General features: G+C 41.4%; 8 protein-coding genes and 1 long non-coding RNA gene across 26 annotated transcripts; 4 read left to right on the forward strand and 5 right to left on the reverse strand.

Annotated features, from left to right (window-relative positions):
• Positions 1–35575: 35575 nt before the first annotated feature.
• Spink2 (serine peptidase inhibitor Kazal type 2) lies at positions 35576–41831 on the reverse strand. 2 transcript variants are annotated; one of them, XM_090343533.1, is made up of 4 exons: positions 41679–41831; positions 39374–39423; positions 38229–38338; positions 35576–35804 (listed from the first exon to the last, which is right to left on the reverse strand). In XM_090343533.1, the coding sequence occupies exons 1-4, from the start codon at positions 41731–41733 to the stop codon at positions 35759–35761; spliced, it is 261 nt and encodes an 86-aa protein (XP_090199659.1). In that variant the 5' UTR covers positions 41734–41831; the 3' UTR covers positions 35576–35758. The 2 variants fall into 2 exon arrangements, with proteins under 2 accessions (XP_090199659.1, XP_090199660.1); XM_090343534.1 differs by lacking the exon at positions 41679–41831 and adding an exon at positions 41378–41597.
• Positions 41832–44629: 2798 nt separating this feature from the next.
• On the forward strand, positions 44630–99919 carry LOC150055730 (RE1-silencing transcription factor-like). Of its 4 annotated transcripts, XM_090343553.1 has the most exons (6): positions 44630–44889; positions 46325–47410; positions 74396–74519; positions 77375–77528; positions 90147–90295; positions 90351–91101. In XM_090343553.1, the coding sequence occupies exons 2-3, from the start codon at positions 46825–46827 to the stop codon at positions 74419–74421; spliced, it is 612 nt and encodes a 203-aa protein (XP_090199679.1). In that variant the 5' UTR covers positions 44630–44889; positions 46325–46824; the 3' UTR covers positions 74422–74519; positions 77375–77528; positions 90147–90295; positions 90351–91101. The 4 variants fall into 4 exon arrangements, 3 of the variants coding, with proteins under 3 accessions (XP_090199679.1, XP_090199680.1, XP_090199678.1); XM_090343554.1 differs by lacking the exons at positions 90147–90295; positions 90351–91101 and adding an exon at positions 99887–99919; XM_090343552.1 differs by lacking the exons at positions 90147–90295; positions 90351–91101 and adding an exon at positions 78728–79299.
• Spmap2l (sperm microtubule associated protein 2 like) lies at positions 91788–126307 on the reverse strand. Of its 4 annotated transcripts, XM_090343544.1 has the most exons (10): positions 126167–126307; positions 125450–126046; positions 117279–117312; positions 110698–110763; positions 105274–105402; positions 102125–102262; positions 98812–98926; positions 95780–95911; positions 93221–93396; positions 91788–92115 (listed from the first exon to the last, which is right to left on the reverse strand). In XM_090343544.1, the coding sequence occupies exons 1-10, from the start codon at positions 126255–126257 to the stop codon at positions 92001–92003; spliced, it is 1593 nt and encodes a 530-aa protein (XP_090199670.1). In that variant the 5' UTR covers positions 126258–126307; the 3' UTR covers positions 91788–92000. The 4 variants fall into 4 exon arrangements, with proteins under 4 accessions (XP_090199670.1, XP_090199669.1, XP_090199672.1 ...); XM_090343543.1 differs by having other exon boundaries at positions 125450–126306; XM_090343546.1 differs by having other exon boundaries at positions 125786–126303.
• LOC150055732 (uncharacterized) lies at positions 111932–130937 on the forward strand. The gene is made up of 3 exons (XR_016537390.1): positions 111932–112093; positions 119383–119493; positions 130502–130937. It is a non-coding gene; the product is annotated as an uncharacterized LOC150055732 (long non-coding RNA).
• Positions 130938–132970: 2033 nt separating this feature from the next.
• Positions 132971–139575, reverse strand: Arl9 (ARF like GTPase 9). 2 transcript variants are annotated; one of them, XM_090343550.1, is made up of 4 exons: positions 138884–139575; positions 135495–135654; positions 134053–134228; positions 132971–133263 (listed from the first exon to the last, which is right to left on the reverse strand). In XM_090343550.1, exons 1-4 carry the CDS (start codon positions 139286–139288, stop codon positions 133084–133086), a joined length of 921 nt encoding a protein of 306 aa, XP_090199676.1. In that variant the 5' UTR covers positions 139289–139575; the 3' UTR covers positions 132971–133083. The 2 variants fall into 2 exon arrangements, with proteins under 2 accessions (XP_090199676.1, XP_090199677.1); XM_090343551.1 differs by lacking the exon at positions 138884–139575 and adding an exon at positions 138564–138790.
• A 2901-nt stretch (positions 139576–142476) lies between these two features.
• Srp72 (signal recognition particle 72) lies at positions 142477–172675 on the reverse strand. Of its 2 annotated transcripts, XM_090343540.1 has the most exons (19): positions 172543–172675; positions 169636–169756; positions 168137–168260; positions 166114–166257; positions 165923–166034; positions 163152–163183; positions 160968–161092; positions 160823–160880; positions 158085–158216; positions 157019–157147; positions 156069–156141; positions 153739–153803; positions 151758–151853; positions 150345–150448; positions 150169–150246; positions 148682–148819; positions 146499–146536; positions 145119–145278; positions 142477–143632 (listed from the first exon to the last, which is right to left on the reverse strand). In XM_090343540.1, the coding sequence occupies exons 1-19, from the start codon at positions 172652–172654 to the stop codon at positions 143455–143457; spliced, it is 2019 nt and encodes a 672-aa protein (XP_090199666.1). In that variant the 5' UTR covers positions 172655–172675; the 3' UTR covers positions 142477–143454. The 2 variants fall into 2 exon arrangements, with proteins under 2 accessions (XP_090199666.1, XP_090199667.1); XM_090343541.1 differs by lacking the exons at positions 168137–168260; positions 169636–169756; positions 172543–172675 and adding an exon at positions 168003–168077.
• Positions 172676–172793: 118 nt separating this feature from the next.
• Ppat (phosphoribosyl pyrophosphate amidotransferase) lies at positions 172794–231675 on the forward strand. Of its 3 annotated transcripts, none has more exons than XM_090343548.1 (11): positions 172794–172950; positions 215315–215381; positions 217105–217311; positions 219974–220086; positions 220173–220318; positions 221410–221482; positions 225063–225214; positions 225607–225734; positions 226386–226607; positions 229641–229761; positions 231383–231675. In XM_090343548.1, exons 3-11 carry the CDS (start codon positions 217108–217110, stop codon positions 231577–231579), a joined length of 1356 nt encoding a protein of 451 aa, XP_090199674.1. In that variant the 5' UTR covers positions 172794–172950; positions 215315–215381; positions 217105–217107; the 3' UTR covers positions 231580–231675. The 3 variants fall into 3 exon arrangements, with proteins under 3 accessions (XP_090199674.1, XP_090199675.1, XP_090199673.1); XM_090343549.1 differs by lacking the exon at positions 172794–172950 and adding an exon at positions 190773–190858; XM_090343547.1 differs by lacking the exon at positions 172794–172950 and adding an exon at positions 191027–191292.
• Paics (phosphoribosylaminoimidazole carboxylase and phosphoribosylaminoimidazolesuccinocarboxamide synthase) lies at positions 177606–214578 on the reverse strand. Of its 5 annotated transcripts, XM_090343535.1 has the most exons (16): positions 214191–214578; positions 211350–211439; positions 210630–211070; positions 209333–209422; positions 207362–207442; positions 203879–203941; positions 197810–197937; positions 190352–190409; positions 186986–187183; positions 184369–184547; positions 182719–182898; positions 182518–182631; positions 181921–182004; positions 180159–180339; positions 178583–178741; positions 177606–177945 (listed from the first exon to the last, which is right to left on the reverse strand). In XM_090343535.1, the coding sequence occupies exons 1-16, from the start codon at positions 214576–214578 to the stop codon at positions 177779–177781; spliced, it is 2601 nt and encodes an 866-aa protein (XP_090199661.1). In that variant the 3' UTR covers positions 177606–177778. The 5 variants fall into 5 exon arrangements, with proteins under 5 accessions (XP_090199661.1, XP_090199663.1, XP_090199662.1 ...); XM_090343537.1 differs by lacking the exon at positions 207362–207442; XM_090343536.1 differs by lacking the exon at positions 203879–203941.
• Positions 231676–246733: 15058 nt separating the features above from the next.
• On the forward strand, positions 246734–284702 carry Aasdh (aminoadipate-semialdehyde dehydrogenase). Of its 3 annotated transcripts, XM_090343558.1 has the most exons (16): positions 246758–247097; positions 249553–249816; positions 252648–252768; positions 255802–256115; positions 259195–259387; positions 263667–263908; positions 264429–264535; positions 264926–265098; positions 265368–265560; positions 268207–268322; positions 270205–270791; positions 270888–270997; positions 276686–276849; positions 277392–277514; positions 279767–279898; positions 284293–284702. In XM_090343558.1, the coding sequence occupies exons 2-16, from the start codon at positions 249587–249589 to the stop codon at positions 284680–284682; spliced, it is 3195 nt and encodes a 1064-aa protein (XP_090199684.1). In that variant the 5' UTR covers positions 246758–247097; positions 249553–249586; the 3' UTR covers positions 284683–284702. The 3 variants fall into 3 exon arrangements, with proteins under 3 accessions (XP_090199683.1, XP_090199684.1, XP_090199682.1); XM_090343557.1 differs by having other exon boundaries at positions 246734–246805; positions 270205–270997; XM_090343556.1 differs by having other exon boundaries at positions 270205–270997.
• The last annotated feature ends 1548 nt before the right edge of the window (positions 284703–286250 follow it).

The raw sequence follows: 286250 nt of genomic DNA on the forward strand, positions 1-286250 counted from the left end.
AGATGATGAAGGTTCTGGAAAGCTGGGGATGGAGATCAGATATCAGAGGTAGAAGCACCTGCATAGCATGGCACAGGCCTTGGGCTGAATACCAATGTTAGAAGAGAAGGAGGAAGAGGGGGAGCGGGAGGAAGAGGAGGAGGAAGTTTCATAGATTGTGGTGATGGTTGTGACTGTGCTTAATGCCACTGAACTGTACACTTAAATGACTAAAATGGTAAATTTTATGATGTAAGTATTTACCACATTAAGATATCTTTAATTTTCCCATTCTATGACAGAACCATGGTAAATGGCTTGCCCAAGGTCACTCAGAAAAGAAAGTAATACAGTTAGAATAAGAGTTGATGGCACTTGGCCCTCTGACTGTGACTGTCCCTCTGGGACAGGGGTCCAGAAGAAATCCAGAGGCACCACCAGATGGCCACCCTCCAGAGTCAGGGGGCATCTATGGAAGCCTTTGCTCCTTCTCTGAGGCTTTTCTGTCTTCACTCTACTTTTCTTCCTTTTACCTCCCTAGCCTAATATTCTTTTACTTCATTTTGTTTTATTTCACATTGGGTTTTATGATGTAGCCCAAGCTAGCCCTGGAGCTCAAAGATTCTCCAGCCTCAGCCTCCCTATTGCTGGGATTGCAGGTGGTTTATCACCACTCCACCTCTGGCTACCAGAATGTTCTTGATGGGAAGAGGCCCTGGGGAAGCAAACATAGGTGGAAGGAATGCCAGGGGAAAATGCATTTCAACCCATGTGGTTGAGTAGCCTTCCATTTGTTCCAGCTGAAAAACTGTTGTTATTAAGAGCTAATAGTTCCGGCTCTTAATGACGAATGGGATTTCATTCAAAGTGGTATTTCCATCACTACCTAAGCTCCTATTCCACCTGCATCTCTCTGACCTGGCTAGTTTTCTCCAGCCAGCCTGAACAGAACCTCCATTATGGGAGAGCATGCCCTGGCAAGCCGAGGGCAGGCACACCCTTGAGAAACAAGTTATTTCACCAGCTGCAGAAACATCTGCTCCCTTCTCATGCTTCAGTGTTCTAGAGGAGTGGCCTCAAAGAGACCCAGGCTCTGCCATGCTTCCTGTGGTCTTCCCTGCCTGATGGACAGAGGGCTGATGCGAAGACAGGAGTCTGAAGACCATGCTGACAGCTGAGATGAAGCTTCCATCGCTCCATCAGACAGTGCCTTGCAGGAAACGATTTTGTTTTGCAATAGTTATTGAACACCTGCCCCAGGGAAGACACGACTAGGAGCTGGGAATATACTAGTGTACTGAGGTCCAGAGATTGGTGGGTCATGGGACCACTCAGGACATGATTGAGGTGTTAACGTTTTATTGAGCAAGGGAAGGACTGCTGTGCCAGGACTACACCCCAAGGTCAGGATCTCAGAGTGCAGTCTTGAGTAACCACAAGCAGGGGTTTTTTTACCCCCCAAATCAGGGAGGGGGTGTCATGCATTAAATAGAATCTTTGCAGCTCTCTTACATTACGTAAGCTAAACAAGATACAGAAGCAGAATACACAAGCAGAATATCTGGTTGTTAGCAAGAATTAGGTGCCAAGCTCACTTCTCAAAATTGGCTGCGCACAAAGCTGGGTGCAGTGGCTGACGCCTATAATCCTAGCTACCTTAGAGGCTGAGATCTGAGGATCAAGGTTCAAAGCCAGTCCGGGCACTAAAGTCCATGAGACTCTTATCTCCAATTAACCACCAGAAAACTGGAAGTGGCGCATAGGCTCCAGGGGTAGGGTAGTAGCCTGAGCTGAAGAGCTCAGGGACAGAATTCAAGCCCCATCATGACTCTTGCCATGCTCTCCAGTGTTATCCTGGCTCTTCTCATGCTGAGTGCCTCATTTTACTAGGGGATGAGAAACAAGTTTTTGGCCTTCACATAGCTTACAATCTAATCAATTAGAAAGCAGGTAATAAGCCTGGTGCTGGTGGCATATGCCTGTAATCTTAGCTACTCAGGGAGCTGAGATCTGAGGATCTTGATTTAAAGTCTGCCCAAGCATGAAAGTCCCTGAGACTCTTGTCTCCAATTAACCACTAGAAAACCAGAAGTGGTGCTGTGGTTCAAAGAGGTAGGGCACTAGCCTTGAGCTAAAGAGCTCAGGGACAATACCCAGGCCCTGAGTTCAAGCCCCACAATCAACAACAGAAAGAGAGAGGGGGGAAGGAGGGAGGAAGGTGATAAGTAAGGCCACAACTTACTAGACAAGCATATTCCAGGCCCAGGTACTGAGGAAGAAACTGAGGTGACAGGTAAGGAAGGCTAGGAGAGGGGTTGGGGGGAGGGGAGAGACAGATAGAAAGAGAGAGAGAGAGAGAGAGAGAGAGAGAGAGAGAGAGAGAGAGAGAGAGAACATATAGGACCTAAAGGGCCTCAACACAGGGTCAGTTTTTATTCTAACGGTAGCCAGAAAGGATGAGCAGAAATGGAAATGATTCTGATCAGACTTCACCTCCTTAACTGAGCCTCTTTTTGTCTTCTTTTGTTTTTTTGCCAGTCCTGGGCTTGAGCTCAGGGCCTGAGCACTGTCCTTGGACTTTTTCAAGGCTAGAGCTCTACCACTTGAGCCTCAGCTTTTTCTATATATGTGGTACCGAAGAATCGAACCTGGGTCTTCATGCATGCTAGGCAAGCACTCTACCACTAGGCCAAACTCCCGGCCCAACTGAGCCTCTTTTTACAATCAGTCAATAATCTCTGCTACTGGGCCTTGTTTCCTTCCTTCTTTCCTTCCTTCTTTCCTTCCTTCCTTCCTTCCTTCCTTCCTTCCTTCCTTCCTTCCTTCCTTCCTTCCTTTTCCTTATATCTTTGTGTCTTTCTTCCTTTGTGTCTTTCTGTTTCACTTTTTCTCTTTTCTTCTCTCTTTCTTTTTCTCTCTTTCTCTCCTTTCTTTCTCTCCCCTCCCTTTCACCCCTCCCCCTCTTTCCCTCTCTCTCCTTCCTTCCTTCCTTCCTTCTTCCCCCCCTTCTCTGAACCCAGGACTTGAACTCAGTACCTACTGCTTTGGCTCATTGGCAAGTACTCTACCAACCCCAAGGGACTTGTTTTAAATAATCTCCTTTCCGTCCCCACCTCCCCCCTCCCCGCAACAGGGTAGACATTGGGCTGTCATAGACCTCTGATTTCATGTATTTCCAGGCCCTCATCTGCACTCAAAGGTTGGAGAACAGCATGAGAAGCCCCCATCTGAGGCCTGACAAGGCAGAAGAGATCGCTGATTATACTGCATCTGCAATATGCATCAGGCTAGGGAGCCTTTAAAGTCATAATCCAGACTTCCTGCCCCTCCTCCAGCCCCAAGCTAAGCAATGGCCATTGCAATGGTGAACAGCACATTTATCAGAAATCTACCTAGCTTCATCTTCTTAATTGTACCAAAGCCACAATTAGCCACTATTAAGGTCCAACTGTTCACCCGTGGATAGAACCCCAACTTACTCACAGATAGTAACCTAGAAAAATAGAAATTGTCTCTTCAGAGCACCAAGATCCAGAGCTCTTTGCTGGATGGGTGTTAGTTTTTCCTTTCCACTGGATTAGGCTCCTGAGCAAGAAAAACAGGTTGCCATCTGGAAGAGATGAGGGGACAATGTGTGCCTCAGCAGGAAGAGCAGGATTCTGGCCCCTTTTCCTTCTCTGGGTGGTATTATCTTCCTTGGTCACTTAAAGGTTTTCTGGCTCCTGTTCCATGTCTTTGCTTTCATTCATTCTCTGAATATTAATTAAATACTTTATACATGTGATGCAAAAATTTCTCTTTTGACTCTTCTGGAATGCGAGAGTAGAGACAGAATGAATTGTCAAGTCAGAAAGCCTCTGTTTTAAGTCCAAAAATTCTCACTTGCCTGGAACAAATTATTTTACTTGCCCAAACTTTGGTATCTGCTTTGACAACCTACTGGTTGCTCTGAGGATCAAATATGATCATAAGTATAACATTCCTGAGAGCTTTAACGTGCTACAGAATGGTGGCTTGTTTGAAAGGATGTTGCATCTGTTTTTAGAAAGATCTGCATGGATCAATCACAAGTTATGAGAGAGGATGCTAATGGATGTCCTAGCTATCTTCACGCAGTGATCCTAGACAAAAAGGAGTGTTGACTGTATGTTTAGTGCATGGTTTTGTCCAAACAAAAAAACAATTTAAGTCTTAACTACTTAGTGTTGAGTACCACAAAGAGTCTGGGAATTCAGCCTATTTGTAAGCTGACAAGTTAGCCTGTCTCAGATTTATAGATGCTAACAGAAAACACAAGACTCTTAGGTCAGAGATGAAGGAATTTATTACTCATGGTAGAAGCATGAACCTATTCTGTGAGCCCTAGTTCCTATAGGACTATGGGAAAGGGGCTACGTAATTGCTGTTCATGCAATGGGTTGTACGAATAGAGTAGTGATTTGTGTGGTGCCTTGAATTATACTGGACAGGGAACTGATTGCTCTTCACTCCACCGAGAGTCACCATCTCTGCCTGCCGAGCAGCTGTGTAAGCATCCTGGAAAGATGATCAGGACTGTATGCTCTCAGGACCTTTGCTTGTGATGTGTACAAAATCATGCGAGATCCTCAGAGAATTACTTCCTAACACCAGCCATTGTCTTTGCAAAGATAATTAAAAGAAACTATTTTGGGGCACTATCCCTGAGCCTTTGCTCGAGGCTAGTGAGTGCTCTACTATTTAGCACTCTAGCCACAATGCCATTTTTGTTATTTTAGTAGTTTATTGGAGATAAGAGTCTCACGGACTTGCCTGCCCTGGCTGGCTTCTACCCTCGATCCTAAGATCTCAGCCTCCCGAATCGCTAGGATTACAGGCGTGGGCCACTGACATCTGGCGCTGGGATATATTTTTAACTGTTGGGTATTGTTCAATCAGACTAGAAACTGCTCCCTCCTACCTTCCCCTCATTCCCTCTTCTACATTTTTGTTCTAATAATATTTGCTTTGGTTGGGGGGTTATAGGGACTTGAACTCTGGGCTTGGGCATTGTCCCTGAGCTCTTCAGCTCGAGGCTACTGCCCTACTCCTGGAGCCACAGCCCCACTTCCTGTTTTATAATGATTAATTGGAGATAAGGGTCTCACATTGTTTAGTGCCCACCCAGCATGCTTCCCCCCCCCCCACTTCAGTACTAAGAACCTAAATTCACAGAGATTGATATCATCAAGAAAGTAGTACAGGAGGAAACTGGGGGGAAAAAAAAAGAAATGTACTCATTACCTAACTTAAAAATAGTAATCCCTCTGCACAACACCTTAATACAAATAGTGTAATCTGACATTGAAACTGTGAACTTCCTCAAGCTAAGATTCACATGGCATCAGATAATAAGAATATAACTACGTGTTTTTCAAAAAAAAATCTGAAAGGACCCGTGTTCTCTGAGTTCCTGGAGACTTTATGGAACAACTTGGTGCACTGTTTGGGAACCTTCGCCTTCAGTAGTGACGCAAGAAGCACTTGATCCTGAATGATTTGTTGGGATAGAGCTGTCTGTATAATCTCTATTTGCTTGGATTTGGGGTATCAGAGAGAAATGAAATGCGTCTTAGTTTGTGAGTCCCTTTGTTGCACTGAGACAGCTTTCATTCCAGTTGGTCCACTCTCCAGTATCATCTGGCTGTGCCTCACAGAGTAGGATTTGCTGATAGGTGTTCTTTCATTGGAAGGGGGTCTTTTGTCTGTATGTCTTTTGTCTCTTCAACCCCAGTCATCAATTCATCATGAATTATGACCCTACTATCCTCTAGCACTGGGCCAAACAGCCTTTCAAGATCTAATCCTTCTAAGCAGGCTCTGGATCCTTCAATGGATCCTAAGAGAGATCTTTCCTGGTGTAGTGGGAAGAGTCTATTGTAGAATGCCTTCAACAATAGCTGTGGTGCCTAGGGGAGAGTTTCTGAGTGTGCAAGTAATCGGAAAGCTCTCCCTCTGCCAGTACACCTTCCTGTCCACATTGGTAGTTCTCCACCTGCCCAGACATAGATCCTTAGGGACTGGCACCCACACATGGGACCACACACCCTAAATCATTGCAGTGTCCAGGATGTCAAGGTAATATGTGTTTTTGTTAAACTATTCAAAGATAGTCAGAGCATCTTTTTTTTTTTTTTTTTTTTTTTTTTTTTTTTTTTTTTGGTTGTGGAACTTGAACTCTGGGCCTGACACTGTCCTTGAGCTCTTCCGAGAAAGGCTACCACTCTACCCCTTGAGCCACAGCACCACTTCCAATTTTCTAGTGGTTAATTGGAGATAAGAGTCTCATGAAGTTTAGTGCCAGGGCTGGCTTTGAACCACTATCCTCAGATCTCAGCCTCCTGATTAGCTAGGATTATAGGCATGAGCCACTGTGCCTGGCTAGTCAGAGCATCTTAGAGTACCAAAATTCTACATTAAACTTCCCTGTACTTAATAGTTTGATTTCATTTTCTCAGAAGTATTTATGAACAAATCCTTGTTTTCTTCTGATTTGAAATGTCATCTTTATCACATTCTAAACCTGATTTATGGAATTGAAATCTCTTTGTACAACTACTTTGTAATAGCAATAATAATAATAATAATAGTAAATCACAGAGTAGATCAAGAGATCAAGAACACTTTCTTCAATTATGGAGTTTAAACATAATCTCAAGAAAATTTGTGTGTATGTGTATGTAAGAGAGAGAGAGGAAAGAGAAAGAGAGAGGGAAAGAGAGAGAGAGAGAGAGAGAGACAGAGAGAGAGACAGAGAAAGAGACAGAGAGAGAGAGACAGAGAGAGAGAGAGAGAGAGAACTGAAGCTTAATCTCAGCGATGTAGGACCTGGGTACTGTCCCTTAGCTTTTGTGTGCAAGGCAGGCACTCTACTACTTGAGCCATACCTTTAGTTCTGGCATTTTGGTGGTTAATTGGAGATAATAGTCTCACTGAATTTTCCTGCCCGAACTGGCTTTGAACCTCTATCTTCAGACCTTAGCCTACTGAATAGATAGATTAAAGTTGTGAGACGGCAGTGTCCCTGCTTTCAAGAAAAAAAATTGAAGCATAATTGTGGATGAATTTGAAGAGGAGGTACTATATTAGTTGAGAGTAGGGATGAGAGAGGAGAATGGAAGAGAACAGAAGGAAGGGGTAACACTGACCAAGAAGTCCTGTACTCAGCGTTACTTATGGAATTGCAACCTTTTTGTACAGCTACATAATAATAATAATGCATGAAGTCAACTGGCAACAAACTTCAGAAGTGACCATTTTTATTCCACACTAATTCTTTGTGTTTGTAGCATAAGCTTGCTATTAATTACTGATTCTCACACTGATAACAAAAAATTAGAACATTCTGTTAGTGTTATGTGACACCATTAAACCTGTTCTTGTTGAAATGTTTACAAACCAACTACCGAAGAAGAATATCAGCTTTTCCTCATTAGCTTCATAACTCACTTGAATAAGTTTCTTTATCTTAGGTGGTCAGGGACAGGAAGTTGAAAGCCATTAGGCTTCACAGGCCACCGAACTGGTCCAAGATAATCGTTCAGTGGTGGAACCAGAAAAACAAACCTGTTGTTCCATCTCACCCCTCTCTCCTCCTCCCCCAGGTCATGTGGGTGATTCACTGGCTTTGAAGACCTCCTGCCTGACCCCAGGGCAACTGGAAGCTTAGTAAGGTTGATGTCCCCCAAAATTAAAGACATTTATTACAAGTAAACACATCTTTCTTTTGAGGTAAAATATTGAAGCTATTTTGTGTGTGTGTGTGTGTGTCAGTCATGGGGCTTGAACTCTGGGCCTGGGCGCTATCCCTGAGCCCTTCAGCTCAAGGCTATCACCCTACACCTGGAGCCATATCCTCACTTCCCATTTTTCTAGTGAGTAACTGGAGGTAAGAGTCTCAGGGTCTTTAGTGCCCAGCGTGCTCTGATCTTTATGAATGTTACATTTCAACTATTGTGTGTGTACACGCGCGCGCGCACACACACACACACACACATACACGTATGCTCTTGAACTTAGGGCCTAGGCTTTGTCCCTAAGCCTCTTTGTGCTCAAGGTTAGTTCTCTACCACTGAGCCAGAGAGCCACTTCCAGAGTAGTTTGTTGGAGATGAGGGTCTCACAGACTTACCTGCCTGGGCAGACTTTGAACCATGAACCTCAGATCCTGAGTAGCTAGGATTATAAGCGTGAGCCACTGGCACCTGGCTTGAACCTCACACTCTTGCTTACTCTTGCTTGGCTTTTCCAAGCAAGAGTAAGCTCTTCTGATTCCACCACACCTCTGCTTCTGATTTTTGCTAGTTAATTGGAGAAGAGTCCTAGATTTTTTCCTGTATGAGCTGCTTTTGAACTGTGATCCTCAGACCTCAGCCTCCTGAGTAGCTAAAATTACAGGTGACCACAGAATCCTAGCTAAAACTAAGTTTTGAATGTGCATGGTATGCTACCATTTGGGTAGACTATGTTTCTCAAACTCTCTTGAGAAGCAAAGAGTGTATTTCCTGTGGACAATGAAACTATGTAAGAGGAAATGTGGGTCTAGACAACAGAAATGGGAAAAGAATTTTTGCCCTTACATACTTTTTAAAATGTATTTAAAGCCAGCCTGGGCAAAAAAGACTCTTGTGTTGTTGGGTTTTTTGTTGTTGTTGTTGTTTTGCCAGTTCTGAGCTTAGATGCAGGGCCTGAGTACTGTCCTTGGGTTTTTCTCAAGCTAGAGCTCTACCACTTGAGCACCACTTCTGGCTTTTTTCTACATATGTGGTACCGAGGAATCAAACCTGGGTCTTCATGAATGCTAGGCAAGCACTGTACCACTAGGCCAAACTCCCGGCCCCTGTGAGACTCATTTATTTCCAATTAACCACCGAAAATCCAGAGGTGGAGTTGTAGCACAAGTGGTAGATGCCAAGCTTGAGCACAAAAGCTCAGGAGCAATGCCCAGGACCTGAGTTCAAGCCCAAGGATGAGCAAAAACAAAGATAAACCTTGTGTGTGTGTGTGTGTGTGTGTGTGTGTGTGTGTGTGTAAGACTAAGTTTATATTGGGCTTGAGGCCCAGTACAATCACGTTGTTATAAGCATAATCTTTTGTCTAGGAATTTTCTACAACATCCAAACTGTTGTTTGAGATATCTTAATTTAGAATTTCTGGGCTATGAGATAACTGACTCCCCAGGTGAAGAATATGCTGTAGTTCAAGTTGGCATCATTTAAAAATATATACCTATTTCCAGGGCTGCGTGTGTGGCTGATGGTAAAGCACTTGTCTACCATGAGTGTGGCCTGACTTCCATCTCCAGCACAAGGAAAAAGAAAGAACAATTTTCCACAGCACAACTTCAGTACTTTGTTAAAGTTAAGAAAGAGACTTTTATAGCCATGAAGACTTTGTCACTGGAATGTAGTTTGTGGAAGTGTTTCATTTTATGCCCTCTGAAAAGAAATCTTGTCCTGCCTTCTACGTGCTCACACATATTAAGATGTCTGGACCAACATGCACCTGGGCATGAGAGTCCACATTCCCTGCATCAGCCTGATCGCCAAGCTGAGCCGGGACAGCTGCTCCATCTCAACTCTGCTCCAGGAATTACAGCCGGACAGGACAATGTCTTTTTTTTTTTTTTCTTCAAAGTGGAGATGTGAACTCAAGGAGAGTTTGGTGGCTGCCACTTACCTTGAGGAGATCGTTAATGCTTTTGTGTGAGTCCTGATGGGGCCATAGCCTAATGAGCCATTTTGATTCAAGAGCTGTCTTTATCCCTTTTTTTTTTCCAGTCCTGGGGCTTGAACTCAGGGCCTGGGCACTGTCCTTGGGCTTTCTCAAGGCAAGAGCTCTACCATTTAAGCCACTGCACCACTTCCAGGTTTTCTATGTATGTGGTACCAAGGAATCGAACTGGGTCTTCAAGCATGCTAGGCAAGCATTCTACCACTAAGCCAAACTCCCAGCCCCAACTTTATCCATTTTTAATTGCTATAACAGACTACTCGAAGCTGGGTGATTTATAAAGAACAGGGGTTTATGGAAACTAGTGAAATCCAAGGTTGTGCAGCTGCATGTTATGGATTTGCATTGCCTCCACTCACATTGGAAAGTGGTTAAAGGGAGTCAGACCTTAGGGATGATCTCATTTTATAACAACCAGTGCTTCACATGACTCCGGCTCTGGTAGCTACAAGATAGAAGTGACCCAAATGCTAAGGCTAACTACAGGCCAGAGGTGGAACACTTGCCACTCAGGGGACACAAGCAGCAAACTTTCTGTTCCAAGGACTGGCCTGCAGGACAGATGTGGGCTAGTGAGAGAAGCAGATAGGGCTGGATTGGGGCCTACACTAGTGGAAGAGTTAAGTAGCCTTGTGCAAATGTGAGGGTCTCTAAGCAGGGTCTAAGATTTAATTTTTGTTCTTGTCTTTGTTTTTAAGGTAAAAAGAAAGCATAAGTACAAAGCAGGCACTGGAAGTTTGCATCTCTAATCCTAGCTACTCAGGAGGCTACTCAGATCTTAATCTGAGAAGCAGTTGAAGCCAGCCCAAACAGGAAAATTCATGAAACGCATCTCCAATTAGCCAGCAAATACCAAGAAATGGTGCTGTGGCTCAAGTGGCAGAGCACTAGCCTTGAGCAAAAAAGGCAAATGAGAACATGAGGCAGAGATTTCAAGCTCTAGTGCTGGCTTGTACACACACACACACACACACACACACACAGAGTACAAATTACTTTATTGCCTTTTTTTTTTGTCAGTCATGGGGCTAAAACTCTGGCCCTGGGTGTTGTCCCTGAGCTCTTCAGCTCAAGGCTACCACCCTACCTCTTGAGCCACAGCACCAATTCTAGTTTTCTAGTGGTTAATTGGAGATAAGAGTCTCCTGGACTTTAGTGCCGGGGCTGGCTTTGAACTGAAATCCTAAGATCTCAGCCTGACTAGCTAGGATTATAGGCATGAACCACCTCGCCCAGCTCTTTATTGCCTTTTTCTTTCCCAATTGGCTTTACTAATCTACTGCTTACTTAAAAATTCATCTTTATCTTCCCCTACCCTCACCCAGTAGCAGAACCTCCTGCCCACCCAAATACTCTGTTAAAGCTGATCTTTTCCCCTGCCATGTGACCTGTGGTGTCACCAGATAAAGAATATATAACCCCAGGAGTTTGGCCTTGAAGGAGAAAAACTCCGGTGAGAACCAGGGGAGCAGGTAGTTTCCTACAGAGGCCTGACTTTGGGGCTGTTTATTCTTTAAGGGCTGCACCTAAGTGCTTATTCTTTTCTTTCTTCTTTTAAAAACTTGATTGTTTGTCTTGAGCCCTAGCTTTCTGCAGTTTCTGTCAGACCAGTTTATTAAAAAAAAAAAAAAAAAAAGCACAACAACTCTGAATAAATACCAGGGGATATGCAGAAAGTCAATTGTGATACTTCAAAATAGTGCTTTTACATAACTTAAATTTTAGTTTCTACTCAGAGTTAAAGTGCTCTTCAAAAAAAAATGTTGGTTTCTAAAAAGAAGTTTTGAGTCCTTGAGTTAGAGTCATCCCTGGGACATTTGCATGCATTTGGTCACATGCAGGGTTTTAAAATACCAAGGGAATGAGGACATGGCTATTGTGACATCCGTTATATACCAGCCATGTTCTTGAAAAGTTACATGAAAAAATGCTTGCCTTTGGGAAAGATGAGAGAGAATGAGGAAAAGGATGACATTGATCAAGATGCATCGTAGTAGCCGGCCCCAGGAGATCTGAGAATTCAGATTGGAAGCCAGCCTGGGCAGGAAAGTCTGTGAAATTCTAATAAACTACCCCCTCAAACCAGAAGTTGTACTGTGGTTCAAGTGGTAGAGTGCTAACCTTGAGTAAAAGAAGCTCAAGGATGGCACCCAGGCCCCAGGTTCAAATCCCACAACTGGCACAAGACAAACAAAAAACAATGATGTACTGTATTTGTAACCTGACCCATGAAATTGAAGCCTCTTTGTACAACTACTTAATAATAATAATAATAATAATATCTACTGTACTCATAAACTGGTACGTTGAATTCAAGTACCTTTGTACAGCTACTTAATAAAAGAAAAAAGAAGAAAAGGAAGAAAGGGAGGGAAGGAGGGAGAGAGGGAGGGAGGAAGCAAAAGAGGGAAAGAGGGAAGGAGAGAGGGAGGATACAGGTCAGATCATCCAGAAAGTCACCATCCGCCTCAGCCAACTCAGTGCATAGTTACAAATGTATGCTATCTCGCCCCGCTATCCAGCTATAAATACCCTTTGGTTAAACCCTTCCCCATTGCTCTCAGTACTTGTGGCCTCTATTTGATATGATTTATAAGTTACTACCCAGCAAAGGTAGGCACAGTCCAGGCCAGCAACCGCTGGCTTTCCACTCATGGAATAAAACATCTGGACCTAGCTGTGATGCGGTGTAGGGAAATGCATCTGTGAATGTGCTGCCAGAAGTTTAAATAGATAATGCCCATCTCTGCCTCTCTGGAGTTCAAATATTTATTCCAGAATGATTAGTTTGATTTCATTGCAGACAATATCCAATCACCTGCTTCCGAGAGGAGAGGACTCATTTATGTCAGCATAAGTAGAGGCAGCCTGAGAAACCTTTGCCCTATTCTAAGACACTGGAAAGAACATGTAGCTCCAGAACTCTGGGCTGGAGGCTGTGCACATCTGCAGCTGAGGGCACCAGGTGAAGATGCAAGTCCAGCGTAGCCTCTGCCAGGCACACAGGGCACCATTGCATCCTGCCACACCATGCCCAGGTTCTTTCTAACCAAACGTTTGCCAAAGCTGCAATATGAATGGACTTGTTTCCTTGTTCTCTTCCAGGCTAGCAGTGATGAGGCTAAAAGAATGAAAGTGGTATGGGGGAGGAGGTTGCATGTGCTCAGATTCACCAAGCTCTACATTTGACTTATTTTCTTTCTCTCTCCCTCTCTCTCTCTCTCTCTCTCTCTCTCTCTCACTCTCTCTCACTCTCTCTCGCTCTCTCGCTCTCTCGCTCTCTCGCTCTCTTGCTCTCGCTCTCTCTCTCTTTCTCTCTCTCTCTTTCTTTCAATCAGTCACATGAATTGAGCTACCTGTTAATGATACTGTGGCCAAAGAAGTCTTTCCTTCTGCCTCCAGTTCCACCCTGGCTCTCCCATCTGCATTGCTCATCAATGCCTGACACCTCAATTTGTGATAACATAATAATAACAACAATATGAGGCGTGGTACTGGGGTTTGAATTCAAAGCCCAGAGATTGCCAGACTGGCTCTCTATCCTATAAGCCAGACCTCCAGCCCTACTTTCTGCTTATTATTTGGAAAATGGAGTCTAGCAAACTTTTGCCCAAGCTGGCCTCAAGCAGGAATTCTCCAGATTTTAACTCCTGAGTAGCTAGATTACAAGCATGAGCCCAGCTAACTTCCTTACAACAATTGTGGAGTCAGAGGAAGTTCTAGACAACATTCAGGGAAGCCTTATGCACCGTTCCTCTCCCTCAGTGTTAGCATCTCTCATAATTGTAGTACAATACCAAAGCCATGTCACTGTCATTGGTGTATGTCAGAGACTTTATTAACCTCGTGTTTGTCCATCTTTCAGATAGTGATCACCGTAATGGATTCATTTGATTGCATACATTACTGTTTTCGGTTGTGGGATTTGAACTCAGAGCCTGGTGCTGTAAGCTCAGGGCCTAAGCTCTTTTTGCTCAAGACTAGCAATCTATCACTTTGCGTCAGAGCTCCACTTCCAGTTTTCTAGTGGTTACAAGATTCTCACAGTCTTCCCTGCCCAGGCTAGCTTTGAACTGCAGTCCTCAGGTGACAACCTTCTGAGTAGCTAGGATGACAAGCATGAACCATCAGCACCCAGCTTGACTGTTGTACTTGACTACACTTGCCTGCTTTCATATACTTATTGGCCATAGTGTATTATTTTTTGAGATATATCTATTCAAATTGTTGTGTTGTTAGCTCTTCCTTTCTTTTTCCAGTACTGACCAAGACACACAATTCCACTTTTCTTTGCTCCTCTCTTGCAGGAAATCTGGGATAACTTCATAACTCACTATCTAATAGACGATGGCCTAAAAGACACTGGAGTAGCTCTAGACCTAGCCTAAAGAAGGCTTCTACTTTGTAACTTTAGGAATAGCTGTCATGCTGGGGTGAGCATGTGGCTCCATGGTGGAGTGCTGGGTTTGATTCCTTGGTACCACATACATAGAAAAACCCAGAAGTGGTGCTGTGACTCAAATGGTAGAGCACTTAGCCTTGAGAAAGCTCATGGACAATGCCCAGGCCCTGAATTCAAGCCCCAAGACTAGCAAAAAAAAATTAGCTGATATGCAAGAAAGAAGGCAGATTCTTCTTCTAAAGAGAGAAACTACACCAAAGGACAGATTCATAGAGAGAGAGCTCTAGCTCTCTAGTGGTCCCTTCCAGGGCTCCAGACATGTGATGATGCCATCTTGAAGCTTCCTACCAGGACGCCATCTGACCACAGGCTCCAGAGAGGCTCTAGCATACTGTTTGGAGTATGTTGTTATATAACTATGGCGATTAATCAGAGTAACCTTATATGAAATTCACAGAGAAAAAGGACAGTGTGGCTCTAAAGGTGAACTTTCTACCTTGCATCTCTTATCTGCTTATGATTGTAAAATTATATTTGCTTACTTTTTGATATTTCATGGACATGAAGACCAGTTTGTGATTAAAGTTCAGATCAAATTACCACAACGAATCCCCTTGGAATCGGTGAGTTCAAAGCCTTTACATGAGAGCTGAGCCCTGAAATTAGGGCAATAAGAGTTCTCTTTTTTCCTTCCGTTACTAACTTCAAGGATCTTGCTCTTCCTCTATTACAGGAAACAAGTTAGAAAAATTCAATTAGGGGGCAGGAATTTGGCCTCATGGTGGAGTGCTTGCCTAGCATGCATGAAGACCCGGGTTCCATTCCTTGGTACCACATACAAAGAAAAAAGCTGGAAGTGGTGCTGAGACCTCTAGCCTTGAGAAAGTCCAAGGTCAGTTCTCAGGCCCTGAGCTCAAGCCCAGGACTGGCAAAAAAAAATTCAATTAACCTTGTTGAAACCTATTATATTGTACTGAGGTTCTGCAAGTAGAGAGGAAAAGAAAGAAAAGGAAAGACATAAACATAAAACTTGAAAATATTAAGCTAAAATATGGATATGGAATAAAATACAAATGTGATATAATGGTATATATCCTACAGCTAGGTTTCCTACCCTGACTGTATATCTGGGCATTTGGAACAAGGAGACTCCATCTTGACCATTGCCTAAGGGAAACGATTTCTGGGACAAGGGTAACTTTGTGAAGTTGTGCTATCTAAAATATGTTCTTGTAATAAGCAAAAGTGTAGTATTTTGTCTCCATTCACTGACCCAGAAACTCATATACATGGCTCCAGTGGTAGAATGCCTACCTAGCAAACTCAAGGCCCTGAGTGCTGGCTAAAACAAAACAAACAAAGCAATTGACTTTAAATATATAAACACTAATGTAGCTAATTCCCAATTACTCAATAGCAGTAACAAAGGTATATCAACCACTTAGCTCATTCTCATTTTCAATTCCATTGTCTTGGTCTTCACAATAACTTTCTACTTCTGATCCTCCAGTTAAGGTCTATAGAAAGAGTGTTTGTGTCTATTCACATCATCCACCATCCATTAATTCAACAAAAGCTCAACCAGTGCCTATTACAGGAGAGAGACTCTTTAAAGCACTAGAAACAGGGTGAGAACTTAGTTCTTGTGTGTGTGTGTGTGTGTGTGTGTGTGTGTGTGTGTGTGTGTGTGTGTGTATGTTGATACTGGGGTTTGAACTCAGGACCCAAGTACTGTCCCTTAGCTTTTTCACTCAAGGCTAGCACTGTACTTGAGTCACAGCTCAGTCACTGTGCTTGAGTTGCAGACTTTTTGGTGGTTACTTTCAGATAAGAGTCTCACAAACTTTCCAGTCCAGGCAGGCTTCAATATGGAATCCTCAGATCTCAGCCTCTAAGTAGCTAGGTTTACAAACATGAACCATCAGTAAAAATGGAAAACTCCATTTTTACTGCCCAATCACGGCTGCAAAGACAATGGACCATTTTGTAGGCTACAAAGTATATTCATATACATTCCATCTGTTGATGCATTAAATTGTTCACTAAATGCTTAATGCAACCAAAGAAGATAAAGCTAATTTACCCACCCTATTGGTTTCATCTGAATATCAGTAGGATTTGTTTTTCACAACATCAGTAGTATATTTTGGCTTTATTTTTTGTTAGCATGCATTAATTATATAGCGGGGTTTTATTGTGACATTTCTATACACACATATAATACACTTTGATTATATTTACCCCATCTGAAACATCAACATCACTTAATGATGTCGGTTGTCATCACCATGCATGGATTACTCCAAACATATTAAAGCATGGTACAACCTCTGTACAAGAAGTTCCTTATTGATGCATGGTTAGAAATAGTGATGCCATTGTCAGATACGAGTTATTAATAATTTAGGGCACTTAGAAAGGAAGTGCACCTCTCAGGGAGAGAGGATACACATCGACATAAACAAATAACCAGTGTGCCATAATAACTGACACTTTATAAATACCTGTGGACATAATATTCAACTTGGGTGGGATGGGGAGAGGGAGCTGTGCTCATACAATCTCTCTCTCTTTTTCTGACAACTTCTCAGAACGTTCCTCACAACTTGGCCCGACACTTGGAAGTTCAATGCCTTTGGAAAATGTGCTAAATTTCCTTAGATTAGCCTGCTAAATTATTGAATAGATCCAGGCAAATAATAACGCTAAATATTTTAGTACCAAGGAAAGCATTGCGAATACATGGTAATATTTTCCAAAAATAGATGACTTCTAGAAGTTGTAGAACTGAAAGAGGAAAAAAAAAAGAATTCAAAGGGTAGTGTTAAATTTCTACGTTTAAAATAGGAGCATTAGGGGCCGGGAGTTTGGCCTAGTGGTTGAGTGCTTGCCTAGTATGCACGAAGACCCAGGATCGATTCCTCAGTACCACATACATAGAAAAAAGCCAGAAGTGGTGCTGAGGCTCAAGTGGTAGAGCTCTAGCCTTGAGAAAGTCCAAGGACAGTGCTCAGGCCCTGAGCTCAAGCCCAGGACTGGCAAAAAAAAAAAAAAAAAGAAAGAAAGAAATAGGAGCGTTAGCATTGGATTTGCTAAAATGTGGTCATCTGTTTTCCAGTGTATAAAGTAATGTGAATGCATTTGATAGGGGTGACTGTATCAGAGTGGTCATTTGAAACTTGTTCCACAAAGGCTATGTCTGGAGGTCAAGAAATTTAAGATCTGGCTTTGTTCTTCAGTCCAAAGTGGTAGTAACAAATGTTGAAATCTATTAATTGTAGAGATGAGGGGAAGATGTTGAGAAAGAAAATGAAAATGTTATTTCTATGACTTCAAAGACTCCTACTGATATTACTTCATTCATCTATGAAAGTAACCCTGGTAATTATATCCAACAGATTATATATAATTACATTATTATATATAATAAACAAATTTCTTAGTTGTTTATTTTATGGAAAGGAAATTCAGGCCTTGGGAGAATTGTGCAAATTCCTCAGCACCACATACATAGAAAAAGCCAGAAGTGGTGCTGTGGCTCAAGTGGTAGAGCTCTAGCCTTAAGAAAGCCTAACAACAGTGCTCTGGCCCTGAGTTCAAGCCCTAGGACTGGTGCAAAACCAACAATCAAAAACAGGAAGCCAGGTGCCAGTGGCTCACATCTGTAATCCTAACTACTCAGGAGGCTGAAATCCGAGGATCACAGTTCAAAGCCAGCCCAAGCACAAAAAGTCTGTGAGACTCTTATCTCCAACTAACCACCAGATAACTGGAAGTGGTGCTGTAGCTCAAATTGTAGAGCATTAGCCTTCAGGGACAATGCCCTGGCCTCTGCAACATCACAACTGACAGAGAAAACAAAAACAAAAACAAAAACCAGGAAGAAATCATTAGATTTTCTAACTCTGACTCAGATTAGACCTTCCTTGAAACCTGAGATACATTTCCTCCTGGTCTGTTTGGTTTGGTGAATTGTGAATGTATCTTTTTTTCTTTTTTTGGTGGTCCTGGTATTTGAACTAAGGACCTGGGTACTGTGCTTGAGCTTTCTCAAGGCTAGCACTCTACCACTTGAGCCATATAGCACCACTTCCAACTTTTTCTGTATATGTGGTACTAAGGAGTAGAACCCAGGACTTCATGCACACTAGGCAAACACTCCACCACTAGGCCACATTCCTGGCCCTATCTTTTTTTTTTTATTGATTCTACAATTTTTATTGTTATTGTTGTTGTCATGTAGACAGGGTCTCACTATGTGGCTCAGGCTGGCCTTGAACTCACAATCCTCCTGCCTCCAGCTCCCAAGTGCTAAGATTATAGTGTGGATCATCACATCCAGACTGTTTATTCTTCTTGCAAGCTTTCCTTCTACTAGATACCTCCTAAGTTCAGCAACTAGGAATTCTTCCTTAAGCTCTTTGTTATTGGTGTGTGTGTGTGTGTGTGTGTGTGTGTGTGTGTGTGCGCGCGCACGCGCACAGATACTGGCCCCAGTCCTTAAACTCAAGGGCTAGGTACTGTCCTTCACTGTTTTTTGCTCAAGACTGGCGTTCTGGCCGGGAGTTTGGCCTAGTGGTTAAAGTGCTTGCCTAGCATGCATGAAGACCCGGGTTCGATTCCTCGGTACCACATACATAGAAAAAAGCCAGAAGTGGTGCTGAGGCTCAAGTGGTAGAGCTCTAGCCTTGAGAAAGTCCAAGGACAGTGCTCAGGCCCTGAGCTCAAGCCCAGGACTGGCAAAAAAAAAAAAAAGACTGGCATTCTATCACTCAAGCCACAGCTCCACTTCTGTTTTGGTTTGTTTGTTGGTTGGCTCGTGATTAACTGGAGATAGGAGTCTCATGGACTTTTCCTTGGAACCTTGATCCTCAGATCTCAGCCTTCTAATTAGGTTGAATTACAGGTATGTACCATAGGCACAATTTCTACTGTCTTTTTTTTTTTTTTTACTTAGTTCTCTAATGGACACAATTTGGCCTCTTCTGCTCCTGATCTTTCTAATTGTAGACACAGCCAAGTATTACCAGAGTAGATTTGCCTGCTTTGTAACTTCATCTAAATGGAAACTTACAAAAATCATTTTTTTTAATAATCCTGATTCCTTTGGGTCAACATTATGTCTGTAAATTTCTTCTATGTTCTTGGGTGTCAAAATGCTTTTGTAAGTTGCTAAATAGTATTCTACTGTGTGATTACATCAAATTTATCAATCCTACTGCTAATGGGAATTAAGATTGATCATGGTTACCGAGTCATGCTACGGTTTGTGTCTGGAATGAACCCTAAAAGCCCACAAGTTAAAGGCTGAATTCCCATCTTGGTAATACTGGGCAGTGGTAGAAACTTTAAGAAACAAGGGCTGTGGGAAGTCTGCAGGTCATGGAAGGTAGACCCTCAAAGGCACAATAGGATACCAGCTGTTCAGCCTTTCTTTCTCTCTCTGTCTCTGTCTCTATCTCTGTCTCTGTCTCTGTCTCTCTCTCTCTCTCTCTCTCTCTCTCTCTCTCTCTCTCTCTCTCTCTCTCACACACACACACACTCACACACACACACGCATACACATACCTGGCCTGTGAGATGATGAGTAGTTTTGAGCCTCACCTGCTATGATGATGCATGACGTTTTGCGTCATTACTGGCCCTAAAGCAACAGAGCCAATAGATGACGAACTGAAACCAGCAAACAGTGTGAGCCAAAGTAAACCTTCCCTCTTTATAAAGTGACCATCTGTTTGTATGTTTTACCATCACGAATAAAACTTCTATGCACACTTTTGCACCTGGCTTTCACTGACTGTAGGGATTTAGTTGATATTGACCTGGGAGAGGAACATATGGGTGCCGAGGTTTAGTAGATGCTAACAAGAGTTTTCCAGTGCAGATTCCTGAAAGACATGAAGGCACAGATACCCAGCCCTCTACCACAGACACCTATGAGGGCTGTGATTGGCTCCCATCTCTGCCACTCATCTCTGTCAGTCTCATCAATTTTAGCTCTTAGAAAGTGTTTGTGGATCTCTGTTTCTTCCTTAGTCAGCTCTTGGGAGAAGGTTCTGTATCTCTTGCCGGTGTAGCACTGGTGGGCAGAAATAAAGACAAGAAGGGGCCGGGAGTTTGGCCTAGTGGTAGAGTGCTTGCCTAACATGCATGAAGACTCAGGTTTGATTCTTGGTACCACATACATAGAAAAAGCCCAGAAGTGGTGCTGTGGCTCAAGTAGTAGAGCTCTAGCCTTGAGAAAACCCAAGGACAGTGCTCAGGCCCTGAGCCCAAGCCCAAGATTGATGAGAGAGAGAGAAAGAAGAGAGAGAGAGAGAGAGAGAGAGAGAGAGAGAGACAGAGACAGAGAGACAGAGACAGAGAGACAGAGACAGACACAGAGAGACAGAGACAGAGAGAGACAGAGAGACAGAGAGACAGAGAGACAGAGAGACAGAGACAGAAAGATAGAGACAGAGAGAAAGATAAGAAGACACAGAGCCAGTTCTCATTTTTCCCATCTAAAAGTAGAATGTGTGTGTGGGGGGGGGAAGAAGACCATGAAACTCATCCCAGAGGTGCTGGCTTAAAGAAAAACTATTCTTTTTAGGAAAACTATTTTGATTTTTCAAAAGTCTTTCTTTTGAGCATCAAAATCAGGCCATTTTTTTTTTTTGCCAGTCCTAGGCTTGAGCTCAGGGCCCGAGCACTGTCCTTGGACTTTCTCAAGGCTAGAGCTCTGCTACTTGAGCCTCAGCTTTTTTCTATGTATGTGCTACCATAATCGAACCCAGGTCTTCATGCATGCTAGGCAAGCACTCTACCACTAGGCCAAACTCCCTGCCCCAAAATCAGGCCTTTGAATATCAGAAGCTAAAAAGAAAATCACAGAGAAGTAAGGATACTTACTATCATTTGTAAATTTGGAAGAACTTGTGTTCACAAAAAGATGGATTTTTCCTTACTCTATAGTTAGTAAAGATCTCCCAAGGGCCTGGGAGTTTGGCCTAGTGGTAAAGTGCTTGCCTAGCATGCATGAAGACCCGGGTTCGATTCCTCGGTAGCACATAGATAGAAAAAAGCCGGAAGTGGTGCTGAGGCTCAAGTGGTAGAGCTCTCACCTTGAGAAAATTCACGAACAGTGCTCAGGCCCTGAAGTTCAGCCTGGGACTGGCAAAAAAAAAAATCACCCAAACAGGGGTGAGAAACAAGAATAGTCCTGGCAAACAGTGCTCAGGCTCTTAGTTCAAGCCCCAGGACTGGCAAAATAAATTAATAAACAAACAAACAGAAAAAAAAAAGAATAATCCCGACAAGTACCTTGCTCTAGACCAAGTCTGAAGGTAGAGTGGAGGAAAATAACAAACTCCAACCCAGGCATGGTGCCACATTCCTGTAATCCCAGCACTCAGGAGGATCTTGAGTTCAAGTTGGTCTGGATTACATAATGAGTTAAAACTTGTCTGTCTAGCCTTAGCAAGCCTTAATTTGAGTTAAGGAAAACAAATAAACAAAACAAGAGTGTGGGGATGTAGCTCAGTGGTTTAAGTTCTTGTCCACCATATTCAAGGGCCTGAGTTACAGCCTTAGCACTTCAAAAAGAGAAGAGAGGGGGAAGGGAGTAAAAAGGGGGGAGGGAAAGGGGAACAGGAAAGGAAGAAAGAAGAAAGGGGAGGGATTGAGAGAAGAGAGGAAAGGAGAAAAGAAGAGGAAAGAGGAGATTTAAGGGTCAATTTCTAAATATCAATCCCAGGCCAGGTGCTGGTAGCTCACACCTACAATCCTAGCTACTGAGGGGGCTGAGATCCGAGGATGGTGTTTCAAGGCCAGCCTGAGCAGAAAAGTCTATGAGACTCTTGTTTCCAATTGATATCAGAAAAACAAAATTGGCTCAAAGAGCCACTAGCCACTATGTAGAGTGTTGGATTTGAGTGAAAATGCTCAGGAACAGTGCCCAAGCCCTGAGTTCAAGCCCCATACTTATGGCAACAAAAAACAATTCATGTCCCTACGTCCAGCATGGAGTGAACAGCATATATAACTGGTTGGAGGTGCATTGAAGCCAAGAACACTGGAGACATCCCTATGGCCTTATCTATAGCTTCAGGGTCCGGTGAACAAGCAGCTAAATATTTCCTGTGCCCTAGGAAAAAGAATGAAGGCAACTGTGAGAAGAGGAGCCTAAGGATGACAGAATTAGCAAGACAAATTATGTTGCCCAGGTAATCAATCCCCTGGAGATTCTAGTAGCAAGATGAAGCACTACCAAGGACCAGACAGAATCTAGCCATCCAGCCCTTGTGCCAGCTAGTCTTCTTCTCCTCCCTAGCACACAGCACCACCAGCCCTCAGAATAGAGATATAAAACTAGAGTGAAGAGGAGACAAACGAGAGTTTGATTGGCTGAGAAAACCCTATTGGCTAAGACTACTTTCCTACCATTATGTAGAACAGTGTGTGTGTGTGTGTGTGTGTGTGTGTGTGTGTGTGTGTGTGTGTGTGTGTGTGTGTGATTCTTAGGTTAAAAATCAAGTGTACTGAGTCCAGGGAGGTAACTCAGTGATACTATGTATGTCTAGTATGTAATGATTTCCAGTGGACCTCTTTCAAAAAAAATTGAATTTACTCACAACAAAATTAGGAAAGTACTATTTCCTGAACATCACGAATGTGTCTTACATTGTCCCAAAAGAAATGTACCCATCACCTGACTCATGAAACTATAACCCCTCTGTATATCACCTTTATAATAATAACTTTTTTAAAGAATGTATTTTATTTTTATTTATTTATTTATTTTTTTGCCAGTCCTGGGCTTGAGCTCAGGGCCTGAGCACTGTCCTTGGACTTTCTCAAGGCTAGAGCTCTACCACTTGGGTCTCAGCACCACTTCCGGCTTTTTTTTGTGTATGTGGTACTGAGGAATCGAACCCGGGTCTTCGTGCATGCTAGGCAAGCACTCAACCACTAGGCCAAACTCCCGGCCCCTAAAGAATGTATTTTAAAATTTACTCAGGGTACAATAATTGTTCGTTCCCATGGCAGCCTTGTCATTGGACCGTCAACTCCTCATGGGAGCCACCAGATCTTTTCATGCCTGACTCCTTGGCACTAACAATAAGCTCTGAATTACAGAGACCCATGCCAGATGTTGACTGGATGCAGCCCCTGACGTGTCTCTAGGCAGGACACGCACTCCAGTTGCATCGAGCACCTCAGGTACAGGGTGACCATATATGGTCACAGTCCATCTACCAGATTGTCCTAATTGTTTTGGACAGAGGAAAAGATAGTGGGAGCAGTGGGAGGGAAGTCTGTGGAAAATTCTAGGTTACAAGATTATATGATCACAGAAAACTCCACTGAGGACTGAGCAATCAGTACAGGAATGAACCCAAAAGAAATCAGGTTATTTTTCCCCCATGAAGCCTGCAGACAATCCTAGTCTTAGTGAAGGCAGATAATACCTTTGCCTCTATGGGATGACCTAAGACCCAACTACAATCTGTCCATCTGCCCCACATGCTACTAGGGTCATATCTGATAGTCTGAAGTCCATCCAGGCTCTCACCTCTTCATCTGAGCTTTGTCATCCATGCTCTCATCTCTACTCTTAATTCCTCACTAAATGGAAATAAATTTGGAGAAAGAAATACTTGGAGTTGCTATTAGACTTTTATCATCCCTTTGAATGAAAAAAAAGCAAAAATAACATTAGTTTTGTTTTTGTTTTTGTATTTTTTTCCTAGTCCTGGAGCTTGAACCCAGGGCCTGGACACTGTCCTTAAGCTTTCTCAAGGCTATAACTCTACCACCTGAGCCTCAGCACCACTTCTAGTTTTTTCTATGCATGTGGTACTGAGGAATCAAACCCAAGTCTTCATGCATGCTAGGCAAACACTCTACCACTAGGCAAAACTCCAGGCCCCTGTTTGTAATCATAGTCACTGAGAAGGCTGAGATCTGAGGATAATATTTCAAAGCCAGCCCAGAGAAAAAAATGTATAAAACTCTAATCTATAATTAAGCACCAAAAAGCCAGAAGTAAAGTTATGGCTCAGTAGTAGAATGCTAGCCTTGAGCAAATAGCTCAGGGACAGCACCCACGTCCTGAGTTCTGGCCTACTGGAACTCATGAAAAAAGAAGTAGATGGTACAGGGAGGGGGGCAGATACATGGGCGCTGGCAAGGGGACTCCTTGAGTGAAGTAATAGAGTGAAGAGCCGGGGTGCAGGCTCACAGACTTCACTGTTCTCTCAGGGCATCCTGTGTCTGTACAGGACAGGATGTGAATCTGGATGTGGGAGGAATTTGAGAAAGATCAGAGGTGCTCCCCCACCCCACCCCGCCCCCATGCCTCCATCACATTAGTCACTGGTGCTGTGGGAATTGTCCTGGCTTGCTTGCCAGCAGCTTTCTGTCTCCAAGGAAGGAAGAAGAAAGCTGGGATGGACTGCAGCCGAAGCAAACCCTGGGGCGTGCATCAACTCACCAAATTGTTTCCTGCTCTTGTGATATAGAGAAACTGTAATTAGGAGACCGTAATGTATATAAGTTGGCTTGAAGAAATTAGATGCAAACACTCAATTGCCAGGAGCAATGAGATAAGACAGATTTACTGGAGCCAACTAGATTGTGTGAAAGCAAGTAACTTGGAGGCTTGAGTTTTCCTATGAGAAGACACTGCTGAACTGTTAATTACTGTGCAGGAATCTCCCTCCCCTCCCCTCCCCTCACTCCTCCCAATGGGCTCTACAAAACTGTCACAGGTAGGATCCAAAAGGGTGTGCTGAAATTTCTGTTGTCATTTAATGTCTTCTCAAGCAAGGTGAAGAGTATCTGTTTCTCTTGGCTGTGCTTCGAAGTCATTGGAAATTCTTCACATTTGTAGTGAAGCAAAATCCCCAGTAATTGTTTTAGTTTCTGCTCTTTACGAAGTGTATGTTGGAGGATGGAGCCAGGCAAGCCTCCTTTCTCCAGTCTTCTTGTTTTTCTTGCTTCTACCCTTGGAGAGGGACCCCAAGACATCTCCACCCATCCCTTCCTTATTCCTTGAGATGACAGAGATAATTTGATGTTCACCTAGGGTTATTTCCTCTTGGACTTGATTAAGCTGAAGGTCCACCCTCCCAATTCAAATATAGAAATTGTGTGTGTGAGTGTGTGTGTGTGTGTGTGTGTGTGTGTGTGTGAGTGTGTGTGTACCCGTACCAGGGCTTGAACTCAGAGCCCAAGCAATGTCTCTTAGTTTTTTCACTCAAGGCTGGCTGGCACTCTACTATTTGAGCCACAGATCCACTTCTAGCTTTGGTAATAAGAGTCTCAAGGACTTTCCTGACTGAGCTGACTTCAAACTTTGATCCTCAGATCTCAGCCACTGAGTAGCTAGGATTATAGGCATGAGCCACTAGCACCTGACTTCAAAATACTGAAATCCTAATTCCTATCTTGGTGCTATTAGGAGATGGAGGGTTTGGGAAGCAGTGGAGTTAGATGTGCACTGGAGGCTGGGGACTTCACAATGAGAATTGTCCTCTCTGCTTGGAATCACAGACGAGAACTACAAGAAGAGGGCCATCTGTAAACCACAAGTGGGCCTTTACCAGCCACCTTATCTGCAATGGCCTTGATCCCGGACTTCCAAGCCTCCATACAAGTTCATCTCCTCTGGTCTATGGTAATGTGGCATAGCAATCCAAATTAACTTCATGTTCTTCCTTCCTCCTGACTAATATTTATTTTAGTGCAAATGTCAGCATACTCGGTTAAAAACAACAACAAGTCCTTTTCTCAGGTGGCTAGACATTTAGGCTGACAAGATAGAAAGGGAAGTTGCTGAGCAGGACATCCCTAGAGCTTCTTCCTAGAGGGAACCAGCCTGGGCGTGTTGAGTATACCTGTGCCCTCACCATGTGGGAAGCTGAGGCATTTGAGTCCATCCTGGGCACTATTGCAAGCTCATGTCTTTAAGCAGGGGAAAAAAAAACCCACCTTAATATTCTCTCCTTCCCCTTCTTATGTATTAGGAAAGTCTACAAGTTTCTTACATAGCACTCCATGTGTCCTAAGAATACAGGCACAGTTAACCTTTACTTGATGGGGATTTGCTCTGAGCAATGCATTGTTGTTCAAGTATCATAGGGTGTGCTTATGTCAACCAAGATGGCCATATCCAACACACAAAGGGCCCTGCCCAGGTCTCAAATGGCAGGACAGTTGCTCAACCTCATTCTCCCATAAATGATTACTTGTGCCTCATAAAGTTCAAACAGGTGGTCCCTGAACAACTTTCACTATCACTTAAAAGGAGAGAAAGGTGTAGAAAGGCATTTGTGGTAATTATATGTTATCATCATGATGCTTGTTTGCTCAGCAGAAGGAGGGTAGAAACTGCTAGATTTCCCCCCACGCAGTCCTGAAGGGCAACTAGATGATGGTGAACCATTAAGCCCTTCCTGCAGCCTTAGCCAGCTCCTTTCTCAGGCTTTCCTCAGAGCACTTCTTGCTGGGTGCAAAATACATAAAACACATTTGTGCATGGTGTGTTTGTAAGAAAATATTTATTTATTTATATTTCGATAGTGAGACTTGAACTCTGGGTCTGGGCGCTGTCCCTGAGCTCTTCAGCTCAAGGCTAGTACTCTACACTTGAGCCACAGCACCACTTCCAGCTTTTTCTGTATATGTGGTACCAAGGAATCACACCCAGCGCTTTGTGCATGCTAGACAAGCACTCTACCACTAAGCTAAACTCCCAGCCAAGAAAATCACACACAATGTACCTGGTAGCTTCTCTGATTCTTCATTTCTCCTGGGGGCTTTAACAGCTAGTAGCAATTAGTCACCTTTACAGATGAGTAAACTGAGGCCCCAAGTGGCTTAGCAACTTTCCAAGCTAATAAGATGTGTGCTGGAATTTGAAACTGAACTCCCTGTCCCCAGAATGGGTTTTAATCAGTGTTAGGAAAATGGGGGAGACTAGAAAATGAATAAGCTGGACTGGATCATCAACAACTGAGGACTGTTCACTGAGAAACACTGAGGAAGGGCCGGGAGTGCTAGTGGTGGCGTGCTTGCCTAGTATGCACGAAGACTCAGGTTCGATTCCTCGGTACCTCATACATAGGAGGAAAAAAAAGCCAGAAGTGGTAATGTGGTTCAAGTGGTAGAGCCCTAGCCTTCAGGGAAAAGCCCAAGGACAGTTCAAGCCCCAGGACTGGCAAAAAAAAAAATGAGAAAGAAACAGTGAGGAGCACAAACCTTACAGCGGGACTGGAGGCTGTGCATCTGAGCTGGAATAGGAGTTATTTTATGAGGTCTAAACAAGAGGTCAGAAGTTAATGCAAAAGTCATTGGGTCAAGGGAGGTAAGGGCTTTTCTGTTGGGCCCACTATGAAATGTTTACAGCCAGGCTTAGCTAGATGCCCCTGCTGCAGACAGGCAGCCTGCATTTATCTTTGGTGGCTTGCCGGGTATCCATATGCACCTGGTATCCATATGCACCTGGGAAAACAGGGTGGGAATCAGTCCTTCATATTCCATGGCTGGATACATAGCAAGAATGGGCCTGGAGGGGAGAGGCCATTTCTTTCGTATAGGATCTTTGGATACATAAAAAGAATGGGCTGAGAGGGGAGCTACAGGAGTTATGAGAACAAAGAAGATTCTGGTCAATCATTTGCCTAGTTTTTCTGTTCCTTTGCTTTTTGTAAGCCTCAGTCCTGAGGGCGTAGGCACTCTCTCTGAGCTTCCGTTGCTCAAGGCTAGCACTCTACCAGTTGAACCATACATCCATTTCTGGGGTTTTTGGTTGTTAATGGAAGATAAAAATCTCAAAAAGTCCATGAGATTCACCTCCAATTAACCACCAGAAAACTGGAAGTGGTGCTGTGGCTCAAAGTGATAGAGCATCAGCCTTGAGCTGACGAGCTCAGGGACAGCACCAGACCCAGAGTTCAGGTCCCACAACCGAGAGGAAAAAAAACACAACTCACACTTTCCTGACCAGGCTAGCTTTGAACCTCAATACTTCAGATCTCTCTCCTGACTGAGTAGCTAGGATTACAGGTCTGAGCCTCCAGAGTCCAGCCTGCCTGGTTTATACGATATCCATAATACCTCTCTGAAATAGAGATAGATGCTCAATCAATAAATTAGTCTATTTGCACAAGATTCGGATTCCAGGACATCCATGGCAAGTTCTGATTCAAAACGTTATGTTAAGTCAGGCACCAGTGGCTTATGTCGATAGTCTTAGATACCAAAGAAGCTGAGATCCCAGGATTGTAGTACCAAGACCAAAGAAGCTGATATCCCAAGATTGTAGTACAAAGCCAGCTCGGGCAGGAAAGTTCCAATTAACCACCAAAATATCAGAAATAGAGCTGTGGCTCTAGTGATAGAGCTCAAGTCTTGAGTGAAAACGCTAAAGAATTGTTTCTATACCCTGAGTTTAGGCCTCAGAAAAAGAAAAAAAATTAATTAAAATGAAATAAGAATCACATTATAGGCTGGGAGTTTGGCCTAGTGGTAGAGTGCTTGCCTAGCATCCACAAAGACCTTGGTACCACATACATAGAAAAAAGCTGGAAGTGGTGCTGAGGCTCAAGTGGTAGAGCTCTACCCTTGAGAAAGTCCAAGGACAGTGCTCAGGCCCTGAGTTCAAGCCAGGACTGGTTAAAAAAAAAAAAAAAAAGAATCACATTATAGCCAGACTTGGTGGCTCATGCCTGCAATCCTAGCTACTCAAGAGGCTGGGATCTGAGAATCCCGGTTCAAAGCCAGCCAGGGCACTAAAGACCTTGAGACTCTTATCTCCAGCTAAACACTAGAAAACTGGAAGTGGCGTTGTGGCTCAAGGATAGAGCGGTATCCTTGAGCTGAAGAGCTCAGGGACAATGCCCAGGCCCTGGGGTAGGGTGGTAGCCTTGAGCTGAAGAGCTCAGGGAAAACACCCAAGCCCAGAGTTCAAGCCCCATGACCGACAGAAAAAAAAAAAAAAGAAAAAAGAAAAAAAATCACATTATCAGGCTGTGAGTGTCACCTAGTGCTAGAGTGCTTGCCTAAATGCACAAAGCCCTAGGTTCAATTCCTTGGTACCACAAACAAAGAAAAAACTGGAAGTGGTGCTGTGGCTCAAGTGGTAGAGTGCTAGCCTTGAGAAAGCTCAAGGACAGTACCCAGGCCCTGAGTTCAAGCAGCAGGACTGGCAAAAAAAAGTTGTATTATCAAGCCCACTTGAAATCTACTGAATCAGAAACTGGAGATGAGGCACAGCGTCTGCCTTTAGAGTGTGTGTGTGTGTGTGTGTGTGTGTGTGTGTGTGTGTGTGTGTGTGTGTGTGTTAGTATGTGGGTTTGAACTTGGAGTTTTAAGTTCTTGTTCTGGTTTTTTTTTGTGTGAAACACTCCCACTGGAGCTATAGCCCTATTTCACAAAAGTAATATGGGCCAACTTGTAGGGAGGAAACAAATTCTAGGTAATTCTACAATTTTTTTGGGTGCTACTGGGATTTAAACTCAGGTCCTCACACTTTCTTGGTGTTGTTACACAATGTCTAAAGCAATGCATGGAACATTGTATTTCAGGACTAAAGACTGAGGGAAAGGTGGAGGCAAAAGAGTGAGAAGCAAAGCTGGAGGCCTCAAAACCCTTATGATTTTTCCTCTGTTGTTGCTGTGTCTGACTTTGGTACCTGGTATATTGTTTATATATGTATTTGTTTATTTGAATCAGGGAAGGGAAGGGTAAAAACAAGATGAGGAAACAAGGACAATATGTTGAAAATGAACTTTACAACTTGGGAGGGGATAAACGGAGGGAAAGTGGGAGAAAAACATGGGAAGGGGTAACAATGTTCAAGAAGTAATGTACTCACTACCTTATCAATATAACTGTAATCCCTCTATACATTACCCTAATAATAAAATAAAAAATTAAGAAAAACAACAACAAAAAACCCTTCCCCTCCATGTATAGCTCTCAGGCCTAAGGGTCAGCTCTGGGGCTGGGATTGAGCCTTCCACCTCATGGCTTATTAGTTCCCTGCTTTCCCAACTGCAGTCTAAGAGCCTTTGCCTGTCCCATTACCCATCTTTCACCCTGATCCCTGGCCTAGGTTTTATTTACCAAATCCAAAACATAGGGCTTTTGAAGCAGTTATAAGTGATTTTGTTGTTGGTGGTGGTGGTTCTGGAGCTTGAACTCTGGATCTGAGTGCTGTCCCAGAGCTCTTTTGCTCAAGGCTAGAGCTCTGTCACTTGAGCCACAGCTCCACTTCCGCAAAGACTTTATTTTTAATTTAATTTTATTGTCAGTCAAGTACAGAGGGGTTACAGTTACAGTTACATACATAAGGTAGTAAGCACATTTCTTGTCAAACATTGTAACTCTCCCTGGTTTTTCTCCCACTTTCTCTCTCTCCCAGTACCTCTCGCAAGTGAAATTTGATTCTAGCTTAGGAATGGCTCAGGCGAGCAGAACCTGGTTACTGGGGAGCCACTGCCCCCTGGTGTCTGCACTGCCAATTATTCCATGAGGGGACATGCATTGGGTCACCAAGGGTACACAATGTTATTACTGGCTCTTGAATTGTTAGACTAATAAAATTTCCCTTATCTCATGAAGTTTTCAATTACAATCTTTCTTTTTATCTCAGTTCTTAGAAAGGCATTGTTTATGTTAATTGACAATACATTATCCTGGGAAAATTTGGAGCAGTTATTGAATCTCATTGTTATATTTTTACCCCAAACCTATTTTTACTTTTAAATGGAAAAATGTCACAAGATCCATGTAATCTAATTTTATCATATAATACAAGCATGCTTTTCTTTCTTTTCTTTTCTTTTATCATTTGTGGGTCTTGAACTCTAGGCCTGGGCACTGTCCCTGAGCTCTTCAGTTTAAGGCTACCGCCCTACTTCTGGAGCCATAGTGCCACTTCCAGTTTTCCAATAAACTGGAGATAAGAGTCTTACGGACTTTAGTGCCTGGGCTGGCTTTGAACCTCAGTCCTCAGATCTCATCATCCTGAGTAGTTAGGATTACAAGCATGAGCCATCATGCCCAGCAAGCATGCTTTTCTTTACAATAAGAAAATCAACTGCTAACATATATGCAACTTTTGCCTTTTTCTCTTTTTTTTTTTTTTTTTGCCAGTCCTGTGGCTTGAGCTCAGGGCCTGAGCGTTGCCCTTGGGCTTTCTCAAGGCTAGCACTCTACCACTTGAGCCACAGCACCACTTCTGGCTTTTTCTATGTATGTGGAGTGCTGAGGAATCAAACCCTGGTCTTTGTGCATGCTAGGCAAGCACTCTTACCACTAGGCCAAACTCCCAGCCCCTACCTTTTTCTCTTAAAAAGAACAGAAAGCATGGCCAGGCAAGGGTGGTTCATGACTGTAATCCTAGCTACTCAAGAGGCTGATAATTCAGGATAACTGCTAGCCCAAGCAGAAAAGGTGGAGACACTCTTACTTCCACGTGTGTGTGTGTGTGTGTGTGTGGTGTGTGGTAGGTATATGTACCCAAGCAGAACTTCCAGGACTTTCCTTTGTATTCTCTGAAGAGACCTGTGTGTATGTGTTTGTTTCATGAAGGATAATACTTTATGGGTGGTGGTACATGCTTGTAATCTGTTTTTAGGACGCTGAGGCAGGAGGATCATGAGTTTGAGGGCAGCTGACAGTATACAGTGAGACCTTATTTTTTTTTAAAGAATGCTCCCATATAGCAAAGTGTGGGCCCTTTCCTTTGAGGCTTCTGACCTAGGAGACCTCCCATGAAGCACCTGCGGGGCGTGTATACCTGAGGACTGCAGATTTGAATCTAACTATGCTGTCTGTGTTGTTGCCTGAAGTTCAGTCTCCTGTGAAAATGTCCTTGCTTTCCTAAATGTCCTTGCTGGCCACAGAGTACAGAAGCCATCAGAACAGAACTGGCCTCAGCTCAGTCCTCCACAGATACTGAGACCTTATCTCAGAGAAACAACAAAAAGTGCCTCCTCCAGCAAAGATGTAAACAACAACAAAGAGATAGAAATCAGTTCTTGTTGTCCAAAGGGGTTTCAATTTCATGCCAGATTATGAGCATTTTGCATCTTTACATCTTGATCAGTGTGACCTCTTCCGTCGGTTTCTCTATCCTTCTCCAAATTAGTTTTTTTTTTTCCATGACTCGGACTGGAACACACTGACACTTGTGTTTGTTCATTGGTTGGTGCTCTACTACCTGAACCAAGTCTCCAATCCCCAAAATTGATTTTTAAGTTTGCCCTCAGTACTGTCCAAAATCATTCAGGCATTTGTTGTTGGTTTCCTTCAGTGCAACAAAGAGAGAAAATGAGATGCAATGGCAGACAAGAGCCAAAGCCTTTTTTTCCTTGGTGGTAGGTAGTATCTTGTGATATGTTGAGGCATCCTGCATGTTCTCAGAGAAGGAAGGCCTTTCATAGGGCTAGTGGTTTTCTTGTCATTATTTTATGAGCCTCCTGGGCTACTTTTTCATGTGACGAATGTGTGCTGTGCTAGACCCTGTCCAAGGCCCTAAAGATACCATGATAGAACCTCTGTGCAGAACTCCCCATGGACTGCTGGATACAGACTTCACCATGTACTTCAGGTAAATCACTTCATGGTTCTTTAATAATGAAAATACTTCCAAAAGGAAAGAGGCTAGCTATAAGCCAGGCAGGTGTGGATTCTGTCTGTAATCCTAGCTATTCAGGAGGCTATGATCTGAGAATCCAGGTTCAAAGACAAGACTGGGCAGGAAAGTCTGTGAGATTCGTATCTCCATTTAACCACCAAGAGCCAGAAGCAGTTGTGGCTAAAATGGTAGAGTGCTTGCGTTGAGTGATTAGCTAGAGGACATTGCCCTGAGTAATTGCACCAAAAATTTTAAAAGGATGAGTACAAATCTGAGTTGCAGTATGTCTGACTGAGCAGATGGAATGCTGCTGCTCCTATCACCCAGTGGGGGAGCAGAAAAGAGCTGAGGTTTGTTTACTGGAGAGCATGTGATTGCATACATTACTGTTATGAAGAAAGCTGGCACTATTCCAGCTGTGTGATAAACTTCTATGGAATGTTCATACAAATAAAAAGGATGGGTGTGCAGAGAAGGCATCCAACATTATTTAGTGAGGGAAAAATGATCCGTGTTAGCATAGGATGCTATGCTATTCTTTAAAAAAAAAAAAAATTGAAGTCCAGTGTGGTGGCTCACGCCTGTAATCCTAGCTACTCAGGAGGCTGAGATCTGAGGATCGCAGTTCAAAGCCAGCCAGGCACTAAAATGTCTGTGAGACTCTTATCTCCAATCAATCACCAGAAAACCCGAAGTGGCAACGCCCAGGCCCAGGAGTAGGGGGGTAGCCTTGAGCTGAAGAGCTTGGGGACAGTACCCAGGCCCAGAGTTTAAGTCCCATGACTGACCAAAAAAAAAATGAATAGAAGATTGGGGTAAAGATCAATAGCAGAATTTGGGTTAAGTATGTTCAAGGCCTTGGATTCAATTATTACCATAAAACAAAAACAAAAACAAAATTCTGAAAAAAAACAGCGCCACCTCAAAATATTTTGACATGAAAAATAAATCCAAAAGATGGAGAAGAATGGAAGGGGTGACACTGACCAAGATGCACTGCATTCATATTCTGACTTGAGGGATTAAAAACCCCGTTTACAACTACTTAAAATATAAATTATAAAGCAATGAAATCCAATATTTAAGAATAAAAGAAATTTTACAGGATAGGTTGTATGTTTGCAAGTGTCCATACGTGTGTGTGTATGTGTGTGTGTGTGTTTGTGTGAGAAAGAGAGAGAGAGAGAGAGAGAGAGAGAGAGAGAGAGAGAGAGAGAGAGAGAGAGAGAGAGAAAATAGAAACAAAGTGAGTCAGAGATACAGAAAGTCTTACACAGGGAGTGATGGCCAAGACTTTTAATTTGATATGCTTCTATAGAGAAATAGATTTTTTAATTTCCACAAATCATAGACTAGATTTTATTTTTTAAACTTTTAAGGCAAAAATTATTACAGGACAAGTGTTGAGGCATATTTATGTGATTTAACTTCCTACTTCAGTTGGGTGTGGTAGTACATGCCTTTAATCTCAGCACTTGGGAAGTTGAGAGGGAAGGATTGCAAGTTTGAGACCATCTTGGACTATGTAATAAGACAATGAATAGTAATTTCCCATTTCATTGCCTCTGAGGACTGGAAATTTGGAGACAAAGACTTCAGATTTGGGGATCTGTTTTATTTGTACAGATACTAGGGCTTGATCTCAGTAACTTGCACTCTTAGCATTTTTACCCAAGGATGATGCTGAATGGCTTGAGCCACATCTCCACCTCTTGTTGGTTAATTAGAAATAGGAGTCTCCGGGACTTTTCTGCCCCAGCTAGCTTTGACCCATAATACTCAGATTCCATGAGTAGCTAGGATTACAGGCATGAGCAACCAGTTTTAGAAGTATTCTATAATCTTAGACAAATCTGTTTTTGCCTTTGTGAGTCTATACTCTTTTCAAAGAGGAGTTCTTAGAGAATGCCTGGAGCCTTATATAATTATAATCCTTCTGCGTATTACCTTTATACATACATTTTCAAAAGGAAAAACTTTTTTTAAAAAAGCAGCTGCTACATGTCTGTAATCCTTGCAGCAGGAGGCTAAGATCCGAGAATCATAGTTAGAAGCCAGCCCTGGTTGGAAAGTCTATGAGAGTCTTATCTCCAATAAACTATCAAAAAAAATGGAAGTAGAACTGTGGTAGAAAACAAACCTTGGGCAAAAAGGCTAAGGAACTGTTCCAGTCCCTGAGATCAAGCCCCAGTAATGGAGAAAAAGCAAGCGGAACTAGTGCTGGAATTGTGGTTCCATGTAAAACACGTATCCCAGCACTACTCTAGTTCCTTTATCTACTAGCTTATCATCAGTTCTCTGTATAGTTCAGTTCTTCAGTTTTCCACTCTAAACTCATCTTTGGGTCACTTCCTTATTGAAGGCACCTACGTCACATAAAATTTGCATTACATGAATTTATTTTCTTTCTTCCTGTTGACCAGTACAATGATCATTTAATTTTCAGGCCCTGTGGAAAATGGCATGGAGGTCAAGTCTGCTCCCCTATATGGGAATAGCATTTTCAACAGAAAACAACTATAACTGGATTTAATTTTGATTTGTGTGCGTCAGTACTGGGGGCTTAAACTCAATGCCTGGGTGTTGTCTCTTAGCTTTTTGGCTCAAAGATGGTATGCTACCACTTGAGCCTCAGCTCCACTTCTGGCTTTTTGGTAGTTAACTGGAGATAGCAGTCTCACGGACTTTCAGTCCTAGGCTGGTTTCTACCTTCAATCTGCAGATTTTAGCTTCCTAAATAGCTGTATTACAGGCAGTGCCTGGCTTAATTTTGATTTTACTCCAATTAAATAAAGCAATGAGCTAAAGGGAAGAAGCTAAAAAAAAGGATTTGTTTTTAATTATCCATCACTACACCTGTCTGTCTTTCACACCTCCTTCTAGAAGAGGTGGGTTAACAATCTTATACAAAGACATATAGGAAAAGATTAATTCAGGGAATAGATTTGTGGGTTGTGGGAGAAGATGGTCTCTCCACCCTGTCTTCTGAAACTGCCTCCTTCAGCACGGTTCATTGCGGATGATTTTAATATCATGACCATCCTCCCTACAAACAGAACAAGCAGAAAAATGATATCACCTACCAGACAGATACCATCTTGTTATCTGTATCAGGTTACTTCTAGGCTATAATTACTTATTTTAAAAAAAATTTTGTTTGCTGGTCCTGGGGCTTGAACTCAGGGCCTGGGTGTTGTCCTTGGGCTTTTTCAAGGCTGAAGCTCTACCACTTGAACTATAGCACTATTTCTGGCCTTTCGTCTACATATGTGGTACTGAGGAATTGAACCTGGGCCTTCATGCATGCTAGGCAAGCATCTACCACTAGACCACTCTCCCCACCCCACTTAATCCTGTTTTTAAGAAATATCTAGCCAGGTACCAGTGGTTCACGTCTGTAATCCTAGTTACTCAGGAGGCTGAGGACTGCGGTTTCAAAGCCAACCCAGGGAAGAAAGTCAATGAAGACTCTTTTCTCTAATATTCAGAAAATGCAAAACATGGTGCTGTGGCTAAAATGGTAGAGCACTAGCCCTAAGTACAAAGAAGCTCAGGGACAGTGCACAGGCCCTGAGTTCAAGCCCCGGGATTGGCAAAAAAAAAAAAAAAAAAAGTGGGGGGGGGAGGAGAAGAGAAATATCTAAGAATATCACCAATATCTAGAATATCTAAATATCTAAGAATATCACTGCCCCAATATATCATGTTTTTCCAAGCCCTAAAGCACAGGACCTGGTCTCCTAAGTGTGTTGAGATTTCGGTCAGGGCTGGGAATGTGGCTTAGCGGTAGAGTGCTTGCTTAGCATTCATGAAGTCCTGGGTTTCTCAGAACCACATGAACAGAAAAAGCCAGAAGTGGTGTTGTAGCTTCAGTGGTAGAGTGCTAGCCAGCCTTGAGTAAAAGAAGCACTGGAAGAATGCCTAGGCCCTGAGATGGGCAAGAAAAAAACAAATGATTTGGATCAGAGAATGGACCATGCAGTGGCAAGCAGCTAGATGAGGAACACCAGTAGCACATGCTCAGTGCTGAGCACCCCACTATGTGCGCCTTAGTAAGTCTAGGTTCTTCACTGCTGTTATTGTAGAGGCTATGTAGGTCTGCCCACATCCCTTCTAACTTGGGTTCTTTATTTATTGTCAGTGCCGAGGCTTAAACTCTGGGTCTGGGAACTGTTTAGCTTGTTTTCCACTTGAGGCTGGAGGTCTATCACTTGAGCCACAACTCCACTTGTGGTTTTTGGTTGGTTAATCAGAGAAAAGAATCTCATGAGTTTTTCTGCCTAGATGGCTTTGAACCAAGACCTCTGACCTGAGCCTCCTGAGTACCTAGGATTATAGATGTAGGCCACCGGTACCCAGTTTCCATCCTCTAAATTTAAAAGAAAATGTAATCTTCCATAGAATTTAACTCTCCAATGTTGTTTTAATTTGTGTGAGTGTAGATATCTAGTGCTATAGATTGAACCCAGGGCCTAAAACATGCAAGACAAATGCTCTACCACTGAGATACATTCCCCAGCCTTTCTTCTCTCTTCTCCCTCCCTTCCCCTTCCTCTTCTTTTCTTTCCTCCCTAGCACACACACTTACTGCCTCTCATTTTCCATTGATAATAGTATCTCATTATGTTACCTATGTTAGTTCAGACTGGATTCAAACTCAAGAACCTCCTTCCTTAGCCATCTTCCTCAGAAGATGAGATTCCATCTTCTGGATGGAATTCATTGGGATTCCAAGCATGTGCCACCAGATGCTTTTACCTAGGGCTTTTGGCAGTCCTAGGGTTTGAACTCAACTCCTTCTGCTTACTAAGAAGTTGCTCTACCACTTGAGCCATTCCTCAACCTTAAATATACTCTCAATCGAAGAAAACTGTGCTTTCATAGATAGCAAATTGTCTAAATTACCTGGTCCTGGTTGGTGAATCACACATTTCACTGTCTTAGACTTGGAAACACATCTTCTTAAATGCACTCTGAAGACTGAGAAGAACTACTTGTGTTACATGAGATTCTGATATATGAGAAGAATCCTTTTTATGGAAAGTGATCTTTCCAAGAAAGAAATGAAGAAAACCTGTGGCTCAAGTGAAAGAACACTTGGCTAGTGAGCAAGAAGGCATGTGTCTAAATTTCAGGCCACCAAAAATACAAAAAAGAGCAAAGAAAACTTACCTAGTCTTCAGCTTTAAAATGTTACCAAACTGGGTGCTGGTGCCTCATACCTGTAATCCAGGTGGCTAACATCTGAAGATCTCAGTTCAAAGTCAGCTCAGGCAGACAAACCTAAAAGACTCTATCTCCTATTATCTAGCAAAAAGCCTTAAGCAGAGGTGTGACTCCAGTGCTAGAGCACCAGCTTTGAACAACAACAACAACAAAAGCACCAAATGAAAGCACGAAATCCTGAGTTCAAGCCCTATTACTGACACAGAAATATATTGAGATAGATTTAGAGATAAAATCATGTTACCAGATTTTCAAGCACAGTGTACATTCATTGGCATAAGTGGCCATGTCACTTCCACAGACGGGGTTAAGGTCCCTGGGACATCCTGGCAGCCTATACTGAGCACAATTTGGCTAGAAAAGAGAAAAGGATAGCATGATTAAAGAGTGACCTGAAGATGTATACCAGTGGCTCATGTTACAACCCTAGCTAACATAGGAGGCTGAGAACTGAGGATTATGGTTCAAAGCCAGCCTGAGCAAGAAAGTCTATCAGACTCATCTCTAATTAACCACCAACACGCCAGATGTGGAGCTGTGGCTCAAATGGTAGAGCACTAGCCTTGAGTGAAAAAGCTCAAGGACAGCATTCAGGCCCAAGTTCAAACCATTATTAACAAATACATACACATACACACAAAAAGTAAAAAAGAGAACATCTCTTCCTGTCTCTAGTTTGAGTTGTAATTTCTGAAGGGTACAATATGCAATAAGTGCTCAGTGATTACTGGTGGATTTCAAAGAAAATCAACATTATAAAAAAAATTCTTCTGGTAGTGGAGGCATGAGGTGTGGCTCAAATGTTAAGACTGTAGGATCTGACTTCAAGACCCCATATACCCTCATTCTCTCTCTAGTGACAAGTCACTAGAACAATATAAGTTCTTTCTTTCTTTCTTTCTTTCTTTTTTCTTTCTTTCGCCAGTCCTGGGATGAGCTCAGGACCTGAGCACTCCTTGGACTTTCTCAAGGCTAGAACTCTACCACGTGAGCCTCACCACCACTTATGGCTTTTTTCTATGTATGTGGTACCAAGGAATCGAACCCTGGTCTTTGTACATGCTAGGCAAGAACTGTATCACTAGGCCAAACTCCCAGCCCAGTTTCTTTCTTTCTTTTTTTCTTTTCTTTTCTTCTTTTGTCAGTCATGGTGCTTGAACTCTGGGCCTAGACATTGTTCCTGAGCTCTTCAACTCAAGGCTACTGCCTTATCTCTTGAGCCACAGCACCATTTCTGGTTTTCTGGTGGTAAACTGGAGATAAGAGGCTCACAGATTTTTTTAGGGCCTGGGCTGGCTTTGAACCACAATCTTCAGATCTCAGTTTCCTGAGTAGCTAGGATTACAGGTGTGAGCCACGGCACCCGGCTACCAGTGGTTTCTGACTTACCGTTCTATATTCTATAGGTGGGTTAGGACGAAATACAGGCTGCATAAAGGCTGCAAGGTAAAAAAAAAAATGTACCTCATGAATTGTTCTGATAAACGTTTTCAGAAAATGAGATTCCTAGCTTATCTGTATATTCTTTTCCTAAAAAATACACATAACAGGAACAGGTATGTAAATATGCTCCCAACTGTAGTATCAGCCCCAGAATGAGTTCACTTTATCCACCAGAATACTCTCATTTATGCATGTGTTCTTTTCCTTTTAATTGTACTGTTTTTCCCAGCCCACTTCCCTTGGGAGGGAACCCAAGAACATCTTTAGAGCGCCAGGCAAGGTTTCCACGCTCCTCTGCTTATCTTTCCATGAGAGTGGACGAACATTCGGAACAGCAAGAAATTCAACCACACAAACTAATGTCAGCACCATCTAGATTATACCAAAGGCCACCATCCAGCCCCACGTCACACCTCAGCATGTACACCCTGAAGCTCAGGCTGCTGGGTTGGGCTTTGGTGTGCGTGTGTGCATGTGTGTGTGTGTGTGTGTGTGTGTGTGTGTGTGCCAGTCCTGGAGCTTGAACTATTTTTTAAACTATTTTTTTTGTGTTTGTGCTGGTTCTGGGTGCTGACCCTGAAGTTTGTTTTGCTCAAGGCTAACACTCACTTTACCACTTGAACCATAGCTTCACTTCTTGCCTTTTTGGTAGTTTTTGTTTTTTTGTTTTTTTGTTTTTTAGAGATAAAAGAGTCCCATGGACTTTCCTTCTGCTGGCTATCTTTGAACCTCGATCCTCAGATCTCAGCCTCCTGAGTAGCTAGAATTACAGATGTGAGCCCAGCTATGGGCTTTCTTTTTGTGTGTGTTTTGGTACTGTGCACAAAACTTTGATTTTCCAGGTCTCAGCCTCCTAAGTAAATACAATTACACGTGTAAGCCAACAGTATTTGGCTGGGCTTTCCTTTAATAGCCTGTTCTCACTAGGCACTGTTCTCACTGCCAATAATCCTAGTTGCCCGGAAGGCTGAGACCTTGAAGGATCACAATTCAAAGACAGCCTGAGCAGAAAACTTTTGAGACTGTCTCCAATTAACCAGAAAAATGCTGGACCAGAACTGTGTCATAAATGGTAGCAGCCATCCGTAAGCAAGGAAGGTAAGCAAGAGCATGAGACTGTGACTGCAAGCCCCAAAACACACCTTCCCCTTGGCTGTAAGACTATTTCCTGAAGCAACTGCATAACACCCTCATTTTGTCAGGCAAAACCAGTAAACCTGGGGGTCAGGAGTTTGGCCTAGTGGTAGAGTGCTTGCTTAGCATGCACGAAGACCTGGGTTTGATTCCTTGGTACCACATACATAGAATACAAACCAGAAGTGGTGCTGTGGCTCATGTAATAGATGTGCTTACCTTGAGGAAAGCCCAACAGTGCTCAAGCCCAGAGTTCAAGCCCCAGGACTGGCAAAACAAAAACAAAAAACTAGTAAACTTTAATTTAGCTTTCATTATTTGTGGATTGGCACTGAAATCAGGTTACCAAACTTTCATAAAGACACCCCATTTCTTTTCCCCTGAGCTTCAAGGCTAGCACTCTACGACTGGAGCCACAGCACCACTTCCAGCCTTTTCTGTTTATGTGGTACTGAGGAATCAAACCCAAGGCATCATGTAGGCTAGGTGAGCACTCTACCACTAAGCCATATTCCCAGGCACTGGGACTTCTTAACAGGCACATGAGAAGAACATTCGGTTTACTCTTACTTTGAAGGACTCAGAAGCCAAGTTACAAAAATAGAGTAAATTCTTATGGGTTTCCAGTAAGTCTTTTCCTCTGCAGATAAAAAATAAACACAAAGCTTAACAGCAGGGCTTATAAATGTGGCTCCAATGGTAGATGCCAGGATGCCAGCTATGCGGGGACAGATGAGCCAAGTGAGAGTGCAGGTGTCAGTGTCACCGGTGTGAAGTCCTTTCTCACAAGATTCCCAGCTCCTAATGCCAGCTGACCTCTTAGACAGCGTCCAGCCCAGCACCGGATCACTTGCATTAAGGCAACCAGAGCAGACAGCGAATGCCACCCAAAAGGAACTGGCAGCGAACTCCAAGCAAGATGCCTAGCTTCTCTGCCCCGGCTCCCCACTTCGCGTTGCCGACCCTATAGGGCCAGGGGGAACCGCCAGTAACGGGCGTTCTGTACAGTCGCCAGGGCTGTCCAGAGCTCGGCTGTGCCACGCAACCGAGGTCTGGTGAGCCCCTTAGGGGGCTCCTTGGTGGAGTTCCCGTCTCCAGGCCTCGTAATGCGCATTACCGGTCAATTCCCCCGTCAGCAGCAACAGCATCAGGCGCAGCACCGGCCTCGCCATCCCGGCTGCCCGGCCGCCCCTCAGGACCGCTTCTGCGCGCGAGGGGACGCGGCAGCACCGCGCCCGGGCGCGCGGGGTCGGGACGGCACCGAGTCCAGGGGACGGGGAAGACGCGCGGGGTCGGGACGGCACCGAGCCTGGGGGACAGGACGGGCGCGCGGGGAAGCGACCGCACCGTGCCCAGGGGACGGGGAGGACGCGCGGGGTCGGGACGGCGTGCGAGGAACGGGACGGTACCACGCCGAGGGGAGGACGCGCGTCGTGGGTGGTGGGCTGGGGGTGGGGGAGGAACGGCGGAGGAGCAAGTAGGGGGAGAGGGAGTGGACCGAAGGGCAGGAGGGTGGGTGGGGCTCTGAAGAGAAAAAGGGAGCGGGAGCCGAGGGGGCGGGGCACCCCCGCTCCACAATTCCACCTCCCTGCTCCCCGGCTGCAGGACGGCGGACAGCAAGGCAGAGGCGCCTCTCCCCGGCAAACGAAGACGGCGAAGATCAGTTTCTAGATTCAAGGAAAAGCAGGCGGCGGGTGGGAGCCGGAAACAACTTCTGCCATTAGGCCCCACCGGACGAGGGATCGTCGTCGCGAGGCCTAAGTTTCAGTCCCTCCCCCGTAACTGACTTCCAGACGAGCCAATCAGCGGGGCCCCGGAGCCGGGCCCCGCCCCTTGCTCCTCCCCAAAGCCTCTAGGGTCTTCTCCCTCTCTCGACCTTGGTCTGGACAGTCAGAGGCTTCTTCTCTAAACTTGCTGGTCCTAAAAATCGCTTCTAGATCGTCTCCACTCGAATTCTGAACACTTCTTTTTTTTTAACAGTACCGGAAGTGGAGGCGTGGCTCAATTGGAAGACACATCCCCCCGCCCCCTCCACCTCCAAGCTTAAACAGAAAATGCTATTGACTACAATTCTGAGATGGAAAAGGACTCAGTTTGGGGAAAAAACTGGTAGCTGGAGACTCCAGCCTCCCAGGCCAATGACTTTTCATAATTTCTATGGAAAATCTTTCCTTCCTTCCCCCCAGCAGTACTGAGGTTTGAACTGAAATCTTCAAGCTTCCTAGGGAGACACTCTACCACTTCATCTCACATAGATGTATCTGATCATTTGGCACAGGATCTTGCTTGTAGCCTACCTTGGCCTCCAATTCGAGATCCATGCACCATCATGTCAGACTATACACACACACACATTCGGTCATGAGGCTTGAACTGTGGAAACAATATTGTAAATTAACTTTTTAATGGATTTCTCTTTTGTCTTTTTTGGTACTGGGGATTGAACCCAGGACCTTGTGCTGTGAGGCAAGCGCTTTGTCTCTGAGCTACATCCAGCCCTTAAGTTAACTTTTAACTAAGTAATGGAAATTTTTGTGGCTAGGAAAGCTTTCAGAGACCTGGGTCTTCTCTGGCATATGAAGTGACTTGGAGAGGGGACTAGAACTACTTCCTGGAAATATGGACATCGGAAAAAGGCCCCAAGTTTTAAAGGCAAGCAATCTTTCACCACCAGGATGGACATGTTGTACCTCAACTTTTAAATAACATAAACCTTGAAGTCACACCAACGTTTAAAACAACATTAACGTGTAGCATTAACGTGGTTTAAATAAAATTAAACTCTTTTCTAAGCAACCAAGAAGGGGGGAAGGGGTTAGTCTGGTGCCCACAGCTCAAGCTTGTGATCCTAGCCTTTCAGGAGGCTAAGATCTGAGGATCCGCGGTTCCAAGGAAAGTTCTTGAGACTGTAATCTCCAATTAAACACCTAAAGCCCAAAGTGGGGCTGTGGCTCATGTAGTAAAGTGATAGTCTTGAGTTTAAAACAAAAACAAAAAAAGCTCAGGGACAGCATCCTAGTTCTGAGTTCAAGCCTCTGGACCAGAATAATTTATATGTATATATATATATACATATATATATATATATATTCTCTTCTTTTTTTTTTTTTGCTGGTCTGGAGGCTTGAATTCAGGGATTGGTTGTTGTCCCTGAGATTCTTCGTGCTCAAGGCTAGCACTCCACCACTTGAGCCACAGCTCCACGTCAGACTTTTTTAGTGGTTAATTGGAGATAAAGTTTCATAGACATTGCTTCCCTGGCCTGGCTTGGAACCACAATCCTCAGATCTCAGCCCTCTCAGTAGCTAAAATAACAGGTAATGAGTCACTGGCGCCAGTTTTTCTTTTTTTTTGTTCCAGTCATAACACTTGAACTCAGAGCTTGGGTGTTGTCTGAGATTTTTATTTCCCCTTAAATCTAGCTGGCACTCTACTACTTCAACCATAGCTCCACTTAAAGCTCTTCGGCTTTTTGGAGATAAAGGTTTACAGGACTTTTCAGCTGGGTCTAGCCTTAAAAAGCACGATTCTAGATCTCAATCTCCTCAGTAGCTACAATTACAGGCGTGACCCACCAGCACCGGTTCTTTTTACTTTCATTTATTTTAATGCCTACTGAGGCTTGCATCTAGGGCCTGAGTGTTGTTCCTTAGGTTTTCACCCAAGGCTGAACCGAGATCCTTGGCTCTTGGCCTCGGAGCAGCTAGGATGGCAGGCTTGAGCCAGCGGCGCCCCGCGCTGCAGTTAGTAACAACTCTATTCTACACTCAGCCAGGTCTAAAGGCAGTATTTTTTGTCGGTTTATAAAAGAAATTGAGGAAGTGTGTGCTCCGCCCCTTTAATGACCTCGGGGCAGGAGGATTAGGCGGGTCTCCCGTGTTCTCGCTCTGGAGGGCTTCGCAAAGGGAGCGCCTAACGGACATGCGCAGGCGCGGGCGGCAGAGGGGGCGTGGCCTGGGGCGCGCGCGGGCGGCAAAAGGGGCGTGGCCTGGGGCGCGCGCGGACGGCAGAGGGAGCGTGTCCGACAGGTGGCCGCTCCGACGCCGGCCGGTGGCGGGGGCGCAACGTCCTGTGGTAAAAAGCGCGGCTACTTCAAATTCGCGGCGCAACAGCAGACGGAGCGCCGCCAAGGCCCCGGGCACAAGACCCGGTTGGCGGCGGCGGCTGGGACGGCAGATCGAGGGCCGGAGGCTTGAGCAGGCTGTGTCTTCTCAGTCCCGGACGCCTGACTTTTCTCCTCTCTCCCGAAACTCCAGCGACAGAGAAAAGTAGTCGGAGCGGGAGCGGCGGCGCAGGCCCCGCGCGCCCCAGGGAGCCGAGGAAGGCCGGTGAGGCGCGCGCGAGGCCGGGGGCCGCCGGGGTGGGGGAGGGCGCAGAGGACGCGGCGCGAGGCGCTGTCCAGGGCTGATCTGCCGATACAGCGGCGGCGACGGGAGCTGGGCCGCTCGCGACTCGGATCGCGACCTCGGACGCCGAGAGCGGAGCTGCTCGAGGCCCCAGTCCTGATATTTGCCCGTGGATCCGGGGCTCCTGGTCGGCCCGGCGCGTGGAGTCCGCTCCGAGGCGCGGGCGGAGCCCCCCGCGGGGTGGACAGTGACTGGGGAGCCGCGGCCGGTCGGCGGGCGCGCGGAGGTGTCGCCGCCGGCTCTGTGCGGGCTGGCGGTGTTGGGGGGCCGGGGAGGAGCGACGGGACGGCGTGGGGCGGCTCCTCGAGTTGTGGGTGACTGCGTGCCGGGCGCGGGCCGAGCGGAGAGGAAGCGGGAGCGCCCGAGCTCCAAAGAGCTGCTTTGTGCTGGGTATTTGGAGAAAATGGCCGGATGCCGAGGCCGCGCGGGCGGCGGGGCACGGAGGAATTTGGTGCCGCACGTTGCCCCCTCACATCCTTGAAAAATGTTTTGAAAACTAGCAAGACAATGGTGGACCTACTTGATGATTGAGTTATTTCAAACAGTTGATAATTTTTTTTTTTGTAGATGAGGATTTGGGAGTGATTTAAGTAAAGAAAATTTAGAATTAAGGTTGGTACTTTTTTTTTTTTTAAACCAGTCCTGGGGCTTGAACCTGGGCATTGTTCCTGAGCTTCTTTTGCTCAAAGCTAGCGCTCTACTACTTGAGATACAGCTCGACCTCCTCATTTTTTGGTAGTTTGATGGAGATGAGAGTCTCACAACTCCTTACTGCTCAAAATGGCTTTGAACTGCGATCTTCAGGTCTTAGCCTTCTGAGTAGCTAGGATTTCATGTGTGAGCCACCAGCACCCAGATTATATATTGCTTTTTGAAACATAGTCATGCTCCTGCATTATTATTTTTATTGCCCGTCCTGGGCCTGAACTGCAGTCTTGGACTCTGTCCTGGGCTCCTTTTGCCCAAGGCTAGCAGTTTACCATTTGAAACAGATTCACATCCACAGCCTTATAGCTTTTTCTGTGATTAATTCGAGATAAGAGTCTTAGAGACTTTCCTGCCTAGGCTAACTTTGAACCGGGATCGTCGGATCTCAACTTCTTGAGTAGCTAGGATTACAGATATGAGGCATCAGTGCCCAGCCTATCCTGGATCTTGATCATCCTAAGTCTTGAGTAGCACATACTCCACAGGAATGTTTCCAAAGTTTGTTGTTAGTATTTAATGCATGACATTGCATTTTAGAGAGTGTGTTAAAAAAATCAGTTGTTTTAGTCACAAGGAGTGTGAATGGTGTTCTGGTTTTCCTCTTAGAGTTGGTTTTTAACAGGTGCTCTTTTGTTTGTTCTTTATTCAGAAGGCAATTTTGGCTACCCAAGTGATGGGCCAGTCTTCTGGAGGAGGAAGTCTGTTCAGCGGCAGTGACAACATGGGCATGGCCTTAACTAACCACAGGTATGACTTGCATGACCTCTCCAAAGCTGAGCCGCCCCTCAGCTTATCATGTTAGCAAACGTCGCCCTTAACAGGGGAAGTAAATGGCAGCTGCTGTGATTATCTGGTTGGGGAAGAGAGACAGATGGCAGAGTTGATGCCTGTTGGGGATAACAGCTTTTCAGTAACTGGGAAGGACTTGAGGAATTGGCTGAAAGGATGGGGATGGAAGCATGGCCTAGTGGTAGAGTGCTTGCCTAGCATGCACGGAGACCCAGGTTGAATTCCTTGGTACCACATACATAGAAAAGGCCTGAAGTGATGCTATGGCTCAAGTGGTAGAGCTCTAGCCTTGAAGAAAGCCTAAGGACAGTGTTCAGGCTCTGATTTCAAGCCCCAGGACAGACAAAATAGAAAAGAAAAATGAAAGGGGGCTCTGATGGGCTAGGAAGCATGGAACTGAAAAGTGTGGAGCTCGGTAGTGCAGAGCCACAGCCTGGTTTTGAGGCCTCATCAGCTGCCCCCGAAGTCTACAGCTCCACTAAAGAGCTTCCTCCTGAAACACCTGGAGCAGAGGACAAATGCAAGAACTCAAAGAGCAAACCCTTCCGCTGTAAGCCATGCCAGTATGAAGCAGAATCCGAGGAGCAGTTTGTGTACCACATCAGAGTTCACAGTGCCAAGAAGTTTTTTGTGGAAGAAAGTGCCGAGAAGCAAGCCAAAGCCAGGGAATCTGGCTCTTCCACTCCGGAAGAGGGCGATTTCTCCAAGGGCCCCATTCGTTGTGACCGCTGTGGTCACTATACTGCACACTTGAAACACCACACCCGGGCTGGGGATAATGAGCGAGTCTACAAGTGCATCATTTGTACTTACACGACAGTAAGCGAGTATCACTGGAGGAAACACTTAAGAAACCATTTCCCAAGGAAAGTGTACACATGTGGCAAGTGCAACTACTTTTCCGACAGAAAAAACAATTATGTCCAACATGTTCGGACTCACACAGGTAAGGGAAGTTCTTAGTCCATTAAGTTGTACACTCCTGATTACTAGCCAGCGTTACTGAAGTAGTGCTTGGAAGAGTCTGGGTTCCCTTACTTGCTATCGTGGTGAAGTTGCACCCCTTTGTGCTTCATTTGTTTCACAGAGTAGAACATACCATATAGTTGGGCATGCAGTGAAGAAATGAACCATGGAGTGCACTGACTTTATTTCAAAGAACAGCGTCAAGAGGCCTGGCCTTGGTGGCTCATGCCGGTGATCCTAGCCACTTAGGAGGCTGAGAATTGAGATTTGAAGGCAGGGTTGGCAGACAAATCTGAAGAGACTCTGATTTACAGTTACCCAACTAAAGGCTGAAACTTGAGGTGTGACTCAAGGGGTAGAGCACCATCCTTAAACAGAAAAGCTAAGTGAAAATCCAAATACTAACTTAGAAATAAGAACAGACAAAGAAAATCTTCCTTTTCACACCTGGGTCTTGAGCTCAGCACCTGGGAGCTGTCCCTGATTTTTTTTTTTTTTTTGGCTGAGTGCTGTCACTCTACCACTTGAGCCACAGCTCTTTGGTAGTAAATTAGAGATTCATCTCACTGCCCTTTCATGCCATTTTTGCCAGTTCTTAGGTCTTTAAGTAGCCTAGATTACATTCACAATCTACTGGGTGCCTAGCTAGTCCACAGGACATCTTACTAGTGTACTTCCTCAAGTATGTATTGTAACATCTTGCACGTCCCTACCTTTGACTACTTTTAAGTTTGTGGATCTATGTGACAATGACCACAGGTAACATGTGCTGTAGTTTCTTGATAGAATCGAGAGCTTAGACAGAAAGGAAAACCCAATGATGAACCTTACATAGTTATTTCTTTTTGTTTAATTAATTTACTTTGATATATTTTTTTAATTGACACCAATTATTTGTACAAGGGGAGTTCATTTTAGCAAGTTAGTATATATATATATATATATATATATATATATATATATATATATATATATACCACATCTCTTTTGTTGCTCAAGGCTAATGCTTGGCCACAGTTCCACTTCCAGATTTTTTGGTGGTTAATTGTAGATTCTCATGGATTTTCTCACCTGGGTTGGCTTCAGACCTTGCTCCTCATAGGTACTCAGCCTTCTGAGTGGTTGGGATTACGGGTGTGAGCCACTGGGCATTGGCTAGTAAGTGTTGATTATAATTAATACCCAGTTATTCTCCTTTGGAGTATAAGGAATAACATTTCAAGTTTAGCACTTAGCACTTTGAACCACAGCTCTACTTCTGGTTTTTTGGTGGTTTATTGGAGCTAAGCATCTCAGGGACTTCTTTGCCCAGGCTGGCTTCTAACTTCTATCCTCAGCCTCTGGAGTAGCTAGGTTTGTGTGACCAGTGCTAGGCCTTACAGGTAACAGTTTAAAGATAACTTTGTCTAGCAAGAGCAACTAAAAAAAACAATTCTAGCTTTTTAATTATAGCTTTCAATGAACTTTATTGAGAATCTAGTCCTTACCCACAACAAGAATCCATAGAATTCCTTTTTCTACTCTGCAGTTCTCTCACCAACTCAAGGTGACTTGGGCCTCGCACTTGGTAATAAATCTCAGCTCTTTCCCTGGAACACACCAAGATAGGTGCCTGTGTGTATAATTTTGCCTTTCTTCTTCCTGAGGATGTTGCTAGAGCTATACTTCAGAGAGTGCCGATTAAACCTTTTTAGCCATACTCACTGCACCAAGTAGTTTTCTGAGGGCTTCCTATGCTTTAGTCTCCCTCAGTCTACAACAGTTTCCATTCACACATTGCCTTAGGAATCATGGTTCTTTTTACCCTTAGCTGTGTTTGGGAAATTCTGATAGAGCCCTCAGTCGATTTCTAAGAATTTTAATCCAAAACAGAATTTGTCTTCTAAATCCATTTTTGTCATGCACTGCAACCTTTCTAACATTTAGAAAAAGTAAATGTAAGTTAGGATTCTTTTGTCTTCTATGTACACTGTGTACACAAGAAAGTAGAACAAAATGGGACAGTGTTACTCTTCACTGTAAGCACTGATGTGACCCTCTTTGCATTTCTTAGTCCTGGGAACCAGGGCACAAGCACCATACCTACAACTCGAGGGGTGCACCATTCCTCCTCCCAAAATACCTTTCATAAGCATTTTAACAAAAGGCCCTCTAGAAAATGTGCTGTTTTTCTACTCCTACCTTAAAAATGCATCAGGCACTTCAAAACATCAAAAGTACTTTGTGCAGTCAACACTATATACAGCAAGGGGCTGAGATACCACATGTCAAATCAGTGTCAGTCATTGAAAAACGTCTTTGCCAGTCCCCTCTTCTTCTCTAGGGTCCTCTGTTCCATATCCTCCAGTCCATGGAAAAACCTGATAGATGTCACTCCAGCTGTGTCACCTAAAGGTGGTCTTAACAACACCATTCAAAATCACTTCCAGAAGAAACGCCTATAGTTTTTAAAAACAGATGGGCAAGTGTGATTTTCTTCCTCTACTATCTCATATGTGGGCAATCTCTTCACATCTGGAATGTCTGGATGGACCAAGAGTCGTCTTTTAAAAGGTTCTGGGAAGTTGAGAGCAGGTCTTTCCTATTATATACACAGGTCTACAAGTGGCAAGTCAGTCATAAGGGGCGTCTGGTGGGCATGTGTGGTTGTCACTTTAGTGCTTTCCTGGGGATGCCAGCCATTGTCCCCATTGTTATCTGGGCCTCTGCTAATCTCCTAGGACCATTAGGGCCTTCATCTGTCCTTGTTGCTGATGAGGTCTCCCCCTCTGGGGTGGGCTTCCTATATACTGGCAAGCTTCCAAAGCCACCACCTTCTCCATCCTTTATCCCTTATCCTCTGAAGGCCTAGGCTATTCTCACCTTGCTGCACCATGCTTAGAGTCACCCAAGGACAACATACCCTTAGCAGCTTGGCAAGCAAGGCCCCGTAAGGTGGAGTCTGGGCTTGAGAGTCCACTGCCACCACCAAGTCATCCCAGTGGGATTCAGGGATGCAGAAAGGTGGTGTTACCCAAGTGCCTCCGAGTCTGCTGGACAAAGGCTGTGGGCTGGCCATCAGGACCCATGCATGACTAACACTTGCAGAGGGCACCCCAGGGTGTGAAGAGAGCAGCAGGGCAGGATGGGGGCGGGGAGAAGAAGTAGGCCATGTTCTGTTCCTCACTGCACCCTGTATATTAGAAGTATATAACTTGGCTTTTTGTTGTTGTTGGTGGTGGTGGTGGTCCTGGGGCTTGAACTCCGGGCCTGGTCGCTGTCCCCAAGCTCTTCAGCTCAAGGCTACCACCCTACCCCTTGAGCCTCAGCTCTACTTCCCATTTTCTAGTCTTAATTGGAGATAAGAGTCTCACAGTCTTTTGTGCCCAGGCTGGATTTGAACTTTGATCCTCAGATCTCAGCCTCCTGAGTAGCTAGGATTACAGGTGTGAGCTATGTGCCCTGGCTTGACTTTTTGATTCTGCAGGGCCTCGCAATTAGGAGTTTGCCCCCCAGGCCAGGCGTAGTAGCTTACATCTATAATTCTAGGAGGCTGAGGAGGGGTAGGTGGGTAGCCTTGAGCTAAAGAGCTCAGGGACAGTGCCCAGGGTCCAGTTCAAACCCCATGGCCCACAAAGAAAAAAAAAGAATTTGACCCCCAATCTCAAGAAAGTTTGGGCTTGAACTTTTGAACAATACTAGAACTATGAAAGTGTCTTGGTTAAGAACTGAAAACATTCCGCACTGATATTAACATTAGAGTGTGGGTGTAAGTGTCAGATGTCTCCTCAGGTTAGATGAGACACATTTTGGTGCAAATGAAATCAAAGTGGGAAAATCTACTGTGTTTTCCTCCATCCCTCCCTCTCTTCACTTTCTCTTTCTCTCTTCCCTCCTCTTTCCCTTTTCCTTTCTCCTGCTATTCCCTGCATGCCATAATTGTCTGAACTGGTAAGCCAGATCAAACCTAACACCCCTTCAGCTGTTTTCATACCAATGAAAAACTCATTAGCAGTTTCATTCCTTTATCCTATCACATAAACTCTGGAAATTTCTTCTGTGACTGTCTTCCTTGTTACAGTCCTCCCCTACATCAAATTCGCTGTGAGGTCTAATGCTTTGATACTACTAGTGTTCCTTGGTTTGTTACAGTTGCCCACTCCCTCTAGAGCATCAAATGTGGTTTCCCCTAGGCCATCCGCCCCATCTCTCCTACCCTGTTCTCTCATGTCGGACTTTAACTCTCACTCTCAGGCAACTTTTTTCTAAAAGAATTACAATCACAAGAGTAATTTTAATAATAAAATTTTCAACAACAGCACATACTACAGGAAAAGGTAAAGGCTAGTAATCAAAATTGCCTTGAAGAAAAGAATTCTGTGTTAGTCCCATTTTTTCTGAAGTCTTCAGCAAAAATAAAGTTGGAAATTTTGCAGTTCTTACAAGTTCTTAACAGCAGCCCAAAATACATGTAGAAAATGCTAATGCCAAAAGTTAAGCACATTGAAGGACAATGATATCTTGTATCCACTTTGATATAAACTTATTTCACATACAAATGAAGATTTCTAAAAAAATAATTTTGAAGTCGTTTGCAATTTTAAAAAATTGTAAAAAATTTTTTCACTAGCCTATTTTTTAGCCTACTTTAGAGAAAAGTTAAAGATAAGTAATTTTAAATATAAAATAAAGTAAAAAGTACAAATAAAAAATATAAACATTTTAGCCGGGAGTTTGGCCTAGTGGTAGAGTGCTTGCCTAGCATGCACGAAGACCCGGATTCGATTCCTTGGTACCACATACATAGAAAAAAAGCTGGAAGTGGTGCTGAGGCTCAAGTGGTAGAGTGCTAAGCCTTGAGAAAGTCCAAGGACAGTGCTCAGGCCCTGAGCCCAAGCCCAGGACTGGCAAAAAAATAAAAATAAAAAAAATATATAAACATTTTAAATATAAATAATTTTAGCAAAAAAAATGTTATTTTAGGTACTCAGGACTGGCTTTGATCAGATTTCAAAGCCAGTCAAGACAGAAAATTGCTCAGAAAAAGCCAGAAATGGAGCCATGGCTCAGATCATAGAGTGCTATCCTGAACAAAAGGAGCTCAGGAAAAGCATCCAGGCCCAGAGTTCAAGCCCTATGACCAGCAAAAAATTAAAATTTAACTTTAAAATAAAAGTGCATATAAATAATTTTAAAATAAGTAATTTTACTAATGAAATAAAAATAATTCTAAGTATAAATTAAAATAATTTTAGATAAATGTAAAATTGAAATTTATATTTGAAGATATCCATCACCATGATTTCTGAATCACAAAAAACCGACTAATACTTTTCTATGCAGGAGCATTGCTGAAGAATTGGCTCATATTCCCAGACTAGGGTTCACAGCCCTACAAACAACTGGTTCTCAATCCTCAGTGTGTCAGAAACAACAGAGAAAGGTTTGGTTAGTCACCAGTAGGTCTGGCAGTACGAATTGATGTTTCTCTAATTTTCCTGCTATTGGTCAAATAGTGAGGAAAATTTTCAAATAAAATGTCGAAGAATTTCCATTTTTTGATCAGAGTCTAATAAGATTCTAGACACTTCAATAGTGTTCTTGTCTGTGAAAACAGAATCAATGTTATATAGCTAAATTATTGTTTTGAAAAACTTAAAAAGGAAGGTTCTTGGTAGTAATTCTCCATTATCTTCTATAGGACTTTATACATGTCTCTTCCAGTTCTTGGTTTATGCATAGTCATTGGAAACACGTTGATGATTTACTCTTGATGTCTTCCTGGTGGTTCTTTGTGCTTCAAGCATCTGCTGTTGCTTATTGATGATGCTCATATGAGATTTTCAGTATCTTTTCTCTCTTGTTAACATCCATTTCCCTATTTGTTTTTTCTCCATTTTCTAACCTGGGTCTGTCTGTCCATCTTCTGGTTTATGTGTCTCCTGCTGTTTTCCCTTGTCTGTGTTGACAGGAAAACCTTTATAAGATTTCTTTTGACAGTGTGGCTTGGATAGTGTCTAGTTCATTCACTTTATTTTGTAAAAATAAAGTTTCTCTGTTGATGTTATTGTTGAGGTACATTCCATTCTTTAGCAGGTAAATCCATCTCAGTTTTTTCATGCATTGACTCCTGTATATTGGTATTGAGTACTTTTATTAGCTGAAAAGTGTAAGAGAGTTTGGTTTGTTCTTCAGGTGTAAGATAGTATAAATCTTGTAACCTGATCTTTCAAGTCTTTATTGTCTCTATATACTTACATGGAGACAAATATAATAGTTGTGTCCTTTTGTGTTTTGGGTGGCAGGTCAGATTTTTTTTCTGTATGGCTCATTACTTGTGACTGAATATTCTAGAAAGGATATGTTATAGCTCTTAACAGAGCTTCTTTGTAGCTGGTATAGTGGTTCTTTGGTTGCAGTCAAATTCCTTTTCCTAGGTCACAGATCTTTCTTAGTGCTACTTTCAGATTTGGTGATGCTGCTTGACTTCCTGGGCATTCAGAATGTATGTCCTTAGACTACACACATTGGTGGTGTGGATTCTGAGGCAGCTTTGGGCATAAACTCTGTGACTGGGTTTACTTAGTTCTTTTTTTTTAATAGGTTTACTTATTTCTTTGGCTTATTCACCTGGCTATGAAGGTAATTAATAGCGAAGCCTGAAATTTGAAGATCACACTTTGTATTCTTCCGCTGTTTAGCTTCTTCTGGATTGTACATAAGAGGCAGGAGTTTAATTCGGCCAACATGCAAGTTTTGATATACATATTTTCTTTTTGAGTCATTCTTGAGTGCTGTAGGCTCAGTGGTTTCCAGATTATTCCTGGCAGCTGAAAGTGTCTTGGCTTTGGAACTATATTTATTTTCACTGATGACAGTGGTTGGGGCCAATTTCTTAGGCTTAGCAGAAAGGAAGTGAGTGGATTTACGCACTACTTTTATGGGACTAGTAGTTTGACCTGTAATCTTGGTTCCCCCAGTGGCCTTGTCCACAGTTGAATGAATTCCAGCATCCTGGGTTTCCATAGCTGTGGCTGCAGCTGGTTGGGGGCTCTCACTTTCTTGCATACTCTTTCTGAGCAAGGTTTTCCTGTCTTGCTTTAAAACTGTTACTCCCCAAGTAGCTTGGGTGGCCTGAGTTCTAGAGGTTCCTCCCTTTGCTGTTTGGAGGTTTGAGGTTTTGGGTCCAAGCTTGATTGGGGAAGAAGCCTTGCCCCATTTCAGCTCCGTGGCTGCATCCCTGTCAGACAGGTGTTCAGGGGCTTGATCCTCAGCTTTGTTGGCGATCAGTTCAGAGGTTATCTTCTTACTGACCTTTGAAGAGGACCTATCTAATTTAACAACACCCGCTGATGAACTAGTTTTAGTGGTAGTGCTTCTGACAACTTTGCCCTCAACTCTTAGAGAGGTCGTGGATGTTGCCGTCCATACAGTAGTTAATGGTATAAAACCTTTTCCCTTCTGTGTTTGTGTGGTGGCAGTGATAGGGTGTGGAGACGTCTTGAGTTGTTTATCCTGGTGCCCTTTCTTGGTGTGTGAGTGAGCCCGGAGATGTGGATTTTCTTCTGCTGTGGCCTTATGTCTGGTGGCTGGAGGTCTCTGGTCTCTGGGGTGGCTCAGATCGAATTGCATTGACTTGGTGACCTCTGAGGACACCTGGCCCTTTCTTGCTTTAGTCTCTCTGGCTGCTGAATATTTCCTGGAAGCCAGGTTACCAGTGTCTCTGCCTTCAATTAAAGGTCTAGGGGATGCAGGCCTGGGTAATTCGCCTGCCTTTTGGGGGGCTATATTCTCAAATGTCTGTGGGGGCATGGTGACTGTCTGCAGCCTGTGAGCCCCAGGTGATCGACGGAGGTCCCCCATGGTTTCCAGGTGGTAACAGCTGGGAACTGAGGTGTCGGTGTGCAGCTGATGTAATTCCTCAAAAGAAGGATGTGTATGGGGTGTAACCATCTCCCAGGAGGAGTAGACCAAGTTCTTCAAGGGGAGTTTTGGTGGGTGATCATCCTCCTGGGCAGGCGAAATAAGAACCCCAGTAGATTTTTTACCTGGTCTGCCATAGTCTTTCTGGGGCCTCGGGTGGGTAGTATGTTTCTGCGACACCTGAGAGGGTCTGTGCAGATGTTCCTCTTGGGCACCTGAAACAGGAGCCCTAACAGATGATCTCCTTGGGGCTCCACCCCCTGGCCTTTGGGGCCCTGTGATGGCCCTGTACTTTTCCGTGTTGTCAAGCCAGGAGGGTGAGTGAAGGTGGCCATCTTCAGTAGCAAAAGCCAGGAATGACTTTCTACGGCCTCTGCCCTCTGCTGTGGAGACACTGGGCACGAATGAGAATTTCCCAGAGTCACTAAACTCTGAGGGTCTGTGCCCAGCCTGATCTGCAGTGACAAAGTAGGGAGCCCCGGTGGAAGATCTTCTTCGAGTGCCGTAATGTACAATGTGGGCATGTTGGCTGGTGTCGATAAGCCACGAGAGTTTGCGCACATGGCGCTCCTCCGTGGCATAAATAGGAGTCCCCGAGGGTGTTTTCTGGGGGACTCCATCACTCCCTATGTGAGGACACAAGGTGACCGGATATCGACCAATGTCAAACAGCCAGGAGGGTCTGCTCAGGTAGTCCTCGTTCCTGAAGGCCACGGGATCCCCTGGGATGTTTTCTTCCTGGGGGTCCACGGTACTGGAGTGCCTGCGATAGGTGGCAAAAGACACTCTGCGTGGAACCTCCTTCTGGATGTCCATCGGAGCTGTCCCTGCTGGTCCTGATGACTGGCTGGTGGGGACTTGGTCTTCTGCTCCTTGCCCATTGTGCTCCATTGCCAAAGGCAGTGCTCTCTGTTCCCCCTTTCAGGTCCTAGACCTGCCTTGTTGGTTTTAAGCTTAACTCTTGGGCCAAAAGCAATCCAAAGTTTTCAACCATATATCCAAGTAATAAGCTTGTGCCTTGGCTCTCACTCTTGGATCTGAGGCAATTGAGTTTTGCACACAGTTTGACCATCAGTGTGCATTGTGACTCTAGCTCTGCATGCAGCACCTCTGTGCTGCTGTGGGTGGGGCTGGGGAAAGATGTGTGACAGGTGACTGGGGCTGAGCCATGTGCTGGCTGGTGGTTTCCAGTGGGTGTCCTGTGTATCAGTGAGAATAGCTACATCTGAGGAAATGATTGGTTTATGAGGCTATGGGTAATGAGGTTGTCTGTGGCTGTCAGATTCAGGGTCCAGATTAACTGAAGGGTGGTCTGTTTATGGGCAGCTGGCAGGTCCAGACTCCGGAAGTGTTGTCCTCAACTCCATTTCCATCCTCAAAACGCTTTAGGTCCTGTCCTTGGTGGGTTAGGGCTGTCTTCTACATACAGTGCTGTAAGGGTCAACTCAGCACCTTGGACTGAAAGAATGAGGCAAAGGAGCAGCTATAGAGGAGATGGCAGTGCAAGCACATGGATTTTTCAGGAAGAATTGCTGAGGAAATCTTTCCCACATGTTCATCCTTCTAAGTACTGTTTTCTATGTTCTAGTACATTTGTCTCCAAAATATGGAAAGTGGAGCAGGAGATAATATTTAGAGGTATGTTTGTGTTGGCTCTGTCACGGCTCTGCCAAGCTGACAGAAGGGAAGGAAAGGGTTACTTAGGGTCACAGGTTCTGGTGTTTGTGTCCAAGATCACATAGAGTATGTGACAGGAGAGCATGGCAGCCAGGAAACAAAGAGCTAGCCTGTGCTTATGGTAAAGATTTCTTAGTCTTAGCTCTTAAATATTTGTTGGTGTTTTATATTTATTTTGCAGTCTTCATCCTCTTTTTTTTTTTTTTTTTTTTTTGCCAGTCCTGGGCTTGAACTCAGGGCCTGAGCACTGTCCTTGGACTTCTCAAGGCTAGAGCTCTACCACTTGAGCCTCAGCACCACTTCCGGCTTTTTTCTATGTATGTGGTACTGAGGAATCGAACCCCAGTCTTCGTGCATGCTAGACAAGCACTCTACCACTGGGCCAGACTCCCAGCCCCCTTCACCCTCTTTTGCTTTAATTTTTTTTCTCTTTGAAATAGAGATAGTGTAAGCATTAATAAATTGTGAATAATAATGAGTCTTGTCCCTTTCAGCCCAAGAAATGATCCCCAGGTGCTAGGAGTGTGCTTAGTGGTAGAGTGCGTGAAGCCCTGGCTTTGATTCCTCAATACCATGTAGACAGAAAAAGCTGAAAGTGGCGCTGTGGCTCAAGTGGTAGAGCATTAGCCTTGAGCAAAAGAAGCTCAGGCCCTGAATTCAAGCCCTAGAAGTGGCACAAAAAAAAAAAAAATCCCCAATGGCATCAACTGGAGGTTCATGGAGAGACTCAAAATGGTAAATATATTTTGATCTTCATTGCTTTAGTATATATACTACTTGATCTATTCATCTTTGTTTGAAGGTTATAATAATAAAGTAATATGAAGCATTTAAGTTTCCTGAATGTTTCTTGATTTAGTCTGCTACACTTTAGAATCATGTGTTCAGCAGCAGTAGATAGCCAAAACACTCCATGGAGCCAAGGAGGCAATATGTGCCACTTTAGGGGCCTGATGTGGATGAAACCTCTAAAAGGAGTAAGGGCCTGGACCCTGAGCTAGATAGAATACAACCATCTAAGATCACATGAATGGCAGCAATGCCTTGGGTCAGAGGATAACCACATAGAAAGTGCCTAGATTCTATATAGTTAATTCGCTGAACTAACAAACATCCTTCATTCCCCGTAGATTAAAAACAATGGTAGCTAAGTGTGACAGCTCTTGGAAGGCTGAGGACGGAGGACTGCAAGTTGGAGGCCAGTCTGGGATACATAGCAAGATCTTGCTTAGAAAATTAAGAAAAGGTGGCCAGAAATTTGGCCTGGTGGTAAAGAGCTTGCCTAGCATGCATGAAGCCCTGAGTTAAATTCCTAGGTACCACATACATAGAAAAAGCCAGAAATGGTGCTATGGCTCAAATGGTAGAGCTCTAGCCTTGAGGAAAAGCCCAGGGACAGCACTCAGGCCCTGGGTTCAAAGCCATAGGACTGACAATCAATCAATCAATCAATAAATAAGGTAAAACTACTGTAGCATTGGTCAAATTTTAGCACATGATTTATGCAAATTTCTGTGGAAGGGGGCAGAGGAGGACAATTCTTATTTCCAAAAGAGGAGAATTGAAAATACTATTATCTATGAAGTTAACACAGCAGACTTTGAGTCTTGTGCAGAAAGGGGTCTGGATCGAAATAGTCGTGTACATAGGTTAAGTTGCAGTATTTAGGAATCTCATATCCTATCCCAGACCCTAGCCCATCCTACCAGAAAGGGGAATAGCTGGGCTGGGTGTTTGGCCTAGTGGTAGAGTGTTTGCCTAGCATGTACAAAGACCTCGGTTCAATTCCTTGGTACCACATACATAGAAAAAGCTGGCTAAATATGTATATATATATGTATATGTATATGTATATTATTATGATTAGGACACTTGCTTGGGTACTGGGGCTTGAGCATAGGGCCTCATACTTTTTTGCTCATGGATGGCACTCTACCACTTAAGCCACAGTTCAGCTAGTCCAGCACTTTGCTTGTTGATTATAGAATCTCATAGACTTTTCTTCCCTGGCTGGCTCTGAACTGAAGTACTCAGATCTCAGCCTGACAAAGAACTCTGTTTTTAGTCATGATCTACTGCCAAAAAACTTGAAAATTTTTTAACCATTCTCAAAGTGGTGCCTCTTAATTGCTCATTTATGTTATCTATAGCATTTTATTACATCTAACTTTTAGGACTCTTGATTTACAGCTGAAGTACTTAAATGATATTTTGCTTGGATTTATAAGATCTCTGAAATTGAGTTGGAGTCAGTGTTAGGATAATACTTCTTGCTTTCACCTTTTTCCATCCCTGGCCTGATACTTGCCCTGTCCTCTAATCCTGCCCAGGATGCCCAGCTTTCTGGAACATCTAGTAGGCCCCACCTTCACAACAGGGGCCAGGCCAGCACAGGCACGTGCTGCTGGTGGGTGGGGATGTCCTCTCACCTGGGAACACCTTCCAGATGGAAAAGGAAAATCAGCCGGGTGTGGTGGCTCTTGCCTATAATCCTAGCTACTCAGGAGGCTGAGATCTCAGGATCAAGGTTCAGAGCCAGCCCAGGCACAAAAGGACCTGCAATTAACCTGTAGAAAATGGGAAGTGGGGCTTGGCTCAAAGGTAGGGTGGTAGCCTTGAGCTGAGTAGCCCAGGTACAACACCCAGGCCCCAGGGGTGGGGAGTAGCCTTGAGCCGAAGAGTTCAGTGACATAGCCCAAGATGAGTTCAAGCCCTGTAACCCCTCCACCCCCAAAAAGGAAAATCACCCCACACAGTGAAGGAATGTGTGTCATCAGGCTTCCTTTCCTCGCCTGTGGAATATTTCTGGTCTCAGGTGTCCACAGGCCACCTCCTGGGTCAGACCCTTAGGACACAAAGCCCTGTGGAAGGAAGAGACCATGAGGGAGGATGGGTCCTGTGGTGCCCAAATCACACCTCCACCTCCATTCACACAGGTTCTTGGTGGCCAACCTACTGGGCATGTCAGTGCAGATCTTCTCTATGTTGATTCACACAAGTTGATGGGAGGCTTGCACCAGCCAAAGAAGTGTCCACTTCACAATTTATCAGACCAAAGTTAAAAGCATGCTCAGGAGTGAATGGTCTCATCCAGCTGCTCACAGAGTCATTTGACTTCCCCCTCCAGTCCAGAGCTAATGGTGTAGGACTTGAGTTCATATTCTCAATCATCCTCCAAGAATTGAAAGCTTGGAAGGTTGAGTAGCAAGGAGAGATGCACACAGAGAAGGACAGAGATAGAAAGGAGAGAGGGAGGACTGGAAGTGTAGCCTAATGGTAGTGGTAGAGTGCTCGCCTAACATGCATGAAGCCCCTTCTCCATATCACATACACAGAAAAAGCTAGAAGTGGTGTGTCTCAAGTGGCAGAGCACTGGCCTTGAGCAAAAAGTATCCAAGGACAGTACTCAGTCCCTGAGTTCAAGCCCCTAGGACTGGCAAAAAAAAAGAAGGAGAGAGGGAAGTGAGAGGAATAGAGATGAAGGAACAGACGGAGAGGGAGGGAGAAACAGGAGAGAGAGGGGACAGAGACAGTATAATCCCCTGACCAGAGCCACATTGGGCCGCCTTGTGCCTTAGGAGATTTGACCAGATGAAAAAGTTCAGGAGCCCAAAGGGAAAAGGGCACAACCCCAAAGCTTATACTAGAAGCTATGAGAGCAAAGCTTCTCTGAGAAGAAGAGGCTCCAGGGCCTGGTGACCATTGGTGTGGAGACACTGGTCCCCTTCCTCCCTGTGCCCCCCCCCCCACATTCGCTGTCTAGAACCCTGCCTCCTCTGGGCAGTTGACAGTTACTGGATGGACCCCACCTCCATCTTTCCCAAAGCTACTCAAGCACTTGTAAATCTCCCCCAGTGGGGAGGAGAGAATAGAACACCTTCCTCTAGAGGCATTTGTATAACAGCAGGGCACTAGGTTAGACTCTGAGAACCAGTCAACAGTGAAGGAGAGTATGTCCATGTGCTGGCTCTAGGCATACAGAAATTGGTCATTTGATGGACACTGGTGTCTCACACTTGTAATCCTAGATGGCTGAGAGCTGAGGATCTTGGTTTACAGTCATTCCAGGAAGAAAACTGAGTTTCTTACCTCACTTGACGAGCAGAAAGCTGTAAGTGGAATTGTGGCTCAAGTAGTAGAGTTGGCCATGAGTGGAATAACTAAAGGACATTGCCCAAGCACCTGGGAATTTGAGAGAGAAATGTTAATTTAGTCTAAACTTACTTTTACTTAATACAAGTACAGGACAGTTTCCTTCTCATTGTGGGATGGATTATGGAACAATGAATGGACCATGAAATGGATTCATTGAGCTCCTAAGAGAGCCAAAATCCTGGACTGTGAGCAGTGAACGCAGAAGAAATGAGAATGTTCCCTGCCCCCTCTCTACCCCCGGTGTCCCCACTAAAATGCCTAAATAACTCCTGGATTTTCTGAGGTAATCTTTTTTTAAAAAAAATGTTAAAAGAATTATATACATCACACAAAAATTATTGTTTTAAAGGTGATATACAGAGGGGTTACAGTTACATGTCAGTTAATGAGTACATTTCTTTCTCTTTTTTTGGATAATGTCAGCCTTCCCTTGCTTTCTCCCAGTTTTCCCTCCTATCCCCACTCTCAAATTGTGTATAGTTCATTTTCTATGTGGTGTGTTTGGACGAGAAGCTGTGGAAAGTCATTCATCTTACAGTTGGATCACAGTAAGCCTGGATGGGGTCTGAGTGGCCAAATCATGGATGTCCTTTAAAGGTCTGGTTTGTAGTTGTAGCAAACATTTTAGACCATGATAGATGTAGGGAGCCAGGGTTCCAGCTCATTCCTAAGAGAAACCCTGTGTATTAGTTAGACTGAAGTAGGGAAACAGAATTAGGGAAATTGGATAAAAGATTGGGGCCAGGCTAGGAGTTGGCTTAGTGGTAGAGTTCTTGCTTAGCATGTATGAAGACCTGGGTTGAATTCCTCAGTACCATATACATAGAAAAAAGCTGAAACTGGTACTGTGGCTCAAGTGGTAGAGGTCTAGCGTTGAGAAAGTCCAAGGACAATGCTTACACTCTGAGTTCAAGGCCTACGACTGGCCCAAAAAAAAAAAAAAGTGACTTTTGCTGGGTGTGGTGGCTCATGCCTGTGATCCTAGCTACTCAGGAGGCTGAGATCAGAGGATTGTGGTTCAAAGCCAGCCCGGGCACTAAAGCCTATGAGACTCTTATTTCTAGTTAACCACCAGAAAACAGGAAGTAGCGCTGTGACTCAAGTGACAGAGCCCTACCCCTCAAGCTGAAGAGCTCAGGGAGAGTGTCCTGGCCCAGAGTTCAAACCCCATAACTGACCCCCCAAAAAAGATTGGGGCCTAATGCTTATGGAACCCCAGTGTTCAAAGCAGACAAAGGTCATTGATGATATTTCAATCACAATACTTTTTAGTTGATAAAATTCAGACCATGAGATGATGGACAGCAGTAGTAAACAAACAGGCAGCTGTTGCATTATGTACAGAGTTTGAAGGGCTCTCAGAGACACAAGCTTGCCGCAGAAGGGCACTGTCCAGACTCCAAGGACTGGTGTAAGAGCAGAGACAACACATTTTTGAACAGACTTGGTATTTGGACATTTGTTTTATGCGAAGCATGGGTTTTCTGAACATTAAAGTATTTACACTTTTTGATTTGGGTAGTATTACATGATTTTTCACAGCATAACAGTTACACATGTACCTGTGTAAAATCCATTAATTTGCACACTTAAAATCTATGGTCAATTTTTTTGTGTGTACCAGTCATATGGTTTGGACTCCAGATTTAGATGCTATCCATAAGTTTGTCTGCTCAATGCTAGTACTCTACTCCTTGAGCCACAGCTCATTCCAACCTATTTCATGGATAACTGTAGATAAGTGTCTCAAGGACTTAACTGCAAGGGCTGGCTTTGGGCCATGATCTTCAGATCTTGACCTTCTAGATAAGATTGCTAATACTGTCTCAAGATCAAAATTCAAAATACCCCTTTCCACTTAACTCATATGATGGTGAAGTCTAAAAAGTGAACAATTGTAAGTCAGACTATCATCACTCAAGAGACCTTTGTAAGTCAGAGACTATCTGTACATGCTTTTAATATCAAATCAGTACAATGGAGGTTCAAACATATGTATCAAGGGGAAAATATCTACGGAATTCTGATAAGTAGCTGAAAATCTCCTGTATAATCTCTCTTCTTATCTCTTTTTATCTCTGCCTTTCTATTTATTCTCTCTCTGCCTTTCTATGTATTCTCTCTTACCTCTCTCCCTTTTGTCCACTCTATCCATACATTAAAATAAAAATAAAAAAAAAAACAAAAAAAGTAGCTGAGTGTTAGTGATTCATGCCTATAATTCTAGCTACTTAGGGGTCTGAGATCTGAGGAATCACTTTGAAGCATGCTGGGCCAGGAAAGTCCCTAAGACTCTTATCTTCATTTAAGCTGGATATTCATGTGCAAAATGTCAGGAATAAAAAAGGAAAATGACAGTCCCCAGGCTTGTGAGTTCAAGTCCCAGTACGATTATGTACATAGAATTAGCAACATATGGTTGTAAAGTGATAAATTTAAAAAGCATAACTTCATAATTCCTATTATATTCAAAATGAACAAAAGCAGATGTTTCTCTCCAGGTAACTTAAGCAGATCAGTTAAAAACAACTGAGAAAGTCTAGCCAGTCCGTATACATATACATATACATATACAAGCGTTTATCTAATAGTTTATACATTAGAGACTGATATATTTGGTGACAGAAGTGATAAGGGTGGGGAACAATTACATGAAAATATTTGAGTGCACAAACTTGTGACAGTACCCTGAGGGAGGCTTGGTATAAAATCTGGCCCATCTAGTATTTAAGACTTGATTTGAAGTTAGTTGGGCTTCCTGCTGACATGACCTTCACTGATGGATGTTGCTTTTGCTTTCCCACCCATATCAAAATGAAAGGCGAAACTATTTTTAAAATATAGTAGAATGTGCCTGATAAGCAGACTTTACCACATAGAAAGGATTTGTTTTTAGGAACTGAAACAAGGAAAGTATCCTACAATGACTGACTTTAATAGAAAGGACACAAACAAACACCTGGGCATTTTGTGGGAATCATTGCAGAAACATTTTCCCTTCATTAGTCTTTGTGTGTTTGAGTCCTTTGGTGAGTGAATTTCTAGTTGTAGCTATTTTTTGTGATTAAACCTAACTATAATATGCCAGTCAGTTCCAGGAACCCTGTCAACTTGCCAAACTATTGAGAACTGGATCAACTTAATAATCACATCTAAGACATCCAAATGGCTTTGGAACCAGCCTCCTGTCTTATTCATAGGTGCTGCATTGGAAGCCTGTAGGTTTAAAGCATAGTAAGTACATACTGCAGTTCAGCAGCTTTGGAGCACATCACCATTTTCATTTAAGAAGAGAGTTTGAGCTAGGGAGGTAGCTCAGAGGTTCCAGCAGCAACAAAAGAACAGAGAAAGGAAAAGATGGAAGTATAAAAAAAAGGATAGGAAGGAGGAGGAATAGGAAGAAGAGGTGGAAGAATAGAAGGTGAGAAGGAAAAGGAGTAGAAGGTAGTATAGAGGAAGAGGAAGAGATAAAGGTGGAGGATAAAGAATAGAAGAAAAGAAAGGAGAGAGAGGAAGAAAAGATGGAGCCCAAATAAATAAACATGACCAGGAGAGCATGTCTGCACAAAGGTTTTAAATATCTATGATAATTCAAATAATAGTTAATTGACTTTTAATGGATTGATAGTTATTCAGAATTTAGGTTTGTTACTTTCAAAATCAATTAGCCCCACAATGTATTAATAGAGTCATTTTTAGATAGGTTAAAATGTATTTTGTGCATGTACCCAGTACATCTTTACAGAAATATAATCAACTGTTCTGAATGATCATAGTTTAAAAATAGACCCATGATAATGCTTCCAGCAGATCTTAACTTTCCTTTAAGTGCTTTGCTATATTACTGGCAATCCTCTAACAAGTGCTTCACACATTTCGTGAGTCCCCACTGTCAAAGTCAGCCACCAATGGGGCACCATGTATATCAGCATCCTGTATCCTGACTACCACTGGTATTTTTGTGAGGACCTTAGCAGGAGATGTAAATTGGTGGGGATACTGGTAGTATCCCAGAGGAAGAGCCAGTATCTGAGCTACTGTTCCCACTGCTCCCAGAATTCCAGGATGGCACAGGGAAGCTTGGCTGGCAACCTGTTCTTCTCTGGGGCATACACTGGTATCTTAAGCCCAGAAGCAGTGTGGTTACTTATGCTTGGAGTATTCCAAACTCCTTTATGAAAATAATTCAAACAACTCATTATCTTCAAACCACTGATGCCAGGAGCTGTAGCCTAGCGTCAACAATGAGTAAAGACATCTCTGGCCCTCTCTTTTGAACCTATCAACTCTTCTTTACCTAATGCCACTCCACCTGGTCAAATTCATTACTATCATTATTATTATTATTATTATTATTATTATTATTATTAATAGATCTGGAGTTTACACTTGGCTTTGCATTTGCTAGGAAGGTGTTGTCCTGCTTAAGGAGAGTCTCAAGCTCTCCTTTGCTCTGATTTTGTTGGTGGTGGTGGTGGTCGTGGGACTTGAACTCTGGGCCTGGGTGCTGTCCCTGAGCTCTTCAACTCAAGGCTACCGCCCTACCTCTTGAGTCACAGCCCCACTTCTGGTTTTCTGGTGATTAATTGGAGATAAGAGTCTCACGGACTTTTTAGTGCCTAGGCTGGCTTTGAACTGTGATCCTAGGATCTCAGCCTCCTGAGTAGCTAGGATTACAAGTATGAACCACCAGGCCTGGCTTGCTCTGATTATTTTTGACATAGGGCTTTGATTTTGGCAAGCCTGGTCTATCATCTGTTTATGCTTCCTGCTATAGATAGGATTACAGAAATATACTAAAATATCCAGCTCTCTCTGTGGAGATGATAATGGTGTCTTGTGAACTTTTTTCCTGAGATGACCTCGAACTTCGATCCTGCTGATTTCCACCTCTTTCATAGCGAACATTATAGGACTGAGCATCCCATTCATTTCACTTTTATACATCTATATTTTAATCTTTGAAAATTAAATGACAGTTATAGACAAAAGGTAATTTGTGTTGGTATTCATATATTAAAATTAGAGGCTGGGAGTTTGGCCTAGTGGTTAAAGTGCTTGCCTAGCATGCACGAAGACCCGGGTTTGAGTCCTTGGTACCACATACATAGAAAAATGCCGGAAGTGGTGCTGAGGCTCAAGTGGTAGAGCTCTAGCCTTGAGAAAGTCCAAGGACAGGGCTCAGGCCCTGAGCTCAAGCCCAGGACTGGCAAAAAAAAAAAAAAGTAGAACAATTGAAAGAATGTAACAATGTATATCACTTATATTAGGAAAGAACATATTAGCAACCCTTTTAGGCCTGTTATTTCAGAGATAACTATTTCAATTTCATTTTCATTATTCTCATGCTTTGTCCAAAAGTATACTAACTGGGAGCCGGGAGTTTGGCCTAGTGGTAGAGTGTTTGCCTAGCATGCACGAAGACCCAGGTTCGATTCCTCAGTACCACATACATAGCAAAAAACCGGAAGTGGTGCTGAGGCTCAAGTGGTAGAGTGCTAGCCTTGAGAAAGTCCAAGGACAGTGCTCAAGCCCTGAGCCCAAGCCCAGGACTGCCCCCCCCCAAAAAAAAGAGATTTGTCTAAAAAAACAAAAAAAAGTATACTAACGGGTTCGGATATTTCAAATTATATTTTCAAAAAGTCTTAAACAATTCTTTTGTGACTTCCTTTTTTTTTTTTTTCTTTGCCAGTCCTGGGCTTGTGCTCAGCACCTGAGCACTGTCCTTGGACTTTCTCAAGGCTAGAGCTCTACCAGTTGAAGCTCAGCACCACTTTCAGCTTTTCCTGTGTATGTGGTACTGAGGAATTGAACCCTGGTCTTTGTGCATGCTAGGCAAGCACGCTACCACTAGGCCAAACTCCCGGCCCTATATTCTTTATTCTTGTTTTTATTATTATTGTCTGTCGTGGGACTTATACTCTGGCCAGGGCATTGTCCCTGAGCTCTTCAGCTGAAGGCCACCTCTTGAGCCACAGCACCACATCCGAGTTCTGGTGATTAATTGGAGATAAGAGTCTCATGGACTTTTAGGGCCTGGGCTGGCTTTGAATAGAGATCCTTAGATCTCAGCCTCCTGAGTTGCTAATATTACAGGCATGAGCCAGTGCGCCTAGCTTAAATATCTATATTCTTAATGGACTTTAATTTTAGATTTTGTCCCTTGTATAGTCTTTGTTTTGGGATTATTCACTGCCATGTGCCCTCTTTTGTACTTCAAATAACAGTATAACAGTTTGCGTATGTTTTTGAGGTTGTAGGGTTTTTCTTGGTACCAATACAGGGGCTTCAACTCAGTTCCTCATGCTCTCACTTGGCTTTTTTTTTTTTTTTGGCCTGTCCTGGGGTTTGAACTTAGGGCCTGGACATTGTCTTTGGACACTTTTTCCTCAAATCTAGCACTGTACCACTTGAGCCACAGCACCACTTCCGACTTTTCTGTTTGTAGTACTAAGAAATCGAACCCAGGTCTTCATGCATGCTAGGCAAGCACTCTCCCACTAGGCCAAACTCCCGGACCCTCCCTTCCCTTCATTTTTAAGAGCAGTTTTAGGTTCCCAGAAACATTAAGCAGAAAGTACAAGATGTTCCATGTTCCTATCCACTGGCCCAACCATCCCCATCAGTGATATCTCTCACAATGGTATGTGGTGATCATTGATTAATTTTCACTGAAATATCCTCATCACCGCAAGTCTATTGTTTAAATTCTATGAGATCATAACATGCATGCAACATGATGGTAACATACACAGTAGTTTCAGGGTCCTTGAAATGTGCCCAGTCCAGTATCTTTCCCTCCCCTCAATCTATGAACCATAAATACTCTTCCTGACTCCACTGTTTTGTCTTTTCCAGAATGTTGTATAATTGAAATTATACAACACATTCGGTGCAGATTGCTTTTCACTTTGTATTATGCTTATGGTATGCTTATTATGCTAGTATGTTATAATGATCTAATAGTTTACATGTTTTTAGCAATAAATTGTCTAAATGTGCTGTATTGTATTTAGCCAATTAACCTATTTAATGCAATCTTTATCGTTTCTAAGTTTGAGCAATTACAATTAAAACTGCTGTAAACATCCATGTGTAGATTTGTGTAAGGATATAACTTTGTAATTCCTTAAAGCAAATACAAGTGTCACAGTGGGTGGATTGATGGGGAGAGAATATTTTTAGTTATGTAAGAAACTGTCCAAACTCTTCCAAAGTGCCTGCAAAGAATTCCTAGTCTTCCACACGCTTGTCAGTATTTGGTGTTGTCATTGTTCTGGATTTGAGCATACTTGTTGGTGTTAGTGCAGTTCCTTCTACACTTCATCGTTGAGATTCCTTCTCCATGCCTTCGTAGACAATAAGTGTGAACAGAATGCCCATTTGAAAAAGGCCGCTCACAGATTTTGGAAAGATTCAGTTCTTGTAAAGAGTGGTATTACCTTACTAGTAATGTTTCAGCTTCAGCCCAGTCATCCAAATTCCGTTGCTCCCACCGCCCCATGCTTGTAAGTTCTTATCCTTAGAAACTGCAGAGCAGCAACTAGGATGTGGCCTACCGGTAGAGTGATTGCCTAGCATGTACAAAGTCCTCGATTTGATTCCTTGGTACCACATATACAGAAGAAGCCAGAAATGGTGCTATGGCTCGAGTGGTAGAGCTGCTAGCCTTGAGAAAGTTCAAGGACAGTGCCCAGGTCATGAGTTCAAGCCCCAGTACTGGCAAAAGAAAAAAAAAACCGGGGGAACTGCAGAGGGGGTTAGTAAGATGATGACTGCCTGGGCACCAATGGCTCATGCCTGTAATCCTAAACTGCTCAGGAGGCTGCCATCTGAGGATCACGGTTCAAAGCCAGCCCAGACTTGAAAGTCCTTGAGGCTCAAATCTCCAGTTAACAACCAGAAAACTGGAAGTGGCATTGTGGCTCAACTGGTAGAGTGCTAGCTTTGAGCTGAAGAGCTCAGAGACAGAACCCAGGCCCAGAATTCAAACCCCAGGACCCCCCCAAAAAAGATGATGGCTGACTGGTGTTTTAGTGGAGGGCCATGAAAGTAGAAAGCACTGAAGAAATGTTGAATGGTGATTATAGTGATGATGACATCACTGGATAAAATCTTGATGTAAAGTTCAGCCAATGGTGTAAATGCATATGTGTCTATGTGTGGAGATGATTCACCTTTGTTTCTATGGGAAGGTATATGGAAAAAACACAAGGAGAAATAGCAGTATCATATTACTCAAGAATTTTCAGATCCAAAGGTGTAATAAAATAATTCTAAGGGCACTTTTTTTCCCCTTTTTTAACAGTTTGGGGCCACAATACTACTTCCTGGCTTTTCCTGTGTATGTGGTACTGAACACTCTTCCACTAGATCAAAGTCCCAGCCCCTACTTTAAGTGTTATTTATAACCTACTTTGCTGCAAAAATACGTGTTATTTAGGAAGTGTGTCATTTTCCCCTTAACCTATAATACAAAGCCTTGCTAGTTCATTTTGAACTAGAAGGCCAAATCAAAAAGGGAAAAAAATATGCTTTTTTTTCTTTTTTAAAATTTTAATCTATGTTTATTTTTTCCTTTCTGTTACTGTATTTTATTGTTGGGGTAACCTATAGAGAGGTTACAGTTACATTCATCAGGTAATAGGTACATTACTTTTTGAACATTGATACCTCTTCTCATGCCTTTCTCTCCCTCCACCCCTCCCAAATTATGCTTTTTACAACAGATTTTATACCTGAGGCCAAGAACTCCTCGGTTTTGTAGGTTAAGACCCCCTAGGTTTTGTAGGTTATTTGCTCTAAAATATCAAATAAAAGATGAAAGTAACCAGATGCCAGTGTCTTATGCCTATAATCTTAGTTATTCAGGAGGCTGACATACAAAGGATAATGATTTATAATTTTTGTTGAGGTGTTTCTCCATCCTGGGGCTTGAACTCAGGGGCTTGAGCACTGTCCTTAGGCTTTCTCAAGGCTAGCACACTACCTTTTGAGCCATATCACCACTTCGACTTTTTTCTGTGTATGTGGTACCAAGGAATTGAACCTGGGGCTTTGTGCATGCTAGGCAAGTACTCTACTACTAGGTCATGCTCCTGGCCCCAGTGATTTATAATTTCAAAGCCAACTTTTGCAGAAGAGTCTAAAAGACCCATCTTTAAAATAATCCACAGAAAGCTGGCCTGGAATCATGGCTCAAGTAGAGAAACCAGCAAAGCGACCTCAAGTCTATGAGTTTAAGTCTTAGTACTCCCAAAGAGGGGATGGGAGGGAGGGAGGGAGGGAGGGGGAGAGAATGAAGGGGATAGGGGAGGGAGGGAAGTATGGAGAGAAGAAGAAATGGAGCCCAGAATGAGAGATGTATGTATGTATGTATGTATCTATCTATCTGTCTGTCTTATCTATCATCTGTCTGTCTGTTGTCAAGTAGTAGCAGCCACACAGCCGCAAGTGTTCCATATTCATGGGGAAAGACAGCAGGCGTAGGTGAACTCTTGTCTCAGGATTGGTGAGCTGTGGCTCCTGGCAGGATCTCTGATCCCGGCTTCCAAGATGGCTGTAGAATGACTCAGAGCAAAAACAAAACAAAACAGACAACAGATACAAAATGGAAGCTTTTATCTTGTTTTTTGTTCATTTGTGAGCACATAGAAGAAACTAGTGTTCCTCAGCAAAAGCACCATTTTAAATATCTGTTTACAAGTTGTTATACAAGAACATTTGTTGCTGGTTACTTTTTTGACAGTTATGGGGCTTGAACTCAGGGCCTGGGTACTGTCCCTGAGCTGCTTCTGCTCCTCTATATTAGTGCACTACCACTTGAGCCACAGTGCCATTTTGAGCCTTTTCTGAGTATTTTATTAGACATGAGAGGTCTACTTCCATTTTTTTGGTGGCTAACCGAAGATAAACATCTCATAGACTTTCCTGCCTAGACTGGCTTCAAACTGTGATCCTCAGATCTCAACCTCCTGAGTAGCTAGTATTCCAGGCATGAGCCCCTACAAGCTCTTTGCTGTAAAGGTGAAGCTTGTCCATGTTTATAGTCTTACAACGTATGCTTGTGGCTGGACACCGTGGCTCATGCCTGGAATCCTAGCTATTCAGGAGGCTGAGATCTGAGGGTCAAGGTTCAAAGCCAGCCCAGGCACAAAAGGACCTGAGACTTTTTATCTCCAGTGGGGGTTAGCCCAAGGATAGCCTTGAACTGAAATACTCAGGGACAAGGCCAGGCCAAGTTCAAGCCCCATGACCCACAAAAAAAAAAAAAAAAGCAAAAACAAAAGTGGTCTTGTAGCATCCCTAACTTTAGTGTTAGAGTGACTGCCATAAAAAAAAGTTCGGTCTCATTAAGCTATCATAAGAGATTCTTATTTGTTTTAAGGAAACAACCCCCTTGGATGATGCACTATACACATAGGACTTGCTCATCAAAACTGAATTCTGTAGCCAGGCATGGTGGCTCACACCTGTAATCCCAGCTACTCAGGAGGCTGCAATTTGAGGATCAAGGTTCAAAACCAGCCCATCAAGGTTCAAAACCAGCCCGGGCACAAAAGGACCTGAGACTCTTATCTCCAATTAACATCTAGAAAAGAGAAGTGGGACTTGACTCAAGATTAGGGTGGTAGCCTTAAGCTGAAGAGCTCAGGGACTGAGCCCAGGCTGAGTTCAAGCCCCATGACCCATCTCAAAAAAAAAAAAAAAAAAAAACCAGAAAGGGCTGGGAGTTTGGCCTAGTGGTAGAGTGCTTACCTAGCATGCACAAAGCCCCAGGTTCGATTCCTTGGTACCACATACATAGAAAAAAGCTGGAAGTGGTGCTGAGGCTCAAGTGGTAGAGTGCTAAGCCTTGAGAAAGTCCAAGGACAGTGCTCAGGCCCTGAACCCAAGCCCAGGACTGGCAAAAAAAAAAAAAACACAGAAAAAGAATACTGAATGTGGACAGAAACATGAGAAGGGGTATCAGTGTGTGAGAAGTAATGTATCTATATGACCATATGAAATGATGAAAATGGGAAATGGAGCTTGGCTCAAGGGTCACAAAAGACAGTGAGACTCTTATCTCTAATTAATCTGCTAGAAAAGCAGAAGTGGGGTTGTGGCTCCTGGGGTAGGGTGGTGGTAGCCTTGAGCTGAGGAGTTCAGGGACAATGCCCAGGCCCAGGGGTAGGGTGGTAGCCTTGAGCTGAAGAGCTCAGGGACAGTACCTAGGTCCAGAGTTCAAACCCCATGATCCACAAAAAACAAAGACAAAAGAAAAACAATTTTGGCTTTGTTTTGTTCATATACCACACAAAAGACATATTACTAGTAATGATCAAATCGAATCGTAAGAAGTTTGTTATAAAAAGACTGCATACCAACAAGATTTCTCTCCAGCTGACAGTTTCATATATATGTATATATATACATATATATATACACACACATATATATACACACATATGTATGTATGTATATATATATATATATAATTTGAAAACTATCAATTTAAATAACTTCTAAGATTTTGACAATGATTCCAAATTACAGTGCTCTTCTAAAGGACTTGAATGTGCTTCAGAATTCATCCCAGGTGCAGAGCATGCCAGCATTCCTTGAAGAAGCTTATGAGAAGCTAAATCCCTCTTAAAGGGTGGTTTTATGTTTGTTTGTGTCATGGTCACTTGAATTTATAAAATTATAACCTTTGATATTCCAAGCCTGTTGCTTTTGCAGGAGTTATTAACCTGTAATATGTACTTTAAAATTAGCCTTGGTAGGTCTTATTAGCATCTAAAGGTCTTTGAAACTGTTTATTGAAATTGCAAAATCTTGCAGTTATTTGACCAAAACTTTGAAGTAAGAATAGCCATGATTTTATAATTTAAAATGACTGTTAAGTTCATTAAATAGTTATCCTAGAAAAAAAATCACAACTTCTACATAGTACTGTAGCAGAAGCACCTCATTTGAATCGTTTTGTTTTCCTTCATAGAGAAGAATATTTTAAGAGAAGAGAACACAAACCTGCTGTTTCCCTGCTTCTAGCAGCTTACCAACTCTTCCATCAAAAGTTATCACAGGCCCAGAGTGTGGATGAGTGATAGAGTGCTTGCCTAGTATATACAAAGCCCTGGATTTGATTCCTTGATACCACATACACAGAAAAGGCTGGAAGTTGTGTTGTGGCTCAAGGGTAGAGCACTAGCCTTGAGAAAGCCCAAGGACAGTGCCCAGGCCCTGAGTTCAAGCTACAGGACTTGCCAGGAAAAAAAAAAAAGATCACAGACTGTAGACACCATGAGATAGTAGTTTTATTGTGGTTTTTATAGACCTATAAAACTGTAGGCAGCAGAGGTAAGATCTGGAGAATACAGGAGTCATTCCAGACTCTACGGGAGAGGACCAAAAGAAAGCTATTTCCTGAAAATACACAAGAACACATTTGTTGCTATTGTCTTTTTATTTGAAAAGTCCCTTTCCTGAGTGCACTTACTAGTGCATGGGAGGATTTAGCCAGCCCAGTGGTGAGGCTTTTACCATGAACCCTTTGTATTTATCAGCCAGTTGGCAAACATGCTCATTATTGCCAAATATAGTATATATAAACTTTCCAGGAAGATACTGTGTTGTGAAGGATCTCTAACAAAGAGATAGATATGTAAACCATGAAAGTAAATATTCTCCATACACTTTTCAAAATGTTTTTTATTTCCTCACACAGTAAATTAGCTCAGTTTCATAGTAAATACTTTTCAGTATGTTTGTAAAATCCCTGATTCATACTTCAAACGATTTTTAGTGTATTCAGAAAGTATCTCTGGGGTGTTAGTTCATTGATTTGCTGTGAGAACTGTAATGCAAGTTTAAGTAAGGAATTTAGGCAGATATGTGTACATGGTTTAGTAGATCTTCCTTTTGGGGGAGGGGGGAAACAAGATGATTGGGAGGGGGTGGGGGGAGGGAAATGAGACAAAAACACGAGAAGTGGTGTCAATGTGCAAGAAGTAATGCACCCACTACCTGACGAATGTAACTGTAACCCTTCTATACATTACCCCAACAATAAAAGAAAATAATAGATCTCCTATTCCTCCTCTTCATAAATTTGTTACCCTGCTTCATGACTTACTTAGAGATCTGCCTACACATTTGTCCCAGTAAACTGACACAGCCTTAGTTAGGGATGCTGTAATGAATATACCATACTCTGTGAACTCTAAACAACAAATGTTTCTCTTAGTTTGGATATTGGCCAATTCAAGATGAAGATGCCAGTCAAATCTTGTGACTGGTAAAGGACCATTTCTTCCTTTGCACGTGGCTGTCTTCGCCTTGAATCCTCACAGAAAGAGACCAGAGAAACAGTAAGTTCTCTTTATCTGTCTTGCTTATAGGCACCAGTCTTACTCCTGAGAGTCCCACCACAGAAACTTATAGTTCACTTCCCAGGAGTAACCCATTTAGTGATTAGGCTCCAACAGTCAGTCCCAAACATATATTATCCTCGTTATAATCTTTCTACTATTTTTTATTTTATTATTATTTATTTTTTTATTATTTAGAGAATACTTTATTAGTTTCTGTAATCAAACCCACGTAGATAAGACCTTACATATTTAATACAGTGTGTTTACCCCTGTACAAATGAAAAAAATTAAGTTTAATGTTTCTAGACCAATATGGCTATTAATTTTATTTAATTTTTATTGTAATGTATATTCGCCAGATAGAAATTGCATTATTTCTCGCATTTTGATACCCCTCCCCCTCCCAATCATCTTGTTTTCCCCCCTTCCCTTTCCTATTTCAAATAAACATATATACAATATACCAAGTAATAAGGTCAGATACTGTAGCAATATGAGATTAACTCTACTATTACTGTAATAAATAAATGAATTAATAAGTTGTTTATAACTAAGCTTCCAGACATTCCATTTTTCCACTTCCCAGTGCTGGTGAGTACTAGGTAGAGATGAAGTTCCTATGACCTGCCGTCCTTTCCACATCCCCACATCTGTAACCTGCATCCAAGTTATATTTCACCATTACCCATTTTCTAGTGCCTTACTAGTCCCACTCCATATGATTGTATGATAAGTACTATTTAGTAAAATATTTAACTTTTATAGATGAGGAAAATTGAACACAAGTACTTCATATAATTTACTTGAAGATTCAGCAGATGCAGATATGGATATGTCCAAATTAAAAACTTTGAACAGGTAGTTGATGTTAATTAAGATGTGGTAAAAATACCAGTGGACTGAATCTAAGCTCAATATTGGCCCCTGGTAGTGCAGCTTGAAAGCTCATGCTTATTGCTATGCTCTTCTGAATCCAATTTGTCAGCACAGTTTGCTAATAACATAACTTATAGTGTCTATTTGATTTAATCAATTTTTTGAATTCCTTTTGTTCAGTCCATGATTTATGTTGATTTCATTCACCATAAATAACTTCATAATGCACTGAGCATTTAAAACTGTGTTCAATTGTATTACAGTATGTAGTGGTAAGTTCTGCTTTTGAAGAATTACATGGAATTTGAACAATATGCAAGTTTTTGTTTTTGCTTCTTCTGATCTGTCTACTGAAGACATTTCCCACAAGTACTGCAACTTTTTCACTTGAAATTTGCTAACACCAAATGCATATTGGTGTCATTCTTATGGCAGTTTCAAAGATTTAATAAAAGTGAACAGATTGTTTTTTCTTTTGTCTTTGTTTTTTGTCGATCCTGGGGCTTGAACTCTGGCCCTCGGCATTGTCCCTGACCTCTTCAGCCCAAGGTTTCTACTCTACCACTTGAGCCACAGCGCCACTTCTGTTTTTCTGATGGGTTTAAAGATAAGAGTCTCAAGGACTTTAATGTTGGGCTGGCTTTGAGCCACAATTCTCAGATCTCAGCCTTCTGAGTAACTAGGATTACAGACGTGAGCCACAGGGGCCTGGCTAATGCTAAACGCTTAAGATGAATAATTACTGTGAGAGCAAATACCTTCTTGAAAATTGTTGGCCATGTGGGTGATAAAGGATGTGGCTGGTGAGGGGAGGGAAGTGATCAGAAGGAAGGAGTAGAGAGAGAATTATTCCAGACAGAATGTGTACCACAAGCAGCAGTAGTGAGATAAGAGGTATTTATGGAGTGTCTGCTATATGCTGGGCCTTATATTAGGTGCAGGGTAATTTGCTATGAGATCAAAGCAAAGTTCTTGCTTCCACAGAACATATGAGCCTTCAGGAAGTGCTAATAGCAGATAAACACATATGCCATAGGACAAAAGAAGTTTGACATGTTAAAGTTAGAAAAATGTTATAATAAAATGAATTGGGTTAAAAAAAAGAATAATAATGAAAGAAAGAGTGATGAATTATAAGAAAGTAAGGAAGGTAATCCTGAGAAGATATTCTTTGAACCAAAACTAGAAGGCAGAGAAGGCTATGTAGAGTCCAGGAGTAAGCGCTGCAGGGAAAGGGAGGGCAACTGGGCAGACCTTGAAATACAGGCTCACAACAAAGTAGGGACTGAACCCACTGGAAGATGGGAAGACTCCATCTGACAACAGAGTAGTAGATAGTGATGCCAGAGGCCTCTGCTGCTGAGATGTTCTGACTCCTTATGGGCCCAGAACAAAGAGCTCTGTATTGAACAAAAATAAAAAGTTCTTCTGGTTTTTTTAAAGAATTTATTAACATTGATTTTTACATCATATTTCAAATGACGTGTTTAACAAACAAGTATTCAAGAAGGGAATCTCTATTTACAATCACAGGCACTTAGTTTTTAGAACATAATCAAAATTAGGCTAAGGGTTTGTATATCATATATACGTATTAATCAATGTAATAAAACATTATGTCTGTAGTTATAAGTTTTTGTTTTTTTTTAACCAGTCCTGGGCTTAAGCTCAGGGCCAGAGGACTGTCGTTGGATTTTTCTCAAGGCTAGAGCTCTAGCACTTGAGCCTCAGCACCACTTCTGGCTTTTCCTAAGTATATGGTACCAAGGAATCGAATCCAGGTCTTCGTGCATGCTAGGCAAGCACTCTACCAACTAGGCCAAACTCCCAGCCCATGAGTCATAAGTTTTTATGTCTATGTAGTTGTGTTTATATTTCCCATACCATGTCCATATCATTGGGTATGCAAATATTGAGTCCTCGCTCTTGCACTATTTGGCCTTCTGTTTTTTTTTTTTTCCTTGTATTTGTTACAGCGACAGAAAAAGTTATCAACATACCACATTGGTTCTGAGAGTGGACATTTTGCTGTTACTATTCCCGATAATGTGATTCAGAAGTCTCTGCAGATATGTGGTGGGAGGAATTTGGAGATGTTCTGGACGCTGTCTAAAACAGCCTTGAAATGCTGTAAGTACACCTTAACGGACAATTCTGTTGGACACCTGGACCACAGTGCTGCTGGGGCATGCAGGCAGTAAAGAGTTCAAATAAGGTCTGAGGATGAGGCCTCTATTGGGAATTGCATTAGAGGCCAGATGTGTCAGACCAGAAAAGAGCTTGCTGCTATTTTGTCCACGTCCTGAAATTCGGTGTGAGGGTAAATATAGAGTTGATATGACAGGAAATTTCAAGACAAATCAGCATGTGGACCATGGTGTGACTCTTGTGAAGAGCCTTAGCCATATTTATAGTGAGCATTATAAGAACCCCCCCCCCAAAAAAAGAGGCACATGTAAAAAACTGGGACCAATGAATATTGACTGTTTAAAGATTAATGTAATTAAAAAGAAACCACATGGCCCGGAGTTTGGCCTTATGGTGGAGTACTTGCCTAGCATGCACAGACCTGGGTTTGATTCCTTGGTACCACATACATAGAAAAGCTGGAAATGGTGGTGTGGCTCAAGTGGTAGAGCTCAAGACTTGAGAAAGCCCAAGGACAGTGCTCAGGCCCTGAGTTCAAGCCTCAGGACTGGCAAAAAAAAAAAAAAAGTAAGGGAATGTTATGAATGTGTACAATGCACCCATAGGCAAGCTCAAGCCTGAAATGGTTGAATTCATTGAGAAGAGCATGGTTGAGAGAGAAGGAAATGCTCAGGGATGCCTTGTTCCAGAAGGCTGCTTAGGAAAGTATTTTCCTTGGTTGGTTATCCAGGTACTCAAGGACAGCTAAAGCCAGGATCTTTTAGGGCCCAACTACTGCTTGAACTGCATCCGATCTTGGCATTCATGCCACATTGCTAGCTCTGCAGTCATTTGCAATGGAAGAGTTAGGAGGATACAAAGATGTCAAAGGAAGAAGTGAGATTGAAGCTGAAGCTGCTATAGAGAATCCAGGAGAGCCATAGACAATGAGTGGTGTGAGCTGAAGGACCACACAGGCTGCAGCTGGCAAGGTCTTGGGACCAGAGCTGCTCCAAACCTTTGGGATTTAACTGATGCTACCACAGGCTCTGGATGATGGTTACATAGCTATTGTATTTAATGATTGCTCTGCCCTGTTTTCAGTCTTACTTTGGTTCCATTCTTCCTATATCACAACTCACCACTTTGTGGGTGGTGCATTTGTATATTGGAAATGTATAACTTACTTTTTGATTTTTCAGGGCCTCACAACTAAGACTTTGCCCCTGAATCTCAGAAGAAATTTTGGACTTGAACTTTTGAATAATACCAAAACTGTGAAACTGTATGGACTCTTGGTTAGGAACTGAACACATTGTGCTAAACATGAGCTTTTGGGGGTCAAATGTAGATGTGTCATCCAGTTATAGATGAGATGTGTTTAGGTGCACAGTTGACATGGGGTGGCTGATATTTAATCAGGCTGGCTAGATTCGATTGAGAAGGGGATAGGAGGTTAGAAAAGCTTATCTCTGGGTATGTCTATGAGATCATTTCCAATGAGGAGTAATGAAGTGGAGAAAAACCTGTCCCAGGTGAGGGTAGCCCATATGAAATCAAAGGGGGAAGAGAAGAGTATTCCCTTTTCCTCTTTCCTTCCCTCCCTCTTTTTTCCTCCCTCCCTCAGCCTTTTCCATTCCCTCTCTTCCTTCTCTTCTTTTTTTGGATTCACTCATCTATTGTGGGGCATCTGAGATGTTTCCATATCTTGGCTATTGTGACTAGTGCAGTACTGAATGTGGATGTGAAGATACCTTTATCATATCCTGGCTTATGATGTCCCTGCCAATGTTTGTTTTTTGAATAATGTTGGCTAATCTAACTTAGCTGAGATGGAATTTCATAGCTGCTTTTTTTGCATATCTTTTATGGCCAAGGATGATGAGCATTTTCTCATATGTTTCTTTGCTGTTCTCACCTTTTTCTTGTCGTTAGCTCCTTTGCCCATGTAATGATTGGTTTATTGACTGTTGGCTATTTTTATAGTTTGGTAACTATATGTGCTTTGCTGTGCAGAAACTTTTTACTTTGATGTAGTTCCACTTGTCAAGTCTGTCCTGTCTAGTGTTGCCCTGAGTCTTAAGAAGTTTCTGCCTATGCCTGAGTTCTAGTGTTTCTCCCATTCCCTCTTACAATAATTTCAGTTTTGAGTCTGACATTGAGATCTTTGATCCACTTTGAGTTGATATTAGTACATTGTGATAAACTGAGGTCCACTTTTAGTTTCCTGCATATGGATGCCCAGATTTCCCAAAACAAATTATTGAAGGGTCTGTGTTTTTTCCACTGTGAATCTTTGGCTCCAATATCAGATTTCAAAGAACAATAAGTACATGGCTTGATTTCTGGGCTTAGTTCATTAGGAGGTGACAGGCGGGTAATTTGCTTGGAGGGTACATCAAAGGTGTGAGGAGATGTGGTTGTAAATTTCATATGAGCCCCAGGTGATGACTGGAGGTTCTCAGTGGCTACACAGTGATAACACTGCTCACTTAGGAGGGTGAGCAGCTGATGCTACTCCTCAGGAGGAGAAAGTGTGCAGGGTCTGGCTGCCACCTCTTCTGTTTCTGGTCAGCAGTCCAGTAGAAGCTTTGTAGATACTCATTTTTGGCCAAAATAGGAGCTCCGGTTTGCAGAGTGCTCTGTCCATTAGATGGCGACTTGGGACAGTGGGGTGTTTCTGAGAATGCCCATATGGGCTTTTGCAGATAATCCTCCTGGGTGGCCAAAACAGGAGCCCAAGTAGATAGATGGTCTTCTGGGGGCTCTGGCCCATGTTTGGGAAAACAGGGTGGTTGTATATTTGTCAGTTTGTTGTCAAGGCAGGAGCATGTGTGAGGGACTCAGAGTTGGGGTGGGGCACATTTATCAATAAGCCAGGAGACTGCACAGATGATCATCCTTTGAGGCTGAATGAAACAGGAACACCAGTAGGTGTTTTGGGAGGTGCTCCATCTACTATAGGGCCTCAGGACAGTTGGATATTGATCAGTAATCCTAGAGGGTGGGTACAGATGATCATCCTGGGCAACTGAAACAGGAACCCCAAGAGATGCTTTGTGAGATGCTTCATCCATTATATGGGGACCTCTGAGGGTTGAATATTAATCAGGAATCCTGGAGAGCCTGTGCAGGCAATTATTCTGTGTGGCAAAGACAGGAGCCCCAATAGATTTTTTGGAGAGGGCCTGCGCAGATGATCATCCTGTTTAGCTGAAACAGGAGCCCCAATTGATATTTTGCAAGGTTCTCCATTCATCATGTGGAGACACAGGGGCCGGGGTTGGCTATCTATCAGAAAGTTCAGAGCGTCTGTGCAGGTGATCCTCCTGTGCAGCTGAAACAGGATCCTCAATAGATGGTTTGTGGGCTGCTTCATCCACTCTATGAAGAACCATGGGGGTTGGATATTTATCAGAAAGCCCAAAGCATCTGTACAGATGATCCTCCTGTGTGGCCAAAACAGGAGCCCCAATAGACGGTCTCCTGAGGGCTCCACTCTCTAGTGTTTGGGAACATAGGGTGGCTGTGTATTTGACAGTTTTGTCAAATCGGGAGGGGTGTGTGAAGGTAGCCATCTTCCTCAGCAAAAACAAGAGATTTTGTACGACCTCTGTCCCCAATGTAGAGACACTTGACATGATTGGAAATTTGCCAGTCTTGCTGAGCTTGCACATAGCCTGATCCAGTGTGACAGATGTGGTTGGTGGAAGATCTTCTTTCTCCATAATGTACTTCTGTGTGGGCACATTGGCTGGTGTTGATAAGCCATGAGGGTCTCTGCACATTGCGCTCCTTGCTAGCATAAATAGGAGCCCCTATTTGAGACTCCTTCATCCCTTTCATGGGCACAGAGGGTGACTGGATATCTGCCAATGTCAAACTGCCAGAAGGGTCTGCTCAGATAGTCCTCCTTCTTGAAAGCCACAGGGTCCCCATGCAATGTTTCCTTCTTCCTGGGGACCACAATACTTGAATACTTGTGATACTCTATGCCGGGTAGCTTCAGGGATGTCAGTCAGAATCACCCCTATGTATGGCTGGCTAGTGGTGGCTTAGCCTTCTGCTCCTTGCCCAGTGAGCTTCATTGCCAAAGTCAATGCGCTCTTTGCCCTTTGGACTCCCTTTCAGGTCCCAGGACCACCTTGTTGGTCTTAGACTTAGCTGTGTCTACCATAAATAGTCTAAAATTGGCAGCAAATATCCAAAGAATGAGCTATAACTTGTATCTTGCTTTCACTCATGGATAGGCAATTGAATTTTACAGTCAGACTACCAGTCTACATTGTGAATTTCTAGCTATGAAGCAACTCTATGATGCTGTGAGTGGGGCTGGGGAAAGATGGTGTCACAAGTGACTGGGCTGAGCCATGTGCTCCTTGGTAGTTTTTTGTTGGTGCTCTGCGTGTTAGTGAGAATAGGGACATCCGAAGAAATTAGGAAGATAATTGGTTATTATAAGGGTTGCTTAAAGGAGACCCCCCACTTTGTTCAGGCAGAAGAAAGTTTATTAAGAGAAACTAATCCACTGACCCGCATGAGATGAAGGCATGCAAAGAGAAGACAGGGAGAGAGATTGTGTAGAAGTTGAGGAGGAGGTGGGACTATAATAGATTGGTGACCTTAGAGCCTGAGGTGGGGGGGAGGGCTGTCCTGCTGCCCACAGGTGTGACAGTTGCCTAGGCTACAGAATCTAGGCTGACAGTCATGCATAGTGAGAGAGCAAAGGGAAGGACCATCCCCCCAACTCATTGGGCAGACCTAACATTCTAGCCTTTTGATAGTTATAAAGGGGTGCCAACTCTCCCTGGACACTTCCCTCTGACAAGGGGCATTGGTATTTGGGGTAGAAGGCCAAGATGTTGTCATGTCCAGGAGAAAGCAGCAGTAACAGTTCTGTGATGGTGAACAGAAGTATGTGTCTTTGGACGGAATCTGAAAGAAGTCTTATGAGACAGAGACTGAACAATAAGAAAAGGAACAAAAACCTACTAGAGCACACACAAGTGGCAGAAAGAAGGGCAGCCATCCATTCAGGGTGGAAAAGAAAAAAAAAAAGATAACTTGGCTAGTTCTCATCTCCTGCATTCCAGGCAGTTCTGAACTTGGTGGATCATGTCTCTGACCATTTCTGACTGATGAACATCTGATGACTTGGTAGGGGAGAGCATGAAAGACTAGTTAAGACTAACTGTCAGAAGCTGGGGCTGGATTGGAGTGATTAAAGGCCTGGTGGGAAGTCCTGTAACTGGACTGTAGATGTCTGGATTATGGATCTCTGGACTATAGAGTATGGATAGGATTCACTATAAATAGAAAAGCAGGTAATAGATACAAGTTCCTGTCCAGTTAGAAGGAAGACAGGTGTGAACATTAGATAGGCATGCTTATTAACTATTTTCTTTAGACCTCCTGGCCCTGGTTAATTTTGAAAGAACAAGCACAGTATGACTCTAGTTTGGATCTGATACCATCCCCTTATCTGCACAGTTCTTTACAGTTACCTCTGGGTGATCCCCCATTGCTAGGATGAGCTTTGTCCTGGAAATATCTGCTCCTTACTGGGATCTTGTCCCATTTACTTATTGGTGGCATGGCATGTCTCATGTTGTGGGGAGGGGGAGGGAAGAGCTGTGGTTGACAGATCAAGTGAGAATTGATGCCAAGAGCCCCTTTTTGTTTGCAATTGAAGCAACAAGGAGATCAAGAGACAGTTTTTTAAGCAGGACTTGAATTTATTAAGAATAAAAGTTAAGGTGCCGGGAGTTTGGCCTAGTGGTAGAGTGCTTGCCTAGCGTGCACTTGACCTGAGGCTCAAGTGGTAGATCTCTAGTCTTAAGAAAGTCCAAGAACAATGATCAGGACCCTGAGCTCAAGCCCAGGACTGGCAAAAGAAAAAAAAATAAAAGTTAAATCCGACACACTGCTAAGAATCATCTCTCCCTCTGTGATTGTAAATGATGCAGAGGACCAAATTAAACTCAAAATAGTGGTCATAATGAGAATTTTAAGACAACAGTTGATTAAACAATCTTCATTTTTAACTGACTATAACTAGTGCTTCAGGATGCTAATTAAGATTGCAACCATTGTCACATCTGTACCAAGACAGCTTACCTTCTCTGGAAATAGACATTACACAGTGAAAAATAGCATTCAAGTTAAAAGGTGTTCATTTGAAGGACACTATCACACTTAAGTGAACTTTGTTTTAGTTATGTAAAAAACGACAAGTTTAATATTACAAAAGCAATTGACGTAAGGTAATAATCCTTACACACATTTTTTTTTTTTTGCCAATTCTGGGGATTAAAATCAGGACCTGGGCACTGTCCTTGGGCTTACTCAAGACTAGTGCTCTACCACTTGAGCCACAGCACCACCTCTGGCTTTTTCTGAGTAAGTGGTATCAGGGAATCAAACCCACGGCTTGCAAGGCAAGCACTCTACCACTAGACCATGCTCTAGGCCCCCATGATGACACTTCTTATGCACTAAAATGAGGTTGTTTTGAACATGCTCACACATACTTATGCACAAAAGTTTACTGCACACTTAGGTTTTTAAAATGAATACAAGCCATGGTGGCTCACACCTATAATCCTAGCTACTCAGGAGACTTATATCTGAGGATCAAGGTTCAAAGCCAGCCCAGGCACAAAAGGACCTGAGATTCTTATCTCCAATTAACCCTTAGAAAATGGGAAGTGGGGCTTGGCTGAAGGGTACAGCGGTAGCCTTGAGCTGAAGAGCTCAGGGACAATGTCCAGACTGAGTTCAAGCCCTATGATCCACACACACACACACACAAATATATATATATATATAAGCCATGTGTTTTCTGGAATTAATAGTGGCAAAAGATAATTTTGCCTATAGCACTATAGAACCAGGTGAACCAGATGGTCAATGCTAGAAAAATAAGCAACACTAAACAAAACTGAAAATAAAACTTTTAGCTGGGCACCAGTGGGTCACACTTGTAATCCTAACTATTTAGGAGGCTGAGATCTGAGGATCACGGTTCAAAGCCAGCCTGGGCACAAAAGTCCCTGAGACTCTTTATCTCCAATTAACCACCAGAAACTGGAAGTGGTGCTGTGGCTCAAGTGGTAGGGTGCTAATGTTGATCAGGTACAGAACCCAGGCCCAGAGTTCAAACCCTACGACCAACAGAAAACAAAAATGTTCGCCAACAGACAATCTCTTACACATAACCAAGACTTGGAGAAGACAAAAAGGATGAGGTGGAGAAGAGCAGTCAGCTTAGTGTTCCTTCTTCAGGAATGGAAGACAGCTTTACATTGGTAGGTCCAAGAGAAGAGCAAGTCTGCCTTGGAGTCAGTGTTGTAAAGTTGGATGAGAAGGACAAGTATAGAGAGCAAGAAAGCCTGAACATATAGAACTTCTCATCATTTAGTATTCCATGGGCAGAAATTGTTCAAATTTCTGAGAGTAGTATAATCAAAAGTCCCATTTTGGGGCCATTGAGACTAATCATCTACCCTATACTGTGTCCAGACTCGATTGTAATAGAAAGCAAGGTGTTTGGGCTTTATGGAGTCCTTGAGTAAAAGAATGTGTAGAGAACGTAAAAGACATCCCAAGGGGGTATCCCAGCTGGGGAAAAACTGACCCCACTGGAATACTAAACACGAGGGGATCTGGAGAGGACTTGGACAGTGAGGAATCCATGAAGACATGAAGGTTGGGGTCTGCGAGGATGTAGTGGGGAGGGGTCTGTAAGGACGTAAAGCCAAATTCTCAATTCAGGTGTTAACGAAATGATGTAGGGGATCCCCCTGTCAAAAAAGAACAGAGGATCCACAGACAGAAGTCACTCACCAGAATTAGAAAGGAGATGGTGTGGCAGGTGTGTAGCCAGCAGTGGGAGAGGTGAGAGGTAAAGAAGTTGGGTTCTTTCAGTTTTGGGAAGTTTGAATTTGAGGAAGGGAGACCATGAAGTATATTGACTCTTGGAAAGAGAAGCAGAGGGAATGCTGTGACACTATCCCCTCCCGGGTTTTGGTACCAGATGTGTTGCCAAAAGGAGATCCCCTTTTGGGGGTGGGGGCAGGATAGGAAACTTGTGTCTCCACTAAATTCAGGATCCAAATACTTCAGAAAGTCTTTTTCTCTTATGATTTGGCTTTGCTGGTTTTTTGAATCAGATTGCTTGATTGTGAAAACGAAACTGAAAGAGACACTGGCAGCTTTGTTTACCCTGCCTGTGGCCCGGCACAGGGGCCGGACTTCAGGAGCACTGGGGCCGGATTTCCCGCTAAGGAATCTCTGGGAAATCCTTTGCCCTTTAGAATGATGGCGCTGCCAGCACCACCTCTCAGGTTTCAATTGCATTGGCCCAGTCTTTGCCAGCAGTCAAGATGGCGCTGCTCTCAGCTGGTGGGGGAGGGGATTCCTTCCCAATGCCATTCCTCGAACGGAAGTGGAAACTTCTCCTCGGAGGAACAAATTGCTGGATTCTCCAGTTACTTGAAGCTGGCAGGTCCGCGCACAGCCGGGTGACAGCTCTGGGCTCTCCCAGGCTCTGTCTGGCTCTGTCTGGAGCTGGCATGTCTGCGCCTTGGAGAAGCGCTGTCTAGTCAGATTCAGAAGAGAAGCTTGTCTCCATTGCCACTTTGCGGCTGGCGCCGTTCCACGCTGTCTTCTTGCACCGGTTTTCTGACTGAGATCTCTGAAGCGCTAAAGCTTACTTAGGATCGATTTGTGGTTAAGAACTGTTCCCTACGGCTGCCAGAACTGGAATCTTGGCAGAAGCTCAGAAAGACACTGAACCGCCGTCATCTTCCGCCAATCTCCTCACTTCCAGATTTTCTATATCAATACGTGGGTTCTTAAAAACCTCATCTTTACCTCCCTGTAACTGTTCACAGCAAATATGAAAAACCTTATTCACATTATTCATTGTCAAGTACTTATTTGTTCTATTCCAAAACAAACTTATAGTCATTTAAAATCATTAACACATGTCCCCTTAGGAAACCAATTTACAGTATAGTGCATGAATACATTTTATTTTACTTTTAATTTTATATTTCCTATATTGACTTTTATAACTAATGACTATATGATATACAATTTGTGTACCGTAAAATTCATCCCTTGAAAATTTACAAATCAAAGGCTTTTGATATATTAACCCAATAGCAAATATCACAACCTTCAGATTACTGAATATTTTACTAAGAAATGAAATAAAATGAAATAAAAAAGTCAACACCAAAAAAAAAAAAAAAGGAGATCCTCATGTGGCTCAAGAGAGTTTATTAGGAGAAACCAAACCGCCAGCCTGCACAAGACAGAGGTGTGCAGAGAGAATTTATGGTATGTCAGGGAGAGAGATTTTATAGGGGACTGAGAGGAGGAGGTGTGGCTGCGGCAGATGTGGAGCTCACCCTCAGAGGATTGGGGGGGAGACAAAGCTGTGGGGGAACTCCCATTGCCCGGAGGTGTGCCAGTTGCTTGGGTAACAGATGCTGGGCAGAAATTTCTAGGGAAGAGACCATTTCTCCCATGCAGACCTACAAGGTTACAAGGTTGTCTATGACTGTCAAAAGAGTCCAGATTAACTGCAGATGTTCCATCTGGATGGCCAAAACAGGAGCTCCAAGTGATCTTGCGGGACAATCTGTCCCCTCCGCAGGGATTCTGGATTGCTCTTTATCGGAAACCACGGAGGATCTGTGCAGATGTTCCTGAAACAGGAACCCAGGAGAGTGGGCGTTTGGGACCTCAGGATGGCTGTGTGCTTTTCGGTGTTGTCAAGCCAGGAGGGTGAGTGAAGGTGGCCATCTTCAGTAGCAAAGGCCAGGGATGACTTTCTACAGCCTCTGCCCTCTGCTGTGGAGACGCTGGGCACGAATGAGAATTTCCCAGAGTACTAAACTCTGAGAGTATGTGCCCAGCCTGATCTGCAGTGACAAGGTAGGGAGCCCCGGTGGAAGATCTTCTTCGAGTGCTGCAATGTACGATGCGAGCATGTTGGCTGGTAAGCCAACAAGGGTCTGCGCACATGGCGCTCCTCCGTGGCATAAATAGGAGTCCCCAAGGGTGTTTTCTGGGGGACTCCATCACTCCCTATGTGAGGACACAAGGTGACCGGATATCGACCAATGTCAAACAGCCAGGAGGGTCTGCTCAGGTAGTCCTCGTTCCTGAAGGCCACGGGATCCCCTGGGATGTTTTCTTCCTGGGGGTCCACGGTACTGGAGTGCCTGCGATAGGTGGCAAAAGACACTGTGCGTGGAACCTCCTTCTGGATGTCCATCGGGGCTGTCCCTGCTGGTCCTGATGACTGGCTGGTGGGGACTTGGTCTTCTGCTCCTTGCCCATTGTGCTCCATTGCCAAAGGCAGTGCTCTCTGTTCCCCCTTTCAGGTCCTAGACCTGCCTTGTTGGTTTTAGCCTTAACTCTTGGGCCAAAAGCAATCCAAAGTTTTCAACCATATATCCAAGTAATAAGCTTGTGCCTTGGCTCTCACTCTTGGATCTGAGGCAATTGAGTTTTGCACAGTTTGACCATCAGTGTGCATTGTGACTCTAGCTCTGCATGCAGCACCTCTGTGCTGCTGTGGGTGGGGCTGGGGAAAGATGTGTGACAGGTGACTGGGGCTGAGTCATGTGCTGGCTGGTGGTTTCCAGTGGGTGTCCTGTGTATCAGTGAGAATAGCTACATCTGAGGAAATGATTGGTTTATGAGGCTATGGGTAATGAGGTTGTCTGTGGCTGTCAGATTCAGGGTCCAGATTAACTGAAGGGTGGTCTGTTTATGGGCAGCTGGCAGGTCCAGACTCCGGAAGTGTTGTCCTCAACTCCATTTCCATCCTCAAAACGCTTTAGGTCCTGTCCTTGGTGGGTTAGGGCTGTCTTCTACATACAGTGCTGTAAGGATCAACTCAGCACCTTGGACTGAAAGAATGAGGCAAAGGAGCAGCTATAGAGGAGATGGCAGTGCAAGCACATGGATTTTTCAGGAAGAATTGCTGAGGAAATCTTTCCTACATGTTCATCCTTTTAAGTACTGGAAATTGAAATGTTCCTATTTTCTATGTTCTAGTACATTTGTCTCCAAAATATGGAAAGTGGAGCAGGAGATATTTAGAAGTGTGTTTGTGTTGGCTATGTCATAGCTATGCAACTTAAGGGAAGGAAAGTGTCATTTAGGCTTACAGGTTCTGGCTGTTTCTTTCCAAGGCCACAGAGAGTATGGGACAGAAGTGTTTACAGCATGGCAGCCAGGAAGCATAGAGCTTTAGCCTGTGCTCAAGGCAAATATTTCTTAATCTTATACTAGCCAAGTTTAAGGCTCGGAGATCAAATCCTATCACTGTCAAAAAATGCATATACATAACTGCATACCCAAAGCTATGGACATGGTAATGGAAATATAAACATAACTATATAGACATAAAAACCTATGACTCTATAGACATAATGTTTTATTTCATAAATTATTGTTTCTATGACATACAAACCCTTAGCCTAATTGTGATTAAGTTGTAAATACTAAGTCCCATTGATTGTAAATAGAGAATCCCTCCTTGAACACTTGTATGTTAAACTTGTCATTTAAAATATGATGTAAAAATCAATGTTAATAAATTCTTTAAAAAAACGAAACAAAAAATACATATACTATATATATTATCTACTGTATTATTATATATGTATTTACCTCATAGAATACACCACCTATACTATGTTATACATATATTCATTTTAGTGTGTTTCCTTGGAATTTCCATTGTGTGGTCAGTAGAGAGCACTGACTTTAGTGCTTAACTTTTCTCTCTGATTCTTAACTTTGAGACTTTTTCCTTCATTCACTTTTTGGAGTTTAGTTGAAGTATGAAAAATTAATACAATGTTATGTTTATAATTGGATGAGCTTTGAGCCTTGAATAAGTCTATTATAAAACTGTCACCACAATCAAGGTAACGCCCATTTCCATCACCTCTCCAAGTTTCTCTCTGCCCTTTTGCCCCAGGTGAGCTAGCTTTTTCTTACTCTCCATTTTGTATCTTATTTCACTTCCTTCCTGGGAGGCCTGGTTTTCTCCCTTCACCTGCTAGTGGGTTTCCAAGGCAAGGCTCTCAAGGGAATTGGCACCTCAAGAGCTCGCACACCCCAGCATATCCACAGCTCCTCTCATCTCCCTTCTCCTCTTTCCCTACTACCCCTTTTCTTCCCCTTCACGTCCCCTCCATCCTCCCTTCTCCATAACCATTTCCTCCTATCCCTTCTTCCTATTCCTCCCAGATTATTACCTGTTTTCAGTTAACAGCAGTAGCACCCTCTGCATATCTGTGGTTTCATCTATCAAAGTTTGTTACTTGAACTCTACTATGACACGAAACTATCCTTTGGACAGGTGTAGAGATAAATACGGTTCTGATCTTTCACAGTGTATGCTATTCCAAGGAGCACTGGGAAAGCTAAGTAACCACTTCTTACCAAGGTGATGTCACTGCTCCAGTATCCAAGTGTTCATATGTGTGTAAGTAACAATTCACTTGATAATGACCCCAAAGTACAAAAGTAGGTATTACAAGACAGAAAGTGCTTCCACTGGAGTCACACTCTCAGCAATTTTTGTTTTAGTTATTTTTCAGGTGGAGATCTCAAGTTTTTGCATGGAGCCAGCTTCAGACTGAGATTCCCACTCTGCCTCCTGGGTAAATGGGATTATAGGGGTGACCATTGAGTTCAGACTCAACAATTTCTAAATTCAGATTCATGCTTTATTAGAGGTATTTTTCATTTAGACTCAACAATTTCTAAATTCAGATTCATGCTTTATTAGAGGTATTTTTCATTTAGTCTTTACAATAATATAAGAATACACTTTATGCATAGACACTGAGGCACAGCTAAGATTATGTATCTATGAAATGAGCCCTGGGAAATACAAACTAAACTTTATTTGATTCTAAAAGTCCAGTTCAAAAATACTATTTGCGGGGCCGGGAGTTTGGCCTAGTGGTTAAAGTGCTTGCCTAGCATGCACGAAGACCCGGGTTCGATTCCTCGGTACCACATACATAGAAAAAAGCCAGAAGTGGTGCTGAGGCTCAAGTGGTAGAGCTCTAACCTTGAGAAAGTCCAAGGGCAGTGCTCAGGCCCTGAGCTGAAGCCCAGGACTGGCAAAAAAAAAAATACTATTTGCCTATCTATAAAACTATATAGCCTTCAAGATAGAACTCATTCATCTGCAAGATAAGCTTTCCAACAAGTTCATTTCATGCAAATCTAAACATACTCTGTAAAGTTAATTTAATTGACAAAATACTGGCACATGGAGAATAGAATAAGTAAAATTAAAACCAGGGCACATATAGTTGGATAGAATTTATGTTTACCATTAAAAGCATTGTCTGTGGGGACAGGAGGGAAAAACTGAGAGGGAGGGTAGGGGTGACATTGTCCAAAAACAAATGTACTCTACCTGACTGATGTAACTGTTACCCTCTGTACATCATCTTTATATTAATAAAAGCAAAATTTTTGAAAAGGAATATCTTTGGTTTCTTTTTTAACTTTTTTTTTTTTGTCAGTAATGGGGCTTGAACTCTGGGCCTGGGTATTGTCCCTGAGCTCTTCAGTTCAAGGCTACCACTCTACCAATTGAGCCACAGCGCCACTTCTGGTTTTCTGGTGGTTAATTGGAGATAAGCGTCCCATGGACTTTTTGTGCCCAGGCTGGCTCTGAACTGCAGTCTCAGCCTCCTGAGTAACTTAAGATTACAAGTGTGAGCCACTGGTGCCCAGCCTACATTTCTTTTTTGAGATGGGCTATTACTGTTGCCATGACTAACTTTGGACATTTAAACTCAGCTAATCGTCCCTCCCCATCCTTCTCTAAAAGCTGGGTCTACAGGTGTGCACCACCTCGCTGGGCAAGGTGGCTTTTCTTGTCATTCCTGTCATTGAAGCTGAGGCTGAGGAAAGGAAGCAGGATTGGGGGAAATGTCCTCTTTTTGTGGTCACCTGCTCCCTAAATGCCAGCTGAATATGAAAAGCATTCCAGCTTCTCCAGAAAGCCCTGGCCCTGCTCACTGTAGTTGCAGGTCAGTGCTGGGGGAGAGTTGGGAAGCAACACACACTGTAACCAGGGCTGCTAGAGAAGGAAGAGCTGGAGGCAGGCACAGGGCCTGGGAACCAGGACCCAGCAGAAAAGACCCGGGAATGCAGAAGAGCTGCAGCCACGGGCAGCCAGAGGCCTAGAGGGAAAAGGCTACAGAGGAAGCTCTGCTTCTCTTTATTGCATGCTGGGTCCTAAACCTGCTAAACCACACTTCCAGGCGGCGGCAGCAATGGCTCCTTGGTGTCCATGGTGATCTTCTCTGGAGCATCACATTTGGGGATCAGGGGTGACAAACCCAAGGCAGGAAACTGGCATCTAATACTTGTTCCGGATGTGTGTGGCTGGTGGGTGGTGGAAATGCTGGTCTGTACTTAGTGTACAACAGGTTCTGCCAACTTCCGGACTCGCGCAGAACACTGTGCTGTCAGAGCAGCCGGCTTGACTTTAAAGGCATTGGGGTCGTAATATACCAAGTTCACAGGAGCCCTGAAATAGGAGAAGAAATCCACCTGAAGTGGCATGGATTCCAGAGACAACCGGTGCCCTCCCCAAGACTCCCCACGTGGTAAGCACTGGGACATTAGCCACTCGACTGCCATGGCTTTCATGAAGGCTCACAGCAGTTTGAAAGAGTGAGCTGAGGCTGAGTGCCACAGTGCATGCATGGAATTTAGCCCTTGGAAGGCTGTGGTAGGAGGATTCCGAGTTCAAGACCAGCCTGAACTACGTTACTGAGCAAAAGCCTTTCAAAAGCAAAGGCTGGAGATCAAGCACAAGTCCCATAACTTCTCAGCAAACACCCTCCCCACCTCAAAAAAAAAAAAAATCTATGGCCAAATCCACATGTGTCTGTCAGATTGCAAAGCCTCTGCTTTTTTTCAATACTGAGATTGCAAGTCAGAGCCTCAGACTTGCTGGATAGGTGCTCTACCACGTGAGCCATAGCCCTGGCCCATGTTGCTTTGCTCATTTTTCAGATTGGGTCTTTTTTTTTGCTCCAGGCTATCCTGAAGGTGTGCACCTTCGTACCCAGCTTTTTTTTGTTTTTGGTGGTGGTGGTGTCTTTGTTTTGTTTTGGCTAGTCCTGGGGCTTGAAGTCAGGGCCTGAGCACTGTCTCTGAGCTTGTTTTCCTCCAGGCAAGCATTCTACCACTTGAGGCACAGCACCACTTCCGGCTTTTTCTGTGTACATGGTACTGAGGAATCAAACCTAAGGCTTCATGAATACTAGGCAAGCACTCTACCACTAAGCCACATTCCAGGCCTTACACCCAGCTTTTAATTGGCTTTTGCAAAAACTTATTCTCAGAGCTAGCATCAAACACTGATTCTCCATAGATGTCTTCCGAGTAGTTGGGATTACAGGCATGAGCCACTGCATCTGACTCCACCATTTCACTTAGATAAGCAATGTCATATTCATACTTAGGGAACTATCATAGTAGATGTAACCAGTGAAAACAATATTGCTTTTGCTGTTGCTGCTAATTGCATTTGTTTTTCTTTCTGCATCTCTTCCCTGGCCTGACGAGATTAACCTTCTCACTCGTCACAAACCTTCCTGGCCCACACTGGCCTTAAACCAACATACCTTGAATTTGGATTGGCAAGCTCCTGAATTCTGGGAGATATTTTTGAGTGGGTAGCAGCATGAGACACTGGCCATCTGGCATCCCGGGCAGGTAGATAATCTGGATGAAGAGGCTTCGACTTGGCTAGGTCTCTTGTTCGACGGCTAGGTACGGCTAACATGGCAGCAGAAGTTATCTGCAGCAGAAACAAGGAGATACCGACTCACACCACAAATCACCATGAGCCTCACCTAGGCCTCTCCACCCCTGCAGCCTCTGTCATTTCTCTCCTGCATGGCTGCAGTTCCTCCTAAAGCTCTCCCTGCTTCCTCCCGTTCCTTCAATACATACAGTCCACCTCCCTGCGTCCATTAGGAGAGAAGGAGCAGTGAGTGAGGGTGTCCATGAGGCAGACCACATCTTACGAGATCCACGTGTCACCCACTTCACCATCCGAATACCTCTGTGACCTAAAGCCCACGCCAGCATGGGACTCAACCTGGCTTTAAACCTTTCTCCTGGCTCTGTTGTTCTCATGGCTAACACACAGGCAGGCTCTTCCTCCTTGTGTCCACAAGGCCTGTGGTCTTGGCTGCTATTGTGCTTTTCATCTTCTTCCCATCACAAGGCCCATCTGGTCCAGTTCCATCTACCTCACGACATTTGCACTTTCTAGTTCTGCTGAAAATACTGTCTTGGCTTGGCTGCCTCTTCCTGTTTCACATCCTCAAAGTCAACATGAAGTTCTCAAAGAGATTTTTGTGACCAGTTAAAATAGATCAGGCTTTCTGATGAGGCTTTACAACAGTACTGGCTTTTTGTTTTTGTTTGTGTGTGGGGGGGGAATTTTGTTGTTTGTTTTGTTTGTTTCTCATTTTCTTTTTCTTTCCTTCCTTCCTTTTTCTCCTTTCTCTTTCCCTCCACCCCCTTCTCTTTCCATGGGGCTTTAACTCTGGGCTTAGGCACTGTCCCTGACCCTCTTTGTGCTCAAGGCTAGCATTTTACCAGTTGAGCTACAGTGTCACTTCTGGCTTTTTCTCATTAATTTATTGGACATGAGTGTCTCATGGACTTTCCTGCTTGGGCTGGTTTTGAACTGTATTCCTCAGATCTTGGCCTTCTGAGTAGCTAGGATTACAGGTATGAGCCAGCAGCACCAGTGTGTCTTTTTTTTTTTTTTTTTTACTGTGTACCCAGGTGGCCTTAACTCATGAGCCCCTGGGCCTCCTAAGTGCTGAGATGATAGACATACACCATGCTAAGTCTTTTAACTCTTGTTAATAGCAGTTGTCTGCACCTGAGTCGGCTGCCTGATGTCTTTGTTTATGTCTCTTCTCCCCATGAGCATATTAGCTGATCAGAGGGAGGTACTGGGTTCCCAATAGCTAGTGCACACCCTGCAACATGTAATTGTGTGTTGACCCACTGTTCCTTTGCGGGCTAAATCTGCCATATTGCCTTTCTACCATTTATAAGATACTCCCTGATGAGACCTTACTGGATGTACAGTTGATACTGCTCAGCAGCCCCAAATTGCTTTGTATTGAGCTACGAATGTTGTTCTGGGAACTGAGTATGATTTTCAGAGCAGGAAAAAAAAAAGAACCTAATTCCAGCAGTAAAAGGTGTCTATAATCCCCGCAATATATACGAAAACCTGAGAACAAAGTCATTTTCCTGCCAACTCAATCACAATCTCTCCATGAGGTTTTTTCCTAGAATAATCTTTTTACTAAAGGATGCCACAGCTAACCCTTGGGTTCCTAGAGAGCAGAAACTGGTCTCATCTCCTTTGGCAATGCAATCAAGATGTTTACTGAAAGCCCAGCTGGGACAGGGCACAAGGCTGGCACCAGATCTAATGGAAGGGATGTCAGGAGAAGGGAAAGGGAGGGAAGCCACTGACCATGTCAGGCTCTGTGAGAGGAGCCATGTCACCTCACCTCACAACAGAGATACCATGTCCTCCTTACCTCACACTTCCTCTTGTGTCTCCACCATCCCTTTACTCCGTGCTCCCTCCAGCTCACTTATCCAGTGCTGTTCCCTTTACTGGAATATTCTCCAGCCCTTCCCTTACGGACTCCCTGTCCTCCACATTGGGTCAGTCCCTTTCTCAGTGAGGTACTCACCTACTGCACATAGCCTGTCCCCACCAAGTCCCTCATTTCCCATTTTATCTGTTCAGGCCATGGATTTTTAGCTGGCATAATCATTTGTGCCTCTACTGCGCTGTGTGGAGCTTCGCTCGGTTCCCTAGGCTCACGGGCTAGCTCACAGATGTGTACTCACACATCCATTCTGGGACCTTAGTCACTTAGTCCCTCAGCAAGGCTCTCAATGTGGGGCTAGCAAGAGTAAGGTAGGGACTTGAACCCAGCTCCTACTGGTTCCCAAATCCATGCTCTTTGCCAGCCACTCTTCCACCACTCCCCATATCACATAGCAGTCTTCCTCCCTGCTGCAGACCCCTTTTGAAATTTCCTTCCCAGTGATTTTGGGCTGTGCTTGCAGAGGTAAAATTGTACCACAGGGGCAGGGAGAAAAGAAGTGAGAGACAGCGAGGTGGCTATGCTTACAGGGCGGATGGGCTTTTCACTTTTCTCTCTCTCGTAGCAGAGCCCTTCTAACTTGATCCTTGGGTGGGCAAGGTCTATAATCCTTGGAGTTGCTATTGCATTCAAGGCAGAAGCTGAAACTCTGTTTTCAGTCTAGGGTAGAAAGAGAAAAAGATATCCTTAACAATCAATAAACATTACTGGAAGTAGTACTGTAACTCAGTATTAGCGGTAGAGTGCTAGCCTTGAGCAAAAGGGCATTCAGGCCCTGAATTCAGGCCCCATGACTGAAAAGGAAGGAAGGAAGGAAGGGAGGGAGGGAAAATTGGGAAGGAGGACGGGCAGGAAGGAAGGATATAATTAGAAATAATTCAGGCACCAGTGGCTCACACATCTAAACATAGCTACTCTAAGAGGCTGAGATATGAGAATTGGGGTTCAAAGTCAGCCGGCATAGGGAAGTCCATGAGCCATAAGATTCTTTTTTTTTTTTTTGCCAGTCCTGGGGCTTGAACTCAGGGCCTGGGCACTGTACTTGAGCTTTCTCAAGGCTAGTGCTCTACCACTAGCACTGCCACAGCACCATTTCTAGCTTTTTGTATGGTGTATGTGGTACCGAGGAATCAAACCCAAGGCTTCATGCATGCTAGGCAAGCACTCTACCACTAAGCCATGTTCCTGGTCCCCATAAGACTATATCCCATTAACCACCAGAAAAGTGATGCTGTGGCCCAGGGTGATAGAGCACAGGCCTTAAGCAAAAAAGTACAGGGATAGCACCCAAGCTGGAGTTCAAGCCCTATGAATGGCAATAAATAAATAAATAAATAAGTAAGTAAGTAAATAAGCAAGCACTATTAATTTTGAATTACAGCCTTATCTCTGGACTACACATCTCACAATGTAGTAGGAAGGAGGAGAAACTGGCAGAACCCTGACCCTACTGGTAGAATTGATTTTCATCTTTGTCACATAGCAAAACCTGAGCAAAGCCAGATTTTCAGGTTTAACTGCTAAAGTACAGATGTGGAAGAATGGCAAATAGTGTTATGTATTGAGTTGAGAAATAAATGGCAATATGGGTTTGTAAATTGATAAACTCATTCAAGAAGGCAGAAATAAAACTTACAACTCCTATCTAAAATGTGTGTTTGGAGAATCAATTTTGAAGTATGACATTAAACTGAAATCTTGAGTTGGTGTTTATTCTTGGAACACTAAAAAATTTCAAGTATACTATATAAGTTTAATGTGTTAAATTTTTAGGCAATGATTTAATATTTCAGAAAGTTTTGCTTACTGTAGATGATTGAAATAAAATCCAATGAGCCAGGTATGTTGGTTGTTCATGCCTCTAATCCTAGCTACGCAGAAGGCTGAGTTCTGGGTATCATGGTTCGAAACCCAGCCTGGGCAAGAAAATCCATGAGACTCATCTCCATTTGATCACAACAAAGCCAGAATTGGAGCTGTCCCTCAAGTGGTAGAATGCTAGCCTTAAGGGAAAAGCCTAAGAGGCAGCAACCAGGCCTGAATTCATACCCTAGCCAATACTAGCACAAGAAACAAAGTAAAATAAATTATCTGAGTGCAGGTGGATCAGACCATGAGGATCATGGTTCAAAACCAACTTGGACAGAAAAGTTTCTATGATCCTATCTCCACATAACCAGCCAAACACCAAATTGGAAGAATGACTCAAGTGATAAGAGGTTCCAACATAGCAAACAAGGACAAGACCCTGAGTTCAAGTCATAGTATCAGCACACACTAAAAAAATAAAAATTCACAGAGCTGGCAGTGTGGCGTAGTGGTAGAGTGATTGCCTAGCATGCATAAAGCCCTAGGTTCAATGACTTGGTACCACATACATAGAAAAAGCTGGAAGTGGTGCTGTGGCTCAAGTGATAGAGCATTAGCCTTGAAGAAAGCCCAAGGACAGTGCTCAGCCCTGAGTTCCAGCCCCAAAACTGGGGGTGAGGAGTGGGAAATTCTGAGTTGATTCCATTTATAGGCCTTAATGAGTTTACTTTTAGTGGTTTAGAAACAAGTCAACCGACAAACCATTGGCAGTCTGTGGCACATGGTAGTAATGCAGAAAGCAAGGCGCTGAGTGATGAGCCATCTCAGTGTAAGGTGTATGGCACACCTGTGGTCCCAGGTATGCTGGAGGGGAGAGGGGGAGGTTGGATGGTCACAGGTAACCAAATTAGCTACAGAGCCTATCTGAAAAAAATCTAACTAAAAAAGCAAACAGCCTGGCTCAAGTGGTAGAGTGTTGGTTTAGCAAGCACAAGGCCCAGTTTAATCCCTGGGGCATGGTGGGGGGGGCAGGGAGGTATTGTAACATTGGCATTGGCTGAATGCTTCTAAGTACACTACAGAGCTTGAGAAAAAAAAAAATATCAGTGCATGCCTTTGAATTGCCTTGTTAAGGTCCAGATAAGGGACTGGGAAACTCCGGTGATTTTCCTAAAAGAAACTGTTATCTTCTATTTGCAGTAGGCTTCAAATTCTGGTAGGTAAACCAAATTCTATGAGTGGGTGAATTACAATGAAAATTGAATTCTCAAACTTGTACCAACCTTTATGTTACTACTGAGGCAATGTCTGGGAAGGAAGGGGATCTTGGAAACTGAAATGCGGATGTATGAGCAGACCTTAGTAAAGAGGAAGCCTTTAAACCCTTAAATAAAGCTTAATGTTCCTTACCTTTGAATCAGTACTTTCTCCCTTTCTAGGAGGTTAGCCTTTCTGCCCTCAAATTCCTGCTGGAAACTGCTGCCTTATCCCTGATTCCTCTCCTCTCACTGTGTCTAGATCCATAATCAGATCCCCCATCTGTCATAATAGCCTACCAGGGCTTTGCCCCACTTGCCCCACCATTGGTCCTCTTATCAGTCCCAGTTTAGCTTCTCCTGCTTCCTGGACAGGCCATGAAGCATGAAAGAGACAAGTTCCTTGGGTGACAGAGAAAAGCACGCACCTAAAAAAATCTGCCAGTGTCCTGTGATAAATGAACCAGACACTGAATCTCTCATGAGCCCACTTACAATATTTGGAGGAATGAAGTTTGGGTCTGCAGCTTTTGCTATGGAGAGTCGCAGAATCCGAGGAGAAGGATCAGAGAAGCGAGGATACTCTCTTGGGAAATAATCATTGTAGGGCCTATATGCAGATGAAAATATGAAATAGTATAATTCTGATCAATTATCTGTACTTTGTCCATCTTTGGGACAAATGATTGTTCCTATAGGTCTCTTTGGAACAAATTAGTATTTGTCAAATTTTATTTACATTTTTAAAAAGCCCATTTCGCCAGGCGCTCATATGCTTGTAATCCTAGCTACTCAGGAGGCTGAGATCTGAGGATGGCAGTTCAAGGCCAGCCCGGGCACTAAAGTCCGCGAGACTCTAATTTTCAATTAACCCCTAGAAAACCGGAAATGGTCCTGTGGCTCCAGGGGTAGGGTGGTAGCCTTAAGCTGAAGAGCTCAGGGACAGCTCCCAGGCCCAGAGTTTAAGCCCCATAACCAACAACAACCACAAAAAAAGCCCATTTTGTTTGGTCACACCATATATGTAAATTGTCATGAAATAATGCTTATCCTATGCCGTATACTCTCTTTAAAGTTTTAAAAAGTGTTACTACAAAGGTGATGTACAGAGGGGTTACAGTTACATGGTTTGGGTAAAGAATACATTTTTTGGCCAGGAGCGTAGCCTGATGGTAAGAGTGCGTGCCTAGCATGCAGGAAGACCAGGACAATGTCATCCCTGCCCTCACTCCCAGGTTTTTTGTTTTGTTTTGTTTTGCCAGTCCTGGGCTTGAGCTCAGGGCCTGAGCACTGTCCTTGGACTTTCTCAAGGCTACAGCTCTACCACTTGAGCCTCAGCACCACTTGAGGCTTTTTTCTATGTATGTGGTACCCAGGAATAGAACCCAGGTCTACGTGCACTCTAGGCAAGCACTCTACCACTAGGCCAAACTCCCGGCCCACTCCCAGTTTTTCCTTCCCTTCCCCACCTCCAAGTTGTATCATTTATTTTCAGCATGTCTAGTGAATACTGCTGCCTCATTTGCTCACCCTTTGTCCTATCATCTGTGCCCCCCTTATCCTCCTGAAGACAGGTAAATGAACCAACAAGACACAGAAAGAAAGAAAGAAAGAAAGAAAGAAAGAAAGAAAGAAAGAAAGAAAGAAAGAAAGAAAGAAAGAAAGAAAGAAAGAAAGAAGGAAGGAAGGAAGGAAGGAAGGAAGGAAGGAAGGAAGAAAGAAAGAAGGAAGGAAGGAAAGAAAGAAAGAAAGGAAGGAAAAGAAAGAAAGAAAGAAAAGAAAAGAAAGAAAAAGAGCCTCTTGTTTCCATTTCCCAGAGTTCATTTTGGTAAGTATTTTACATGGTCAGAAGCACATAGGCGTTGTGCTGTTGTGTTCTTCTCCCAAGAGAAGCCAGTCCTGGGCTTGAGCTCAGGGCCTGAGCACTGTCCTTGGACTTTCTCAAGGCTAGAGCTCTACCACTTGAGCCTCAGCACCACTTCTGGCTTTTTTTCTATGTATGTGGTACCGAGGAATTGAACCCGGGTCTTCATGCATGCTAGGCAAGCACTTTAACCACTAGGCCAAACTCCCGGTCCGAGAAGAACATATTTTTAATGCCAATACTGAGCTTAAACTAAATGCTTCTTCCCTCTCACTTAACTTCTTCTGCTAAAGCCTAAAATTCAACCACTTTGAGCCATACCTCTACTTCCAGCTTGTTGGTGATTACTTAGAAAATAACTTGTCTATTGGATTTATCTGTCTAGGTTGGCTTCTGAGTTCCTCAGATCTCAGCTTCCTGAGTAGCTAGGAATAGAGAGATGAGCCACCAGTTCCCAGCTCTATGCCAAGTTCAGATTTAACCCTGACTCAACTAAAAAAAGAACTGGAATTGATTTCATGATCTATCATGCATGAGCTAGAACCTTCTGTTTGAAAGCATATCACTTCCTACCAAAATCACTGATTAATAACAGAGATTAAAAAAATCCCATTCCTCATTGAGGACCTTCCTTAATGGCCATTCTCTCTCCCTTGCCACACAATTTCAGGTGTGGCCCCTGCCACTGGGGCCAGCTGTCACAGGCTGTACGCCATATCTTTTTTTCCTTGACTAAAAACTCGCCCATTAATCAAGAAATCTGAAAATCTAATAGGAAAAAAAGGTTTTCTCAAATATATAAATACCCTGAGAGAGGCAGGCTATAATATAGTATTATGACCACTATTGAGATATAATTAACATGTATGGTATACTAAACTATTAGCATAATATGCTCGATTATACTATTGAGATATAATCAATAAGCATACTACATAACATACTATAATTTATATATAACTAAATATTTTCTAGAATATTTGCAAATGTGTACAACTATCACCATGAATTTAAGAATGTCCTAATCAACATGAAGTGAAAGGCCACAAGTCTTCATGGTCACTTTTGGGGGGGTCAGTTATGGGGCTGTTATGGGGCTTGACCTCCAGGCCTGGGTGCTGTCCCTTAGCTCTTCAGCTCAAGGCTAGCACTCTACCATTTTGAGCCACAGTGCCATATCCACAAAAAGCTCTGGGATAGTGTTCAGGCCCTGAGTTCAAACTCTACAACTGACCCTTCCCCCCCCCCCAAAAAAAAAGAAAACCAGGTGCCAGTGGCTTACGCCTGTAATCCTTGCTACTCAGGAGGCTGAGGTCTGAAGATCATGGTTCGGAGTCGGCCCAGGCAGTGAAGTCCATGAGACTTTTATTTCCATCTAATCACAACAAAATTCAGAAATGGTGCTGTGGCTCAAGTGGTAGTGTGCCAGCCTTGAGCAAAAGGAGCTTAGAGACACTGCCCAGATCCATAGTTAAAGTCTCAGGACTGCCCCCCCTCTAAAAAAAGTGAAATCCAGCATTCAAATCACAAGGAAAAAAGCACTTGCAAAGTCATACGAGCACATCAGGTTTACAGATTGCAAAAACCTATGGTGTTATCTGCACATCCTTTTTGTTTCAATGGTGCTGGGGAATTAAACTCATGGCCTTATGAATGCTTGGTAAGTGCTGCACCAGAGGAAGATTTCCTTGTAGTTGGGCTAACAGTGACATGTGAACTTGTCATGTGACGTTTACCTTCAGCACAATTTGAATCCAAATGTGGTAACCGATGATCTCCTGGGCCCCTACAATGGTTGGAAACATTTGACCTTTTCAGCTGATTTTTTGGGGACATGAGTAGACTTTCAGCTTATGAATTTGCACATACTGCTGAAATAAGAACAACTTTGTGACACTTAACAAAACTAGATTAATATCTGTGGAGAATCTCCAGATAGCATACCTGTATATTGGACACTGTCTTTTGAATTTATTGGGCTGTGCCAGCTTCTGGATCCTTTTGGAGGGTCGGGTAATCAATGCAGCCCGGGGAACTTTCCAAATTGCTGACTCTCTCCCACAACTAAAGCAATACTGAGCCCTGCAATTGTAGAAAAGAAGTGAGTGAAAAAAATATTCATTCGAATAATTAGTACTATTACTGTTCTTGCTTTGTAGTGCTAGGGATTGAACCTAGGACCTTGTGTATATTCCAAAAGCTCTCTACTACTCAGTTACAACCCCAAGCCCTTGGCTTTCTGAGATAGGGTCTTTCTATGTAGCTCAGGCAGGCACTGTGTTTATTATTTATTTATTTATTTGCCAGTCCTAGGCTTGAGCTCAGGGCTCAGGGAGCACTGTCCTTGGATTTTCTCAAGGCTAGAGCTCTACCACTTGAGCCTCAGTACCCCTTCTGGCTTTTTTCTATGTACTTGGTACTGAGGAATCGAACCCGGGTCTTCATGCATGCTAGGCAAGCACTCTACCACTGGGCAAACTCCTGGCCCAGGCACTGTGTTTATGATCTTCCTGCTTCAGTCTCCCAAATTCCGGAATTATGTGTGTGTGACACCACACTCAGCTACACAGAGGTTTCTGGTAGCATTATTCACTACCAGGTATAGAAACAATTCAGTGGCCAGTGATGAGTGGATTAAAGAATGTTGCAAAGCCATACAATATATACTGACCAGTAAAAAGGAATGAAATACTGATACATGCTTCAATACAGAAAAAAGCCTGCACAAGTAAAAGAAGACGGTCATAAAGCATAACATATTATATAGTTCTATCTCTATGAAATGTCCATGATGGGTAAATTCAGACATAGAAGTACATTAGTGATTGCTTAGGTACTGGAAAAGGAGTCTAAGGAGAACATGAACTAGCTGCTAATAGGTTCACTGTTTCTTCAAGCGGAGACAAAATGATTTAAAATTAGATTTTGATAATGCTGGTTCAACTCTGTGAATGTATTACAAAATAAAGTCTACGTTTTAAATGAGTGAATTGTACCAACAAAGAATCTCAACAAGTCTGCTTTTTTGTTTTTTGTTTTAAGAGGAAAGCAAGATGGGTGCCGGTGGCTCATGCCTATAATCCTAGCTAATAAGGAAACAGATATGAAAATCGAGGTTCAAAGCCAGCATGGGAAAGGAAGTCTTTGAGACTCCTATCTCCACTGAAATACTCTTATCTCTTATCTCCACTGAAATACTCAAAACACTGGAAGTGAATCTGTGGCTAAAGTGGTATTCTGCTAGCCTTGAGCACAAACGCTTAGGGACAGTACTCAGGCCTAGAGTTCAAGTCCCAGGACCACCACAAAAAGTAAATAAATAAACAAAACAGAAAAGGAAGGCACACTTTGAAAGATGTAGTTATGTCCCAGAACAAATAAAAAATAGGAATATAAAACCTCCAGGAACCAGTTATGTAAATTTCACAGTGTTTAGTATTCAATTAAAAGTTACCAGTTGGAAGCAGAGTTGTAGCTCAAGTGGTAGAATGCTAGCTTTGAGCAGAAAGGCCCAGGACCAACCAAAAAAGGGAAAAAAACCCACAGGTATGTAAAAATATTAGCAAATTTTGATCCATCAGAAGGATCAATCAGAAACATATCTAGAACTGATATAAAATTATAGATTAAACAGGGTGAAGAGAGCAATCATGCTGGGCTATTGTAGTTCAAATCTACAATCCTAACTACTCAGGAAGCCGACTGAGCTCTGAGGATTTAGGTTCAAAGCCAGGTAGAAAAGTTCATGAGACTCTTATCTCTAAGTAATCACGAAAAAGCCAGAGTGGAGCAATGGCACAAGTGGTAGAACTTTAAAAATGCTAAGGGGGCCGGGAGTTTGACCTAGTGGTAGAATGCTTGCCTAGCATGCATGAAGACCCGGGTTCGATTCCTCAGTACCACATACATAGAAAAAAGACAGAAGTGGTGCTGAGGCTCAAGTGATAGAGTGCTAGCCTTGAGAAAGTCCAAGGACAGTGCTCAGGCCCTGAGCCCAGCCCAGGACTGGCAAAAAAAAAAATGCTAAGGGATAGAACCCAGGTCCTGAGTTCAAGCTCTACTCCCAGTACAAAACAAAAAAACAGCAATCACAATTGTAATCCACATGTTCAGGAAGAAAGAGGAAATATTAAGACTGTTAAGTAGAAATAAGCTTTTTAAGCATCTTTATTGAGCTGGGCATCAATGGCTCCTAGCTACTCAGGAAGCTGAGATCTGAGGATCACAATTTGAAGCCAGCCCAAGTAGAAGAAAAGTCCATGAGAGGAAGTGGGACTGTGGCTCAAGAGGTCCAGAGTTCAAGCCACACAACCAACAAGAAAGAAAGAAAGAAAGAAAGAAAGAAAGAAAGAAAGAAAGAAAGAAAGAAAGAAAGTCCACGAGAATCTTATCCCCAATAAACAACTGAGGAAAATCTGGAAGTAGAGCTGTCTCAAGTGGTAGAGTGTTAGCCTTGAGCAAAAGAAGCTCAGGGGCAGTGCCCAGGCCTGGAATCAATCCCCAGGACTGGCACAAGCACACACACAAATATCCCAATTGGGATAATTGGGATATGGGGGAGTGACTTGAACTCAAGATCTTTACACTCACTGCTTGGTACTCTACCACTTGAGCCATGCCTTCATTCAATCGATTGAATTCCTAGAGAAATTCAAAAGTAGAATGTATGAGATGAAAAAATTACTTGGATGAGATGAGTGTTATTTCAGGGGACAGAGGGTTTTGTCTGGTGTGCAAGAAGACCTGAGTTTAATCTCCAACACTAGAAAAACAAATGCTGAGATAAATAAGTATATGATATATTGCAGAAGAAGAGAGAGAAACAAAATAGAATGGAAGGGAAAAAAACCCTCAAGATCTCTTTACATCTTTATTATTATTACTTAATCCTCATAGGAAAAAGCCTAAGAAATACAGTCCTGGAAGGTTAAATTTTAGATATTGCTCTGGATAAAATTGGAAATAGATTTAAATCTTCTCATCCTCAATACATTGTGTACAGATTGAAGGATCTGTGGTTCTCAGATGAAAGGCCTACGTTCTGTGTTCATTTTCCCTAAGGCATCTTGGTGAGGTGACAGGTAGGCACTAACCTGTTGGGTATATAACTGAGGGAAGCCTTCTTGGGCTCAGCAAGATTCTCAAGTCTCTCGGTTAGCTGAGCCTTCAAAGCATGCTCAGAAATAGGACGGATTGGATCTTGATTTCCCCAAATCACACATCTTTTAAAAGACATAAAAATAAAATAGTAAAAAAAAAATCCACTGCGAATGATTATCTTAGAAATGGTTCTTGACAAAAACTGTCTCTGGAAGAATTTTATAATTTCCAGGCATCAGAAAGAGATAAACTCAAATCAAAATAGAGTAAGACTTCTATCTACTATCTTGAAAAATGGGGACCATGGAGGCATGGTGGCTCATGCCCATACTTACAGAGGCAAGATCAGGAGGATTACAGTTTAAGGCCAGTCCAGGCAAAAAGTTTGAGAGACCCCTCCCACCATCTTAACCCATAGCTGGGCATGATAGTACACATTGCCACCCATAAGTAGAAGAATGACAGGACAGACTAGATTGGTCATAAATGCAAGATCCTCTTTGAAAAAATAAAGCAAAAAGGACTAAGGGCATGATTCAAGTGGTAAACATTTCCTGAGCAAGCACAAAACCTTGAGTTCAAAACAATACTAGGGAAAAGAAAAGAAGTTAAGAGATTAGAATCTCATGATCTTCCTGCTCTGATGGTGTTGAACCCTGATTCTTGGCTCTCAGCCTCCAGAGTAGCTTACCAGTGCCAACAAAAAGTAATAATTGAACCTTGTTAACAGTTACCACTGTGGAAGATTTTCAGCTAAAAGTATTATAGGTAGTAGCCGATTTATTCACAAGCTCTGGGAAATAGGTGTGATTGCTGGGCATGGGGGAAGAAAAAGGACAGGGTTATCCTGCATGGTCTTCATGGAAAAAAAAGCAAAAGGTTCAGGCCAGAGGAATGAAGCCCAGGCCATATAAGGCCATGATAGGAAATGGAACATTCAACTTGAGCTGGCACATGTGGAGGGACATGAAAGGAATGCTAGGAAGTGACCCTGCTAGAATGGGCAAGGAAGGTCCAGAAGGACCAAGAAGAAGCCTCAGTCGGCTGACCTGGCACATGGCCGAACTGGCCAGCTCAATGACGTTACCCTTTTAAAAAAAGAAACTCAGCTATTTTTATTTGTGTTCCAACTTTATCTCAATTTTTGGATGTAACCTTTCTCTGCTTTTGTTTATAAACATTAGCCAGAGTCATTATTAGAAATATTAATGTCACCACTTACACAAAACACTGGTAGCTCATGTCTATAATCCTAGCTACTCAGGAGGCTGAGATCTGAAGGATGATAAATCTGAGTGTCTTATCTATAACTAATCCACAAAAACCTGAGAGTCAGAGAGACAGTAGAAATAAATAGGCTTGAGCCAAGAGTGTGGCCTACTGGTAGAGTGCTTGCCTAGCATGCATGAAGCCCTGGGTTCAATCCCTCAGTACCATATACACAGAAAAAGCCAGAAATGGTGCTGTGGCTCAAATGGTAGAGTGCTAATCTTGAGGGAAAAAAAAAAGCTCGAGGACAGTGCCCAGCCCAGAGTTCAACCAAATAAAGAAAAAGAAATAGGCTTTGTGGGTAATGGGTACAGTCACAAATCCTATTTTTATACCTACAAGCTGGTCAACTTGAGTAAACTGTTATATCTTCTAAATTAATTCATTCCTTCAATATTTCTATTGTTTTTTTTAATGTTTTTATTTTTATTTTTTTTTTGCCAGTCCTGGGCTTGAGCACTGTCTTTGGACAGGCTAGAGGTCTACCACTTGAGCCTCAGCACCACTTCCAGCTTTTTTTCTCTGTATGTGGTACCAAGGAATTGAACCCGGGTCTTCGTGCATGCTAGGCAAGCACTTTAACCACTAGGCCAAACTCCCAGCCCTCTATTGGTTTTAAATAGGGAAAAGGAAAGATTGTTCCAAGGTTTTTATAGCTACAGTGATATCATTATATGTCTGCCAATGTAGTCCTCTCATCACTGTATATGTGTAGTTCTAGTCTATGATGGAAAAAAGAATTCAGTATGCATCATATTTTTATTCATTTATTTATTTTGCCAGTCCTGGGCTTGAGCTCAGGGCCTGAGCCCTGTCCTTGGAATTTCTCAGTGCTAGAACTCTACCACTTGAGCCTCAGCACCACTTCCAGCTTTTTTCTATGCATGTGGTACCTAGGAATTGAACCCAGCCTATTTTTAATGTATGAAAGCAGTCTTTGGTTAGGGACATAAATTCAAAGGTAAATGTCATCTTTTAATCTTTCAACACAAATACAAACAGCAGCCTCTTAAAAACCCAGTTTTTAGATCAAACTAACATTGCAGGTAACAGCATTAATTTTTAAAGGTTCATTGGATTTTTACATAATAACAACAAGCCACTGAAATTGATGAAATATGTATAAGATGTCCATGAAACATCAAATCCCTGCCGAAAGGGATCAAAGAAATGCTAAAAAAAAAAAAAAAGTGCAGAGAACTGGAAAATACAAAACTATAAGACACATAGGAATCTTTTTTTTTAGATCTGTAAGGATTTTTATTGGTTCTATAATTTCACTCACTGTAAATATAATACTAATACCCTTAAAAATGTGTTTCTTGAAGTGGTAGAGAGCAAGCCAACACAGCAAGCAGAGTGAGTTTTATGTCCTGAGTTCAACATTGGTACTGATAAAAAATTACTTAACTCTTCAATATTATTTAAAACTAGTGATTACATTAGATGTAAACACATACGAATCTTATAGAAGAAAATGATTTTAAAAATCCAAGTGACCTGTATTTGACAACTAGTGTATAGATCAATACCAAAAGTATAGTCTATACAAAGAAAAACTATCCATTGGTTTAATAAAAGGTAAAACACAGCAAAGAGAATTAAAAGACAAGTCTCAAACTCAGAATAATATATCCTATTGGCGCCGGGAGTTTGGCCTAGTGGTAGAGTGCTTGCCTTGCATGCATGAAGACCCGGGTTCGATTCCTCGGTACCACATACATAGAAAAAAAGCCAGAAGTGGTGCTGAGGCTCAAGTGGTAGAGCTCTAGCCTTGAGAAAGTCCAAGGACAGTGCTTAGGCCCTGAGCTGAAGCCCAGGACTGGCAAAAAAAAAAAAAAAGAACAATATATCCTATTAAAAATAAAGAACTTGTATCCAGCCAGGCATCAGCTAACTCACACCTGTAATCCTTGTTACACAGGTAGCTGAGATCAGAGGAATGCGATTTGAAGGGAGTCTGAGCAGGAAGAGCCCAGAGACTCTTATCTCCAATTAACCACTAAAAACCTGACAGTGGAGCTGTGGCTCAAATGGTAGAGATCTAGCCTTGAGAAAAAGCTCAAAGGCAGTGCCTATGTCCTGAATTTAAGCCCCAGAACTAGTGCACACGCACACATGCATGCTCATGCGTGTATGCACACACACACATCACAGTATCCAAACTATACAAAGAACACTCAACTTTTAATAATAACAAATCAAATCATTCCATTAAAAATGGACAAAAGATCTGGACAGCTTTCCAAAGAAAACAGAAAATAAGGATAAAATATCCCCATGAGGCTATTGTAGATTAAAACAATGAGATGTCACCATACATCTACAAGAATGGCTAACACCCACTGACAACACCAAATGCTAGCAAGGACATGGAGCAACTGGAACTCCCAGTCATTGTCAGTAAGAATGCAGAATGACACAAGAACCTTGGAGGATAATTCAACACTTTCTTAGACTAATATGCTCTTAACATATGGTCCAGCAATTGTACTCATATCCTAGATATTTATTCCAATGAAGTCGAAAACATATCTACACAAATGTGCATCAATGTTTATAACAACTTTATTTACAATTGCCAAGTGTTGGGAACAACCAAGCTACCCTTCTACAGGTGAATGGATAAACTGGTCCATGCATATGGTGGATCAATGGGAATATACTCAAAAGCAAAAGGCAAGAGCTGGGCGCAGTGGCACATGCCTGTAATCCTAGCTACTCAGGAGGCTTAGATCTGAGGATATTGGTTCAAAGCCAGCCTGGGCACTAAAGACCATGCGACTCTTATTTCCAATTAACCACCAGAAAACCAGAAGTGGTGCTGTGGCTCAAAGGGTAGGGTGGTATCCTTGAGCTGAAGAACTCTGGGACAATGCCCAGGCCCAGAGTTCAAGTCCCACAACCAACACAATAAAAAAAAAAGGAAAAGACAGTTGTTCCATAAAGAGATGGAGAAAACTTAAATGCCCTGTACAAGTCATTCTGAAACCATACTCTATGGTTTAGACTATATGACATCCTGGAAAAGGCAGAACTGTAGAGACTGCAAATAGGTCAGTGGGTGCCAAGGCAGGAGGAAAGAAAGACAATAATTAGATGATACCATGGGAGTTTTAGGGCAGGGCAGATACTCTGTATAATATTGTAGGAATGAACCCAGGAAGCAAGGTGCTAGTGGCTCATGCCTGTAATCTAGCTATTCACAAGGCTGAGATATGAGGATAATGATTCAAAGCCAGCCCAGGCAGGAAAGTCCATAAGGCCAACAAAAGACAGAAGTGGAGCTGTGGCTGAAGTGGTAAAACACCGGCCTTAGGCAAAAAGGAAAAGGAACAGCACCCAGACCTTGAGTTCAAGCCTCAAGCCCCAGTATGGTGCCCTCTCTCTCTCCCCATCTCCTCTCCCTCTCCCTCCCCCCCTCTCTCTCTCACTCTCTCTCTCTCTCTCTGAATCCATTATATCAGTACTTGTCAAAACCCAGAGAACTATACAACATAAAAAGTGAACCTTAATACCAACTAAGGGCTTTTGTTAACTTCAATATAGGCTACTCAACTGCAACCACTGAACCACACTAACGCAATGGATTTAAAACCAGGGAAAGAGTGGTAGCCACAGGGATTACATTCTCTGCTCTAAAATATTCAGGATTTCCTCAGGTAAGAATAAGGTGTGTCCTAGGGACAGGCATGGAAGGGTAAAGGATGCAGTCTGCCGGAGCCCCAGAGAACAGGTAAACTGTAGGCGAAGCCTGGATTGGCAGAGAGCAGGTGTTACAGGATCTGTAACAAGTATGGAATCATACTGGGGTAGTGTTCTGAACTTTTCTGTTAATTAGAAGCATTTGGAAGTCTTAGACACCTCCAAAGCTGTACCCAGACCAGTTAAATCCATGTTCCTGGGGATAGGATCCAGGCATCATTGGTGAGCATCGCTCTCCATGTGTTGCTAATTCTGCTGAATGAGGACAGCCTGCCATGTGCTGAGCCAGCCAATGTGGCAATATTGACCCAGTAGATCCACGCTTGTAGAGCTGGATTGATACACTTAGGATTCAAGGCTAATAGGCAGGTAGAAACAATACGTATTTACTCGATGTAACAAATAGCACTCATAACAAACAAGACCATATAAAATCATCTTACCGATCTGGAGTTCCCCACTGTTTTTTAGGCCTTGAAAGATCTTGGATTCTTCTTCTAGATAAAGAACTAAAAAGAAATCCAGCTGGTTAATTTAAAAGATTAAGAAACATGATTACATTAGATGACTCTTATTCAAAGTATACTACAAGAAGGGGACAGTACAGCCAGGAGTGTGGCTTAGCAATAGAGTGCTTGCCTAGCATGCACAAAGCCCTTGGGTTTGATTCCTTGGTGTCACATACACAGAAAAAGTCCCAAGTGGCGCTATGGCTCAAGTGGTAGACCACTATCCTTGAGAAAGCTCAAGGACAAACCCCAGGACTGGCAAAAATAAAAAGGGGGGGCAACAGTAGCGTACCTGAGGTGCTCTACAGAGGGCCAGGCTAGGGGCGGGGCTTAATTGGTAGAGCACCTGCCTAGCAAGTGTGAGGTCCTGAGTTCCCATTCTGATACTGCAAAAGTACTATTAATTAATTCATTAGAGTGCTGAAAGGTTCAAAGTGCCCCAAAATACTGTACACCAAAGAGTTTGGGTTCTAGAATTGATATAATACATGATAAAAGAAACACTAATAAATACACTATAGAGCATATAGCCTAATGTTTGGGTTGGAAAGTTTTTTTCTTTGTCTTTTCCTTTTTTCACAGGCTTCCAACACTTCATAGAAATAGCCTTGACCTTGTTACAGCTCGTGCAGCCCCATGTGTGAAGAGGTGCTCTCCTCATGAAGGGACAGAGGCACCAGGGAGCGCCTCTCAGAAAACGGGAAGAGGCTGAGAGCATAGCCTAGTGGTAGAGTGCTTGCCTAGCATTCTTGAAGCCCTGGGTTCAATTCCTCGGTACCTCATACTCAGAAAAAGCCAGAAGTGGTGCTGTGGCTCAAGTGGCAGAGTGCTAGCCTTGAGCAAAAAGTATCAAGGACAGTGCTCAGGCCCTGGGTTCCAGCCCCAGGACTCGCAAAAAAAAAAAAGAAAAAAGAAAAAGAAAGTAGGAGGAGCCAGAAGGATCTTAATAGACAGCAACTCCCAGGGGTTCACAAAATGGAAGCATTTTCTCAGAAGAGCAAGCTAAAAATCCCTTCATCAGAATACATGTCTAGTGGTGTTGGATTAACGGTGTCACTCCTCGGCCTTCAGTACTGATTTCAGAGTACTGCCTGGTCTTAGGCTGTACCACGGCAGTTGAACCAAAAGAAGCCCAGGCCAATAGCAACAACAACAACAACAAAAAAAAAAAACCCAACCACACCACCAGTTGTCGCCCCGTTTACCTAGGACCTCAAGACTGAGATGTGGCAGGTATTCTGGGTGACACCTGATCATCTGGTGTGAACCTCATCGAAGAAAACTGCCACAGCACAGGACTTCCGTTTCTATCCCTGGATTCCAGCTCAAGGTCCGTTTCTCCTACCTGTGACATACAACCTACTTCCAACAGGCCCTCAAAACACCTACCTGCCAGCTGAGAGGCATCTCAGCTGTTTGGGAGGCAGAGGTGGGTGGCCAACTTGGGCAAAGTTAGTGGTCCTTTATTTAAAACTCACACTAAAGGGCTAGGGCTGTGACTCAGCGGTAAAGCACTGGAAAGGCCAAGTACTGATCGGGAGAAAAAGAGCTACCTACCATTCTACTTGCATTTGACAACTCAGTGCTAATAGTTCTGTGCTTCTATCTATAAAGGTCCTTAGCTGCTCCTTTACTTGTGTCTGTAGCAATTCTCTCTGCCTGTGCCTCAAGTTTAGCTCTTTAAATCCGGTATCCTCTGTATCACATATTATTTAACGTATAATATAGTGTGAGTATAACTTAATGCAAGTATGATAGTCATCTGATAAAAGCCACAGAAGATGCCATAAATAATTCTTTTTTTATTAAATATACTTTTATTGTAATTAATAGAAGGGTTACCTTATATTCACCAGATAGAAGGTGCATTACTTCACACACATTGCTATCCCTTCTCATGCTTCTGTCTCCATTTCCCTCATCTTGTTTTCCCCCATTTCCTATCCTATTTCAAATAAATATATGTACAATACATCAGATAGCAAGGTAAGATACTGTAAAGATATGAGATAACCAAGGGACAACAAAGGAGATGAGAGATAACAATACATTAAGAACAACAATTTTACATTACATGGCTCTTGTTTCTATATCCATCCGGAGGTCCTTTCATTTAGTCTCATCCTATATGGCCTTATGTATCTAGGTTTTGCTCTATTGTAAACCTCTGCTAGGTGAGTCCAAGGTTTATACTAATTATGACAAATGAGGGAAACCATTGAGCCTATCTTCCTTTGAGTCTGGCTTACTTCACTTAATATGATTTTTTCTAAGTCTTTCCATTCCCTTACAAATGGGGCAATGTCATTCTTTCTGATGGCAGCGTAGAATTCCATTGTGTAGAATTCAAATCATCATCTGAGGGGCAAGAAGATGCCATAAATAATTCTTTAAACATTTTTTTGCCAGTCCCGGGGCTTGAACTCAGGGCCTGGGCACTGTCCTTGGACACTTCTTGTTCAAGGTAAAGCTCTGCCACTTGAGCCACAGTGCTACTTGTGGCTTTTTCTTAGTATGTGGTACCTAGGAATTGAACCCAGGGCTTTGTGCATGCTAGCCAAGCACTCTACCAGTAGGCTACTCTCCCAGCCTGACTTAAAACATTTTAAAGCAAACTTTGTGTATGAGATATTATTTTAGAAATCTCAAACCATAAAGTATGTAACAAAAATAGACTAGATGACAGTCTGAAAAACTATCTAGAGTTGGCAGCTGTGTAAAAAATCAAAACAGATCATTGTGTGTTGTCCTTAGAAGTTAAGTTTTAAAAAAGTAATTTCTAATTCCAGAAAGACAACTATGTTTGACTCTGGCTATGTTAGACACAGGCCTTGTGCATGGGGCAGGCCGAGGTGGGGGAAAGGGGAAGGGAAGGAGGGGGAGAAATTTTGTGAAATGAAATGTGTAATCTGAGAGTGAATTAGTAATCAACCCCAGAGGTGAAGAACCAGTGATTGCCAAGGGCCACAAATGCTAACAGAAACCAGAAGTCTTTGATGAATTAAAGCCAATCAAATTGACATAGCTTATCAGTGTATTGTTATACAAGAGATCCTGACATTTCAGAAAGACACAAACACCTGTGTTTATAGCATAGCTTACTCACAACTTAACCAAGAGAGTCTTTGGCTGTGAAAAGCTTGGCATCGGCTTTGTAATTGGTATTGGGCAACAGTGGAGCCACACTTAGTCAACATCTGCACACAGTGAGGACAGAACACTTCCACCCTTATCCTTCTTCCCCACAAGAGCAGCCTTGCTGTGTGGGTAACTCCTGTTACCAGCCTGTTCCTCTCTCCAGGGAGGTGATTCAAAGAGGGAGCTAGCTATGTTTGCAGACAAAACATTGTGCTATGTGTTAATCCCTTAGGATAAGCTAGCTTTAGAGTGTGCCAAGATTCCCCTTACTACTGTCGGTTCACCAGAAAGATAATGAGGTTTCCTAAATGAGGCATGTTATGCAAACCTACCCACTGTGTAGTTATTACTATGGTAGCTATGTAAACTGACTGTAATTTCAATTGGAAGGAATTTCCCTTCTATTTGCTAATTTTTGAGGATCTAATACCTCACATTTCCAACTTACATATCTTAATTCATTTCTTTTCTTTTTTGGTAGTACTTGGGTTTGAACTCAGGGCCTTGTGCCTATAAGGTGCTCTATTAAGCCATGCCCCCAGCCTTTTTTCTCTCTTTCTCTCTCTCTCTTTACAAATCCTGGCTTCAACTTAGGGCCTGAGCACTGTCCTTGGGCTTTCTCAAGGCTAAAGCTCTACCACTTGAGCCACAGTACCACTTCTAGCTTTTTCTGTGTATGTGGTACCAAGCAATAGAACCCAAGTCTGTGCATACTAGGCAAGCACTCTACCACTAGGCCACACTCCAGGACCTTCTCTTAATCCGAATATGGGTTTTCTTTTTGTTTCAGGAATCGTGTTACCTAGCCATGTCTTGTCATATTCCTGTGCAGAACCAAAAGAATGTAAAAGGTCTTAATTCTTTTTTTTTTTTTTTTGGTGGTGGCACTTGAACTCTAGGCCTAGGCACTGCCCTGAAGCTCTTCAGCTCAAGGCTAGTATTCTACCACTTTGAACCACAGCGCCACTTCCTGTTTTCTGGTGGTCAATTGGAGATAGGAGTCTTTTGAACTTTCGTGCCTGGGCTAGCTTTGAACTGTGATCCTCAGATTTCAGCCTCCTGAGTAGCTAGGATTATAGGCATGAGTCACTGATGCCCAACTAGTATTTTAATTCTTTTTTTTTATCTTTTTTATTGTAATTAGTAAAAGGGTTACATGATATTTGCCAGATAGAAGGTGCATTAATTCACATACACTGATACCCTTTCACATGTCTTGGTACCCGTTTCCCTCCCCCCCCCCACACCCCCCACCCGTCTTGGTTTCCCCCCCTTCCCTATCAAATTTCAAATATCCAAATACAAATAAGTTCAATATATCAGATAACAAAGTGAGATACTATACCAATATGAGATAACCAAGGGACAGCAAAGGAGATGAGAGACAACATAGTACATTAAGGACAACAATCATTCATTATATGGCTTTTGTTTCACTATCCTGGAGGTCCTTTCAATTAGCTTCACATTATATGTCCTTATGTATCAAGATTTTGCTCTATTGCAAATCTCTGCTAGTAGAGCCCAAGGTTTCTACTGATTATGACGAATGAGGGAAACCATTGAGCCTAAGTTCCTTTGAGTCTGGCTTACTTCACTTAATATGATTTTTTCTAAGTCTTTCCATTTCCTAACAAATGGGGCGATGTCATTCTTTCTGACAGCAGCATAGAATTCCATTGTGTACAAATACCACAAGTATTTTAATTCTTGAAGAGAGGATTGCATTTAATTCTTGTAAAGAGGATTGCATTGTGATATCCTTTCTTCATTGTTAATTAGTCTCTTAGCCAGTAGCTAAGAGACTCTTTAAAATTCATAATTTGGATGCAGAACAATCAATATGTTTGTAGAGCAATGTTTATGGAAATGATATCTAGTTTTTACAGAAGGGCCATGCACCAAGTCTCTACAACCTGGCTTCTATTCAGAAAATATTTCTGTTCAAAACAAATCAAACACAGCACATTTATATAAGAAAGAATTATCGAGGGAGGGGACCAAAAGTTTTGCCTAGTGGAAGAGTGCTTGCCTAGCTTGCATGAAGACCTGGGTTTGATTCCTATCTACCACATGCATAGAAAAAGTCGGAAGTGGTGCTGTGGCTTAAGTGGTAGAGCTCTAGCATTGAGAAAGCTCAAAGACAGTTCTCAGACCCTGAGTTCAAGCCCTAGAACTGGCAAAAAAAAAAATTGTCTAGGGAGTATAGAGGCAGATGATGAAGTTAGCACAAATCCCTCACAATCAAGCATTAAAAAAAAATGAAAACATTTGTAATCATTCTCATTACAGTGATTTCTTAAGTGAAAAACCCTAGTATGCGAAGCGCCAGTGGCTCACAACTGAAATCCTAACTACTCAGGAGCCTGAGAACTTAGGATCATGGTTCAAAGCAAGCCAGGCAGGAAAGTCCATAAGACTCTTATCACCAATTAACCACCAGAAAGCTGGAAGTGACACTGTGCCTTAAGGAGTAGGGTGGTAGCTTTGAGCTGAAGAGCTCAGGGACAACGCCCAGGCCCAGAGTTCAAGTCCCACAACTGACAAAAAAAAAAAGTGGAGTGTGTATGTGTGTGTGTATCACTGATAAGAAAACATAGGAAATGGAAAATACAAAATACATGAGAACAATATAACTGACAGTGGGTTAAACTAATAAAAATACAGTGATTTCAAACCACTTCTTTAAAAAGTAGATTCTTTTTCCTCTTCCTTTCTTTCTTCTTTCCTTCTTCTTGCCTTCTTTCTTTTTCTTCCCTTGTTTCCTTCATCTTCTTTTCATTTTTTGCCAATTCTAGCTGTTGAACTTCATGTTTGTTTTTTCCTGCTCATAGCTGGAACTTTAGCACTTGAACTACTTGTGCCTTTTTTCTTGTTAACTGAGGACATAAAACATTTGGAGCTTTCTGCCCTGGTTGGCTTCTAACCTTGATCCTCAGATCTCAGCCTCCTGAGTAGCTAAAATGACAGGTGTGACCCACCAGTGCTCAGCTTAGATTGAACTCTTTTGATTTAATTGGCTTAAACTAGAGACAAGGAGAGGAGCTACTAACCTAGGGGCACCCAAAAGCTATGACATGAGAGATTGTCCTAAGTCCTTGGAAGGCTCATCTTCTATTAAACAAATACACTGCAGTATCTAGCAAGCCAGTGAAAAACAGTGGCTGAAGAGCTGTCTTTCACCTCAGAGAAGTCCTTACTTCATGATCTCATAGGAATTGTGATTCAAAAAGAGCCTATGGCAAAGGAAAGCAGAGGAATCTCCACTGCAGAGATACTCCAGCATAGATCTCCCTCCTGCCCCCAGGATTCTGCTCCAACCAGTTTGGCTGGCCACTAAATTCCATATGTAAAAACAGTACTAGAGCTAGTCTTACCATTTCTTTACAAATTCAGTTGAAGCAGTTCGTGCTGAAAGAAAATGAAAGCTACAATTAGATTCCGCAGGAACAAAATAACATAAAAAATCAGAGCGTGGGAAGCCGGGTGAAGTGGCTCATGCCCATAATCTTAGCTACTCCAGAGGCTGAGATCTGAGGATGGGGGTTCAAAGCCAGCCCGGGCACTAAAGAACTTGAGACTCTTATCTCCAATTAACCACTAGAAAACATGAAGTGATGCTGTGGCTCCAGGGGTAGGGTGGTAGCCTTAAAGCTGAAGAGCTCAGGGACAGTGCCCAGACCAAGTTCAAGTCCCACAACCAACCAAAAAAAAAAAAAATCAAAGGGTGAGAAAAATAACTTCAAGGAAATGAAACAAAAAAGCCAAGTGAGAGAACAAGGTCCTGAATTTCAAGCCCCAGTACACATATACCACACACACACACACACACACACACACACACACACACACACACACACACACACACACAGGGGCACACAGAGGCACAGAGGTATTGTTGAAGCAACAAACGTTTTGTGTGCCACTCTTGGGGCTTCACCTCAGAGCTTGAATGCTGTCCCTGAGCTTCTTTTACTCAAGGTTATCAACTCAACTATTTCAGCCACAGCCTCACCTCCAGCTTTTTTGGTATTTTCTAGTTTAGGTAAGATTCTCACAGACTTTCCTGCCCAGCCTGCCCAGGCTGGCTTCAAACCACAATCTCAGATCTCAGCCTCCGGAGTAGCTAAGATTATGGGCATGAGCCACTTCCTCCTCCTCCTCCTCCTCCTCCTCCTCCTCCTCCTCCTCCTCCTCCTCCTCCTCCTCCTCCTCCTCCTCCTTCCTCTGTCCTGGGGCTTGAACTCAGAGCCTCAGTACTTTGTGCTAAAAACTAGTGCTCTAACACTTGAGCCACAATGCCACTTCCAGCTTTTTCTGAGTGGTTTACTGGCGATAAGAGCCTCATGGACTTCTGTGCCTTAGTTGACTTCAAACTTTGATCCTCTATCTCAGCCTCCTGCGTAGCTAGGATTATAGGCGTGAACTTCTAGCACCTTACTCTAAGAGGCATTTCTAAGAGTTCCAAGTAAGACAATAGATATTAAAGAAGCATAAGCAAAATTGTGAACATATAGCCATGTGGTATAATGGTTTGTGTTTATACATTTAATTTGATCTTGCTTCTATAAACCTACACCAAGGGTGAAAGTGGGCCAGGAGGGAAAAATCTGGGAGAAAATGAGATAGGGACTAGAAATGTGGCTTAGTGGTAGAGTGCTTGCCTAGTATGCATGAAGCCTTGGGTTTAATTCTTCAATACTATGTAAACAGATAAGCCTAGAAGTGGTGCTGTGGCTCAGGTGGTAGAGTGTTAGCCTTGAGCACAGAGAGGCTCAGGGACAGAGCTCAGGCCTTGAGTTCAAACGCCAGGACTCGCAAAAAAAAAATTGTACTCCATACCTGACTTACGTAATGCCTCTGTACATCACCTGTACAATAATTTTTTTAAAAAAAACATACTATAATAGGGTAGATCCTATTTCAAGATGAAGAATGCAAGTCGGATGGTAGAAATAAAATACAGAAGGATGAAAAGAAAGGAAAACAAGATGAAACAAAGTGAGCATTAAACATCCACAGCAAAGAGCAGGAGTCCTCACCGCCCAACCTGCTTTCAGTATCTGGGGTTTCCAGTCCACTGAATCCTGAAAGTGTTACATGCACCATTCAAGAAGTGAATAATTTATAAGCTTTAAATATTTTTGTTTGTGTGCTGGTCCTGGAGCTTGAACTCTGGTCCAGGGCACTGTCCCTGAGCTCCTTTTTGCTCACGGTTAGTGCGCTGCCACTTGAGCCATAGTGCTACTTCTCATTTTTTCTGAGTGATTCATTGGAGGTAAGAGTCTCATGGACTTTCCTGAGTAGCTAAGGTAGCAGGCGTGAGCCACCAGTACCCAGCTTAAATAACTTTTATTATAGTACATTGTTATAATCATTTGGTATAATAGCTAAGACAGACCTCTGTTATGGTTGCTACTGTTTCTCTCGATATACTATATTGTGCCTAATTTATTAATGAAGCTTTGTATGTTATCCTAGGGAAAGTACAATGGACACAGCGTGATGCTGGATTCCAGTGTCTGGGAAGGTCTTGGAATCTACTCTGTGGACAAGAGGGGCTACTTACTGAAATGGGGATGCTTCTGGAGGGTAAGGGTCTCATCACCCTTTATTTCTTGGGTGCAAACATATGCAGTACTAATTTGCCATCTGTTCCCTGCCAGTGTCTCTCAGTAGTGGCAAGGGACACAGGAGATGGCTTGTACCAGCCCCAGCAGGTGCAGCTGGGCTGAGAGGCAGAGGGCCTTTTCTGATCAAAACGGGTGCTCTACCACTTGAGCTACACCTCCACTTATGGCTTTTTAGTCATGAATGAGAGATAAGAATCTCATGGACTTTCCTGCCTGGGCTGCCTTTGAACCTCACTCCTCAGATCTTAGCCTCCTAAGTACCTAGGATTGTAGGTATGAGTCATCTGTGCTTGCATGTGAAATAGATCTTATGTCCCTGCCTGTAATAGGAATGCTGGTTACTGCTACCAACTCTGTGTAGTACTTCTGAGCACTTACAATGAACAAATACCATGCCTAGCTCTTTCTATTTTTTTCCCTCTGCCCTGGCACTAAGAACAGAATTCCCTCATACAAGATCACAGGAAGCTTGCTTTTCTTTCTTTTCTTTCTTTCTTTCTTTCTTTCTTTCTTTCTTTCTTTCTTTCCTTCCTTCCTTCCTTCCTTCCTTCCTTCCTTCCTTCCTTCCTTCCTTCCTTCTTTCTTTTTTGCCAGTCCTGGGGCTTAAACTCAGGGCCTGGGCACTATTCTTGGGTTTTCTCAAGGCTAGAGCTCTACCACTTGAGCCTCAGCACCACTTCTGGCTTTTTTCTATGTATGTGATACCAAGGAATTGAACCCTGGTCTTTATGCATGCTAGGCAAACACTTTACCACTAGGCCAAACTCCCAACAACTTAATCTTAAAAAAAGAAAAAAAATTAAAAAGAGATATAGGTCAGGCGCCATTGGCTCACACCTGTAATCCCAGCTACTCAGGAGGCTGAGATGGGAGGATCAAGGTTCAAACCCATCCTGGGTGTGAAAGTCCATGAGACTCTTATCTCTAATTAACCACCTGAAAATTGGAAGTGGCACTGTGGCTCAAATGATAGAGTGCTAGCCTTGAGCTGAAGAGCTCAGGGACAGCACCCTGGCCCAGAGTTCAATCTCCATGACCGACCAAAAAGATATGTTAAAAATTGGCTGGGGGCCAGGAGTTTGGCCTAGTGGTTACAGTGCTTGCCTAGCATGCATGAAGACCCGGGTTCGATTCCTCGGTACCACATACATGGAAAAAAGCCGGAAGTGGTGCTGAGGCTCAAGTGGTAGAGCTCTAGCCTTGAGAAAGTCCAAGGACAGTGCTCAGGCCCTGAGCTCAAGCCCAGGACTGGCAAAAAAATAAATAAAAAATAAAAAAAAATAAAAATTGGCTGGGCATTTACACCCAAACTGACTAAAGGTGGTTAAACTTAGGGCAGAAATCCAAAGGCACAACTCTTCTGAACAAATACAGTACGGTTTATCAAAATGAAAACCAGGAAATTAAAGTATGTTTTATGGGATAGGCAAAGAGTGGTCTAGCATGGGAATGGTGAAAGGTAAGCAAAATGCAGTTATTGTAGTCAATGCACAGTCTGTGAAAAAATGATCTATGTAATGAGAGTAGAGACGGGAAAGGGAAATGAGGGAGCATGAAGGGTGCCATTGACCTAGAAGCATGGCACTCATGTCCTGATTTCTGCACTTGTGACATCTCTGTACAATCACTTAATTTCTTTTTTTTTTTCCAGTACTGGGGCTTGAACTCAGGCCCTGGGCACTGCTGCTGAGCTTTCTCAAAGCTAGTACTCTACCACTTGAGCCACAGCACCACTTCCAGCTTCTTCCTGTTTGTGTGGTACTGAGGAATCAAACCCAGAGCTTCATGTATTCCAGGCAAGCACTCTAAGCACTCTAGGCCATATTCCCTGCCCCAATTAATAGTAATTTAAAGGTTTGGATTTGCTAACGGCATGGAGGCAGATTGAAAAAAAGTTTCAAGGTTTTTGTCACTTTATCTTATGTGCCTAGTAGACGTTCAAGCAGGGAGGCTAAAGAGAGAAATTGCTTAGAAAATGAGAGTTGGGCCGAAGTGGAAACTAAAGTTAGCTGGGTATGTGACTAGCATTAAGGCCAATAGAATGGATGATCCTACCTAGTAAATGAGGGAAGTTCTAGAAGAATCTGACAAGACTGAGCAATCAGTCACTTCAACCAAAGCTCTCAGAAGAGTGGGATCTATCAAAGGAAATGGAATCAGGAACAGTCCAGGGGTATGATGTGGAGGTAGTGGTATTCCAGAAAATAAATGATGAAAAATTTCTAAGATAAATTTGAACCATGAGGATGGATTTGCCTTTGAATTTGTCTAGGTAGGAGTCATTATGACCTCAATAAAAGCTACTTCAACTAAGCGGAGACATGTCAGCTTAATTTAAATGGTTCTTGAGACCAGTGAAAAAGAGAACATGGAGATATTACAACTGTTTTGAGGGTTTTTTCTTTAAACAAACAAACAAACCAGCAGAGAAATAGAGTGAAACATGGATGGATTCATAGAGTTAAGAGAAAGCTGGTGTTTGAGTGGTTGGTTGTTTTTAGACAGGAGTTATTGTACCCGTTTGTATGCCAATGTGAATGACCCAGTAAAAAGAATCTGATGAGGGGCCAATTTAGGAGCAAAGAACTTAAGAGAAGTTAGATGACTCAGGGAACATGTTGCCTTTAACAAGTGAGAACAGTTCATCCACTAATAACAGGAGAAAAAGTAGATTCAAGCTGAAAAGATAGGAAATAGATTGTCATTTCTTTTATTCTTTTGGTGGTACTTTTGGGGGGGGGCGTTGTTTTGATGATACTGAGGATTCGATGGTCATCGGAACTCAGGGCCTTCAGCTTGCTAGATAGGGCTCTAGCACTTGAACCATGCTTGCAGCCCTATTCTCAGCTAAGAAAAAAATGCTAAAGGAAGGAGGAAGGAGTCAGGAGTGATACTGGAGACTTCAGGGAAGTGAACACTTGACTATTTCTGACACATCTGAAAACAATTGCTGTAACTGCCAAGCAGCATGGAGTACCCACTTGAAGTTCAGAGCCATGGGTTTACAGTTGCTTACCCTTCTCTTGTCCTTATCTGTTTTTAAAATGTTAGCAAGAATTATCCAGACATGATGGTATATACCTTTAACCCCAGCACTCAGGAGACTGAGGCAGGAAGATAGAAGTTTGAGAAGATAAGGTAAGGACAAAGTCCTAAGGCAATCTGTATAATGAGAGTTTAGCAGAATTGAGGGTTAGCACGTTTTATGGGGAGGAGGGCAGGGAGGTCTTGGGGCTTGAACTCAGGGCCTGGGCACTGTCCCAAAGCTTTTGTGTTCAAGGCTGGCACTCTACTACTTGAGCTATGACTCCACTTGTGGATTGTTTGGTAGTTAATTGTTGATAATCTCATGGCACTGGCTGGCTTTAAATTACAATCCTCAGATTTCTGTCTCTTCAGTAGTTAGGATTTTGGGCATGAGCCACCAGCACCAGGTTCCTTGGAAAGTAAAATTTTGTTAAAAAAAAAAAAAGATACATACAGCTCATAGGTGGGGACAGGAGAGACAAATTGGAAGAGATTGAGAGAAGGGGTGACATAGTCCAAAAAAAGGTACTGATTACCTGACATAACTGTACACTTTCTGTACATCAACTTTTTTTTTTTTGTCAGTCATGGGGCCTGGACTCTGGGCCTAGACACTGTCCCTGAGCTCTTCAGCTCAAGGCTACCAGCCCTATCCCAGGGCCTGGGCATTGACCCTGGGCTCTTCAGCTCAAGGCTACTGCCCTACCCTTAAGCCTCAGTGTCACTTCTGGTTTCCTAGTGGTTAACTGGAGATAAGAATCTCACAAACTTTAGTGCCCACGCTGCCTTTGAACTGCGATCCTCAGATTTCAGCCTCCTGAGTAGCTAGAATTACAGGCATGATCCACCCCGCCTGGCTGTACATTTATAATGTACATTTTTGTAATTACATTTTTTAATTTAATAAAACAACAACAAACAAAAAATATAGAATAATGAGTTGAAAAACTAGATCGGGGTTAAAAACACTTGAGACAGAACTTGGAAATGATATAGCATTTCCAAGAAGCATAACAGGAACAAGTTTGGTGGGTGCCTTAAATAGGAATGAAAAACAAGGTCATTCCTAGTGGACTGGGAATGTGGTCTAGTGGTGGAGTGCTTGCCTAGCAGGCATGAAGCTCTTGGTTCTGTTCCTCAGTACCACATACACAGAAAATGCCAGAAGTAGCACTGGGACTGGCAAAAAAAAAATGCTAAGTGAAGATATTAGAGAACTGAAAAGATACTTGGATGATTCATAGGGATCCTGAAGCCTCCATGCACAAAGGGTGGGAGTGAACCAGGGTAGCTTCAGGAAATAGAGACCACGAGTATAGACAGCTCATCGGACAAGTTCTATAGTAAGGAACAGAAAAATGGTGATGGTAGGGATGAGAAGGGGTCTGAAAAAAGCATGGGGTCTAGGGTCACTTCAAGATGATAGAGTCTAGGAAATGTGTGTATGCCAAGGAACTAATCCACTTGAAAGGAAGAACAAACGAACGATGTCAAAGAGAGTGAATGGCTGTAGGACAAAGCTCTTCAAGGAGATAAGTAGAATCTAAAGCACAAATGGAGGTTCTCATAAAGAAGCACAATTCTCGCCTGAAATGGGAAGGGGAAGGGGGCTGGGGGCCAGAATCCAGCCAGGCACTGGTGGCTCATGCCTCTAATCCTAGCAACCAGGAGGCTGAGATATGAGGATCGTGGTTCAAAGCCAGCCTGGGCAGGAAAATCAAGAGACTCTTATCTCCAATTAACAGAAAACTGAGAGCACTGCTGTGGCTCAAAGCAGAAGAGCACTAGCCTTGAGCAAAGTAACTCAAAGATAGTACCCATTCTCTGAGTTCAAGCCCTGCAACCGACAAGAAAAAAAGAATTGATGGGTACACATGAGAGTAAGACAAATAAATCTGTGATAAGAAAGTCAGTGCATTCATGACTGATTGCTTCTACTTTTTTGATAAAGTATGAGGCCAGATCTTCAGGGAGGTGGGGTGCAGACATGTGAAGGTTATTGACTAGGTAAATTGAGTGAGTTTGCTAGGAAGAACCAAATGACCAAATAAGAATTGTAGTAATGAACTTGAGAAAAAAAACCAACATCAATATGGTTGTGTAATTTTGTATAGCAAGAGTCAACCGCTTAGGTTTAGCAAGAGGGTAGATGGATTGCTGGGTTTAAGCACAGTTGGAGTTTTCTTAGAAGTATGGTTGATAGTTATGACTGTACTAATAAATCACAGAACTGAGTCTAGGTCAGGAGGAGTCTGTGAAAGCATGAAATAAAGATTGGTCAGGCCCAATATGGACAAAAAAAGGTCACTAGGGAGAAGTCGTAAGTAAGCTGATGTAGTCAGATGGAGAGTAATTATACCTAACTCCCAGTCAGTCCTACTTATCTTTTGACCTAGATGAGGACTAAGATAGCGAGGACTTGGTTGCCCTTTTTGACCAGGACTGTTCCATGACTGTTTCCCTCTCTGGGACCATGTTCTAAAACAGCAACAAAAATATTCTCTCTCCAAGTGTCTGTTTTCAGTTGAGAAGGAAGAGAGGTGACATAATATCAAACACTCCAGTGCCATAACAGGGACTGATTAGCGTGTGACCCACATGCAGTGGCCTGCTGTAGAGGGACAATGGGAAGGCCTTCAAAAGGAGGAAACAGGTCATCAAGGACTGCCAGGGGGTTGTTAGGGGTCCCTGGAGGAAGGGGAAGATGGGTTCTGCCACAATTAGGATGTTCATTTCCCAGGAGTCCTGGGAAGTCCAAAAACAGGTGGCTGCAAAGCAGCAGGCACTTAGTACCAGAATTAAGGAATTCCAAACAGGCAAACCTCACGGAGGACTCCCAAGTTCTAGGCGGGTGAAGTTTCTGGGGAGGAGGCGGGGACATCACCTACCGCTTTGAGAAGGCAGATAAAGCCGTGGAGGGCATCTGGTGATGAGGGATGGGGACAGTATCACTGCAGTTGTAGGAAGCAGATCCAGTCTATCGGCCTTGCGGAGCTTGAGGGGCTCCAGGGACATGATAGGCTCCTGAGGCTTGCGGGCCGTGTGGGGCACACGTGCGCCCTGGGGTTTGTGGGGCAAACCAGGCTCTTGGGTCTTCGGGAGTGAGGAGGTTCTGCGTGCCTCAAAGTGTAAGGAGTGTTTGTAGGCCTCGAAGTGTGCGGATGGTTTGTAGGCCTCGAAGTGTGCAGAGGGTTTCCGGGCCTCAAGGTGAGTGGAGGGCTTACCGGAGGGTTCCAAGGATTGGTGCGGCTTGAACGGCGCGTCGAACTTCTTAGCGCTCTTGTCTCCCAAGTCTTGCTTGCTGGCCTTCCTGGTCTCCTCAATCTTCTTGGCCTTCTTGGTCTCCCTGGACTCCTCGGACTCCTCGCATTCCTCATCCTCCTCTGTTTCCTCGTCTTCCTCCGCCTCGTCGTCTTCCTCGTCCCCGTCAGTCTCCTCTGAGTGTGTGTTCAGGAGCCTGAGCACGAGGGGCTTCCGACAGATGTCTGAGCAAAAAGAATGATCTATTGTTTCCTGCCCTTCTGTTATCTCTGACTCTGCGTAAGAACCCGAGAAATCCTGGTCCTCCATCAGTCTGTGAAATTCCGGACACGTGCAGCTCTCACCTTTGCTGCGCTCTGCACAGGCGCAGATCTCTCTCTGAGTGGTAGCCCCAGAAGGGGCGGCCAGCGCCCTTCGGTGCCACGCCCTGTCCATCCCTATTAGCCCCGCCCCATCACCGCCGCGCCCCGCCCAGCGGGAGTAGCCCGCCCTCTTAACACCAGCCACCCAGTAAGATTAGCCCCGCCCCATCACTGCCCTGACCCTGCCCTGCACAAGCAGCCCCACCCTAAGTTTCCCCTTCCTTTCTGGTTGCCACGGGGACATATAGTTTTCCTCAGAGGGGCGGAGCCAAAGCTGGTTGACTGTGCTGTGTGACTCAGTTTCCGGTCAAGGGAGAAGAGTTTCACATCCTGTAGGTCCCTTGGGTCTTGATGCAGAACATGTCAGCTTCCAGCGTAGCTATCGCGACACTCAAAAGAGCCAGATCTTCTTTAGGTCTCAGAGGTTCCCAGGCACAGGCTCAAAACAAAGGCTGGGAGCAGATGCAGACTGTTTGAAACTCACCCTCCCTTACTAAAGCACAGTGGGGTTAGAAGGGCAGGCTGACACGGGTATGACATTTGGTACAAGTTTAAGATTCAAGAAGAGTACTGGCGTCTGGCAAAGGTGGTCCACACCTGTAATCCTAGCTACTCAGGAGGCTGAGATCTGAGAATTGAAGTTCAAAATCAGCCAGCATAGGAAAAGTCTCAAAATTCTTTCCCCAGTTAAGAAATAAAAAAAAATAAATAAATAAAAAAGCCAGGCTGGAAATATGATGTTGCTCAAGTGTGCCAGCTTTGGTAGAAAGATGGAGCAAAACCAGGTACTGAGCTGGGAGTGTGGCCTAGTAGTAAAGTGCTTGCCTAGCATGCATAAAGCTCTAGGTTTGATTCCCCAGTACCACATACACAGAAAAAGCCAGAAGTGGTGCTGTGGCTCATGTGGTAGAGTGCTAGCCTTGAGAAAGCCCAAGGACGGTGCCTAAGTTCTAAGTTCAAGCCAAAAACACACAACAAAACAGGCACTGATGGCTTCCCTCCTGGAATCCTAACTACTCGAGCGTTTGAGATCTCAGGACTGTGAGTCAAAGCCAGCACAGGAATTAAGTCCATAAGACAGTATTTTTTTGTTGTTGTTGTTCTTTTGGGCATAGGCACTGACCCTTAGCTCCTTTTAGCACAAGGCTAGCTACAATGCCACTTCCAGCTTTTCCTGTGAATTACTGGAGATGAGCCTCACAGGCTTTCTTGTCTGTGGAGCTGTGGCTCAAGTTGTAGGGGACTAGCCTTGAACAAAACAAAACTCTGGGTCAATGCCTAGACCCCTGTACCCCCTTTAATTTATTACATAGATAAATATGTATCTATGACATACAAACTCTCAGCCTACTTTTAATTATATTCTAAAATCTAAGTGTCAGTGATTGTATATAGAGATTCCCTTCTTGAATACTTGTTTGTTAAAATACATCATTTTAAATATGATGTGAAAATCAGTGTTAATGAATGCTTTAAACTAAAAAAAGGGGGGGAGAGAACATGCAACCTTGAGTTCAAACCCCCGTACTGGCCAAAAACAGTATGGGGAGCATCTTTTCTTGGGGGTGTGGGGAGCATCTTTTCTTGGGGGTGGGGAGAAGGCAGATAAAACATCCTCTAACTCTATATGCAATCAGCAGAGTTATGTGACTTTTAAAGAGGGGCCTCTAAAGCAGTAAAACTAGCCAATTACTAAATAAAAATGTTTTTTGAATATTCAAAGAACCTATCAGAAAGGGACTTTCTCCTAACAATGGATTTACAAGAGGAAAGTCATAGAGGCTGTGCCATCAAAAACTGCCGGGACGGGACTTGGTGCAGGTATACAGTGTGGCGATAGATGAGAAAGATCTTGGAGTCAGTTTTCCAGTATCACCTCGCTTACCTCCATCAATAACCCAGGGAGGAGATCATCTAAGGTAACTCACGGAAACTGTTATACTCTGGTCTTCAGATCCTCTTGGTATCAAAGTGTGGCCTATATCCATCATTTCAACATAAGCCAGCCTCCCAGGGAGTCTTTTCATATGGAGAGATTAATAATGGTCATCCAGAATGGTTGGTCCACACCACAGCTATCTATTGGCACCAGTGTATGGCTATAGATTGACTTAATTTTGATTCTCCTCTTCTGTCACCCTCTCTCACATCCCACAAAACCAGTAACTCCAGTTAATTCTCCAAATAAACAGGGAAGAACAGAAATATCCATTCTTCATCCTGAAAGCTTTTCCTATCACGTTTGAAAATCATCTCCAGAAACTTGCACATATTTGACTCCCTTAGAAAATACAGGGAAGGACAGTGCTGGCGGCCCATAGCTATTCAGGAAGCTGAGCTATGAGGATCACAGTTCAAAGCCAGCCAGGGTAGGAAAGCCAGGAGACTCATCTCCGATTTAGTATTAAAAAAAAAAAAAGCAGGCCGGGAGTTTGGCCTAGTGGTTAAAGTGCTTGACTAGCATGCACGAAGACCCGGGTTCGATTCCTTGGTACCACATACATACAAAAAAGCCGGAAGTGGTGCTGAGGCTCGAGTGGTAGAGCTCTAGCCTTGAGAAAGTCCAAGGACAGTGCTCAGGCCGTGAGCTCAAGCCCAGGACTGGCAAAAAAAAAAAAAAAAAGCAGAAAGTGGAGCTGTGGCTCAAGTGGTAGAGCACTAACCTTGAGCAAAAAAACCTTCATCCTACTGGGAGCATATAGCCTAGTGGTACAGTGCTCGCTTAGCATGCATGAAGCCCTAGGTTCGATTTCCTGGTTCCATATACTCAGAAAAAGCCAGAAATGGTGATGTAGCTCAAAGGGCAGAGCACTAGCCTTGAGCAGAAGTGTTCAAGTCCTGAGTTCAAGCCCCAGGACTGGCAAAAAACAAAACAAAACAAAAACTTAAGGGACAGCACCTAACCCCTAGCTCAAGTACAAGGAATGACACCAAAAACAAAACCAGGGGCCGGGAGTTTGGCCTAGTGGTAGGGTGCTTGCCTAGCATGCACGAAGACCCGGGTTCAATTCCTTGGTACCCCACATACATAGCAAAAAGCCGGAAGTGGTGCTGAGGCTCAAGTGGTAGAGTGCTAGCCTTGAGAAAGTCCAAGGACAGTGCTCAAGCCCTGAGCCCAAGCCCAGGACTGGCAAAAAAACAACAACAACAAAAACATTAGGGTTAGAAGCAATCTGCTGTGGATTTGATTCTTCTGTAGGGAGAAGACTAAAGATGATGATTAAGAATGTGTCCAGGGGTCCCACCATGAAAAACTTGAAGGCAGAAGCTAAAAATCCAATGTTTCTGACAATCTAGAATTGATGTGACCAACTTTCATAGACTACAGGAGATTTGACAGACATCTGAGTGGATACTGTCATATGATCCACTAAAAAGAATGCTACAGCACGTTGAGGAAGGTAGCAATTTAAAGGCAGCCACTCCTATCTCGCCTCTCCAAAGGCACACACATACCCTAGGTGGATTATGTCCATTGTGATTTAGAACTTCATGCTAACATTGAGTCAGGTTCTTATCCTCACATTTGGGTCATCATTTCTGTCAGATTCCAAAATATGAAAGGCAAGATTTGCTGAACAAATCCTCTTTCCCATTTTTTTAAAACATAAGACAAAGCACTGCAGGTAAAAACTGAATTTATATTGTTTTGGGGTAAATATACTTACGGTTCTTACAAAATGTTTATCGTGAAATGCTTGCTTAGATATAAAAGCAAAATGCCGAGAAATGTTAAAAACAAGACATCATCCATGGGTCATGCCTATAGTCAAAGCTGGAGCCCAGAGGACTGGGATTTCAGTCCATCCTTCAGCAGAAAAGTCTGTGAAACTCCATTCCCAAAATAATTGTCCAGGACTGGAGGTGTGGCTCATTGGTGTTATGTAAGTGTAAGGTCCTGAGGTCAAACCTCAATACTGCTGGAAAGGGAGGAGGAAGATTACTACAAAATACCAGCAAAAAGCTGGGCTGTAGGCGTACATCAGGCATTCATGGCAATAGCTATGTGTAAGCATGTTGACTACTTAAAGTCCTGAGTAAAAGGGGCCAGGAGTTTGGCCTATGGTAGAGTGCTTGCCTAGCATGCACGAAGACCCAGGTTCGATTCCTTAGTCCCACATACACAGAAAAAAGCCAGAAGTGGTGCTGTGGCTCAAGTGGTAGAGCTCTGGCCTTAAGAAAGCCTAAGGACAGTGCTCAAGCCCTGAGCTGAAGCCCAAGACTGGCAAAAAAAAAAATTAAAGTCCTGAGTAAAAACTTTGGTCTGCCAAAAGAAAAACAAAACAAAAAAACTGATAAGCTCTGGAAATTTTACAGGGTGAGATCTTTGTGGAAAGATGAAGTCACTGAGGGGATCCGTTGCTTGCTCTCTGTGCCTTCTGGCCACCTCAAGGTAAGTGGCTTCTGTCACAGGCATTGGCAGTCATAAAGCCTGGACTGCTCTGCCCTCCCCCATCCATCTTGACAGACAGACTTCTGAAAGCTTGGGCTTAATAAAGCCTTCCTCTCGGGAAAAGGAACAGTGACAGAGGGCATGAGGTTGATTGGAATATATTGTAAATGTGTGGAAATTTAACGATGAGATCCCCCTCTGGAATGACTAAACTAGTGAAATAAGTTTTAAAAAATCAATCCTTTCTCTTTCATTAAGTTATTTTGGCCAGATATTTTGTCACATCAACAGAAATTGGCATCAGAGAAGTCAAGTCATGGCTGTGACTGAACCTGACCAGATGGTTTTCAAGCTTTTGGAAGTGGGTTTACAGGAGGAGTTTAGAAGAGTCTGGAGATCCATACTTTCCCTTAAGAGACAGCACTATAGCGCTGCCTTAACCCAGAGGGATCCTGAGGAACCGTTCCCTGTGTCCAGTCATATAGTCCAAGGGAATCTGGCGCTGCTCACACTGGCAGGGGACCCTGGCGTCATCCATGTCTTGTTAGTTTTTACCATAATGCGGCATGCAAGAGTTCTGGGGACTTTGATCCAGATTTCAAAGGAAATCTGGGAGGCCAGGAAGTGTGTAGCAGGGTTGGAGTGTCTATAGACAGCACGATAGAGTGAGGCTTAAAGTTGGGAGAATGATGCTGGAGATGCACTGGAGATCCCAAGGTGTTAGAATTCCACATTCTTAAGATGTAGAATGAGTGCCAGGAGAAGCCATGAGCCGCAGCAGCTCAAGGGTAAAAAGCCATGCTCCCAAGCCCCTTGGGACTTATCTCGTGATACCATGTGCCCTGATGCTGAGCATGGAACTCTGGAGGTTAATATTTGCCCTGTTGGATATCTGTGTTGCTTGTCCCATCCTTCCACTCTAAAGTCCCATTCCTCCTTTTGGGATGTAACGTTTACTCTATGTTATTGTATGCTAAGAGTGTGTAACCTAACATACATATATAATTAATATATATTATATAATAAATAATATATATTATATATCAACTCTTAGCCACTGTTATAATATATATAATATATACATATAATGTATTATATATGTATATAATATTATATATTATAACAGTGGCTAAGAGTTGACCTTGACCCTCAAACCCTCAAGAAACTTTGAACTTAGCAATTTTAAACAGTGTTGGAACTGTTGCTACTATGGGAATTCCTGGAGATGGAATAAATGATAAGAACCTCTTAGTGGCCCTGGGGTAGAATGTTATGGTTTGGATAAGGCTTCTTCCCCTAAAAGTTCTTATACCAAAGGCTTGGTCCCAAGCAGGTGGCAGAAAATTATCTGCAACATGTTCCAACTGGCATATTCTGTGCAAGCATATGAGAGAAACCAAGCAACTACAGACTGAAGCCTGTGAAACCAGAAGCAAGGAAGCCTTGCCAATACTTGCTTTTTGTGTGTGTCTATACTAGTCTTGAACTTGAGTCCTGGGCCCTGTCTCTGAGCTGCTTTTGCTCAAAGCTAGCACTCTACCACTTGAGTCACAGCTCCTCATGCAGCTTTTTGGTAGTTTATTGGAGGTAACAGTCTCATAAAATTTCCTGCCCAGGCTGGCTTTGAACTGCAATCCTCACATGTCAGCCTCCTGAGTAGTTAGGATTACCAGGCATGAATCACTGGCATCCAGCTGATGTTTGGCTTTTGATTAAATGTTCTAATTCCAGGGGCCAGGAGTTTGACCTAGTGGTGGAGTGCTTGCCTAGCATTCACAAAGACCTGGGTTTGATTCCTCCGTACCACGTACATAGAAAAAAGCCAGAAGTGGTGCTGAGGCTCAAGTGGTAGAGCTTTAGCCTTGAGAAAGTCCAAGGACAGTGCTCAGGCCCTGAGCTCAAGCCCAGGACTGGCAAAAAAAAAAAAGTTCTAATTTCAACCAAACTGGGTTCTAGTAGCTCCCACCTGTAATGCTAGCTACTTCAAAGGCTGAGGCTTGAACTGTAGTTTCACGATAACTCAACTCAGAAAGACTCTATATGTGTGACTCTATCTCCAAGAAAACCAGCAAAAAGCCAGGCAGGAGGCATGGCATAAAGTGATAAGACTACCAGCCAAGCAAACAAATGGACTGCTCAAAGCCCAGAGTTCAAAACCTGGTAGGAGGGGAAAAAAAATCCAAATCCCACAGCTGGAGGTAGAAGTACAGTGGGTAGTCCATGTGCTTAGCATGTACAAGGTGATGGGTTTATCCCTGACACCAAAAATAAGTCCCAATTCCTTTTCCACAAATACACTGTTGTACAAATACTTTTAAAGTTCAAAACCTAAGCAAGGAAATCATTTTAATGAATTCGCATTATCTTTCTACGTATGTCATGCATTGAGAAAATAGGAAATGGCTTATTTTTTATTTGAGAGTGGAAACCTTTGGCATCAGGACTAGCATACAACATTCTGTGATGATGAGCTAGATGGTGAGCTGCGCAGTGGCCCTGGTCCTGCTCACTGAGAACTTGCAGCCAGATGTGCAATCAGATCCTTCGCATCTTGCAAAGTGGACGGAATGTCTGAGCCACACTCAGTTACTTGAGTTCCAAACAAGAACAGTTTCCTGTCATTTCCTACCTGAGATAATTCCAAAGCATCATGGATATCTGTGATGTGATAGGCTGCTTCAAGGTCCTTCGTCCAGAAGAGAAAGAGAAAAAAAGATGGTTATTTTGTAATGCTTTCAGATATAATTCCTTTCTGCTCTTACTTATTGCTGTCAATGACTCTCCCATTTTAATACAGAGGACACTGTGTCCACATTATCATGACTTTAGTGGCTGTGTGACTGTAAATATTCTCACCGGGATAATTCCAGTGTTTGGGTTATTCACAACATTATTTTCTGGGATGAAGCTAAGTCAATATAATACATTAATTTTCTAATCAGTTTCTAATATTTTTTCATTGTCTTAAATTTCAAGATTGTTTTCTAGAGGATCAATGATGACATTTATATTTATGAACAGAAGCTTGATTTATTCCAACATATAGTGCTGAATTCCCCCCATGCATGAAGCATGAAACAAAGCATTTTTAAGGCACAGAAATATGAATAATCATCTCCATACTTAAATATTTTTATCTAGTGATTAAAAGTATACTTATTTATTTTGTCAGTCATGGGGCTTGAACTCAGGGCCTGGGCACTGTCCCTGAGCTCTTCAGCTCAAGACTACCACCCTACCACTTTGAGCCACAGCATCACTTCTGGTTTTCTGGTGGTTAATTGGAGATAAGAGTCTCATGGACTTTTGTGCCTGGGCTGACCTTGTACCTCGATCCTCAGATCTTAGCCTCTTGAGTAGCTAGGATTACAGGTATGAGCCACTGCTGCCTGGCTAAAAGAACACTTTTTTTTTTGTATACACACTTAAGATATTCAGTACAACTCCTGTCTACACAGATTGATTTTTACTTTACCTGCTTGTGTGCAAACACCACTAGAGGTAGAGCTGGGTTTGCTTTGACTAGTTCATGAAGGTATTTCTTAGCTTCACCTAATCGGTTGTGATCTGCTGAATCTACCACAAAGATGAGCAGCAATCCTTTGGACAGGTGTGTTTCCCACTGGGAACGGTAAGGTTCACTGCCACCAACTGCAGAGAACAGGATAGGAAGAAGACATCAAAACATCACAGAGTTATTGCTGTGCAAGAATGAAGACAATTCGGAGTTACTGGGAAACATTTGGTGATTACCCTTCATTCTGGAATCACAAGAGATGGGTGTGTAGACACCAACCACTACAATGCTATCTTCTGACCCATTACACCACAGCAGACCCAGCAGCTGGGTAAAGGGAGCAGGTAATTAGATCATTAAAGGAGACAGGTTAGAACACATTTACTCGAAAATCATTTTTTTTTTTTTTTGTCAGTCATGGAGCTTGGAGTCTGGGCCTGGGCGGGGTCTCTGGGCTCTTCATCCTCAGATCTCAGCCTCCTGAGTAGCTAGGATTACAATCATGAGCCACCACGCCCGGCTTAATTTCTCCTTTTAATTCAGGTGTTTTCCTTGGGAGGAAACCACTTTTAGATTACAGAATTTCATTCCGATGACTCTTCTCAGGAAACTTTTTAGATAATGATAGTATATGTATAATGGGTTTAAGTTTTTTTCCTTCTTTTTTTATTGTAATTAACAAAAGGGTTACATGATATTTGCCAGATAGAAGGTGCATTAATTCACATACATTGATACCCTTTCACATGTCTTGGTAAGTTTTTTTCCTTCTACAAGGAAGTGTTGATGAACTATAATTCATAGCTATTCTGTGTGTGATCACCTATTTCTGTACTTTCCACAAGCTAAAGAACGGCTTTTATACTGAGCATATATGTGTGTGTGCGCGCGCATGCGCGAGTGTATGCCTGCTTTAGGGCTTCAACTCAAGGCTTGGGCTCTGTCCCTGAGGTATTTTGTTCAAGGCAAGCACTCAAACACTTGAACCACAGCTCCACTTCCAGATCCTTTGGTGTTTAATTGGAGATGAGAGTCTCATGGACTTATCTGCCCCAGCAGGCTTTGAACTCTTACTTGCTCACAAGATCTCAGCTTCTTGAGTATCTAGGGTTACAGGCATGAGCTACCAGAACCCAGCTTTTACCACTGGCCTTTTTCCCCCCATTTTGGATTGGAGGTGGGGGTGGGGAAGAATAATAGGTTAGGTATGAAGGCTCATGTCAGTAATCTCAGAAAGTGCTCCCCTCTCCAGGCACCTTGATATTAAACTACATTTGTATCCTAAAAGTCTAGGAAAATCTGATTAGTAATACTTTTCTCATGGTCCCAATGTTGAGCATGCCATGTCTGGCTGAAGTTGAAAAATGGCTATTCCCAAACTAGTGAGAAATGGAGCTTACTTTCCAGGAACTTCATTTGATTGTTGTCAATGTTGATGCAAACTTCATTGAAACCCTGGGTGGGTGTCACACATTGCTGGACTTTGTGGGAAGCTAGAGAGTAGAGGAGGCTGGTTTTTCCTGCTCCATCCAGGCCAAGTACTAGGACCTTATTTTTCTCCTGCAAAATAAAAAGGTAAGGCTGGGAGTTTAGCCTAATGGTAGAGTGTTTACCTAGCATGCACAAAGACCTGGGTTTAATTCCTCAGGACCACATACACAGAAAAAGCTGGAAATGGTGCTGTGGCTCAATGATAAGAGTTCTGTCCTTGACAAAGCCCAAGGGCAGTGCCCAGGCCCTGAGTTCAAGCCCCAGGACTAGCTTAGTAAACTTGGTAAACTTAGGGCCTTGATTCCCTGACTCCTGCCTCTGATGGGCATAATATAATCATAGAATTGCAAACCAATAAAACAAAAAAATGTAATAAGTCTAAGACACACAGTACCAACCAGTTCACATCATATAACTTGCCATTACTACATATGTGATATTTATCTCATATATCTTATTCACTTTAACTCTTGGTCAGTCTATTAATACTTTATATATGTTATAAAGTTATGGTATATATGTAACACAGATACATAATATACACATTGATATTTTATCATTGATCTCAGGGTCATTTTCCAGACTTTGTTATCTTGAGTTTACATCTCTTGGCAACTGTAGCAGAATTTAGTGTGGTGTTTGGGATTTTGGGACCTCAATGGTTCAAGTATTAATATACTCATCATGCAACCATTTTTTTAGAAAATATTATTATTATTAATACCCCTTTTTTCCCTCAAGACCACGATAGCTTATTACTTATCATGCAACCATTTAAAAGCTCATTATTATTAATTTATCTTGCCTGTAAAATTGGATATTTCCTATCATATGTTTTTAATATAAATATAATTACATGAAAAAGTAAGTTTACAGAAATTGTTTAATTAGTCTCAATAACATGAGTATTAGTTTTAAAATCTAATGTTAGGGTCGGTAGTTTGGCCTAGTGCTTGCCTAGCATGCACCTGGGTTTGAGTCCTTGGTACCACATACATAGAAAAAACTGGAAGTGAGGCTGTGGCTCAAGTGGTAGAGCACTAATCTTGAGAAAGCCCAAGGACTGTGCGTAGGTCCTGAGTTCAAGTCCCCGGACCACAAAAACAATCTAATGTTAAAGTCTAGTACACAGGAAACAAATTTTAAAAAGAAGCAGCCTAGGGGCAGGAAAATGATACATACACATAATCTCAGCTACTAACTAAAGAGATTGGGATCAAAAAGATCTTGAGTCAATGCCAGTCTCAGAGAAAAGTTGGCAGGAAGCATGGCTATAATCCTAGCTATTCAAGAGGCTGAGCTCTGAAAATTTTGCCAGCTTGGGTAGACAAATCTGAGACACCTATCTCCAACTGATTAGTAATAAACCAGATCTGGAGGTGAGGTTCAAATTGTAGGACTGGAACCATGAGAGAAAAAAAGTCAAAGCTCCAAAGTGCCAGTCCAAAACATAAAGACGAAGAAAAGTACATGTTCTTGGACTGAGAGCTTGATGCAATGATACTTTTATGAGCCACTTCCTACCTCCACCCTTTTACCCCACTTGCCCATCCATACGTAAGTGTCACAGTGCCATTCTGAGGACATGATATGCCAAAGAAGAAGGACTTATTACACAAGAATCTTCCCTGGATGTTTTCAAACTGCATATTTGACACCCAAAAATGGCTGTGGGGAACAGTGATTGAGGGAGTGAGGCTGATTAGAATATATTATAAATAGGTGTGGAAATGGAAGTGAATCATCCTCTGTATAACTAATGTAATCTTAAACAAGAAGATAAAAATGACTATGGTGTAAGAGTCCCCCCAATCCCTAGTCGGGTCCACTCAAGATGAATATCCCTCCACTTGGACATTTCTGAAATCAAGATGCATTTTATACTGACAGGCAGTACTTTTTCTTTTATAATGATACCTAAAACAATGGCATCCTGGGTCTCATTAAATATTGTGTTAAAAACAGTCACCTACTCAATGATAGCAGTCAATCACACTGCTGCCCTGAAACCTATCCAACCTAGTAATTCTGCCCTCATAGTTTACATTTTGCTTTGTTTTCAGGCTGAAACACAGGCTTTGGGCTCAGTGATAGACAAGTGTAGAGGCCCTGTCTTCAAGTTTCAGCATCAAAAAAAAAAAGATAAAAAATAAACTAAATATTTTAAACATAAATATAAATATTATCCATCATTGTCCTGAGATCATTGTGAGTCGAGTGCAAAAATGTGTGAACATTATGTTCTTTATCAAAAGTTCTGCCTTTAGTCACTTTTAGACTGTCTCCCTTAAGAATTGAAATTGTTGGGTCAGGACTTTGGCATAGTGGTAGAGTGCTTGCCTTGCATCCACGAAGCCCTGGGTTCCATTCCTCCGTACCACATACATAGAAAAAGTCATCCTAGCTACTTAGGAGGGTAAGATCTGAGGATAGGTTCAAAGCTTTCCCAGGCAATATAAAGCCTAGAGACTCTTATCTCCAGTTAATCACTAGAAAACAGAAAGTGGGGCTGTGGCTCCAGGGTAGGGTGGTAGCCTTGAGCAGAAGAGCTCAGGGACAGTGCCCAGGCCAGATTTCAAACCCCATGACCTCCCCTCCCCAAAATGAAAGAAAGCCGGAAGTGGTGCTGTGGCTCAAGTGGTAGGACCTTTAACCTTGAGCTGAAGAGGTCAGGGGCAGTGCCTAGGCCCACAGTGCAAGCCTCACTACCAAAAAAAAAAAAAAATTCCAATTGTTTAGAACCAGAACACAGCCACGGAGCCAGCAGGAACCCCAGGAACTCTGAGCCATCGCGTGGACCGCTTGTGCGTTCTGAGACCTGTCAGGGAAAAGTTTGTCTCACTCCCTTCTGGGTGCTGGTAGTCTGGAAGCCATGCATAGCCAGTGTTGAGGGAAAAGAGCAAAGAGCCCGGTCATACATTTGGATACACTTGGAAACCCTGTGCCTTACAACGAACAATACACTAGGCGAAGAGAACCTGCTGGGCAGAGGCTTCTGAAGGGGCAGGGGTTTTGGAGGGCAGACAGGCAGAAGAGGAATAAGATCTTCCCAGAGTGCCGGCGAAGTCCGGGTGAGCTCTCTGGTCCTCCGCTGACCAGGGCCGGGGATGAGAGGGAGAGGGGGTGGTGGGGTGTTCGCTGTCTGGCACGTCCCCTTCCATCCAGAGGGAAAGCTGCTGGTGAGCCCCGATTCCCTCCCGGGGGCCCTGGGGCTGACACGTAACAGAGCCCCCGCCGGGTCTGGCCTCGGACAATGGCCTTGGAGACTGGGGTTCCGGTTGCCTTGGGGGTCTCTTACCACTCTAGCCTGTGGTGAGGGCAGGGCATTTGTCAAGATGTCTCCTTCATTGTTCTTCTTCTCCTGTTTCTCTTTAAATTGTTCCTTCGTTTTCTCCATTGTCTTCACTGGATCTTTCTTCCTCTCATCTTCTTTTCTCTTAATTAACACCTCCCTGCTTTTCTCTTTCCCGTCTTTCTCTTTCCCTTCTTTCTCTTTCCCTTCTTTCTCTTTCCCTTCTTTCTCTTTCCCTTCTTTCTCTTTCCCGTCTTTCTCTTTCCCTTCTTTCTCTTTCCCTTCTTTCTCTTTCCCCTTCTTGTCTTTGTCCCTGCACTTCTCTACGTCTTTCTTTTTGTCTTCTCTTCCTCTTCCCCTAATTTTCTCTGCTTCCTTTGCCTTCTCTTTTTTCATTTTCCCCCTCTCCATCCCCAGCAGCCCTGTGTTCTTTTTCTCCCCAGCTCAGCGCGCCAGCGCGCAGCAGAAGTGGCCGGCCAGGGGTGTGGGGTGGAGACGTAGATGTCCTGGGCGTTCGCCACACCCCGTCACCAGGGCTGCCAGCCGGGTGACGGGCGGCGCGCAGCCCGGGCTCGCTCACCCAACACGGGCTGCTTTCACTGGGGGGCGGGGGGATCCCCGAACGATAGAGGGAAGGGCAGGGCTTTCGGAGAGAGCCCAGGCCGGCTAGGGGCGTTGGGGAGTTCCAGTCTTAGAGTGGGGAGAACCCAGTGTAAAGAACGGGACATGGCGTATGCTCTCCGCAGTGGCGAGCTGTGGCACGGTTCTGCCTTGGCCAAGTATTGCAAAGTTTTCTTTGAAAGATGGGCCCCAAGGTATCTGAGTATCTGATCTTTATGGCATCGACAGTAGTGCCTGCCCTGCCACCTGGTGTCACCACCTAGGGGACAGTCCCCAGCACTCCCAGGCCGCTCCAGCTCACTACCTGGAGCCGTTTACTCTGACCTCTATCTTGTATTGTGATCAAGGATTAAGGATAAAAAGTAATGTAAATAACTGGTATCAAAATCCTAATGCTTTTTGCTTAAACAAAACTAAACAAACCCTGGAGATTAAAAAATCTGTGGCAATTAAGTAGCCCATCAGGATTCTGGCTGCTAGTATGGCTTAACACGAAAACCCAAATCGTTTCATACAGTCTCGTCACTCCAGTGATCTGTACATGGTAAATTAGGCACCAGCAATTTTTTTTTTTGTCAGTTGTGGGGCTTGAGTTCAGGGTCTGGGCATTGTCCCTGAGCTTTCTTGATCACTGTTAGCACTTTACCACTTCGAACCCCAACTCCACTTCTGGTTTTCTGATGGTTAATTAGAGATAAAAGTCACAGACTTTTCTACCAGGGCAGGCTCTGAGCCTTGAGTCTCAGACCTCAGCCTCCCGGGTCATTAGGATTACAGGCATCAGCCACCAGCATCTGCTATTTTCTATTCATCTGAACTCTATAGTAGTATAAGTCTTGTTGTTGTTGTTGGTGGTTTTTAGGACAGGAAGGGTGAGCTATAGCTCAGTGGTAAAATGCTGACCTCGTAGGCCTAAGAGCTCAGTGCAAGATAAACAGATACTTTCATTTTTGCATGAAATAAACTAATTCTCCATTCTCTGATTTGCTTCAAACAGGCTTGTAAAAAACCAACTGAATGGCAACTCCAGAAGGCTTGAGTGATGTCTTTTTGGTGGGGGGGGGGGTTGCTTTATTTATTATTTTTTATTATTTTTTTGTCAGTTGTTGGTTACTCTCCATGAGACTCTTTGTACTCAAGGGTAGCACTCTACCACTTGAGCCACAGCACCACTTCCAGTGTGGTTGACTGGAGTCCCATGGGAACTTTTCTACCTAGGCTGGCTTAGAACCACGATTCTCATATCTCAGCCTCCTGAGTAGCTAAGATTACAGGCATGAGCCACTCCTAGCTACTCAGGAGGCTGAGGTCCTAGGACTGCAGTTCAAAGCTACCTGGAGCAAGAAAGTTCAAGAGGCTCTTCTAATTAAGCACCAAAAAAGCAGAAGTGGGACTGTGGCTCAAGTGGTAGTCTTAAGCAAAAAAGCCCAGGGCCAGCGCCCAGGCAGTGAATTCAAGCCCCTAGTGTGCCCACACACATGTGCACACGCACACGTGCACACACACACACACACACACCATTAATTTTATGGCATTGCTGATAAAATTAGGGGACAATTTTAGATACTTGTTAAAATTTTTTAAAAAAGATACACCAATCATGTTGTGCCTGAGTGGCTCAAGCTATAATCTTAGCTATTTGGGGCAGAGAGCTAAGGATCAAGGTTCAAAGCTTGCCTAGGCAGAAAGAGCTGGGTGCTGGTGGTTCATGCCTATAATCCTGGCTATTCAGGAGTCCAAGATCTGAGGATCACTGTTCAAAGCCTGTTCTGTTCATGGACACAAAAGTCCATGAGACTCATCTTCAATTAACTACCAGAAAACTAGAAGTGGCATTATGGCTCAAAGTGGAATGGCAGCCTTGAGCTGAGGAAATTAAGGACAGTGCCCAGGCCCAGAGTTCAAGGCCCCGCGACCCCTCCCCCCAAAAAAAGGCAAGAATACAAGGCCCTGATACAGACATCAACCTCATACACAAAAATATACAAACCAGGAAGTACTCTAAAAAACTCCAATACTCAAAACACCTTTATCCATATTCACTGTTAGAATGTTTTATTTTAAAATGTGCCAGTGAGTGGATATATCCACAGTGATTTTTATAAATGTATATGTACACACACACACAGTATATATGTCACTGGGTAAAAAAGGCCTGTCCAAAACAGAAAATGAAGACTAGAAAGTTAATGTAGATGTTTAACTTCATTTGACAATAACTTATGTGAACCCAGGCTTCCATTCCTTAGCAAAGACTAACAATATTGATGGCTACTAACAACAAAAACTGAAAAAGAAATGTAATTTTCATTCTATCTTGGGTCAAAAATTTCAATGATGAGTCATCTTTGCAAGATTTTGTTGTTTAGTTAACTTAGAAAATTAGCTATCTTTAATCACAGAAATTTATGGAAACCTAAGCAATTATTCCTCTAACGGGGAATTATTCTTAACCAGATTTTCTCTGTGAAGCTCAAAAAAGTATTATGCCTAATCATTCTTAGCTTATGATTTCTTATTTAGATGTGAAATGCAGATTCTGATTATACAGCTGTAATACAGCACCCATTTCTTATGTTGTAGAAGAGAAAAGCCTTTTTTTTGTGCCAGTCCTGGGGCTTGGATTCAGGACCTGGGCACTGTTTTTGGGATTTCTCAAGGCTAGTGTTCTACCACTTTAGCCACAGCACCACTTCTACTTTTTCTGTGTATGTGGTACCGAGGAATTGAACCCAGGGCTTCATGCATGCACTCTACCTACCACTAGGCAACACTCCAGGCCCAAGCTGTTTTGTTTTGTTTTTTGTTTTTTTTAAAAAAAGAAAACTCAAAGTTTCAGTAAGTATATTCAGTCAAACACAGCAGCACTTTATTAACAAGAACAGAGTAATCTGATCACAAGGAAAAAGAATTCTAAAATAAATGATATCTTGGGCAGCATAAAATGAATACTAAACAAGGGTACGCATCCCAATGTGAAGGTGGCTTGTAAGCAAGGAAAGAAGTGAGCAGCATTTACATCACACACCAACTGTAAAATACATTTATCATTTTGAGAATGGCAATGGTTATAACCCATAAGTAGAAAGAAGAGCCATTTGAGTAGCAATTAATTGGGCAAAACACTCATTAAAATTTAATACTGCCTGATGCTGTTTCCTCTTTACATAATGAAGTCAATGTCTATGTTTTTGATAGGGGCCATTATATCTTTCTGATTGATAGTCCAAATTCATCTGACCTCAGACCACTAGGTCTAAAAGTCAACTATTTTAACATTGATGGATTTTTATGAGGTCTTTAATGCTGCTATATCAGCATATTAACATAATCTGAAAATGATTAGGGACATACATAAAGGACCATATAGTATTTTTAATATATAAATGAAATAGCCTACATTCCAGTATCACATACCAGAAAATGCATGGTTAAAATTCAGACACAAGTCTTTTTGTGGCTACATTAAATGAAGAATATTACTGGTTCTTTACTAAGGTCCCTTTTCATCACATGATATTTCTAAACAAATATTTGGAATGCTTAGAAGATGTTACCTGTAGTCTCCTAGGGCCTCCTTAAGACATAATTTAAAATGGGATATAAATAGGAGTAAGTGTTTTAGACTCCAATTAAAACAGTAGAAACAGTTTCTGTTTAAATCCTGGGAAAACTCATAACCTGCCTATTTGTAAAAAGGAAAAATGAATCAGCACACAAAGATAAAGGATGCAACAGATATCTAGGTAGCAGCCGCCCAATCATGTTCAGTCCTCATACTCCACAAGCCAAGTCTGACTAGGCAGTTTGAAGATATTTTCCTACCAGATACTTAACAAATTATTTTATGAAACGATGGGGATGGAAGAGAGAAGTTCTGTGCTTCTTACTGTGTTACCTTTATTACGTTCCTAGTGTCAATAGTTTAAAAACAGCCTCCAACAAAAACATTTTATTCACCAGCCACCTTTTCCTCCTTTTTTCTTTTTCTGCTGCTGTTTCTTTTTGGTTGCTGGAGCCCCTGCAGGCTTCTGGTGTCTTGGGGGTATGATGTTACTTGTAGAGGCAGACACCGTTGCTGCACTGCCAGGCCTTGGGGAGGTGGGTGGACTGCTCACAGTTTTACTAGCATCTCTGAAACCATCAGACCAGAAAAGTCTCGATAATTTGGAAATTTAACAAGAGAAAAGAGTATAAAAATACATGAGCAATGGCTTTACTTTCTACACCTAAGATGCTCCTCTGGATTCTCTACTTCTTGCAGAATGGATACCCCAACTCCCCATTTTCCTTCCAATAATATGTTTATACTAATTTACAACTAAAGACAAAAATAATAGAGAAAGGGGCTGGGAGTTTGGCCTAGTGGTAGAGTGCTTGCCTAGCATGCACAAAGACATGGGTTCCATTCCTCGGTACCACATACATAGAAAAGCCAGAAATGGTGCTGTAGCTCAAGTAGTAGAGTGCTAAGCCTTGAGAAAGCCCAAGGATAGTGCTTCAGGCCCTGAGTTTGAGCCCCAGGACTGGCAAAAAATAATAATAATAGGGAAAGGGTGAAGAAGTGTCATGGGGAAGGTTGACTGGTTGGAATACACTGTAGACATCTGTGGAAATGTCAGTGAAATGTCCCCTTGTAGAGCTAATGTATACTAATAAAAAATTGCAACAACAGGGGCCGGGAGTTTGGCCTAGTGGTTAAAGTGCTTGCCTCGCATGCATGAAGACCTGGGTTCGATTCCTCGGTACCACATACATAGAAAAAAAGCCAGAAGTGGTGCTGAGGCTCAAGTGGTAGAGCTCTAGCCTTGAGAAAGTCCAAGGACAGTGCTCAGGCCCTGAGCTCAAGCCCAGGACTGGCAAAAAAAAAATTAAAAAAAAAAAAAAACTGCAACAACAACAAAAAAAGAGTAATAATACATGCCAAATTTTACAAATCTAACAATTTGAGAAATATTAAATGATCCATAATTGCATGTAGAAATAATTTAAATACATCTATCTGCTTGCCTGCCTGCCTGCATGCCTACTTACCTACCTATTTTTGTATGTGGTTCTACAATTGAATCTAGAGCTTGTGAATACTAGGAAAAAACTATCTGGGCTATACTTTCAGTCCCTACAATAGTTTTTTTTTTTCTCCAGTCCTGGGCTTGAGCTCAGGGCCTGAGCACTGTCCTTGGGCTTTCTCAGGGCTAGAGCTCTACCACTTAAGCCTCAGCACCACTCTGGCTTTTTTCTATGTATGTGGTACCGAGGAATCAAACCTGGGCCTTTGTGCATGCTAGGCAAGCACTCTACCACTAGGCCAAACTCTTGGCCCCCTATAATAGTTTTTATATTACAAACATGTATCTAAGATAACTGGCAGAGTAGTTCAAGTAGTAGGGTGCATCCTTGGCAAGTACAAGGCCCTGAATTCAAACCTCAATACCACAATGATCACAAAAAAGAAAAAAAAAAATCATTGTAACTATATACATAGGGATGTATACACATATATATATGCAAATAAATGCAGATGCATATGCAGATTCTCACTAATACCTCTGAAACAATCTCAGAAAGAACCCACACTGTGCACATTAGAAGAGACCCCTATTGTGGTACTGTGACTTACAGTTCAGAGGAAGCTCCTGCAGTTGCTCCCTGTGTCCCTTTTCCAATCTGATCCTTCTTTTTACCCTTCTTTCTTCCTCGGTAGTAAGAGCGCTCCCGCATTGGCAGCCACCTTTCTGGATCTGGGGTGACTTTTGGGTCATAATTCTTAGGTAGCTTTCCTGAATAACAAGTGATAAAGAAATGAGAACTATATTGTTAGTATTTTAGGATTGTTTAAACAATATAGGGATAAAGACTATAAATAAGATTTGTCTAAGAAAATTCATTTATATAATCTAGACCTTATTTCTATGCGTAACAAAATTCAGAGGCCATAAAGGATATAGCTACATAAAAATATGAAACTTATGGGTAATGGTGGCTCATGCCTGTAATCCTATCTACTCAGGAGGCTGAGGTCTGAGGATTGTGGTTCAAAGCCAGCCTGGGCACTAAAGTCCATATGCGACTCTTATCTCCAAGTAACCACAAGAAAACCAGAAAACTGTAAGTGGTAGCCTTGAGCTGAAGAGCTCAGGGACAAAGCCCAGGCCCAGAGTTCAAGCCCCCACTGATTAAAAAAAAAAAACAGGAATAGGTAGGTGGCTTCAGAAATAATCTCTTGACTAGATGATGCCATGCACAGCGATTCGACACACAGCCTAAGCCAATCAATGCACAATACTCTTTGGGGAGTGGTTCAAGATACATAACAAGGCTTGCTGAGTCCAGAGAAGAGTCCTATCTGTTCTGCCAGATGTAAGTAATAAGAATGTGACCTTATTACCAGCAAACATGCTCTGACATTATGAGAACAAAACAAAGAGATACGACTACTATTGAGTCAACCAACCTTGATGGAAACTTAACTTTTCTTTCTTTGCTGCTCCTAGGATTGAACTATGGACCTGGATGCTATTCCTGGGCTCCTTTTTGCTCAAGGCTGACCACTTTGACCACCTGAGTCAGACTGCCACTTCTTGCTTGCTATTGTGTGTGTGTGTGATTGTTGTATTGGAGACTTTCCTGCCCAAGCTGTCTTTGAACCCTGATCCTCAAATCTCAGCCTCCTGAGTAGCTACTTTATAAATAGTGTATTTTCCTAAGTGACACTGAAGGACTTCTATATTTATACCCAAAAGATCCTAAAATATTAGTAACTTACTGGATAGTAGGTACTATCCTAGGACTTTACCATTAGTATCTCATTATTTGAGCTACATAGTATGATATCTGACTTTGTAAATGAAAAACTTAGGTTGGTATGTTAAAGTCACAGTTGCCCAGTATAAGAACACTATGGCAACAATCTGAATTTACCAGTTAAACTCAAGTTGCACTCCTTAAGTTGTGTGTGTGTGTGTGTGTGTGTGTGTGTGTGTGTGTGTGTAAACCTTACCCTTCTTCTTCTTCTTCTTCTTTTTCAAATCTCCCTGTCTGAAAAGACAAGGAAAAAATCATTACTATCCTTGCAGTAATTACGTAGAAGATAACCAACTGGGTGGTTTGTCAGAAATGTGGGTTTAAGCCAAATAACAAACTACCTGAAATACTAATACCATTTAAATTCAATCACAATAGAAACTGTAATTTCCAAAAGGTAATTTAGAAAAGAGGCAATAATTGTTTTCAGAAACTACATAACAATTACACAGAGCAAAACTTAACTGGCACACACTGAACTTAATTTAAAACTTTTCCAGTGTAAATTGGTTACCTTCTAAAACCAGTTAACAAAGCTATCTTTTAAACAGTGTCTAAAAAGTATTTAATAGAGTTCAAAGTATGCTAGGTAACTTATATAAACTTACAAATCTATAACCTCAGAGTAAGTTAATTTAATCTATCTACACTTGGCAAGAGTTTAGAACCTTTACCAGAAGAAAATGTTTACGTAAAATAGCTGTAAAGACTGTGAGGGGAGGGGAAGGGGAAGAAAACAACAACAAAATACCAAGAAAAAGAAATACAAAGGTCAGTTTCTGAGATGGCATTGAATTCAATCTTTCCTATTCTAATTTAAGTAATAAAATTTTATAATAAAGCCGGGTGTGGTGGCTATTGCCTGTAATCCAAGCTATTCAGGAGGCTGAGATCTGAGGATCAAGGTTCAAAGCCAGTCCAGGCACAAAAGAACCTGAGACTCTTATCTCACAGTACCCAGGGTGAGTTCAAGCCTCATGACCCACCAAAAAAAAAAAAAAAATACACACACACACACACACACACACACACACACACACACACACGGATACTCCAAACAAGTTACATTGTACAGGGTTATACTGGACAGTGGTAGGAGGAAGACGACTTAACTTTAATTTTATCTTTCAGATTTCTTTTTGCTCTCTCAGTGATGCTGAGAATTTAAGTAAAGACCCTTCTACATTCTAGGAAATGTTATATCACTGAGCTCCATTCCCAGATAACATCTTTCAAACTCTGAACCCTATGAATTTATGTTACCTTTATATATGTAAAACCTTTATTAAGTATGTTAGTAAAATGGAAAGATACTGAAAGGGGCCTAGGAAATAAAAAAAGCATTAAAAAAATTGTCAATCACTCTGAAAGCTAGAACGAAGAAGAAGAAGAAAAATGTGTGCTTCCCCCCCCCCCCCTGTAGGTATCAGGCTTGAACTCAGGGCCTGGGTGCTACTCCTGAACTTTTTTGCTCAAAGCTAGTGTTCTACCACTTTGAACCTCATCTTTACTTCTTCTTCTTTTTTTTTTTTTTGGCCAGTCCTGGGGCTTGAACTCAGGGCCTGAGTGCTCTCCTTGGGCTTTCTCAAGGCTAGAGCTCTACCACTTGAGCCTCAGCACTACTTCTGGCTTTTTTCTAAGAATGTGTTATTGAGGAATCAAACCTGGGTCTTTGTGCATTCTAGGCAAGCACTCTACCACTAAGCCAAACTCCAGGCCCTCACTTTCTGTGTGTGCGTGTGTGTTTCATTGGAGATAAGAGTCTAACAGACTTTAGTGCCCAGGATGTCTTTGAACCATGATGCTCAGATCTCAGCCTCCTGAGTAGCTAGGATTATAGGTACAAGCCACCAGATCCTGGCTTGAAGTTATCTTTTATTTCTTAAATAATTTAAAATTAGCATTAAAAGCAGGGCATGGTGGCTTGGCTCACACCTATAATCCTAGCTACACAGGACGCTGACATCTGAGGATCGCAGTTCAAAGCCAGCCCAGGCACTAAAGTCTGTGAGACTCTTGTCTCCAATTAACCACTAGAAAACTGGAAGTGGTGCTGTGACTCAAAGGTTAAGGCAGTAGCCTTGAGCTGAAGAACTCAGAGACAGCGCACAGGCCCAGGGTCCAAGCCGTACAACCGACAAAAAAAAAAAAAAATAGCATTAGAGAGAACATTTTAGAATGAAAATTAAGTTGTTTTTAATTAAGAAAAACACAAAGTGGTACTGCACACCTGTAATTTCAGCCCTTAGGAATACATGACTAATATAAGAGCACCTTGAGTTTAAAGTCAGCATGACTTAACACAGTAAGTTCAAGGCTGGCTTATGCTATACAACAAGATCTTGTCTCAAAAAAGGAAACAAAAAAAGAAAAACATACCCTTGTTCCTTTGGTTGACTGTCTCCAGTAACTTTTCCACCTTTCTTCCGAATGTATGTAGCACCAGGAGAATTTTCAAGAGCCTCCACATCTATTTTTAGAGACATACTATCTGAAGAGGGCAAGTGTTTACTAAGACTGTGATAGAAGAGGAGTTTAGGAACAATATATACGTAACTGTCTCTAAAATTGGAATGACACAAGATCAGCATATTTCATATTTTAAAAATTGCTGGGTATTTGTGGCCTAAGCCTGTAATCCTAGCTCCTCAGGAGACTGAGATCTGAGGATCTTGGTTTGAAGCCAGCCCCAGCAGAAAAGTCCCCATGAGACTCTTATCTCCAATTAATTACTCAAAAAACTGGAAGTGGTACTGTGGCTCAAAATGGTACAGTGCTAATCTTGAAAACAAAGAGGCTCAGGGGCAGTGCCTGGGTCAAGTTACTGACAAGAAAGGAAAAAAGAACAAAAAATAATTGCTTTCTTTCTTTTCCTGAGTCCTTCTCATCATTTTGAAGAGTCAAAATGTAACCATCTACTCCTTAACTTAATCATGGTAGTTCCAAAAACTTACCAAGCTAAGAAAATACAAGCTAGCTCAAGGTAAAGGCTTTGATTTTGGCTGCTTAAGCATCTGCCACTTCACATCAATTTAGGGAGTGTATCCTGATTTGAATAGTATGTATATCACACGTTCAGTAACAATACTGAATCCTTTTAACAGTAATTGAGATGGACATTTGACTCCAATAGTTCAATCAGAGTAACATTTCCAAATCAATGCACAACTCTGGGGCTTGGAGTTTGGCCTAGAGGTAGAGTGCTTGCCTAGCATGCACAAAGACCCAAGTTTGATTCTTCAGTACCACATACATAGAAAAAGCCAGAAGTGATGCTGTGGCTCAAGTAGTAGAGCTCTAGCCTTGAAAGTCCAAGGACAGTGCCTAGGACCTGAGTTCAAGACCAGTAAATGGCAAAAAAAAAAGGGGGGGGCTGGCTATTATTTACTCAGTAACAATTCTGGAGAAATATAGGGCTACAGTTTGTTTTTACTTTTGATTCTGGGTCAAACTATCCCAAGGTGGACCTTATCACTCTGCATTTTTGTTTTTCACTGTATTTTAAATCATATTAATAATTTCAATTTTTCTTCAACTAGTTAGAAAGGGATGTGTTAGTTGAAATTGACAACAGAAAAACTACCTGGTCAGACTAAGTACCAGAAGAGCTCTACTGTTTTGCTGTAAAGAATAACCATGAGGCCAAGAGAGTTTGGCCTAGTGGTAGAGTGCTTGTCCAGCATGCATGAAGACCCAGGTTCAATTCCTCCGTACCACATACACAGAAGAAAGCCAGAAGTGGTAATGTGGCTCAAGTGGTAGAGCTCTAGCCTTGAAAAAGTCCAAGGACAAGCTCAGGCCCTGAGCGAAAGCCCAGGACTGGCAGCAAAACAACAACAAAAAAGAATAACCAATGAAAAGGATACACTTTTGCTTTTTCTGGGTCCACAAGTGAGTATGCAGAAATAAGCTGCGCCAGGGTATGAATATCTTTTGGGTTTTGTCTAAATGAAGAAATGAGAAGGTTATTAATCCATTTACAAAACTTAGGAAAACACAACATTATAATATGGACATCTATATCAACACTTCTCAAGCTTACTTCCATAGCTGTTCTAGGTCACTAATTGCCTCCTTCTTCCGCCCATATCTGAGTTTGTAGTTTGCAGCTTCTCGTACCAAGGACAAATGAGCAGGAGATTTAGGCTAAGGTTAAAAACAGAAAGTGTCAAGCCAAATATGAAATAAGTCGTAAGTATCGAATTATTTAATATCTGAAATAATAAAATTATACTACACACATGGGAAAGTGAGCACAGAAATTAGTACAAGTAATCACTAATTTAAGAATGTAGACTAGAACCTAAATAGAATATATTGGGGCTGGAGTTTGGTCTAGTGGTAGAGTGCTTGCCTATTATGCACGAAGAACCGTGTTCAATTCCTTGGTACCACATACGTATAAAAAAAAAGTTGGAAGTGGTGCTGTGGTTCAAGTGGCAGAGTGTTAGCCTTCAGAAAACCCAAGGACAGTGCTCAGGCCCTGAGTTCAAGTCCAAGGACTGGCATAAAAAAAATATATATCATAAACCAGACCTGCTTAGATTAGATGTAAGTAAAATTAAATCTTAGAGCTAGGCCATCAGAGTTCTCAAGCATTAATTTCATGTAATACTTCTAAGAACACTGTTGCCCCTCCACTGCTAATAGTAGTTAAGTATAAATGTCACTTGTATGGATGGAAGGATGGATGATGGCAAGTGGATGATGTCTATGTAAAGAAAAAAATGAAGATACTTCTGTTAGGTAGAGACATAATAAACCATTATTACATGTTCCAGTAATTACCACCATGGGTCCTCTATCCACTTAAGGTGTATGTTCTTATATGTAATCATGTGCTATTATAATTCTTACTTGAGAGTATGCATACAAATACATGCAGAGACAGACACACAGAAGAAGCAAATACAAAAAATATAAATCAACTGGAGATGTAACTCAGGATTAGAGTGCTTGAATTTGATTTCTAACCGCCTCCCCAACCCATTTTGCCATTTCTTGCAACTTGTTTTGAACCTGGAATACTTTAACAAGTACTTGATAATCTAGCAACAGTAATATACACACATATTTACATATATACATACACACACACACACACCTTTTTTTTTTTTTGGTTGTGGGACTTGAACTCTGGGCCTGGGCTTTGTCCCTGAGCTCTACAGTTCAAGGTTACCGCCCTACCCTCTGAGCCATGGCACCACTTCCAGTTTTCTGGTGGTTAATTGGAGATAGTCTCACCAACTTTACTGCCCGGGCTGGCTCTGAATCTCGATCCTCAGTGAGATCTCAGCCTCCTGAGTAACTAGTATTACAAGTGTAAGCCACCGTGCCCAGCTTAGCATTGTAGTTTTTAAACTTGACATTCTTCAATTTCTGACCCTTTGAGTTCACCACTACGGCTGTTTAAAATTAACATAAAACCAACTCTTAAAACATTCTAGTCATTTACCTGATGGTTTTGATACCACTGGATAGCTTGTGTGAAGACTTCAATAGCACTATCAATATCTTCCTCATGGCTGTACATGGTTACTAGTGCAGATACCTACACATCCACAGGAAAAAAAATTGAATAAAATTTTCTCTTCAGTCTCAAATATACCTTTTTTAATTTTGTTTCTGGCATTTGTGAGGCCTGAACTCAAGGCCTAGGTGCTGCTCCTGAGCTCCTTTTTGGTTTTTGCTCAAGGCTAGCTCTCTACCATTTTGAGACATCACACCACTTCCAGTTTTCTGGTGGTTAACTGGAGGTAAGAGTCTCAGAGACTTACTTTCCTGCCCACACCAACTTTGAACTCTGACCCTCAGACCTTGGCCTCTTGAATCACTAGGATTACAGGCATGAGACACTGGTACCCAGCTAGTATTTTAACTCTTGAAGATACATTTTTGTAAAGATGATTATACTGCTGTATCCTTTCTTCATTGCTAATTAGTCTCTTACAAAATAAAAAAAATTAAGAAATAGTAAATACAGGTCACTATACTCTCTGACAAACCTAACTTATCATAACAATTATTCCTTTTAGAGGGCACAGTAACATTATTCCTAAAAATATTATGAACAACAGTGTTTCCAAAATAGGAAAGATGTCACTATAAAGTAAACCTTTCTTCCAAAGCATTGCTGGTTCACAGTTTAAGTTCAGAAGTTGAAAACAAGTGTTTAGACAAAGTTTTACTACTTTAAGACATCTCTGGACATTGTGTGATCAATGAGGTGTATACTAGTGTGGCTCAGTTCTTGTGATAAGCTAGTTGCCTGTAGCCTGAGCTGCATAAAATGACTGATTATGGTTGAGGGACAGTAAGGAGGCATAGATGGTTAGAATGGAAGGGAGGAGGATTTGCAGGAAAAGAAGATTAGCATAGAAAGAAACAAAAACAGGAAGCTGGATCTCTAAAAATAAACTTCTGATTACAATGATCAGAACAAAAAGAGAAAAGATAGAAACAGCTAATATCAGGAATGAAAGGAAGCCAGGAGATATGAACATATGAAGAGAACTGATATGAAGAGGACAAAAAGGGACTACAACCATGCACAACTATGGCAACAACCTACATGGAATGAATAAACCCTTAAAGGGAAACAGAAGGCCTGATATTAAATATTAGAAACACTTTACTTACACTCATATTCATTTAGTGACTGAATATAAACACTGATTAATTTGAACAAGAATATGATCAAAGTAGTTTATTTCCATGTATGAAAAAAAGAACACTGAAACCTTTTGAAATTGTTTAAGAAGGTGAAGAGTGGGGTAAAGGAGACTGACAGACGGGGTGAGTTTGGAATATATTGCCTAAAAGTTTGAAAATGATATGATAAAACTCTCCTTGTTTTCAACTAACACATGCTAGCAATCAATTAATCAATTCAATAAACAGATCTATATCTTACCACCAAAGAAATAATCTCTATTATAAAATAGCTCCACTAGCAATCAATCCTGTGATATATAGAGAGCTAAAAATCAAATTTACTAATTTAACAACAACAACCACCAAAAATTACTGGAAGCTGAAATGGTAGCTCAAAATGGTAAAGTGCCAGTCTTGAGCACAAAAGCTCAGAAACAGTGCCTCAGCCCTAAGTTTAAGCCCTGCAATCAATTAACAACAACAAATCACTGATATCATTAAAATAATTTAGGCTAAAAAAATGTCCTACATCTTAGATCTCAGATTATTTGAAGTTGGCTTCCACTGCTAACTTAAGGCTGAAATAGTGTCTGCCATGCTTGACTAATAAACCAACAAAAGATAGAGGAAAGAATTAAATTTATTCCAAGTAAGTTACTGCTAATAATTCCTAGAACTTCCTACTTAATAAACTTGAGTAGAAAATAAAGAGATGAGATAGGTAAATGGACTGATCACTTAATTCCATCAACCTTTTTAGAATATTTTGCTTTCAAACTCACCATTCCTGGTTTATGCTTTAATTCTTCTATGCTTCTCAATATTAGACATGCTTTGGAAATATTACCTTCAGAGATTAAAAGCACAATTAGCACCACAGTGAAACAAGCATACATGGAAAAACAATAAAAGAAAATTTTACTTCCTTTCACTTATCCTAAGGAAAGAATAATAAATATTATTTAGTACCATCTTTAAATAAACAAGCTTTAGGGTTTGGGGAACAGTATAATCCATTTTTTCAGCTAAGGAAATTAATATTCACAGCCAGGCACAGGTGGTTCATGCCTATAATCGTAAGAACTCAGGAGGTGGAGATATGAGCATGTGAGTTTGCGTCAGCCTAGGCAGACAAACCTGAGATTCTGATCTCCAATTAACCACCAAAAAGCCAGAAATGGAACTGTGATTCGAGAAGTAGAGCATTAGCCTTGAGTGAAAAAGCTCAAGGATAGGAACCAGCCCATGAATTCGAGCCCTAGGACTGGCAAAAAAATAAAATAAAATAACAAAAACAGAAAATTAACATTCATTCATTCATCATTTTTTGTGCCAATCCCGGGGCTTATTAAACTCAGGGATTGGGTACTGTCCTCACTCAGCTTTTTTGCTCAAGGCTAAGTGCTTTATAATTTGAGCCACAGCTCTGCTTTCAGCATATTTTGGTGGTTATGTGAAGCTAAGAGTTTCTTTGACTTTCCTCCCTGGGCTGGATTTGAACTGCAAACTGAAGATCTTAGGTTTCTGGGTGGCTAGGAATACAGGAGTGATCCACCAGCTCCTGGCTAGATAAGGAAATTGATTTGTGAAGGAATAATGTACTTGCATAATCTCACAAAGAAAGGCAATGGCAACTCCAGTTTGGTAGGTTTTAGTTCTCCTTTACCTGACTGCAATTTGAGGGGGAGAGGCCTTCCCTAATGGCATGAAATACATTACTATAGACACAACTGCAATGAAAAATTGTGGTGTTAATATTTACTTTTCATTCACTGCAAACTTCAGTAATATGCTTACCATTCTTTAAAACAAAACCATTAGAACTATATGGTAAAATTTTCTGCAATGTTGTAAATGTCCTATTATCTGTACTATCCAACAAAGCAGCCATCAACTACATGTGACTACTGAATTTCTGGAGTGTGGCTAAGACAACTAAGGAATTGAATTTTATGCTTGCCACATTCTGTAATCATCATCAATTGGTTGTACAAGGGGTCTCATTTTGTCACGTTCATATATACATCCCGTGTATCCTGACCAGAATCAAACCCTTCACCACTTCCTCATCCCATGTCGTTCCCAACAGACTTCACTGCTCCCTTTTCACATATGTTCATAATATATTATGACCATATTCATCCTTCTCCATCCACCTACCACTAGGATCCATTTTATAATTCTTGTCATCTACCTTGCTTTGTTGTATGCTGAGGACTGGAACAGACTAGGGCTGGATAATTGCTCTACCAATTGAACTATGCCTACAACCCTTTTGTTTATGCTAAGATCTTGATAACTTTGTCCAAGTTAGCCTCAAACCTGAGATAATCCTGCCTCTACCTGAGTAGGTGGAACTAGGCATTTGCTGATACCTGGTATGAATTTTAAATTTAATTAAAATTTGATTACCTCAAATTTCAAATAGCTACATGTGGCTAGTAGCTAACACTAGCCAACCCAAGTCCCTTAAATTTAGTTTGAAGATATTCTCAGAAATGTTTTTTTTTTCTTTCTTCTTTTTCTTCTTTTTTTTTTTTTGTGGGTCATAGGGCTTGGCCTCTGGGCCAGGGTGTTGTCCCTGAGCTTTTCAACTCAAGGCTACTGCCCTACCCCTAGAGCCACAGCCATTTTCTAGTGGCTAATTGGAGATAAGAGTGTCAGAGTCTTTAGTGCCCAGGCTGCTTTGAATTGCCTCCTGAGTAGGTAGGATTATAGGTGTGTGCTACTTGCCCGGCTTTCTCAGAAGTTTTCTAATAAAATTAAATAGATCAGTTCTTAGTAAATTCTATGTGGTAAGGGCAAATCTGTCAAACACTGGAAAGCACAGTACAAAGTAGCCCTTTTCTTATTTTATACAAATTTGACCAAGTATTCCTATATACGATATACTCAGGAAACACAAATTAACTGCAGTCTTTTGAAACACAGAAATGCTATGCTTCTACTGATCTTTAAGGCCCTGAGTAGAAATTGTCCTATCAGTTTAGGAGTTACTGTAAGGGCCAAATATACCTCATTACAAATCTGGAGATCATAAGCATCTAGCTTTGGTTTTCAAACAATAATTACATTTTATCATTATTCAGAATCTTAACTTAAATATTAATACCTTGGGAAATTTTCAATTGTGCCATGGTGAGCTTAATTTCAGCTGCATTTTCAGGATGCTGATCTGAAAATTCCTAAAATGTTTGGGTGGGAAAAAATTACATTTATACAATTGCAGATAATATATAATTACCTATCTTAGCTATATAAAATGTTTAGACTCAATCTGAAAGTTTCAAACTTTGAGAAAAACTTTATTCTACATTCAATTTGCTATAAAGATATGCTCTAGATGTAAACACAGCACTGCCAAGTTTCCTGGAAATCATTTCAAAGAAACAAAAGATTACCATGTTTGTTTGTTTTTTTTTTTGTGGGGACGGGAAGGGGGCTGATAGGCATCTTTACCTATCAAGATGGTCCTAATTTTACCTGTTCAACTTTTCAATATTATCTACATATATATAATGTAACAGAACTAGAGTAGTATCTCCCTCACTGTTAGTTTTGGAGTAAGATTCATTAGAGAACACATTAATGGAATATGTGTTTCATATGTTTCAGTATTTTTTTTTTTTTTGCCAGTTCTGGGGACTGCACTCAGGGCCTGAGCACTGTCCTCGGGCTTTCCTCAAGGTTAGTGCTCTATCACTTGAGACATAACACCACTTCCAGCTTTTCTACGTATATGGTACCGAGGAATAGAAGCCAGGTCTTCATGCATGCTAGACAGGCATTCCATCAGTAGGCTAAACTCCCAGTCCCATATTTCAATATTTCAAGACTAACACAAACCTCTTTTTCATGTTTAGTGAATCTTGAACAAGTGTTCCTTAAGGTTTATTACTAATATTTATATGATGAAATTTTACATAAAATAAAGCTACAACCTAAAAATTAATAAAGTGACTCTGGAATTTATATAGTGACATATTACTTATTAACTTATGGCTTGTCATACTGAAATGACAAGCTGACACCTCATTAAAAACTCAAGTATACTGTCTTTACCTGAAGTAGCTCTATTGCTTTTGTGTGCTGCTTTTCACGGCAGAGTTGGGCTGCTTGGATTAACACAGGAAGGAGATGTGATGGACTTTGAGACTGTAAACTGGTGGATATTTTTCGGCATTGTTCTGCCTATAAAATGATCCCAACGTAAGAAAATCCTGGTTAATGAACTTAAATACTAAATAACCAAGAGAGATGGGGGCATTAGTTTTTTTTTTTTTCAAATTAAAAACTTCAAAGGGTTAGAAAATCAAAATTGATTTTTGATTTATAGCATCTATTTTCAAGTTTACTTACAACAAAAGACTTCTGTTTTCTGAATTTAGGCTATGAATTTTAAAACTCATTAGGTAAAAGTTCTAAATGTTCATTTGAATGCTTAAATTAGGCTTAAAAATATAATACATCAAGTATTAATGACTCAGTTGTAAATAATAAAAGCACTACTACCTCACACTCTTCTAATAAAAACTTATGCTCTACATAAAGTTCACAATTCATATATCAAGATCATATTATGTACACAGTCTCCTCAACATATGTAACTTCTGCTTATGCAGAACTAAAATGAAAGGGAGCATTTATAATCTTGACTGTTACCCTGGCTGCATCTATATCAACTGAGATTAGAAATGAAGTTTGTGAGACTCTTTATTTTCAATTAACCAGCAAGAAGCCAGAGGTGTGCCTCAAGACATAGTACCTTGTGTGGAAAAAGCCAAGAGTGAGGTCTTGAGGACATAGGTGTACACACACACACACACACACACACACACACACACACACACACTCTAACAAAAACTAAAATACCTTGTGTGGAAAAAGCCAAGAGTGAGGTCTTGAGGACATAGGTGTACACACACACACACACACACACACTCTAACAAAAACTAAAATACCTTGTGTGGAAAAAGCCAAGAGTGAGGTCTTGAGTATGTAGGTGTACACACGTACACACACACACACACGCTAACAAAAAGTAAAATAAATTAGACCAACACATGCATTAAGTCTCATATGCCATTTAGAAAAGAGCCAGTCAGGAAACTACACATCTAATACCTACCTGGTTTGTGTACATAGCAAGCAATGCTTTGTTAAATTCTATAGCTTGTAGTTGTTTCTTGGAAAGCTTAAATTCTACTCCTTCTGCATTGGTTAATTTCACTTTCTTCTTGGAGTCAAAGACATTTTGGTCCTGACAAAGGGAAGTTCATTTGCCATTATTAGAAGGATCCCAACTTGTGCCCTTTTAAAACTCCAAGGTCTTATTCGTTCATTTATTTTATATAACTACAACCTGATTAGAGGGCCTCAGTCTAGTAAGATATAAAAAATGTTTTGGGTTCACAGATGTAAATAAAATCTTTGCAATTCTAGTCTACTGGTGTGTGTGTGTGTGTGTGTGTGTGTGTGTGTGTGTGTGTATGTGTGTGTGTGTATTTTTATTTTTGGTGCATGTATTTATTTCACAATCTATTTAAAAGGGATGAAAAGGCTGAAATGGGCAGTCTTAAGGAAAAAGAAATTAAAACTGCTTTATCTTTCAATGATTAATTGCCTGGGCTTTTTTGTTTTTTGTTTTTATTTTTTTCCTTTGCCAGTCCTGGGCTTGAGCTCAGGGCCTGAGCACTGTCCTTGGACTTCCTGAAGGCTAGAGCTCTACCACTTGAACCTCAGCCCCACTTCCGGCTTTTTTCTAAGTATGTGGTACCAAGGAATTGAACTTGGGTCATCATGCATGATAGGGAAGCACTCTACCACTAGGCCAAACTCCAGGCCCCACTTAACTGCTTGTTTTGAGACTGACTACAAAGACTTTGCAATTTCTACAAATCATGTTGTTTACAATCTATGTAATAAAAAAGTGAAATAATGGCTGGGAGTTTGGCCTAGTGGTAGAGTGCTTGCCTAGCATGCACGAAGGCCTGGGTTCGATTCCTCGGTACCACATACATAGAAAAAAAGCTGGAAGTGGTGCTGTGGCTCAAGTGGTAGAGCTCTATCCCTGAGAAAAGTCCAAGGACAGTGTTCAGGCCTTGAGTTCAAGCCCCACAACTGGCAAAAAATAAAAAAATAAATTAAAAAAAGCAAATTAAAAAGTCTGAAATTACCAGTATGTAAGTAAATCATTACACAAATTTCTGAAGCCATTTTTTTTTTTTTGCCAGTCCTGGGCCTTGAACTCAGGGCCTGAGCACTGTCCTTGGGCCTTCTCAAGGCTAGAGCTCTACCACTTGAGCCACAGCACCACTTCCAGCTTTTTTCTATGTATGTGGTACCGAGGAATTGAACCCGGGTCTTCGTGCATGCTAGGCAAGCACTCTACCACTAGGCCAAACTCCTGGCACCTCTGAAGCCATTTTAAGCAAAAAAAAAAAAAAGTCTCATATCTTGACATTTTTTTTTTCCTTACCAACAATGGACTTTGAATTCAGAGCGTTGTACTGTCCCTGGGCCTCTCTGTTCCCACAGCACTTCTTCTGGCCTTTTCTGTTTATGTGGTACTGAATCAAACCCAGGGTTTCACGCATGCTAGGCAGGTACTCTACCGCTAAGCCACATTCCCAGCCCTTTGATATCATTTAACTTTTTTATATTTAGTTCCTTACACCTATGTATCCTCTTGCATTTTCTCATTTTCCCCCAGTGAATTAGAAAAACTTCTTCATATTTACACATGCTTATTCTGTTGGTTAACCTTCACCAAGTGTCAGTATTTTGGGTACATGTGTGAAACAACTGAAATTGTTCTAAAGAAAGAGGGGAAGTCAGGATGAATGACAAGAGAGAATAAGATTGTGTAGATTATTATTATTATTTTTGCCAGTCCTGGGCTTAATTTCAGGGCGTGAGCACTGTCCTTGGATTTTCTCAAGGCTAGAACTCTACCACTTGAGCCTCAGCACCACTTCAGGCTTTTTTCTATGTATGTGGTACCAAGGAATTGAACCCGGGTCTTCGTGCATGCTAGGCAAGCACTCTACCATTAGGCCAAACTCCCGGCCTTGTGTAATATATTATTATATGCACATGTCACAATGACCTAGCCCTTGCACAACTAATATATGTTAATAATAAAATCTTAAAACAATCAAACCTTCACAGGTCAACTCAAATCTGCTAACCAAGAGATCTTTTTTTTTTTTGGTCGTGGGAATTTGAACTCTGGGGTTATGCACTGTCCCTGAGCTCTTCAGCTCAAGGCTACAGTCTTATCCTTGGGTCTGAGCTTTGCCCCTGCATTCTTCAGCTTAAGGCTACAGCCCTACCACTAGAGCCACAGAGCTACTTTCTGTTTTCTAGCGGTTAATTGGAGATAAGAATCTCTCTGTCTTTAGTGCACCCACTCGCTTTGAACTGCCATCCTCAGTCCTCAGCCTCCTGAGTAGCTAGGATTACAGGCATGAAGCCTGGCTCCAGAGGTCTTTCTTTGTATCAAATACAGCAGTGATAAGGGTAAGGAATTTAAATAACTATACTTCTTCTCAGTATTAGAATGAATTAGGTTTTTCTTTGGTTAGTTTGAGGCTAGGTCTTATCATGTATCTCAGGTTGGTCTTGCATTTTGAACACACTGGGATTACACATGTGCTAACATACTAATTTATAAGAATGCTTTATTACCTGAATATACATTATAGAAGCATCAATCTCATGAGAGTTATCTAATATTCTCAACTGTTCTTGGATTTTTTTTTCCCCCCTAGCAGGAAGAAAAAAATGCTTACCCTGAAAATAAAGCTGAGTTAATGAGTTCTCAGCACAAAACACACATACAGGAAAGCCCTGGATAGCCCTTACCTTATTAATGGTAATGATGTTATTTGCAATTACAGCTAGTAGTCCCACATCAGTGGGCCTGTGAATAAAAAGCCAAAGTTTAGAACAAACTTTAAAAAAGAGGCCTCATCCCCTATATAAAAGATACTTCATTTTAACAACTCACTTTAGTTTTATTATCTGATTGTAAAGTTGCAGAGCCTCCTCTGTACGACCCTGAAGCTGCAGAATATAGGCCATCTGACCATGAATGATGGCTAGTTCTGCCTGTGGGTCTTCCTCAGTCCCATCCTAAGCAGAAGAAGAAACATTGCTTTTTTCTGTAAAAATTTCCAAACTGAAAATTTGAAATAATTTTACCAAGTGATCCAAATGTTTGAAAGATACACAATCCATAAGAAGACATGTAATTTCAAAAATCTTCTATGACATCAGTTCTTTAAAATTTAGAATTGTCACTAAAGAGAGTTGTTGAGAAAATGGCAAAAAGACCTTGGCAAAACATGGCAACAAACTAAGAAATACAATGTACTAATGATCATTATCCTCTAAAGCCCAGGAATGAAAATAATAATATAAAAGTACTGACAAGCAGATTTAACTTTTTAAAATACTCCTAAATTCTGCCAACAACTTTCTTAAAAGAAAGAATTTTTAAAATGCTTCTCTAGACAACTGTAGAAGCTCACATTCATAATCTCAGTTACTCAGAAAGTGTAGATAGGAGGGATCTCAGTTTGAGGCTAGGGTGGACACAAAGTACGAGATTTTTATCTAAAGCAAAAAGCCTGTGTGTGCACCAAGTGGTACAGTTCTTGCCTACCAAGCTCAAGGTTTTAAGTTCAAACCCCAGTCCAATTAGAAAAAGAAAAAAAGAGTTGGGTGCAGTGTTCACCCCTGTAATCCTAGCTACTCAGTAGGCTGAGATGATGTGAGGATCAGTCTCTAAGCCAGCCCAGGCACTAAAGTCCATGAGACTCTAATATCCAATTAACCACCAGAAAACTGGAAGTGGTGCTGTGGCTGAAGGGGTAGGGTGGTAACCCTGAGCTGAAGAGCTCAGGGACACTGCCCAGGTCCAAAGTTCAGGTCCCACAACCAACAAAAAAAAAAAAAAGAGAGAGAAAGAAAGTAGATGCTTTTGTCAATTCTACCATATTTCTAAGGTAAATTACATTCCACAATAACTTCAAAAAAGATGGAATTAGCCCAATGCTGGTGGCTCATGCCTATAACCTACATTCTTAGCATTCAGGAGGCTAAAATCCTTAGATCATGGTTCAAAGCCAGCCCAAGCAGGAAATTCTGTGGGATTCTTATCTCTAACCACCAGAAACTCAGAAGTGGAGCTGTGGCTCCAAGTGGTGAGTGTAAGCCTTGAGCAAAAGAGCTCAGGAATAGCACCCAGGTCCTGAGTTCAAGCCCCATGACAAGAGAAAAAAAAAAAGATGAAATTAAGTAACCTTTTTCTTTATTGAAATTATTTTTCTTATAGAGTGGTGATCTAGGGTTTGAACTGAGCCCTTTAAGCTTGCTGGGCTGTACTCTACCATTTTAGCTATGCCTCCAATCCCTGCCCCCCTTTATTTTTGCTGGTTCTGGAGCTTGAACTCTGGGCTGCACAGTTCCTGAACTTCTTTTGTTCAAGACTCGTACTCTACCACTTGAACCATAGTGTCACTTCTGGCTTTTTCGGAGTAGTTTATTGGAGCCACGAACTGCTATTGTCAGATCTCAGCTTTCTGAGTAATTAGAACTACAGGTGTGAGTCACTGGTGCCTGGCTAGTCATGCTTTTTTTTTGGTTATTTTGGAGATGGAATCTAGTGAACTCTGCTCCCTTGGCTGGCCTCAAACCAGCGTCCTTCAGATATCAGTCTTCTGAGGAGCTAGTAATACAGGTATGAGTACTGGTTTAAAATACATAGCATTCTCAATTGATGCTTCAGATCAATCTATGTTCTCCAATTCTTTTAGAAATGTTGCCTAATGAATACCTTAAAGCTATAAAGCTATTCTTTTTCATCAGCTCAATACTCCCTCTCTAACCTATTTGTTGACCAGGAGTCAGATGGTTGTTTCCAAACACATGTCACTTGTGCTTGATAAGGAAACAATACTCCTCTGAAAGAATTATTCATGTGACAAGCAGCTTTTTTTTTCAATATAAGTCACACAGAATTCTCAGAAAGATTCAGATTCATTGAAGTTCCTAAAGAAAATTATTTCCTAAGTTGGCACGAGCCAAAAGAACATTACCATCTATAACAAAAAGTTGGTCAATTCTACCATGAAGCTGTTTATTATTAGTCAAAACTATAATTTGGATTTAATAACAGTATAATACTTACAGAGTCTTCTGAAAATGAACGGCGGCAAAGATCTATAGGAGAAAAATTGTCTCAACATTAGTATTGCTGGGTAATTTTCCTTTCTTTTACCATTCCAAAGAACAAGAACTCCTGCCTGGTAAGCATGAGGCCCTAAGTTCAAATCCCAGCACCACCAAAAGCAAAACTTGTTCATTGAAGAGCAAGAACTGAATTTCTGAGATTTCTCAGATAATCTTGAGTTTTCTGTCCAAGCCTATCCTTAATCAATATTCTACATATAAACCTCAGTATTGCTAGGTTCAGAGGAAAGGACCACACCACCTGTCTGACTCATTTATTGAATTTGGTGGACAAGGAGGATATCTGAAACTTGCCTGAGCTAGTCGAGTTCTTGTCCTAATTTACACCTCCTCCAAGTACAGGAATAAGCCATTCTGTCCAGCTTTTGGGTTCGTTTTTTGGGAGGGTGGTGTTAGAGTTTTAATTCAGGGTCCCCTAACTTATTAGGCAAGTGCTACCACTTGAGCCATTTCACTACTCTGTATATCTTTGTGTTTAATACACATGGATCTATGCTATTATGTTTTTGTTTTTGTCTGCTGTGGGGCTTAAATTCTGGGTCTGGGTGCTGTCCCTGAGCTCTTCAGCTCAAAGCTACCAGCCTAGCCCTTGAGCCACAGAAAACTTCCAGTTTTCTGGTGGTTAGAGAAAAGACTATTACGACTTTAATACCCAAGCTGCTTTGAACCACAATCCTCAGATCTCAGGCTCCTGAGTACCTAGGATTATAGGCATAAGCTACCATGCTCAGCTGGCTCAGCTACAGTACCTTTTATATTGGTTTGAATGACTCTATGTTTTGTGATTATACTAAAACAGCCAACCTTTCAATAGCACAGAAACAAATCTACTTCCTAAATTTTCTTCTCTTCATCATTATGATTAACATAAAGACACATGTGAAATTGGTGCCATTATTTCCTTAAAAGAAAATGGAAGCCAAGCGTGGTGGTTCACCCAGGCCCACAAAAAAAAAAAAAAAAAAAAAAAAAAAAAAAAAAAGTAAAAAAAGAAAGAAAATGGTATTCTTTGAATAAAGAATATGTACACTTTCAAAATCTGTTCCAAACCAACGAACTGCCCAATGAAGTCTATACTATTTCCCTCCCACACTTTTTTGGGCAGTCCTGGGGCTTGAACTCAGGGCTTGGATTTTTCTCAAGGCTAGTCCTCTACCATTTGAGCCACAGCACCACTTCTGGCTTGTATATGTAATACCAAGGAATGGAACCCAGGTCTTCATGCATGCTAGGCAAGCACTCTACCACTAGACCAAACCCTCGGCCCCACTTCTGGCTTTTTTCTATGTATGTGGTACCAAGGAATCGAACCTGAGTCTTCAGGCATGCTAGGCAAGCACTCTACCACTAGGCCAAACTCCCGGCCCCCTACTGTTTCTTTTTTTTTTTTTTGCCAGTCCTGGGCTTGAGCTCAGGGCCTGAGCACTGTCCTTGGACTTTCTCAAGGCTAGAGCTCTACCACTTGAGCCTCAGCACCACTTCCGGCTTTTTTTTTTTTCTATGTATGTGGTACCGAGGAATTGAACCCGGGTCTTCATGCATGCTAGGCAAGCACTTTAACCACTAGGCCAAACTCCCGGCCCTGTTTCATTTTTTATAATTCTCACTATCCTCTAAAATCTCAAACATCACTTTTATAGCTTATAGGGAAAATGTATGCAGAAAACAAGTCTAAAAGTTTTTGGATATTTGTGAAGTAATGTACCTTCTATCTGGTGAATATAATGTAACCCTTCTATTAATTACAATAAAAAATTATATGAAAAAAAAAAGCTTTTGGAGTTAAGACCTGAGATTAGTTCTCAAAAAAATTTTCTTTCCTTTGTGGTACTAAGGATTGAATTCAAGGTCTTGTGCTCTACTACTGAACTACAGTCTTGCTTCCTTCTTTCTTTTCTTTTGAGTATGTTGGTGGGTCTTACACTTTTGCTTAGTTCTTTCACTCACAAGTGATATTCTTACCACTTGCACCATGGCTCTAGTCCAGTTTTGTTTCTATCTGTCTCTTTCTTGTGAATTGTTCTGAGTTAAGCCTTAAACTGTGATTCTCAGATCTCAGCTTTTTGAGTAGTTAGGATTATTTGCATGAGCTACCAGCATCCAGCCATAGTCTTCATTTTCTTTAATTAAAATGTGTTTGATTGGTGTTATAAATAAGTTACTTCATTTACACTTAAGTGTAAGTTGCTATGAATATAGGAACTTGTTCTAAAAGCAAGTCCTCAAAATTCAAACTTTAAAGTTTAATATGTTTAAAAATGAACAAGTGAGCTGGGTATGGTGGTTCATGCCTGTAATCCTAGCTACTCAGGAGGCTGAGATCTGAAGATTGAGGTTCATAGCCAGCCCAGGCACTAAAGTCCATGAAACTCTTATCTCCAATTAGCCATTAGAAAACTGGAAGTGGTGCTGCGGCTCCAGGGTAAGGGCAGTAGCCTTCAGCTGAAGGGTTCAGGGACAGGGCCTAGGCCCAGAATTCAAGCCCCACAACTGGTGCTGGAGGGGGTATGGGGTAGGGGGATGAGAGAGAACAAGTGAAATAAATAATTTGGTGTCATTACAGGATATGGTTCAAAGAGACGGAGTAGATGAACTTAGAAACTTCTATTTAATAATTTCACAAACATAAACTCCAACTTTTGGAGATACTTTACAAAGGTCTTATCCAGATAATATTTACAGAAAACTTAAAAAAAAAAAACTGCCAACCTTCAGCTTTTTGTAGGATTTTCATTGCCTGATTCAACTGGCCTTGTCCGATCAGTGCACAAGCAGCATTGTAGCACAGTTCATGTGTGCCTTCTTGGAGGCCCAAGTTCTCCTGTGACAGAACAAAATACCAGTTAAACATACAACAAGAATATTACTTCCTGGCTGTATAGGCACATGAGGATACTCACTGGAACCACTTTTTCCCAATTGCTTTGAGCTGCAACAACTGCAGAAAGGTTTGTTTTCCTTTCCTCATCATAATCATCTTGGGAGTTTCGGACTAGATCTCTATACACAGCTAGGCATTCATCATAGCGTTCTAAGCGGTATAGCTAGAGAACATAAGGGCAAGAAAAAAAATCAGAGAACATGAATATAGTATTTAACTCCTTATGAAGGCCATTGGGAACCACTAAGTAGGAAATCTACCTTGGCAAAATACAAGCAATCAACTATTTAAAAAAAAAATACTTTGGGCCAGAAGTGTGGCTTAGTGGTAGAGTGCCTGCCTAACATGCACAAAAGCCTTGGGTTTGATTCTTCAGTACCACATATACAGAAAAAGCCAGTAGTGCTGTGGCTCAAGTGGTAGAGCACTAGCCTTGAGAAAGCCCAAAGACAGTGCTCAAGCCCTGAGCTCAAGCCCCAGGACTGTTAACCCCCCCTCCACCCCCCCCACACATATATACACACACATATACATATATATATATATATATATATATATATATATATAATTTCTGTGTACTATACCCGTTGCAAAATTTTTTCTTGCAATGCATCTTACTATATGACAGATATGCAGATATAATACAGTTTCGAAAATTATGTTATGACCCAACTCCTAGCCTCAGAAGCAACGTATTTTTTTCTTTATATTCCTTCTTAAAGTTAAAGAGATTATGAGGACATCTTTCTAAAGAAATTTATATGTTCTGGGAGTTTGGCCTAGTGGTGGAGTGCTTGCCTTAGCATGCATGAAGACCTGGGTTCAATTCCTCAGTACCACATACATAGAAAAAGCTGGAAGTGGTGCTGTGGCTCAAGTAGCAGAGATTTAGCCTTGAGAAAGCCCAAGGACAGTGCTCAGGCCCTGAGTTCAAGCCCCAGGGCCGGAAAAAAAAATTTATATGTTAAGTGAAACTGAATTAAAGTTAAAATTTTTTTCCACAGAAAATGACTTAGGTCCTAGCAAACAACCATGAAATGTTAACAAAAAGATTAAGGTTTCCTAGGAGTTTACCATATAGACCTTTCAATGTTTCTCAGAAATTAGCTATTGTACATACATGGTCTCAAGTATCCATAATTCTTGTTTAGTTTATTCATGTTCTTTTCCCTCTAACTTATATTAGTCATATAGAGGGTTTTTCACTGTTATATTTCCAAATCATCATTTACATTTCTTTTTACCAGTCCTGGCGACTGAAATCAGGATCTGAACACTGTCCTTGGGCTTTCCTCAAGGCTAGAGCTCTACCACTTGAGCCACAGCACTACTTTTGGCTTTTCTATGTATGTGGCACTGAGAAATCGAACCTGGGTCTTTGTGCATGCTAGGGAAGCACTCTACTACTAGGCCAAACTCCCAGGCCATCATTTACATTCTTAAAGGAGAGTAACAACTACTTCTGTAGGTTAATCAGTCTACTATATATGACAAAGATCGGTGCTCTTCATCAACTCTGGATTTATTCTATATATACCCAAACTACAGATTTCTATCTGTATTAATAACACTACTTTTTGTCATGTTTAATTTTATGTCCCATATCATTTAGAATGAAGTATTTTCACAGATATATTTTCATTAATAATATATATCTTACAGGGTAGATCAAATTCTCATACATCATGCTTTTATTTTAAATTTGAAATATCAGTTAAATATTAGAAATACTGTTCCAAATCTGTATAAGTACAAAAGCTTACTTGTATTCATATTTCCAACTAAGTCTAAATTTCATAGAATAGTTCTGTTGGTTAATTTTCCAGTTACCCTGAGGAAGTCCCTGTTCAAAGAACATTATGTATGCAACTGTTGAATGAAGAGCAAGAAGAGAGAATATATTCAAACCTCGAGAACTGGCTTGATGGCCAGTTTTGTGGAGCACCAGGATGGGCTGGAATTCCTCATCCCTGCTCCACGTTAAAGGCAGAGTCATGCTCACTCAGGATGATTGTCAACAGGTATTTTAAAGCAGTAATTACCACTTGTCCATAAAGCTCCTTTAGTTTGTCTGACTGTTGGTTGGCATTTTCGATCGTCTTCAGAGCATTCTCAATTCTGTTCAGCCTGTACTCACAATATGCTTTCTCAAAGGACAGTGAGTTACTGAAGAAAAAGCATACCAACATATGATTATTATTTAACCGTGCAGAATGCTCACTATATACCAGAAATTGCCTTAAGCACATGATATATGTTAATTTATTTAATCCCAATTCCCAGGACAAAAATTAATAACATCATACAGGTTGAGCTAGGTGCTAGTGGCTCATACTTATAATCCTTAGAGCATCATTCCTTTTACTTTATTCTTATTTTTCCTCTTTTTATTTCTAATAAGTTTCAAAACCAGTTTTCAATTTGTAATACATGTATACGGCACAAAAGTAAGAACAAAAAGATAAATAGCAGTATGTTTTTACTACTTGTTTTTTTTTTTTTTTTTTTGGTAGGTCATGGGGCTTGGACTCTGAGCCTGGGCACTCTCCCTAAGCTGTTCAGCTCAAGGCTACTACCCTACCCCAGGGCCTGGGCACTGTCCCTGAGTTCTTCACCACAAGGCTATCGCCCTACCCCTTGAGCCACAGTGCCACTTCCGGTTTTCTAGTGGCTAATTAGAGGTAGGAGTCTCAGGGACTTTAGTGCCTGGGCTGGCTTTGAAACACAATCCTCAGATCTCAGCCTACTGAGTAGCTAGGATTACAGGTATGAGCCATTGTACCAGGCAAGAAGTTTTACTTCTATTGCTACTGAGATCTAACCTGTTCCTCCTCATTCCCTACAAGTGCCTTTTTGTATTCACTGTTGCCCCTTGCAATGCTTCTTTTTGCAAATAGATCAAACATGCAAATCTGTTACACATATTTATAATATAAAACATATATTTATAAATTCCTAGATCTTATAACTAAAGAAAAGTCAAACTAAAGTAACAATTTATAGTGTAAGTTCATACTTGTAAGATGACAAAATGAAAAAGACTGCCAACAATAAAAACAAATGAACAAAAAAACCTCTGCATATATATAGCCTGTCAAAGAACTCTAACACTGAAAGACCTTAGCCTAAAACTATATTGACTATAATCATAGTCGATAATTATTAAAATAATTATAATAATTAATAATTCTCAATGGAGAACTGTCACGCTAATAATGCCACATTACCCTGAAGACCTCAATCAACTTATATGCTTAGAAGCCCTTTTACTGAGTCTCTATCCTATATGAACTCTGCCTACATTATTGTTCATTATCTTCCACAGTATACTTTATTCTTACTGGTCCAAAAAGAAAATAAACAAATAAATAAATGGCTCTCTAAGCATAGGTAATAGCTCTTTCAGTTTCAGAAACACTAGCAAGAAATGAAAATGGAAGAAAAAGCAGGTTAAAGAAATGAGTGACTAGTGGATGAGAAAACATGGAAGAGGTTATAATTCTTAAGAAAAGTGCTTCTATCCACTGACCAAATAACTTACTTGGTTAACACTTTGGTGTGAGTATTGATGACATTCAAGGCTTCCTTGAAACTTCCATTCTGAATAAGACATATCACTTTACAGTGCAGGGCAGTTATATCTTCCTTATTGATCTGCAGTACTAAAGAAGAATTTTTAAAAAGTCATTTTGAAATCCATTCTTTTTTCATATTTTTCTGTTGCCTCAGGAAGTCACACTTCCATTTTCACTACAGTAAATAAGGCTGTCAAAATAGTAAAACAATAACAACTAATCTTTGCTTTTGGGTGGCAATAGGAATTACAGATCTGATTTTCAGTAAGATAGAGAGTTCCAAGATGGAGCTAGAAGTTGATGCCTTAATACCTGTAATCCTAGCTACTGAGGAGACTGAGATCCAAGGCTTATGATTCAAAGCCAGGTAAGGGCAGGTAAAATCTATTAACTATTCAATTAATCATCAAAAAGTTGTAAGTACAGCTATAGTGCAAGTGGCAGAGTGCTAGCCTAGAATGAAAAAACTAAGGGATAGTGTCCAGGCCCTGACTTTTGGCATGTGCATACATGCCACTTTTTTTCACAATGGTTGTGGATAAAGCTTACTAATAGAGGGCTTGTCTATCATGTGCAAGGCCTTGGGTTCATAATCTTGTGATGTATACATCTTACAAATTTCATTACTTCACAGACAAACAAAACTTCACCTGAATGTTGCAAGCAAATAACTTTTTACTTTCTTTTAAAGGACAGTGTCTTTCGATGTAACCTAACCAATGCTGCCCTCAAACTTTTAGTCCTCTTGTTTAGTCCTCTAAATGGTGAGATTACAGATGTCTTAGGTATAGTACAACCTTGCCATTAACTCCTTGGAAGTTCTTAGGAAAATAATTCAATGCAAAATCTCAGTTTTCTGATCTACAAGATGAGCAAAAAAGCATAACTTATTTTAAAGATTATCAAGAAGATGAATTGGAAATGCTCTGGGAAAAATCTTACAAACTATAAAGTATAATGCAAACATAATCTTGCTAGCAATGTTTCCAAACAAAAACATACCCCAAACCAAAACAAAACCCCAACCATTCAAGAGAAGTACAAGTAAGGTCCCAGGCGGCCAAATTTTATGCTAACAAGATGTTCAATGTCAAAATAGCCAATACAGTTACTCTTACATTTGGGCAGCTATAGGAATCCATTTCTCAGTTTAAAAATCAAAGAAATGCCATATTAACATATGTCAAGTTAATAAATACTGATGAACAAACTGATGAATTTCCACAGCCTAATACCAGTAGCTCATGCAGGTAATGCTAGCTACTCAGGAGGCTGAGATCTGAGGATCATAGTTCTAAGCTAGTCAAGACAGGATAGTCAGTGAGATGCTTATCTCCAATTAATTAACCACAAGAAAACCAGAACTGGGGTTGTGGCTCAAAGTAGTAGAGCACTACCCTCAAGTGAAAACCCAAGTACTGAGTTCAAGCCCCATGACTAACCTAAATAAATAAATCCACAAAATACTACATTTGCTTCTTACATACTGGTTGGAGGCTTAGCCAAAAGTCAGTATTAATTTAAATAAGTTTGACTCAAACGATTCTAGTTAGTAATTGTTTCCTCAATATCTGAAGTCATCAAAAGTACATATACTGCTCCTACCCAAGTGGCAGGCAGGGCATGACCATCCACTTGCTGGAAAGATAAATGTGGGGAAATGTTAACAGTTTCATAGTCAGTTAACTTCCTAGAAATTCTGACACATTTCCCAAATGGTCTAAAGGCTAACGTGAGACACTTATTTGCCAAATAAAAGTGATGAGAATGCAGTTGCTATCAGCTGTATAAGTGGAGGATAAAGGACAACATGGTAACTGTAAAATAATTTGTCAAGTGACACTGATGCATTGTACACGTAACCTGATTTATGGATCTGTAAACTCTTTATCTAACTGCTTAATTTTTTAAAATAAGGTTTTTTAAAATGGACATGTGCAGCCAATGCCACTACTTGCTTGCATATTAACTCAGCAATATGGTAGTGAAAAGTATTTACATAGCTCATGTGTCATTGCCATGCTTTTTATTTTTGTCCTGCTTCACCCAGCTGACATGCTTAATATATTGCCAAACCTAACATACAGGTTGCATCTTTAATAGAGAAGTCACAGAACAACTCTCTAAGTATTAAGACGTATGGCAACATTACAATTTGTGGTAAAGGATAAAACCAACGCCGTGAGCCTCACACTGAAGGCAAAAAAAAACCTTGAAATGATCACTTCACGAGCAGGAGAGCAGGCCAAACTTTTCTTTTTGACGTTATGTTAAATGCTCGTGCTCTCAACTGAACATTCTCTGGCAAAATGACATCTGGGTGACTCTGCAACTGGGACTAGCAGGTCTGACATATTGATGGACCCTGCCCACGGCCCGGATCCAATCTGTGCAACTTATACCAGGTCAGCACCAGCTTATCAATTACGTGGCCCAGGTAGGTCCTGCGCCCAGGCCCAGCCCAAGAGAACAAGCTCGGTCCACAATACCGTCTCGATCACTTACCTCGGGGGGGGATGAAGACGGGCGATCTGGCATTTACTGGCCTTTATAAATAACACAAGGCAGCAGGGAAGAAATCAAGTCAGAAAAACAGCTGGTAAGAGTCCGGGATCTCCGGTCTCTTTAAAGCCGTCCCGCGCGTCCCACAGCGAGGAAAGGGGCAAGTCCACGTGGCTCTCGGCCACCCGGGACCCGGGGGGCCCGGTGGAGCCGGGCGGCAGCGCCTCGCCCCCGCCCCGCCACGGGCCGCAGCCGGGACCACGGCCGGATCTCCCGCTCCGCGCAGCGGCTCGGAGGGGGTCCCGCGCGCCGGAAACGAGCGACATTCTCCCGTCGCCCAGACCCGCCTCGGCGCCCGCCCCAACACTCACTCTTGTTGACGGTCTTGAGAGCGCGCGTGAAGTCGCCGTTCTGGCCATAACGGTTCACCTCACTCCACAGGGCCGGTACCGACGCCCCCCCGCTGCTGCTACTGCTCGCCATCTTGGAGGAGACGAGGGGCGGGGCGGGGGGGCGACCTCTGACCCGGAAGCGGATTCTCAAGTTGACCGAGCGGAGGAGGAAGCTGGTGGTTGCTAAGCAGCGTGGAGTTAAGAGCGTCTTTGCCCCGCGGTTAGTGTCAGAAACCCTACATTCCGGTATCGTGGCCAGAATGGAATCTATAGTCCGGGCCTGAAGGCTGCCTAGAAGACCTTCGACCCCAAGAAGCTCACCGATTGGTGTCAGTCCAGCGTAGCGAGCATTTCTGGGGCGACTGTCTTTGGGAGATAGTTTATAAGGTAAAGGGGGCCGGAGAGAGCACACACTAAAAGGTGGATCGGTAAGCTTAGAACTTGCATTGGTTCCGGGGAAGGTCGAAGACAGCCTGGTCCCGAATGAAAACCCCTTAGATTGTCTTTCCCTTTCTTTTCTTTCACTTAAGGAGCCTAGGCAATAATGCCTTAAAGGTAACAAGTCAGTTCAAGTGCTAGATTTAGGACTGACTAGATGACTGACAGTAAACTTTTTTTTTTTTTTTTTTGCCGGCCCCGAGCACTGAATTCAGAGCCTGAACACTGTCCTTGGGCTTTTGTGTGTGCTTTTGTCTGGCTTCCTTTTCTTTTTTTTTCCTTGTGGGGTCTCATGCACTTTCCTGTCCAGGCTGGCTCCCAATGGAGACCCTCAGATCTCAGTCCCATGAGAAGCTAGGATTTATAGGCATGAGCCACTGGCACTTGGCCACAACTTCTTTCTTGGATTCTATTCTTCCCACTGTAAATTAAGCACAAAATATAATTGCTCTAGGGGTAAAAGATAATTTATCCATTTGGCACACAATAAACACAACAGACAGGCATTTTGGGCTCCTGTAACACCGTTAGTATCAAGTTATATTTGCTGTATACAGGATACCTATGCAGTAATATATCATCATGTATTACATATTATATATGTTATGCTACATATTTTGCCAGACCTCGGGCTTGAACTCAGGGCCTGGGCACTGTCCTTGAGCTAGAGCTCTACCGTTTGAGGCACAGCACCACTTCTGGCCTTTCCTGTGTATGCACTGAGGAATCCCGGCTTTTGGCATGCTAGGCAAGCACCTACCACTAGGCCAATGGTACCTATCTTAGAGAAGAGTTTTACTCTGTCTCCTAGATTGTCCTTAAACTCATGATCCCTCCACCCCAGCTTCCAGGGTTCTGAACTACAGTATATCCCAATGTGCTTGACATCCCCAGTACACTTGATGTGACATGACATTTTGCTGAAAAGCTTAATCCAGACATGACATTAATAATTCCTGCTACAATATAGGAAACTCCATTTCATTCTTCAATGTTTCTAATATTGGAAGTTGCTCCTTTATCCTTGAAGACTGGGCCACATTCTAGTTAAAGGACTCTCTTCTTGTATGCATATGTGATGTTGGATTGGGAACCTAGGGTCTAGAGCATCCTATGCAAATGCTTTTACTAGGTCACCCCCAGCCAAGGATCTCTTCTGATAAGTGAAATTCCTTTGAGGCCTATCTCACTTTGAATGGTCTATCATTCTCTGAAGCCAGACACTGCATTTACTTTGTTTGCTCACTGGAGTATCCCTGGGACCTACACATACTTTTTATATACACTTAAGTACTTATATTGTTGGAACTTTTTTTAAAATGGTACTAGAAATTTAACTCATGTCTTCTTGCTTGCTAGGCAAGTGATCTACTTGAGGTTAAGTTGGGTACTTTGCCAGTGTAGTTCAACACAAAGACAACCGTTAATGGGAAATGGAGACATGGCGATCCTGCGTTCAGAGCCTTATCTCATAAAACACTCCTGACTATGAAATACTACCACTTGAAGTAGCGCTAGGTGCAAGAGGATATAATCTCTGAGAACTGATTTTCTTGACAGGAATTGTTAAGTTCAAGCCAAATATATCTACATTTCAGAGCTATTTAAGATGACATTTGATAGTCAGAATTTTGTGTGAATTTACAAGGGTTTTCTAAATTCCACTGGATTCTCAAGATGTTTATGACCCCCTAAAAAGCCACTGCTTTATTAGTGCTAACTTTTCAAATACGACTTCATATAAGGATTGGCACTATCACTGTGGTCTAATTCATTTTATAGGTTGTAAAAATTCCTCTCATGGATTTCTACTTGTTCACCTTAATGTTTGTGTTGAACAAGATTTATGGGGATCTAAACTATGCTTGAATCAAGAGTCTTCTAAACCAGCAACTTGACATCCATCTCACGTTGCAGAGGTGGGTAAGTTCAAGATCAAGGTATTACCAAGTTCGGTGTATGATGACGGCTCCCCCCTCAGGGTTTACACATCTCTTGGTAAAAAACAACAAAAAACCAAAGTGGTCTTTTAAACTACATATGTACTATCCTCATGACCAAATTCAAATTATAAAATCTAAGTAAGGTCTTTAGTAGTGCAGATTCTGCTTGCCACCCTCTCAGTTCACAGAGCTTTCTGTCACTGTGATAAATATCTGAGATACTCAATTTATAAGGGGAAAAGGTTTATTCTGGCTCATGTTTTCAGTCCATGGTAGGTTGGCTCTCATGCTTTTGGGCATGTGCTAGGCAGAACCACAACTCACTGTGGCTAGGAAGCAGAAGGGCATAGATAGGGTCCTGATACTCTAGGGGCTGGCAGTGTGGCCAAGGGGTAGAGTGCTTGCCAAGCATGCATGAAGCCCTGGGCATGAAGCCAGAAGTGGTACTGTGGCTCAAATGGTACAGCACTAGCCTTAAGAAAACTCAGAGCCAGTGCCCAGGCCCTAAGTTCAAGCCCCAAGACTGGAAAATAACAACAATAATAAATAAATAAAAGCTATAGCATACTCTTGCATGTAATACTCCTCTGATATTATATGTAGTTTCATGTCTCCAGACCTCTGGAAATTTGTACTTGTTTATTTTGTATCAGTGTCATGTATATGCCATTGCTAGGCATTATACTAATTGCTGGGATAAAATTAACAAGCCTATCAGTCTACTTGTGAAATGTATTTTCTAGTTGGGAGAGGATGGACAATAAATTTAATGAATTGTATGAAGAAAATTTAGAGAGATGTTAACAGCAGAATAAGGAATTAAGTCCTCCCCCCCCTTTTTTTTTGCTAGTCCTGGGGCTTAGACTCAGAGCCTAGGCACTGTACTTAGACACTTTTGCTCAAGGCTAGCACTCTGTCATTTGAGCCACAGCACCACTTGTGGCCTTTTCTGTATATGTGGTACCAAGGAATCAAACCCAGGGCTTCGTGCATGCTAAGCAAGCACCACTCTACCACTAGGCTCCCTGCCAAGTCCTTCCTTTTTATACAGTGTTGCTGAAGGAAATTTCATTCCACTATTTTTATTTTACTGTGGCAGACGTAAGATTAATACCCCCAGGTAGTTGAGGCATAAGATGCCAAATGCATAAACACCAATAAAAGTTAAAGCAACTTCAGTAGGGCACCAGTGGCTCACACTTAAGGATTACAGTTCCAGGCCAGCTTGGGCAAAAAAGACAGTGAGACTCTTACCTCTAACCAGCAAAAAGTACAGATGGTAGGGTGGTGAGTGGTAGAAGTATCCGTCTTAAGTAGAAAAAGCTAAGGGACAGCACCTAGTCCCTGAGTTCAAGCCCTAGTACTGGGGAGAATATACCAACAGAGGAACTAGATAGCTAGTCAGGGACTTAGTTTGATTAGTATGTTAATCACTCAATGAATGTATGAACATGATAAATATGACAAAAAGATGGAGGAAAATACAATTGGGACTAAATTCTAGTTAAGTCAAGATTTAAGTAACACAGTGACCTCAGGAAGAGCTAGCAAGATAGCTGGGAGCTGGTGGCTCACACCTGTAATCCTAGCTACTCAGGAGGCTAAGATCTGAGGGTTGAGGTTCAAAGCCAGCCTGGGTATCTTATCTCCAGTTATCCACCAAAAACTTAGAAGTGGTAGAGTACTAATCTTGAGCAGTAAAACTCAAACATATGGAAGGATCTCTGTCTTCCAAAGTATTTTAATAAAATACTTTTTCCTATGTATGTGGCACCAAGGAATCAAACCCAGTCTTCATTGTATGCTAGGCAAGCACTCTACCACTAGGCTAAACTCCCGGCCAATAAAATACTTCTAATAAAAAAGTATTTTAGTATCAAATTAAACCTGCCAGAAACTGGAAGTGGCCCTGTGGCTCAAGTGGTAGAGCACAAGCCTTGAGCTAAAGAACTCAGGGACAGCACCCAGGCCCAGAGTTCAAGCCTCAGGACAGATCAAACGATCGATCAAACAAACAAACAAACAAACAAACAATTAGCAAGTCAATACTGCTAGGTCCATGTTCCAATATACATTAAGAATAAATCCAGTTATCAACTGAGAGGTCCAGCTTCTGAAAATGATTGTAGGCTGAGGACTGCTGATAGAACTAAATGTTTTTATCAGAATTATGACCTACACAGAGACATTTACTATACCAAGTTACATAGTAAGATTTATTTAGCCTTATTTAGGATAGTAAAGAGGCTACTTTTTCCCAGGAAAACTGCTGATAAAAAAAAAGGTCCCAGTAAAGTATCCTTTCCACTCATAGTATTTTCTCACTTCATGTTTCCCCAACACCAATCTCAACTTCCTTTTTCTATGTTGCTGGGGATCGAACCCAAGGACTTGTTCATGCTTTCCTAGAATATGCCAAGGGCCCTCAGTTCAAACCTCAGCAAAAATAAAAATGAACAACCTTCAAATCTGTAGACCACAAAGTTAAAGATGACAATATTTCCCTCACCATAAGCATTTTCAAAACTTGCGTGAAGACACAAAGGTAATAAAGTAATAATGTCAGATCTTTAGAAAAGGACATTAACATTTATAAAATATATCTGATTAGGTTACATCACCTATTAGCTAACAAAGACCATTTATAGTAGGTAAAAAGATTATGCTATGGTAATTTTGCTACCTATATAGTAAATACCAAAAGCCATTCTACTAATCCTTGTCTAGAGAAGCTCTTATACACTAATAAAACTATTCTTTTTGGCTGTGAAACTAGAAATTTTAATTTTTAGAAGACTAAAGTAACATTTCATACATGAAAAAACATTTTTTTCTTATAAATCACATCCTCTGATTTTCTTGTCAGCTTGCTTCAAGGAAATCCACATGTTTAATATGCTTGCTCGCAGTTTGGCCCATACCAGATGATTATTTAATCCAAATATCTGAGCAGCAAACTGAGCCGATCCTTCTGGAGAGAGTATGGTTGAGCAGCCAAGACCTAATGATCAGAAAAGAAAAGAAGAAATCAGAGAGTTAAATGAAAATACAGCTGTTAAGGATATGGTTCAGTGAAAAGTGCTTGCCTAACACACTGTCGGTCTTGGGCTTGAACTCTGGGCCTGGGCACTCTGTTCCTGAGCTCTTCTGCTCAAGGCTACCACCCTACCCCTAGGACCATAGCTTCACTTCTAGTTTTTTGGTGGCTAATTGAAGATAAGAGTCTCATGGACTTTAGTGCCTGGGCCGGCTCAGCCTTCTGAGTAGCTAGGATTACAGGCATAAGCCATTGCAACCAGCTAATGAAACTCTTATCTCCAGTTAACCATAGGAAAACCAGAAGTAGAACTGTGTCTCAAAGTGGTAGAGAACTAGCCTGAGCAAAAAAATGCTCAGGGACAGTGCCCAGGCCCTGAATTCAAGCCCCATGACCAACAAAACAAAACAGAAGTCCTTATCTCTTGGAGATGAACACCTAACTATGAAGTACTAAAATTTGCTTTAATCTAGAAAAGTGGGTCTATGAATGCAACAAAATGGTAACCAAAATCAGGTGTAATATACATGTGTGACTTCATTAATGCTGTTCATTCATGTTTGGCATTTGAAGAGTTTTAAAATTTTTTGATGTATCTCACCACTAGGCAGTCGAAGAGATGACCACACATCCTGAGCTCCCCAGTCCGGTGTGAGGGGAGGACAACTGATGACTGGATATGCAGTGTTTCCAGACATCACTGGGCCCAAGCCATTGCTTCTGCCTGCCACAGCAATAAACACAGTAGGAATGCCATCTCCTAGAACAAGAACAAGTTAAAATCACATTAAACAGTGCTGAAAGTTTAGCCTAGTGGTAGAGTGCTTGCCTAGTATGCATGAAGACCCAGGTTCGATTCCCCAGTACTACATACGTAGAAAAAAAGTTGGAAGTGGTGCTGAGGCTCAAGTGGTAGAACTCTAGCCTTGAGAAAGTTCAAGGATAGTGCTCAGGCCCTGAGCTCAAGCCCAGGACTGGCAAAAAAATAAAAATAAAAATAAAATAAAAAAAAATCACATTAAACCCTAAAAAATAATAATAAAAAAACTTATCTTAAATTCTTAAGTTTCTTGAACTTTGAAAAATAGTATTAAAATAACACTATTATACATACATTCAAAATACATGATTCATTCTGCCACTTACTGTATATCAAGTAATGAGCTAGCCAGAATAGGTTTGACTGCTTTTGAGATTTATAGAATAAAGGAAATGCCAGTGGGTTAGAGAGGAAATGGCACCCTCTATTGCTAAGGCTATTCAAAATAATACCAATTGAACAATTATCTTCTGTTGAGTGGTCCTTGTGAAAGGAGTCATGACAATTAAAGGCTTAGAGCCAGCTCTTGAGTTGAAATAGGTTTTATAATGATTCGTTGATAATTATAAATGTCTTTGATTCATAAAGCAAATATTTGTAAGCTAGAATAGAAAACTTTGCATTCAGTAGGGAAGAGGATTACACTGCAGATTAGGCTAGCCTGAATTTATGAACTTCCAGGGGCCTGGACACACCACCCTCAATGGCTTACATTTCAAATACTTTCCATTTTTTTTTGGAGGAAAAAATTCCAACTGCCTTTACTAAAGGTGTCTGAAATACTACACTATATTCCTCTTAACAATTATCTCTAGAGAAAATAATGAATCTTCAGTTTTACAAGTTGAGAAATATTTGGCTATTAAGCTATACTCATAACTTCTTTGTTGTTGTTGTTACAACCTGAAACTATATCTTAATTTCATGTCTTACTACCTCCCAGTATAGACAAATCATTTCTGCCTTGGGTATCGTGCAGCTGACATGGTCTGTATGCACTGAGAAACAATACAAGAGTCTGGGCAGGCAGGGATGTTTATAAGGTTAAGACACTAAAGCAGCTCAAAGTCCTAACTCGTCTTTTTTCCTTCTGTGTCTGTACTTGTAAGTTGTTCTATGATAAACTCTTGAAATGCCTTATGATCTTTTGGTGTCATCATGAAAGTGTAGCACATCAAATTCTCTCTCAGGGAAGTGGCACTCTGGCTTAGGGGGAAGGGTAGTAGTCTTGAGCCAAAGAGCTCAGGGACAGCACCCAGGCCTCTCTCAGAAATAGGAAAAATTCACTTTGGCATTAGTCTTTAATGCATTGGCAAAGTTAGAAATACTTGAAATGTTCTAGTTACTTAAAGTTTACCTTCATACTCTGCCTTAATTCTCAGAGTTTCATCTGGTCCTTTATGGGCAGATGTGACCCGAAGTTCACATGGAATTCCAAAATTTCCACATGCTTTTTTGATTTTTTCACAATGACCAAGATCAGAAGTTGAACCCATCAATACTACAACTCTGCACTGAGTGTATGATTTCAGAAGTAACTGAAAAAGAAAAGCACAGTCATGAGAAGGAACATGAAAACCAGTGTGAATTAATACAGGAATGAGTGTGTCACAAGAATAGTTTTGTTTTAGAATACAGTTTGGAGCAAAATTAAGTCTGGACAAGTACTTTCTTAACAGACCAAATTTAAAACGAAAGGATGTAGTTTGGCCTAGTGGTAGAGTGCTTGCCTAGCATGCACAAGGACCGAGGTTCGATTCCAGGGTACATGACATGCCTAGGAAAAAAAGCCACAAGTGGTGCTGAGGCTCAAGTGGTAGAGTTCTAGCCTTGAGAAAGTCCAAGGACAGTGCTCAGGCCCTGAGTTCAAGGTCCAGGACTGGCAAAAAAAAAAAAAAAAGTGTATATATGTGTGTGTGTGTGTGTGTCCAGTCTGCAGCGAAGTAGAACTGTGTCTGGTGGTATACCTCATCTCTCTCTTCTCCCCTCTGATTGGAGCTCTCTTGTATCTCAGGCCTCCAGACTTGGACTGAATAATACTATTGGCTTTGCTCGTTTTCAGTTTGCACATGGCTGAGGGTGAAAAATTTTCAGCCTGGGAATTGAATAACCAATTCCTCATAATCTATTTTTATTTATGTCATATTACATGTATGTCTGTATGTATGTATCTGTCTATCATCTACCATCTAGCCAGTTACTGGCTTATGAAAATTGACTTTCTTTTTATTTTTTTGCTTTGTGATGGGGTGGAAACAATATATATTCAATAGAAACCATTAAAAAAAAGTAGTCTGCATAACTAAGACATAATCAGTAAGACACAATTTTCATTGCAGAGTTTAGGTAGTCCAGGAAGGCTTTAAACTTTGATCCTCCTACTTCAGCCTTCTAAATGCTCTGATTCAGAGGCACTGTGCTACAGGTAAAATTTTTAAGCAGAACTGGGCACCAATGGCTCACATCTGTAATCCTAAGTACTCATGAGGCTGAAAACTAGAGGATCACAGTTTGAAGCAGCCAAGAGACAAAGTCTGAGAAACTCCATCTTTAAGCAGCAAAATGGAATTCCAGAAACTCAAATGGTGGGGCACCAAATATGAGCAAGGAAGCCAAGTGAGTGTGAGGGTCTACGTACAACCCCTGGTGTTAGCTTGTGCACATGCATTCACCAGACAAATCATGTTTACTAATAAGAACTAAATGCTCACATCTTTCAGTTAGTACTTAAAAAAGTACAACAAAGCTGGGATATTTCCTGAAAGTGTTTCTTTTCTGAGTCTTATTCACTACGTAGTCAGGTATAGCTTTGAACTTGATTCCTCCTAGCTGGGATTATGGGCATATCCATTTTGAAAAAAAAATAAATAGGGGCCGGGAATTTGGCCTAGTGGTTAAAGTGCTTGCCTAGCATGCATGAAGACCTGGGTTCGATTCCTCAGTACCACATTCATAGAAAAAAGCCGGAAGTGGTACTGAGGCTCAAGTGGTAGAGCTCTAGCCTTGAGAAAGTCCAAGGACAGTGCTCAGGCCCTGAGCTCAAACCCAGGACTGGCAAAAAATAAATAAATAAATAAATAAATAAATAAAGCTCTACAAATTTACTACACAACCATTACCTCTACTCTCTCTGCAACCCACTCAAAGTTTTTCTTTACCATCTGAAGTCCTTCAGGAGTTACTTCTTTGAGGTCACGATAAGACTAGAAAAAAATATAAATAAAGGTTGGAAAACGAGATTCTGCTATCAGAAATTTTGGCAAGGGATAATGACAGCTTTAGCAAAAAATGAAGATGCAACTAAGTCTACAAATTCACTTTCTGAATTAAGGAGTATTTTATTTTCATTTCACTGTAATCATTACCTTGAGAATCCTAATGTATTGATTTGATTATACAGAAAAGAGCAGAAATAGAGCAAGATCTAAAAGTGGCAGGCCCAGCCTGCCACTTTCTCATTCTTGTAATTGGGAAGATAATTATCCTCTTAGAGCCTTAGTTTTCAATCAGCCAGACAAGAATGAAACTCCCTGTTATTGTTGTTATTGTAATGAGAAAGTTTGAAGTACTACTTGTATTATTCTATCAAGATATAGTAGATGTTTAAGCTTTAAATAGCAATTAACAAGTCAGGTTCATATCAGAAGGATCAACTGCATTTTCCTCTCTCTTTTATCCTATCCTGATCTTAAAAGATTTTACAAAGCAATACACACCTGTTTGTCTTTCTGCTGGCTCCGATCTCCAGATGGCCAGAGTCTCCAGGAATCATTATCAATAACATCAGCCAGAACAATCTCTTTGGTGGTTATATCAACACCAAATTCAATCTAGAAACAGCAATTCACAAAAATTAACAAAACAAATTAAAGTCCTAAACAATATTTGACTTTCATATCTCCTAGATTCATCTGTACCTTCATATCAACCAGTGTACAGTTCTGGGTCAACCAAGATTTCTCAAGTATTTCAAAAATAGCTTGTGTAGCATGACTCATGATATCCACTTCAGTCTGGCCTATAGCAAGTCCAGCAAAGCAAAACTTCGCTGCTATTAGCTGTTCCTCAGACCACTGCGGATCATTGTTGGCATCATCCTGAGAATAAAACATTGCAATTAATTTAAAAATCATGTCATTTATTTATTTATATCTAAAACCTCTGGACTCCACAAACAAAATCTTGTTTCTTTCCTCCTAGGCACGGGCCTTTCCTCCTCAGAAATATCCACTTTCTCTAGAAAACATTTTTGTTTATAATACCACTTAATTGAAAAAAAAATTTGTCTATTTTTCATAGCTACTTTAAAATTCAAAGTATTCAGTGACTTACACTAGACCAAAAATACCTGAAATTTGTCCTCTTTATGTAACACATTTAAGTCAGTCAAATCTTCCCCAAAGTCAGGTTTTATAAACACTCAGACTAATGGAAATTATGAGAACTTATACAGGACTACTTGCTGACCTTAAGTAGTATCCCCAATTATTCTTATACGATCTCAACAATTTATGAAACTTACTAGTTAAAAACACATTATTGATATTACTTGCTCAGTAGAAGACTTATGCTCAACAGCACAAAAGAAAATAAAGGGCATTAGGTTAGGTATAAGATTAGCTACCAGCTAACTACTTAGGAGGCTGAAGTAAGAGGATCAAAGCTTTCAGACTGGGCAGGAAAAGTTTCGTAAGCCGCTTACCTCTACTTAACCCCCCAAATCTGGAAGTGGAGCTGTGGATCAAATGGTAGAATGCTAACCTTGAGAAAAGAGTTAGTGCCCAGGCTCTGGTTTCAAGTCCCAGGATGGACATTAAAAAAATAAAGAAAAAGAAGTTAAGCAGTGGTGAATAAAACCTTTAATAAAACCACTGACTGGGCCAGGAGTCTGGCCTAGTGGTAGAGTGCTTGCCTAGTATGCACGAAGAGCTGGGTTTGATTCCTTGGTACCACATACATAGAAAAGCTGGAAGTGGTGCTGTGGCTCAAGTAGTACAGCTCTAGCTTTAAGCGAAGTCCAGGGACAATTCTCAGGCCCCGAGTTCAAGGACTGGCAAAAAAACAAACAAAACAAAAACAAAAAAACAGGAACACTGACCCTTATTGTATATATTTTGTTAAGACACAGCAATATGTTTTACTGTATTAAGTTAGACCATACAAAGATTTTCAACGGTAATTTTTTTTGGGGGGGAGACAAGTTCTCATTACTTATGTGTAACCTAGGCTAGCCATGGATTTGTGATCTTGCTGCCTCTACCTCCCAAGTACCATGATTATAGGTGATTTTGGGATTAAAGTCCTTTTTCACCATGACCAGCTGTAAATTGTAGATAGTACTTCTCTAAATTTAATAGTCTTCCTACTGTTAAATTAGCTTATTTTGCTAATTAACCTGATACACAGGTAAGCCTATTTTCAGGGTATTTTCTTTCAAATGTCTGTCCATCATTACTAACGGAAGTGTACCTTACATAAATTTTAGATCAAGGCTTCAATGTTTAACTGTTTTATGTTTGTAATATAAGTACGGTATTTACTATATAGTAGTCAAATAAAATAATTACCTTGAAAAACATTTCCACTTTCGGTGGATAAAACTTATATCCTTCCTTGACGCCGGGATTTCTTTTGAGAAAAGAGCCAGTTGCTATTCTCCTGCACACCCACTCAATTGGAATCATTTCACACTGAGGTGCTATGAAAGCTGTCTCCCCATGTTTCCCAGCGAAAGCAGTTTTAATACCTACACATTGATGACAGGTAAATTATTTACTAAAATTTCCTTTTACAAAATATTACAGCTAAAGGCATGTGCCACTACTTTCGGCAAGGAATATTTCATTTTGATATGCATGGCAAATACTTGGCTTCCAGAGTATTTATTACTCATTCATTTACCAATTCAGCAATACATATCAAGTGCCTATTACTGAATAACTTTAGACAAGATACATATTTAGGGGGCACTAAACTGCCTCTGAATCTTAACTTGGTCATAGAATTCTCATATTCTGCCATGAGGTGGACCTCACACAGATTTTTACCACAATCAGAATCAGTCATTAGGTCTGACTATAGTCACTTGGTTAAACCATGCAGTTTTCACCAAGCATGGGCAAATAAACAGAAGAAATTTCAAAAACAAAAATGCTAAATTAACTACATGCACAGCACAAAGGTCAACAGACTGACAGGTGCAAAAGCTCCCTGTCAGGTAATCATACTTTATTATCTTGTGCTTAATTTGTTGTAATCTGTTTCCCTTTATTTGACTTTGTGAAAAAATTCCAAAAAGCATATGAGAAGGGTTAGAGGAGGAGTGCCAGCCAATAAGGGAAATCAAGTAAAGAGTTCAAGTCCTAGTCTCTGACTTAAAAAGGAAAAGAAGCCAGGTGCTGGTGATGCAAGCCTGTAATCCTAGCTACTTAAGAGGCTGAGATCTGTGGATTGTGCTTTAAAGCCATCCAGGGCAAGAAAGTTCCGGAGGCTCTCTCAAATTAATCACCAAGAAAGCTCCAAAGCAGAGCTGTGGGTCAAGTGGCAGAGCACTAGCTCAGGGTAACAAATTTCAGGGACAGCACCCAGGCCCTGAGTTCAAGCCCCAGGACCAACACAAAAATATCCAAGCAACCAACCAACCAACCAAAAAAAACCCCATATATTAAATGGGGCCCGCAAAAGCATGCTAACTTGGGCTGGGAGTTTGGCCTAGTGGTTAAAGTGCTTGCCTAGAATGCATGAAGACCCGGGTTCGATTCCTCGGTACCACATACATAGAAAAAAGCTGGAAGTGGTGCTGAGGCTCAAGTGGTAGAGCTCTAGCCTTGAGAAAGTCCAAGGACAGTGCTTAGACCCTGAGCTCAAGCCCAGGACTGGCAAAAAAAAAAAAAAAAAAAGCATGCTAACTTACAATAATCCTTCCAAACCTAAAAATCTACCAATATATGTCATGTTATGAATGAATATTGAAAACGATTAAAATAAAATACATAACAAAAAATGCTTATGATTCCATTTACATGAATGACCTAGCAAATTCATAGAAACAGATAAAGGTTACAAAGTGCTGAGGTATATAATGGGTATCTGCTTCAGAAAAAGTTTTGAAAATGGGATGAATGTACAATATTATTAATATGAATGCCTCATTGAAGATATAAACAGGTAAAATGGTTAATTTTATGTACATTGGTCACAATTTCACTAGTTCAAGGACTCACTTCATAACTAGAAGCTGGTAGTTCATGCCTTTAATATTCAGGAGACAGAATTGAAGATCAAGGTTTGTAGCTAACCTGGGCAGAAAAGTCCAGAAGACACTTACCTCCAATTAACCTGCAGATAAGTTGGGAGTATGGTTCAAATGGTATAACATCAGACTTGAAGAAGAAAGCCAAGTGAGAATCCAAGGCCATTAACTATGCACACACAAAAGGAACCTACTTTCAGGAGAACCTACTTTTAGGAGAATAATCATCAAGGAAACCTTGAAATAAACTCTAGATCTCCTAACTTAGAATGTATGGTACCTTGAAAGTACAACAGCAAACTCATTTCCAGTGAATAAAGGGCTTTATGATATGGGTAACAAGGTTACAATTAGCCTACTTTCTCCCACACTCACTTAAAATGTGGGGGAAAAATATGCTCCAAGAGAAGCTAATCTAGAGGTGCACTGACAGAATAAACTTAATTATTTTGTCAAAGGGAGGTACATCTATCTTGGCTGGAACAAAATACACTGGCACCCCTCCTTGGATTTAAGCAATAGTTACTCAGGAGGCTGAAATATGAGGATCACAGTTCAAAGTCAGCCCAGCAACTAAAGAACGTGAGATTCTTGTCTCCAATTAATGATTAGAAAACAGGAAGTGGGGCTATGGCTCAGGGGTAGGGCAGTAGCCTTGAGCTGAAGAGCTCAGGGACAGCACTCAGGCCCAGAGTTCAAGCCCCATGACCCACAAAAAAAAAAAAAAGAAAAAAAGAAAAGAAATGGTGCTTCCTGCAAACACTGGGAATATTGAGAGAACGTGTATTAATTTATATAAACAATTAGTAAGTAGGGAACAAAGAACTTTTTTTAATAAGGAACCCAAGGCTTCAAAGATTGAGTAATCTAAGGCAATGAGAATTAAGACTGCATGGAAGACAAGGGAAGGAGCTACATGGGTAACCACTTACCTGCTTCCTGTAATAACTGAAAAATACAACTGGTAATTTTATTGGAGATTGCAGCTTTTCCTTCCAAGTGATTCTTTCTAGCTGCATTTCCCGCTGTAATCTGGTCCTTAGATTGCAGGAGGACTTTTCCTGGTTTATTTACCAATTCATAAACTTCTTTTGTTTTACCCTCGTAAAGTTTCTTACCAACGGTGAGCACTGTGTGGAAAAAAAAAAAAAAAAAGAGTTGTTTAAGATTTTAAGTATTTCCTGAATATGGGCCGGGAGTTTGGCCTAGTGGTAAAGTGCTTGCCTAGCATGCACAAAGACCTGGGTTCAATTACTTGGTACCACATAAATAGAAAAACCAGAACTGGTGCTGTGGCTCAAGTGGTAGAGCAGTAACCTTGAGGAAAGCCCAAGGTCAATGCTCAGGCCCTAAGTTCAGTCTACAGGGCTGGCAAAAAAAACCCAAAAAACTCCTGAATATTGTTTAAATGAATCAAATTAATATAATGACTAAATATTTATCTTAAAATCCACTGCACAGGAAACTAGATCCTACCTAAACAAAATCCTGTCTTCGGATACAGAATCCCAAGTTGCTTGTTATCAACCTGTCTCTGAATTTAAATAGCACTCTCATTATGTGTATATTGCTACTGGATGGGGGGATTTGAGAGGTTAGCAGCTAAGGAATAGAAAAGGACTGCAGAAAATGAGGTAGAAGAGTTGGACATGGCTCACATCACCAATTAGCAAAGGTAATAAAAAAATGAGTACCAAGGAATAAAATCAAGTAATACTGGCTCAGCACACTAATAATGAAGCCAGGAGGCTATTGACTGCTGAGTTTTACGTATGAAAGTACATAAGCACACCTGTGACCAGGGCTGCGCTTTCAACCCCTTTCTGGACTGGATCAGTTTCCTGAAACCTTTTGTGTGTGCTGGAAGTGGGCTCTACCACCTGAGCCACACCTGTACCTCTAGCTTTTTTGGTGATTAGTGTCACAGACCTTTCCATCCCACCTGGCTTTGAACCTCAATCTTCACATCTCAGCCTCCCGAGTAAAAGCAGGATTATAACATGAAACATTGATGCCTGGCCAGAAAGATCTCTTGGTATCTCTCCTGACCTTCCATATATTGACATCTCCCCTGAACTGTTGAGAAAAAGCACTCTTTTTCTTAAGAGGCAACTTATGGCCACACCAACTACACTCACAAGTTAGTCAACCTAATTATCAATGCTTTTTGTGCTTTAAAGCTATAAAATTAGGCACCATGTTGTGAAAATACAAAACATAATTCAAGGATCTTTGATGGTGTTTGCCAGACTGTAATCCTAATTAGTCAAAATAAATGTAGCTTTTTTTTTCTCCAGTCAGGTTAAACTATGTTCTTGGCTATCAGTTGCTATTTTTGTAAGTGTCACTTACAGGACAAATAGCGTGATATCCTTAATCTAATATCTAGAATCATTTTTTTTTTTTTGCCAGTCATGGGTTTGAGCTCAGGGCCTGAGCACTGAAAGTCTTTGGACTTTCTCAAGGCTTCAAGTTTACCACTTGAGCCACAGCACCATTTCTGGCTTTTTTTTTTTTTTTTTAATGTATGTGGTACTGAGGAATTAAACCCCGGTCTTTGTGCATGCTAGGCAAGCACTCTACCACTAGGCCAAACTCCCAGCACTAGATTCATTTTTAACAAGGTTTTTTTAAAAGCCCTTTAGAGTACAAACCTGGCTTGGTTTTCCAAACTATTTTTTCTCTATTCCCTTTTCAAGAACTCCAAGTTCTTTAATTTAATTCTTAGGTTCCCTTGGCAGGACTTTTGACAATTACTTTTTTTCTTTTGCCAGTCCTGGTCTTGAGCACTGTCCTTGGACTTTTTCAAGGCTAGCACTCTACCACTTGGGCCTCAGCACCACTTCCGGCTTTTTCCTATGTATGTGGTACCGAGGAATCGAACCTGGGTCTTTGTGCATGTTAGGCAAGCACTCTACCACTAGGCCAAACTCCCAGCCGACAATTACTTTTATAGGCTGACAATGTTCTGTTTCCGATATTCACCTCTCAGGCCTTATAAGCCATGTTGATTGGGTTACATCTTAAGGACCATTGGGCTCTTGTGTCCTGAAGTAAAATGTGTATATTTAAAAAGGTTAATATGGCTGCTGTATGGAGGATGAAGTAGGAAGGGGTTGTAGGAGCCTGGGGGAAGAGTTTAGGACATTGCTGCAGCAACTGAGGCAGGTGATGCCCTCGTTCAAGAGCCAGCAGTGATCCAGCATCCAAAATGTTTCAGACAGAAGCAGAGGTAAGAATATAGTGGTGCCCAAATTAAGAAATAACAGCATTTGAGGGACCGGGAGTTTGGCCTAGTGGTAGAGTGCTTGCCTAGCATGCACGAAGATCTAGGTTCAATTCCTCTGTACCACATACTTAGAAGTGGTGCTGTAGCTCTAGGGTAAAGCTCTATCTAGTCTTGAGAAAAGTCCAAGGATAGTGCTCAGGCCCTGAGTTCAAGCCTCACGACTGGCAAAAAAAAAAAAAAAAAAAAAAAGGAAAAATTCTGGCCCAATGCTCTTGTTTCATGGATTTGTAAATACCCATCTTTTTTTGTTGGATCTCCAACAGTTCGATGCAAATTCAATGTTTGTTTTTTTTCCTGAATGGAAAAAAATCTTCTGATCAGCCAACATAACTTAATCTATTACAAATCTAGAAATCCCCATATGTGGGTCAAACGAACATTTTGTAAGCATAAATGGCACGAGGATCTTCCCAGAAAAATACAACCACTCAGAAACAAAGTAAACACCTAACTACGTAAATCTGACAAAAAGTTAAGCAAAAAATATTTTGCTGACGATTTTTGGAACTTTTTAAAGCCATCACGTTTTAGATTGCTTTAGGGAAAAAAAAATCGATGAAAACCTGGTCAGGCTTTCCCCAAGACTGAATTATTAAACTTAGGGTAGAGGAGATCATTACCGAAACAAGAAAAGCACGCATTTGATTTGAAAAGTAAACTCTAGGTGTTCTTCGTGTGATTGTTATGCAACATCCATCACAGAGGTTTCGGGCCCCTGTCCAGTTACTGGCACCATTTCTCGTCCTGAGCACCCCTTCCCTCGGCCGGGGCTTTCGGGCCCATCCTGGAGCCACTGGAGAGTCCTGAACCCCGAGGGATGGGTGAGCAATGTCCTCCCCGCTCTCCGGGCCACGTGGGCGCCCAGCACGATGCCTGGAGGCTCGGCCGAGGGGAGGCTGAGCACTGTCCCGGATGGCTGCGGCGGGGCTGCGGGGTCCCGAAAGCCCACAGCCCGGGCAGTGGGAGGAGGCAGGGAGACCCTCACAGGGCCCGCACGCCGGTTACTCACACTCAGCGGTCGCCATTGTCCAGAGCGGGCTGGAGTCACTGGGCAGAGTCGCTGGGACCTGGAAAAGAGCGGTTCTACACTCAGGTTGAAGAGCCCTAACGGGAATGCTGCTCACAGACACGCCCCGGGGCAGGCGGCGGAGACTCGCGCGGTTCCCCACGCGCTCGGGGACCACAGGCGCACGCGGAGGCTCGCGGGGGACGCCTGGGCGGAGAGGGAGGGCTTCCCCGGGGACTTCCCGCCACGCAGGCGCGCGGGCGCCGCTCCTGCGGAGGCCCCAAGTGGCGCGCGCCGGAGCCCCTCCCCACTCCGCCGAGCTCGCCGGCTGGGGCCCCCGCTCATAGGTTGGAACGTACCAAGTCCTGATGGCCGGGGGAAAGCACGTAAGGAGGAACGTGTAAACTTCACAGTCACTGAGAGACAAATGGCCTTAAAGCCCGCTACGTATGGCACCCGGGTTTCGGGCACAGGGAAATAACGGAGATTTCCACGTGCGGAAACATTACGGTGCGTCTTTGGGCGGGGGAGGCCAGCTCCACTCCCAGGGCGACCGAGACTCCGCCCACCGAGGGGGCGCGGCCTCCCAGAGCCATCGCTCATTGGCCGGCGGCGGGAGGCGGGTTGACGGGGTTGACGGCGGGTGGGGGGGGTGGGGGGGGCGAGGTTTGGGGAAAGCGCGCGCCGCCGCAGTAGCGAGGGTCGAGCCTCTTGGGAAGGAGGAAACCTTCCTCGCGCGTGAGCCTCTGAGGCGCCCTGGGCCGAGCCAGACCTCGACTGCGGCTGCAGGTTCCTCCACGTGCTTTCGGCGGCGCCATGGAGATGGAAGAGGCGGGAATTAGGGAGGAATGTGGAGTGTTCGGATGCATCGCTTCTGGAGAGTGGCCCACACAGCTAGACGTACCGCACGTGATCGTCCTGGGACTCGTGGGGCTGCAGCACCGGTGAGCGCCGCGGTCCGGGGAGGATGTGCGGGTAGTGGATCAGGGCTTTCTCCGTCTCCACCGGCCACTTCCCACCTCCGGGGCTAGTGATCTCCCGAGGCCCCCAGGACCTGGGGGACTTACCTTTTTACCTGGCCGATATCTGCCAGAGGCGGAGGAGAGGCGCCTCGCCTCCCTAGACTTTAGCTCTCCCCCCACCCCGGTACGCTTCCTTCCTTGCCCCTACCCCAGTTATCCATTGCCCTTTAGGGTCTCTCCCCCTCTCCGTCAACTCTGTGCACTTGATCAGGCCGGTTTGTTCGGGTTTGCTTGAACTAGGAAGGTCGGGAAGCAGCTTGTTCTAATCTTGCCAAGCCTGAAACTGTTGTGATAAGCTTTTGCAGGGTGGTGGCTGGTGCAGGTCCCAGTACACCTTCAGGTTTCCTCGCAGGACATCCAACCAGCATAAAATGATGGTTTGCAAGGACAGAGCTGTTGAGCAGATTGTGAGTTTGAAAATAGGTACAGCGATGATAACTTAGAGACCCTAGAACCTTGGATCCAGGGAAACAGGACTAATTGGTGTTCAAAAGGAGCCACGGTAGTAAGATTCCTTATAAATTAGCTGAATAAACTGATCGCTGGAAATAAGATTCATTGGTTAACATTGAGATAGTAAATGATGAGTTTAAGAGATAATAAGATGCCACAAGTCGACTCATACGTTTTCGCTTGTCTTGCTACACCAGATTGTTTTGGAAACACTGGGACACTCCTTCAAGGTGAAAAAAAAAAATGAAAATACACCTTTGATTCCATGATCTCTAACTCTACCTGACAGACATCAATGGAAGTTAGTATGCAGGGTCCTGTTGGGCTAAGAAATGAAAACCTAGGTTTGTCACTGACATTAACATAAGGCAATGCAGTAGTAACAACTTCTGAAACACTAAAGGAACTGGGCATACTTACCAGCAACAGCTGCAGCATTCTGTCACAAAACTAACTTTTGCTCTTTTCAGAGTTTAACATGCTTGAATTTGAGTTTCATGTTTTGGGCATTCCTAATCTTGAAGAAATTGTGAGTTAACTATGTTTCTCATTTGAAAGCCATTTATTGAAAAGCTAAAATGTATAATCCAAGGAGATTATGTGGTTGTTCTGAGAAACATTTATAAGACTTTTAGAAGTTAATTTGACTATCCCATTAGTATACCTAGAGGTCTGAAGGAAATGTATGAACTGGCTTTATTTTCTCTCTCTCTCTCTCCCTCCCTCCCTTCCTTCCTCCCTCCCTCCCTCTTTCCCTCCCTCTTTCCTTCCTTCCTTCCTTCCTTCCTCTTTCTTTCTTTCTTTCTTTCTTTCTTTCTTTCTTTCTTTCTTTCTTTCTTTCTTTCTTTCTTTCTTTCTCTGACACGCCTGGGGACTGTCCTTGAGATTTCTCAAGACTAGTGCTCTTATCACTTGAGCCACAGTATCATTTCCAGCTTTTTCTATGTATGTGGTACTGAAAAATGGAATGCAGGGCTTCATGTATGCTAGGCAAGCACTCCACCACTAGGCCATACTCCGAGCCCTGGCTTTATTTCTATTTTTTTTCTTTTTGCCAGTCCTGGGATTGAGCTCAGGGCCTGAACACTATCCTTGGACTTTCTCAAGGCTAGAGCTCTACCACTTGAGCCTCAGCACCACTTCCGGCTTTTTTCTATGTATGTGGCTGCTGAGGACTCGAACTTGGGCCTTCATGTATGCTAGGCAAGCACTCTACCAAACTCCCGGCCCTATTAGTATTTTTTAAACTATATTTACATTTTAGTCGAAATACCTTGTCTTCCCTTTAAACATTAGGTCTTTTTTATGTGTTTCCCACCATTGTTTTTGTTGTGAGAGAATTATGCGATTAGTATATGATAAAGGATACAAAGATACAAGAGGACAGGGCACCAGTGGCTTATGTCTGTAATACTAGCTACACAGTAAGCTGAAATGTCAGGATTATAGTTCAAAGCCAGACAAAGCAAGAAAATCTCGCAGACGCTTCACATTAAACACCAAAAAGCTGGAAGTAGAGATGTGGCTCTTGTGGTAGCACTATGGAGCACAAAAATTCTGGGACAGTGTCTGGCTCAGGCCTCAGGTCAGGCACTCAAAAAAAATAAAAGATGAGGTAGTGTGTGATAGAGCAGTTTAAGTTGTTTGCATTAAGTTGATTATTTTACCGGATTGGTCTTTGTTAAAAGACTGTTTTTTTTTTTTTTTTTTTTTTTTTTTTCTTTGCCAGTCACGGGCTTGAGCTCAGGGCCTGAGCACTGTCCTTGGACTTTCTCAAGGTTAGAGAGCTCTACCACTTGAGCCACAGCACCATTTCTGGCTTTTTTCTATGTATGTGGTACCAAGGAATCGAACCCGGGTCTTCATGCATGCTAGGCAAGCACTCTACCACTAGGCCAAACTCCCGGCCCAAGACTGGTATTTTAAATTGACCTTGTTTAGCTTAATTTTCGGATGCTGGCAAAAGTCATTCAGACATACCAAGCTGAGGCTGCTTCTTACTTCAACTCTAATTCATTCATTCATTTAAGCAGATAGTAGGGCTTGAGCCCAGGGCCTGATACCCTTGCTTTGCTTTTTCACTAAAGACTTAAAGATAAGAGTCTCTTGTATTTGACTGTCCTTTGGGGTTTTGAACCTCAATCCTCTGATCTCAGCCTCTTGGATACTCAACTAGGATTTTAGCTACTCACATCTAGCATAATTCAGATTTCTTTTTTTTTGTCAGTCATGGGACTTGAACTCTGGGCCTAGACATTGTCCCTGAGCTCTTCAGCTCAAGGCTACCACCCTACTCCTTGAGCCACAGCATCACTTCTAGTTTTCTGCTGGTTAATTGGAGATAAGAGTCTCACAGACTTTAGTGCCCAGGCTGCCTTTAAACCATGATCCTCAGATCCTAGCCTCCAGAGGAGCTAGGATTATAGGCCTGAGCCACCATACCCAGCTAATAATTCAGATTTTTAAATGATCAAAAATTATCAGCCTTTGAGAGAACTGGCTTTACATTATAGAAATCAATGAAAACCTATACATCTGGAAGATATGGTAATTGTTTACTTCGCTAAAAAGATAAGGAAGATGGAGCCGGAGTTTGGCCTAGTGGTAGAGTACTTGCCTAGCATGCATAAAGACCCAGGTTCGATTCCTGGGTACCACATACATAGAAAAGCTGGAAGTGGTGCCATGGCTCAAGTGGTAGAGCGCGCTAGCCTTGAGGAAAAAGCCAAAGGACAGCGCTCAGGCACTGAGTTCAAGACCCAGGACTGGCAAAAGAGAGAGAGGGAGAGAGGGAGAGGGAGAGAGAGAGAGAAGGAAGATCCTGAGAAAGATTAAGAACTAATTGTGGGTGTTTTGGAGATTGAACAGGGGTCTTGAACCTGCTAATCACACTTCACTAATGTATGGTACTCTATCCCAAGAGCTAGTGTATTATTATCATTATTATTACTATTAGCCGTAGTGGTGGTGGTACTAGGGTTTAGACTTAGGGTGTCATGCTTAGCTTACTTGCTTACCTGGCTTGTCCTCTACCACTTGATCCACACTAATATGTCCTTGAACAAAGAATGTCAAGGCTGGAAGTCTAGATAGGTGGCTTTAGATTAATTATCCATGATGTTATTTACACTTACTTGGTAAGTGGTGATTAGTTGCTAAAGGTTCTACTCTCATTTACTCAGTGGCTAGTTTTAGAAGAATAGGTCTTTCTCTCTTTCTCTCTCTATCTCGATCTCTCTCTTTCCTTTGGAAGTTCTTGGGTCAGAACCAGGGCTTTTCACGTGGCAAGCAGTCATTTTACCTCTTAGGGAGATGTCTCCAGACCAGTATTGTCCCTCATCATTGAAGAAGTTTGTTTCTCATACTTTTTTCCCCCCAGTACTGAGGGTGAGCACTGTCTTTGTGCTTTTTTTTCTCAAGACCACTGGAGCCACAGCGCTACTTCTGGCTTTTCTATGTATGTGGTACTAAGGGATCAAACCTGGATCTTAATGCATATAGGCAAGCACTCTCCCAGTAGGCCAAACTCTAAACCCCCCCCGCCCCCCCCTTGTTTTTGCCAGTCCTGGAGACTGAACTCAAGGCTTGAGCACTGTCCTTGGACTTTCTCAAGGCTAGAACTCTACCACTTGAGCCACAGCACCATGTCCAACTTTTTTCTATGCATGTAGTACCAAGGAGTCAAACCTGGATCTTTTTGCATGCTGGGCAAGCACTATACCACTAGGCCAGTCTCCTGACCCCCCTCATAAATTTTTTTTTTAACAAGAGAGTTTATAAGACTATTATCTCTATCACTTCTGCATACATTAGTTATGCTTCATATAAAAGCAAATGGGGCATCAGTTATTAAACAGTCATGCACTGGGTATTTAATTAGGTGAGTTCATCCAGGATTATTATTTTGGTAGTTGTTTTTGCTATTTGCAGCCTTATTCCATAGCTCTGCTTTTTGTCAGAAGGAGCAAGCTGTCTCCTTAGCAGTAACTGTGTGTGGATGTGCTCATGCTACATTCCTAGAGTCACCAGATGAACTTTGGTCCTGAAAACATCAGTTTAGTAGTTAGCAGAATTCTGAACTGACAAGACACCCTTAAAAGGTTAAAGAGCTTCATCTTTGCAACCTCATTAGATTTTATGGAGTATAGACCATTTTTGACTCTTTTTTTGAAGATTATATAGAAGAGCTGGTGCAATACTACTCAAAAAGACACAGAAGGATTTCAGTTTGACCTGGAAGGGCCAAAGGGAACATAAGACCCAGTCTCAGAAATAAAACAAAAGCCAGAGAACTAAGTCCCAAGTACCATGAACATTTATTTCATAAACTTATGCCATGAATCAGCTGATTAAGGATTGAACTTAACCTTAGGGATTGAACCCAGAGCCTCAATACGATAGGCAAGTGCTACTAATTGAACTAGGCCTTCAGGCCCTTAGGCCTTGTGTTTTTGATATAGGGTAATACTAACTTTGGCCTGGAACTTGAGCTCCTCCAACCTCCCCCCACTCCATCTGCTACTAGCTGGGATTATAGACATGCACATTATGCCCTGGACTGATCAGTCTTTTCCTTGATTTTATGGTTTGTAATTTGAAATACACCCAGAGGTCTCATTTATGGGAAATTTGTCCTCCTTGTGGTGGAACTGTTTTTGGCTGATGGGCTACCATCCTGCAGAAGTAAATTGCTTTCTGAGGCAATTCTCTGTTTTCATGTGTATCTTAAGACCCCAGTGGTTTTGGGAGAGTATATTTATAACATAAGAAGCCCTCCCTGGAGACTGGACTGATGGGGTTTCCTGTTCCTGGACTTTCAGCCTTCCAAACTCAAAGCTAAATAAACTTCATAAAAGCTACATCACTTCAGGTATTATTATTAATTATTATTATTATTATTATTATTATTACTTTGATGCTACACCTGAGGCTTGAACTCAGGGTCTAGTCATTGTCCCAGAACTTTTGTTCTCCAGACTAGCAGTGGTCTGACACTCCTCTAGCCACACCTCCACTTCTGGCTTTTGTGGGTGGTTAATTGGAGAAGGAATCTTTGGGATTTTGCTCCCTGGGCTGGCTTTGAATCTCAGTCCTCAGATTTCAACCTCCTTAGTAGCTAGGATTACAGGCATGTGCCATTCTGGTGCTTCAGGTGTTTTTTGTTTTTTGTGTGTGTTTTTTTTGTTTTGTTTTTTTGTGGGTCATGGGGCTTGAATTCTGGGCCTGGAAACTTTAAGGCTACCACCCTACCCCTTGAGCCACAGCCCCACATCCCTTTCCTTGTGATTAATTGGAGATTAATCACAAGGAAAGATTGTACATCTTTCCTAAGATAATCTAAATCACTGTCGCTTTACAATTATATTGAAGCACTCATTCACTCATTAGCCATTTATTCATTGAACTTATATTGATGGCTTGTGGGCTTACAGCTAAGATTACTTACTTTGAAAAGCTCATGATGTAGTGAGAGAAAGACCTTAGGAGATACTGAGTTTCAGTGGTTGTAATTTTAATTACTCAGGATGCTGAGTTCTGAGGATTTCAGTCCAAAGCCAGCCCAGGCAGAAAAGTCCATGAACCTCCTATCTCCAGTTAGCCACCAGAAAACCAGGAGTGGCATTGTGGTGCAAAGATGTAGAGGGCTAGCCATTTTTTTTTCTTTTTTTCTTTTTTTTATCAGTCATGGGGCTTGAACTCTGGGCCTGGGCACTGGCCCTGAACTCTTCAGCTCAAGGGTTAATTAGAGAAGAGTCTCTGTTTTTAGTGCCCGGGCTGACTTTCAACCAGGATCCTCAGTTCTCAGCCTCCTGAGTATCTAGGATTACAGGCGTGAGCCCTGCAGAAAGCAGACTCTTAAACTTGCACTTGGTTAGTTAGTTGATGAGCATACCCTTCTTGTTAAGGAGTTTATCATTTCTCTTAAGTTTGGGATTTCAACAATTAAACATTTTTATACTGCTTCAAAAAATGGGTAAAAATTTACCTGATGAAGTTGAGTATCCTTTTTGGAATTGCAAACTGTGGAATCTTTTGGTTCTCTTATTCTGTGGTGAGGAAATTGATTTGGAATGACCTTAGGAGCAGTTTTCTTAAGAGTCATGGAGACTGGTTCTGCAAATAGAGCAGATGACACTGTCTTCAAAAAGATATTCCTGAAAAAGAAAAGCACTCAAACTTTTGAAAGAATCTCTCCATGATCTTCATGTAGTGTAACGCAATAGGACATTAGCAGCGGACTTGATTAGAGTTGCCAGATTAGGACTAGAGATAACTTACTTTGATTTTTACCTTTTAGGATTACCAAAATATATAACATTCTCCTCTCTCTCTCTTCACCCCCCCCCTCTCTCTCTCTCTCTCCCTCTCTCTCTCTCTCTCTCCCTCCCTCCCTCTCTCTCTCTCTCCCTCCCCCCCCCTCTCTCTCCCTCCCCCTCTCCCTCCCCCTCCCCCTCTCCCTCTCCCTCTCCCTCTCCCTCTCCCTCTCCCTCTCCCTCTCCCTCTCCCTCTCCCTCTCCCTCTCCCTCTCTCTCTCTCTCTCTCTCTCTCTCTCTCTCTCTCTCTCTCTCTCTTTGTTGTAGCTTGTGGAACTTGATCTCTGGGCCTGGGCAGTATCCCTGAGCTCTTCAGCTCAAGGCTACCACCCTACCCCTTGAGTCACAGCACCACTTCTGGTTTTCTGAATTGGAGATAAGAGTCTCATGGACTTTAGTGCCCGGGTTGGATTTGAACCTCGATCCTCAGATCTCAGCCTCCTGAGAAGATTACATTTGTGAGCCACCAGCACCTGGCAAGAGATTTACTTTTCCATCCTCTCAATCTAGACTTTATATCTACCTAAGTGATGTTTGGTCAAAGGAAGTGATTTATTTTAAAACTATCTTTGCTAATTATAGAAGCAACAGGTTTTGCTAGAAACACAGTTCCTATATTATATGTAAAGTGTTTAAAAAGGTAACTGAATATATGCCTGTCCTTCTATTCTCAAAGGCTTTACTTTTTGTTGTTTACATCAGCTATACAGTGTATAAGGGGCTTTATTCCAATCTCCTTCACTCAACCTAAACCATTTGTTGTTCAATTCTCATAGGTCATTGACTTTTGTAATTTGATGATCCTTTATTTAAATCTTAAACGTTTCCATTCTTCTAGTTACAGCCAGTTTAAAAAAGCTTTATGTAAGGTCCAGGAGTTTGGCCTAGTGGAAGAGTGCTTGCCTAGCATGCATGAAGACACAGGTTCGATTTCTGGGTACCATATACATAGAAAAGCCAAAAGTGGTGCTGTGGCTCTAGTGGTAGAGCGCTAGCTTTGAGGAAAAAGCCCAAGGACAGTGCTCAGGCCCTGAGTTCAAGCCCCAGGACTGGCATATGTTTGAAATAGAATTTATCTATGTTTATCCCTTCCAACTCCCCCAAAGACTCAGTACCACTTCTTTGTTATTCTGCTCACAAAGTGGGGAGAGCCCTTTGTCATACAGTTATAGTTTCCCAATAACACCAGTTTAATTTCTGAGCCTGTTTTTTCATCTGTTGAGCTGACTTAAACATATTTTAAGTTCTAAATACTAAAATTTATTACATTCCAAATGATAGTTTTATGTGAGTAAAGCTTTAGCAATTTCCCTTTCCCAAAGCATAGCCACTAATATTAAGAGAAGCAATTAACAGGGACATCTCATTTGACTTGTATTTATATCCAAAGTGGAGAAATACAATTTGCAGCTCACATGTAATAAAATGACTATAAAAATAGATAAAGGAGGAAGGTGGGGTTCTTGCTACTCTTCTGTGAGGCTTGTGTCACTTAACCACAGGGATATATGTTCTGGAAAAAATAAGTCATTAGGCCATTTCGTTGTCATGGGATTCTAGATGTAATTGCTGAAGCCTATGTAGTATAGCTTAGTTATCCAATGAAAGGCATTGCTGCAATCAAAAGACAGTAAACATGAAATGTTTGGGGCTTCTGTCAGGGTAACCTAACATACTGTTTTACAGTAGTAGACTTTAAAAAAAATATATATATATATATATATATATATATATATATATGAGCCAGGAACTGGTAGCTCATGACTGTAATCCTAGCTACTCAGGTGACGGAGATTGTAGTTTGGGCTGTAGTGTCCATATGACTCATATCTCCAATTAACCACAAAAAGGCTGGAAGTGAACTGGTTGCTCAAGTAGCACACTAGCCTTGAGGAAAAAAGCTCAAGGACAGTACCCAGGCCCTGAATTAAAGCCATAGACTGGCAAAAGAAAGAAAAGAGTGGGGAGGGGAGAAAAAAGGGAAGGAAAAAGGAAGGAGTACTACTTCAATGCAGAAAAATATACCATAGTAAATACTTAAGTCAGTAACCATTATCTTTAAGAATTACATACTATACCTAGTTGTACTGTGCTTTATATGACTGGAAGTGCAAGATTGTTTATACCACAAGCACATGACTAATGCTTTGCCCTCTATGGCTACAATGTCACTGCCTGGTAATGATAATTTTAGGAGACCAATATGGTATTTGTTACCTTATCATTGACTGAGGTGGTATCTGATCTTAACACATTTGTTGAACTCATATATATATATATATAAAGTGTCTAGAACAGTACCTGAATTACAAACATACCCTACCACCCTGTATCCTATTCTCGGGTATATATCCTGCAGAAATGCATGCAAATGTTCACTGGGAGACATTTTAAGTTTTTCAGAGCAATTCATCTAGTAACAATTGGTATGTCCAACAATGGAATAGATTTTTTTTTTTGCCAGTCCTGGGCTTGAGCTCAGGGCCTGAGCACTGTCCTTGGGTTTTCTCAAGGCTAGAGCTCTACCACTTGAGACTCAGCACCACTTCTGGCTTTTTTCTACATATGTGGTACCAAGGAATTGAACCCGGGCCTTCGTGCATGCTAGGCAAGCACACTACCACTAGGCCAAACTCTCGGCCCCTGAAATAGACTTTTTAAGTCTATATTCCTATAGAAGATGCTCCATAGCCTTTTGTTTTTAATATTTTTTCTTTTTGTCAGTCCTGGGGCTTGAACTTAGGGCTTGAGCAAAATACGTAGGCTTTCTCGAGGCTAGTGCTCTACCAGTTGAGTCACAGCACCACTTCCTGCTTTTTCTGTGTATGTGGTACTGGGGAATTGAACCCAAGGCTTCATAATATAAAAAAAAATTTTTAAGCTGGGCCTGTAATTCTAATTAATAAGGAGGCTGAGGGCCGGGAGTTTGGCCTAGTGGTAGAGTGCTTGCCTAGCATGCACAAAGACCAGGGTTCGATTCCTCGGTACCACATGCATAGAAAAAGCCAGAAATGGTGCTGTGGCTCAAGTGGTAGAGCTTTAGCCTTGAGAAAGCCCAAGGATAATGCCCAGGCCCTGAGTTCAAGACCCAGGACTGGCAAAAAAAGGAGGCTGAGATCTGAGGATCATGGTTCCAAGCTATCCTGGGCAGGAAAGTCTATGAGACTTAACCACCAGAAAACCAGAAGTAGAGGTATGGTTCAGAGTTGTAGAGCACTAGACTTGAACAAAATAGCTCCATGACAGCCTCACAGAACCTGAGTCCAAGCCTTATGATTGACCGAAAGAGAGAGAGAGAGAGGAGAGAGAGAGAGAGAGAGAGAGAGAGAGAGAGAGAGAATATTATTGCCAGTAAAAGTATAAATGAATTTCAATGTTGTATGAAAGAAGCTGACATTTAGAAAGCTAGTGTCAGTCCTTTTTTGTCTGGACTAGCTTTGAACCTTGATACTCAGATCTCAGCCTCCTGAGTAGCTAAGATTACAGGTGTGAGCCACTGCACCGCCCAGCTTATTTGACTTTTTTTTGAGACAGTCTTACTGTGTAACCCACGCTGGCCTCAGACTTGTAATCCTTCTGTCCAAGCCTCCAGAATGCTATTTACTTTTGATTCGAGTGATTGTCACTTGGGTGAGTTAATTATATTAAAAATATTTTACAAGCATGCAGTGGCTTATGCCTATAATCCTAGCTACTCAGGAGGCTGAAATCTGAGGATTGTGGTTCAAAGCCATCCCAGGCACTAACCACTAGAAAACCAGAAGTGGTGCTAGGCTCCAAGGGTAGGGTGATAGGTACGCTTGAGCTGAAGAGCTCAGGAACAACGCCCAGACACAGGGTTCAAGCCCAGGCACAGAGTTCAAACCCCACGACCTATGACAAAATAAATAAATAAAATAAAATAGCTTTTCAGGTACTTGTGTTGGTCCAGTTAATGCTGGTCCAGCACTAATGCTGGATTGTCATTGAGATTCTGAGAGATATAGTGATTTTCTTTAGTGACTTATTACAGAGATGAGGGTTCAAGTTTTGGATTTTCCTTTCTTTTACTCCCCTGGGACTGGGCCCCCCACATGCAGTTTTTGAGTGGCTAATAAGAGATTAAAGTCTCATGGTGCCTCTTCTGCCTGGCCTGCCTTTGAACAAAAATCCTCAGATATCAGCCTTCTGAGTTTTCAGATTTCTGATTGTCAATCTTTTGCATTTTCTTTATAGTCATCTGTTCTGCCCTATGATTTTAGCTAATTGGAGATGAAATGCGTTAATAAGTTGTGTAGGTATATGTAGAGTACATTTCCAAGTTGGTCCTTATTTCCTAACTAATACAGTACAATAACTATTTGCATAGTATTTACATTGCATTATTGTATGAGTAATCTAGAAATGATTAAAATTAAAATAAAATCTAAAATGGATGTTTGTAGTTTGTATGCAAATATAAACTTTTATAATTGTTATGTGATAGTTGACTATGCACATTTTTAATATCCATTGAGGGGGGAGGAGGGAGTCCTGAGTCCTAGAATATGCCCCCCTCCTCCCCAGGCACACACACACTCTGGGTCCCGTGGAACCAGCATAAAACTTTTTTTTTGGTGGGTCATGGGGCTTGAACTAGGCCTGGGCGCTGTCCCTGAGCTCTTCAGTTCAAGGCTACCACCCCACCCTTGAGCCAAGCCCCACTTCTTGTTTTCTAGATGCTAATTAGAGATAAGAGTCCCAGGTGCTTTTGTGCCTGGGCTGGCTTTGAACCTTGATCTTCAGATCTCAGCCTCCTGAGTAGCTAGGATTACAGGCATGAGCCACCACGCCTGGCAACATTTTCTTTTCTGTATACTATACTTAATTATGCCACTTTTCTCCTAGTACCTAATTATATAATGCATACCAAATTACAGAACTCCACAGTTTTCTGCCGGGCTGCCTTCAAACCTTGATCCTCAGATCTCCTGCATAGCTGGGATTACACTAATGCCCCGCTAAAACTTTATGTTAATATATAGGTTTCTTTTTCCTTATATGTAATTAACTTCTGAGAGTAATTGCTTCAAGAGTATAACTTCAAGACTCATTTATTGCTTGGATAATAATTGGGAAAATTTCCATTTAACAGAGGAGTTAGCCATTTACTTTAAATGTTGTTTTTACTTCTTTTTTTTTTTTTTTTTTGCCAGTCCTGGGCTTGAGCTCAGGGCTTGAGCACTGTCCTTGGACTTTCTCAAGGCTAGAGCTGTACCATTTGAGCCACAGCACCACTTCCGGCTTTTTTTTCTATGTATGTGGTACCAAGGAATCGAACCCGGGTTTTCGTGCATGCTAGGCAGGCACTTTAACCACTAGGCCAAACTCCCGGCCCCTGTTGTTTTTACTTCTTTTTTTTTTTTTTTTTTTTTGCCAGTCCTGGGCTTGAGCTCAGGGCCTGAGCACTGTCCCTGGACTTTCTCAAGGCTAGAGCTCTACCACTTGAGCCTCAGCACCACTTCTGGCTTTTTTCTATGTATGTGGTACCGAGGAATCGAACCCGGGTCTTCATGCATGCTAGGCAAGCACTTTAACCACTAGGCCAAACTCCCGGCCCCATACTTCTAATGAGCTGTAAATTTCCCATTCTCTTCTCTTACAGTCCATAAACAGTGTATTTAGACTAATTTGTCAAGGACAAGACTAAATATCTCTTATCAGGTCAAAGCAACCAAAGTTTTAACATTGTAGAAAAAAATTGGTGTTTCTCAGGCTCTTACCATCTTGTACTTTTCTCTTGATGCTCCAACTTCTTTGGCTTTTACTATAACCTTCAGATAATTCTTAAACAAAAGCATAGGAAAAAAAATCAGAATGTTATATCTCTCTTTTTGGGGGGGTCATGGAGCTTGAACTCTGGGACTGGGTGTTGTCCTTGAGCTCTGCAGCTGAAGGTCTACTGCCCTAGCCCTTGAATCTCAGCCCTACTTCCCATTTTCTAGAGATTGATTGGAGATAAGAGTCTTACTGACTTTAGTGCCTGGGCTGGCTTTGAACCTCAATCCTCAGATCTCAGTCTCCTGAGTAGCTAGGATTACAGATGTGAGCCACAGTGCCCAGCTGATTTACATCTTTTGATACAGTTCTTAAGCATTCAAGTATACCAAAGTGAGACTCATTTAAAGTAACTGGAAAAATAAAGGTTAGTGAAAGAATTAGGAAATGTTGGGTGTGAGGTTTGGAAAGAAATTGGAACTCAGATATGTGTTTTCTAATTTTTTATGGACACTTGAACACATGGTTTTAGGATTTTATTTTTAGAGTTTTCCTCTTGCTTAGTGCATATGCCAAGAGAAGAGCTTAGGATTGCTTTTGTAATAGTTACTTCCAAGGTAACCATATTTTCATTTGGCAATTCTAAAGTTGGTCCTTTTAGGATGCCTTAAATAATTTTTGTTTTTTGTGTCCCCATGTAGCGTTTGATTTAGTTTTTTATCAGATTGTATGTGTCAACATTCTGATCTTGGGGCTGGGAGGTTGGCCTAGTATAGAGTGCTTTACACGAAGACCCAGGTTCAATTCCTCCGTACCCCATACATAGAAAAAGTAGGAAGTGGTGCTGTGGCTCAAATGGTAAAACTTTAGCGTTGAGGAAAGCTCAGGGACAGTGTTCAGGCCCTGACTTCAAGCCCCAGATCTGGAAAAACAAAAAACAAACCCACTCTGACCTTATTATCAGACCAGTGTTTTCCAGCCTCTGGGTCACTAATTGTTATGTTGTGTCGAGACACTATTACATATAAATCAATGTAATTTTACCTTATTGATAATTCTTATATTTGAATTCTAGCTATTTGAACATGTGAAGCACTGAAAATTATAATTCAGTATGGCAGTCAAAATATTTTTCATGAATCTATATTTGGCATTTCAAAAATAAAGCAGATTGTTCCCTAGTACTTATTTGCTACATTCAATCAATAGGTAATATTAATTGGATTTTTAGAAATGTAAGAGTTACATCCCTACTTTTTTTTTTTTTTTGGCCAGTCCTGGGGTTTGAACTCAAAGGGTCTGAGCATTGTCCTTTGGCCTTTTCAAGATGAGCTCTGCCACTTGAGCCAGCACCACTTCCAGCCTTTTCTATGTATGTGGAACTGAGGAATCAAACCAGGTCTTTGTGCATGCTAGGCAAGCACTCTACCACTAGGCCAAACTCCCAGCCCCTTTACTAATTTCTTTTAGTAAGAAAAGAGAATAGATATTTTCCTTCCTACCTCCCTTATCATATTTTCAACCAAATTAGATACAAGATGAATTTGGGGTAATATACAATAGAGATCAGCCCTTTAGCTACTTTCAGGCACCTCAATATTCAATATGTCGAGAACATTTAAGATTCAACATTTTAAACATTGTGGGCTGAGAGGCTGTCCCCTTGCTTTTGAGGTGGTATGTACTCCTGATGTCTTTCTCTACTAGAACACAGTAGCAGTTTAAAATTGGTGTTTCTAAAAGTCTCCTCTACCCTTGCAATTGGTCTGTGCTTAAAGAATTACTAATGCTGAATTCCAGCCTCCAGGCTGTAATCTTGAAGCCAAGATCCTTTGCCATCTTAAACCAAGTTTGAAAATGACCTTGTTGGATTTACCTTGTAAAATCTTTGTTTTGAATTTCCCAAAGCAGTAAACTGTACTTGAGTATGTGATAGCACTTTTAGACCCAAGTTGGTAACATCTTTTGGTGCTTCATTTCAATACTTGACAAAGAGCTCTTTTGTCTGTTCTCTTCACATCGTATTATAGCTAAGAATGATCCTCATGAAATTCATTTGTCGTGAAGTAAGAAGACAAGATTTAGTGGATTTAGCAATTTCAGCCTTGAGACATGAAAAACTTAATATTACTCAAGAAAGGTTTGATGAGGCCAATTAAGACAACCAGACAGGAAAAGGAACTGATTGGGTTAGTACAGTAAACATAGCATGGATTTCTTCTTTGTACAATACATGTATAGTTCTATTTAAAAGTCAGGCTAGAAGCTGGATGCTGGTGGCTCACTCCTGTAATCCTAGTTACTCAGGAGGCTGAGATCTGAGAATTGAGGTTCAAAGCCAGCCCTGGTCTATGAGACACTTATCTCTAATTAACCACCAAAAAAATGGAAGTGGAGCTGTGGCTCAAAGTGGTAGAGCGGTATCTTTGAGCTGAAGAGCTCAGGGACAACTACCGGGCCCTCAGTTCAAACCCCAAGAACAACCCAAAAAAAAAAAAAAAGGTCACATGTTGAGCTGCGCCTGCCAGTGGCTCACACCTGTAATTCTAGCTACTCAGAAGGAGTCTGAGCTCTGAGGATTGTGGTTTGAAGCCAGCCTGGGCAGGAAAGTTCCTAAGATTTTTATCTCCAATTAACCCTTCTCTCTCCCTCTCTCACCCCCCCCCCCACACACACTCTAAACCTTAGATCTAAAAGATCAAAAGAGAAAAATAACCGCTCTGGGATTCCTAATGAAAACTACAGCAAAGCTGGAATGGCAACTAAGAAAGCATGCTCTGTACTGCACTGAATTTCCCTGTACTTTCTAATTGGAAACAAGATGTCATCTACCAGGAAGCTCCTTTAAGAAAGAATTCTTACTGATATGACTGGTTAAATCACTGCCAAAAGGTTGAACTACCCTCAGGCCCTACCTTCAGGCTTTCCTCCCACTGGGTCCAGCTGGCTCTGGGTCACAAGGTCCTGAGGCTATGTGGGAGCCTCTTGATATAGCCTTTGTGGCATCACTGATGTTTCTGTCCCTGAAAGTTGTAAATGTTTCTGAAGTTATGCTAGGAACTGGGGCACTGAGATCAGCTATGGTTTCTTAAGTTCCTAGTATTGTTAACTAGTAAGAATTTGAAAATTCAAGCCTTTATTTTAGAATCAGGTTCTTGATGTGTAGGCCAGGTCAACATCAAACTTAAATCCTCTTGTCTATGCTTCCTGGGATAACAGCTGGGTACTACTACACTTGGCTAAAACTCATATGTTTAAAACTAACAGGTTGCGGGCCTGGAGTATGGCCTAGTGGTAGAGTGCTTGCCTTGCGTTCGATTCCACAATACCATATACACAGAAAAGCCAGAATTGGTGCTGTGGCTCAAGTGGTAGAGCTCCAGCCTTGAGGAAAGTTCAAGAACAGTACCCAGGCCCTGACTTCATGCCCCAGGACTGGCAAAAATTAACAACAAGATGCATTGGATTATTTGAATTTAACATCTTACCCATTTCTGAACTTTCTTTTTTTATGTTTATAATTCTTGAGTTTTCCAAGGTTTTAGCAATCAATTCTTTCTTTGAGTCTTCTTTTAGATTAAAATGAAGAAAAAAAAAAAAGCACTTAGTAACAGGTTTCAAATAACTAAAGTACATTATTTAATAGTTGTACTACTAAAGGCTGGGAGTTTGGCCTAGTGGTAGAGTGCTTGCCTAGCATGCACAAAGACCTGGGTTCAATTCCTTGGCACCATATACATAGAAGAAAGCTGGAAATGATGCTATGGCTCAAGTGGTAGAGCTCTAGCCTTGAGAAAGCCCAAGGGCAGTGCTCAGACCCTGAGTTCAAGCCCCAGGACAGGCAATAAATAAATAGTTGTACTACTAATATTACTCAGATTGCATGCAAAACATGCAGAAATATTTAAACATTTCATGTTTAAAGAAAATTATAGTGTATGTGTGTGTGTGTGTGTGTTGAAATAAATGATTCTATGATTTTTGGCATATATTTTGAGAAACTAAGAATACTTTCTCATGCCACCTACTAGCCATCTCATTGCTAAATTTCGTTAATATGGGGATAGTAAATATTTTATTATTATTTTTTTGTCATGCATTTTGAAGTGAAAATTTATTAGAGTTAGCAATTTTTTTCCTCATAAAAGGGACTCAAATGAGAACTTACATGGCCCTCTTCTGGTCTTATTCTCTGAACATGACAACATAGCTGTGGTTCCTAACACTGGCTGTGATGGCAGAATCTAAGGGTATAGGTGCTAAACTGGCCCCAACTAGTACATCAGAATCTTGAGAGTTCAAAATTGGGAGCTATTGTAGATACTGAGAACCCAAAGAGTCTGTAACTCTATTAGGTGCATATTTGAAATATGAAAGAAAAATAGCGATGAGAGGGTAGGCCTGGTCGCTGACCCTTGTAATCCCAGCTACTTGGGTGGTGCAGTCTGGGAAGATACTTCTTCTCTTCTCCTTGGTGAAGGTCAAGTTTCTCTACCTTAGTGACATCTTGGCCTGTATTATCATTATTATAACTCATGCTGGTACCGGAGCTTGAACTCAGGGCCTCATGCTCTTGCTTGACTTTTTAGTTCAAGGCAAGTGCTCTACCATTGAACAACATCTTGACTTCTAGCTTTTGGCTGATTATTTGGAGGCTTTTCCATTTGGCCTGTCATCTCCACTCTCCAGGAGGCAAACTAAGATCCCTTTCAAGTCCCACCTAGGCAAAAACTAAAGAAGCATATTAAATAAGAAAAAGGACCTGGGGCATGTCTCCAGTGTTAGAGTACCTGCTTAGGGTCCTGAGTTCAAGACCCATGTAGCCACCAACAGCAACAAAAGTATTTAAGGAAGAAATCTGAAATTCATGTAAAAGCTGAATTATCAAAGAGGCTTTACATATTAAGTATCATATAGCCTTGGAACGTAGAAAAACAAACAAGGTAATCAAATTTAGCAATTTTAGCCTGTGTGGTGGCTAATGCATGTGATCCTAGCTACTTAGGAGGCTGAGATCTGAGGATCTCAGTTCAAAGCTGGCCCAGGCACAAAAGTCTGTGAGACTCTTATTTATCTCCAATTTACCACCAGAAAACAGCAGAGACAAAGCACCAGGTGAGGAGTGAGTACTCCTCACACTACTATGAGGCAGTGACTCTCAGATTCAATATGTATCTGAATCACCTAGAGGACTTGTTGAAACCAATTGCTGAGCCCTGAGTCCAGAATTTTGATGCTGGAGACTAATAATTTGTGTGAGAATGAATGTATGTGAAACCAGTCAGGAAAGCCCCATTCTCATGACCTCATCTAACCTGAATTGTTTGTGACCTGTGGTCACATGTGGAGAGTTGGGGCCTCACCTTTTTGTGTGATGCATAACTCAGTCAATACTAACATCCTGTATTACTGTTAAGTATTTAGTCACACAAATTTAAAAAAGCAGAGTACTTACTTACCTAAGTCAGAATTTTGTTTTGCATGTGAAACTCCTGTGTGTCCAGACTTATTTCCGACCAGGTCATCTTCACTAACCTCTGCAACAATGACTATGACATAAGGAGATATAAATTACCTGTTAGAGGTGTTTTAAAGTCTGTGGTACTGTTTTATTTTAGCATGTACCTGATATTATGTGACTTTTTCTGTAGTTGAGATTACCCACTGTAAAAATCATTTTGCCTGCAGGGCACGGTGGCTTACACCTGTAATCCTAGCTACTCAGGAGGCTGAGATCTGAGGATCAAGGTTCAAAACCAGCCTGAGCACAAAAGAACCCAAGAATCATTTTGCCTTAGGTCAGTAGGTATTGGGCATATGTAAATCTCTAGGTCTTCCGACATATTTGATATGTAATCATCTTCAGCTATACCTACAGCATTGATAGTGTGCACATCAAATTGTGCAATGCTGTTGGACTAAGTTATCTCTAAATGTCTTACCTTTTAATTCTAAAAGGCCAATATAACTTTGTAACATACCAGTTTCTTTCTTGGTGAAATGTTTTGAGACTTCTCTCATCACTATTGTCCCATCTTCAGTCTCTGTCATTCCCCCACCCCATTCCCTGTCTTCTCGACAGATAGTAAAGTCTGTAGAACTCTGGTGATTACACTGTCAGTGGTCATGTCCATCTTGTTCTGTCTTCACAGTGTAGGCGTAAGTCCAGAGTGCTTCAAGGTTCCACAGAAGCTCAGTTAAAATTAGGATTTCCTAACTAAAAACTGATAGCTCACACCTATTTGTGCCTGGAATCCTAGCTACTCAAGAACCTGGGGTGTGCTGATCACAGTTCAAAGCCAGTCCAGGAAGAAAAGTCTGTGAAATTCTTATCTCTGGTTGGCCAAAAACTAGAAGTGGAACCATGGCTCAAGTGGTAGAGTACCAGCCCTGAGCAAAAACACTAAGGGACAATGCCCAAGCCCTGAGTTCAGGCCCCAGTATTGGCAGATCCCCCCCCCCCCCCCACACACACACACACTCACAAAACTCCCTTGTACCTGGACATGGTGATTTACACTTGTAACCCCAGCTCAGGTGATATAAATAGGAGGATTGAAGATTGAGAACAACTTCAAACAAAAGCAGGAGACATTATCTAAACTATCGGAGACCTAATCTAAAGCAAAAAAAGCTGGGCTGGGAAGTATGGCTCAAGTGGTAGAGCACCTGCCTAGCAAGTGAATCCTGAATTCAAACCCCAATTCTGTCACCTCCCTCCCCTTGCAAAAAAAAAAAAAATGCTCTTCTTCCTACCTGACTGATCCTCCATTTCTATGTCAGTACATGGTGGGATTTTGTCCACATCTTGACAATCACATTCTTGAGATTTCTCCATTTTGTCCTGTCCCAGAATGTGATCTAACTCAGTAAAATATTTCATACTCCTTGTCATACCAAGGTCTTGAGCTCTTCTTACAGTATTGTATTCATGTTTTAGGTTTTTGTACTTTGTTCTGCACTGTTTCCAATCTCTCTCTATTCCAATTTTCTGCAACTTGAGTGCAATTTGTTCGAATATCTTTTTATTTCTTACTGTTCCCTCTAGTTGTTGTTGTATGTTTTTATCTGAGCAGATCCCTAGTAGAGCCCTGACTTCAGGCACAGTCCAGTGTTTTCCTCCTTCATTTGCTACCATTGGGATAAGAGCTGAACTATTAGGGGGTTCCATTGCCGATGTTGAGACTCCTGCATCAGCTGGGAGGAGAGAGAAAGAGATACAATGGATTGTATACATCAGGCATGATAAATGATGAGACACCAGTATTGTTAGAGAAAGTAATTTTATCCTTAGGAGACAGAATAACAAGTTGGTAACCTAGATTATTCCTTAAACTGATGAGTAAATGGTACAAAACGTAACATAAAGTTATTTTTAGTCACATTTGATCCCCTTCTTTTTTCTATTTTTTGAGTCAAAATTTGCAACTTGAAATTAGATCAACTGTATTATAATTTTGGCCCATCATACTGTACCTAGTGCTGGTGGCCTGATGCAAGAAGCCAAAAGTAAAGAATTTCCCAAGGTATCTTCCTTATGTTCTGATGGTACTGACATTTTTTTGCCTGGAAGGAGAACAGAATTTCTTTTAGAAATATGGAATGGAAGTTGGGCACCAGTGGCTAATGCCTGTAATCCTTGCTACTCAGGAAGGTGAGATCTGAGGATTGCAGTTCCAAGCCAGCCTAGGTAGGAAAGTGTAAACTTCTCATCTCCAGTTAACCCCCTAAAACCAGAAGTGGAGCTATGGCTCAGGTGATAGAGTACTAGCCTTGAATGAAAAACATTAAGGTCAAAGCCCCAGTATTAGGATTAAAATAAATAAATGGAAGTTGATCACCAGTGGTTCACCCTTGTAATCCTTGCAACTCAGGAGTCTGAGACCTGAGGATTGCAGTTCCAAGGAATGTCTGTGAAACTCTTATCTCCCACTAAGCCCTAAAAATCCAGAAGTGGAACTGTGGCTCAAGTGGTAGAGTGCCAACCTTAAATGAAAAATGCAAAGGGACAGCACCCAGGTCTTGAGTTTGAGTACCAATACTTAGCTTAAAAAAATAATTAAAAGTCTTAAGAAATGTAAATTAAATTACCATAACTGATAGCAATAGTACCTTGAATTGAATTAATTATACTCATGAAAACAGATTTATTATGGCCATACTTTGTTTTAGTAGCACTGAAGAAGATATGTGGGAAGGAGCAGAAACTTAAGACACCAGTTAAGGAGTTACTAACAATCTGTCCAAGAGGTGATGAAATTCTGCTTGGTGTAATATGAATGGAACAATAAACTACTTCAGAAAAAGCTGAAAGTGACGGTGTGGCTCAAGTGGTAGAGGGCTATAGCCTTAAGCATGAAGAGGCTTAAGCACAGCTCTAGCCCCTAGAAAAAAAAAAAGAAAAAAAAGGAGTGGAGCAGAGAGGTGGGGGGGAGCCAGAAATGGAGCTGTGGCTCACTGTGGCTCACGGGATAGAATGCTAACCTTGAGCAAAAAAAGGGGGGGTGGGGGGGGCTCAGGGCCAGCTCCCAGGCCCTGAGTTCAGGCTCCAGGACCAGCAAAAAAAGAAAGGGTGGGGGGGGGCCAGGAGAGAATATCTTCAACACTCAACCATTTCTCTATTACAGAAATTACAGCATTACCAAGATAGAAGCTGTTTATAGGAAAGCCAAGTGGGAAAGAGAGGTTTTGATTTTATAATGGGGGTTTGGAAAATCATACTTGGTTAAATTGCTGATATAAGGCTCTGCTTATGAGTGAAGCTATGGAATTTGGGGTTCTGGGGGTACATGAAAATGCTAATACCTCTTTCGAAGGAGGTATTAGCTTCTGCAGTTTCATCAGCCTTTGGTTAAAATTGGGGATTTTTCAAACGCTAAGTGACTTATTTATTAGCCAATACTGACAGCATTTAAATGTTAGAGTTCAGGGTGATTAAGTGAAGTACTGTAATTATTGCTTAGCATGGTTAATGATTGTAAAGCTTCTTCAGAATCTGATGCAGTGTCTCAAATGCTATAAGGAGGTTTTTTTGTTTGTTTTTTGCCTGTCATGGGGCTTGAACTCAGGGCCTAGTTACTCTCCTTGGACACTTAGCTCAAGGCTAGTGCTCTGCCACTTGAGCCATTGCACCATTTCCAGCTTTTTCTGTGTATGTGGTATTGAGGAATGGAACCCAGGGCTTTGTGCATATGAGGCAAGCACTCTACCACTGGGCTATGCTCGAGTGCCTATAAGGTATTTTAAGTGGAGTGTTTTGGTTTTGTAAAGTTTTATTTTTGAGCTGTAAACAAAGTTTAGCTAGTCCAGTGTTCATTCACACTGTATTGTTTATCATCTTAAGCTTCATTGCATTTGGTACTTTTATTATATTAAAATGACAGATGGTAGCGGGGTGCCAGTGGCTCACAACTGTAAACCTAGCTAGCTACTCAGGAGGCTGAGATCTGAGGATTTCAGTTCAAAGCCAGCCTGGGCACTAAAGACCATGAGTTTCTTATCTCTAATTAACCTCTACAAAATGGGAAATGGCACTGTGGCTTAAGGGGTAGGATGGTAGCCTTGAGCTGAAGAACCCAGGGATAGTACCCAGGCCCAGAGTTCAAGTCCCTCAACCACCAAAAAAAAATTGCAGACTGCACAGAGAAATGGAAAAAATAAATTTATTCACAGTTTTGGCCAGAAATTGTTGGTCTGCCTCCACCTTGCCCGTAGAATGTGCTAAAACTTACGTAGAAACGTTGAAAAGAGAAATATGCAAATGGATATAGAATTTTTCCCAGAAAACTGGGTTTCTTTTAGTGTCTTGTACATGATCTCACTTTTATTCCCAGTATAGAATTTCCTGGGGGAATCCTAATTCCTAGGAGCCCTTTGGGTAATTTAGTATTTTTATTTATAAGTTTAAAGAAATGGGAATATTAAAATAGCGGTTTTGTCTTGTCTGGAATTATGGGGAAAATAGCCACTTAGCAGTATTTTTGGTATTTCTCCCTTTTTTGCCACTCTTAACCTAAGATATTTTTTGAACCTAACCCATCTTTCAAGCCACCTGAAACATAATTAAGACACAAGGAATACATTTTAATGTGTTTGTTCCATATTTTATAAATGTACAGAGTAGTATTTACCATCTTAAAAAATTCTTTCTATATATATATATATATATATATATAAAATTTGGGTTTTTTTTTAACCTGATATTTCAGGCTGTTTTTCTCATATGTACACTCAGAAGTCTAGCACTCTTTTGGTACAGGAACATTGTAAAACAAAAGAAAAACAGACAAAACCAGTTAATACTTGTTCTTTTTTTACCTTCAATGGTGTCTGGGGTTGTGCTTGTGCTCAGCATTGCCAGGGACGGGGGGCCACTTGCAGCCTGATCGTCTGTGAGTTGTGTGGAAGGTCCATGCCCCAGGATGGCATCCAAATCATGGTAGAACTTCATAGTCTTGGAGCTGTCGCCAGAGTTGTAGGCATGTTTAACTGTTCTGTATTCATATTTGAGGTTTTTGTACTTTGCCCGACACTGTTTCCAGTCTCTGTATACTCCTAATGATTGCAGTCTTTCAGCAATGTAAATAAATATTCCTTTATTTCTCAGTGTTCCATAAAGTTGTTTTCGTATATTTTTTTCTGCCCAGACACTTAATAAAGCTTGAACCTCCTCCTTAGTCCAGTGCTTTCCTGCTCCACTCTCCATGTTGAAAGTGACCTGGAAATGATTCACTATTTCTAGCCAACAGTTTTGTTTCCTAGGAAACCAGACAGCTGGTTGTCAGTAAGCTCCTGAGAGCTTGAAAGGATCTAGTTTAACTGGTTCAAGCTTCCTGTGGGAGTAACTTGAGAAACTGCCAAATAAACAGGCTTTGTGATTAAAGAAGCCTGAATCTACATAATTGCTGATCTTGTTATTTTCAGCTTTAAGGAAAAATTTTACTGTTTGAGGAAAAAGGGAGTGAGAACCCTGTTTTGTCTTTTTGTGTGTACTTGCTTTCTTATATAATTGCTGTGGTCCTTGATTTTCAAAAATTGTTTGCAAATGGTTGGCAGAGTTTTTTTAGGTTTAGAGCTGATGTTAAGAACATGCTTTTGAGATATATAGCTAATGCTTTCATTTTTGTCCGACATAAAATCACCTAGTTTTCTAGCATTGATGAACTTAGAAACCATATCATGTCACTAAAAAAATTCCAAGTCACTATTTAGCCTCATAGTGAATTATGCATATTATTAGTAGTATTATGCATATGAATTTTTAGCTTAGTATTTGATAGGGAATTCAGTAAAATAATTTTTTTTTGCTTTTCACATTGCAAATATATTTAATGCCATTTTCTCTTAAGAATAATTTCTTGGGCTGGGAATGTTTGATAAAGTGCTGAAAAAGCTGATCAATTGGGCACATTTATCAATTGGTGTTTTTTGTATATTCACAGGGGTCAGGAGAGTGCTGGAATTGTGACCAGTGATGGGAGCTCAGTGCCAACATTTAAAGTACATAAGGTAAATTTGAATCTTGAAAACAATTGCCTCTGTGTGTGTGTGTGTGTGTGTGTGTGTGTGTGTGTGTGTGTGTGTGTGTTGTAACTGGAGCTTTAACTTCTAACTTTCCCTTAGTTTTTTCACTCAGAGCTGGTCCTCTGCCACTTGAACCACAGTTCTACTTTGAGCTTTTTACTGGTTATTTGAAGATGAGTGTCTTTTGGATTTTTTTGGTTTTCCTTCCGGCCTCAATCCCCAACCTCTCCTGGGTAGCAAGAATTACAGGAATGAGCCACCAGCGCTGGACTGAATGTTGAAAAATTAGGTGATAAATAGGACATTCACGAGTTATGAATAATTCATAATTTGAATTAATAGTGTTTGAACTGTACATTTCCAGCTTTCTATAATATTGAAATTTATCGAATTAGGATGCAGTTCTTGTTTGCTGACTTCAGTAGAAGGTCAGTTAAGTACTCGAAGATGTTTTGATTTTCTTTTTTAATGCAGAGCATATATTCTGACATTTTTTAATAAAAAAATGTCATAAAATAGGAAATAGGTGTGATGGTCATAAGTGCCTGTAATTCCAGCACTTGGGAGGAAGAGGCAGGAGGGTGGGTAGAAAGGCGCAGCATACCAGTTGGAGCCACATAGTGAAACGATCTCATTTTTCTTTACCATAAATACTTTAACATTACAAACTTTTTTTTTTTGCCAGTCCTGGGCTTAAGCTCAGAGCCTGTGCACTATCCTTGAGCTTCTTTTGCTCAAGGCTAGAACTCTACCACTGTTGCTTCTCTCTGGGGCAGCAACTCAGGAATGGGGAGGGACACACAGGGCCAGCCTGTAGTCCACCTGGAGCTGAGTGAGATGGTAAGTATCGGTGACCCAGCCCTCCCCCAATTACCGGGGAAGAAAAAACCACGCTGAGTCAGAAGCAGTGTTAGCCATGAAAGCGCATCAGATCTCTCTGCTGATCTCTGCTGATCTGATCTGCTGTTCTCTCATTTTATTGTGTCAGACAATTAGTTATATACTGTTAGGGTAGGAGAAAGTGGGAACTGGGAAGCCAGTCAATAGGAAGAGGGCCACCGTGCTACCACTAAGGTTCTGGGTGGGGCTTTCAGGTACTGGGTGGGACAGGTGCAGGAAAGTGGCGAGACCCACGAAGCTGCTGGGGGCTCAATCGAGTCATGTACACAGAGATGCCTTAAGAGAGGTATGCAAGGAGTGAATGCCTGGCCAAAGCCCTTTAATTGCAGCTGAGCCAGAATCAGGCCTCAGAGATGGAGGTCAGGCCCCAACATACCACTTGAGCCTCAGCACCACTTCTGGCTTTTTCTAAGTATGTGGTACCAAGGAATTGAACCCGGGTCTTTGTGCATGCTAGGCAAGCACTCTACCACTAGGCCAAACTCCTGGCCCCATGAATTTCAATACATTTTTAAAAATGAATGCCTTATAAGCCTTAAAGCTATGTTTTTCTTTCCCTACCTCTAAGCCCCTCCTGTTTTTCCCCTCCCCTTTTCCTTGCCTTTCTTTAAGACTAGAATTCTCAAGCACAGAGAAAGTGAACTATGTTGTCTAATTTGGATTACCTGGGCAAAAAGGTTTTTGTTACTAACTGAATTAGCTCTGTTTTGTTTTGTATTATTTTTACTTGTTATCTTGAACTAGTTGTATAAAAATTTCATTTCATAGGTCTGTTTTCTAAGATACACTTTGACTTTTGTTTCTCAAGGGAATGGGTCTTGTAAATCATGTTTTTACTGAAGACAACTTAAAGAAATTATATGTTTCAAATCTTGGAATTGGACATACAAGATATGCCACTACAGGAAAGTGTGAACTAGAAAACTGTCAGCCCTTTGTTGTTGAAACACTTCATGGGAAAATAGCCGTGGCACATAATGGTGAATTGGTAAATGCTGCTCGATTAAGGAAAAAGGTAAGATTTTTTTAAATGTTTTTATTTTCATAATCAGATTAATGATAAAAAGAAGTTGGAAGCCTTGGCAAAAAGTATGTTGCAGTTATTGTCAACGTTTATCTAACTGCAGTGAACACCAAGTATTCTAATACTACATATTCTAATAATTTTACTCCAAGGTCAGTTTGAAGTATGGTGTGTTCAAATTGAGATTTAGAATTGACTGAGGATTGATTAATTATTGCTATTAGAAACACAGAGAAATTTGTGACGCTAGCTCATGTGAGGTAGGAGAAAGCAAACTGTTTGCTACATTCAAACTCAGCCTAGCATGTAGATTAAATGAGGGGGTTGGGGAAGTATTTCACACCAACCAGTTTTCTAGAGGATACCAAATAGGTATCCTAAAATTTAGTTCAACCTAGATTTGGGGTTACATATTAGCCCAGTTCCACAGGTCAGGTCTGGGGCAGTGGTTCCCTTCTATTGGAACAAGTCTTTTCTGTATTATGCATAGCTGATCAAAAGTCTCCTTTAGATATTGGTGGCTGAAATAAGTCTCCCTTAAGAGCTGACTGAAAAACAATTTCATTTTTGTTGGTGACAGCTTAAGAAATCACTGTAGAAGCAACTGCTTGATTGTGCCTAGAATTTCCTGAAAATGGCAGGAGCTCAAACTGCAGTTGCTACATCTTGAATAGAATTTCAGGAGTCACTGCAGTGTCTGAATGGAGACTGGGGCCAAGAAGACTATGTAGCAGCTCCCAAGCTGCCTGCTGAACCTGCCCATCTCCAGGCAGTGGTTCAGTTCCTCTTGGGCAATTGCTGCTTTGGCCAATATTGGGAAGTGTCTGGCAGCTTTCAATCAAGTGGCCTAATGGCTTATTCCTTTATTCAAAGATTAAAAACAAGCCAGATACGGGTGGTTCACACTTGTAAACCTAACTACTCAGGAGGCTGAGGCCTGGAGAACTGAGATCCAAAACCAGGGCCAAAGCCAAGCAAAAAAATCTGTGAGATTCCATTTCCAACTAACCAGCAAAGTGGTTGGGTTAGAGTCATGTTTCAAGTAGTGGAGTTCCTACTGTGAGCAAGAGTTCAAGAACTGGCACACTCAAAAAAAGGCAAGGGGAGGGAGGGAGGAAGAAAGAGAAAAACTTAAAACCATGCTTGCAACACAGATCTGTGCTGACATTAACATACATAATATGTATAATGTTTGTCTCCTAGCCAGACACCCTTGGGGAGTATTAATCTGTCTCAGTTTCATGGCTACAACATTATTATGACTATAGTATACATTATTTTCTTCCCACAAATGATAAAAATATAATTCATTTAAATAATTCAGGCAGCCAGGCACACTGGCTCATGCCTATAATCCTAGCTACTCAGGAGGCTGAGATCTGAGGATCAAGGTTTAAAAGCCAGCCCAGGCACAAAAGGACCTGAGACTCTATCTCCAATTAATAATTAGAAAACAAGAAGTGGGGCTTGGCTCAAGGGTGGGGTGGTAGCCTTGAGCTGAAGTGCCCAGGCAAGTTTAAGCCCCATGATCTACAAAATAATAAATAAATAAATAATTCAGGCAATCACAATAGTGGAGCTATGAAGTAAATTACTATAAGTTCACCACTTAGAAATAATAACAGTTTAATTGTAAGCATACCCTTTACTCAGATGATAGATTTCATATCTACCCTTTTAGCTATTGACTGAAAATTTTCTATAGTGTCCACTGAAGTCATCCTGGGCTTGTCTGTGATGCTGCTCTAGTTCAGAACTTCCTAATTACTAGAGTACACTGAAATAGTGTTACTATGTCTTCAGTACTTGTTAATGTAGTTGATCCTTGACACTTGTCTATAATAACGGTGGATAGGAAGCCACCACCACTGCTACTAACAAATTCATTTTGCATTACTACTATTGTATACTATTCTAAGGGAAATGTGTCCTGTTGGTCACAAAAATTCTGTTGGTCAGGATTTTTTTTTTTAATTGCTGTCCTTGGGATTGAACTCTGGGACTGGATACAGTCCCTTACCTCTCTGTTCAAGGCTAGTGCTCTACCACTTGAGCCACAGCACCAGTTCTGGCTTTTTCTATGGATGTAGTACCGAGGAATCAAACCTAGGTCTTCATGCATACTAGGCAAGCACTCTACCACTAGGCCAAACTCCCAGTTTCATGGTCAGGATTTTTAAGGGTTGTAAAAGGCCCACAATTCAACCCCCATTCTCCCTTTCAGTTCTGTCTGCTAGTTTTAAACTTAGTCTTTCGATGTTTATTGGTAGTTGAATTCTCCAGGTCTTGTGTATTGTAAATTGTTTCGGTTTATTACTTGTAATGCTTAAAGATATCTACTCGATTTCACTTGGTTTTAGTACAGGTATATAATGTGGTTGCCTATGTTTGCTCTGGAGAAATACAGAAACTCCCTCATCCATCGCAGAGAAGCTCAGTTTAAAAAATGAAAATGATAAAACAGCAAAAACATCTTTATGCCTCTAAAAGAACATTTTGATTGTAGTTTTCAGTTTGAAAATTTCCAGAGATGAATTTACTAATATTCACATACATTGTATGTGAATACAAATTACTTGATATCCTACGTGGGCTGTCAAGTGAGGGGGAAATGGAGAGTTCCCTTCTGATAGCATCTTTCTTTTGTATATAGCTTCTGCGTCATGGCATTGGTCTGTCAACAAGCTCTGACAGTGAAATGATTACCCAGTTACTGGCGTACACCCCTCCTCAAGAACGAGATGACACCCCAGACTGGGTAGCAAGGTAATTGTACTAGCTGCTCTGGTAGTAAGAACTTTTGTCTTGTGTTATGTTAATGGCTAATGTGATGCATTGTTACTGAATTCCAGGATTAAAAATTTAATGAAGGAAGCACCCACAGCATACTCCCTGATTATAATGCACAGAGATGTTATTTATGCAGTCCGGGATCCTTATGGAAATCGTCCCCTATGTATTGGTCGTCTTATTCCAGTTTCTGATATAAATGATAAAGGTAATAAACTTGAGATGGAAAACAATTTTCTTTCCTTTTTTGGGATTGTTTTAATTACTTACAGTCCTGAAATCTTTAAGTATAACAAACTTATGGGTGAGTGGAGATTAAAAAAAGAAATTGGCATTCTTAGTTGTTTTTTTGTTGCTGTTGTTGTTTTTGTTTTAGTCAGTTGTGGGGCTTGAACTCTGGGCCTGACTGCTGTCCCTGAGCTCTTCAGCTCAAGGCTACCACCCTACCCAGACACAGCACCACTTCCAATTTTCTGGTGGTTAATTGGAGATAAGAATCTCACAGACTCTTTTGTGCCTGAGCTGGCTGTGCACCTTGATCCCCAGATCTCAGCCTCATGAATAACTAGGATTAGAGGTGTGAGCCACCTCCCCTGGCTAAAAGAACATTTCTTTAATTGGATGCTATAATCCTAGCTACCCTGGAAGCTGAGATTTGAGAGGATTGAAGTTTGAAGCAGCCTGGACTGTCTGGATGAGACTCTTTATCTCCAGTTAACCACCAGAAAGCCAGAAGGGGAGGGAGGTATGTCTCAATTGATAGAACACCAGCCTTAAGCCAAAAAGCCAAGAGAGGATGTGATGCCCTGAGCCCACGCCCATTGTTGCCAGGCATATACACATATACAACGTGCATTTATCTGACTACATATGAGCAAGGGTCTCAATAAATTTAGTAGACATTCCTATTTTTTTCATGTTTTAGTGGTTTTCTTTTTTAATTAGTCAAGCTTTTAAAATTATCAAGTCATGTCTTATTCAAGCCATGAGATCATAATTCTAGAAAGGACTGTTGGATTATGTCAAATGAGGATTATGTGTCCTTTTTTTTTCCTTCCCATTTTTTCCATACTAGGGATTGGGGGCCCCATGTTTTTGCCAGGTGAGACCTTATACCTCTTGAGGCCACACCCCCAGTCCTTTTATTTTGGGGTTGCTTTACAGACAGTATTTTATTCTAATTTAAAGTCTGCCTTGGACCAAAATCTCCGACTTCCACTTCCTGTGTAACTGTGAGTTTTTGTTTATTTAACGTTTAACTGTGGTATTGAAATTGCCTCTTTATCCTGTGATTTACAGGAAAGAAAACATCAGAAACTGAAGGATGGGTGGTGTCCTCAGAATCATGTAGCTTTTTATCTATCGGTGCGAGGTAAGTCACTTCAGTAAGTTTTTCTGTTTTAAGAAAATTTTCAGGCAAGCATGGTGGTGGCTCACACTTAAAATTCCAATACTTAGATGGTTGTAGAAGGAGAATCCTGAGGTTGAGGCTAACCTGAGCTATATGTATAGCAAGAGCAACAGCAAAAAAACATACTTTCATACTAGATGACAAACTCATAGTTGCAGCTACTCAAGAGGCTAAGATGGAAGCACTATTTGACTAGGAATTTGATCTGGACAAACAACTCAAAAAAGGAAAAAGCACTGAAAAAAGAAAAGAAAATTACTTTTTGTGTGTGTGTCGGGGGGGGGGTGATGGGGCTTGAACTCTGGATCTGGGCAATGTCTCTAAGCTTTTCAGCTTAAGACTACCACCCTACCCTTAGACAAGCCCCACATCCTGTTTTCCTAGAGGCTAATTGGAGATATGAGTCTAAGGTCCTTTTGTACCCGGCCTGGCTTTGAACATTGATCCTCAGATCTCAGCCTCCTGAATAGCTAGGATTATAGGTGTGAGCCATTGCACCTGGCAAAAAAATTACTTTTTTTTAATAAAAGGATTTTTAGGGCTTGGAGCATGCATGACCCGGGTTTGATTCATTAGTACCACATACACAGAAAAGGCTGGAAGTGGTGCTGTGGCTCAAGTGGTAGAGTGCTAGCCTTGAGGCAGCACCAAGGCCCTGAGTTCAAGCTCTCGAACTGACCAAAAAAAAAGTTTTATTTAAATTGGTACAACTCATGGCTTCATGTTCCACCCCAGCCGATTTTACTTCATTTGGGGGGGGGGATTTTTTTTATTAAAACATTTATTAACATTGATTTTTACATCATATTTCAAACAAGTATTCAAGAAGGAAATTTTTATATACAATCGCTGGCACTTAGATTTTAGAACATAATTAAAATTAGTCTGAGGGTTTGTATGTCATAGATACATATTAATCTATGTATTTTACTTTTTTTTTTTTTGCCAGTTCTGGGATTCAGCTCAGGGCATGAGCATTGTCCTTGGGCTTTCTCAAAGTCAGAGCTCTACCACTTGAACCACAACACCACTTCTGGCTTTTTTCTATGTATGTGGCACTGAGGAATCGAACCTGGGTCTTCATGCATTCTAGGCAAGCACTCTACCACTAGGCCAAACTCCCGGTCCCATTTTACTTCATTTTTAAGAAAGTGTCTTGTGCTCCAATCCTCCTACCTATGCCACTTATATGACTAGAATTACAAAAGTGCACCACCGTAGTTGGCTTTTGAGATAGGGTCCCATTATTTATTCATGCTGGCCTCAGACTGCACAGTCTTCTGTCTTTTCTTCCCAAGTAGCTAGGATTATAGCAATAAGCAATTATACCCCGACCCACTTTTGGTATATACACAAAATTATTTTCTCTGATGTAAGAGAATATTTGTAAATGCATTGTTATATTCATTGTGCTCTTAAATTGTATGACTTACATAGACTTGTAATGCCTCCTAATCATTAAAGTGTCATCTTTCAAAATGCCAAAAGAGCTGAATGCTGGTGACTCATGCCTGTAATCCTAGCTACTCAGGAGGCTGATCTTGGTTCAAAGCCAGCCTAGGCACTAAAGTCCATGAGATTCTTACCTCCAATTAATCACCAGAAAACTGGAAATGGCGATTTGGCTCAAGTGGTAAAGTGGTAGCTTTGAGCTTAAGAGCTCAAGGACAAGCTGAGAGTGTGGCCTGGTGGTAGAGTGATTGCCTAGCATGCTTGAAAACCCTGGGTTCCATTCCTTGGATTCCTTGGTACCACATACACAGTAAAAAATCCAGAAGTGGTACTGTGGCTCCGGCAGTGGAGCACTAGCCTTGAGAAAAACCCAAGGACAGTGCCCAGGTCTGGAGTTCAAGCCCCATGACCATCCCTCCCCCCCCCCCCCCGGAAAAACAAAAATGAAAACAAAAACAACCAAACCAAAGGTTTTAGAAAGGAAGAACTTTTCATCACAGAATAAATCTAGTCCCTTTTTTTTTTGGGGGGGGGAGGTGGATCATAGGGCTTGAACTAGGCCTGGGTGCTGCCCCTGAGCTCTTCAGCTCAAGCTACTGCCTTACCCCTGGGCCTGGTCCCTGAACTCTTCAACTCAAGGCTACCGCCCTACCCCTGGAGTCACAGCTCTACTTCCCACTTTTCTAATAATTAATTTGAGATAAGAGTCTCATGATCTTTAGTCCTTAGGCTGGCTTTGAACTGTGATCCTCAGATCTCAGCCTCCTAAGTAGCTAACATTACAGGTGTGAGCTACTGCAGTGTTCAGCTTTCTTTTTTCTTTTTCTTTTTTTTGCCAGTCCTGGGCTTTGAACTCAGGACTTAAGCGCTGTCCTTGGGCTTTCTCATCAAGGCTAGAGCTCTACAACTTGAGCCACAGCACCACTTCTGGCTTTTTCTATATATGTGGTACCGAGGAATTGAACCTGGGTCTTCATGCTTGTTAGGCAAGCACTGTACCACTAGGCCAAACTCATGGTCCTCATTTTTCTTTATTGCTATCTTATTCAGTTGTACAAGGGAGGTGTCAATTAACAAAGTAGTATATGAATACAATGCATCTCGATAGCTATTATTCTCTTTAATTTTGTTGCACTTTCATTTACTTTTTCAAAAATTAAAAAAGTAGGATATTTGTAAGATTTCTAATTTAACTTACTATCAGAAGCATGTTTTTACTTTTATCATTTTACAAAATGGGTTTTTATATGACTATATAGATATGTCTGTATATATAGTACTTTAATCGTATCAACCCTTTTTTGGGGGGGGTCTTTTTTTGTCTGTTGTGGGGCTTGAACTCAGGACCTGAGTACTGTCCTTGAGCTCTTTTGCTCAAGGCTAGTGCTCTATCACTTTGAGCCACAGTGCCACTTCTGGTTCTCTGGTGGTTAATTGGAGATTAGAGTCTTGGGGACTTTGCTGCCAGGGCTGGCTTGGAACCAGGATCTTCGGGTCTCAGCCTCTGTTGTAGCTAGGATTACAAGTATGAGCCATAAGCACTAGGACTTTTTCTCATTTTTTTTTTTTTTCTTTTGGCCAGTCCTGGGCTTGAGCTCAGGGCCTGAGCACTGTCCTTGGACTTTCTCAAGGCTAGAGCTCTACCACTTGAGCCTCAGCACCACTTCTGGCTTTTTTCTATGTATGTGGTACCAAGGAATCGAACCCGGGTCTTCGTGCATGCTAGGCAAGCACTTTAACCACTAGGCCAAACTCCCGGCCCCTTTTTCTCATTTTTTTTTTTTTTTTTCCCTAATCCTGGGGCTTGAACTCCGGGCCTAAGCTTTCTCCAGATAACAGCTTTACCACTTGAACCATAACACCACTTTTGGTCTTTTCTACATTCATAGTACCACGGAATCAAACCCAGGTCTTCATTTGTGTTAGGCAAGCACTGGCCCCCTTTTTTCACTTTTTAGAACCATCATAGACTCAAAGGTATTTACTCTTTCTGAGTAGATACAGCAACTCTGTGTTTTATAATTGGAGCCATTGTCAGCTTTAAATATTTATTTATTAGAATTCCTTTGTCTTAACATTGTTTTTCAAGATATTATCGGGAAGTCTTGCCTGGGGAAATTGTGGAAATATCCAGACATAATGTCCGAACTCTTGACATTATACCAAGGTCTGAAGGAAACCCAATGGCTTTTTGTATATTTGAATATGTTTATTTTGCAAGACCAGATAGTGTCTTTGAAGGTAAGAAGATTTGTTTTCTTTAACTGTTGATGGAAACCTCTCATTTGTCTCTCTGAAACATGGCAGCTTCTGGCTCATGAGCTCTCATGACTTTAGGGAGGCCCATAATTATATATTGTACATACATTATTTATCCTGCAAATAATAAGGTCATTATTTTCTTTCAACTCAATTCTGAGATCTGATTTTCTTTTAGGAATAAAGGATTAATTTTTAGGACTGCATTCAGGTCAGGTTTTAGATGTACCATACAATTGATTCCTAATTTGTGTATTTCCATTTTGTTTTATATATTGCTTTTCTTTTTAGTGCTAGAATTCTAGCACTAGCCTTTTAGAACAGTGGTTGCATGCCAAGTAGAAATAATCAATTTCCTTTTCCAAACACACCAGAACAAATGGTGTATACAGTCAGATACCGTTGTGGTCAGCAGCTGGCGATTGAAGCCCCTGTGGATGCAGACATGGTTAGCACTGTTCCAGAATCTGCTACACCCGCTGCTCTTGGTTACGCAACAAAGGTATTTCCTCTTAATTTATATGCAATAAATTGTTCTCCTAGTAGAATAAGAATTCTTGGCCTATGAAGAAAAACTCATTAACTTACTGAGAAAAGCTGCTTTTCATTCAATGGCAGTCTTCTGAAGACCCCCAAAAAACCTCACCTAACGACTAGCATATGTTGGCCTATTCTTTTTTGTTTGTAATAACATCATGAATTAATAACAAGTTTGGTAGTAGTACAGATATGCCATATTTGATCCAGAATCCAAAAGTTTTGACAACCAATTTAATGTCACAAATGGAAATTTCCATACCTACTCATTGGCAAAATACAGACATACACTTTTAGTGTTATATAAATTATTTTGAGGCCATGTGTGTAAGGAGTCTACCAGTCACAAATGAATTTCATGTTTAGCTTTGGCTCCCATCCCCAAGATGTCCATTGTAGATGCAAACATTACAAATTCTAAAAAGAATCTTTCCTTCCACTCCCATACATAGTTTAAGTAGTAGGAAAAAAATTTATTCTTGTAATGAAAAATTCAGAATAATATCAAATTTGAAGTTTTGTGTATTCAAATGGCAAAACAAGATAGAGAAAAAAAAAATGAGAGCCTGAAGTGTTCCATATATTGCTGCTGATTGTGTATTTTATTTCTTCTTAGTGTGGACTTCCATACGTGGAAGTGCTGTGTAAAAACAGATATGTAGGAAGGACCTTCATTCAGCCAAACATGAGATTAAGACAACTTGGTGTGGCAAAAAAATTTGGAGTATTATCAGACAACTTTAAAGACAAAAGAATTGTTCTTATAGATGACTCAATTGTAAGAGGCAATACCATCTCACCCATAATAAAATTACTCAAAGAATCTGGTGCAAAAGAGGTAAGTATTTCTTTTTTGAACATGGGAATGAAAACGTTGCTGATAAGAGAGTTTAATAGTCTGAACATATCAAACTAGCCACATTTCCTAATTTAGAACTTAATTTAGAAGTAATCCCAGTAACTCTTTTTACTTCTGGAAGGGCTTGTGTTGCTTAATAAATTAATAGAAATTGTTAACATGAAAGTTTGGGGGTTTTTTTGTTGTTGTTGTTTTTTTTTTTTTGCCAGTCCTGGGCTTGAGCTCAGGGTCTGAGCCCTGTCCTTGGACTTTCTCAAGGCTAGAGCTCTACCACTTGAGCCTCAGCACCACTTCCGGCTTTTCTACGTATGTGGTACCCAGGAATCGAACCCGGGTCTTCGTGCATGCTAGACAAGCACTTTAACCACTAGGCCAAACTCCCGGCCCCGAAAGTTTGGGTTTTTTTAAAATGTCAATTGGATATGTACGCTTTAGACATAATGTTATATAGATTGATATATATCTGACATAAAAGCCCTCAGCTTAATTTTCATTATGTTCTAAGATCTATGTTCCAGTGATTGCTTATAGAGATTCCCTTCTTGAATACTTGTTTGTTAAACATCACATTTGAAATATGATGTAAAAATTAGTGTTAATAAAATCTTTCCCAAGAAAAATGTCAGTTGTGGCTCAAAGTGATAGAACACTAGACTTAAGTAAAAAAAAGTTTAGAGAGTGCCTAGGCCCTATGTTCAAGCCTCATGACGAACATAAAAACAAAACACAAAAAACAATCAGCCTTATTTTAGAAGATGTGTTCTGGGACTTCTGTAACTAGAGAAAGAGCAATTCCTGGTTTCACTGTTTTATTAGGAACTAGTAAACTAATACAGCTGGTGACTTCTTTTTTTAAGTCTTGAACCCAGAGTTTGCTACTGCTGCTGTTGCTGACTCCCCCTCCTCCCTTCCTCCTCATCTTCTTTCCCCTCCTCCCTCCTTCCCCCTTCCCCCTCCTCCCTCCTTCCTCTTCCTCCTCCTCCTCCTCCTCCTCCTCCTCCTCCTCCTCCTCCTCCTCCTCCTCCTCCTCCTCCTCTTCTTCTTCTTCTTCTTCTTCTTCTTCTTCTTCTTCTTCTTCTTCGCCTTCCTTCGCCTTTCCCCCGTCTCTTTCTTCCTCTTCCTCTTCGTTTTTGTCTGTTGTGGGGCTTGAACTCAGGGCCTGGTGCTGTCCCTGAGCTTCTGGTGCTCAGGCTAGCCCTGCCATTTGAGCCACAGTGCCATTTTGGTTTTTGAGTGGTTAAATGGATATAAGTCCTACAGGTTATGTGCCAGTGGTTGCATAGAGATTCCTTTCTTGAATACTTGTTTGTAGAACATGACATTTGAACTATGATGTAAAAAACCCAATGTTAATAAAACTTTAAAAAAGAAAAGTCTTACAGAGACTTTTCTGCCTGGAGTGGCTTCAAACCATGATCCTCAGATCTCAGCCTTCTGAGTAGCTAGAATTATAGGCATAAGACCCTAGCACCCAGCCGGCTCCATGCTTCTTTAATGCCAGCATTCTGTCACTTGAACTAAGCCTCTTTTATTTTCATTTTGTTTACGAAATTATGTCTTTCCTATTTTTGAGAGAATTGTCTCTCAACCAGTGAAAAGCTGGAAGTAGAGATATGACACAAGTTGGTAGAGGGCTAGTCTTGAGTGAAAATTTTCTTTGCTTCCTCCTCTCTCTTCTCTTGTACACTCTTTCTCTTTCTCTCTTTCTCTCTCTTTCTCTGTCTTCCTTTCCTTTCCCTCTCTCCCTCCCTCCCTCCCTTCCTTCCTTCCTTTGCCTCTACTAGGACTTAAACTCCAGAACTGTATGTTCTTCCCTTAGATTTTTGTTCAAGGCTGGAGCTCTAGAATATATTAAAATTATTACTTCATCCATTTTAATGGGTAATGAGTATGATAATCTCATTCTTTGAAATTCTGTGCTGATTATATAGTAAAAATAAAGGTGAGATGGCTGTGTTGGCTCATGCCTATAATCCTAGCTACTGAGGAGGCTGAGATCTGAGGATCAAGGTTCAAAGCCAGCCCAGGCACTAAATACTGAGAGACTGTTATCTCCAGTTAAACACTAGAGAACTGGAAGTGGCACTGTGGCTCAATGGGTAAGGCAGAGCCTTGAGTTGAAGAGCTCAGGGATAGTGCCCTTGCCTAGCATGCAGGAAAGCCTGGGTTCGATTCTTCAGTACCACATACATAGAAAAAGCTGGAAGTGGTACTGTAGCTCAAGTGGTAGGGCTCTAGCCTTGAGAAATCCCATGAACAATGCTCAGGGCCTGAGCTCAAGCCCAGGAATGCCCCCCCCCCCCAAAAAAAAAAAGTGTTCAACATTTCTTAAAATGATAAGGCACAATACACAAAAAACAACTTGGGCCGGGAGTTTGGCCTAGTTGTAGAGTGCTTGCCTAGCATGCACGAAGACCCAGGTTCCATTCCTTGGTACCCTATACATAGAAAAAAGCCAGAAATGGTGCTGTGGCACAAGTGGTAGAGCTCTAGCCTTGAGAAAGCCCAAGGACAGTGCCCAGGCCCTGAGTTCAAGGCCCAGGACTGGCAAAAAACCCCAAAACAATAAAAAAACAAAGAACCTGGAAATGGCTTACATATCTGTCTATAGACGAATAGTTTAGCAAAGTATGATACAAAGTGATATATTGGTGTGATTAAATAGGACCTAGCTATAAAATTTCTTTGAAGATTAAGTTTAAAAAGAAAAAATAATTGGGAAAAATAGTTGTGTATCAAAAAGTAGTAGATAGTTGTTACAGCATAGTGAATTAAAGCTTTATATTTAATATGGTAAAATAAAAGATAGACAAAAGTACCATCCAGATGTTGACAGAACATGAAAATGAAAACTTACTCATAGATGGTAAAAGAAAATACAAATCTCATGTATTAGTGAAGCAAGTTTCATAATTTTCCTTATACCTGTTGTTACTGACTCAGCTGTCAATTGTATGCTGCATGATAAATGAGAAGTTTTATGTAAACTGAATATTTTAATTTCTTTCCAAGGTACACATTCGAGTAGCTTCACCACCAATTAGATATCCATGCTTCATGGGAATAAACATTCCCACAAAAGAAGAGCTGATTGCCAACAAACCAGAATTTGAACATCTTGCAGAATACCTAGGTAGGTATTAAAAATTGTATACAAGACTGGGGATGTGGCTTAGCAGTAGAGTGCTTGCCTAGCATGCATGAAGCCCTGGGTTTGACTATTCAGGTACCACATAAACAGAAAATGCCAGAACTGGCCCTGTGGCTCAAGTGGTAGAGTACTAGCCTCGAGAAAGCCTAAGGAGAGTGCCCAGTCTCTCAGATCAAGCCCCAGAACTGGCAACAATAAAAAGTTCAGTGACAACACTTAGGACCTAAATTCAAGCTCCATGACCAGCTAGTCAAGTCAAAACTTGCCCTCCTAGAAAAGTTTGTAGACTCTTACCTCCAGTTAACCAGCAACATGTCAGAAGTGTAGTTGTGGTTTAAACTGCTTAGTTCCACCAGCCAAATGCCTAGGTAGATCATGAGACTTGAGTTCAAGCCCTAACAAAAACCAGCCAATAAATAAATATCAAATATTTAATCATTGTGCTTTCAGACAGGTTACTTTTGGTGGTATCATTCTTCTAATCATGCTTAAGTCTTGCCATATAAATAATTTGAATATTGGGGCCGGGAGTTTGGCCTAGTGCTCGAGTGCTTGTCTAGCATGCACAAAGACCCCAGTTTGAGTCCTCAGTACCACATTCATAGAAAAGCTGGAAGTGGTACTATAGGTCAAGTGACAGAACTCTAGTCTTGAGGAAAGCCCAAGGACAGTGCTCAGGTCCAGAGTTCTTGACTGACCAAAACAAAAAACAGGAAATGTTAATCTACAAGTAAGCAGAGAACTTTTCTAGAAATATGTATAAATACTCTGAATTTAATCCCCACAGCCAGAGAGAAGGAGGGGGTGGGGGGAGAAGAATCGCCCTACTCCTTGAGCCACAGCCCTACTTCTGATTTTCTAGTGGTTAATTGGAGATAAGAGCTTTGAATTGTAATCCTCAGATCTCAGTCTCCTGAGTAGCTAGGATTACAGGCATGAGCCACATCACCCAGCTTCATTTAACTTTTGGGTGAGGGTCTCAAGAGAGTTTTGCAGGCTCACTTTAAACTTCAGAACTTTTATCTTCCCAATTTTGCCTACTAATATTACAAGCCTGTTTTTTTCTTTTCTTTTCTTTTCTTTTGCCAGCCCTGGGCTTGAGCTCAGGGCCTGAGCACTGTCCTTGGGCTTTCTCAAGGCTAGAGCTCTACCATTTGAGCCTCAGCACCACTTCTGGCATTTTTTTTTTTCTGTGTATGTAGTATGGAGGAATCGAACCTGGGTCTTCATGCATGCTAGGCAAGCACTCTACTACTAGGCCAAACTCCCGGCCCCTCTTTTTTTTTTTTTTTTAAGAAAAGGCTAAAGAGAGGCTGGGAGTTTGACCTAGTGGTAGAGTGCTTGCCTAGCATGAACAAAGACCTGGGTTCGATTCCTCACTTCCACATACATAGAAAAAAGCTGGAAGTGGTGCTGAAGCTCAAATGGGAGAGCTCTATCCTTGACAGTGCTCAGGCCTTGAGTTCAAGCCCCAAGATTGGCTAAAACATTTTTCTAAAAGGCTAAAGAGAATTTCTTTCCTGATATAAATTTTGCTCTGTCAAAGTATTTGTTCCTGCTAAAGGAAGTCTCAACTTTTGTTTGTCCCTCTTTGTCCCTGCAGGAGCAAACAGTGTTGTGTATCTGTCAGTAGAAGGACTGGTTTCATCTGTACAGGAAAAGATAAAATTTAAAAAACAAAAAGTGAAAACTCATGACATTAGGATTCAAGAAAATGGAAATGGTCTGGAATATTTTGAAAAGTCTGGTCATTGTACAGCTTGTCTCACTGGCAAATACCCTGTAGAACTAGACTGGTAGCTGAGGGAACTATACTTCCAGAAGAATGCTGAGCAAAAAGTGGTTATATTATTTGCTTAATTGTTACAAAATAAAATGCCATATGCTTATATTTGCCTTTAGAAGTTTTGAAGTTTTTTTCTGAAAAGGGTACCGAAGTGTTCTAATTGACCCTCTAATTGCATATGATTCAACATGCAGGGTGTGTGTGTGTCTGTGTGTCTGTGTGTGTGTCTGTGTGTGTGTGTGTGTATATAAGCATTGGCCAATCTTAATCACCTGATCAGAGAAGGCAGCTAGTTAAATGGTGTTTGTCAAGTCCATGCTTAAAGGATTTACAAGAGATTAACCTAGGAGTTGTGACACAGTCAGATGAGTTAAATATACTAATTCATGTGAAGTTTGAATTCATTATAACACATAGGTGTTTTTAGTTCTGCGAATCACAGCTGGTTTCTCTGGCTGCCTTATTCCCTCACCATTGTCTGTGGGAGTTAGTGAACAAGAAAAAGATGAAAACTTGGGTGGCTGACACAGGAAAATCTTGAGTTCAAGGACAGTCTTTTAAGATACTATCAAAAAGAAAAACTCTGTGCCTCAATATCATATCTGTGCATTGAGGTGTTTATTTTAATGAATAAGAATGAATCATACATTGGGTGATTACAGCCATCATTTCACTCCTAAATTTGAGGATACTGCACCATCAGTAGCTTTTGCAAAGCTAGTGATTATTGGCTTCTTTGAAATGAGTTTGCAATGCAGATTACATTATGATGATTATTTCAAACCATGTCTGTTTGAAATGTCCTAAGGTGGTTGTACAGATTTGTTTATGGAAAACATTTTGCTATACCTAACTGAAAAATGTGATCTACATTTAATGGCCTAACAATATAAACTTAGCAAGTAAATTTGAGGTAAAAAGCAAAGTTTTAAATTCCAACCATTAGTCTTAGTTGAATTCAGTATATACTTTTTAAATAAAGTGCTTTATCATTTGCAAGAATATATGCCTGTGTATGTATTATAAACACATAACAATTGAAATTAAGTTATTAAATGGAAACATGGGCCAATTTTGTTTTAAGGATCAAGGAAATGGCTATTTTCTGGAATTAGAATGTCTATCCAAGCATCAAGGTGTTTGTCCCTATATTATGTTACCATAATTTAGTGTATATAGTTACAGATCCCTTTAGAAATTTAATATTTATTAATAACTGAAATTATTCACTTTTGATTTGTAGTTTCACCTGGTATATTTTAGCAGCTTAAGGTTCTTTAGGATTATGTTGCATCAGTGGTTCAGATAACCCTACAGCGGAGACATAGGCAGATGGGTAATTCCGGGACCATGTAAGCAGATGACCATGTCACCTTGTCTTAAATGTATTTCCCATGCAGCATAGAGGAGATAAGAACTGTATGTCAGTTCTGAAATAGGCTTTTATTAAATTTGACTTTTGAAAAACGAGACTCAGGGACAGTACTAAACCAAAAAATCTCTGATTTAACTTGTCATGTTTTCCACAATGTTTATTTTGTTGTATTGGGATGTTTTTATAAAGGAAAATGATGTTGTGATCATTTGGGAATTCTACAGATTTATTAATAAATATTAATACCCAGCCCTTCACAAGTTTCTGAAGTGTGAATTAAATTACTGATTTTTTAATGAGTTTCAAGTGTTAACTGCTTTAAATTTATATGAACAAAATATTGTGAACTGCAGAGAAAAAGCGTTTTCACAGGATTTGTATTGTAAACTTAAGTAAACCTACTTTGTTATCTCTTTGTGATCTGTTGGTGACAAATATATGTTATAAGTATGTTTATATATGTGTGTGGGCTATTTTTTTTAAACAGTCATAGTGCATTATGGTATAAACAGTGTGAGACAACATCCAGGCTCCATACTTAGCACCAGTTAGTGAGATCTTATTTCTGTAATCTAGGTATTTAAAAATAGGCCATCTATTATGAGCTCAGTAATAAGTTCTGGTTGAGTATGAGGGTTAAATAAAGTAATTAGAAAATGCAATACCAAGTAAGCACTATTGTAGAAAACATTCTTTGGAAATAGTGGGTGACTGAGAAAGTTTAGATTTTCAAACTGTAGATCTGTTGAAGTTGCCAGTCCTAGTGCTTGAACTCAGGGGCTGGGCACTGTCCTTGAACATTTTTGCTCAGGGCTAGTGCTCTGCCACTTGAGCCTCAGTGTTACTTCTAGTTTTTTTCTGTGTGACGTGGTAGCAAGGAATTAAACCCAGGGCTTTGTGCATCTAGGTGAGCACTCTGCCACTAGGCTATGCTCCCTGGTTTTAAAATTAACATAAAATAGGTAAGCTACGTCAACATACTAGAAAGGATCTGGGAGTATGACTTAGTAGTAGAGTGCTTGTCTAGCAGACATGAAGCCCTGGGTTTGATTCCTTGGTATCATATACACGGCAAAAGCCAAAAGTAGTACTGTGGTTCCACTAGCTATGAACAAAAAGACATTGGAATATAAAATCAGTGCCAAAAATGTAAGTTACCAAGCTATGAAGTGACATGAAGGAAACATAAATACATATTAATAAGTAAAAGAATGCAGTCTGAAAATGCTATGTTCTATATAATAATCTGGAAGAGTCAAAATGAAAAGATAAAAGGATGTTAGAGGTGAATGGGGAGGGAAGGTTGAGTAGTTAGAACTCAGGATTTTAGGGTCGTGAAACTATACTCTGTGTGAACTTTGGGAAAACTGGGGAGGAAATTCCAAGTGCTTTTCCTCAATCTGAATGTGTTTATTGAAAATTGCTTTTTTAGCTCTTGTTGACATACTGATAAACATTGACAGATGTGATGGTTGTTTAGCCATCTGCTAGGTTGGATTATGGGATTTAGTAGTTTTTCAAATGCCAGTTCTAGGTGTTGCTGTGAAGATAAGTTTAACATATAGTAAGCATGTTGATATTTGAATATGGTAGATTGCCTTGTATAGTGTGGGAGGTTCTCATCCAATCAATTGAAGTTTTGAAGCCTAGAAAAATTCTCAATTGAGAATTTAAGACTAGTGTTTCCAGAAGATGGAATGAGTCCTAAAAACTAAGTAGAAACTCACCTTATACCTAAACATCCAGCCTTCTATCCTGCCCTATAGATTTCAGACCTGTCAACCCTCACAATGTGTGAATCAATTTTTTCTTTTTTTTTTGGCCAGTCCAGGGCATGAACCCAGGGCTTGGGTGCTATCCTTGAGCTTCTTTAGCCACTGTACCACTTGAGCCACACTGCCACTTCTAGCCTTTTCTGTTTATGTGGTACTGAGGAATTGTACCCAGGACTTCATGCATGATAGGCAAGCACTCTACCACTAAGCCACATTCCCATCCCTGTGAGTCTTAAATCAGTCTGGTTTCTTGCTTTCTTCCTATACCCTGTTTTTCTGGAGTATGTCTAATACAGTAACTCCTTTCACATATAACTTTTCTTCCATTATCCTATTGTCCTTTTACAATCAACTGTCAAAACATATGTAAGGATGAATCCAACATTTTTCATTTCTTTCTTTTGAACACAGAATAAATTACACAGCGTGCCATTATCCCAGTTGTGGAGTATTACAAATGCAATTAACAAGGACCTTATTTGGGGATAAAGTTAAAAAATTTAAAAATAGGGGCTGAGAGTGTGGTTTTAGTCTTAAGCAAAAGGGACAGTGCTCAGGCTCTGAGTTCAAGCCCTAGGGCTGACCAAGAAAAAAAAAAAAGGAAAAACAATTTTTTAAACAAATTTAAGGGTCTGGAGCATAGCCTAATGATAGAGTGCTTCCCTACCATGCTCGAAGCCCTGGGCTCGATTCCTTGGTACCACTTAGAAAAAGCTGGAAGTGGTGCAGTGGCTCAAGTGGTAGAGCACTAGCCTTGAGAAAGCCCAAGGACAGTGACCAGGACCAGAGTTCAAGCCCCAGGACTGGCAAAAGAAAATTGATTGAAGGAGATGGTGACATTGATTTCTGAGAGAGGAGTAAATAATTGGAGAGAAACTGAAATGTGTGAAAAGTGCCAGTGGATGTACTGTCATCAAGAGATGGGCATTTTCAAATGCAAATGGACTGGGATAGAGCAAAAGGACAGGAAAGAAGTTGATATTTAATATCAGAAATCACACATAGTCGTACAACTCTTATAGGTTCTATAAGAAGCATGAGTTAGCTGGGAGAGGTAATTCATGCCTGTAATACTAGCTACTCAGGGGGCTGAGATCTGAGGATCAAGATTCAAAGCCCTGAGATTCTTACCTCTAATTAACTTCTAGAAAACCAGAAGTGGGGCTGTGACTCAAGGGTAGGGCGGTAGCCTTGAGCTGAAGAGCTCAGGGACAGTGCCCAGGCCCTGTGACCCCTTCAAAAAAAATAAGAAACATGAGTTATTGCTAAGGAAAGACTAGAACCTCTCTGTAGCCTACTATCATGTCATGGTATTCAATGCAATAGAAGAGATCTCTGAGTCAAAGAAATAATTGTATACTCAGGGCAGAGGTAGCACAAACTTGATATCTCAGTATCTAAGCTGAGGTTGGAGAATCATGAGTTTGAGGCCAATTTGTGGCCTACATAGACCCTGTTTCAAACAAATGAGTAACTGAGTGCTAGTGACTCGTGTCTGTAATCCTGGCAACTCCAGGAGGCTGATCTCTTAACATCATGGCTTGAAACCAGCCTTGGCAGAGAAGTCCATGAAACCTACCTCTTAATCACCAAAGCTGTAGTGGAGTTGGGCTTCAAGTGGAAGAGTGCTACTAGCCTTGAGCAAAAAGCTCATGGACAATGCCCAGGCTCCAAGTTCAAATCTCAGGAGTAACACAGACATGAAGGAATGCTAGTAATAATGTCAACCCTGACAGACCATTGCTTCATAGATGCACCAGTTTTGCATGCCACCACATCACACATGGGTGGTGGAGGTAGGGCTATATGGATTTTTATGCGTGTATACATGCTTACTAGGAGAGTGATATACTTTTAGAGTAAGTAGGAACAAGTTTGCTATTTTCATGGGTAGATTTCTCTTCAACTCAGATTTGTCACTCCGAAACAAGTGAAGAGCGACCTGGATAAAGTGTTGGGACTTTGCTTTCTTGGCACAACTAGAAAGTATATTCAAGGACACAACTATGATACTGGGCCTTTCTTAAAATTACACCGGGTCTGTTGGGATAGTGGTAAGAAGAGGATTAGTAACTTTCAAGGGCTTGAAGATAGGCATCGCTGAAGAAGTAAGTTGAATCTGTGTTTTCATGCCCTAGGGAGATGATATTTTCAGCCAGAGATCCAGCCAAAACATGGTTTGTAGAAATATGATAAGGGCTTGGTATGCTCAGAAGCCTTTCTAGCATTTCATTATGTCCAGAACTTACAGTAACAGGTGTGGGAATGGGGAAGATAGGGGTAGGGTGCACTGGCCTCATGTCAGACATGAGGCTAGAAACAAAATGAACTCTTAGTAAAGGTATTTAGCCAGACCTGATGTAGCCAGATCATCTTGAGGAATAAGCCGCCATGAATGCTTCTAATTTTGTTTGTATTCTCTGCACTTCGTATATTCTCTGCAGTTAGTATAGACAAAATCCCATTAGAGCTGTATGTAGGGATTACAACGCAGACACTGGTGCCATCACAGCTGGTAAAGCACTTTAGTGCTGGCTCCAAATAAGCCAGGTATGTTTGAGCCTGAATGAAGTCACTCTGTGGTTTTGGGGTTTTGTTGTTGCTTTGTTTTGTTTTTTTGGTGGGTGGTGGGGCTTGAACTCTGGGCCTGGGCACTGTCCCTGAGCTCTTCAGCTCAAGGCTACCACCCTACCCCTTGAACCACAGCCCCACTTCCCGTTTTCTAGTGGTTAATTGGAGATAAGAGTCTCACATTCTTTAGTTCCTGGGCTGGCTTTGAACCTTGATCCTCAAATCTCAGCCTCCTCAGTAGCTAGGATTACAGGCGTGAGCCACCGCGCCCAGCTTGTTTTGTTTTTGCTAGTTCTCATGGCCTTGCACTTGTCTTGTTGCCCTGCTAGCACTCTACCACTTGAGTCATGCACATAACCTGGTTTTAGAAATGGAGTCTCATAAGCCGGGCATAGTGGCTCATGCCTGTAATCCTGACTACTCAGGAGACTGAAATCTGAGGATCAAGGCTCAAAGCCAGCCTGACCTGAGACTTATCTCCAGTTAACCTGTAGAAAAATAGGAGGTGGGGCTTGGCTCAAGGGTAGAGCAGTATCCTTGAGCTGAAGAGCTCAGGGACAGCACCCAGGCCGAGTTCAAGCCCCATGACCCATGAGAGGGGAGGGGGGAGGGAGGGAGACAGAGAGAGAGAGAGAGAGAGAGAGAGAGAGAGAGAGAGAGAGAGAGAGAGAGAGAGAGAGAGAGAGAAATGGAGTCCCATGAACCTTTCTGCCTGGGCTGGCTTTGAACTGCAATCCTCAGGATCTTGGCCTCTTGAGTAACTGAGAGTGATTCTGGCTGAATGAAGGCCCATTTGTCCTTGGTAGGGTCCTTAATTAAAGGAAGGAGACTAACAGAAAGCGAAAGTTAGGCACCAAACATTGAGAATTATACTGACAGGTCAGGGTCCCCTCTTTGGAGAGAGCAACCCCTCCCAGCCTCACAGGCTAACTTTTATACCTGGCCTATCCCGGCCTTATTACTGGGCCTTGTTATTAAAAACTGACTGGTTTTTGGAACTGTTTTGTATGCAATGTTTTGTTTCTTCATGGTCAAGTTGGTTTGAACTTAAATAACAAGTTTTGTTTTGTTTTTCTTTTTCAGGCAAGGTCAGATTGTACTTTTACATACATAACTGAATGGCTATTCAAATAAGATGGAGCTCCCCAGGTTAAAAACTGGTCCCTACATTCCCTCTCTTATTCTTAGAATTAACACATGAGTCAAAATTGACTCATTTCCATGTCCTCTTGTTGTAGGAGGTTGTACTGGACCTGCAAAACTAACATTTTTACTGCTGATATTAGGGATGTCATCCATGGAGACCAACTGAATAAGCTTTTATACCATCCTTGGGACCCCTGCTTCTCTCTCTCTTGCTCAAGTCTACTTTTTACAGCTGCAAGGCTATCTTTTATTACTCCAGTGTAGTTTGCCCAAAAGCAACAATTTTTTTTCCAGGGTGACACACAAACCTCCTTTTTCTAGGAGCACTATTACCTAGTCCTATTCTAGAGGACAACTTTAGCTAGGGACCCCACTGAGTCAGCGAGCTTGTCAATTGACATGAGACATATATATATATACATACATAGAGAGAGAGATGAGACAGACATATATATAGGATATATATATGTATAAGACATATATGTATATGTCTTAGATCAGCATCTATTTGGGACCCAAGAATGTCAAAGTCCATTTCTCTGGGAATCCGAAAGCCCAGGATCCTCACATGCTATCTTTACCTGGGAGTGATGAATCCAGTAGCTCTTTCCCATTACCAGTGGTTGGAGTGCTGAGAATCACTGTCTAGGCACACTTGGATGCCAGAGTACTGGAAATCAGATGATAAACATGTCCCAAAATCAACTTGTAAGGCCTGTAAGGACTGGATTAAATCATGGTTTGCACTATCAGCTAGTTCAGCTTCTCAGAGCTTTGCGGGAAGTCTCCCTCCAATGGGAAAACTGTAAACCAGTAATTAAGATCTCCTTTAAATGACTCCTGCAGCTATTTCTGGCCATCTGAGATAACATATGGCCCAGGGGGTCAACAGTTGCTATCAGACCTGGGTGGAGGAAACCATTTCTCTGCTTCCTCAAGTCCTTTCCTAAAACTTTTACATTTACTACAGAATGACTGTCCCACAACCAAAGTCTTAGTTCAGCAGATCCAAAGCAGCCTTCCACTGGATGGAGTCAGGCAGGAATGTCCTATCCATTTTGTCCAAATGGGATGGGCAACAACAGTATCTCCCAGGGTCTGTTCAATGAAGTGTCACACCAACTGTTGGGTCGCCTGCAAATGACTGCACAGACTAGTTAAAGAAGCTTAACCTGGTCCGGGAGTTTGGCCTAGTGGTAAAAGTGCTTGCCTAGCATGCATGAAGACCCGGGTTCGATTCCTCGGTACCACATACATAGAAAAAAGCTGGAAGTGGTGCTGAGGCTCAAGTGGTAGAGCTCTAGCCTTGAGAAAATCCAAGGACAGTGCTCAAGCTTAACCTAAAGCCTAGCTTTAGTGAAATCTCCCAATGTTTTCCTGGTTGCTTTCCTTGAGTATACTGGCTCTTTCAAGCTGCTGCCCCATTATTTTAAGACAGTAAGTACTAGGCAGAGGTCCCAAAGCAATTTACCTGGATGACAACTTTTAGTAACCAGATTTTATTTATTTTTGAGTCATGGTGCATGAACTTGTCCTGAGCACTGTCCCTGAGCTCTTCAGCTCAAGCCTACTACCCTACCCTTGAGCCAAGCCCCACTTCCCATTTTCTAGAGGTTAATTGGAGATAAAAGTCTTAGGTCCTTTTGTGCCCTGGCTGGCTTTGAACCTTGATCCTAGATCTCAGCCTCCTGAGTAGCTAGGATTTCAGGTATGAGCCACCACGTCTGCACCTAGTTAACCAGATTTCTTTTAAATGAAGCTAGGATTTTCTGGGCAGGCATAGATTTGAGGCTGTAACCATTCCTCACAAGTGCAGTCACCATTCTTGCTTGCTTGTTACCACTGTTTCCCATGCCTCTAATTTTTTCTGCCTCATTTTCTAAAAAATGACTCTGGTCCCTTCAGCTTAAAGGGGGAGGGTGCTGATGGGTGAAGATCCATCTTTTGTAACTTCTTCCAGCTGACTCAGGGGCGTTAGCCAGGGACCCTAAAACCTTAGTCTATTTTACCAAGGGGTTGCCAGGATTAGCTATCAGGAGCAATATTTTACTCCCTGGAAATCATATACAACAGTTAACTGCACAGACCTTTTCTTTGGCTACAACAATATAGCTTGCTTAGCACTTGCTTACAAAGGCATTTTCGTGATTGTCTGGGGAACTTGATCTATGCGACCCTAACAACGCCTAAGTTACCTCTGCAGGCTTTTAGAGAGATCTCAGTATCAACATGATCTCACGTCCACAAACTTCCTTTCCTGAACAAATGTGCCAGCTCAAAGTTTACTGCCAATTGGGGCTTTGAACGGATATGGGGCATTAGGATTTTATACTATCCATTCATTTTGATTACCCTAAGTTTTTACTACCCACTATTACAGATGACTGACAAGTTCCTGCCCAGTTAGAGACATGGGCATTAGTAAGGCATGCTTATAAACTTCTGTGACCTCCCTGCTCTGATTCATTTTGAATGGCCAACCACAAGTGACTGTAGGATCTGGCAACATCTCTGCCAGCCAAGCAGTGGCTTTCCTACATCTGGATGTTTCACTGCTTTTGTCTCAGGCGCATTTCACTTAGTTGGTTGCTGGACTAGAACTCAAGACCTGGGCACTGTCCCTCAGCTCTCCAGCTCAAGGCCAGCACTCTACCACTTTGAGCTCCAAAGCAACTCTGCCTCACTAGTACTCTGCTGCCAGATTAGAGACCACAAACTCACAGGGACTTTGCTCTGCCTGCGCTGGCTCAGAACTGCAGTTTTCAGATCAATGAGTCCTTTCAGATCACTTTACTCCAATTAAAAGCAACAAGGTGATCAACACAGAAATAGTCCCTAAGATTTGAAGAAGAATCTGCTGTCCTCTGGGCCTGCTGGGAATTGTTACAAAAAACACAAGGGCAAACTGAAATAGCAATTTTGGTAGTCCTAATTTTGTTTCTTTCTTTTTGAAAAAAAAAAAACATTTAGGACAATCTCATTCGTAAATTTTGTTTAGAAATCCTTATTAAATCCATATTAAAAAAAACTTTTACTGATTTTTGCTTTAACACTTTACACTTTATTTGCATTTGAAGAACTCTTGTAGGCTCAAAGCACTCCTCTTTGCCTCCAGGCCTCCTTTTAAAACAGGCATTTTTTTTTCCAGTCTGAGTTACTGCTTAAAGCTCCAATGACAGTTTGAACTCAAATAACAGTTTTTCCTTAATGCAAGAACTACAAACATCATCACTGCACCAAAAGTCCAGACTTAGTATCTTTTTCCCCCTAAAATACATCCAATTGCAATTGAAAAAAAAATTACAAGTGGATAAATTTTTAAACATTCCTTTTAAAACTTTCCCCCCAATTTAATACATTTTAGGGGGTAATTTCAGAAATACTAATCATATCACCCACATTTTACTCTCTGATTTCTAGTGTCAGTCTGCAAGGAAAAGAGACAAGGAAATATGAGCTATCTGGGCCCTCCTACAGATGGGCATCTACCCATCTGACATGAACAGCCTTTGTTCCAGCTTATCTTTCACCATGCATGGACTCCCTTTATGCCCTGTCCCACCACGGGAACCCAGAGCTGCAGCTTTGCCATGTTGTCTCTCATCCCCAAAGATAGCCACACGGGCCTATACTAAGTTTTCCCTGTCCTTTCTCTTGGCATTTGATTACCTAAACAATTTTAAACAGACAGACAGGCAAAGCTTCTGATATAGATAAAGGAACTTTTAAATTTCTAATACTTTTCACCAATTTTTACCCAGGGAAATAAATCCCAAATGCCCTGATGCCTTTTTGCTAAACCAGATAACTTCATTATAATGTAAACATCCCTATGAATCATACCAAATTTTTAGAATGCAAATTTCAGAATCCTTAAAAAATCTTTTTTTAAAAACCAGTTCCTCTTCAAAACAATGCAACAATCCTTTGAGACGTTTGAAACACCCAAACCCAATATTTTTCTTGGAGTTTAGACTTAAATTTACCTGATGACCTTTTTGTGTTTTAAGTATAAACTCATTTATGCTTTACACAACATGCTGACAGCTTAATCTTGAACATGTTTACTGTTCGCTCACACACACATTCACATACATTCATACTCACAAAGACCCTAAAGCGTGCAAAATTAATATACGCCATATATTTTCCAGAAATTTTTTTCATTTTAATTTTTTATTATTGAATACAAAGAGGGGTTACAGTTACATTTGCCAGATAGCAGGTGCACTATATTTCCTGGAATTTTCAGTGTCAAGAGTTGCTTTATTTATTTATTTTTGGTCAATCATACTCTTGCAGGGGACAACCAAGTTTTAAAACAAAACTTTTTAACAAAGCACCTTAGCTGAAACTCATTTTTCCAGAGCTTGTTTCTGATATCACACATATTACCATAATACTTTCTGCAGGTGAAAGCTGGATGGAAGTCTTCTGGTGCTGAATTCAGCTCACCCAAAACACACCTCTAGTTGTTTTCCCAATTTTGACTAGACCATCTCACATACCAGTTTACACCAGGGACAAATTTAAACCTGGGGGACCAACTAATGTCTACATCCTGCCACCAAATGTCTCCTGATTGTCACTTAAACTTTTATTCCCCAGGAATGTCCAAATAAATATATAATAGCAAGGACAAGGAAACAAGAATCCATATTTAGGATTGGTACCAAGTTCAAAAACAATACAGAACAAGACTACCTCAGGGAAATATAGGACAAAAGCAAGACAGAGAAACAGAGACCTTTAAGTAATCCCCCAAATTTTGATGGCATGCCTGGTGACACACCAACTGTTGGAGTGATGGAAAGACCATGGGGCTCTGAAAAGTATCAGGGATTGCCTCTCCTGTGGAGATTTCTGTTCTCTGGCAGCCGGCCTGCAGAGGTCACCCTAACCTATAAAAAGTTCTAAGATTCCTGGAAAGACATGATCACCAGATAATTTTTTTTTTTAAATCATTAAAATGTTGCAAGACAAAGTCTAGGGGAAGTTCCTCGGTGGATGCCACTTGTCCCATCTCTTTAGTTTTCCTGAATAAACCTTGTCATCAGACTGGGTAGCTTTACCTTGAAAATCCTTTAAATGTTGGAGAACAAGACTTAGGGGTGTCTCAGATCCCTTACTACCTTTCTGCTCATTTGTTTAAACATGACAAATAACACAACAGACACCAGAAGGACAAGACAAAGACAGCCGCAGACTCAGGGACTCCCTCTTCTCAGAAAAAAAAAATTAAGTGTAAGGACAACCAAAATATAGTCACAATTCAAAAATGCAACCTACCGCTGGTAGGGACCCCCTTTGTCCCATGACTGCCTCAGGGGACTCAACCCCCCTCCTAGCAATCTACAGATAAAGGGATGGGACGTTTCCACATCCTCTCCTACCCTGGGGAGCAATACCACGACCGGTTTCGCCCTCCCCCGTGGGCACCCTTGGAGCTCCACAGACCAGAAACAGAAGGGACGCAAACCAGAAACAGACGGGGACTGAAACTCCCTCTTACCTGCAGAGGCTTTCCCCAGAAATTCTGATGCTGGCTTAGTCCTCGTCATTTGATCCTGGACAGCCCCCAACAGTTAGGGTCCTTGATCAAAGGAACAAGACTGACAGAAAGTGAAAGTTAAGCACCAAGCATCAAGAATTATACTGACAGGTCAGGGTCCCCTCTATGGAGAGAGCGACCCTTCCCAGCCTCACAGGCTAATTTCTAATAGGGCAAAACCACAAACTACAAGTTTAACAAACTTATGTAGCTGCTAAAGGCTGATTGGTTACAAAATACAGTTACATATGTGCTATTGATTGGATGTCTCTACCTGGCCTGTCATGACCTTGTTACTGGGCCTTGTTATTGAAAACTGACTAGTTTTGGGGAACAGTTTTGTAAGTAATGCTTAGTCTCTTCATGGTCAAGTCGGTTTGAACTTAAATAACAAGCTTTGTTTTGGTTTTCTTTTTCAGGCAAGGTCAGTTTGTACTTTTACATACATAACCAAATGGCTGTTCCCCCACTATGCTTTTGTCACAAAGTCTCTATCTGCCTACCTTTTCATCAATCTCAAGGCACCTATTATTCCTGCATGCACTTGTTTACCTTTCTAAAGAGGTTGAATATAAACTGAGTACGGTAGTATATATATGTCATCTCTGATTTGGAAGTCTGAGAAAGGAGGATGTCATCTTCAAGGCCAGTATGGACTATACAGGGACATCTCTGTGTCAAAAAAAAAAAAAGTTTATGGTGCTGGCAATGAAAACTGCCTTAAGCTTCTTACTCTTGGAGGGCACCATGAAGATAAGCCTTAGAGTGATTAGTCTGGATTACCAAATCAAAAGGTATGGAATTGTCCACATGTGTCTAAATGTGTTTACTCTTTTAGGTCCATGCACAGGTTTATATATGTACGTGCTTATAGGCTGAGGATCAAACCCAGGCTTTTTTGTTCTTGGCCAATGGGGAACTACATCCCAGCACCTCCTTGTAAAAGGATTTTGAGAGAGTAATAAACCCAGCTGCGGGCGTTGGCTCACACCAGTAATCCTAGCTACTCAGGAGGCTGAGATCTGAGAATCATGGTTCAAGGCCAGCCCTGGCACAAAAGGACCCGAGACTCTTATCTCCAATTAACCTCTAGAAAACAGGAAGTGGGGCTTGGCTAAAGGATGGGGCGGTAGCCTTGAGCTGAAGAGCTCAGGGACAGCACCCAGGCCACATTCAAGCCCCATGACCCACAAAAAAAAAAAAAAAAAAAAAGAAGAAGAAAAAAAAGAAAGTAATAAACCCTCAAAGGAAAGGGATAATAGCTTTAAGCCAGGTGCCAGTGGTTTCGAAGTCAGGTCAGGAAGAAAAGTCCCCATGAAGTTATTATCTCCAATTAACCACTCAAAAACTGGAAGTGGTGCTACTAGTGGAGCACTAGTAGCTTTGAGCACAAACAGGCTCAAGGACAGTGTCCAGGTCCTGAGTTCAAGCCCTACAATTGACAACGACAACAAAAAAGTTCTAGAACATTATTAAAAGGCTCAGCTATTTCTAACCAGTCAAAGGTAAAGTCAACAGCCAATACTAGAAAGCAACATGAGAAAGGGTATCAATATTTGTGAAGTAATGTACCTTCTATCTGGTAAATATAATGTAACCCTTCTATTAATTACAATAAATATATATGAAGAAAAAATACCAGAAAGCATTAAATATAAATATATTACCAATTTCACCAAAGAACTCGTCAAAATGAACTTCTGGGAGTCAGGATGAAAAAAAAAAACCACCTAAAAAAGCTTGAAACTTCATTAAGGAAGGAGCTGATCAAAAAAAACTGACAACAGCAACAAGCTACTCGAGAGAAAATACTTTTGCCAAGTGACCGTATTTCATGCTTAGATTAGTGCGGTTTCTGGTCACCCATCTAGTACGTGGTGCTCTCACTCCTCTTCCCTCCAAGAAAACAAACAAAAAACCCTGATCCTTTCCTCCCTGGTGGGCAGGGAAAACACCTGTTTACTGCCTTTCACGCTGCAGTAATTAACAGGTCTGCAGCTCTCACAAATCGGTTGGAAACGCACTTCTATTCAGGCTTAGGGAAATGCCCGTCTCAAGCCCGTTTTCTTCACAGCTTCTACTAAAAAGCTGCAGATGGTCTCAGTTATGGTTTCAAAGCATCTCCAATGACAAGATCAGCCTCATGATGTCGGGGACTTCTCTGCCAGGCGTCAGCTCTACCGTCGTGGTTCCCGTCCGTCCTGGGCATGGAGCTCAGGACACCGTCCATCCCTCTCGTGTTTTGCAGTGATGTCTTCACACCAACCTTAGATCTTGTTAGCCTCGCTTTATGATTGAGACTCTTGCCCAGCCAGTGTTGGTGGCTCACGCCAGTAATCCTAGCTACTCGGAATGCAGGGATCTGATGACCACGGTTCAAAGCCAGCGCCAGCACAGGCAGGAGAGTCTGTAAGACCCTTACCTACAACGAACCGCCAGGAAACCTAAAGAGGAGCCGGGTGGTTATCAGTGGGCAAGCCTGGGGCAAAAAAGTAAAAGAGGGCTCAGGGACATCGCCCAGGTCCCTAATCCAAGCCCCACGAACGACCTTGCCTAGAATTTCTGGCACGTATGAAAGGTCACAGATCCCAGCTCCAAAACCCGGGCAAACCAAGCCTGGTTCAAGAATCCGAAAACCAGTTCCGCCCGAGGAAGACTGGGCGGGGCAATGCGATGTGACAGCCTCGGGTCGCAGGGGTTGACGTCAGCAAGGCGACGCGGAAGAGTGACGTGCGGAGCTGCGCGGCGGGCTCGCTTTACGGCTGCCGGGCCATTGCTGCTCCTGTGGATGGGAATGGTCCGGGATGTGGTGTGGGCCAAAGGTGTGAGGGGGTCCGGGTCTTTTGCGGGTGTCACGGCGGCACGCGGGCTGGTGAGATGGAGGTGGAACACGGGAGGCGCCTATTAGCGGCTTCTTGCTGAGCTTCGAGACCGTTTGGATGTGTGGGGCCTGGTGAGAGCCGGTGCGAGCGAGCCGCCCACCCGGCCCTGCGTGAGCTCCGGAGCCTCCGCTTCCCACTCTGCCCCCTCTTTTCTACGGACTTGGAAGAATGTTTGGAGCTGTAATTATGTATTGTTCGTAAACGCGGTTGCATAATATAAGTTGACGTGCAGGTGGGAAAAAGGAAAATAAAGCTGTTAAATTACTTAGCCAGTAACCTAGTGAGGGACCCCCCCAGACGGCTCTCCCCCCCCCGAAAAGCAGTAGCAAAAATTAGCGACGAAACAGCAGCCTCTAGAGTTACGAAGTAAAATAACTTGGATCTGATACTATTGTACACATGATATACTTACTAGATTTCCCTTATTCTTCAGAGGTACCCAGAATGACGGGGCATTGAGTAAGTGGAGTATTAGGAGTCTATATATTCATGATCGATGAATGAAAAACCTGAGACTGGTTTTTGCCACTGAGAACATGGAAATTAAAAACAGAAAAATAGTTCTTGTATACATATATATATATATATACGCACACACACACACGCACATATATACATATATATATATATATATATATATATATGGTGAGTGTTGTAATTTGCCATAAAAAATGTCGTTTTCTTAAGAATTATTGTCGGCAGTGGGGCTTGAACTCTAGGCTTGGGCACTTTCCCTGAGCTCTTCAGCCCAAGACTTCCGCACTATCCCTTGAGCCACAACTCCACTTCCTCAAGAATTATTTTCAAGTGGCAGACCACCTTGAGAAAGCCCAAGGACAGTCTAGGGCCCTGAATTCAAGCCCCAGGACTTGCAGAAAAAAAGAAAAGAATGTTTTATTTTAACTGCGGTTATTAAATAACAAGTGAAAATTTATTTTGGAACAGAAAGGAAATCACCGAACAAAGAAAAAATTAAAATAATGGAAATAGGCTGTTTGATAAATCTTACTTGTTCTGAAATATGGAAATAGAGTTCAGAGGAAAAGAGTTGCTTTTACCTTCAAAGAAACACTAGTAATTGTGAGGGTTTTCTTTTTTTTTTTAACCCTACTGTTTCTTTGATAAGATACTACTTTTAATATTCTGCTTTGTAAAGCCCAGAAAATACCGTATTAATATATGTTTTATTAACTTCTTGTGCTATATTTAGGATCTCAAATGACATGAGTTTAAAAATATGAACTATGAAGAGCTTGTTAAGTATAGCTTCTGTAAAATATAAATATTAATAAATAAGAATTTTATAGATAGGTCTAAAACTGGGTATGGTAGTGTGAGGCTTTTCTCTTTATCAAAGATTGACTTTTGGGATTGAGGGTGAGTTTAATGGTAAAGTGCTTTCTATCTTGCATAGTTCCCAACAGTGAAGAAAAAAAAAAAGACTCTCACTTTCTACAGAAATAAGAATTTGATTGCATTAGTTATTTAATGTTGCCATTTAAAAGTTTGATTTGTCCTGGGAGTTTGGCCTCGTTGTGCTGTGGCTCAAGTGTTAGAGCTCTAGTCTTGAGAAAACCCAAGGATAGTGCTCACGCCCTGAGTCCAAGCCAGGAGTGGCAAAAAAAAAGGTTGATTACGTTAACAGTAATTGGAGGAACATTTTTTAAATGTTTGTTTAAATTTCTACTGGGGTATCAAGAGGGATAAAGCTGGAAGAAAATGAGGGAAGAAGTGACAGTGTTCAAAAAGAAATGTACTCATTACCTGACATATTACTGTAACCCCTCTGTACATCAGCTTTACAATAAAAATAAATATTAAAATTGGAGATTAAAAAATAAATTAGATTTTATTGGTTAATTTTTCACCAGTTGGGAAAGAAGTCTACATTTTTTTCCTGTTTCATTCTTTTTTTTCCATATATTTTTTATTGTAATTAATAGAAGGGTTACCAGATAGAAGGTACATTACTTCGCAAACATTGATACCCTTTCTCATGTCTTGGTCCCCATTTCCCTCCCCCCACCCCTGCCCTGTTTCATTCTTATTTACGTATATAACATTGACTCAAAAAAAAGTTGAGCTCTGATACAGCGTTTAACTGTATAAGATTATAAGATTAATTTTTAAGTTACCACATTTCTTAAGTGCAAAGCTTATGTATCTTGGATACAGCTGTTTCTTTTCCTTTTTCTTTTTTTTTGTAGTACTGGGGTTTGCATTCAGCAGCTTGTACTTGCTAAGTTCATACTCTTATTTCTAAGCCAGATTTCTAGCTTTTTTGTTTGTTTTTTTAGTGCAAGGGCTCAGACCCAGGACTTCAAATGCTGGGCAAACACTTAACATAATTTACAGTCTGATCCAGTAATAGTTTTTTGTTGTTGTTTTGTTTTTGCATTTTTTTTTTGCCAGTCCTGGGCCTTGAACTCAGGGCCTGAGAACTGTCCATGAGTTTTCTCAAGGCTAGAGCTCTACCACTTGAGCCACAGCACCATTTCTGGCTTTTTCTATGTATGTGGTACCAACAAAATGAACCCGGGTCTTGGTGCATGCTAGGTAAGCACTCTAGCACTAGGCCAAACTCCCAGCCCAATAAGTTGTTTTTGAGAGAAAAATTATAAGAGATATTTCTTTCTTGAAATCTCTCTAAAGCTCACCCTACTCTTTGCCTTTTTCTGTGCATATAGAATTCTCTGCCACTGTTAGGTGAACTTCAGTGAAATGACTCTTCAAGACTTGGTGCATCAAGCTGCCTCCTTTTATTTGGACAAAGTAGCTGTATGTTTTGATGAATGTAACAACCAGCCTCCAGTTTATTACACCTATAAGACTGTGGTCAATGCTGCATCAGAACTGTCCAGTTTTCTTCTATCACACTGTCAATTTCAAGGAATTCAAGAAATTGGTCTGTACTGTGAACCTGGAATAAACTTACCCTCCTGGATATTAGGGTAATATTTTTTATAAATTTAATATTGATATTACTCTAAGACATAACTATTAATGCAAAGAACACATTGCAAATTATATTCTATTTACTATCATTGTTTTTATTTATTTGTTTTTGTGATACTGGAGATGGAGCCCAGGGTTTCTTGAATGCTAAGCTTCTGCTTTCCCATTTAAGTACTGGATTTTTCTGTGTTACTTATTCAATTTTTTTCCCCCTGTCTTCGGGCTTGAACTCAGGATCTGAGCTCTGTCCCTGAGCTTCTTTGAGCTAATGCTCTACCGCTTGAGCCACAGTACCATTCCCATCTTTTTCTAAGTTTTTTGTTGAAGATAGGAGTCTCACAGACTTTTGTACCAGGGCTGGCTTTGAACCATGATTCGCACATCTCAGCTTCCTAAATTGCTAGGATTATAGGCGTGAGCCATTGGTGCCCAACTGCTTAAGTCATAAAGAGGCTCAAGGAGTTTACATTTCCCTATTATTATTATTATTATTATTATTATTATTTTGGTGCTAGTCTTGGGGCTTGAACTCAGGGCCTGAGCACTGTCCTTGGGCTTTCTCCAAGGCTTGTGCTTTACCACTTGATTCACAGCACCACTTCCGGCTTTTCTATGTATATGCTTTGGTGGAATTGAACCTGGGTCTTCGTGCATAGTAGGCAAGCACTCTATCACTAGGCCAAACTCCCAGCCCCCTAGTATTATTTTAACTATATAAATTAATCTGAGCTTATTTAGGAGAGATTTTACAAGTTTTGCTAATATGACATTTAAATATGTGCAAAATATCAGGGCTTCATTTATCCATCAAAGAGATAACAGTTTGTAGCCATTTTTTTTAATAGAGCAAAGAAAACAAGAATTTCCCAAATAATGTAACATATTTTAGGCATGCCGATAGTCAGTGAGTGAATATTAGATAATAGTCCATTAAAAATGTGAAAAGGGGGGCTGAGAGTTTGGCCTAATGGTAGAGTGCTTGCCTTGCATGCATGAAGACCCGGGTTGGATTCCTCGGTACCACATACATAGATAAAAGCTGGAAGTGGTACTGGGCTCAAGTGGTAGAGCTCTAGCCTTGAGAAAATCCAAGGACAGTGCTCAGGCTCTGAGCTTAAGCTTAGGACTGGCAAAAAAAAAAGAAACGTGAAAAGCAGCTCTCAAGGTGTAGCTTAGTAGTGCACATGCCCTGTGTTCCATCCTCAGCACTCCTCTCTCCCTCCCCCAAGTGAAATAGAAATCTATTGAAAGACACTAAGACACTTACTCAAAGAGGTGTTTGTGTATATGTACATGTTTTAGTACTGGGTCTTGAACTTAGGGCCTCAAGCTCTTTTTTTTTTTTTTTTTTTTTTTTGCCAGTCCTGGGCTTGAGTTCAGAGCCTGAGCACTGTCCTTGGACTTTCTCAAGGCTAGGGCTCTACCACTTGAGCCTCAGCACCACTTCCGGCTTTTTGCTATGTATGTAGGGTACCAAGGAATCGAACCTGGGTTTTCATGCATGCTAGACAAGCACTCTACCACTAGACCAAACTTCCAGCCCCGGGCCTCAAGCTCTTATTTAGCTTTTTTCCATTGAAGTTGATACTCTACCACTTCAACCATACTTTCACTTCTGGCATTTTGCTGATTAATGGCAGATCAGAGTTTCTTGGTTATGTCTGCCTAGGCTTATCTGAAACCATCATCCTCAAATCTTAGCTTCTTGAGCAGGTGTGAACTACTAGTGTTTTGCTGAATGGTGTCTAGTCATTTAAATTGCTAATAGATTTCCCTGTTAGAGTGATTTTTAAAAAATATTCTAGGGTATTGCAAGTAAATAAAGGCTTCCAAAGAATTACAGAAGTTGACATTTGTCTCATAATATGTGTCATAGTAGATTAAATATGTAAGCTAAAAAAAGTTCCAAGGTTTTCTTATTTAATCACTGTCAAAGTTTATTGATAATTTGCTATGTGCAAAGGTTTGTTGTACCTCTGTTTTTGTTTTGTTTTATTTTTGTATCTGTACTGGAATTGAATTCATGGCCTTACTGCTATCCCCTTAGCTTTTTTGCTCAAGGGTGGTGCTCTACCAGTTGAGTTATACCTACACATTTCCTTTTTTTTTGCTAATTATTTCGAGGTAAGAGTCTTCTGGACTTATTTTACTGGGCTGGCTTTCCCCCTTCCACTCCAGCCAAGGCAGGAAACTCTTTTTTTTTTTTTTTTTTTTGGTCAGTTGTGGGGTTTGAACTCTGGGCCTGGGTTCTGTCTCTGAGCTCTTCAGTTCAAGGCTACTGCCCTACCCCAGGGCCTGGGCACTATTCCTGAGCACTTCAGCTCAAGACTACTGCCCTGCCCCTTGAGCCACAGCACCACTTCTGGTTTTCTAGTGGTTAATTGGAGATAAAGAGTCTCAAGGTCTTTAGTGCCTAAGCTGGCTTTGAACCGAGATCCTCAGATCTCAGCCTCTTGAGTAGCTAGGATTACAGGGGTGAGCCACTGTGAATACTGTGAGCCTCTTATCGCCAGTTAATCACCAAAAAGTTGGAAGTGGCACCATGACTCACATGGTGGAGCACCACTAGCCTTGAACAAAAAAGCTTAGGAAGAATACCCAGGCCCTGAGTTCAAGCCCCAAGACAGGCAAGATAGATAGATAGATAGATAGATAGATAGATAGATAGATGGATGCATATGAAATAATAATATTTATCCAAACATATGTTCTTGAAAACATTGGGAAGTTCTGGTGACCAGTACAAGGCACAGAGAAATAGCAGTGCTCCTGAGGCAGTTATACTCATAAGACAGTTCTGCGCTGATTGCTATGCTTGTTTCCTTAGAATTCTCCAGGTTCCTGCTGCCTATGCTCCTATTGACCCAGATTCACCGCCATCATTATCAACTTATTTTATGAAAAAATGTGGTCTGGAATACATTCTTGTTGAAAAAAAGCTAAGTAATGTAAGTCTAGATATTTAAATTTGTATATATATGTGTATTATGTTTATCTTTGAGTTTAAGAGTTACTTCCTCCTTTGTCTTGATATCTGAATCTACTGACTCTGTCATGTTTCCCATTCTCAGCACTAGCAACATTTTGGATTAATTGTTGTGGGAAATGTTTTGTGCATTATAAGACATTTAGCAAAATTCTTTTTTTCTTTTTTTGCCAGTCCAGGGCTTGAACTCAGGGGCCGAGCACTGTCCTTGGATTTTTTCAAGGCTAGAGCCCTACCACTTGAGCCTCAGCACCACTTCCAGCTTTTTTCTATGTATGCGGTACTGAGGAATCGAACCTGGGTTTTCATGCATGCTAGGCAAGCACTCTACCACTAGGGTAAACTCCCAACCCAGAAATAAAAGGCCTTTCTTTTTTTTTTACCTTTGGCATAGAATTCTAAGTACTCACATATAGTGAGACCAAAAGAGGACATTTTTAGGAAAGAATCACAAAAGTACAATACTTAGTGCCTCTTCATATATATATTTCTTTATTTCCTGTGAAGAAAATATACGATTTCTCTTTTATTTATGTATATATTAAAATTTTATTGTGAAGGTTATGTATATAGAGAGGTTATAGTTACATAACTCAGGTAATGAATAATAGACATGTTTTTGAAATTGTAAATAGAATATTATTTTACCAAAGAGGAAGAACATTATAGAAGACATTTAAATTAGCCTGCTTTTAGCCATTTCCTATATAAATTATCTATATTTGGGAATAAACTAAAAGCATTATCTGTGTTTATGTGTATATTTACATATACACGGGAGTTATTAAGATCTCAAGATGTATGAAGTAAGGCTTTCTAGAAAGAAAATTTAAGTGTTAATTTGATGAATAAATGTTTTGTTTTGTTTTGTGTGTCATAGGCTTGAACTCAGCCTGGGCACTGTCCCTGAGCTCTACAGCTCAAGGCTACTACCTTACCCATGGGCCTGGGTATTGTCCCTGAGCTCTTCAGCTCAAGGCTACTGCCCTACCCTTGAGCCAGGCCCCACTTCCCATTTTCTAGAGGTTAGTTGGAGATAAGAGTCTCAGCCCAGGCTGGCTTTGAATTTTGATTCTCGGATCCCAGCCTCCTGAGAAGCTAGGATTGATTATAGGCATGAGCCACCAGCCTGGCTGAGTGTTTTTAAATTAAGCATTTATGGGGGATGAGGGATAGTGACTTGTGTGCATCTATGGACATGTGAAAAGGAAACACCCTCCATGTTAAATGAACTAATTGATATTAATTAAACATGTGGGAAAAAAGAAACAAAAGTTAATGAGTAAATATCTATGTCTTGCCAAAGCTTTCTCTTGTACTCCTCCAAGTATTTTATTGTGGATAAGTAAGACTGAAGTGAAGCTGTAACATTTGTTTTTCTTAACAACCTTGGTGTTACAAAGGAATAGATGGCTGTAGATATGATCTGTCATTTCTCCTGGGGGAAGGGGACTAGTAAGAAGAGTTGAGTTAACAAGGATGAAAAAAGGCAAATAGAATATCTCTATCTAGGTGTGGTAGGGTTTTGGTTTTTGTTGTGTAGTACTCAATTAAATCTAGGGTTGGGTACATGCTTGACAGTGTATCTACTTGAGTTATACCCTCTTCCCCAGACCTTTGTACGTTGTACTTTGTTTTGAGATCAAGGCTAGCCATGAACTTGAGACCTTCCTGCTTCTGACCTCTAAGTAGTTGAGATTACAGATGTGAGTGTGTCTCTTCACTTGATGTTTTAGGATTTGTTTATTTGTATGTTTTTTTTTCTGAGACTTTGTCTCTTATATGACCCATGCCATACTCAAATTCCTAATCTTCATGTGCCAACCTACTCTGTGATTAAAGGCATGTACTACCATGCCCAAATAAAGGTGTGTGTGTGTGCGCGCAGATTCACTAAGAACTCATTTTCTCAATTGTTTTTTGTTTGTTTTGCTTAAGGCTGGCATTGTACCACTTAAGTGGAAGTATTTGTTTTATTTTATTTTTTATAGTAATTAATAGAGCGGTTACAGTTATATTTGCCAGATACAAGGTGCATCACACACATTGATACCCCTTCTCATGTTTTTGTCCTCATTTCCCTCCCCTCATCTTGTTTTCCCCCCTTCCCTTTCCTATTTCAAATATACAAATAAACGTATATACAGTATAAAGTGGAAGTATTCTACTTTTGACTCATCCCACACACACAGCCTTCTGGCTTTTTGCTGGTTCTCACTTGTTTTTGTTTGTTTGTGTTGCTCAAGGCTGGCATTATAGACTTAAGTGGAAGTATTTCTACTTCTGACTTGTCCCCCACACAGCCTCTGGCTTTTTGCTGATTAAGGGAAAAGACATGAGAATCTGACGAATTGTCAGCCACTTGTACACCTAGGATTACAGGTGTGAACCACCAGCATCCAGCTCAAGGTACTCTTTATGAATGCTTAATAAGGACTTTGGTACAAAATAAAAACCCACATGAAGTCCCTTTTGGCTTGAAATGTGGCTTAGCAGTAGAGTGCTTGCCTACCATGCATGAAACCCTGAGTTCAATTCCTCAGTAGCACATAAACAGAAAAAGCTGAAAGTAGCATTGCAGATCAAGTGGTAGTGTGCTAGCCTTAAGCAAAAAACCTTAGGGACAGACCCAGGCCCTGAGTTCAAGCTCCAGAAATGGCAAACAAACAAACCCAAGTCCCTTTATTCTTGCTCTACTATTTAGATGATAGTATATTTATTTCTTTATTTAACAAAGGAATAATGATTAAACACTGAGCATAGACCACATTGCACTGCAGTTGGCATGTTTTCATTTGTCACTTATTTTGAAGGTCAATTTGAAAATAAATACAGCACTTACCTGAGATACCTCATTTGTCTTTTTATTCCTGATACATAGGAAATATTATTATTCCTAAAAAAACCCTGTTAAATAAGTAAAATATATTTCATATATCTTCTGTATAAAAGAACACATTTTAGTGTTAATATTGCAAACTTTGTCCTCCAACAGAAATTTAAAGCTTCCTATGACTCATTATTAAACTATGATATAGTTACAGTAGAACATAATGACCTAGTACTCTTCAGACTGCACCGGGAAAATGCTGACATGAACTTGATGCTAAATGATGGACAAGACAAAAATGAAAAAGAGAGCAGAAAAGACTGCATGGATTATGAGAAGAGCAAGGAAGAAAAAGAGCACATGGATGTGAGGCTGAAGCACTGTTTGGCCTATGTTCTGCATACATCAGGGACCACAGGAACCCCAAAGATTGTCAGAGTACCTCATGCATGTATACTGCCAAATGTCCAACATTTTCGGTAAGTCCTTAACTTATGATTCTTAGAACTGCTGCTTCAAGGTAGGTGTGATGATTTATGCTTGCTGTCCCAACGCTTGGAAGGATCATGAGTTCAGGGCCAGCTAGGATGACATAATACAACATAATCACAGAACAATCAACCCCCCAAATAAAACAACAACAATAGGATTTTCTTTGATGGCAAGGGGGGGGAAGGGGCGGTCAGTCATGGGACTAGAACTCAAAGACTGGGCACTGTCCTTTAGCTCTTTTGCTCAAAGCTAGCACTCTACCGCTTTGAGTCATAGCTTCACTTCTGGTTTTCTGATAGTTGGAGTTAGAAGTTTCATGGACTTCCCTGCCTAGGCCAGCTTGGAACTGTAATCCTCAGATCTCAGCCCCCTGAGTAGCTAGGACTAATGGTAAGAGCCACTGGCATCTAGCTCAATTGACATTTTGAAAAACAAATTTTCATGTACCAAATTTTTTATTGACTCATTCAGTATTTTTATGTAAATTAAGAGGAGGTACAATTTTAAAGTGTTAGTTTAAAATAATTATGTATATGACTGCAGTATTTACTAAGCCTCTGTGAACTTTAACTTTCTCAATTTTAAAATGGGGACTAACAAAACTAGGAGATGCTGGGCACTGAGTTTGGTGTCATCTCAGTTACTCAGGCGGTTATGGGAAGAATCAAGATTCAAGACTAGCTTGGGCAAAAAGTTATTGACAGCTCCATCTCAACTAACAAGTTGCTAATAGTGATTTATGCTTGTAATCTCAGTTTAGGAGAGGTGAGGTAACAGGATTTCAGTCCGGGGTCTACCTGAATGAAAACATGGAACCCTATCTGAAAAATAGCTAAAGCAACAAGGCTGGAGTGGCAGAATGCCTGACTAGCAAGCTTAAAGCCTTCAGATCAAACCTCAGTAGTTTATTAAAAAACAAAAACAAAAACAAAAAAACAACAACAACAACTAGGGTAAAAAGGTTTTCCACAAACTCATTGCTGAAGGGCTTGCAAATTAAGGTCACAAAAGGTAGACTAACAAAAGACGGTTGGGTTGGTAAGTGGTTAAAATTAGAGACTTACCTACTTAATTTAGTAGAGAAAATGGTTCATAAAAAAAAGATTGCTGTATTGGCGGGGAGGGTAATGGGTACCAAGACATGTGAAAGGGTATCAATGTATGTGAATTAATGCACCTTCTATCTGGCAAATATCATGTAACCCTTTTATTAATTACAATAGAAAATAAAAAAAAAAGATTGCTGTAGTGGTAAGAAGTGGATTTTTTTTTTGAAAGACAAATGGATTTTTTTTTTTTTGCCAGTCCTGGGCTTGAGATAGGACCTGAGGACTGTCCTTGGATTTTTCTCAAGGCTAGAACTCTACCACTTGAGCCTCAGCACCACTTCTGGCTTTTTCTAAGTATGTGGTACCAAGGAATAGCTAAGTATGTGGTACCAAGGAATAGAACCCGGGTCTTCGTGCATGCTAGGCAAGCACTCTACCACTAGGCCAAACTCCTGGCCCAACAAATGGATTTTTAAGAAACCAACTAAGGAAGTTTTGGGAATGCTTGTCTAGTCTGTGATTTCTGGTCTCCTTTATTGCCATCAAACTTTCCCTAGAAAGAACTTCAGGCTTAACCCTTGATCTTCCTTGGGGGGAAAAAAAAAGCCACTCTGAAAAAGCTTACTGTAGCTTCTTTCTCAGAAGCTTCTGCTTCTAGTCAGATAAGGGAAGTCTCAAGGTTTCTTTCTGCATCTGGTCAATGTCAGGTGTCTTCAGCGTACATCAGTAACACACCAACTCTGGGCTTCCAAGCAGATCTCTGCATAACCATCTTTGCTTCATATGGTGGATGAAAGAATAGCCAGTTTATTAGACAACCACCACTGAGCCTCACAAATCATAAATTCACACCTTAGTTCTAATACCAACTTATTGTTGTTGTACTTTCTTTTCTGAACTTACCTTATTGAGTGCATTATGCTTTCTTGAAATTAATGGCCACAAATGCTTCACAAATCACCTACTTCTATGTGTGGAATGGAAACACTGAAAATTGGTTTCCTAATTTGAGCTTTGTTTAGAAGCTGTCCCTTAAATACTTAACCAGGAAAATAGATAGTACTTATGAAGAATAATTACATTTAAAAGTTTGATTGCAGTCTCTCATGTATAATAAGTTTTTGTATTATGAGAGACCCACTTATTCCATAGTTGGAGTTTTCCTTTTAGTCTTTATACCATACCTGAGGATCTTTTTTTTCATATATTTTTTATTCTAATTAATAGAAGGGTTACATTATATTTGCCAGATCGAAGGTGCATTAATTCACATGCATTGATACCCTTTCTCATGTCTTGGTTCCCATTTCCCTCCCCCCACCTCCACCCTTCATCTTGTTTTCCCCCCTTCCCTATCCCTGAGGATCTTTTGACGTTAAAATCATTTGTACTTTTAGATAAGTATCACAAAATAAGAATCCCTGAAAGAGTAAAACTGGAGGATATATTAAGGGGGGAAATTACGAAGACATGGCTTATACATTGTGGGAGCTGGCTGAGTAAGACTAAGGCCCATAAGCAGGCAGTCAGGAATGGATGTGTAGGAGCAGTGTAGAACCCACCATAGACGAGATGGTCCACAGGCCAGCTCAAAAGAAACAACCCAGGATTAATAGCAGTACTATTTGTTCTTTGTCACTACTTCAGAGAAGGCTGAAAAGCTCATATTAAAGGTTTTCCAACTGAGAAAAGCCAGCCAATTCAGAATAATCTGATAGATTGGGGTTTCGTGAATAATTTGTTGTAGCTATTACCAAATGGCAGCGGGCTCCCTTTTGTTCTCCAACTTTTTCACTTTAATGAGAATCAACGTTAGAAAGGGAATCTGGGAAATTCTGTTCTTACACATACCAAGTGATTTCCAGGGCCTTGTTTGGTCCATGGGCCAGGCAGGTATTTCCTATCTCTGAAAGAAGAAATCCTGGCAAGGTTCAGAAACTAGGTCATGATAAATGCTTTTTCAGGATCTGTGTTTACCAGGTATTAGATATTTCTTGTATCTAATTGTTTCCCATAGAATACTTTTTGATATAACACAAGAAGATGTTTTGTTTCTGGCTTCACCTCTGACCTTTGATCCTTCTATTGTGGAAATATTCCTTGCTCTGTCAAGTGGCGCCTCACTGCTTATTGTACCAACTTCAGTAAAAGTTCTCCCATCAAAATTGGCTGCTGTTCTCTTTTCCCATCACAAGGTCACTGTTTTACAGGTATGTTTTAGGGGCAAATAAAATGTTTTGCTTTTCATTAGTCAATATTTTTAAATGCTTTAGAGGATGCTTTATATTCTGCTAGTTCTTTGCAATAGATTAATACTAATAGTAATATTATAGTTAGATTTTCAAGGACTTTCACCTCATGATGTTACTTCCCTACTGAAAAATGAAAAAACAAGCCAGATATGGTGGCTCATGCCTGTAATCCTAGCTACTCAGAAGGCTGAGATCTGAGGACTGTGGTTCAATACCAGAATGCCAGCCTGGGCACTAAAGACCTTGAGTGACTCTTATCCCCAATTAACCACTAGAAAACCAGAAGTGGCACTGTGGCTCAAGGGGTAGGGCAGTAGCATTGAGCTGAAGAGCTCAGGGACAGCCCAGAGTTCAAGCCCAATGACAAAAAAAAAAAAAAAAAGAAAGAAAGAAAGAAAGAAAGAGAAAATAAACATTCTACCTGGAAAATTTACTATGTATTTTGTGCATAATGTAACAACTGAAATAACTTGACCTTTACTCAAATTTTTTTTTTTTTCCTAGCCAGTCCTGGAGCTTGAGCTCAGGGCTTGGGCACTATCCCTGAGCTTCTTTTCCTCAAGGCTAGCACTCTAAAACTTGAGCCACAGTGCCACTTCTGATTTTCTAGTGGTTCTTCTGCTTATGTGGTACTGTGGAATTGAACCCAGGGCTTCATGCATGCTAGGCAAGCATTCTTCCATTAAGCCATATTCCCAGTCTGACTCAAGTCTTTTGAGATATGCCACTGATGTGTCTTCTGTCTTAAAACTTGAGTGTATATATATATATATATATATATATACATATATATCATATCAAATCAAAGGCTTATAAGTAAGTTATAACATAAATATTTTGATTTTTTTTAGTTTTTAAATTAAATCAGTATTTACTTAATATTTAGAAACATTTTTCTAGGTTTGATCTTTTAAAATTTTCTTTATTGTGTACTTGAAATTATGTCATACAAGTCTTAAGATTACTACATTGTAAACAGTGAAAGAGATTCTAGACAACAAAATTATATATATATATGATTTCCATGTCTTGGTTAAGTGTTTAACTACTGAGTTAAAAGTCATGTTTTGTCTGTAAGGGGAAATGATATCTATTTCATGTTGCATGAATTAAATGAGATAATATAGCATATTTCCTGATAGGGAGTATGCCTCAGTCCATGAAGACTGCCATGACAAAATGACAGAACTCAGTAATTTATAAACAACATAAATTCATTTTGCATCATTCTGGTATCTGGGAACCCCAAGGTCAAGGCAACTGCAGATTCAGTGTCATATAAAGGGCACACTCACATAGACCACTGTCTAGGTCCTTAGATAATATGACAACAGTGGGTCTTTTGGGACTCTTTATAAGGGCACTAATCCTTTTTAAATGTGCTCTGCCTATATGACCAAAACTTTTCCAAAAGGCTCCACTTCATTATCTTTGAGGGCTAGGATTTCAGAGTGTCAGGTTTTTCATCTAGCATAATGAAACTCAAGAGGAATGTGGAATTTCAGCCCTAAGGACAAGATGTGTTATTTTTTGGCTTTTATGCTGTTTTACGTTTTAAAATATGACCAAGAACTCCTTTTGTATTGACTATCTTTATACAGGTATTTGATCAAAAGATACAGAGAAGCCATATTTTTAAGATGTTGAAGCAGGAATCTTTATTAAAAGCCAGTGAAACCAGGTGCGGTGGCTCACATCTATAATCCTAGCTACTCAGGATGCTGAGATCTGAGGATCATGGTTCAAAGGCAGCCCTGGAACAAAAGGACCTGAGATGCTTATCTCTTATTAACCTCTGGAAAATGGGAAGTGGGAATTGACTTAAGGGTAGGCCGGTAGCCTTGAGCTGAAGAGCTCAAGGACAGTGCCCAGGCCCACTTCAAGTCCCATGACCCACAAAAAAAAAAAAGAAAGAAAATAAAAGGAGAAGAAAGACAGTGACTGCAAGTGGACACCTGTCTCAAAGAACCTATATGCTGCTAGCACAAAGCTTATAAAGGCACAGACCACATGATTTGGGCTGGGTGGTTAATTGGAAATAAGAGCCTCAGACTTTTGTGTCTGGGCTGACTTTAAACTGCAGTCCTCAGATCTCACCTGAGATTGGAGTAGCTAGGATTAAAGACATGAGTCACTGGCGCCTGGCAGCTGTATTTTATTTTTAATGAATAAAAATTTACTCTTTAGAAAAATGTAAAATCCAGAAGTGGTGCTGTGGCTCAAATGGTAGAGTGTTATCCTTGAGCTGAAGAGCTCAGGGACAATGCACAGGCCTAGTTCAAGCTCCACAACTGACAAAAAAAAAAAAGAGAGAAAAAAGAAAAACCTAAAATCCTTATAATGTTTGTATTTACCTTTTTATAATTGCTTCTCTGTTTATTGAATATATGCAATGCATGAATTCATAAATTAAAAGAATGACCAAGAAAAATTTATCTTAGGAATGGATGTTTGATTTTAAGCATCTTAATATCCATTAATGATACAGTACCTGAAGAAAGGCATATATTTATCTTAATGCAGAAAAAGTATTCAACAAGATTTAATGTCTATTTGTGAAAACAGGAGACCCCACCCCCCAAAATAAATTCCATCTACTGAAAAACAAGCTACAGCTAACACTGTTTGATTAAACACTAAATGTTTTTTTCCCAGGATTGGGAACAAGGCAACAATATTTCCTTTTGTCATTTACCTGCATGATTCTAACTAGTAAAGTGAGGCACAAACATAAAAAGGAAACTAAAGGTACCTAAAAGAGGAAATAAAACTCTTAATATGCAGATGGAACCATGGAAAACCCTAGGAGAGAAGAGTAGAAAGGAGAGGAAAAGAAGACTATTATAACTAATAAGCACTTTTAACAAATTTGGAGACTGTAAGTTCAGGTTTTCAAAAAAATCAATAGAACTTTTATGTATGCATACACAGAGACATATTTCTTTTATATTTATATTAAAGGAAAAACGTAAGAGTGAAATTAAGAAAAGAAGTAGCGGGTGCAGTGGCTCACTCCTATAACCCTAGCTACTCAGGAGGCTGAGATCTGAGGATCACAGTTCAAAGCCGGCCCAAGCACAAAAGACCGAGAGACTCTTACCTCCTATTAATCACTAGAAAATGGAAAGTGGAGCTGTGGCTCCCGGGTTAGGGAGGTAATCTTGACCTGAGGAGCTCAGGGACAGTGTGCAGGCCCAGAGTCCAAGCCCCAAGCCCTACAAAAAAAAAAAAAAAGAAAGGAGGTATGTGTACAATAGACTCAAAAAATAACATAGGAATAAGGTAAAGGAAAATAAGACCTTTTCACTGAGAAAATGTTATCAATAAGACATTATTGATAAAATCAACACTGAATCTTCTAGCACCTGGCTCTTGGAATTCCCAGCCTCTAGAACTGTGAGAAATAAAGTTCTATTTATGTTATCCAGTGCATGATATTTTTGTTTCAGCAACCTGAAGAAACTGAGGTAGGTATTTTCATCATTTAGCTGACGATATTTTCAGTGGTATATACATACATCACAATTTATATTAAATCATACATTTAATAACTGTCAGTTGTCACTCAAGTTGTTAAAATTTTTGTACTCATATAGTTTTGCTAGTCCTGGGGCTTGAACTCAGGGTCTGAGCACTGTCCTTTCTCAAGGCTAGAGCTCTATCACTTGAGCCACAGCACCACTTCTGGCTTTTTCTATGTATGTAGTACCAAGGAATTGAACATGGGTCTTCGTGCATGCTAGGTAAGCACTCAACCAGTAGGCCAAACTACCAGCCCCTGTATCCATATAATTTTGCATAACATTATCTAACTTCTATACCTTTTGTACAGACAGCTAATTGGAAATAGATTTAAATTGGCTTTATTGATTTCTTTTTATTTAAAAAACTGATTCTTGTAAACTGTAGGGATGAAAATATAGCTTAGTGGTTCAGTGCTTGCCTAAGTAAATATGAGGTTTCAATTTGGTATGTATCTGGTTTCAATCTCCACTGTTGCAAATAGAAAAGAAAACTGTGTAAAACTGTAATTTTTTGCTTTTTTTTCCCAACTACAATGTATATATACTCTTTCCACAACAAAAACAATGGCTTGCCTTACCAGTTTTCCAAATATGGATTTGTTTGATAGGCACAGCCTTAATTTCCATGTGGCCTCCAAATATGAAGTTTTGAATTAGTTGTTCCAGTTTTACTTTTTAAGAAGGAGAGACAAATTATTTTAATATATTGACAGGCAACACCAACATTGCTCAGAAGATTTGGGTCTCAGCTCATCAAATCAACTGTTTTATCAGCCAGTACTTCTCTTCGAGTATTAGCCCTGGGAGGGGAAGCATTTCCATCACTGACTGTTCTCAGCAGCTGGAGAGAAGAAGGCAATAAAACTCAAATATTTAACATTTATGGTATCACAGAGGTATCAAGTTGGGCAACCTTTTACAAGATTCCAGAGGAGAATCTTAACTGTACTTTGAAGTAAGAGTTTCAATTTTACTCAGGAAAAAGGAGATAGACTGTATTTTTCTAGGATTGTAAAGTAACCACGGGTTCTGTGTTGTGATTTTGTTTTGTTCATTGCTGAGAATCAAACCTAGCAAGCTAAGCGTACTCTATACTGATTTTCACTCCTCTCTCCTAATAGTGTTTTGGTTTGGGTTTTTTTTGTTTTTGTTTTTGTTTTTGCCAGTCCTGGGACTTGAACTCAAGGCCTGAGTGTTGTCCTTGGGCTTTCCTCAAGTGGGCCACAGCACCACTTCTAGCTTTTTCTATGTATGCGATACCAAGAAATTGAACTCTGGCCTTCGTGTATGTTAAGCAAGCACTCTACCACTAGGCCATGCTCCCTGTCTCTATTTGCCAGTTCTGGACAGTCTTGAATTGCAGGATTGCTACTTTTTCTTTATTTGGCACATTGTGATTTAAATACAATTTAAGTGAATGGGAAACACTATTCATTTAAAATGTAAATATTTGCTTTGTGTTGTGTTTTTCATAGATGTGAATTGCCTGTACAACTGGGATGTCCACTATTTGAAACAGTAGTTGAAGTCAGAGATGCAAAAGGTTTCACAATTCAAGAAGGCCATGGCCAAGTATTTTTAGGTTGTTTTGTATTTGTTAATTAGGATTTTTTTCAAGAAAGAAATATGTGTTGTTTATTCTTGATTTTTTTAAATGTCCAATGTGCTTTTCAGTGACAAATACTAATCTCATTATCTTAGTCATGAAATATTCAGTGTTTCTATATTTTTCATATACAATATCTAATATACTAAAAAAGTAATTTAGAAGTCATAACTTAGAGCATTGTGCTTATAAAATTAAGCCTAATTTGTATTTTACCATTTTTTAAAGTCACACATGTATTGTTAGAAAAAATTTATTTCAGTCTTGAAACTTAGTGACTGAACATCTGGAAATGTTCTTGATTTTGACTGATTTTTAACATATTTTCTATGAAGTTTTATGACATTATTTTTATGTCTTTAAAAGGTGGGAAAACCAGAGTGTGTTTTCTTGATGATGAAATGACAGTACCACTTGGTACAATGAGAGCCACAGGAGACTTTGTGACTATAAAAGATGGAGAGATATTTTTCTTGGGACGAAAAGACACTCAGATTAAACGTCATGGCAAGCGTCTTAACAGTGAACTTGTGCAACAGGTAGGACTATTTAAATATTACATTATCTATTAATAGATGTAGATAAAGTGGATTTGAGATCTGTGAAAATAAGTTGATTTGCTTTAGGACACATTTTTGAAAAATGTTAAGGATATACATATGCTCATAATTCTAAAATTTATATTTGTATCTGTAATATATTCCAAAATTTAATTCAGTTATATTGATTGAAGTTATAAGAAATCTTTACATTTAGGAAGTTAATTTTCAAGTAGTTTCATTAATATTTTGGATAATTTCTCCTACAGGTTGCTGAACAACTTCAGCAAGTGGAAACATGTGCAGTTACATGGTATAATCAGGAAAAGTTAATTCTCTTCATAGTACCAAAAGATAATTTAGTAAAGGATTACATCTTTAAAGAACTACAGAAACATCTTCCAAATCATGCCATCCCAGATGAACTTGTGTTGATTGATACTCTACCATTTACATCCCATGGTAAAATAATTTAAAATAATAGTAATTATATTCATAACTAGTTTAATGGCTTGCATAAATGTTTGTTTGTTTGTTTGCCAGTCCTGGCTTGGGCTCTGGGCCTGAGCACTGCCCGTGGGCTTTCTCAAGGCTAGAGCTCTACCATTTGAGCCACAGCATCACTTCTAGCTTTTCTCTATATATGTGGTACCGAGGAATTTAACCCCCTTCTTGCATGCTAGGCAAGCACTCTATCACTAGAACAAACTCCCAACCCCTTGTTTGTTTGTTTGTTTTTTTTTGTTTTGTTTTGTTTTGTTTTTGGTCAGTAGTGGGACTTGAATTCTGGGGCTGGCTGTTGTTCTTGAGCTCTTTAGCTCAAGAATATCTGGCCCTACTCCTTGAGCTGCAGTACCACTTTCAGTTTTCTGGTGGTTAATTGAGATGAGTCTCTCAGAGGGGCCAGGAGTTTGACCTAGTGGTAGAGTGCTTGCCTAGCATACCCGAAGGCCGGAGTTCGGTTCCTTGGTATCACATACATAGGAAAAATCTGGAATTGGTGCTGAGGCTCAACTGGTAGCCTTGAGAAAGTCCAAGGACAGTGTTCAGGCCCTAAGCTCAAGCCCAGGACTACCAAAAAAAAAGAAAAAAGAGTCTCACAGACTTTAGTGCACGGGATAGCTTTGAACCAGTGATCCTCAGATCTCAGCCTCCTGAATAGTTAGGATTACAGGTGTGAGCCACTGCGCCCCACTTTAAATATTGTTTTAAATGGTATTTATCTTTAAAAAAAATCCTGTGTCTAAGTGATATTCCTAGTTACAGATGAGGAAAGTAAAACTTAAAGAAATTGGGCAATTTACCCCAAATTACTTTAATTGTTAGTGATTTCTATTAGTCCTGTTCTCCAGAGACACAAAATCAATATTTAGAAAGATACACAAGCAGAGGATTTAGTGTTAGGATTAGCTCATGCCATTAGAGAAGCTAAGAAGTCCCATACGCTGCCAGCTGGAGACCCAGAGAATGGTGGTATTCAGTGCACAAGTGGTGCACATCCCAAGGGCAGGAAGTGATAAGATGAGACCTCCCAACTCAAAAAGAAAGAAATCCCTGCCTATGCTGCTTTTGTTCCGTATAGATGATACCCAACTAATTTGGGAGTCCAATCTAATTGTTGAGTCTGTTGAGTCATATGTTATTTTCATACTGAAATGCCCTTACAGACACATCTAGAAAAGTGTTTCATCAGTGTCATCTTAGCAGTGGATCACCCTGGGCCTACTCAATTGGTGTATAAAATGAACCACCAGTTCATGGGGTTGAGATTTTTGTATAGTTTAATTTGGCTTCAAATTAGATGCTCTTTTTCTTTCTTTTTTTTTTTTTTTTTTTTTTTTTTTTTTGCAGTACTGGGGTTTGAATTGAGGACCTTGTACTTAGGTACCACTTTGGGTTTTTTTGTTTTTGTTTTTGTTTTTGTTTTGTTTGTTTTGCCAGTCTTGGGGCTTGAACTCAGGGTCTGGGCTAGCACTCTGCCACTTGAGCTACAGCATCCCTTCTGTCTTTTTCTGTGTATGTAGTTCCAGGGAATCAAACTCAGGACTTCATGCATGCTAGGTGAGCATGCTACCACTAGGCCATGCTCCCAGGCCCTTCTCTTCTCTTCTCTTCTCTTCTCTTCTCTTCTCTTCTCTTCTCTTCTCTTCTCTTCTCTTCTCTTCTCTTCTCTTCCCCTCTCTCTCTCTCTCTCTCTCTCTCTCTGTCTCTCTCTCTCTCTCTCTCTCTCTCTTTCTCTCTTTCTCTCTTTCTCTCTCTTTCATTTTTTTCAGCACCTGGGCACTGTCCTTGAGCTCTTCAGCTTAAGATTAGCGCTCTACAACTTGAGCCACAGTACCACTTCTGGTTTTCTAGTGGTTAATTGGAGATAAGAGTCTCATGTACTTTTGTGCCTGGGATGGCTTTGAACTGTGATCTTCAGATCTCAACCTCCTGTGTAGTTAGGATTATAGGTGTGAGCCACCAGTGTCCGGCCCTAAATATAAACTCTTAATCACCATACTATGTTCCCTTGCCAAATTATTTTTAATTAATATGTATTTTAGAATCTAGTATTTTCTTAGTTAACAGTTCTTTATCTCTTAACATTAGATAAACATTAACTCTTCCTTTTCTTTCTTTTTTTTTTGATCATTTGTAGGACTTGAACTCAGTGCCTAGGTACTGTCCCTGAGCTCTTTTGCTCAAGGCTAGCGCTCTACCACTTTGAGCCACAGCTCCATTTCCAGATTTTGAGTCGTAATTTGAAATAAGAATCTCATAGGGACTTTTCTCCCAGGGTTGACTTTGAGCTGAGCGATCCTCAGATCTCAGCCCCCTGCTTAGCTAGGATTGACCAACTAGCTCTTCCTCTCTCATTTAGTACATACTTAGTAGCATTGGTGTATTAAGATCAACTCCATTCTATATGATTTCTAAGCTTTGTTATGAAAGCTGTGTGTTACTAATGAAAATACAAAGGCTCCAAAGTGCAATTTTATTTATTTATGGTATTAGAGATTGAATCCAGGGCCTTGTGGATGGGAAGCACATGTTCTGCCTTTGAGGTACATCCCTAGCCATGAAGTGTAAAAATTTTATTTGTTTTTTTTTCTCTTTTATATTAAGGTAAAATCGATGTTTCTGAGTTAAACAAGATTTATTTAGACTATTTAAACTCAAAGCCTGAGAACAAGCTCCATGGAAAAGAGGAACTTTGGAAAAAATTACAGTATTTGTGGAAGGTATAACTTTTAAAATACAAATTTTAAACTTCAGAGTTCATTCTAGGAAATGGGCCAGTTGTAATGTCTAGTAAGTTTTCTTCCTTTCTATGTAAAGACAAACAAAAATCCTTGCTGTTCTCAGAAATAAGGAGACAGTATCTCTGGGATCTCATCTGTGAGTGCATGCTGAATGTGGCAGCAGGGGTCCTCTTCCCCTCCCAGCAGCCCTGGGGATAAATAGCAAGTTTTATGCAGCTCCTAGAGGCCAAGAAACTGAAATTCTCTGAAGAGACCTGCCTGTTTTCATGTAGTAACAAGTGACTTATACATCTAAGCCTTGTGCATTGTTGCCGAAGCAAGCCAGGAGGTTTTCTTTTTCTAGTCCTGGGCTGTGCCGGCCGCCCTGCCAGGTAGAGGAACTGCTTCTGAGTATTTGAGATGGTAGGCTTCTGCTTTCAGTGTTCCTCATCTCACCCATGCTCTAAGCTATAGTAGTAATCTCAAACAGGTGGGCATTGAATACTTTTGCCTCCTGCTCATAATCTGAAAGTCCGGAAAAGTTGTAGATTGTCACAGAGGAGCAGATGGGCTACCGCTTGTTATTTTAGAGACAGAGTGTTTTGGACTTTTCTGGTCTATCCTTGAGTCTACCTCCTTAGTAGTTATGATTACAGGTGAGAACCACCAGTATGTGACTATTTTCAGATTTTCAAAAGTCATGTTTATTTTATATGAAGTAAGTGAGGATAAATATTGTTCCCTTATTATAGAATTATCAATCATCAGGATCTTGAGAACTTTATAATTAGTAAAATAGGTGTGGCCTATTCTTTATGTGTAGGAAAACTACTCTAAAAGGAAGTGTTTTGCAATTATAGAATGAATTTGTGACAAAATTGGTCACATATTAATGGTCTCTGTTATATAAAGCAAAGTTTTTTAAGCTAGACACAGTGGCTCAAGCCTAAGATCCCAGCTACTTAGGAAGTAGAAATGAAAGACCATGGCCTCAAAACCAAAACCAACCAAACAACAAAAAAAAAACAAGCCAGAAGACTCTATTTTGATGAGTGGTTGGGGTGCAGTGGTGTGCATCTGGCATCCTAACAACACAGGGAAGCACAAATGGGAAGATCACATCCAAGCCAGCCTGGGCATAAAGCAAGTCCCTATCTCAAAAATAACCAACTCCAGGGCCCGGGAGTTTGGCCTAGCGGTTAAAGTGCTTGACTAGCATGCACAAAGACCCGGGTTCGATTCCTCGGTATCCCACATACACAACCAAGCCGGAAGTGGCAGAGACGAGACACAACTAAACCGGAAAAGTGGCAGAGACAAGACTGCGACGGCGACAGAGAGCGAAAGAAGCGAGCTGAGCTGAAGTGAACAGAGCCCAACCGAGTGGTGGCCGGAGCGAGCAGAGCCAGGAGCAAGCGAGAGCTGGCCGGGCTGGAGCGAGCAGCGAGCGGGACCAGAGCAAGCCAGGGCCGGAGCGAGCGGGGCCAGGAGCAGGGCCGGGCCGGAGCGAGCGGGGCCGGAGCGAGCGGGGCCTGAGCTAGAAAGGGGGGCCTAGCCGGGCCGGAGCGAGCAGGGCCGGAGCGAGCGGGGCCAGAAAGAGAAAGGGGCCAAAAAAAAAATAAATAAATAAATAAAAAAAATAACCAACTCCAAAAGGTATTATTGGAGTAGCTCAGGTGATAGAATATCTGCCTACTACGTATGAGGTCCTAAGGTCAAACCCTAGTACCATTTGAAAAAATTTAATGTATTTTAATTAACATTATTTTATATATTTATATTTTGATTTTATTATTGTTATATCTATATATTACTTATAAGTGATTTAAACTTTTGGCTTGAAGCCTTTATATTGCATTTTTCTTCCTTCTCTCATCCACAGTCTATTCTAAATCTCTCAGATGATGCTTTGAAGGTTCCTGATGAGTCACTCTTCTTAAAAATTGGTGGGGATTCCTTAAAGTCTGTACGACTCCTCAATGAAATTGAAAGACTTGTTGGTACGTCAGTACCTGGGCTTCTAGAAGTTATTCTCAGCAGTTCTTTTTTAGAGATCTACAACCATATTCTTCAAACAGTGTTCATGGATGAAGACCAGATGTTCAGCAAGAGTAACGCCACAAAAAGAAAACTTAGTGACATCAACCAAGAGGAAGAAATTGGAAAACCTTCTCATCAGAAGTCTGTCTTGCCTTTAAATAGTGACAATGAGATAAATGCTTATATTGCATTGAGTAGAGGGAGTCAGATTTTTTCTCTGAATATGGCTAGATTTTTAACTAAGTTAGGACATCACCCTTCAGCTTGTTTTTCTGAGCTTGTTGCACAGACTAACATTCTAAACTTCAAAAGCTTAAATCCTTCAGTTTTTACTGGGCAGTCAAAAGATCTGTGCTGTATTACAAAAGTCTCTGAAGAGGAGAAACCTGTGATGAAGGTTAAGAAGATGGCATTTCGTGTGAGATGGAGGTCAGACACAGGAAAATGTGTAGATGCTTCCCCTCTGGTAATAGTGGGTGTGGATAAGTCATCAGCCACTGTGTACATTGGCTCCCATTCCCACAGAATGAAGGCAGTTGATCTTTACTCTGGGAAGGTGAAATGGGAACAACTTTTGGGAGATCGAATTGAATCCTCAGCCTGTGTATCCAAGTGTGGGAACTTTATTACAGTGGGTAAGTTTCTGGATTTTAACTTTGTTACATGAAATTGAATTGCCACAGCTGGGTGCAGTGGCTCACGCCTGTAATCCTAGCTACTTAGGAGGCTGAGATCTGAGGACTGTGCTTCAAAGCCAGCCCAGCACTAAAGTCCACGAGACTCTTATCTCCAGTTAACCACCAGAAAATAGGAGATGGTGCTGTGGCTCAAGGGATAGGGTGGTAGCCTTGAGCTGAAGAGCTCAGGGACAGCGATCAGGCCCAGAGTTAAGTCCCACAATGGAGATTTGAAGCCAGCTGGGGCAGACAAATCTGAGTGGAAGTGTGGCTCAAGTGGTAGAGTACTAGCCTTGAACAAAAAGCTAAGCAAGAATGCAAGCCTGGGGCCGAGAGCATGGCCTAGTGGTAGAGTGCTTGCCTATCATGCCCGAAGATCCAGATTTGATTCCTCCGTACCACATACACAGAAAAAGCCAGAAGCGGTTCTGTGGCTCAACTGGTAGAACACTAGCCTTGAGAAAAAAGCCCAAGGACAGTGCTCAGGCCTTGAGTTCAAGCCCCAGGACTGGCAAAAAAAAAAATGCAAGCTTTAGTTAAGTCACAACACTGACCCCAAAACCTCCCAGAAAACAAAAAACCCCTATGTGTGGTAGTTCAGGTTATTGCCAAAGAATAAGAATTAACTCTTTGTTGATGAACTATATATCAGAGTCCTTGGATTTGAACCGAGCTAGCTCTACAGTTGTTATAAGCTGAGGTACCTCTGGCAAGTTGCTGAATCTTTTAGAACTTCAATTTCCTCACAGTTGTAAAATGGGAACAATAGTAAAACATGCTGTCAGGCACAGTAGTTCACGCCTGTAATCCTACCTGCTCAGGAGCCTGAGATCTCAGGAACTCCATTCATAGCCAGCCTAGGCACTAAAAACCCGTGAGATTCAGGAGGCTGCTATCTGAGGATTGTGCTTCAAAGCCAGCTCAGCACTAATGCCCATGAGACTCTTATCTCCAATTAACCACTAGAAAACCAGAATTGGCACTGTGACTCAAGGGGTAGGGCTGTATCCTTGAGCTGAAGAGCTCAGGGACAGTGTCTAGGCCCAGAGTTCAAGCCCCACGACTGACAAAAAAAATTAATAATAATAAAATAAAACATGCTACTCTATCATATCTTACCTACAAATTTAATGACCTAGAGCAATGGACATTTATTGTTACAGCTTCTATGGGTTGGGAATTTTGAAGCAGCTTAGCTGGATGTCAGGGTCTCATGTTTCTGTATCCACCTGAGGGTCTACTTAGGCTGAAAATCTGCTTCCAAGATGACTTATTTGTCTCACTTTCAGCACAGAGCTTCAGTTCTTCATTAGTTCTTAGCAGGAAGCTTCTGCTTTTACCTCATAAAGTCTCTCCCTAGGCTGCTATATGTTTTTATAGTATGTCAGCTAATTCCTCAGTGAGTCATTCAAGAGAGTGAGTGACTTTGACTCTAAAATTGTATATCTTCATTTTTGCTTTATTTTGTTCATTGGAAGGGTATTGATAAGTTTAGCCCACATTCAAGGGGGGGAATTAGGCTCTATTCTTGAAGAGTAAGAATTGTAAAATATACTTTAAAACCACTACCATCATAATAAAGCTCTTGGGAGAATTAAATGAGATAAATAGTATCATAGGAGTCCATTAATACCTTACCAGGCACATAGAAAATGCTTAGTTGCTGTTAGCTTCAGCTCCCTTTCATTAGCATCTGTGTGGCTTTTACATTAGAAAGTACATTGCCTCTCTTACCACCACTGTCTTTTTACTACCCCAACCACAGTAGAGTTCACTTTGTATGTTGACAAATCCATGAAAGCTTCTCAGCCTAAATGCTTTGGGATGTATTACTTTACTTGTGCTAGCCTAGAAGATCTATTTAAGTCTGATAATTGTTTTTCTGTTTGTTTTGAGAATAGGCCCAGATTAGCATGGAAATCACTGTGCATCCCAAGTTGAAGTCAGACTTACAGTCCTCCTGCCTCTGTCTCCCTAGTGCTTGCATCTGAACTTTATTCTTCCATTTGAACACCTCCATTTTGGATGTTATAGTAAGGAAACTTTCAGTTACACATGTGAACATGAGTTCTTGAGTAATTCCCATCCATAAAAGTCAGTTTATTGGGAATTCTATTTGTATTCTAAGCAAAAACAAAGTACATAATTTTAGAAACTTAAGTTATAGAAGGTACTGAGCATTCTGTTATGAGGGCATATCATAGTCTATCATTTATGTTTGTATCCTTAACAGCTTTGGTCATTATAAATAAGATTGCTATAAACATTTATGGAATATAACTATGTTTTAGTTCTGCTTGGGTCCATCTTTAGGGAGGAAGCATTCCTAGGTTGTATAATTAGACTTAACTTTATCAGAAATGGTATAATCATTTTCCAAGCAGTATTTCCACCATTTGGCATTTCTTACGAGAAGACCAGTTGTTCCATGTCTTGTAAAGCACTTCATAGTCAATTCTGAATTTTTCATTTTAGCCATTTGACTAATTATGGAGAGGCGTTTCATTGTGGTTTAAACTTCATTCTCTAATAACTAATAACATTAACCAACCTTTTATGGGCTTATTTACTATCTTCATCTTGTAAAGTAGCTTTTATGATTCATGCTTGTTTTTGTATTGAGCTTTAATAATGTTTAATTATTTTTGATAGAAATCGTTTATCAGATATGTGTTTTACAAAACAGAATTCCATTTTATGGCCTGCTTTCTCTCTCTCTCTCTCTCTCTCTCTCTCTCTCTCTCTCTCTCTCTCTCTCTCTCTCTCTCTCTCTCTCTCTCTTTGTCTGTCCCTGGGTGCTGTCCTTGAGCTTTGTTTTTTTGGTTTTTTTTTGCCAGTCCTGGGCTTGAGCTCAGGGCCTGAGCACTGTCCTTGGACTTTCTCAAGGCTAGAGCTCTTCTACTACTTGAGCCTCAGCACCATTTCCGGCTTTTTTCTATGTGTGTGGTAGCGAGGAATCGAAACCGGGTCTTTGTGCATCCTAGGCAAGCACTTTAACCACTAGGCCAAACTCCTGGCCCCGAGCTTTCTTTTTTTTTTTTTTTTTTTTTTGCTCAAGGCCAGTGCTCTACCACTTGAGCCATAACTCTACTTTTGGCTTTTTCTTTTTTTTTTTTTACCAGTCCTGGGGTTTAACTCAGGGCCTGAGCACTGTCCTTGGATTTCCACTTGAGCCACAGCACTATTTTTGTCCTTTTCTATGTATGTGATACTGAGGAATCAAACCTAGTGCTAGGCAAGCACTCTACCATTAGGCCAAACGCCCAGCCCCTACGTTTGGCTGTTTTTGGAGTCTCATAGACTTTCCTGCACAGGCTGGCTTCAAATTACGATCCTGAGATCTCAGCCTCCTGATAGCTAGGATTACAGGCATAAGCCACTAGTACCTAGCATATTTTATCATTTTTTAAAAAAATATGGTGCTAGTGGTTTATGCCTATATGCCTACCTACTCAGGAGGCTGATATCTAAGGATCATAGTTCAAAGCCAGTCGGGGCAGGAAAGTCTATGTGACTCTTATTTTCAGTTAACTACCAAAACCAGAGGTGATACTGTGGTCTAAAGTGGTCGAGCAGAAGGAGTTGAGGGACAGTGCCTAGGGCCTAAGTTCAAGCCTCCTGACTGACAAAAAACAACAAAACCCCATGATAATTTTATTCCTTTTGTTCTATTGATAGCAAACAAGCTCATGAAAGCCTGTATTTTTTTCTTTTATTTTTATGTTGGCGCTTCACAATACTACTAGTGCTGTGAGAGCCTTTCATTATCTCAGTTGGCTTTTATTGCTCATACTTGGTGTTCTGTCATTTTGAACCACACTTTCAGTTCTTGCTTTTTACTGATTAAAGGTAAGAATCTCTCAGATTTGCCTGCATCAGCTGGTTCCAAATCTTGATCTTCAGATCTCAGCCTCCTGAGTAGCTAAGATGATAAGCATGAGTCCTAGTGCTGTTAGAAAATTTGAAGTTTTTTTTTAATCACTCTGCTCTATTCTATAATATTCTGTGGGAAGGGAATTTCTCATCACTAACAGGTCACTAGTCTCTTGCTAGTCTCTCATTACCAGAAAAAAAAGGCAGCACAGACCGTACCAGGGAAATTGAGTCTTGAGTGAGCTGCAGTGGTCGTCACCAGAACAAATGAAATCACCTTAAAGAACTGTCCTCAGATTCTGCTTTGTCTGACTTACCTGTACTCCAAGTCGGGAACTTCTATTCTATCTTCTGACTCATGGCCACAATTTGGGAAACACATTTTAGTGTAGTTATTAGGAACTTAAGTTTCTAGAGCTTGATGGCTTAGATTCAAATTCTGGATCTGCCTCTTTTTTTTTTTTTTTTGCCAGTCCTGTGACTTTAAGTCAGGTCAGAGCACCCTGTCTGAACCTTTCTCAAGGCTAGAGCTCTGCCACTTGAGCCTCAGCACTACTTCTGGCTTTTTCTATATAGGCAGTAGTGAGGAATTGAATGAACCCTGGTCTTTGTACATACTAGGCAAGCACTCTACCACTAGGCCAAACTCCTGGCCTAGTGGATCTGCCACATTTTAACCTTGTAATTTTACCATAGTAAGTTAATCATCGTTTCAGTGTTGTCATCTATAAAAACATGCATATAATCATGCTTATTTCACTGAGAGAACTAAATGCATTACCATATATAAAATATTTAGAAAAGCAGGTAAATTTTCAGTGAACAGTAACTCTTCAACCATTTGTGTCTGTGCTTCTTTGTCAGTCATTCCTTCCATCATTCTGTAAGCATTGACTCTTCCTGGTAGCATTTTATTTATTTATTTTTTTGCCAGTCCTGGGTTTGAGCTCAGGGCCTGAGCACTGTTCTTGGGCTTTCTCAAGGCTAGAGCTCTACCACTTGAGCCTCAGCACCACTTCCAGCTTTTTTCTATGTATGTAGTACCGAGGAATCGAACCTGGGTATTTGTGCATGCTAGGCAAGTATTCTACCACTAAGCCAAACTCCTGGCCCCTCTGGTAGCATTTTTTGAAATGTTGGACATCTATGCACATTGTATTAATAGTTATAATAACCCCTGAAGTAGATGAATCCAAATTCCACCTAATAATTTAAGGCTTGGTGATGCTGGGTAACTTGCTCAGTGAATGCTATGACAGGCATTTAAATCTAAGATGTTCAAAGCCTCTTTTCTAATATGCTTCATTTTTTTTTCTTGGAAGTGAAGCATTGATGGTACATTTAAAGATAAGGGTGGAGGTAGGGGGAAGGAAACAGGGACAAAAACATGAGAAGGGGTATCAGTGTGAGAAGCAATACACCTATGACTGAGAAGAGGTAACAGCGTGTGAGAAGTAATGCACCTATGACCTGACGAATGTACCTGTAACCCCTCTATACCTTACCCAGACAATAACATAAAATAAGTGGTTGCTGGATATGGGAGCTTGGGAGGACTACCAAACCTGCCCCCCCAAAAAAGTAAGGGTTTCATGAAGTAATCACTACATGAATATTTCACAAAAGTGATCACCACTTATTTTCTGCTTTACATTGCTAAAATTTGTATCAGGATAGTTCAATATAAATAAGTTCATAAGAACATCAAATATAAATTATAAAGAACTAATTTGATGTATCTAAGTTTTCCTCTTTTATGATTTTTTTCTCTAGGCTGTTATAATGGATTAGTTTATGTACTGCAAAGTAGCAGTGGAGAGCAATACTGGGTCTTTACTACAGAAGATGTTGTCAAAAGCTCACCGACCTTGGATCCAACTACAGGACTCCTTTTCATTGGCTCTCATGACCAACATGTGTATGCTCTAGATATTTATGTAAGAACTCACTTCATCAGTCTTTTTTTTTTTTTTTTTTGCCAGCCCTGGGCTTGAGCTCAGGGCCTAAGCACTGTCCTTGGACTTTCTCAAGGCTAGAGCTCTACCACTTGAGCCTCAGCACCACTTCCGGCTTTTTTCTGTGTATGTGGTACGGAGGAATCAAACCTGGTCTTTGTGCATGCTAGGCAAACACTCTACCACTAGGATAAACTCCCAGCTGCATCATCAGTCTTTTACCATAGCACAGCAGAGCAGGAAACTTAGATACTGTTGAGTTTGGGACCAAGTTTATTTATTTAGCATTTGGTTTATAAGAAGTGGTGAATAAGTCTTAATGTTTTCAGATATTTTTAACTTTTGTATCAGATTTTCCAGAAATAATTTTTGAAGTATAGAGAACTTAAAATTTACAATAGAAAAAAATCACAAAGATATCACTGAGGTATTTTAAGATCTAATTATAAAAATACTTCAGAATATAGAAATTATTTTAGGAATTATACAAGCAAAAACCAGTTAATTTGCATTCTTTTTTGCAGAAAAAGAAGTGTGTTTGGAAGTTAAAATGTGAAGGAACTGTCTTTTCTTCACCTTGTGTGAGCCTTATTCCACATCATCTCTATTGTGCCACATTGGGAGGAGTTCTACTGGCTGTGAAACCTGTAGGCATTAAATAACATATGTTGATTGTATTACTATCTTAATTTTTTTTTTTGTCATGGGGCTTGAATTCTGGGTCTGAGCGCTGTCCCCGAGCTCTTCAGCTGAAGGTTATCACTCTACCACTTGAGCCACAGCGCCGCTTCTAGGTTTTTGAAGGTTAATTGGAGGTAAGATTCTCACAGATTGGCTTTGAAGCAATCCTCAGATCTCAGCCTCCATAGTAGCTAGAATTATAGGTGTGAGCCACCAGTGTCTGGCTTAAATTTTTCTTAAATCATGTATGTTTTTATCTATTGTAAACATTTTTGGTAGAGAGGGAGGATCCTGGTCCTAGGGCTTGAACTCAGGGGCACAGGCGCCGTCCCTGAGCTTTTTGGTCCAGGCTAGCATTCTACCACTGGAACAACAGCTTCAATTGTGGCTGTTTGGTGATGAATTGGAGATCAGAGTGTCATGGACTTTCCTGTTGGGGCTGGCTTCAAACCATAATCTTCAGATCTCAGCTGACTGAGTAGCTAGGATTCTGTGAGTCACTGGCATGAAGCTACTCAAAAAAAAAAAATTAGGCAGAACTTTCTCAATGGTATTAAGAACATATTGTCCATTATAAAGATAGCTCTTGTTATTATTGTCATATGTGTTTAACTCCTGTTTTCGTTTTCTTTCTTTCTTTCTTTCTTTCTTTCTTTTTTTTTTTTTTTTGCCAGTCCTGGGCTTGGGCTCAGGGCCTGAGCACTGTCCTTGGTCTTTCTCAAGGCTAGCACTCTACCACTTGAGCCTCAGCACCACTTCCGGCTTTTTGCTATGTATGTGGTACCGAGGAATTGAACCCGGGTCTTCGTGCATGCTAGGCAAGCACTCTACCACTAGGCCAAACTCCCGGCCCCTCTTTCTTTTTTCTTAATAATATTTTATTGTCAGGGGTTATAGTTACATTTGTCAGGTAATGGGTACATTACTTCTTAACAATGATACCCCTTCGGATGTTTTTCTACAAATTTCCCTCCCCCCCAATCATCTTGTTTTTTCCCCCTTCCTTTCCATATTTCAAATAAGCATATATACAATATACCAGGTACAAAAGTCAGATACATTGACATAAGATAAACCATAAGGAGAGAAACAAAACAAATAAAAAAAAGAAGATGAAGAAGAAAAGGCCGGGTGTAGTGGCTCATGCCTATAATCCTAGCTACTCAGGAGGCTGAGATCTGAGGATCAAGGTTCAAAGCCAGCTCAGGCACAAAAGGACCTGAGCTTATCTCCAATTAACCTGTAGAAAACGGGGAAGTGGGGCTTAGCTCAAGGGTAGGGTGGTAGCCTTGAGCTGAAGAGCTCAGGGACAGCACACAGTCTAGTTCAAGCCCCATGACCCATAAAAAGCGAAAGAGAGAGAGAGAGGGAGAGGAGAGAGAGAGAGAGAGAGAGAGAGAGAGAGAGAGAGAGAGAGAGAGAGAGAGAGAGAGAGAGAGAGAGAGGAAATTACCTCACACAACTACCTGATGAATGTAACTATAACTCCTCTATACATTATCCTTACAATAAAATTTTAAAAAATGAGAGAAAAAAAGAAATAACCTCGGGGCCCGGGAGTTTGGCCTAGTGGTTAAAGTGCTTGCCTAGCATGCGGGAAGACCCGGGTTCAATTCCTCAGTACCACATACATAGAAAAAAAGCCAGAAGTGGTGCTGAAGCTCAAGTGGTAGAGCTCTAGGCTTGAGAAAGTCCAAGCACAGTGCTCAGACCCTGAGCTCAAGCCCGAACAACAAGCACAAAAATAAAGCTATTGTTCCCATATCCTTTTTCATTTTGCTTATCCTCATCCTATATAGCCATATCCACATAGCTATTGAACTATTGTGGTCCTCTGCTAAGAGAATCCTGGATGTGTACTACTTATTGCAAATGAGGGAAACCACGGAGCCTAGGATATGATATGATTTTTTTCAAGTCTTTCCATTTCCTTATGAATGGCTGTTTTCGTTTTCTTTATAAAGCTAGATCTTATGACGTAGTTTTTGTGGGGCTTATTTCCCCCTTGGTTTTCATATGTTTCTAGCCCTTACAAATAGTACAAATTAATTTAATAGTGTGCATATGTGCTAGCTTCATGTATAATGGCAGTATATCACTATAGCTGATTCTGATGTTCTACTCTGCCTCTGGAAGATTTGAGTTTGTTTTTAAAAAAAAAAACAGTTCATTTGTGGAATAATTTTTAATTGTATGATTTGCTTTTTGTTCACTACAGGCCACTGGCAATGTAGTTTGGAAACATTCCTGTGGAAAACCACTCTTCTCTTCCCCACGATGTTTCCAACAATATATTTGCATCGGCTGTGTGGATGGGAATTTACTCTGCTTTACTCACTTGGGTGAACAGGTAAAAGTTCTAGTTGTGTATGTATGTGTGTTTGTTGTTTTGTATTTTTAAAAGTACTAAGTTTGCATGGTATTGGAAATATAAACATAACTACATAGACATAAAAACATATGACTCTATAGACATAATGTTTTATTTCATAAATTAATATGTATCTATGATATACAAACCCTTAGCCTAATTTTGATTATGTTCTAAAAACTAAGTGTCAATGATTGTATATAAAGATTCCCTTCTTGAACACTTGTTTGTTAAACATGTCATTTGAAATATAATATAAAAATCAGTGTTAAATTCTTTAATAAAAAGAAAGTACTAAGTTTGAACTTAGGGTTTGGCATTTGTGAGGCAAGTATTCTGCCTCTTAAACAATGGTCCAGTCCTTTTTTATCTTTTTTTTTTTCTTTTTGTCAGTCATGGGGCTTAAACTCCAAGCCTTGGTGCTGTCCTGAGCTCTTTTTGCTTAAAGCTAGCATTCTATCATTTTGAGCCCTAGCACCATTTCTGCCTTTTTTTTTTCCCCTGCTGGTTAATTAAGATAAGAGTCTCACAGACTTTTCTGCCCAGGCTGGCTTTGAACTGCAGTCCTCAGATCTCAGCCTCCTGAGTTGCTTGCATTACAGTTATGAGCTTCCAGCACCTAGTAGCCCTAGCCCTTTTTGCTCTGTTTATTTTTGTGATAGAGTCTCATAGGCATCTACCCTGTATAATCTTACTTATGCCTCTTTTCATAACTGGGATAAAGGACACACATTGCTATTTCATCTAAGTATTAGTTGGGTTTCAACCAATTATTAATTCAAAAGTAGGTAAATTTTTATTTGATCTGGACTGGTCTAGAACCACAATCCTCCCTAGCTCTGCCTCCCAAATACCTAGGATTACAGACATGAGTCACCAGTGCTTGGCTGATGCATTTCCCTCAAGTTATATGTTTCTGTTGTCAATGGTATTGTAATAGGTTTAAAAGCTGTCTACTCAGCATTGTATATTTTTTTTGCCATCTTTCCCAATTTTTAGAATCTTATAGTTTTTTGAGTTTTTTTGCTAGTTGTGGGGCTTGAACTCAGGGCCTGAGCACTGTCATTGGGCTTTTCTCAAGGCTAGCATTCTGCCACTTAAGCCACAGCATCACTTCCAGCCTTTTCTGTGTATGTGGTACCCAGGAATCAAACCCTGTTCTTCGTGCATGCTAGGCAAGCACTCTTACCACTGGCCAAACTCCCAGCCCCAGAATCTTACAGTTTTGTCCAGTTTTATATAACTTTCAGAGTCTGTAAAAGGTTAAAAGAAGCCCCTACCTTCTAATGTGTAATCCAAAATTCCATTGTGTGGAAATCCCATTCCTCAGCTTTATGACTAAAAAGGCAAGCTTCTTCTATGTTAAATTAGCTGTTAAGTAGGACCTGGTTTCCAGTTCTGTAACTATTTACAAATGGCTGTCAATTATAACACATTGTTACACACTTGATATGTTTGTTTTAAATGTGGAGTACAATAGCCCCAATAGAAATTAGGCCAGTGATGAATGTGGCTTGATCTGGATGCATCTTCTTCTTCTTCTTCTTCTTCTTTTTTTTTTTGCCACTCCTGGGCTTGAGCTCAGGGCCTGAGCGCTGTCCTTGGACTTTCTCAAGGCTAGAGCTCTACCACTTGAGCCTCAGCACCACTTCTGGCTTTTTTTTTTTGTATGTATGTAGTCCTGAGGAATCAAACCCGGGTCTTCATGCATGCTAGGCAAGCACTTTAACCACTAGGCCAAACTCCCGGCCCTGGATGCATCTTCTTCTATGTTCACTCTTTGTAGTCTAGCCATTTATATGGCTTTGTATGATACTTCTTTTATGATTAAAATTTCCTGTATTCACTTGACATTTTGTTTATAAAAGAGTTTGAGTATAGTCTCCCTCTTTCGAGTCCTGCTAAGTAAGAAGTATGTGTGTTTTTCTATATTTTTTATTAGCTTGCCTTAGTTGTATATTGGTGAGTTTCATTGTGATATTTTATACTTGTATGCAATGTATCCTGATCAAACTTACCCTCTTGAACATTCACTACTCACTTGACCCTTCTGCTCATACTCCTTTCTTCCCAACACATTTTTATCTTACTTTCTTGTCATTGGGGTTTTTTTCAGTGTGTATTAATTACACCAAGGGGTCACTATGGTATTTCACATATTATCTTTTTTTTTTTTTTTTGCCAGTCCTGGGGCTTGAACTCAGGTCCTGAGCACTGTTTTGGGGCTTTTTTCCTCAAGGCTAGCACTCTGCTACTTGAGCCACCACACCATTTGTGGCTTTTTCTATGTATTTGGTACCAAGGAATCAAACCCGGGTCTTCGTGCATGCTAGGCAAACAGTCTACCACTAGGCCAAACTCTTGGCCCCCACATTAATAATAATTACATTTTAAAAATTATTATTAAGGTGATTTACAGAGGGGTTACCATTTTGTAAGTAAGGTAATGAGTACATTTCTTTCTGGGCAGTGTTACCCCTTTCTTTACTCTCTCCCATCTACAAATTGTATAGTTAATTTTCAACATAGTATCTACTAAGTACCACCACTTCATTCCTTTACCCTTTGTCCTTCCATTTCTGTGTCCTCCCTTACCCTCTGAAAGACAAATAAACAAGACATAACAAATCCAAAGATACAAAAAAACACCAAAAGCAAAAACAGCTAATGTCTTCTTTACCACCAACAAAAAAAGAAAACAAAAACATTTTGGTTCCAGTTCCTGGAATTAAGTTTGATGAATATTATTTTATATGTTAAGAGGCATTATGCCTTTGGATATTTTAGTCTTGGAGCTATTACATTTTAATTAACTGCAGCTTTCATTGAGATTCTTTGTGCCAACTTCATACAATGTATTTTACAGCGTTGTTCATTCTCCATCTTTTTGTACCTCTTATTCCACCTTCTAGACAGTCTTAAAATAGAATCATGTTCTGTGTTTTTATTTAAGTGTGTGTGTTATTGGGGGGGGGGGTCCTTTAGATATAGCACTTTCTTGATGAATCATAGAAAACTAGAAGTGGTTTTTATATTATAGGTCAGGAATAGAATTGAGATTACAAATCTTAGTTTTAATTTTTCTATTATGCTATTACTGTGCATTTGTAAACACTACCATACACTTTTTTTTTTTTGCCAGTCCTGGGGCTTCCTTCCTCAGGGCCTGGACACTGTCTTTGGATGCCTTTTTTTTTTTAGGAGCCTAGAGTGCCACTTACTGGTAGAGTGCTCGCCTATCATGCATGAAGTCCTGGGTTCAAATCCTTAGTACCATACACAAAGAAAAAGCCAGAAGTGGCACTGTGTGGCTCAAGTAGTAGAATGCTAATCTTGAGCAAAAGAAACTCAGGGACAATGCTCAGGCCCTGAGTTCAAAGTCCCGGGATTGATGGAAAAAGTAAAATAAAAACAATGTGATTTTGTCTTTGAACTTAGTGTCTTGTAGCTGTATAACCCTTGAATGAGTTAAAAATTGATTTTACTTCATAGTATTATGCATAATAACTGATCTTGCACCCTTGTATTTTGTCTTGGATTTTACCACTAGGACAGAGGTTGCATATGTAGGTCTTACTTTTTTAAAAACGCCACTATTGCAATGGTATTCATTGGATACTGAGTTAAAAATGAGCTGAACAACTTGTAGGTGGGGATAGGAGGGAAAAACTGGAATAGAGTAAGGGAAGGGATGACATTCTTCAAAAAGTATGATAATACTCTTTTTTTGGGGGGGGGTGGTCATGGGGCTTGAACTTGGCCTGGGTGCTGTCCCTGAACTCTTCAGCTCAAGACTACAGCCCTATTCCTGGGCCTGGGCAATGTCCCTGAGCTCTTCAGGTCAATGCTACCACCCTACCCTTGAGCCAAGCCCCACTTCCCATTTTCTAGAGGTTAACTGGAGATAAGAGTCTCAGGTCCTTTTGTGCCCAGGCTGGCTTTAAACCTTGATCCTCAGATCTCAGCCTCCCAAGTAGCTAGGATTACAGACTGAGCCACCTCTGAGCCATCTCGCGCACCAGCTAACTTATCCCTTCTTTGTATCAACAATAAAATATTTAAAAATAAAAAGCCATTAGTTTCTATATGCATAGTTGCTAATTAGCCTATTTTTTTTTACATTTGTATTAAAAAAAACCCATAGAGTTTTAGTCTAAGGCAGAGATAGGGATCCTTCTTTCTGCCAAAAGCCATTTGAGTATTTATATCATCATTCATGGACCATACAAATTAGCGGTATAGGCTATGGGCCTCTGGCAGCCAACAAAGAGTCTACAGGTCTGTGTCACGATGTTAGGAGAGATGCTTCCCACCCCTACAGGTAACATTTCTGTGGTTAAATGAATTCATTGTGCTTTTATTTCCCTTTACAGGTTTGGCAATTCTCTGCCGGTGGACCAATCTTTTCATCCCCTTGTATCTCAGAATCAGAACAAGAAGTATTTTTTGGTTCCCATGATTGCTTTATCTACTGTTGTGACACAAGCGGTCACCTCCAGTGGAAACTTGAAACTACTTCAAGGATATATGCAACACCTTTTGCTTTCCATCACCATAATTGTAACAGTGAAACATTGCTGGCGGCAGCATCTACTGATGGGAAACTCTGGATCTTAGAATCCCGGAGTGGACAACTGCAGGGTATATATGAACTTCCTGGAGAGGTCTTCTCTTCTCCTGTGGTCTGGGAATCAATGCTCATTATTGGGTGTAGAAATAATTACATTTATTGTCTAGATTTATTATATAACCATAAAGAATAATCAAGTACTGTTCTAATGAGTATATACTTGTGAAGTGTTTGAAAATATTTTACCATTATATAATATGTGGATAGTCTTCCATTAAATATTATATTTTGGCTAAAAAAAATCTGTGTACTATAATAGAGAAAAACCATTTTTACTTCCAGTAGGAATAGCAAAAGCTGCTTTTGCTTTTGTTGGTGTAAGGGATGCTGCTATGGTTTGTATGATCTCAGCATTCAGATGGAAGCTTAATCCACATTATGAGGTACCAAGAGGGTTCAGAAACATAATGTGACGTGATATGTGGAGCTGGGACCTTTGGATATTAAATGATGTCAAAAACTGGGGACTTAATCCAAAGGGACTGGCTTTATTTAATCGTTACTCTTTTGTGTGCTGGTCCTGGGGCTTGAACTTGGGGTCTCAACACTGTCCCTGAGCCTTGACACTGCCCCTGAACTTCTTTTTTTTAATTGTAAAGGTGATGTACAGAGGGTTTACAGTTAAGTAAGTCAGGTAATGAGTACATTTGTTTTTGAACAGTATCACTTTTCCCTCATTTTCTCCCAGTTTTCCCCTCCCAACTCCCTTTCCCCCTAATCCCTGAGATTTTTTGCTTTAAGGCTGGTGGTCTGCCACTTGATTCTACTTTCAGCTTTTTTTTGGTGTTTAATTGTAGATAACAAACTTTCCTGCCAAGATTGGCTTTGAACCACAGTCCTCACATCACAGCTTCTTGAGTAGCCACCAGCACCCTGCTTTTTTTTTTTGGCCAGTTCTGGGATTTGAACTCTGGGCCTGAGCACTGTCCTTAGATTTTTTTTTTTCCCTCAAGGCAAGAGCTCTACCACTTGAGCCATAGCACCACTTCTGGCTTTTTAGTATGTATGTGGTACCGAGGAATCAAACCTGGGTCTTCTTGCATGCTAGGCAAGCACTCTTACCACTAGACCAAACTCCCTGGCCCCAAGCTTGTGTGTGTGCGTGTGTGCTTGCGTGTGTGCATGCACACACTCGTGTATGTACTGAGCTATGAGCTCCTTAGCTTTTTTTGCACAAGGCTTTTATTCTACTACTCAAGCTATGGCTCTGTGTCTGGAGTTTTGTGGTTAACTGGAGATAAGAATTTCATGGATGGTTCTGCTCTGGCTGGATTCACACCTCAGTTCGCAGCCTCCTAAGTATCTAGCATGAGCTACTGGCACCTGGTTGGTACTGTGGCTTTACAAGAAGAGAAGAGAACAGAATTAGGATGTTCTGCATTGTCCTGAACTGCCTTTGGGACTCTGCAGAGTCTCCAACAGCCAAGTTATAACAAGAGAAGGCCACCAATCTCAGAACTTCTTAGCCTTCAGAATTGTAAGTCAAATAAACCTTTATTCTTTACAAACTCCTCTGTGGTATATGGTTGTAGCAGGGGTAGGGAGCATCTGGCCTGATCTTTGTTAGGTCCATATAAGGCCTATGAAATCATCTGGTAAATGATGGGACAAGTGTATACTTTTCATCAGATAGGCCGTCTGCCTATATTGACTATTTTATATGGCCAGGAAATGGTGTTATAACTGAATGGCCCTTTGCAA

Source organism: Megascapheus bottae, chromosome 13, assembly GCF_031878675.1.
Source record: "Megascapheus bottae isolate mThoBot1 chromosome 13, mThoBot2.hap1, whole genome shotgun sequence".
Taxonomy (NCBI): domain Eukaryota; kingdom Metazoa; phylum Chordata; class Mammalia; order Rodentia; family Geomyidae; genus Megascapheus; species Megascapheus bottae.

Bases quoted from the DNA above. Each gene is read 5' to 3' on its own strand.
- Spink2 (XM_090343533.1), bottom strand. From the start codon at position 41,733: ATGGCGAGGCCGGTGCTGCGCCTGATGCTGTTGCTGCTGACGGGGGAA. The intron at 39,424-41,678 runs GTAATGCGCATT...TTTACCTTGCAG, and splicing joins GCTGACGGGGGAATTGACCG to CCTTTATGCAGCCTGTATTT. The intron at 35,805-38,228 runs GTAACATGATTT...TTCTGTTTGTAG, and splicing joins ACACTGTGCTTGAAAATCTG to GGAGGATGGTCATGATATTA.
- LOC150055730 (XM_090343554.1), top strand. From the start codon at position 46,825: ATGAAAGGGGGCTCTGATGGGCTAGGAAGCATGGAACTGAAAAGTGTG. The intron at 47,411-74,395 runs GTAAGGGAAGTT...TGTTTCTCTTAG, and splicing joins ACATGTTCGGACTCACACAG to TTTGGATATTGGCCAATTCA.
- Spmap2l (XM_090343543.1), bottom strand. From the start codon at position 126,257: ATGGACAGGGCGTGGCACCGAAGGGCGCTGGCCGCCCCTTCTGGGGCT. The intron at 98,927-102,124 runs GTATGCTATCTG...ATCTGCATATAG, and splicing joins AGACAGTGTCCAATATACAG to GCCCTACAATGATTATTTCC. The intron at 92,116-93,220 runs GTATGTTGGTTT...CTCCTATTTCAG, and splicing joins CTTGCCAATCCAAATTCAAG to GGCTCCTGTGAACTTGGTAT.
- Arl9 (XM_090343550.1), bottom strand. From the start codon at position 139,288: ATGGAGAGGGGGAAAATGAAAAAAGAGAAGGCAAAGGAAGCAGAGAAA. The intron at 135,655-138,883 runs GTAAGAGACCCC...TTTATTTTGCAG, and splicing joins CCTCACCACAGGCTAGAGTG to GAGAAAAATAAGGTCCTAGT. The intron at 134,229-135,494 runs GTAAGCTCCATT...TGTTCTCTGCAG, and splicing joins TCAAATGAAGTTCCTGGAAA to TTGGTGGCAGTGAACCTTAC.
- Srp72 (XM_090343540.1), bottom strand. From the start codon at position 172,654: ATGGCGAGCAGTAGCAGCAGCGGGGGGGCGTCGGTACCGGCCCTGTGG. The intron at 156,142-157,018 runs GTAAAGACAGTA...CAAACATTTTAG, and splicing joins AAGCAATAGAGCTACTTCAG to GAATTTTCAGATCAGCATCC. The intron at 145,279-146,498 runs GTAAGGTTTACA...CTTGTTATTCAG, and splicing joins GAAGAAGAAGAAGAAGAAGG to GAAAGCTACCTAAGAATTAT.
- Ppat (XM_090343547.1), top strand. From the start codon at position 191,165: ATGGAGATGGAAGAGGCGGGAATTAGGGAGGAATGTGGAGTGTTCGGA. The intron at 191,293-215,314 runs GTGAGCGCCGCG...GTATATTCACAG, and splicing joins CTCGTGGGGCTGCAGCACCG to GGGTCAGGAGAGTGCTGGAA. The intron at 226,608-229,640 runs GTAAGTATTTCT...TTTCTTTCCAAG, and splicing joins AAGAATCTGGTGCAAAAGAG to GTACACATTCGAGTAGCTTC.
- Paics (XM_090343535.1), bottom strand. From the start codon at position 214,578: ATGGAGAGTGGAGCAGGAAAGCACTGGACTAAGGAGGAGGTTCAAGCT. The intron at 209,423-210,629 runs GTAGGAAGAAGA...CTTATGTCATAG, and splicing joins AGAAATGGAGGATCAGTCAG to TCATTGTTGCAGAGGTTAGT. The intron at 178,742-180,158 runs GTAAACTTTAAG...TTCTTGTTCTAG, and splicing joins AATTAAGGCAGAGTATGAAG to GAGATGGCATTCCTACTGTG.
- Aasdh (XM_090343557.1), top strand. From the start codon at position 249,587: ATGACTCTTCAAGACTTGGTGCATCAAGCTGCCTCCTTTTATTTGGAC. The intron at 263,909-264,428 runs GTAAGAGTTTCA...TGTTTTTCATAG, and splicing joins AATCTTAACTGTACTTTGAA to ATGTGAATTGCCTGTACAAC. The intron at 270,998-276,685 runs GTAAGTTTCTGG...TTTTTTCTCTAG, and splicing joins TGGGAACTTTATTACAGTGG to GCTGTTATAATGGATTAGTT.